This window comes from Eptesicus fuscus, chromosome 5 (genome assembly GCF_027574615.1).
Source record: "Eptesicus fuscus isolate TK198812 chromosome 5, DD_ASM_mEF_20220401, whole genome shotgun sequence".
Taxonomy (NCBI): Eukaryota; Metazoa; Chordata; class Mammalia; order Chiroptera; family Vespertilionidae; genus Eptesicus; species Eptesicus fuscus.
Genome location: NC_072477.1, coordinates 77842699 through 78057517, shown reverse-complemented (window position 1 = coordinate 78057517; position 214819 = coordinate 77842699). Strand labels below are relative to the sequence as shown.

Sequence of the window (214819 nt, the reverse complement as noted above, 5' to 3'; positions counted from 1 at the left end):
TCCTGTCTCTAGCCAGGGCCCGAGCAGGCTCCCTCACAGCAAGGTCAACAAGCCACAGCCTGCCTGGACTTGTGTGCCAGAAGAGGAGAGGAACTGGAAGCCACCTGTGCTTAGCTTGAAAACGGGGAATCTGGGAGACAAAAGGAACCTTCCTTAAACCCTTGGAAATGGAGGCCGGGGAAGGAGGTGGGATCCGCTTTATTTCATTTCTGTTCGCGTGTCTGCACACATGTGCCCCTACCCTTGGCTCCCCGTTCCTTGAAGAGGTGGTTCCAGAAGAAACAAGCAAAGCTGAAACTCCACAGCAGATAATACCCCCACCATCCGCAGAGGGGCTTGTGCAAGAGGAAGCAAAGGTGACTGGGCTGTGGGCTGTTTAGTCACTGGGACACCATGAGCCAGCCAGAGGCTCGCAATGTTGCAAGACTGAGAGGATTCGTGTTTGCTGAGCGCCAGCAATGACCTAAACACTCTTTCTAGGTCTTACTTAATCCTGATTCATCTGCCATATAATGTAAGTACTCTCTTACAGCTGAGGAAACTAAGGCAAGCTCCCTGAACCTTAACTCCAGGTCCTCCCTGCCCCACCCCTCCTCTCGGAACTCAAGCCTGAGTCATGATCGGGTGCAAAGGGGTACGTGGGGACACAGTGTCAGCAATTCCAGGTGTTCTCCTTCTTCAATGAATTTTGAGGTTCCACCCCGTCCCCTGTCCACTCCCTCTCCACCTCACCCCAAGCACCCCACCCTGGGATCTAAGAGTCCCCAGCTTTCCCTCCTAATCCCCACTCAGCCTAGGGGTGCTGTGTACCTTTCTTGGGCCTCCATTCTTACCATTCATTCATTCACTCATTCATTCTTTCCCAGGACACCCCAACACCACCAATAACAAGAATGACACTATCTCCATACCCTGTTTCATTTCCTCGGGGCCCTTATGACGCTCTGAAGTCATCTTTTGTGTACACTTGCTTCTACGGAGTCTGTATCCCTGACTCAAGGGTGGGAGCTCTGTGAGAGCTGGGGCCTTGGCAGGCTGGGTCACTGCTGTAGAGTGAGCTGTTATTGGCGCTCAATGAGTATTGCTTGGTGATTGGCTGAATTATGTAAATGTTTGTTGAGCAACCACCCTGGTGCAGACACCAGGCCAGGGGAGTGGATGTGCAGTCAAACAAGCCCCCTGGGGCTGCAGGAAAGGGGATGTTGCACACCATGGGACGAGCTAGAATGCAGGCACTGCAGGCCCCAATGCCGGAGAGGCACTGAGGACACACCAGGGCTCCTCCCCTCCGTTTAGGCCCCAGCTCTAAGCTCACTTCCCTAGGAAACCTCCCCCACCCCAGATGCAGGCTTGGCTACCTCTCAGCACTATTTCCATCATCCAGAAAGTTCTATGGGACAGCCCTGCTCTGAACCATAAGCTCCATGAGGGCAAGGCCTGTGTCTGTGCTTGGCTCACTGCCATGGCCCCCAGGCCTAGCACAGTGCTCAGGACAGAGGGCACTCAGTCCCCAGCTGTTGAATGGATGAATGGAACAGGGAAGGGGTAGAGGCTGGGTCCTCCTCCAACAGAGAGCTCTTCTTTCCTGGGACTGGCCCTTTGTCCCCTGTGCTCATCTACCAGCCAGAGCTCCCCTGCCTACCCAGGGCCCACAGTCTCACTTTGTCCCAGGGCTTTTGTTTCTCACATGGGCATAGAACCTCACGGCTGCTGTCTGCTGGCACCACTCACACTGTGTATTCCCTAAACTCAAGGTGCCCCCTGGAGTTGTGCAGCAGTGGTTGCTACTCCAGCTCTGCCAGGCAGCAAGCTTTTTGGCCATGTTCCCAGCCCACCAGTGCTCTCAGCTGTCATCTTCAAAACCCACAGTGCAGTGCCTGACGCCTGTAACAGAGGCTCCAGCTTGGCTCAAGAAGTTTTACCAGATTTTCAGCCTCACTGCTTGGTTGCTTTTCCAGCATCTCCTTCCTCAGAGATGCCAACCTGAGTCAGCACCCACCTCGCTGGGTAAGATCAGATGCTCTATAGTGGGGATTTTCCCTCTGTGGCCATTCTTTGGGGCCCCACCCTTCCCTCTCACCAGCCAGCCTATTCCTTCCTCTTCCCCAGCCAAGAAGTGTGCTATGAGCACATGGTGGCACCGCTGGCCATTGAGGAATTTCCCCAGCCTGGCAGAAGAAACTGGGGAGCAGGGAGGAGAGAAAAAAATCTAAACACTCAGACCAACTTCCCAAGGAACCCCAGAACCCTGGGGGACAGGCAGTGTAAAGGATCTTCTTGCACTTGAGTTATTCTGGTCCTTGGTCCATCCCAAAAATCAAAACCTTGCAGAACTTTGGGGTAGGGAGACTCTGATCCTTGAATGCCCTCTACCACATTCTCATAAATTGGTTGACCAACACATGCTTGATTACCTCCCATGATGGTGAGCTCACCACCACTCATTGAGGTCCATTCCACCTTTGGACAGCTTTAGTTATTAGAAAGTCTTCCCTCGTGAGTCTATATCCACTCACTGGTGCTGGAAGCAAATTCTAGTAGTTAGCATAATAAATGCGAGAAGTTCATCAGAAGGCTGATGGACAGGGCTGAAGATTTGCATATATTATTGCCTGCTGCCAGACAGCTGAGGGCAGTTCCCCCAACCTGATAATCTTTTTATTGTTTACCAAACTTTACCTTTGATATGTATATCTGCTTTGCTAGAGGGCAAGATGTGTGAATAAAAAGCCCTGTGTGCGGAGATTCAGAGAACTTAGTCACTAGAACTCAGCTTCCTCTGGCTCCCCCATGTATTCCAAATTTATATTTCATGTCTAGTCTCTTTATTAATTTACTCACAGCCCTTCTCCAGATTCCTGAACCCTAGTAGATGCGGAAACACCCTGGCACACTAGTCTTTTTCTTTGCTCTCAGGTACACAGAATCAATGTAGTTTCTGTTCCAGCTAGTAGTCCTTCAGGAGTGTGAAGACCACTATCACCTACCCCGTGAGTCCTGTCCCCTAATTCAACATCTTCAGTCCTCCTTCTGGGCATGGGCTCTCCTCACCAGCCTGATTTCTCCCTGTGGACCCTGCAGTTTGTCCCTATCCTCTTAAAATAGACCTTACCCTCCCAACAGGGTCTGCCCATCACAGATCTGGGGCCTATGGGCTCCATCGTTGTGGGTCCTAAAGCTCTCTTCATGCAGCTCAAAGCCATGTCAGTGCTTCTGGCAAGCAAATCACAGGATCGCATCTGACCAGCCGTGTGCCAATCGGAATCTCCCTGTCTACACACACTAGTGTGATTCCACCTCCAACAAATCTTGCTCTTATGCAGATGATTATTTGGGGACCAAAGCCCCAGACTCTACCTCTATCCATATTCAATACCATCTAGGCAAATCTGGCCTCTCAAATTATGTTTAGGTCAGGTTCCATCACCCAGCATTTCTCCCAACCATGTGTTAGTTATTTTCAAATATGAGAATGGCACTTATATGATCATCTAACATATCACCGAAAAACTGCCACCACTAGGGACTTTCCTAAGCACATGAATCAAGTTTATTTGGAGATGAATGCCCTATCAGTTATAACTATACCTATTGTCCTATCATCCCACCCACAGGTCACCATTTTGTTCCTAAACTTATCCTGAGATGGAGCCAATGGGTGCAAAAGTACTGCGATGATGATTGGGGAACCTAATTCCTAGTCCTGACTCTGCCATCATGTATATCGATTTCATGAGCCTGTGATATTGTGATTTATAAGAAGTATATATTTGGTCTTTGTACCCAATTCCTGGCACAGAGCCCCTAAAAATCTTATAATTGCCTAAATGATAAAAGTACTAGGAGCATTTTTTTGTTTTAATGAGGCAATTCTGGGGAGCTCCTGAGGGGCTTCTGGATGGGGACTTGTTGCCAATGGGGTGGGGACCACGCCATTATTAGAAGCTCGGCATTTTTAGCTCCACCTTGCATCCCCCAGAGAGGACACAGTGGCTGGAAATGGAGTTATAATTGATCATGCCTACGCATGAAGCCTCCATAAAATCCCAATAGCATGAGGTTCGGGGAGCTCCCAGGTTGGCAAACACATCCACATCCGGAATGTGACCCACCGCAACTCTATGGAGACAGAGCTCCTGTTCTCAGGACCCTCCCAGTCCTCACCCTACGTATCTCTTCCTCTGGCTGTTCGTCTGCATCCTTTTTTAAAAAATTATTTTTTATTGATTCTTTCAGAGAGAGAGAAACATTGACATGAGAGGGCAACATCGACCAGCTGCCTTCTGCACACTCCCTACCTAGGATGGAGATGGAGACTGCATGTGCCCTGACCAGGAAACCCTGACCAGGAATCCAACCGGCAACCTTTCAGCGCACGGAGCGACACCCAACCAACCGAGCCACACCAGCCAGACCTATCATATCCTTTTATAGTAAACTGGCAAACACAAGTGTTTCCCTAAGTTCTGTGAGCCGCTCTAGCAAACTAATCGGGCTCAAGGAGGGAGGGTCCTTGGAGCCTCCAATCTATAGCCGGTTGGTCAGAGGCAAGGTGATAACTTGGGCTTTTAATTGGCACCTGAAGTAAGTGGGGAGGAAGGGGGAGGGGGAGTACCCCCCCCTGTGGTACTGAGCCCTTAGCCTGTGGGCTCTGGAGCTGTCTCCAGGCAGTCAGCAGGACACCCAGCGGGTGTCACAGAGAACTGCTTATTGTGGGGGAAACCTCCACACATTTGGTGGCCAGAAGTTTCAGAAGTGAAGTGTTCTGTGTGTGCAGTAAAGGTAAGGTGACCAGACGTCCTGCTTTTGGCGGGACAGTCCCGATTTTTAACAATTTGTCCCGCGTCCCGCGGCGTTTTAAAGAAGTCCCGATTTTTGGAAAGAATGCACGACAAGCTAGGGAACGGCGGGAGAACGGGAAGGGAATATACGGTTTTCGGCGGCCATGTGGCTATTTAGCCAGGATATGAGTTTTATGTTATTTTTGTTAATTTTATAATGCTAAACTTTAATAATAACAAATAATTGTTGAGAACTGATTATCGAGAACTGCTTATCAAAGTTCGCATTGTTGATCAGTTGTTAGAATTCGACCACCATTGTTTGGACTTAATGAACAATGGCATTTTTGGGGATTGGCAACGACGAAAACATTTTGTAACTGTCTCTCAGACCATACACATCGTACTGCGTGCTAGTAAGCTAGTTAAACAAGTGATGTCATTACAAATCAACTATTCAGATAATTTAGGTAAGTAGTTTATTTATTTATTTCATAAATACATAAATTTTCTTGAATTTAGCAGACAGTACTCGTATTATTTATATTTTATAGTGGCGGCAAAAAGTCTAGCGCCGGCCTTGAAAGTGACACTTACGACTTATGTTACGGCAAATTCAGAGGAAAAATAATACAAGTTAGTATTGTTATTATTTAGAAAGAAATATAGGATTAAAATAATTTTTAAAATATATTTACTTTATAACAATCAAATTAATTTAATTTATAAACTAACAATAAAATATTTTCATGTAATTATGTACCTACTTGCTGTGTTTTTAAGCAATATGTATACAATAATTTATAATATAATTTTAAATTATTTTTTTTAGATTTTTAACATAATGAGTAAGAAAAGAGGATGCAAATTCAACGATGATCTAAGAAGTGAATTTCCTTTTATTAAAAAAAACAAAAGTGATTACAATATAGACCAAATTTTTAATCAAGAACCACCCCCCCACCCCCCAGGCCGAAACCGGTTTGGCTCAGTGGATAGAGCGTCGGCCTGAGGACTCAAGGGTCCCAGGTACGATTCCGGTCAAGGGCAGGTACCTTGGTTGCAGGCACATCCCCAGTAGGGGGTGTGCAAGAGGCAGCTGATCGATGTTTCTCTCTCATGGATGTTTCTAACTCTCTATCCCTCTCTCTTCCTCTCTGTAAAAAATCAATAAAATATATATTTTAAAAAAAGAACCCTCCCCCCGCCCCCGCCCCCGCCCCGGTCAATGGTGTCCCGCTTTACCAATGTTAAAATCTGGTCACCTTAAGTAAAGGAGACCCAGAGGTGAAAGCCTCATAGCCAGGAAGAACTGGGTTTTTCCCTACAAAGATGGGAAACAGTTTTTCCACTGCAGGGCCACTGGGAAATGAGCAGGGGCCAGATGACCTGTCAAGCCCTCGCCAGCTCTAACGTCCTGTTCTTTGGAGGTCAGGGTTAGAGTCAGGAGCTGGGGCAGAGGCGGGCCCCTGTTACAAGAGAGAAGAGGTGGGCACTTCAAAGAAAAAGAAGAAAACAAAACAAAAAACAAAGCAAAAAAGAAGTGGGCACTTCCACCCAGGCCTTGGGGAAGCTTCAGCTCCGCCCTTCCTGCTGTGCGGCTCTTGTACCTTACAGTTCTTTTACCACAACTCAGGCTGACCCTCAGACTTGCCCAACATTGATTTCCCCTCGAGTGCCTGGCTGTCCACATCCAGGCATCTGAACACTGGTCACGTGACAGCCTGCTGATCTAGGGCTCCAAGAAGATCTGGACCATCGACCATCGGGCCCAAGTTCCCCTTGCTGGCTCCCACCACCACCAGACCCTCCAGCATTCCCACCCCAGCGTCCCAGCAGTCGGAGGCATCTCCACACTCTTCTCAGCCTCCTCCACACGGTCTTTGCCAGGCACAGCAGACACCGGTGGGCAATGCGAGGCTGGAGGGAAAGCGAGTGAGCGTGTGTCTTCTGGCATCGGACAGCCAGGACATGAGACCGGGCTCCGTTGCTTATGAGTTGCATGATCTTGGTCAGAACCTCAGCTTCTTCTCGTCAAGACTATAAAGCATTCAGTCATTATTAGTTCTCATTGAGACTGGCTTAAAGGTCACAGAACCTCTCTTCAAAGTCCATTTCTTCCTTTGCTCCCCCATTGAGGCTTTTCCGCCCTGCACCCCTAGTCCAGCCCTCGCCATGACTCTACCACAGCTTGTTTGTGGGTTCCCCCATCTCTCCCTTCTGGAGTGCCCATTCCCTGCTGGGTATAAATACTACCTGCCCCCACGCTGACACCTTCTGCCCCCACCCCTCTGCAGGCAAGTATTTCTTGCTGCCCCAGGACATCTCCACAGCAAACCAAACATGTGAGAAGTAGCCTTTCTCTTCTCACCGAACACTCCCTGCCCACACCCATGTTCCAGAAGCTCTTCTACCTGCAGATCTGCTTCAAAGTCACCTTTGCCCCTACATTTCAGTCCCATTGGCTACCAAGTCCTGCCTACTGCTCCTCAAAAATAGTCCTCCTCTCTGTCTGGCCGGCATGGCTCCGTGGTTGAGCATCGACCTATGAACCAGGAGGTCACGGTTTGATTCAGGTCAGGGCACATGCTTGGGTGCAGACTTTCTCCCCAGTAGGGGGCGTGCAAGAGGTAGCCGATCAATGATTCTCTCTCATCATTGATCTCTCTCTCTCTCTCTCCTTCTTCCTTCCTCTCTGAAATCAATAAAAATATATTTTAAAGAAGGAATCCTCCTCTCACCATCCCCTCCTCTCACGAGCCCCCTCCTCAACTCCGGGCTCCTTCCTAGCAAGGTTGTGGGGACTTGGATCTGGATTTCAGGGTCTGCCTAAATACCCCTGAGGAGGGGTTTTCTGACCCCCTCTGACACTCACCTCCACTCCCTGTATAACTCCCTTTCGCAGCCCTGTGGCTGGAAAGTTTAAAATAGGAGGATCAAAGCTGTACGCTTACGATTTGTGCACTTTCAGTATCTATGCATACTTCATTGACAAGTTTTACAGGAAAAGAAAGAGCATCAGGAGTTCAAGGAAAAATTGTAAACCATTACACATCACCAGATCTAGAACAAGCTCCTCTTAACCTCAGTCTGGGTCAGGTGCCACTTCCATGGGCCCCCTGGGCCCCTCTCTTACTCTAGCTCAGTGGTCGGCAAACTGAGGCTCACGAGCCACATGTGGCTCTTTGGCCCCTTGAGTGTGGCTCTTCCACAAAATACCACAGGCCTGGGTGAGTCTATTTTGAAGAAGTGGCGTTAGAAGAAGTTTAAGTTTAAAAAATTTGGCTCTCAAAAGAAATTTCAATCGTTGTACTGTTGATATTTGGCTCTGTTGACTGATGAGTTTGCCGACCACTGCTCTAGCTTATATGCTGACATGTCTGTCTCACCCAAGAGACCTGTCCTATCCAATACTAGCCACCAGCCCCATGTAGCTATTTAGCCCAGACAGTGTAGCTCAGCAGTTGAGCATCAACCCAGGAACCAAGAGGCCACAGGCTCGATTCCCAGTCAGGGCACATGTCCGGGTTGCAGGCTCGATTCCCTGTGGGGGGCGTGGAAGAGACAGTCGATGGACGATGTTTCTCTCTCATTGATGTTTCTATGTCTCTATCCTTCTCCTTTCCTCTCTCTCTAAAATATCAATAAAAACATATTTTTTAAAAAATAAAATAAATAATAAATTTAAATGAAATTAAAAACTCATTTCCTCAATTGCACTAGCCACATTTCAAGTGCTCAACAACCACATGGGGCTAGTGGTGACCGTATGAGATGGTGCGGATACTATTTCCACATCGCAGAAAGTTCTAGTCTAGCACAACACTTCACTAAACTGTGAGCTCCAGGAAGGCAGAGACTGAGTCTTTGTGGTCTGGCACTGCATCCCTGGCATGCCTCCCTGGGCCCTCAGGCCCAGCTCTGATGCTAAATACCTATCAGCTGATTGAATTAATTAATGCACACACCTCCACACTGCACCAGGCCCCAAAACAGCTCTGGTACCTGCTTCTTCCTTACTCGCCTGCCTCCAGGGCCTAACCCAGGGCTCATGGTCTCTTTCCTCCCGCCAAACCATCTCTGGTCTGTGACTCAGGGTCTCAGAGGCACTGTAAGTGTGTGTGTGTGTGTGTGTGTGTGTGTGTGTGTGTGTGTGTGTGTTGGGGAGTAGGAGTAGAGAAAGGATTGGTAGGGCAGGAGGTGATTCCAGGCCATAAGAAGTTCAAGTTTGAGCCTCTGGCAATGGCTGCTCCCACCTATGCAGTGGGCAGGCACCCGGGCTTTGGTTGAATTCTGGTTGTGTTTCCTCCCAGCTGTGTGGCCTTGGGCAAGCAACGTAACCTCAGTGAACCCACTGTATGTGTTGTTTCCTCAGGTGACGTATGGATAACAATACCTACTTCACATGTGTGGTGAGTACATTAACAAGTCTGGGGCTCCATCGAAACTCACTATTGCTTACACCTTTCTCTACACACCCCCACACTGCACCAGGCCCCAAAACAGTAAAATTCCTTCCTCAAACATCATTGAGATCATGGCTCTGAGACACCTGCATGCTTCCCACTTATCCTACACAGGGGGCTAAATATAACTCCTGACAGCTCATCTTGCCTTAAAGCAAGAGGCTTGTCATTGCTCCCACTGCTCTTATCTTAAAGGCACTTGGCTCACCTTCTGTCTGCCAGCCAGCTAAGTCTGTTTGGTTTCTCTTCCCCGCCTTCATGTCGTAGTACGTGCCTGAAATGCCTTTCCTGCCCTCTCTTTCCAAAAACAGGCCCTACCTTCTCAGAAGCAGATTTGTTCATAACACTCACTTCCTCCCTTAAGCCTGGTTGACTCAACTTTCCCAGTTTTAAGATTGCTGGTTACTAAATAATATTTCATGCCTGTTTCAGCCTTCACCCACCCCTTTCCTGTTCTCTTCATGACTATGATGTAAGACTATACCTGGCCTATCTGCACCTGTTGGCACCTGTCTTCCCAGGTAGCTGGTTGTACACATGGGTGTGTATAGAGCGGGAAGCAGAAGCGAGTGGTGACCAAAAAAGGCTGTTGGTGATATGGGAGGCTAGACCAGACCAGACATAGGTCCCATTTGGTCACTGTGTTGGTGACATTTACAAGTTACTTAATCTTTCTGAGTCTCAGTTTCCTTGCATATTTGTCACAAAAATTGGAAAATTACTACTATTACTATTTACTGAGCCCTCATTCAGTGTAGTCACTGTTCTAAACACTTTACATACATTATTTTATCTCCTCTTCACTCTAACCCTAGTAGGTAGGTATTATTAAAAGGTGTGGAAACCCTAGCTGGTTTGGCTCAGTGGATAGAGCTTCAGCCTGCAGACTGAAGGGTCCCGGGTTCAATTCAGGTCAAGGGCACATGCCCAGGTTGTGGGCTCAATCCCCAATAGGGGGCATGCAGGAGGCAGCCGATCAATGGTTATCTCTCATCATTGATGTTTCTATCTCTCTCTCCCTCTTCCTCTCTGAAATCAATAAAAAATATTTTGTTTTAAAAAATGATGTGGAAGAAATATAAAGAATTTAAAGCCATACTTTCTTACCCAAATGTGATTTATAAACATATATATGTCACATGGACATACACTTTTCAAAAATACATCACACACACACACACACAATGTCACCCTGAACCCCATGAAGGCTCCACCAGGAAACCTTCCTGAACTGGTCCAGGCCACACAAACTCTCCCATCCCTAAATGCCAACGGTACTCACTATTAGGCCCAGTCAAGCCAGCCCTCACCCTCTGTGGTGTTTTGTTCATTCTTTCAAATAAGTATCCAATAACTCCTAGGGCTAGGTATCGGAGAGGCAAGACCAAACGTGTTGGTCATGTACTCCAGGAACTCTGAATCTGATAGGAAAGGCTGATGTACCAACAAAGTAGGCACATGGTATTTAAGAACTATCTTTTTTTAAGAAAATATGTTTCTATTGATTTGAGAGAAAAAGGAAGGGAGAGGTAAAGAGCGATAGAAACATTGATGAAAAAGAAACATCGATTGGCTGCCTCCTGCATGCCCCCTACAGGGGATCAAGCCTACAACCTAGGCATGTGCCCTGAGCAAGAATTGAACCGGCAACTTCTTGATTCATGGGTCAACACTCAACGACTGAGCCATACTGGCTAGGCTATAAGCACTATATTTAACAACACATACGAAGGTCTTCTAAATCAGGCTGGGGTATTTTGGAGAACTTCCTGGGAGTGACATTTGAGGTAAATTTATAAGATGAACAGGAGTTACCTAGCAAAGGAAGGAGGGTCAAGAAGAGAGAATAGGTTAATACGTTTGGGAAACTGCAAGTAGTGCAACCGGCTGTGATGAAGAGTTTTTAACAGGGACAGGCAGGACATGAGGCCAGAGGGGGGCGGGCAGGGCCCAAGTGCCAAAAGGCCTATTGTGCTAACCTGAGAGATCCAAAGTCGGTCCTGAAAATTTGTCAGGAGCCATGGAAGTCTCTTAGGCGGAGATGTGATATGATTAAATCTGCATTTTAGAAAGACTAATCCAGCAACACAGAGGATGAACTGATCATAGAGGGAACTGATCATAGAGGAGATGGGGGAACATTGAAAAGACATTCAACAATCCAGGGAAGAAATGAGCTTAAATTATTAGTGCATTGGGAATACTGGTAGACATCTCTATTTAAGAGATACTGTATTGCCCTGACCTGTTTGGCTCAGTGGATAGAGCGTCGGCCTGTGGACTGAGGGGTCCCAGGTTCGATTCCGGTCAGGGGCATGTACCTTGGTTGCAGGCACATCCCCAGCAGGAGGTGTGCAGGAGGCAGCTGATTGATGTTTCTCTCTCATCGATGTTTCTGACTCTCTGTCCCTCTCCCTTCCTCTCTGTAAAAAATCATTAAAAATAAAAAATAACAAAAAATAAAAAAAAGAGATACTGTATTAAGGAAAGTGGTGGAGGGAATAGTGCCATTCACACTATAACAGGGAAACATAAAAGCCAAAATTCAGCCTGGATGGAGGAGAGGCAATGATACCTTTTGGCATTTGGGGTTCAAGGTGTCTCTGGGACACCCATGTACTATCTAGCAGGCTTTTGAATATGTAAAGCTTGCAAGATATCTGGGTTGGAGATATAAGTTGGAATAACATCAGCTTACGGGTAGCAGCTGAAGCCATGCGTGTGGATGAAGTCACCCGGAAAAGTGGGGTCAGAAGATCTGCTGGGCCCAGGACAGAGCTCTGGGGAGCTCCAACTCCTCGCAGGTGAAGGCTTGATTTGTGAACGTTCTCCTGGTAACAGTATGTAAAGTGAAAAGGGGGTGCGGAAAGGGCCTGAAGATCACCAACGTTTAGGGGAGAAGGGAGGGGCAAAGGTGCTGGAGGAGGAACCAGGAGAGAGTGTCAAGTCGAAGGAAGTCAGTAGCGTCAAATGCTGCAGAGGTCATGGAAGATAAGGACAGGAAACTCCATCCATTAGATCTGGCAACGAGGAGGTGTGGGCAGAATGGTCAGTGGAGTAGTGAGGACATGTTTCTCTCCTGGAGAGAAACCTCTTCGACTGAATTGCTGTTGGAGTAGCTGACACCGGCCACAGTGCCCGCTGCTTTCTTGCGCAGGCCACGGCCGCGCATGCGCACTCGTACTCCCCGGAGGGCTAACAGACTTGGCATTTCCGGACCCCGCGCACGCGCCTTCTGAGCCCACCTACTCAGCTCGGGCCTCCGCAGGCCTGCAGAGGGCGCTGCGCCTCGGAGAGCCGGGGCGGGGCGCCGCTCTAGCCAGCGTCCCGGCTCGGTGGTGGGTGCCGCTGCTCCACGTCCCCCAAGCGGCCTCCCGGCGCAGGTGGGTCCGCCCGCGGGGGGCGGGAGCGCCTGGGAGCTGCGGGGAGGGCAGGCGGCGTAGCCTCCGGGCGCGGAGTGGTCCCGATCGCCTGAATGCCTGGACGCGGACCTAGCCCCGGCGGACAGGGCTGTAGGCAGGGCCGCATCGGTGCAAGTCCCAGTCCGGTGGGCAACTCCTCCTGGACGTGCAATGGCCGTCCAGAACCCCTTTACTTTACACCCCGGGGGGGTCTCGGTCCGGGCCCGCGTGCGGCTTCCGGGAGGCAACTGGGGGCGGGGCTCCCATGATGGACACTTCTTCCCCCAGGTTTCACAGGCTGCCTCTCGACCCCTCCGGTCTTGAACCCTGAGCCGACACCATGGTGAGAACCCTGAGCCCAGCCGCTCACCTCAGCACGCCCATGCCTTTGCCCCTAGGGGCCTTGCCTCTCCATTTCCCTGTGTAAACCTGGGGCTCCGCAGTGGGGTTTCGGTGGGTCTGCCCCTGCAAGTCAGCCTGCTCCCTTCCAACCCGCCCATCCCTGTAGCACGGGCGCCTGAAGGTGAAGACTTCGGAAGAGCAGGCAGAGGCCAAAAGGCTAGAACGGGAACAGAAGCTGAAGCTCTACCAGTCGGCCACCCAGACTGTCTTCCAGAAGGTGGGGCCCGCAGAGTAGCCCTCTCTCCACGTGGCCACTCTTAGCATATATATGTAGGGCAGAGGCCAAGAGCTGGGCCTCAGAATCAGACTGTCTGGATCTAAATCTGGGTTCTGTCACTTAATCCTGTGTGACCTTGGGCAAATTACCGAATCTCTTTGGGCCTCAGGTTTGCTCATCTGTAAAATGGGGCTCATAATTGTAACAAGCCTAATAATTGCAATAAGGCTTTTGTGAAAATTAAATGAGAATACATGTAAACCCATGGAGTGCTTTACATACTACCCGTTGTATGGCGTGGGATTTATAGAGCGTAGTTCTGTTTATGTTCTTTAGCCCTGTGGTGGGTGAAGGATACGATCTCTGACCCTGCTACCTATCTTCTCAGCGCCAGGCTGGCGAGCTGGATGAGTCAGTGCTGGAACTGACAAGCCAGATTCTGGGAGCCAACCCTGACTTTGCTACCCTCTGGAACTGTCGACGAGAGGTGCTGCAGCGGCTGGAGGCCCAAAAGTGTGTAGGGGTTCAGGGCCCCAGGAAGATGACTCTAGCCCTACCCCTGCCCTGCCTGGGTCCAGCGGTAGAGTAGGAATGGCGTCGCCAGAGACATAGGCAGAGGGCCGTGGAGGATGGGTGCAGAAAGTCAGGGATGAGGTGAAGTTGGGTGTTGGAGGGCCCTGATCCCTATGCCTCTCTGGGTGCAGGTCCCCTGAGGAGTTGGCTGCTCTGGTGAAGGCAGAACTGGGCTTTCTGGAGAGCTGCCTGAGAGTGAACCCCAAGTCCTATGGTACCTGGCACCATCGCTGCTGGCTGCTGAGCCGCCTGCCAGAGCCCAACTGGGCGCGGGAGCTGGAGTTGTGTGCCCGCTTCCTCGAGGTTGATGAACGGAACTGTACGTGCCTGCAGATTCTGTCCCTGCAGCCCTCACCTGCCCCACATCCTGGTACTGGGGCCTCAGGAAGGCCCAGAGCGGGGAGGGGTGACCAGGATGGGCCCACTAAGCTGATGGCAAAGGAATGATGGAGCCAAACAGCGTGGGATGCATAGAGGTCTTTCCTGGGACCTTTGAGGGAACTCCAGAGGCACCAGCCAGGAGCTCCCCTTGCCCTGATTCTGAGATGTGCTGTAACCCCTTCCCCCAGTCCATTGCTGGGACTACCGGCGGTTTGTGGCTGCACAGGCAGCTGTGCCCCCTGCAGAGGAGCTTGCCTTCACCGACAGCCTCATTGTCCGAAACTTCTCCAACTACTCTTCCTGGCATTACCGCTCCTGCCTCTTGCCCCAGCTTCATCCCCAGCCAGACTCTGGACCACAGGGGCGCCTCCCCGAGGATGTGTTGCTCAAAGGTAAGCAGGGCCAGGGGTGCTGGGGAGGAACTCTGCCGCACTGCCCTTCCAGCCTAGTCCTGTTCCTGAATCTGCGCTGGGGTTTGTTGAGCACCTACTTCATGCCTGGCTCTGGGGGTGCATAACATTCAGCCCCTGACAGAAGGGAGCTTAAGTGTCCAGTGGGGGAAATAAGGCTGATGTACACAGCCGCTGTACAAAGCCAGCATATAGTGAAACTGAGGACTGGAGGTACTCCGAGGAGAGGTGGGATGTTGGGACAGCCAGGATCCCACCAGACTCCTAACCACAGCCCTGTGCCTCCTTGGCTTCTGCAGAGCTGGAGCTGGTGCAGAACGCCTTCTTCACTGACCCCAATGATCAGAGCGCCTGGTTCTATCACCGCTGGCTCCTGGGACGAGGTGAGCGGTGGGGGAGGAGGCTGGGTGTTTAGGGCTTGGAAGGAATGGGAGAGGATTAAAGGAGACCCGAAGCTCTCTCTCCACCCCAGCTGACCCCCAGGATGCTCTGCGCTGCCTGCACGTGAGCCGGGATGAGGCCTGTCTGACGGTCTCCTTCTCTCGGCCCCTGTTGGTGAGTCCTCCAGCTTTGGCCCGAGAACACTGTGGATTGTGAGCTTCGTGCTGTTGGGCTGACAGCGTCTCTCTTTGTCTCCCGTACCAGGTGGACTCCGGGATGGAGACCTTGCTGCTCATAGTTGATGAATCACCCCTGGCTGTGGAGTGGAGGACTCCAGATGGCAGGAACCGGCCCAGCCCTGTCTGGGTATCCCAGGATTGGTGGGGCATAGTGGGGGCTGAGGCAGGGCTTGGGTGGGACAGTCAGAAAAGTGGTACGGCTGGGGGTTTCCTTGACCCAGTGCTCCCAGCTCTGTGACCTGCCCGCTGCCTCCCTCAACGACCAGTTGCCCCAACATACATTTCGTGTCATTTGGACAGCAGGCGATGTCCAGAAGGAGTGTGTGCTCTTAAAAGGTGATGCAACCTGCAGCAGCTCCCCCCCCCCGCCCCGCCCCCTCTTCCTCTCGCGGGTGTTCCCCTCCTACCACCTACTGTTTCTTTCAGGCCACCATGAGGGCTGGTGCCGGGACTCGGCCACAGATGAGCAGCTCTTCAGGTGATGACAGGGAAGCACGCCTACAAGAAAGGGTTCTGGGCATCAGGCAACTGGGATGGGAGGCAGGGTGCTCGGGCAGACGGTCTCAGCCTGGAGAGAGGGATGGCCCATACCCCAGTGCTATGGGCATCATCCCTCCCCCCGCCCCCCCCCGCCCCCGCCCCCGCCCCCCGTCAGGTGTGAGCTGTCGATGGAGAAGTCCACGGTGCTACAGTCTGAGCTTAAATCCTGTAAGGAGCTACAGGAGCTGGAGCCTGAGAATAAATGTGAGGCCCTGTTTCCTGAGATCCTGCTCCTCTCAGGGGGCCCCTTTCTGTGTCTGTTGGGGGGACAGGGAGCAGGAAGGGTCTCAATACTATGGGAGCAAAGGCGGGTCCATGAGAGATGCTCCTTTCCCCACCCTCTCCTCAGGGTGCCTGCTCACCATCATCCTGCTGATGCGGGCGCTGGACCCCCTCCTGTATGAGAAGGAGACACTGCAGTACTTCCAGACCCTCAAGGCAAGCCGGGCCTGCGGGAGCAGACCAGGGGGAGGCCCGGTGGGCAGGAGGAAGGCAGCTGACACAAATTCCTTGCCGGCCCCATCTCCGCCAGGCCGTGGACCCAATGCGGGCAGCGTACCTGGACGACCTGCGCAGCAAGTTCTTGCTGGAGAACAGCGTGCTCAAGATGGAGTATGCAGAGGTGCGCGTGCTGTACCTGAGTCACAAGGTATGGACTGTGCGTGTGCCTTCTCCGGGCCCTCATCCCTTCTTCCTCATGGCCTCGCCAGCTTTTCTGCTCGTTCCCGGGGCGTCAGCTGAGGCCCTGTCTGTCCGGCCTTCAGTCTCAGGTGCCCTTCTGGATCTTGCTTTCTCTGCTCATTGGAGCAGGCCAGCTCCTAAAGCCTGAATAGTTCCCAGAGGTTCCTAACAAGCGGTCCAGACTGGTTTTCCTCTATTTGAAGTCCTTCCCAACCATTCTTCCCAACACATCAGATTTATCCCGTCACTGCAGTCCACCTCTGCTCCCACCAAACCCACCTCCCAGACTCGCCAGGCCCACTCCTGCCGGTGTCTGTGTCTCCCCCAGCGCCCTCCTCTGTCCCCTGTACCTGCCCCGACTCTATTCACTCTACTGGCCGCGTCGCCCACAGCACTCACGTCTGTTCCATGTCCTTGACTTGTAGCATGTGCTGTGGTGGGTTGTAAGGTAAGCTTCCCACCTGCCCCATCCTCCGCTCAGTTGCAGTCTCCAAGGGTCTGTGTGGGGCACAGAGGGCAAGTGCCTCATAAATGATGGCTGATGCCGAAACCGGTTTGGCTCAGTGGATAGAGCGTCGGTCTGCGGACTGGAAGGTCCCAGGTTCGATTCCGGTCGAGGGCATGTACATTGGTTGCGGGCACATCCCCGGTGGGGGGCGTGCAGGAGGCAGCTGGTCGATGTTTCTCTCTCATCGATGTTTCTAGCTCTCTATCCCTTTCCCTTCCTCTCTGTGAAAAATCAATAAAAATATATATAAAAAAAAGATATAATATCAAAAAAATAAAAAATAAATAAATGATGGCTGAGGCCCCTCTCCGTTGGGTATATCACTCCGTCTCCTCAGGACCTGACGGTGCTCTGCCATCTGGAACAGCTGCTGTTGGTCACTCATCTTGACCTGTCGCACAATCGTCTCCGAGCCTTGCCCCCTGCCCTGGCGGCCCTGCGTTGTCTTGAGGTAAAGCATTCACTCCTCCGTCACTGTCCTGGTGGTCCTTTTTCCCTTCCTTCCTCTACTTCAGAAGCCTGCCCTCCCTACAAAGACTGCCCAGTCCTCCCAGTCCCAGCAGACGACCCCTGCCTTCCCCCTTCCATCACCCAGCCTGACCCTAGGAGCCTTCCATGCACTGTAAGCTGTTCACCCTGGGCTCCCAGTTGCTTGTACCAGTCTCAGGCTGATAGCTGCCTGCCTGCCCGCCTTGTCTTCCCTACCCTCCCTGCTCCTCAGGTGCTGCAGGCCAGCGACAATGCCATAGAGTCCCTGGACGGTGTCACTAACCTGCCCCGGCTGCAGGAGCTCTTACTGTGCAACAACCGTATCCTTCCGTCTGGGTGCCATTTATGTAATTATTTATAGAATGATGTTTAACAAAGCATTTTTTTTATCCTCACTGCACTTTCCCTCGGCAGTCTTTGTTCACTGCTGAGACATGGATGCCTCTAGCCAGGGCTAGCCTTCTCCTTGGCCACAGTCTCCACCGTTCCTTCTAGTACCACACCCAGCCCTCCTCTGTGCTTCTTGCCTGGTCCCTGTGGGCAGGTGTTTGCAGTCCCTGCCCAGAGCCTTACTCCCTCTAGGGAAGTGTGTGACATGCCCACCCACCAACCAGGATGCCAGGCAGCAGTCCCCGCTCTCGAGGGAAAACAGTGATGGGTTCACAGGAGCAGACCAGATCTGGGGCAACCTGCCAACCTTTCCTTGACTCTCCTGCCCAAGGTCTCCAGCAGCCTGCAGCACTTCAGCCCGTTGCCTCCTGCCCCAAGCTGGTGCTCCTCAACCTGCAGGGCAACCCACTGTGCCAAACAGTGGGCACCTTGGAACACCTGGCCGAGCTGCTCCCTTCAGTCAGCAGCATCCTCACCTAAGAGACCCTGCCCCCATCCTTGCCCTCTAACTTATTAGGACTGAATAAAGAATGGAGAGGCGTCTCAGGCTGCTAAGCTGCTGCTGCTGCCACCACCATTACTGCCACCTTTCTGGAAAAGAAAGGGAGAGAGTTAGGGTGTGTTGACTCGCCTGTTTATTTTATGCTCAGTCCTGCTGGTCCCTGTCATGGAGAATCAGAGCCTCCGTGTTTAGGCAAAATCAGGGTGAGGGCTGGACTTGAATTTACGTTCTGGTTAGGGCTGAAGCTAACGTTCTGGGTCTGGGTTCCAGGCTGGGATCAGGTTTAGGATCAGGTTCTGATTGATGTTAGGCTACAAGTCAGCTCGAAGTCTCCAAATGGAAGGACTCCTAAGACTTTCTTCCATGACCCGTGCCCCCTTCCAGATGCACTCTGCCCAGGGGCCCTGGCTCTCATTCACCACAGCTGAGAAGGCTGTTTCCCGGAGGAGTGGGTCAGCGCGGCCTTGCTCCACCCTCTTAGAACAATAGTGTCCGTCTCCATTCTTTGGTTGAAGAGCCCTTGAAAATACTTGGTCCTGTTTGGTCTTCATAAGCTCTCAGAGTTGAGATGATTAGGCCCATTGGACTGACGAGGAAACTGCTGTTAAGACGTGCCCACGATTGCTGAGCTCAGTGCTAGAGCCAAAGCTGCCTGTACACCTTGCCCTGGGATTCCAGACTCATCTTCTTGCTTCTCTATGGATATGGAATGGTTGGGCAGAGCCTGGCCTCACTCCCTGAGGTACTGAGCCCAGTGTCCGCTCCCATGGTGACCCCCAATACACAGGCCCGTGCACACCTGTACCCTCGTGCATTTACACTCTCTCACACACACACACACACATACACCTTGTCCTGACTGAAATCCCTGAGACACTTGAGCTTCCTGGAGGGAGGAAAAAGGAGTGGCTTGGGTTAGGGCACTGAGTCAACCTGGCTGGGTGGGGAAAGAGAAAAATTGATTGAAACAAGAGGGAGAGAGTGTGACGAGGCATTTTCCTGGTTCCCTGGGAATCTACCTGGGCCCACATTTGCACACACACATCCGTATCCTCAGGGTCCCGCCCCCTTCCTTACCTAGTAATGAACAAATAGCCCCTCGGCAAAGTCCTTTGGCTGACCTGCCTCACATCTGCCTGGGATTTTGATTCCACTGGTGGTTTGTCTGAAAGTGTTGGAGGTGGGGGCAGACTCCCTGCAGGGCTGGGGCTTGAAGATGGATTGAAAAAGGTCAGCGTGAGTGTGGAGAGCTCCCTGCCTCTGTCCCCACTCCCTGAGGCACCTCCCTTCCTGGTGCATCATCAAACTCAGTCTCTCCTCGATTGGCTTCCTTGTGGCTTCTTGCCAACCCTGTTTTCACTGTCTTCGGTTCAGTGACCGGTGGGCAGAGCTGGGACACAGGTGGGATGGAGGGAAGAGGCCCTAAGAAAGGGGCCCAACCTTCTGCAGAACCCCCAAGAAAGCCTCCCTGAAGACACCTGGCCTCCTCTACGGGTATCTCTCCTGTGCCAGGGTGGAGTTGGGATGGACACAGGGCAGGTTCCTGGAGCTGGTTGGTCAGGATTCCCAGGAAGAATTCAGGGTTGGAGAAGCCAGGACTCCAGCTGACCAGACACTCCTCTCAGTGAGAGAGGGAGGTACTGTGCAGCCAGTTCTCACCCAAGCCTCGGAGGAAGCCCTCAGCCTCCCCCAAACCCCCAGGCCGCAGGGAGAAAACTACTCTGACCACCCTCCAATCCCAAACTTGGAGAGACACGGGAAGCTGGTAGCTGCCCACTCGTGCCAGGGGCCGTGGAGGGGGAGGGTGGGGGTCAGAGGATCTGGTGGAGCCTGCAGGCCATGGGTTGGCTGGTGGAGCCGGTCTGAGGGCCAGGTTGCTGATGTCACCTTGGGATTCAGGGACCTCCCTGGGCAGGATGAATACCGGGACCAGGCCAGTTTCACAGGGGCCTATGAGACCACAGGCAGGCAGCCTGAGCTGGACAACTGGGGGGGCAGCTGGGCAAGGGTGTGGGCGAAAGGGCTCCCTGCCCCACTGCCCTCGGAGGGGCTCCTTAAGCACGCGGTCTGGCAGGAATCAGCCTGGTGTGACGGTCCCACCGACGCCTTCCACTTCCCCCCCCCCCCCAGCTTCAGCCCTGACAGACCCCGACCCGACCCTCCCTTGCCCCAGCCCTAGCCTGCACCATCCCGTTTCCACGGGAAACGAGGTTCTGACGGGGCCTTCTCACCCCTACCTCCGGAGGGGGCTGGGCCTCGGTGGAGCAACCACGCTTCCCCTTATTAGCAGCCGGCCCCGCCCTCCCCCCACATAAACCACTTGCCCGCCCGCCCGCCCCACACCTTCCACTTGTGCGGCGGCGTCCGGCGCGTCTGTCCTGTCCCGTCAGTCCCGACCTGCTCCGCCCCGGCTGCGCGACTCAGCGCTGCCCTCGCCAGCACCGCCTCCAGGTGAGGGCCCCGACGGGCTCTGGGATGCTGAGCCCCACCACGCCGTCTGGGGGCCGCGCGCCCAGATGCGACCCCAGCAGAGTGGGCGCGGGCCCAGCGCTGCTCCGATGTGCGGGAGAGCGCGGGCTCCGGCACGACGAGCCGCCGCTCCCGGGTGCCCCCGCCGGGTTTGACCCGACGTGCGCAATGCGAAGGACCCCAAGTCTCACTCCTCACCAGCTTGTCTTTTGCAAGGAGCGTTGGGTGGGGAATCTCTGCTAAGAAATGGGTCCTAGCTGGCTGGGTGGCTTGGTTGGCTGGGGCATCATCCAGTAGACAGAAAGGTTGTGGGTTTGATTCTCGGTTGGAAGGCAACTAATTGATCTCCCCCCCCCCTCCCCTTTCCCTTCTCTCTCCCTCCCTCCCTCTTTCTAAAAAGTAATGGAAACATATCCTCTGGTGAGAATTAAGGAAGGGAGGAAGGAAGGAAGGGAAAGGAAAGAGCCTTAGCCAGTTTGGCTCAGTGGATAGAGCGTCAGCCTGCGGACTGAAGGGTCCCCGGTTTGATTCCAATCAAGGGCACATGCCCGGGTTGTGGGTTTGGTCCCCAGTGGGGAAGCATGCTGGAGGCAGCTGGTGTTTCTATCTCCCTCTCCCTTCCTCTCTGAAATCAATGGAAGGGAGGGGAGGGAGGGACGGAGGGAGGGAGGGAGGGAGGGAGGGAGGAAGGAAGGAAGGAAGGAAGGAAGGAAGGAAGGAAGGAAGGAAGGAAGGGAGGGAGGAATCCTAAGGCGGTTGGCTGGTCCACCGACCTCTATCCAGACTGAGGAGCGGCATGTGGAGGGAGCAGGACAGGGGATGGTCCTGCTGGGTCTAGAGGCTGTGACAAGTGTTCACACATTTCCTGGGGTGGGTCTGAGCAGGTTTCTCCACTGGGCATCTGGTTTGGTGGGTGTCTGGGGAGGGGAAGCCTCTCCCCTGCAGGGGGAGGTTCCGAGGTAAGCCTGAGAGGGGTCTTCAGGGAGGGTCTCTGGATGGGTCTGGGGGAATCTCTGGATCAAAAAATAAGACCATCGTTGTCACTGGCTGGAATCAGAGCAGCGCTCTGAATAGCAGGTTTCTGGCTGGGGCTGGGCTGGCTGGGTGTCCCGGGTAAAGGAAACCGGAGAGGGTGACTGACCCGAGCCGCCCTGCCTCTTCCACGCAGACATGATGGACGGTCCTCGTTCCGATGTGGGCCGCTGGGGCGGGAACCCCTGGCAGCCCCCCACCACACCCTCCCCGGAGCCGGAGCCCGACAGACGGTCCCGCAGAGGAAGCCGCTCCTTCTGGGCTCGATGCTGCAGCTGCTGCTCCTGCCGGAGTGGGGCGGACGATGACTGGGGGCCTGAGCCCCACAGAGACTCCAGGGGTCGAGGGTCCAGCTCTGGGGGACGGAGACCCGGCTCCCGGGGCTCAGACTCCCGCCGGCCGATCTCACGGGGCAGCGGCGTGAATGCGGCTGGAGATGGAGCCATCCGAGGTGAGGCTGGCCTGGCCACCTGAGCGGAGAGCCAGAAGGCCTCAGTGGGGCCTGAGACCCATCCTAGCATCTTGGAGAGCCTGGGAGGCCAATGCTGGGGGCCTGGGCTCCCCAGGGGGCTTTGCTGACCAGGAGCTGTGACTTTGCAGAGGGCATGTTGGTGGTGACGGGTGTGGATCTGCTGAGTTCACGCTCGGACCAGAACCGCCGAGAGCACCACACGGACGAGTTCGAGTACGACGAGCTGATCCTGCGCCGCGGGCAGCCTTTCCACATGGTGCTCTTCCTGTCTCGGCCCTATGAGTCCTCCGATCGTGTCATCCTGGAGCTGCACATTGGTCAGTGGGGCCTGCAGTGGGAAGGGGGGAACTTGGACAGAGGGGCTGGCTAGCAGGGCCTCCCAGTCCTGGTATTAGTTAGTGCGTCTTCAGGCGCCTCCCCCACCTCACTCCTCACCCTCTGCCGGATAAGGCAGGTGCAAGTGTGCGTGTCCCTAGGGGTGTGTCTGAGGAGAGTCTTGGTGTTCCCATTTTCCTAAGCTCACCTTCAAGCCTCCATCTTTCTCAATAGTCTTTCTCCTCGGATGTTTGCTTGGGTGTTGCTGCCTCTGTGTGTCTTTCTGGTTCTGCTCTCCTTCCTGCTCTGCCCTCTCTGCCCAATTCTGTCTCTCTGTTTCCTGTCTCCATGGCCCAGGGCAGGTGCCTCGCTCACCGCGTTGCTTGGTGGCCGTTGACTGCGCAGGCTGGTGATTACCATGCTGCCGGGGGCGGGTGACTCCTCGTACCCTTTGATTAGGCCCTGGCCTTGCCCACCCCGCCTCTAATTTCCCAAGTACCCACCACCTCCACCAGGGATGCCCTGGGCTCTGGAAGGGGCAGCCCCAGGGAGCAGGCAGGGCTGGCCTTCAGGATCAGGACTGCCCTTCCACATGAGGCGGAGGCATCTGGGCCCGGCCAGGGCAGGAGCTGGGACAGGCAGGCAGAGGGTGACGGTGGCCTGGTCTCTCCTGCCCACCTCTGCGTTCAGTGTCAGGGGAACAGGTTTGGGACGTTGGACTGGGTTTCTGTCCTGGCATGTGGGCAAGCATCGGGCGGGGACAGAGCTGCTCTCAGGCTGTAAGGCGATGGCCCAACTCAGGGACACACACACTGGCTCATACACATCCTGGGTGGGGCTGGGAGAAGCCTAAGGCTCCATCCCCCCTACTGCCGGGAGGCCTCACCCGCTAATTGCTGCTTTCCCCATTCTAGGAAACAACCCCGAGGTGGGCAAGGGCACCCATGTGATCATCCCAGTGGGCAAGGGCGGCAGTGGAGGCTGGAAGGCCCAGGTGACCAAGTCCAGTGGGCAGAATCTGAACCTACGGGTCCACACCTCCCCCAACGCCATCATCGGCAAGTTTCAGTTCACAGTCCGCACACATTCGGATGCTGGCGAGTTCCTGTTGCCCTTCGACCCCCACAATGAGATCTACATCCTCTTCAATCCCTGGTGTCCAGGTGAGCCTGCTGGGGTCAGGGGCAGGGGGTAGACAGGACAGAAGGAAGGTCGGGCTTCTTTTCTTAGGACCCAGCTGGGTGCCTGACCCTGGGAGAAGCCAGCCTCCCGTTTTCCAGGTGAGGCGATCTAGGTCCTATGGAGGACGGTGACCACCTCAAGGTCACACAGCCTCGATTCTCCTGGTGAGAATCCTCCTCCCACCATCTCTGACGTGCTCCCCCCGTCCTTCCTGGGAGGAGCGCTCTCAGGCTAGAGGGGTCCCTGTTCTTCCTCTGTGGACGTGAGTCCTGCAGAGCTGGCCCGGGGCAGGGAGAGGGCTGGAGGGAACCAGACATGTGTGTTTTGGGGATGCAGAGGACATCGTGTACGTGGACCATGAGGACTGGCGGCAGGAGTATGTGCTTAACGAGTCTGGGAGAATTTACTACGGGACTGAAGCACAGATTGGCGAGCGGACGTGGAACTACGGCCAGGTACAGTAGGCCAGGGCCACATGCGCTCGGGGGGGCGGGGGGGAGGGGAGCTAGAGGCAGGTGGGGGTGGGGTGGGGGGGAGAGGAGATGCTGGCCTAGGGTCAAGCTTGGCCACCTCGGGCTGCGGTCACCTCTGCCCTCCCTCCTTCCAGTTTGATCATGGGGTGCTGGATGCCTGCCTGTACATCCTGGACCGGCGGGGCATGCCATATGGAGGCCGTGGGGACCCAGTCAGTGTGTCCCGGGTCATCTCTGCCATGGTGAGCACCCTCATGGCTCTGAGCCCTACTGTGTGTCTGCCTGCTGCCTCTCTTGCCTCCCTCGTCTGGCCTTCCTGATTCCTCCAGGACCCCAGCCCTGCCCTGCCCTTGCAAATGGTATCCTGGGAAGGGGTCTCACTCCTTTTCTCTCCTTTGCCTGTCCCCCACCCCACCCTTCCTGGCTCCCGTCCCGTCCCAGCTCTTTGGAATGTAGGGCCAAACCCAATACTTGGCACACCCAGGATTCACATTCTTGTGTCAGACCAGAGGTGGAGGTGGGGGAGGGGGACTGACTCTGGGAGGGGTGGGCGTGGCTCAGCTGGATCCTGAGGCATTTAGGGGTGAGAGTGTTTGTAGTGCCAGGGGCTGGGCGGGTGACCACATGGCAGGTCCTGAGCCTCTCCTCCAACTCCTCCCATCCCATTCTGTCCCGGACAGGTGAACTCCTTAGATGACAATGGGGTCCTGATTGGGAACTGGTCTGGTGATTACTCCCGAGGCACCAACCCGTCAGCGTGGGTGGGCAGCGTGGAGATCCTACTCAGCTACCTGCGCACCGGCTATTCTGTCCCCTATGGCCAATGCTGGGTCTTTGCCGGTGTGACCACCACAGGTAGTGGAGGGACTAGCACAGGGGGGGCCTGGGCCCGACAAGGAGGAGGGTGGGGAGCCGGGCTACACCTTCATGAGCCAGGCCCAGCTGGGCTACAGTAGGGGCAGGTGGGGGTGGATGGTAGGCTGGCCTTAATTATCATTAATTAATGTTAACAACCGGAGAGAAGCCTAGGGGAGGGGAGGGAGAGAAGGCAGGCAGGGACAAAGCCAGTCAGGTGGCCTGGCTTCCCCTAACCCCCAACACACCCTGACCCAAAGGCCTCCTGACCCCAATGACCGCTGACCCAGCTTGGCAACCCAATTGCCCTTCTCCCCTGCTATTCCTTGCCTGATGCCTGCCCTGCCCCCACACCCCCACCCCCCCTGCCCTGGCCCTGGGCCCTGGGCCCTGAACCCCCAACCCTGGCTCCTCTGCAGTTTTGCGCTGCTTGGGCCTGGCTACTCGTACCGTCACCAACTTCAACTCAGCGCATGACACAGACACGTCCCTCACCATGGACATCTACTTCGACGAGAACATGAAGCCGCTCGAGCACCTGAACCACGATTCTGTCTGGTGAGGCTGGGGCTGGGGCTGGGGCTGGATGGCTCGTCCCTGCCAAGAACAGTGAGCCGAGCCCTGGCCATGTGGCTCAGTTGGTTGGAGTGTTCTCCTGTACCCCAAAAAGGCTTCAGGTCCAATTTCCTGTCAGGGCACATACCTATGTTTTGGGTTCGATCCCCGGTCGGGGCAAATACGAGGGACAGCCCATCGATGTTTCTTTCTTTCTTTCTTTCTTTTTTAATATATTTTTATTGATTTCAGAGAGGAAGGAAGAGGGAGAGAGAGATAGAAACATCAATGATGAGAGAGAATCATTGATCGGCTGCCTCTTGCAAGTACCCCACTGGGGATCGAGCCCACAACCCAGGCATGTGCCCTTGACCGGAATCAAACCTGGGACTTTTCAGTTCACAGGCCGACGCTCTTTCCACTGAACCAAACTAGCTAGGGCCAATGTTTCTTTTTTTATTTTATTTTTTATTTTTATTGATTTCAGAGAAGAAGGGAGAGGGAGAGAGGTAGAAACATCAATGATGAGAGAGAATCATTGATTGGCTGCCTCCTGCACACCCACTACTGGGGTAGAGCCCACAACCCGGGCATGTGCCCTTGACTGGAATCGAACCTGGGACCCTTCAATCCACAGGCCAACACTCTATCCACTGAGCCAAACCAGCTAGGGCTGTTTCTTTTATTTATTTAATTTTTTTTGAAAGATTTTTTTTATCGAGTTTTAGAGAGAGAGGAAGGGGGAGGTATAGAGAGAAACATGGATGTAAGAGAGAAACATGGATCTGCTGCCGCCTGTACACCCCCTACTGGAGATGGAGCCCACAACCCGGGCATATGCCCTGACCAGCAACCTTTCAGTGCGTGGTTGGACAACCCCAGCCCCTGGCCAGCGCCCATCGATGTTTCTTTCTCTCTCTAAAAATTATCCTCTCTCTAAAAATCAATAAAACATATCCTCAGGTGAGGATTAAAAAGGAATGAAAAAAAAGAACAGTGACCTGAGACCTGGATGCTTAGGGGGTGCTGGGGCGGCCCGGGTGGGCTGCTCAGACCCAGCACCCCCTCCTTGTCTGCCCAGGAACTTCCACGTGTGGAACGACTGCTGGATGAAGAGGCCAGATCTGCCCTCAGGCTTCGATGGTTGGCAGGTTGTGGATGCCACACCCCAGGAGACCAGCAGTGGTGAGGGGGAACCCTGTCTGTACCCCACTTTGGCTTTGTCCCCATATCCCCAACCTGGGTAATAAACTTCAGGGTCAGTGCTGGATGGGGCCTTGGAGCCAGGTCCTTTAACCCCATGGGTCTTTAAACAGACTTATTAGCCATGCGGCCTTTAGTTTATTTTTACCTTTCTGCATAACTATATGCTTACGTTTTATTTCTTTATAATGGTTAATGTACTCAAATGGCTCAAAAGTTAAAAAAAAAAAAAAGACTGAAAAAATTAGGCCTGTCGTACACTTTGTTCTCAAACAGGCCCTCCCCTTTTCACCTTAACACTGCAGCCCCAGGCAGCCAGCCTGCCCTCCTGCTGTCTTCCTTCTGCCTCCCCTTCTTTGCCCTGGGTCAGGTAGCCCTCGCCTAGCCTACGTTTCTCCTATGGTCTCTGGTCAGACCGCTCCCTCTCAGTCATCTCTGTGAATAGTGCCCCCGAGTCACGCAACCCAGAGGCATCTGCGATGCTGGAAACGCCTGGCCCAGGACACTGCGAGACCTGAGTTCCACCCCCCGTCTGGGAAGTGGTGGGGAGGGCGGCAGGCAGGGGCTCTGGGGCCAGTCAGACCCGGGCTGGATGCCAGTTTGATTACTTCTTAGCTATGTCCTTGTGGGCAAGGCCCTTGTGTCTTTGGGCTTTGGTGTTCTTATTTGTAATATGAGGGTAATATATACCATACAGGGTGATTGGGAGGATCACATGAGCAGTTGTATATTAGAGAGACTAGCAACATCCCCAGACCATAGTAAATATTAGCTCCTTCCATTCTCTTGTACCCAGCTGTCTTGTGAGATCCTGGCATCTACCTTGCTTTTCTGAGGCGCGGTTTCCCCAGCTATAAAAGAAGACTATAGTGCTAGGTACTTTCTAAGATTCTTTCCTCTTGCATGGTGTCCTCTCCTGACAAGCATCCTCCCTGTTAGCCCATCTCCTCTACAAAACCCTCCTGAGCATGATGAGGCCAGACTCTATTTCCCACCAGCTCCCCACAGAGAGGGCACATTGGGCTGTAGAGCCGAGGGGTTGTTCTGGATTTTTCTGGAATGGTGTCTGTGGTGTCATTGGTCTCTCAGACAGCAAGCAGAGTTACCGTGAGCTCTGGAATTGTCTTGATGTAGAGGGTCCTGACCTCTGGGGACCACAGACAGCCAATAGCCAACTTCAGCCAATGGAAGAAGAGTGTGTCAATGATTTGTTTAACAAGGCAGGCTTGTCCCCAGGGTTGGCCCTGCCCCACCCCTGCCCCCACTGACTGAGGCCAAATGGAACTTCACTCTTCTGTTTGCCCTCCCTCGGGTGGACTGGGTGGCAGCTGACCACAAGGCAGTGGGCACTGGGCCTGGATGGGTGGGTTCCTCCCAGGATCCTTGGATCGCTCACCTCCATCCTGCCCTGACTCCCCTAGGCATCTTCTGCTGTGGCCCTTGCTCCGTGCAGTCCGTCAAGAATGGCCTGGTCTACATGAAGTACGACACACCCTTCATTTTCGCCGAGGTGAGGGTTGTGCTCCACGTGCCTTCTGCAGGTCAAGGCCCCGCGTAGCTGTGGGTTCTCTGGTCCTGACTTCACCGCTGACCGATCAGCTGTGTGTCCTTGGGCAAGTCATTCTAAGAGTCTTCGTTTCCTCCACTAAGGGAATAATAATGGCTGTCGTGCTTCCTGTATTCAGGATCAAAAGAAATAATGGGTGTGAGACGGCTTTACAAGTCATAAAGTCAGCAAACGAGCGTAAGGGATTACTGTTATTAATGCCAAAGCGCTTTGCGAGGAGCCTCCCAGACCAGCCTCCCTGCTCTGGCTCAGCTTGGAAAGCCTCCCTGTTTGGCTCTGCCAGGGAGCTCCCAGCCTTCACACCTAACCCTCCCTGCTCTTGGAGGACCCAGGGAAGGTCCAACCTCCGACCCTGTGGCTCAATCACTGCAGCTCACAGCCCCCTGCCCTCTCCCCATAGGTGAACAGTGACAAGGTTTACTGGCAGCGGCAGGACGATGGCAGCTTCAAGATTGTGTACGTGGAGGAGAAGGCCATTGGCACACTCATCATCACAAAGGCCATTGGCTCCAACATGCAGGAGGATGTCACCCACATTTATAAGCACCCAGAAGGTACCATCCATCCCCCCAACCCGGCCAGCGCAGGCCCAGCCCGAATGTTCCCGCTGAGCACTCCCCGACCCTCACAGGAGCGGTAACCTCACCCTTGACCCTCAACCCCCAGGCTCAGCAGCAGAGCGTAAGGCAGTGGAGACAGCAACCGCCCACGGCAGCAAACCCAACGTGTACGCCACCCGGGACTCAGCTGAGGATGTGGCGATACAGGTGGAGGCCCAGGACGCGGTGATGGGGCAGGATCTGTCCGTCAGCGTGGTGCTGACCAATCGCAGCAGCAGCAGCAGCCGCACTGTGAAGCTACACCTCTACCTCTCAGTCACCTTCTACACCGGTGTCACCGGGTCCGTCTTCAAGGAGAGCAAGAAGGAAGTGGTGCTGGCTCCAGGGGCCTGTAAGTGCTCCTTCCCCAGCCCTGCCCCCTAGATGGCCAGGCCCTGGGGCTGTGGCCATGGAGACCCTGGGGAGCCATGTCTGGGGAAGCAGGCCTCCGTGACACCATGCCTCCTCTCCCCAGCGGACCGTGTGACCATGCCGGTGGCCTACAAGGAATACAAGCCCCACCTTGTGGACCAGGGGGCCATGCTGCTCAACGTCTCGGGCCACGTCAAGGAGAGCGGGCAGGTGCTGGCCAAGCAGCACACCTTCCGTCTGCGCACCCCGGACCTCTCCCTCACGGTGAGGGCAGCTGGCTAGAGCCTGAGGGGTGGCCAGGGGCTGAGGGACACGGGAGCGGAAGGGGCCAGGGTGCTACGTCAGGAACACGACGGCCTGACGAGCGGCTCTAGGAGAAGCTCAGAGGTTGGCTCTGGGTTCTCAGACCTCCGTTTTCTCCTCTGTGAAATGAGATCTCATCTCCCCGATTCTGGGGTGGCTTCTCGGCCGATGCAGAGCCTCCTCCCGGGGACGGACGTGTGGGACTCGAGGAGGTTTTGATCCCTCCCTGATGTGGTGTATGGACCCCATATATTTGACCGGGGTCTCTGATGTGGGGATGGGTCTCTCTTTCTCTCAGTTGTTGGGAGCAGCTGTGGTTGGCCAGGAGTGCGAAGTACAGATTGTTTTCAAGAACCCCGTGCCTGTCACCCTCACCAACGTAGTCTTCCGGCTCGAGGGCTCCGGGTTACAGAGACCCAAGATCCTCAACGTTGGGTGAGTCCGATGCCGCCTTGTCTGCCTCCTGGGCAGCCTGGGCCCCACACTGCTTCCTCTCTTGGTCAGGATGGTACCATCTGTCAGGGTCCGAGAAAGCAGCTTGGGGCCAGCCAGCAATACCACCTGACTCAGTTCAGTCCAAGCAGCGTTTAAGACCTGCTGCGTGTGCAGTGCTGTGCTGTGTCCCCGTCCGCCTCACCATCTCACTGGGAGCTAAAACTCACATAGGAATCGTTAGCAACTCACCACTCACATTGCCCAGCGCTCAGGAGTTGACCGGCACTTTCAGGAACATTTTCTCATTCAGGAGACCATAAAAACCCTTTAAAGTACATTAGAGATCATCATATAATTAAAAGCAACGCTTTGGGATCCCAACGCAGGTTCAAGTCCCACCTCCATCACTCACTGGCTGTGAGCCCCTGGGCGGGTGACTCCTCTGAGCCTCATTGTTCTCACCAATGTCATGTGGGGAAAACAACAGTACCTGGTTCTGAGGGTCATCCTGAGAATTCAGTGGGATGCTGCACGTAACACACTTAGCATAGTGCTTGGAGCAATGTTAGTGCTCATTTTGATTATTGCCACCATCACCCCCACTTTGCAGATGGGGACCTAATGGCCTCGTCTCACAGGGCCCCATAGCTCATAAGGGCCAGACTCTGCTCTTCTGCGTGGCGCACGCCACGTTAAGACTCTTAAGCCTGTTGCTTGGTTTGAGCCATGAGGGCTGAGCAGCAGTTCCAGAGGCGAGGGCCCTGCACCCCAGGCCCTTACCAGCCCTCCTGGACCTGATCCGGAGCCAGGCGAGGCTGTGTGAGGGCCTCACACATGCTTATGTTCCTGGGCTTGTGCTGTCATCTCTGACACAGACCCACCCCACCGCCCTCTCCTTCCCCGGGAACAGCACGAGGGAAAGCAGGGAAGGCCAGAGGCTGACATTTAAGATCAGAGTTCTGGCATTTTCTTCTTTAGACAAAGAGGGCCTGAGGGAAAGAGATGGCCTGTGTGAGGGGCTGGGTGTGGGAAGCAGAGGGTCCCTGCCCACCCTGCCTAACATCCCTCCCCCAACCCACACACACACACACACACACACACACACACTCAGTCACAGCAGGCTCTGCGTGGTGGTAGCCTCCACTTTTGCCAACAGGCCAAAGCTGAAAAGGTTGTTTTCCTGATCTTTGCCCCAGCCCGAACCCTGGACGATGTCAGATGTCACAAAGGAGTGCTCTCCCTTTATCTCCCTACGAGAGTCTCTGGCAGCTTAGAGAGTGGAACTGGGGCTCCCAGATAGCTCCTCCCTGCAGGCGTCTCTCACCTGCAAATGATGGAAGGAGAGTCCCCTGTTCTGAGAGGTCCCCAGACCTGGACGCCCCTCAGCAGCCCTGCCAGACTTTTGAGTCTTGCCTCCTCCGGGGAAGAAGGATAGGGCCATGGAGCTAAGCATGGAGACCTGCCCCATCTCTCCTCCCGCGGGCTAGTGTAAGACCCCCTCCCATTACAGGTCCCAATCCCCCCCTCCCCCCAGTCCATGAGAGGGTTGGAAGGTGGTTTCTCAAGGCAGGTTCTCCCTGGACGTCCCGTGGCTCCTCGGCTGCGGCTGTCCCCGGCCAGGGCCGCCAGGGCAATTGAGAACCCGGAGGGGGAGTCCCTGAGCTGCTGGTTCAGATACATTGGATTCCAAGATGGGTGTTACTTTGTTCCCGTTTGCACATCAAAGACTGTGGTATGGAGCCCCATTATAGCATAAGGTGTGCCACCCAGAGTGGTGACGAGCCATTCAATAAACATTCCAGAACTTACTCCTCCAGATGGCTGTTGTCACCACCAAACCCGGCCCCAGCAGAGGCTGAATTTCCCCGGAGTCTGAATCACATTCTCCAGAATATCCCTAGGGTGGTCTTCCTGGGGGTGCATTTAACTTTAGGGAAACAGCCTGAAGTCATCTAGAGCTAAGACGAATTAATAAGGTGGGCAAACAGGGTGGGAATAATGCCCTTTTCAATCAGAAATGAAGCTTGGCTGTAAAGGGAGGCAGGGGACACGGGTGTGACTGGGTGCTCGTGATGTGTGTGTGATTTTCAATGACTCTGAAGAAAAGTCCAGGAGAAGTTTTAAAAAGTGTTTCAAGCCCTGGCAACCTGGCTGAACTAGTACGTAATGGAAGGACACTGCTGATTTTGGATGTCTAAGGGAGTTGGTTTCATTGCCTGCACTCATTGTTACAGGCACATTCCAGCTTTAGCAGCTGATGTGCTCAGCCTAAACTCCCAAACAGGGGTGTGGCAAAGGTCTCACCTGACACTAAGCCCAGGGCAGGGAGAAATCTTGACATCCATGCTGGAAACTGGAAAGCAATTTCTCTTGGAAATAATGTGATAAATAAAGGCCAGGTTCTGAAATAGTACAGGTTGATTACAGTACAGGGCAAGTAGGCCTTTACAGGCTGGTCTGAGCCTAAACACTTTTACCTTTGTGTCTATGGGAAAGTGGGCACAAGTTAAAAACACTAATTTGTAACCAGCCAGAGTATAACCTACCTACTAAATTGTAGACTTCATTTCTAGTTACCTGCTATGATAGGAAGTCTAGCAATCGGATCTATGACTTAACAGTTAGGCTTTCTATATCTCCCTGCCTCCCCCTGCTCTCCTGCATGGAGCTTGGAAGCATCTTCAAGACCATCTGATACCACCCCTTTTTTATATTCACTTTCATTTTGTAGAGCAGAAAGTGGGGATCAGAGAAGTTCAGTAACATGTCCTAAACCACACAGCTGGCAATGGTAGAAGAAGGAGAACAGAATGGTCCAGGGACACCTCTTACAAGCAAGCAGGCTTCAAGCTAAATGTTTTGCCCCAAGGAGAGCTTATTCTTGAAGTTGGGGTGTTGGTTCATTCTCTTGGAGGACTGGGGTGTCTGCACCAGGTGTGGCTCCAGGGAGGGTCCCCATGGCAGGCTTGAGTTGAGTGGGGGGGCAGAGGTAAGGATTGAGGCAGAGGAGGAAAGGATGGATGTTAACAGGCATGAGCAGGTGTGATATAAGTACAATCACGTTCCGTAAATAAAGCACACATGCAGATTGCTGGAGAAGCTCAAAGAAGGGCCAGGTTCATTTTCCTGAGGGCAGGAGGTCCTCAGGAGCCCTCACTGAGGAGGTGGGGTGAGGAGGCCAAGGCAAAGCATAAAAGAGGAGGTGGGTGCAGGGCAGGGAAGGAGCCCATGGAGGCTGGTGGGCAGGAGGAATGGTGGGGGATGATGAGGTCGTGCAGGCAGGCAGGCTGAGTCAGAGTGAGCCTGTGTGTCGGGTTAGGGAGCTGCAGTCTCATTCCTTAAGCACCAAGGAAGCCAAGCCCTTGAAGGGTTCAGTTCAAGTTCGAGTGGTTAGAGAATAGAATGGAAAAATGAGATGAAAGGCAAGAAGGGCAGTTAGAAGGCCGGTGAAACCGATTCTCAGAGGTGTGGTCTGGGAATAGATTTTCAGAGATCCATTAAGAAGGGAGAAAATAAAAGCACTGTAGTGTGTGTGTGTGTGTGTGGGTGTGTGTGTGTGTGTGTGTGTGTGTGTGTGTGTGATACTCATACATACACAAAAACATGTATGTTCTTGGGAAAGACTTCCCTTTTTTTTCTGAGATAACATTTCCCCAATGTTTTGGGGATTAAAATGCTCCTTCTTTGGAAAGATGATTGTGGCAGAAGATAATTTTCCTCCACTTTCTTCCCTGGCAAAACTGAAAGTATTGGCAATACTGTGTTGAGCCCCTAAGTCTCCATTTGAAGTTTCCTCGGTCTCAGAAACCCCATGTGGGGCGGGGATGGTCTGGTTAGGCAGCAGCTGGCAATGGAGATGAGGGGGAGGCGGTGCAACAGTTTTGCCCAGGTGTTTGTGGGAGGGGGAGGGAGGAGTCCGGGATGACTGGGACATTTCTACCTCGGGCAGCTGTGTGGGTGACTGCTGATCTGTGTGGAGGTGGCCTTGGGACTCAGGCTCTGTCCTGGTCCTGGGTGTGGGGATCCCCGCTGAGCCCAGCTGTGCCTGAAGGGCTCCACCTTCTGCTCCTTCCTTCCTGGCTGCCCCATCAGTCCTTCCTCCCCACTCCACCCCCCAAGTCACCCCAGGCCCATGACCCTGTCTCTGCCCACAGGGACATTGGGGGCAACGAGACGGTGACACTGCGCCAGACGTTCGTGCCTGTGCGGCCAGGGCCCCGCCAGCTCATCGCCAGCTTGGACAGCCCCCAGCTCTCGCAGGTGCACGGTGTCATCCAGGTGGACGTGGCCCCGGCCTCCGGCAGCCGGGGTGTCTCCTCAGATGCCGGAGACAACAGTCGCTCAGGAGAAACTATCCCTATGGCTTCTCGCGGCGGGGCTTAGCCCTGGGCCAGGAGCCACGGGACTGGAGCCGGATGAACAAGGACACTGCCTCAAGACGGGGGTCTGCTGTAGAGCCGCACCCCGGGGGCTCGGGCGGGGAGGCCGGGGAGGGAGCCTGTCTTCACTTGCACTGGGCAGCACAGAAGCTAATAAACCGTTTTTTAATGAAGCGCTGTTCTGTCCATCTGTCCGTCCATGCTGGGCCAAGCAGGGTGGACCCACTGTCCGTCCCGGGGACACACGCCCCTGGCTCTGAGAAGCGTGGCTGGCAGGTCAGGTGATACCAGCTCAGCAGCTCTTCAGGTTGGGCCTCCAGTGCTTATCTGACCAACCTCCCCCCACCCAAGGGTGCTTCTTCCGAAGCCCCCGGGACTGCCCCTCCCATGGCACCCACTGGGGAGAGAAGGACCTAAGTTCCCTTTTGTACGCACATGTTTGAGGTAGAAATGGGCTGGAGAACTCACTGAGCAGCAAGAGCTCCTTTCCACTGTTCATTTTCAATGTCCTTGTCTACGAATTCTTATAAAAGTGATACATGGTCAGAGTTGAAAATGAAGAAAATATTGAAAATTGTAAAGAAGAAAATAATGGTCTTCAGCCGAAACCGGTTTGGCTCAGTGGATAGAGCGTCGGCCTGTGGACTCAAGGGTCCCAGGTTCGATTCCGGTCAAGGGCATGTACCTTGGTTGTGGGCACATACTCAGTAGGAGGTGTGTAGGAGGCAGCTGATCGATGTTTCTCTCTCACCGATGTTTCTAACTCTCTATCCCTCTCTCTTCCTCTCTGTAAAAAATCAATAAAATATATTAAAAAAAATAATAATAATAATGGTCTTCAGCCACCACCATGTACAGAAAAGAACGATTAACGTCGTGTTTCATATGCTGCTCTCCCCCCAAGTCACCTCCGACGAGCACCTCTCCCAGCGTTCACCAGTGGGTGACATCCTGTTTAAAGACTGGATGAGAGTCTTCACGTCCAGCCGCCTCCCGGGCCTCCTGGGCGCGGCTGCCCTGCTCAGCCTCCTGGGCTCTGCTCAGCCCCCACCCCAGGCTCTCCCTCCTCCAGGTCCACTCTGCCTAGGTGAGTTCTGCCGGTCTTGTGGTTTGAAGGACCACTAAATCCAAAAATTGTATTTGTTTTCTTTCTTTTTTTTAAATATATTTTATTGATTTTTACAGAGAGGAAGGGAGAGGGATAGAGAGTCAGAAACGTCGATGAGAGAGAAACATCAACCAGTTGCCTCCTGCACACCCCCCCACTGGGGATGTGCCCGCAACCAAGGCACATGCCCTTGACCGGAATCGAACCCAGGACCTTCCAGTCCGCAGGCCGACGCTCTATCCACTGAGCCAAACTGGTTTTGGCTGTATTTGTTTTCACTGAACCTCAAACTCGTACATTTTTTGGCTTCTCGACACCTCTACAGTGTGTTTCATAGAAGGCCCCAAGCAAAACAACTCCGAGATCCAACTTCTGAAATCCCCTAGCACATTCTCCTGCAGCCGCCCCTATGTCCATACACGGCAGCTCGCCGAAACCGGTTTGGCTCAGTGGATAGAGTGTCGGCCTGTGGACTGAAGGGTCCCAGGTTCGATTCCGGTCAAGGGCGTGTACCTTGGTTGCGGGCACATCCCCGTGCAGGAGGCAGCTGATCGATGTTTCTGGCTCTCTGTCCCTCTCCCTTCCTCTCTGTGAGAAATCAATAAAATATATTTTTTTAAAAAATACACGGCAGCTCTCTTTCCAGTTTCTTGGGCCCAATAACTGGGAGTCGTCCTTGACTCCTTTCTTTCTCTCACATGCCACATTCAGTGTGTCTCGTTGGGTCTGTCTCCCATGCCCACGTGTCCAGAATCTGACTGCTCCTCGTCACCTCTACAGCTGCCGCGCTGCCCGGCTGCTTCCTCTCTCACCTGGATCGCTGCCTCTGCTTCCTGATCGTATCCCCACACCCACTCTTGCCCTTTGACACTCTGCTCTTCGCACAGCAGCCAGCATGAGCGTGTGAATTGGATGGTGTCAGTCCTCTGCTCAGAACCTTCTGCTGGCTTCCCCAAAGCGCCTGCAGTGCCCTGTGGCTCAGCCCTCGCCTCCCTCCGCCTCAGGCTCAGCTGCTCCAGGTGCTGGGCTCCTTCCTGCCCATGGTGCCAAGCATGTTCCCGCTCCAGGGCCTCTGCAGGACTCAGCACTTGGCCTGACAAGTTCTTCCCCAGACATCGCCATGGTGTGCACCCTCTTCTCCAACATCTTGGTGAGGTCTTCCCCACCATCCCATGCCAAAATCGCAACGTCCTCGCTGGCCTTCCCGCCTTTCCCCTCGGAGCAGGCCTGCACCCGCCCTTCCCCTTCTCCCCTTAGGCGCGCGTTACCCTTGCCGTCTCTCTCCTAAGCTCCGAGGGCCCTTCCTTTGCTGCTGTAACGTGTTTCAGAAGCCCAGCTGGCTCACTTCTACTACCTCTGCCACTTTCTAAATAAACTTTGTCTTATAATTAAAAATTAAAAATAAAATTCTAACATCCTCCATACACTCTACTAGTATACCCCTCTTGCTTTATTTTCCTCCATCGCACATATTCCTTTTTTTGTTGGTCGGTTTTTCTGCATAGCACATAGTATTACCATCTGATGCTCTCTATATTGAATTCTTTGTATTATTTGTTATCACATTTTCTCTGCTGGTACTGCCCCATCCTAGTCCTCCCTTGGAGTAAAGCACCAGCCCTCTCAGTAGCCCTCCCCTGCCCTGTCTATTCTCAATTTGGCAGCCAGAGAGATTTTTTTCGTTTGTGTTTTGTTGTTGTTTTAAATATATATCTTTATTGATTTTAGAGCGGGAGTAGAAATATCAATGATGAGAGAGAATCATCGAATGGCTGCCTCCTGCATGCCTCCTACTGGGGAATCTAGCCCACAACCTGGACATGTGCCCTGACCAGGAATCAATCTATGACCTCCTGGTTCATAGGTCAACGTTCAACCACTGAGCCACACCGTCCAGGCTAGAGAGATGTTTTTAAATGTCAGTCCGATCATGTCACTGATCCGCTCACCCCCTCCAGTGGCCCCTTAGGGCTCAGAATAATAGCCATGGTCCTCCCTGTGGCCTTCAGAGCCCTCTGATTTACCCCCTTATCCTCCTGTCACTCAGCTTCACCTTTCTTGTTGTTTCTTGAAACTTCCACCTGAGGACTTTTGAACTTGCTCTTTGCCCTGTCGGGCACACGCTCCCCACTACCTCCCCATGTCCATCCACACGGCTGGCACCCTCCCTTCTTTGAGATCTTTCCTCAACTATCATAGTAAGGCCTTTTCTGGCCCTCCTGTTTTAAACTGCAGTTCACTCCACTCCTCACTACCACTTTTCCCTGCTGTATTTTTCTCCATAGCACTTATTTTCATCCAACAAACCAAATATTTTAACACTGCGTTTGTGTCCCCTCCCCTAGCCAAAATATGAATTCCACGAGAGCAGTGATTTTTGTCTGATTTGCTCTTTGCTATATGCTCAGAATTAGTGCCTAGAGATATTAATTACCTGCTGAGTGAATAAGAATGTAGGCACTAATCTATCTGTAATAACTCATGTCACCCTCACAAAACCTCTTTAGATGAAGAAACTGGACACAAAGGTTAGGTAGTTTGTCCAAAATCATTCAACAATCTAGAATAGGATTAGAAACCAGGTAGTCTGGATCCATAGCCTATATTCTATCTCAGACTAAAAGCGATCCCACAGAGCTCATAATTCCACCCCGAAACATTCTTCCCCTAATTTGCCCCATCTCATTGTTACTATAATGACCCAGTTTTCAACCATAAACATACAAAGTCACCCCTTATTCCTCTCTTTCCTCTCCTCCAATATTCAATTCATCAGCACGTTTTCTCAGCTCTACCTCCAAACTATTACTAACCTGTCATTCTCTCCACTGACACTCACCATGCTCTCTCCCTACAGCACTGCCGCAGCTTCCTGGTGAGTTTCCACTCTTGAACCTGAACAATCCAATTTCTACACAGCCAGTGAGCTTTCTAGACTCTAAACTAAATCTGGCACTATCTTACTTAAAATCTCCCACTGCTTTCCCATCGCCCTTGGGACCATCCAAAGTCCTACTCTGATGTACCTGGCCTGCAGACCTCTCTAACCTCATTCCCACTGTGCGCCCTGGCTCCTCTGCCTCAGCCCCGGCCCCGGCCGGGGTCCTTCTGCTTCCCAGCTTCACCACCTCCTACCTAAGACGTAGCCCCTGCTCTTCCTCTGGACGAATACACTTCCCCCAGGTAAATGGGGGGGTGGCAGGGGGTGGGGAGCTCCTGTTATTTGGGTCTCAGCTCAATGTCACCTCCTCAGGGAGCTCTTCCCTGACCATCAATCTGATTCGTTTTCCCACCTCCCAGTCTCTTGAGCATACCGCTGTTTTGTGTCCTACCTAGCACGTATTAACATTAGTGTTTATTTATGTATTAAATGCTGTCTCTTTTCTCTAAAATGTGAGCTTCATAAGAGTTAAGACCTTATCTGTCTTGTTCACACTCCCTAAAACAGAGCCTAGCACAGAGTTGCACAAAAAATGTTTGCTATTTACAAATTTAAAAGCAATAATTTTCAAGAGATGGCATGTTTAAGATAGTTGATACATTTTATTAAATTGGTTTCCAGAAAGATTGAGCAGCAACACAACAGTTTCTCTTTTCATTGAACAACTGGGAGAAAATGTGAAACATTAAGATTCCAACAACTCTGTAACTTGCTTCACATTTGTTCATTTTACCCTGATACCCTATATTTATTAGAGCTCAAAAATGCTTGAAATCCTAAAAACAACAACAAACAAACAACAATGGGAAGGCAATGCTATCTTCCAAATAGAGGGAAAGAAATACATGTTGAGTTCCCACGATGAGTTAAGCTTAAATTGGGTGCTTTATGGGTATCATCTCCTTTAATTCTCTGGAGGTAGGCATTAGAATCCCTGCTGTCCCAGCTTAATCTGTTCTGGCCTCAGGCCCCTAGATCTCCTCCTGCTAGAATGTAAGCCCTATGAGGGCAGGGACCTTCTCTCTCTTATTCATGGCTGATTCACAGTCTATAATATGTAGGAGGTGCTCAATAAATATCTGTTAAGTGAAAGATTAACTAATCAGAGGGTAATGGAGGGTCTGAAAACTTGGAAGTGCAATGGAGGATTGTGTTTTGGAGCATTTGCAGGAAGAACGCAGTGGATGATGAGGGCAGCTCTGGGAAAGAGAGATGAATGAGCACCCAGGGGGGCTCAGTAACGACTATGCAAGCAGAGCTCTTACTGGGACGGTACCTCAGAAAACTGTACCGAGGGAAACCTATTTCATGCCATTTATATTTATTTAGATGATGATTTCTTTCACATCATCCTTTATATAACAAAGTGCACTTTTAAATTTTTTATTATTTTCAATATATTTTTTATTGGTTTCAGAGAGGAAGGGAGAGGGAGAGATAGAAACATCAATGATGAGAGAGAATCATTGATCAGCTGCCTCCTGCATGTCCTCTACTGGGGATCGAGCCCACAACTCAAAATGTGCCCTGACTGGGAATTGAACCATGACCTCCTGGTTCATAGATCCAATGCTCAACCACTGAGCAACACCAGCAGGGCTGCACTTTTTTTTTTTTTTTTAATGAAAAGATGTTCTTAGTCTTAGTTTCAAGAAATCTACTAGAAGTGCTCTCTCTTTTTTTAAAAAAAATATGTTTTATTGATTTTTTACAGAGAGGAAGGGAGAGGAATAGAGAGTTAGAAATATTGATGAGAGAGAAACATCGATCAGCTGCCTCCTGCATACTCCCTACTGGGGATGTGCCCGCAACCATAGTACATGCCCTTGACCGGAATAGAGCCTGGGACCCTTCAGTCCTCAGGCAGACGCTCTATCCACTGAGCCAAATGAGTCAAGACAGAGAGGTGCTTTCTTACTTGGTGTCCCTGGACAATGATGAGGCAGTTATTTACTCTGAGTGTTGGTAACCTGTTTCTTTATATATATATATATTATATATAAAATTTATATTTTACAGAGAGGAAGGGAGAGGGATAGAGAGTTAGAAACATCGATGAGAGAGAAACATCAATCAGCTGCCTCCTGCACACTCCCCACCAGGGAAGTGCCCGCAACCAAGGTACATGCCCTTGACTGGAATCAAACCCGGGACCCTTGAGTCTGCAGGCTAATGCTCTATCCACTGAGCCAAACCGGTTAGGGCATTGGTAACCTGTTTCTATTCTCCTGGGACACCTGGTATACAAGGTTAATCACTAGGGCCCTAGCTGTTCTGGCTCAGTGGATAGAGCATCAACCTGTAGACTTCAGGGCTCCAGGTTCAATTCTGGTCACGTATCTCATACCTTGGTTGCAGGCCAGATCCCCAGCCCTGGTCGGGATGTGTGTGAAAGGCAACCAATCGATGTGTCTCTCTCACATCAATGTTTCTCTGTCTCTCCCCCTCCCTTCCACTCTAAAAAAAATCAATGATAAAGTAAATTATATATATATATATATATATATGTATATATATATATATATATATATTTTTATATATATAAATAAATGGAAAATATCCTTGGGTGAAGATTAACAAAAAAATAAATAAATAATAAATTAAAGGTAATCACTAGGGAGAAGGTGAGTTCTTTGCATCAGCAGCCCAGGGTTTCCAGAGTGTAAAGCAACACTAAACTACCTTCTGCCTCAAGATTTAAAGTTGGGAAGATCGGTATGGACTATGGTAGCTTCAACTGAAGCTCAGCAGCAGGGAAGGGGACCATCCTGGGCTTGGAGAACTGAGCTGGATATGAGGATCCCTGAATCTCATGTGGATGGGTTTGATTTGGCGAAACCTGTGGCTAATGCTGGAAGCTCTTATAGCATCTTGGCTCAGGGAGCAAAGTCTGGATCTGGATGTGGAATCTTTTATTTTTAATTTATTATTTTCTTTATTGATTAAGGCATTACATATGTGTCCTTACCTCCCCCTTGTCCCCCCAATCTCCTCACCCATGTGCTCATCCCCCTGGTGTCTGTGTCCATTTGTTAGGCTTATATGCATGCATACAAGTCTTTGGTTGATCTCTCCCCCTTATCCCCACCCTCCTCTACTTTCCCTCTGAGGTTTGACCGTCTGACCAATGCTTCTCTGTCTCTAGGATCTGTTTTTGTTCATCAGTTTATGTTGTTCATTATATTCCACTAATGAGTGAGATCATGTGATATTTATCTTTCTCTGACTGACTTATTTCTCTTAGCATAATGCTCCATCCATGCTGTTGCAAATGGTAGGAGTTCCTTCCCTTTTACAGCAGCATAGTATTCCATTGTGTAGATGTACTGCAGTTTTTTAATCCACTCATCTGCTGATGGGTACTTAGGCTGTTTCCAAATCTTAGCTATTGTAAATTGTGCTACTATGAACACAGGGGTGCATATATCCTTTCTGATTGGTGTTTCTAGTTTCTTGGGATATATTTAGAGCAAAAATGGGGAGACAAAAAAAAAAAAAAAAGGAAAGAAAAAGAGGAATTGCCAGAAAAGGAGCTAAGTGAAACGGAGGCATGAAATATATCAGAAAAAGAATTCAGAATAAGGGTCATACAGTTCATAAACCAGATGGATGAAAAAAATCAACAACTTATGTAAGAATCAAGAAGAAATAAATAGTGATATAGCTGCAATAAAAAACACTATTGAAAGTTTCAACAGTAGACTCAGGAGAAGTGGAGGACCTAGTCAGGATTAGCCAATTAGAAGATAGGGAAGCAAAACACATCCAACTGAGGGGAGACTAAGGGAAATATGGGAAAACATGAAATGAAGCAACATACAATTAATAGGGGTATCAGAATGACAAGAAGAGGAACAAGGGTTAGAAAACCTATTTGAAGAAATAATGTCAGAAAACTTCCCTGATGTGGGGAAGAAAAAGTCACACAAGCACAGAGAGTCCCAAACAAGATGAACCCAAAAAGAGCCACACTAAGACACATTGTAATTATGTGGCAAATGTTCAGGACAAAGAGAGAATCTTTTTTTTTTTTCTTAATCTTTATTGATTTCAGAGAGGAAGGGAGAGAGAAAGAGAGAAATATCAAAGATGAGAATCATTGATGGGCTGCCTCCTGCACGTCCCCTATTGGGGATGAAGCCCACAACCCAGGCATGTGCCCCTGACTGGAATCGAACCCAGGATCCTTCAGTCCACAGGCCGACGCTCCATCCACTCAGCCAAACCAGTCAGGGACAAAGAGAGAATCTTAAAGGCTGCAAGAGAGAGACAGAAAGTTACATACAAGGGATCTCCCATTAGATTATCAAATGATTTCTCAACAGAAACACATCAGGCCCGAAAGGAATGAAAGGAAGTTTACAAAGTGATGCAAAGCAAAGGACTGAATCCAAGAATACTCTATCCAGCAAGGTTAACATTCAAAACTGAAGGGGAAATAAGGAGCTTCACAGACAAAAAAAGGCTAAGGGAGTTTATCACCACCAAGCCAGCAATGCAAGAAATGCTAAAGGGACTGGTGTAAAAAGAAGAAATAAAAAGGGAGGAAGGAACACAGACACAAAAAACAAAAATAGGTGTGGAGCCGAAACCAGTTTGGCTCAGTGGATAGAGCATCGGCCTGCGGACTGAAAGGTCCCAGGTTCGATTCCGGTCAAGGGCATGTACATTGGTTGCGGGCACATCCCCGGTGGGGGGTGTGCAGGAGGCAGCTGGTCGATGTTTCTCTCTCATCAATGTTTCTAGCTCTCTATCCCTCTCCCTTCCTCTCTGTAAGAAATCAATAAAATGTTTTTTAAAAAAAATAGGTGTGGAATCTTGAGAGCTCAACCCCTGCAGCTGGTTTTCTAAGGGGACACTGAGTGAGGGGGGGAAAGTATGGCAGACTCTGTGAACAGCAGAGCTCACCCCTAACAAGCATGGAAGCTGCAAGGCCTGCCCCTTTGGTCAGATTTCTTGGGAAATTCTGAGAGAGGAAAAAACACCAAAAGGGCCCTAGCTGTTTTTGCTCAGTGGTTAGTGTGTCACCTGAGGACTGAAGGGTATTGGGTTCAATTTGGTCAAGGGCAGATACCTCGGTTGCAGGCTCAATCCCCGGCCCAGGTCATGCGTGCGGGAGGCAACCAAATCATACATCTCTCACATTGATGTTTCTCTCTCTCTGTCTCTCCCCCTCCCTCCCATTCTCTAAAAAAAAAAAAATCAATGGAAAAAATATCCTCAGATGAAGATTAACAACAACAACAACACACCAAAATCTTCCTGATAATAAGCAAGTAAGGTGAAACTAATCACAAACATAAATTTTTTTTTTTTTACAAAATGTGACATGTTTCTCAAATTTATGGATCAGACTATAGTGGTTGCACTTCATTTTAAACAAAGATAATTTTTAAAATAATGACTAGCTTCCACTGTTCTAAGGTCCACTCTAGGAAGAGATTTTGTCCACAGAATTTTTTCAGAGACTCTGATTGGTAGGGTCCATCCTTGGTGATAGCTAATGAATCCATTCCTTCATCCATTTAACAAATATTTAATGACATGTGCCAAGGAATGGGCTAAGTACTAGAACACAGGACAAACCTAGTTCCTGCCCTATAGGACTTAAGAGCCTGAGAAAAAAACAGATTAAATGAATAAATGCATGAGACAAAGTCAGTAGATAGCTCTGAAGTTCACAGTAAAGGTGTGCGACCTAGCCTCCTGGTGATGGTTAGGAAAGCTTTACCTGAATAGGTAACCCTGAAGGATAGGCAGAGAGGGAAGGGAGATCACTACAGGCAAAAGGGACAACCTGTGCAAAGATCCTGTGGTACAACAGAGTCTAGAAGAGTAAACAAGACAACAGTCATGCCATATAATGACATTTTGGTCAATGAAGGATCATATATATGACAATGGTCCCATATTATAATGGAGCTGAATTTCCTATAAGAAATGTAAGGATATGTAGTTCAAAAGGAATAACTTTTTCTCTGATGGGAGCAATATCTGAGGCAATAGATTTCCTCTCACTCACAGCACCTCAATTTTGACTGCACAGATTACATCCCATTCAATCAGCCACGGACATGTTTCAGCACAGAGGAACTGTCCCCGAGTGCTACATGTTCAGAGGACCCCCGACCTAGCTGATCATGTTCAGAGTACACTGCTGTAGATTCTTTGTTGAGGACTAAGATCCTGTACAAGGACACAGGTCCACAGGAGCTACCTTAACAAGTATTAAGTATCACTGCCTTTTAGTAAAAGCTTTTTGTGGTAGTGTGAGCCAGCCTAATATCTGTAGGTTGTAATGATGCAAAGAACAGATAAGTTTATTTCTTCCATCAATTCAATGTCAGAAAGTCTTTTGCTAGATAGGGTCAATAGAACCAAAAAAAATTTCCTGAGTAAAAATATTGAATCCTCTCCATGTTTAATATCCTCTTTTTTTAAAAAAAATAAATACCACAAAATTCCTTAATGTGACCACAGCTCCAACGCGTAATAGTCAAAATCATATTACCATGACAATCCCTTTGTTCCTTTACCTCTCCATCTTGATTTCTTTTTTAAAAAATTTGTTTTTATTGATGTCAGAGAGAGGAAGGGAGGGAAAGACCGAAACATCAATGAGAGAGAATAATTGATAGGCTGCCTCCTGCATGCCCCCTAATGGGGACCATCCCAAAACCCTAGCGTGTACCCTGATCAAGAATTGAACCGTGACTTCCTGTTTCATAGGTCAACACTCATCCACTGAGCCACATGGGCCGGGCTCCATCTTGATCTCTTATTCCTTCTAATCCTCAGGCCACCTTTCACTCTCCTGACAGTCATTATGATGATGAACTACCTGAATAATAACAGGAATACTATGGAAAGACCTGCACATTTCAGACTTTATTCAAGACATCGCTAGAGAACCCCCAAAACAACAGGGGAAACAATAACACCAGAGGAAATTTTAGCTTTTGATACCTATAGCTAACAGTAAACTATACAAACTAACTCCTAGCCAGGTATCAGAGAAAGGTCTAATTCTTGGAGTACTTACTCATAAATCCTGCTCATAGTGCTAAGTGTGAGAGCATGTTCTTCCTTGATCCCTGCTCTCTGCACTAACTGTTGGGAACTCAGTTGCTTTATTCTGCTCTACTTGTCCACTGTTAGGTCTGAGTCCCTCTGCCAGGGACTGGACCTTTATGGACACCGGGTAGTAGATGGAGAAGCCACGAGAAGTTGTGGATGTATAAGAGAATCTTTATTGTAGAAGCTAGTGGCCATGTAGCCATTGCTAAAAGGAGCCATTAGACAAAGTAGTCCTATACAATAGGTAGCCGCACACCGCCTAGTTAAATCATCTTTCCCACAAAGCAGCAGCAGCCTCTGTCCCCACAGCTATTATCTGAGCAGCCGCGTGCTGCCTCTAGACCAGTTGTTGGCCGCTGCCACTGCCTCACACAGCAGCAGCACCTGAGCTCTCTAACCTCAGAGTCTCAGTAGCCTCTCCAGCCTCACTCTAGCACACCAGCTGGTCAGTAACATGTCTTATACTATTTAGACAAAAGAGGCTTCTTTCCAAGTAGTGACCTCACTAATTTGGGTTATAGAAGGGCGCAGTGTACCGTGAGATTGCTGTAACCTTGCATCTGTATATAGTCCTTGGACACCCAGGCCCTGGCCATCTGGCGTACTCTGGCATGGTTGCCAAACCAGGTAAACATAAAACTTCACACTAAAAGCTTATTTACCTCAGTTCCTTTTACTAGTACATCCGACTTTCAACAAAAAACTACAAGGCATACTAAGACAAAAAGTACACTGTGAAGAGACAGACCAACTATCAGAAATGATACTGGACACAACGGGTCCGAGGCTGCCGGTCACTACTTGAACCAAATTAAGAAGAGACAGGCTGAATCATATATGAGCATTTATTCCAATAATACTGGCAGTATGGGGAGGGCAGTCGGTCATCCTGGAAATTCTGCTCTCATCCCCCTGGCTTGGTGACTGATTATATACAAGTGAAAGAGAAGATAACAACATGCAGCTGCAAGTGTAAGAGGGAAAGGAGGCGGGTAGGGTCTGCAGTCTGGCTTTCAGGAGCTCCACGTCCTGATAACAAGGTGGCTAATCTTCTATGACGTTACAAACAGCTCAGCCCGTTCCTGGAACCAGAGAATGGTCAGCATTCCCGAGGCAAACTCCCGGAGGGGGTCAGGGTCCAGGCACAGCAACCAAATCAAAGTGTGTCCTGTCCTTCCTTGGACTGTTCTCAAAATGTATTTCTTTTCTGAGTAATGGACCCATAGAGGCATCTTATCTTTTTACAGCCTTGTTTCCTCCTCCAGTTTCCCAGGGCCTGTAAGAAAACTCTTAGCTATAGTTAGTAAGATGAATAACTATTAAACAACTCTCTCTCTCTCTGTGTCATCAATGATGAGAGAGAATCATTGATCAGCTGCCTCCTGTATGCCCCACACTGAGGATTGAACCCACAACCCGGGTGTATGCCCTGACTGGGAATCTAACCGTGACCTCCTGGTTCATAGGTAGATGCTCAACCACTGAGCCATGCTGGCCGGGCAGTGGCTCTATTCTTATTACGTGCCCTTCCTTTTATATGCCCTTCCCCCTACCAAAACCAGATTCAGATATGGCAGAGATATTGATATGGCAGAGATATTGGAATTATCAGACCAGGAATTTAAAACTATTAATATGTTAATGGGTTTAATGAAAAAAGTGGACAACATTTAAGAACAAGTGGGTAGTATAAGCAGAAAGATATAAACTAAGAACCAAAAGGAAATACTAGAAATAAATAACACTGAAACAAAAATGAAGAGTGTCCTTGACAGGCTGATCAATAGATGAGCATGGCTGGAGAATTGATAAACCTGAATAAATGTCAATAAACATTTCCAAAATGTTTAGAAAATACAAAGAAATGTAAAGACAAAGACAAAACAATATCTAAGAAATGTGGGACAATTATAAAATGCACATGAGAGTACCAGGAGAAGAAAGGAACAGAATATTTGAAGCAATAATAATCAAGAATTTCCCAAAATTAATGACAGACACCAAACACAGATGCAGGAAGCTCCGAAAATACCTAGCAGAATAAAAATAAAAAATCTACACCTAGGCATATCATATTCAAACTGCAGAAAATAAAACACCAAATGAAAATCTTGAAGCCTGGGGGTAGGAGAAGGGACACCTTACCTACAGAGGAGGAAGGGTAAGAATCACAACCAACTTCTCTCCAGAAACCATGCAAGTATGAAGAGAGTGGAATGAAATGTTTAGCATATTGAAGGGAAAAGCCCACCAGCCTAGACTTCTGTATCCAGCAAAATTGTATTTTAAAAGTGAAGGAGAAATAAAGACTTTCTCAGGCAAACAAAATTCAAAAATTTTGTCACCAGGAGACTTGACTTGCAAAACACGTTAAATTTTCTCAGAAAGGGCAACGATATAGGTCAGAAACTCAGATCTACATAAAGGAAGAACTTTACAGAAAGAATAAATAAAGGCAAGATTAAAAGGGAGGTTATCAGAATTTTATACATATCCAATTGGGTGCTTTTGGGACCTCCAACTAAATGTCCCCCGGACAGCTGAACCTGTGAATCGCCTCAGACCTTGGGTGGAGGCCGGAGGCATATGGAAGCCATTCCTGTGTCTAGGGAAAGAGTTAGCCCGTGGAAAGGGTAGTTTCACTAAAGCCCTGTAAGGTAGTCAGGGCAGGTAATTCGTTCGAGCAACAAAAAATATACACTGTGTGCCGGGTTCTGTACGTGGCGATGGGAATAAGTAGACACCAGGAAGGGTGACAAGGAGACAGACGAGTAAAACGGTCCATGAGGGGCTGGCTGGACTAAGCGCACAACAGAAAATCGAAAAATGAAACTATTTTACTTTAAAAACATTTTTTTAAATTACAGAATACAAAAAGAAATACAGAAAAGCACACAAATTACCCACAGAGTCACCAACCAAAGAAAACCAGGTTAACAACCTGATGTATCCTTTCAAACTTTTGGAAGGTGGCGCCCTCTCCTGCTTTGTAAAAGGAAGTTCAGTTCTCCCTGGAAGGCTTAGCGGCGCCGGCGGGAGGCCTGGGATGTGAGGAATTTCAGTGGGTGACGGGGATGCAGGGGACAAGCGGCCTGATCCCGCTTTACAGGCTAGAAAGTCAAGCCTCAGAGAGGGCCGTGACTTCTGTGCAGGTTCCGCCTCGAACGGCGGGGCCGGAGGACCCCCACGGGCTGTGACGGGGCCTCGCCGCCCGCCCAGGATCTGACGGAAAGGGCGGGGCGGGGCTCCAGGGCGCCGTCACGTTCCCCGCCCCCGCCCGTGACCCATTGGTTTTCCATCACCGCCCTTTTCCGGGGCAAGAAACACTGGTCGCAGGGCCGGAAGCGCGGTAGCCCGCGGGTTCGAGACCACGGCGCCGTTTAAGGCAGAGCGAGCGTCCTGGAACCCTCGGGCCGCTAGATCCTTCACCCCGGCTCCCGCCCAAATTGGAGAAAACCTACAAAATCCTGGCGGCCTATGCAAGGGCGCTGAGTCGGATCGCAAAGCACACGGCGTCCACCGGAACCGCCGAGCCTGAGGGCCGCCGGAAGCCCCGCCCCTGGGCGGAGTCAGGAAGCCTTTCGGGGCGGGCGGGGGCGGGAGAACCTAGGTCCCGCCCCCGAGGCCGAGCGCGCCTGCCATGGCCGAGACCCCGGGCGCCGGCCCCGCTGCCCTGCGCTTGGCTGCCGCTGCCAACTGGCTAGTCGTGCGCCGACGCTACGTGGAACATTTCCCACGGGTGTTGGAGTTTCTGCGGTCCCTGCGCGCTGCTGCTCCTGGCTTGGTTCGCTACCGCCACCACGAGCGCCTATGTATGGGCCTAAAGGCCAAGGTAGAGCCAGTGAGCCGAGAACAGGAAGAGGGGAAGGGGCGGGATGCCAGGATCAGACTAGGACAGACCGCTTGGCGGGTTGGGAGCGGTTGCAAAAGGGGAGCTTGCCCCGAAGTGGGAATTCTGAACTCAGTCCCATTCACAGGTGGTGGTGGAGCTGATCCTCCAGGGCCGGCCTTGGGCCCAGGTTCTGAATGTCTTGAATCACCACTTTCCAGAGTCTGGACCTGTAATGCGGGACCCCAAAGCTGTAAGTGATCCCTGGAACAGTCCCCACCCACAGTTAATCCTTGGTGCCCCTAATTTGTCTGCCCTCTTTACCTTCAACAGACAAAGCAGGATCTGAAGAAGATCTCAGAGGCACAGGAAGCCTTTTGCCAGCAGGTGAAGTTGCTGGCAGAGGCCCCTGTGGATTTGACTTGGAAGCTGCAGGTGAGACTAGTTAATTTGGAAGCTATGATATGGCTTTCTTTTCTAGTCCCCTTCTGACCTGCTTTTTTCTGTCTGCAGGAACTTGAACAAGAGTATGGGGAACCCTTTCTGGCTGCTATAGAAAAGCTATTTTTTGAATACTTGTGTCGGCTGGAAAAAGCACTGCCTACCCCACAGACACAGCAGGTTTTCCTAGGCCTAAACACAGAGGGCAGAGTGTGGGGTGGTTGGACCAAGGTCTGTGTCATTATGCTCTCTCCCTGCCCACAGCTTCAGGATGTGCTGAGTTGGATGCAGCCTGGAATTTCTATCACTTCTTCTTTTGCTTTGAGCCAATATAGTGTGGACATGGGGTGGCCACTTCCAGGTACCAGGGCCATCTGGAAAAAATTAGAAATTTGGGGGTGGAATATGTAGCCTGAGACCTTTTGAGACAGCCAGCCCATTATAGGGGTTACATGGGCTTGAGACCCAAGAAACCAGACTGAGTTTATGTGTTACTGTCTGTTCTCTTTATAAGGAACATTCTTTTCTTTCTAGAGTGCTCCGTTACTAATTCAATGAACATGTCAGAGCCCACGGAGCCCAGTCCTCCTCAGCAACCAACACCAGCACTCCATCCGCCTGTGCCAAAAGCCAAGCCTGGCCCACACCTTCCTCACGGAGCAGCCTCAAGAAAGCACCCAGAACCTCTGGCTGGTCACCACTTCAATCTGGCCCCTCTGGGCCAGCGAAGAACCCAGTCCCAGTGGGCACCCAGGAGGGTAGGCCATAAGGAGCGCCCCACAGTCATGCTATTCCCCTTTAGGAATCTGGGTTCACCAACCCAGGTCATATCTAAACCTGAGAACAGGAAAGAACAAGGGACACACGTGGCAGTTCCAGCAGGTGATGCCAGCACGAGAACAGCCTCCACTGGAAAGTCTAAGAGTCCGGCCCAGACCCTGGGCGGACGGACTGTGAAGGAGAACCCAGTTGACTTGTCTGCCTCGGAGCAAAAGGAGTGAGTGGAACAGTTGCTTCTGCCTAACAGCACATTCCTTGCCTGCTTTCCCTTCATCCCTTCTTCTTTGCTTGTTCCCACCCCAGGAATTGCTGGGACTGCCCCATGGAGCCCCTGAGACTGTCATTATCACCTCCTATGGCCAGGAAGCCAGGTAGGTATACTGAGTCAGGACTGGATCAGACAGCCTCCTCTCTTGTGACTCTTGAGGGCCTGTGTTCACCTAGAGGAGTACTGTGATTCTAGTTTCCTTCTTGCAGTGTGTCCTCCATCTCTGTGCAGCCCTGTCATTACCATAGGGGACTTGGTTTTGGACTCTGATGAGGAAGAAAATGGCCAGCGGGGAGGAATGGTGAGTAAGGAGGAACAGAAAGCTGGGGAAAGAGATGGGGCAGAACAAGACAGAAACCCATGCTCGCTGAATATGGAGGACTCAGGGAATGTCTCAGGTGACAGGATCTCCCTGCTCCTTTCTCTGCAGGAGTCTCTGGAAAACTATGAGAAGACAAAGTTTGACACCCTAATCCCCACCTTCTGTGAATATCTCCCCTCTTCTAATCCCAGTGCTGTATCTGCCCCTTCCCATGACCATATAGACTCCTCTGATAGGACCAGAATGCCATCTGCATCTTGCCTGTCTCCTTCCTCATCTCTACAGGCAGTTTAGTGGGGATAAAGTGGAAGCCCAGCATTGGGTTGCTTGACTGTATGGCCCAAATTACTTTGTAATGCTTGATCATTAAACTTTCTGTTTGTTAAAACACTGTGTTGCTGTGAGGGAGGGGAATCTAGGCCTCTATAAGGTCAGTGTAAATCATTCCTTAGAAACAGAACTGGCCTCTCCGGGGCTAAAAGAATCCCTTTGCTCTTTTACTTCCCTTGGAAAGTGTTGTTCAAGTGTATCAGAAAGCTTGTACCAGGGCTGAGAACCTGGATGAGAAATTTACTTTTGCTATTCTGAAAATATCTGTGTGTGTTCTGATGCCAGAATATATACTCTGTAAATTTTCATGCTGCCAGGTTATCTAGGGGGTTAGCACTTGAATGGAGATGCTTCACAGAAAAAGTACTCACTGTCCTTGACTCCACTGGGTCAGTGCCATCTCCACCTCCACTTTCCTGGAACCAGCACCCAGACGCCAGGCTTGTGTAGAAAGCCCCAGAATCTCTACAGTCACTGGGATCTCTTTATAGAGATACTTAAAATATATAAACACTTAAGAGCTTTTTAGATATTCAAAGATCGCATTTAATGAAGCTGATTGTCAAAACATGATTCTAAAAGCCTACCTCTTAAGACCATGGCCATATCTAAAACATTTATGTACTGTATGAATCAGTATCCTTTTTCTTGTAGTAATCTTCAGAAGCTGAGTCTCCAGATTCCCATTTGATTATCAACTTCATTTTCTCAGCCTGCCTTCCTTGCTTCCTCCCCAGTGAGTGCGTTTTGTGGATGCAGATAGAGAAGTACAGCGTTATTGCAGGAACTCTCAGGAGTGAGATGATCAAATAAAAGTCGCAGCACTGGGATGAGTGAGGGGCCCACTGTAGTTTGATGCCGGTGGCTTGGGAGGGCAAAACTGCTCAGACCTAGCTCAAGTCACTGAAGGTTGGATTCACCTGCTGGGTGACACGGATGAAGGTAGTTCTCCGACTCAGCTCCTTCAGCTTAGCTGCTCCTACGTACGTACATGTGGAACGGATGCCTCCAAGTATGTCTCGGATGGTATGTTCCACATCCCCTTTGAAGGGCACCTCCACCGTCTTTCCCTCTGAGGCCCTTAAAGGAGGAAAATTTTTCTTACTTTTTCCTTCTGGATTCCTTAAGCCAAATGACTCTTCCCCAGTCCATGTCATTAAACCCTGGTTCACCACTTTTCTCCCAAGAACTAGACCACCCATCTCTCAGCAGCCCTGAGTTCTGCCGCCACCCTACTTAGCCACACCTTCCAAGAACCCTCAGCTCCTGGGCCTCTACACGTACCTGTACTCAGCAACGCCCCCAGCATACTTCTTCATGGCTGTTTCAGAACTCATTCCGTAGAAGAGCTTGTATTTTTTGCCATTCCTCTCGACGAGCTCACCACCTGACTCACTGTGCCCAGCCAGCATGCCACCCAGCATCACAAAGTCAGCCCCTGCCCCTATCAATGAGAGGAAAGAGATGAATGTTCACGTGCCCACCCACCCGCCGAAGCAAACTCACACCAAATTCTAAAGCCACTAGAGATTCCCTGCCTGGCTTTGCTCTCTCTTTTTGCTGCTTTTGCTGTCTTCTGGTCATTTCTTTTTACTTTGCCCAGTTGAACAAGACTCACTTCAAGTGTTCCAAGAGCAAAGGCCTCCAACTGTAGTGTGAGCAAGGATCACCTGGGAAGTTGTAAAAAATGCAGATCTGGCCCTAAACGGTTTGGCTCAGTGGATAGAGCATCGGCCTGCGGACTGAAGGGTCCCAGCATCGATTCCCGTCAAGGGCATGTACCTTGGTTGTGGGCACATCCCCAGTGAGGGGTGTGCAGGAGGCAGCTGAATTGATGTTTCTCTCTCATCGATGTTTCTAACTATCCCTCTCCCTTCCTCTCTGTAAAAAAAAAATCAATAGAATATATTTCAATAAATAAATAAATAATGCAGATCTGCAGCCCACTTTTCAGAGCTGGATTTTGTAACGCTGAGGGCATTTACATTGCCCAACAGCCAGCCCAGGGGCTGGTGCAGATGGTCCTGGCCCACACTTGGGAGAGTCCATTTCAGAGTCTCGGCTGGCTTACCCCGATGACACCACCACAGGCTTCAGGATCACGAGTTCATATTATGAAAGAACCTGAATGGTTTCCTCAGCCTTTCTTAGCCTGATCCTAGACCCTCAAAGGTGACGCATCCTCTCCTATAGGATCCTCCTCCTGTGCCCTCACAGTGTCCTTACCGAAAGCCTTGGCCACATCCCCAGGAGAGCTGCAGCCTCCATCCTGCAAAGTAAGAAGCAACGTGAAGAAACAGCATGGATTTCCCAAGCCCTCTCAGCAGTGTCCCCACAGTCCACCTCAAAGCTGACAGGAACCCAGGAGTCCTGATCCACCTCTATCAGAGCTTTCATACCCAGTAGAAAACCCAGATGTTTGGCAGCCTCATCCCCTGCTCTGCCCTTGGACCTTACTGAAATGATGTGGCCTTTGAGGCCATGAGCAGCATCTGCACACTCCATCACTGCACTAAGCTGTGGATACCCGACTCCAGTTTTCTTCCGGGTGGTACACACAGAGCCTGAGAAGAACGAGACAAGGATGAGAGAGAAGTGCTCCATAGCTATGTGCCACTAAAGATAGCCAATGGCCCCCAATAAGCCAGCTTACCTGGTCCAATGCCCACTTTGATGATGTCAGCACCAGAGAGGATCAGCTCTTCTACCATCTCTCCTGTTACCACATTCCCTGCCTAAGAGCAATCAAAACAGCATTCTTAGGGTCAGAAATGAAGAGGAAGTTATGTGCTCTCACATATAGCATGCCTGGATCAGGTCCTTCCAACATTATTACAAAGAAGGGTACCTGGGTTCCCTCTGCTGGGCCCTCAGAGCTTTTAGACCAGCCACTTCAAAGGATCCTGCTTCCCCAGCTGAGGTAAGGGGGTTAGCCACCAGTGTCACTGTTGCATTAGGGTGAAGCTGGGGTCCAACTGGACCAAGATGAAATTTGATTTACCAAAGAGACCCAAAAATTTCCTGCCCTTAAGCTGTTAAGTGATAAAACCTCTCTGGCTTAGGGAAAAGGTGAAGGCATGATGATGAAGGCTATATACCCATCTACATAGCATTTGCTTCTTTTTGTTTTGTTTTGCTTTTTTGTTTTGTGTATTTGCTTCTAATGAACAGAAAAGAGAGCTCCTTCAATGCTGTGAGGAAAATGAGGTCTTATCATCATTCCCCTAAGCTTGTAAAAAAATAAGATGTTACATGTGATCCCTTTAATAGGATTGTAGTTTTATGTTCATTTCGGTAGGCAGGTAGATAAGTATCACAGATATGTACAATGCATAAGCACATGATTTGGTGAGTAATGTTAGGAACACTGGATTTACAAAGACAATGTATCAAGGGTCAGAGATTGCAATGACCAATAAACATTTTAAGCATGGAACCTTGGATAATCACCTAGTAACATGATTAAGCAGACCAGGAAAATAAAAATGCAGCAGAGGAGAAATAAACTGATGCAACAAAAATAGAGTGGCACAAAAGAGGGGAAGAAGGAGAGGAATGTACTAACTACAGAGTAATAGAAACATACCATGATTGTGTGTCCAGGGAAACGTTTCCGTACATCCTTTACAAATTCAACAAAGTGTTCAGAGTAGCCATTTGCCACGTCCAGACATATATATTTCATCTGGGGAATAGCTTCCAGGATCTGTTCTAGCTGCTCAAAGTCAGAAGAGCCTGTGCCTGAGCTGGCAGCCAGATGCTGTGGGAGAAGCAGGACATTGGCATGGGAGGCATTAGACAGCTGTGGCATGTTTGAAAAGACCTGATGAGCATCTAAGAGTTGATCCCCAGGAAGCCAAGAAAAGATTCATGGAAAAATGAGAAAAGGAAGGGATCACGAGAGGGCCAGTATTACCTCAAGACAGTCAGGATTCTGGCTGGCAAACTCTTTCCACTGCTCCAGGCTGTAGTGTTTGTGGACAGCAGTGAAGAGGGAGAACTGAGAAGAAAGAGCCATCAAAAAGGAGAGAACTTTATTAGGATTTCTTTTTCTAGAAGGAGACCTTTATACTATTCTGTCTGAGGGGAAAAAGGACTGAGGTCTGGAAAGAAAAACTTAAATAATTTAAGGGATTCAGGTGAGATTTTTAATTCAACCATTTGTCTCCCTACAAATCTCAGTAGGACTTTTTACCATAGCTAGTACTGTCAAACACTTCCACCGAAGCACTAAGTTATCTGGTTTGGATCACCTGCCAGCACATACAGTGCTTCTGACTTAAAAGGTGACAAAGGTGACAGGACAAGCTGTTGGTGCAATAGGACAAGGAGTAGACAAGAACCATGAAGACGCCGGACAGAGCCGGTGTCTGCCTACACTGACTCGGCCCTTCCTTCTATGGTAACCTGGTAGAACTAACCTGTTTTTGGTATCTCTGGTCAGTTTACTCACAGCAATTCAGTGAGTCTAAATGCTCAAAAAAGGTGCCCTGGCTGGGTGGCTCAGTTGGTTAGAGCATTGTCTCATGCGCAGGAAGGTTGTGGGTTCAATTCCCAGTTGGGGCATATACCTGGGTTGCAGGTTCGATCCCCTGGTCAGCGCATACCTAGGAGGCAACCAGTCAATGTGTCTCCCTTACATTGATGTCTCTTTCCCCCTTCAGAAAACTATATATATATATATATATAATAAATGCTCACAAAAGGTAAGGCCTTAAGTTTAATGGAGCCAATTAGACGCTACCCCATCCTTTCTCCATCTCCACTGGAGTAAAGGACAAATTTTCTTGAGACAGGGACCAACCTGAAAAGTTTAATTCATTCGATCTATTTCAGTCAACAAAGTTCAAGGATATAATGACTCACTGGACTTGTATTTTCTAGCTCAACAAATTGCAAACAATATCCCAGTACTTTGAGAAAGGCATTCAAAGGCCACTGTGAATGCTGGTGTTTGTGCCTTAAAAGTGCAGGCATGCAAACAGATGAGACAGCAGTTGACTGAGACAGCACAAGTCTTGCAACTGGCAAGAAATCCAAGGAAGCCATGCATCAGCCAGCAGTAAGGAAGTGTTACTGTGTTATACTCAATCAGAGATCACCACCAACACTACCTAGCTGGTACTGAATTCTGCTCTCAGCAACACTCTGCCATCAACATGCTGACAAAGGAAAATCACGCTAGGAGGTCGGCAGACCTTGGAGATAGTGTCGCATGATAAGCACATCCAATTATATAGCAAACTAAAGATCTAAAAAAGATTCATGCTTGCACTCAACCTTTTTATTATTACTGTGAGACGTGACGCTTATCTCTAAAATCTGATTTCTTTAGCACTCAACAGGATTTAAAAGCCAGTCTCAACACAAAACATCAAAACAATGCCCACAAGTTCCATGTGTTACAGCATGTCTATTAACACTGAAGTCAGATTCACCATTCCTCAACTCAACAGGGCAACAGCAGGATTCCTAGATAGTTAGTGCACAGCAACAGCAATACAGTACTAAAATAATAACTACCAACCTCAGAGAAATGACAGCAGACATTCCACAGAGACTTAACAGCAATCCAAAATAAAGAAAGGGAGATGAAGTCCTGAAGGTTAACAGAGCCTCAAGCAGCAACAGAATCCCATCAACCAAGGGCTACGTGGATTAACAGAAGAGTGCATATGTTCTCAAGAGTACCCAGAGTAACTACCTTCTACAAATATAGAAGCAGGTATTATTACTGACAAGAGTAGCATCTACTTTGAAAGCGAACAATAACCTGTATATAAGAAAAACACTCCATTTTGGGCACATCCCACAAACTCCCAGGAACCTACGACTTAAGATTAAAAAAAAAGAATAGGCATATTATAAAATTAATAAGCTCCTCTCTAGGATCTCCTAGTTAGGAATTTTTAAATGCTCAAAATGTATTTAGTTTCTGGACTAAAACAGTGAATGTTTAGTTTTCTAACAATGATGTAACAGGAGAGATGCATGTGACTTGAAGGGGGTGACCTGGGGCTGGGAAAAGTTGGCAAGGTGTATAAAACTGCTGCACAAGCCCTAGCCGGTTTTGCTCAGTGGATAGAGCGTCGGCCTGCGAACTGAAGGGTCTCGGGTTCAATTCCAGTCAAGGGCACATGCCCGGGCTCAATCCCCAGTGGGAGCCTTGCAGGAAGCAGCCGATCCATGATTCTCTCATCGTGGATGTTTCTATCTCTCTCCTCCTCTTCCTTTCTTTCTGAAGTCAATTAAAAAAAAATATATATATATATATATTTCTTTATTGATTTCAGAGAGGAAGGGAGAGGGAGAGAAGGAGAGAAACATCAATAATAAGAGAGAATCACCCATCGGCTGCCTCCTGCTCGCTCCCTACTGGGGATCAAGCCCGCAATCCAGGCATGTGTCCTTGGCCGGAATCGAACCTGGGATCCTTCAGTCCACAGGCTGACGCTCTATCCACTGAGCCAAGCCAGCTAGGGCTAAAAATATATTTTAAATAAATAAATAAGTAAAACTGCTGCACAGGCCCGGCCGATGTGGCTCAGTGGTTGAGCATCGACCCATGCACCAAGAGGTCACTGGTTCGATTCTGGTCAGGGCAAATGCTGGGGGTTTCAGGCTCAATCCCCACCAGAGGGCATGGAAGAGGCAGCTGATCAATGTTTTTCTCTCATTGATGTTTCTCCCTCTCTCTCTAAAAATCAATAAAAACATATCAATTGATCAGGAAAAAAAAAGTGTGAATACACTTTTTGGGGACACACTGTATATCAGAAAAATAGGATCAAAACTTAGCTTTGAATCTCATGAACTTACATGGCTCTTTGAACTTCCCAGATACTGGAGAAAAGAGAAAATTGGAGCATCCAGATTGTTAATTGCCAGAGAGTTGATCTGGGATGGGGATGGGAATGCAAATAACCCTGCAGTCAGTCCAAAGAGCTGGACACCACGGAGGAAGCAGCATAAGCGAAGGCCTACCTTACAGAGGACCTTGGCCATTTCAAAGGTGCCCACAGTATCCATATTGGCAGCAATGATGGGGATCCCAGTGTACATCTGCTTTGAGTTGCGAAATGAGAAGGATCTTGTGAGATCCACCTGCAGATATGAACAGGAAAACTGAGCATTTCATTCATCCAAGAAACAAGTACTGCATGAGGAAAGATACCAGGAGTCTTTCTCAGTCCTGGTCCACCAGGGGAAGCAGGCTCACCTCACTTCGAGACTTAAGGGTACTGCGTTTGGGCCTCAACAAGACATCCTTGAAGTCCAGTTTGACGTCGTTGTCTATGTGAGGCATGGCGGGGGCTCCGGGGTAGCAACGAATCTGAGGGTTGGAAGGTAAGGAAAGACGAGACGAGGGAGCTCAGTCAATAACAAGCCTTAATGCCCTGTTAGGGCTGGCGGCAGGGCTCATCTCTCTCCTCGCTTAAATTGTGCAAAGTCGGGGCATTATTGGTCAAGGCGTGGTCGGTCCCTGAAGACTGCCATCTCCGACCGGTCCCACGGTCGCGATTACCCTCGGTGTCTCCATCCCAGGGGAGAATAGTTGGGAGGGAATCGTGAGTGACCCTAAACAGGTACATTCTTTACACTACTTTTCCTTCTCCCTCCCCTGCAAAAAAGTAATGAGGTAAGAGAGTGATTGGGGGGCGAGAAGGAACGGGGGAGGGGTCCCACAACCTGTTTCCGGAATAGGGGTACTCACTTCCTGTGACCGTGGCCAAGGTGGCAGTTGACCGAAGTTCCCCTTGCTTGGCAACTAACCTCGTGCAGCCCCGCTAAGCCTTGTGGGCCACGCCAACAGGTTCCGCTAATTGCGGGCAAGAACGATTAACTGAGGAATTCCAGCTTCGGCGGCGGCTGTGCGAGATCTTCCTGTTAACAGAGTTCAAACACTGAGGTTGCCGTTGGTCTGAGAAGCAGACTACAACTCCCAGGGTGGAACGCGCGGGGCTGCCCGCAGGCAGGATGGGAAAAGTAGTTCGTTCCGCCCCGTCTTCCCACTAGACCCTGCTCGCTGGGGACTCTCAGGATCGCGGAGGCGTCATCTCTGCTCTAATTAAGCTGGCCGCCTTCTTTTTCTTTAGGACGCCACCGAAAGTAAACGCGGGGAGCATTTCTGAGCCTTTGGGGAATCCCGGGGAAAGGAGGGGGGAGGGGAGGAGCCAGCCAATGACCCGGAAGCAGAAGTGACTCCCACCGACAGAGTGCTGGGGAGCGGCAGCAGCCACCGCAGCGGTAGAAGCAGCAATTTGTGTGCAGACCCAATACTGGAAGAAGATGCTAATTAAAGTGAAGGTGGGAGCACCTCCAGCTTTGCCAAGATGCAGTGGTACTGGGCTGGCCGCCGTGCCTTACGGGAGAAGCGGGGAAGGGAAACCACGCCTTTCCAGAGCCTTGAGGGCGCTGACACCCTCAGGGCTCCGCGCGAGGGGTGATGGGAAGTGGGGGGACTCTAGATGTCTTTGATTGCGAGGGGCCGGCCCAACCAAGTGACGGCGGGGTTTCTGTCATTCCTGCTTTCTCGCCAGACGTGACATGACCCTGAAGGCCTCCTTTGTCGGGGTTCTCGCTGTATTCAGACCCCCCCGCGGTCAGGGAGAAGACCTAGCAGCAGCTTGGCTCCACTCTCTCTCAGATTCTTGGAATAAGCTCAGGTGTCCGTGCTTCATGCCCGGGTTACCTGCTTCTCCCAGTCCGAGCACCGCACAAAAAACGTTAGCCTGGGAACCCGGGGTGAGGGTCGGGGGAGGGAGGAGGTGGTTCCAAGGCTAGATCGTAAGTCTTCGCTGGTTGTCGTCAAGGTTTAGTATCTCAGCCGGCCTTCAGAAGCCAAAACTGGGAGTGTTCAGTCAGGACCTGCCTTTCTGAGCCAGGCATCTTGGGCCAGCCTCACTTCCTTGACTGAGGCGGGTTAGTTAGTTAGTTAGTTACCAGCAGTGCCCTAGTTCTTGGTACTAGCAGTGTTAACTTCATCTTCTCTTCAACTCCCATTATTTTTCCATTCCCAACCCTCACCAGTCCTATCTGCTATTTCCTCTTTTGTGTCTGCAGACAGACAAAAATTAACAATTGATGCAGTGCAACATTAGTTTGACTTCTTTACTTTTGAGTAAGTCTATCGTTATTTAATCAGCTCCTTAGTGTATTTGCTATATATAATAGCCATTCTTAACCTCTTCAGTTCTTCCAAACCACCCCTTAGCTAAGGATTGAGGCCAAACGGCATGGCCAAACTATATTGTTTTTCAAACTTGAGTAGTGGCCTATAAAAGAGTCACTAATTGTGAAGTCAATTTAAGGGTTCAGTGGGTAGTGTGCAATGTTTAAAAAAAATAGAAATATCAGGGTATACTTCTGGGTAAAAGTATTGTGTTACTAGTTCATATGTATTTCTCAATATGGGTCACTGTCAAAAAGTGTGAAGAACACTAGCAGATCAGTGCTTTTATCTTCTTTTCAATGCATAGGGTTTCTTGTGTCCCCTGAGTATACTGTTAGTCTAACAAACAGGTTATTACTATACTTGATGTTCAGTGTTTTGGAAACTCTTTTTAAAATATCAATCTACATTAAAAATATTTTAACTCATGTCTCAGACACCCTCCCCCCCAAAAAAAAACACCCACCTTATTATGTGTGCTATGCTTTGACATTTCATTTCTATCCTAAGTTGATTTCATAACCCATTGATGGTTGAGACCTGCAGTTTAAAAATATACTGTTATAGATGGGCTTCTCAACTTAAAAGTGTTTAAGAATCACCTGGGGATCTTGTGAAAATACTGATTCTAATTCAGTGGGCCTGGGATGAGACCTGAGATTCTGCATATCTAACATGCTCCCATGTGATGCTGATACTGCTTGAGTAGCAAGGTTCTAGATTTTGTATCTCTGAACTAATTTTTATTTAGTACTTCTCTGAAATTGTCAGTTTCCTTTCCTGAAACACTCCTTTTTACCTTTAAGTGGGTTTCTCTATCATCCATCTCTCTTTTTTGGTTGTTGTTTGCTACATTTCTCTATACGTTAAATACGTATAAAAGTGATTAGTTAGCTATGAGTTATATAAATGATAGGTTTTATTGGCAGGACTCCTTGATCAGTTACTAATTTTTCAACTTTTCTCTCCCCTTAGCTGACTTCTTCCATATCTCTTTCTGCAGTCCTTTACAGATCCTTCTGATTTAAATCTTCTCTTGATACTTCATCTTTCTAAAATTAAATACATCATCTTCTGTCTTAAGCTGGCTCCCCAATAATCATCTCATATATTGATCCTGCAAATCTACCAGGTATCTGGAACTTAGTTCTTTAGAGTCATTTTTCTCTTTTAGAATCTAATTTTTCCTTTGATATTTCTTGTTTGGTTTACTTTTCATTCCCATTACACTTATTCTGGTCTGGGGTCTCATTAACTTATGCCTTTATTTATGTGTGAGGCCTCCAACCAGGTTTTCATATGGCCATGCCCTCTCTAAAGTCTAGAGTCTAAATCGAGACATAATATACAAAATTATAGTGTACAGATCTTTAAACTTCTTCATCATATTGCTCCCTAACCCCAGATCCTGCATTAGTACCCTCTTAGCAGATAACTTTGGGCAACCATCTTTACTATCTAAGCCCCATTTTTCTCATTCAAATATTTTTTAAATATGTTTTTGTAATTGATTTCAGAGAGAGAGAGAGAGAGAGAGGCAGAGAGAGAGAGAGACATCATTAATGAGAGAGAATAATTGATTGGCTGCCTCCTGCATACCCCACATTGAGGATTGAGCCCGCAATCTGGGCATGTGCCCTGACTGGGAATCAAACCATGACCTCCTGGTTCATAGGTTGACCTTAACCACTAAGCCATGCTGGCTGGCTCACATATTTTTTAAACATAGAATAAAACCCAAAATTCTTCAGGGTTCAGTTCAGTGAGTTTTTAACCACAGTATCTACTCATGTAACCATAAGATCTAGAACATTTTCACTCCTACTCTCTAAAAGGTTCCATAGGTTAGTTTTGCTTGTTTTAGAACTTCATATGAATTACAATGCATAATTTTTGTGTCTGTTTTTTTTCACTCAGCATTATGTCTGTTGTTGAGTATACCTGTACTTCCTTCTTATAATTGAGTAGTATTCCATTGGATGGCAGTGTCACAGTTTGTTTATCCATTCTACTGTTGATGAACATTTCGGTTGTTTCTAGTTTCTGGCCATTATGAATAAGAGTCCTATGAACATTGTTATACAAGTCTTTTTGTGGACATATGTTTTTCCTTTGGATAAATACCTAGGAATGGAATTAGTAGGTCATGTGGTAAATATATATAACTTTATTTATTTATTTATTTAATGTATTCTTTTACTTTTTTTATTTTAGAGAGAGAGAGAGAAACATCGATTTGTTGTTCTACTTATTTATGCATTCATTGGTTGCTTCCTGTATGTGACCTGACGGAGGTCGAATCTGCAACCTTGATCGGAAGGATGCTTTAACCAACTGAGCTACCCGGCCAGGGCTTGATACTGTAACTTTAAAAGAAATTGCTAAACAGTTCTTCAGGTGTACCATTTTATGTTCCCACCTGCAGTGAATGAACATTCCAGCTGCTTTGCACCCTTGCTAGTCATATCAGCCATTTTTTAAAAATATATTTTATTGATTTTTTTTACAGAGAGGAAGGGAAAGGGATAGAGAGTTAGAAACATCGATGAGAGAGAAACATCGATCAGCTGCCTCCTGCACACTCCCCACTGGGGATGTGCCCGCAACCAAGGTACATGCCCTTGACCGGAATAGAACCTGGGACCCTTGAGTCCTCAGGCAGATGCTCTATCCACTGAGCCAAACCGGTTAGGGCCATATCAGCCATTTTTATTTTAGTTGTAATACTGGGTGTGAAATGTTATTTTATTTAGGTTTAAATTAATCAGTGCTGATTTTCACTTACCATAGCATTTTGACATTGCTCCTTGTATTTGGACAGTAGTATTCAATATGGCACTTCCTTGTATATATAGGTCTGTTCTATTAATTATATGGCTCAGTGTTTCTTGATTGTAAATCTTCACTTGAAAAATATTGTTGGCAAAGGCTGGATCACTTAATTTCTTTTATATCCCCTCCAGCACCTAAAGCAGTGTGTTGGGCTTAAGTTCATCATAGACTTGTTAAATAGCATTGAATGCATTCCTGGGTCACAGTGAGCAGATCTGAGGGAAGAAGCCCAGTATTGCATGATATATAAAGAATATCTTTTAAATTTGTTCAGTTACTTTTTAATTATGGGCAACTTCAAACATATACGACAGCATAGAGAAAGACATAATACACCCTTTACCCAGCTTCAAAAACTATAATTTCATGGTCCATCCTATTTGCACTCACCAATCCTCCTTAGCTGATGTTTTCTGAAACAAATCCCAGCATATGTAACTAATATGTTTCAGTATTTAGCTATAAAAAAGAACTTTTTTCTAATATAACCATAATGATCACACCTAAAAGATTAACACTATCAACAAATGTACTCTTTTGTCTCATAATTAGTTTGAATCTAATTATAAACTAAGGTCAGACATTACAATTGGTTGATATGTGTTTTAAACTCTTTAAACCTGTAAAGCATCCTTTTCCCTCTATTTTCTTGTTGAATAAACTATATTGTTTGTCCCATAGAGTTTCCTACTGTTCGGATTTTGCGGATTACATCTCCATGCTGTCTTTTTTTTTTTTTTTTAAATATATTTTATTGATTTTTTACAGAGAGGAAGAGAGAGGGATAGAGAGTTAGAAACATCGATGATAGAGATACATCGATCAGCTGCCTCTTGCACAACCCCTACTGGGGATGTGCCCACAACCAAGGTACATGCCCTTGACTAGAATCGAACCTGGGACCTTTCAGTCCGCAGGCCGACGCTCTATCCACTGAGCCAAACCAGTCAGGGCTCCATGCTGTCTTTTAATACATTCCTCTTCTACCTGTTTTTCTTGTCCATTGTTAATAAGATCTAGAACCTTGATTAGTCTTTTCTATGTGTTCATGTGTGAAAATAATTCATAGGTAGTGGTGTGGTAAGTACTTTTTTGTTGTTGTTTTGTTTTGTTAGTCCTCACCTGAGGATATTTTTTCCATTGATTTTTTTTTTTAATTTTTTAGAGAGAGTGGAAGGGAGGGGAAGAGACAGAGAGAAACATTGATGTGAGAGAGGCACATTAATTGGTTACCTCCTGCACAGTCGGGCCAGGGATCAAGTCTGCAACCAAGACACATGCCCTTGACCAGAATCGAACCCACAACCCTACAGTCCGAAGGCTGGTGCTCTATCCACTGAGCAACACCAGCTAGGGCAACTTTTTTTTTTTTTTTTTTAGATTTTTAAAAATATATATTTTTATTGATTTCAGAGAGGAAGGGAAAGGGAGAGAGGGATAGAAACATCAATGATGAGAAAAATTCATTGATTGGCTGCCTCCTGCATGCCCCTTACTGGGGATCGAGCTCACAACCCTGGCATGTGCCCTTGACCGGAATCGAACCTGGGACCCTTCAGTCCACAGACTGACACTATATCCACTGAGCCTAACCTGCTAGGGCTAGAACACCATTTTAAGTGCACAGTCAGTAATTGTATTAGGATGTCAGCAGCCCTTAGCCTATGGAAGAAGTCAAGAAGACCAGAGCTGCAATTTAAGATTTACACAGAAGTCTGGAGAAGATATGGGAGAATAGAATGTTGAATTCTAGTGTTACTTAAAAAGTTAATCAGAGGTGATCTCTGATATCCTTGAGAATTCTTTGAATTATCTAAATGTTAATTTCTACCACTGATATACAACAAGATCCTTCTGACTCAAAGGAATGCTATCTTTAGGATACCTCTCATTGCTATCTCAAGCAAAAATACCATCGATTCTAGGGGGGTGGGGTGAGGTGGGGGATGTGAAATGACCTGTGGGACTAAGGTCAAATGGTTCATAGAATCTTGGCCTCTCAAACACAGCCTAAAAATGTTTGATGAATTTAGATGTGGTCAGCGCCTTGCGATTCTTCAGAGCAGCTTTGCCAAGAATGTACATCTGTCTCTTAGAAGGTAGTAGATCCCCAGAGACCTAAGAGACAAATTGTACAGTGGGCTGTAGGACTCATGAAACCCTTGCCTGTTTCAGACGCTGACCGGAAAGGAGATTGAGATTGACATTGAACCCACAGATAAGGTAATACCGCAACACATCTTCATGCCTATCTCCCTACATTTGTGTGGATATGCTGATGAACTTAGTCCTTTGCTTTCATGCTGTCTGCATAGCTCTGTTCTTTGCATTTCCATGGTCCTACCCCTGTCTACCACGGGTAGCCCCTGACTACTTGTACTCCTTAAGGTGGAACGAATCAAGGAACGTGTGGAAGAGAAAGAGGGAATCCCCCCACAGCAACAGCGGCTCATCTACAGTGGTAAACAGATGTGAGTTTGGCATGGAAATGAGGGTGTGGCAATCTTTTTTTTTTTTTTTATAATGTATATACTAGGGAGCTTTTTTTTTTTTTTTTTTTAATATATTTTATTGATTTTTCACAGAGAGGAAGGGAGAGGGATAGAGAGCTAGAAACATCGATGAGAGAGAGACATCGACCAGCTGCCTCCTGCACGCCCCCCACCGGGGGATGTGCCCGCAACCAATGTACATGCCCTTGACCGGAATCGAACCTGGGACCTTCCAGTCCTATCCACTGAGCCAAACCGGTTTCGGCAAGGGTGTGGCAATCTTACATGAAGATGAGGGAGCAAATACTGGGGACGGAGGAGTCTGCTGCTTTTTACTGGTGGCCTAGACCCTTTGACAATTGAGTGAGGCCTGTGAACCCCTTCTCAGAATCAGATTTCTGCAGACATAAATAAAATACATAGAATTACAGAAGAAGCAAATTATATTGAAAATATTTTCAAGATACCTGCAAATAATTGTAATATGTGAAAATACCTAATTTCTATTGTTAATAGGTTACCCATATTGCTAATACCACTATGGATTTTGCCTATGTTCAAAATTTAAAGAAATTTTAGATTTCAGGTAGGAGTTAATAAAAATAAAGATGTAACTTTTATCTCTCATCTGAGTTTATAGACCTCTCCCCCACCCCCAGAGAGATCCATGAAACCCAGGTTAAAACCATGTTCTAGATGATTTTTCTAATCCTTTTGATGCCTTCTTTTCCTGCAGGAATGATGAGAAGACAGCAGCTGATTATAAAATCCTCGGTGGCTCAGTCCTCCACCTGGTGTTGGCTCTAAGAGGAGGAGGTGGTTTTAGGCAGTGATGGACCCTCTCTCCATTTTACCTCCTTACCCTGTCTCTTGTAATGAGGCATCATATGTCCTGTCACTCTCTGGGACACCAGAGTCACTGCCCCCTCTCCTGGATGCCCAGCCTTGTGTGTCTACGGGTAGGAGACTGTGAGGACCCCAGGATGCAGTGTTCCTGTCCCAAATGGCCCCTGCTGGCTATTGGGTCTTAGTTTGCAGTCCTGTGTACTTCCCTCTCTTATGGTTATGTCCCTGGTTGTCAATAAAATATTTCTTGGCCTCCTCGACTCTTTCTTCTGTTATACAAACATGACTGAAGTCGAAATGGACTCAGTGCACACCCAGTTACAGCAGGCTGAAAGAGTAGGACAATGGAAGGGATTGTGCCCTCAGAATGACTACCACACTGTCAGTGGCAGTGCTGTACTGGAGCCAGATCTCACCAGTTCATGAGAGCTCATTATTGGCCTCTCTTTTTTTTTTTTTTTTTCTTTATTGATTAAGGTGTCACATATTTGTCCTCATCCCCCCATTCCCATCCCACACCCCTCCCCACGGATGCCCCAACCCCCTGTTGAGCTTAACCATTGGATAGGCTCATATGCATGCACACAAGTCCTTTGGTTGATCTCTCCCCCCTCCCCACACCTTTCCCTATCCTCCCTCTGAGGCCCGATAGTCCGATCAATGCCTCCTTGTTTCTGGTTCTGTTCTTGTTCATCAGTCTATGTTGTTCATCATTTCCCCTAGATGAGCGAGATCATGTGTCACTAGAGATATAAGAACTGAATGTGAGACGAGCAATAATAGTTATGCTGACAGGCAAATGAATCAGTCTGTAGTGAGTTTCTTTCTGGACCAACAGTTCTTTTGAGACCCAATTTCAATGTCCACCAGTTCCTTATGTGTACATGTTGGTACTGACCCCTCAGCTCTGGATGGTGGACAAATGGTGGTAACGGAAGTCCGACTCCCTCTGGTTTGGTCTCGGCCGGACCCAGGGGCACGGCATCACCCATCTCAGGGGCACGTGGCCTCACCCAGACCCAGGGGGCGCGTGGCCTCACCCAGACCCGGGACCCAGCCTCACCCGGATCCAGGGGCACACGGCCTCACCCGGACCCGGGATCCAGCTTCACCTGGACCCAGGGGCGCGAGGCCTCACCCGGACCCAGGGACGCATGGCCTCTCCCAGACCCAGGGGTGCGCGGCCTCACCCGGACCCGGGCATTATTGGCCTCTCTTTACAACCCCATATTAAGTAACTTCATGTGGGTAGCTTGAAATTGGCCATGGTAGAATATTTATAGTAATTGGCAAACAATGAAAATCAGTTTCTCCCCCCAAACTGGTGGTTATACATCTATCATCATACTACAGACATGGGTGGTAGAAACCAGGAGAGTGAATTAGCTCCCATTGTGGACCTACTGGACATTTGGGCCTGACTTGAGAAAGGCCTGAAGCGTTTTACAGATCCCACGTTCTTGATGGCTGGAATATTGCTGGGGGCTCTGGGCTCTATACTGTGGAAAGACTGATAAGAACAGAGGTTGAGCTCTAACTGGTTTGGCTCAGTGGATAGAGCGTCAGCCTGCGGACTCAAGGGTCCCAGGTTTGATTCCTGTCAAGGGCATGTACCTTGGTTGCGGGCACATCCCCAGTAGGGAGTGTGCAGGAGGCAGCTGATCAATGTTTCTAATTCTCTATCCCTCTCCCTTTCTCTCTGTAAAAAATTAATAAAATATATTTTTTTAAAAAAGAACAGAGGTTGAGTGAGGAGTGACACAAGCGATGATGGATCACTTGTCTTAGTTGGAAAGGTGAAATGAGGGACCGGTGCCAGAAGAAGGGTCTTCCTTTCCCTGGCGTCTCTAGTAGAATCTCGGGAGCCTGGGTGAAGCGGAAACCGCTGTGGTCCAGCGTGCGGTCGCGTCGGCACTCGCTGCAGTCCTTCCCGCCCTCCACCGTCAGATGGCGCTCTTGCACGGCCTTCAGGCTGACCGCCGCCACAGTCTGGAGAGGTGACTGCTGCCGGAGGGTATCTGAGCCCCAGAGAAGGCCCGCCTCCCTGCTCGCAGCCTGTGGGCGCCGGTGATGGCGCCGCTCCCTAAGCTCGCTGTCTTCGACCTGGGTGAGGGGCTCTACTGCGGAGAGTTTCGTAGGGTGCTCTCCTTTTCCAAACCCCAGTTCCAGTTCTCGAGTCCCTGCCCCCTCCAGGCTGAACCCTCCCCTTTCTTCCCCGCGCAGATTACACGCTCTGGCCATTCTGGGTGGACACGCACGTGGACCCCCCATTCCACAAGAGCAGGTGAGGGCGGGCTGGGGAGGCCGGGCCAGAGGGGCGGGCCGGAGCTGAGTGCATTCTCGCCTTCTCCAGTGATGGAACTGTACGAGACAGGCAGGGCAGGACCATCCGACTGTACCCAGAGGTGCCCGAGGTCCTGGACCGATTTCGAGGCCTTGGGGTACCCATGGCAGCCGCTTCACGGTAAGAACAACTGAAAAAAACTGTCAGTCTAATGTTGACAGATGCATACGTGAGACTTCTTGTGTAACCCCTTGGTTACAAAAATTTAGGCGGTGGAAAATTTGTAAGTATTTTACATTTTTAAATTATGACTTCTCCTGTGCCTTTTATTTATTAAACGTTGGCTTAGTGCCACCTATGTCAGACAGGAAGGATTTGAAGTAGAATAAGGACCTAGGAAGCCTATCCATCCATCCTGGGGAAGTACCAAGTTGATTTCCCGCTGGTGATACATAACTTCACTTGCAGCTCGGGCCCTCCACTCTCCTGATCGCATCGACGACATCTTTTTGCAGGACGGGTGAAATTGAAGGGGCCAACCAGCTACTGGAGCTCTTAGGCCTTGTCAGATACTTTGTTCAAAGGGAAATCTATCCAGGCAGCAAGGTCACACACTTTGAGAGGTATGAGGGAGATGAGGGGAGAAGTAGGGGGAGAAGAGCAGAGACTGGAAGAACTAAGAAGCCAGCTTGGTTACTCCCCTGCCCTGCCTCGCACAGGCTGCAGCAGAAGACTGGAGTTCCTTTCTCCCAGATGATCTTCTTCGATGATGAGAAGCGGAATATTGTAGATGTCAGCAAACTGGGTACTGAGTGGTGAGAAGAACCATTTGGGAAATGGGGAAGAAAAGGTTCCTAGGAGAAGTTAGGAATAAAATATCTCTTTTCTTTCTAGGTGTTACCTGCATTCATGTTCAGAATGGAATGAGTCTTCAAATCCTAACTCAAGGATTAGAGACATTTGCAAAGGCCCACGCCGGACCCTGAGGTCCAGTCCTGTGGATGAGCCTCATTTGAGGCATAAAACTCAAGAAAACTAGGAAGGCGTTTTCAGGTGCATGTGTAAATTATAAAGTGTATTTGTGTGACAGAAGAAATCTTATCACAGTGTGGAGTTGTTTGTTTTTCTTGCGTGTGGACCAGGGTGGGCTACCCAGAGTGTGAGGGTTAGACTGCATCAGGTTCTGCCGTACAGCCTTGTGGCAAAACCAGCACTCTGATCCCCTCGTGCTGGCCCCATCCCCATTCCCTGTCCTCCACTGTCCAGGGCATGAAGAACTAAGTCTTCCACTGTCCCCTGCACATTTCCTTCCAGGAAGCAGTTTATTTTGGGGGCAGGGTGGGGGCAGCCTTTTTATACTTCAAAGGCAAGCGGCTGCTTTATTTTTTTATGTGTGTGTGTGTGTGTGTATTTTATTTTTAAGTTTTTAGTTTTGGTTACAGTTTACATTTAATATTATTTTGTTTTGGTTTCATGTGTACAGCGTAGTGGTTAGACAATTATACACTTTACAAGGTGATCCCCCCAATATTTCAAGTACCCACCTGACACCATACAGAGTTATTATAATATTATTGACTATATTCCCTTTGCTGTACTTTATATCCTCATGATTATTTTGTAACTACTAATTTGTACTTTTTTTTAAATTCTTTATTGTTTAAAGTATTACATAAGTCTCCTTTTTCCCCCATTGACCTCTCCCCGGCCGCCCCCACCCCACCCCCGTCTGTGTCCCTTGGTTATGCTCAGATGCATGCATTCTAGTCCTTTGGTTGCTCTCTTACCCACTCACCCCGCCCCGCCCCCGCTTCCCTCACGGGTGGGACGGTCTGTTGGAAGCGGCCGCTTTAAACCCAGCTTGCGGGTTGGGGGCTGGTGGCTCGCGTCACGTGACAGCAGTGGCTTCCCCGGCGCCTGTTGATGCCGCGGCGGTGCCCCGAGAAGGGATTGGCCGAGGCCGGCCTCTGAGTGATGGAGGCACGCTCCCAGAAACGAGGCGGAAGTGTGCAGGCCGCCGTGGGGCCGAGGCGGGAGAGGCAGGGGCGATGAGTGGTCTCAGCCGACTCTTCGGGAGGGGTGAGCACGGGCCACAGGGGAAGGGGAGGGGGGGCAGACGGGGAAGAAACCCAGGGGACAGGCTGTCCCGAAAAGCCTGGTGCTGGCCCAGCAAGGCCTCCAGCGCCTGGAGGCCCCACCTCGTCAGAGCGCCAGGCGCTGCCTGCCCGCCTCCCGCCACCTCGCCACCTCGGAAGGAAGAGCTCTAGGTCCGGGAAGGCACGGGAGTGGAGGACGGCGGCAGTGCTGGCTCCCACGGTTTCGGTTCCGACGGCCAGTGTCCAGCCCTTTCCAAAACTCTGGAGCTCTCCTGATGCAGGGCAAGAGGGAATCTGAGGTGACGAAGAAAGGGGCCTTCTCAAAGCTCCTATCTGATGTGGGAAGACAAGCAAAAACGCATTTACAATATAGTGTAGCACTACATGGCAATGTTCGTGAGAACCAGGGAAGCATAGAAGAAGCAGGTGTCCGGGGTCCGGCCGGCTAGAAGTATGCCAAGTGGAGAATTGAGATACCCCAGGAAGGGGTAACTGCGTGTGTGCGCCAAACAAAGGCTGGAAAGAGGATGTTTAGGTGGAAGAGTAGTTGAAGGGAAAAGAAAGCAGAAGGAAGTGTAGTTGCAGAGGACCTCGTGTGTCTCATTTTTAAAGTTTTGGATTTTATCCTGTAGGCAGTAGTGAGTATGGAAGGATTTTAAGCAGGCAAGGGCCATCGGATTTGTGGGCTGAGGGAAATAACTGAGAAGTGCAGAAGATGAAAGATTGAGATCAGGTTTTAATTTTTTTTTTCTCTTGCCCCCTGTACTTCATTTCATTTAAGCCTGTGGTGGCAGGACCTTGGGTATCTCCTAGGATAGCAAATGGAACAGTGATTACAAAAAGTGACAATTCTGGTGGGGGATGTGATAATGGGAGGTTATGCGTATGTGGGTGCAAGGGGCAAATGGAAAATATCTGTACCTTCCACTCAATTTTGCTGTGACCCTAAAACTGCTCTAAGAAATAAAGTCTACAAAAAAATTTTTAAAGGCTGGAAATGACTTGAAGAGGCAGCTTGGACAGCAAAAGAATACTGGCTTTGGAAGTCATACTGCCACATTTCAATTACTGCTCAATCTCTTATTAGTTGTGATTTCATACAAAAAAAAAAATTTTTAGTGTCTTTGTGCCTGTTTTCACATTTGTGAAGTCCGTCCGTTGTAGAGAGTCATTTTGGGATTGAAATAACACAGCCAAGTGCCTAGCACATACCGTGCACTCCATGATTGGTGGTTAATGTTTTCCCTTCACACAATATGGGCCTTCTCTATTGGACCCCAGGGAAGAAGGAGAAGGGACCAACCCCTGAAGAGGCGATACAGAAACTGAAGGAAACGGAGAAGATACTGATCAAGAAACAGGAGTTTCTGGAACAGAAGATTCAACAGGAGCTACAAACAGCCAAGAAGCATGGGACCAAAAATAAGAGAGGTGACAGGGGAAAGGTGCCAATCGGGAGGACCCAGGTGGGAAGCAGGGGCTTCTGACTGTGATGTTCAAGGTGTGGGCTGGGTCAGCTGCCCTACAGGCTTTGCGGAGGAAGAAAAGACTGGAACAGCAGCTAGCACAAACGGATGGGACATTATCCACCCTGGAGTTTCAGCGTGAAGCCATTGAGAATGCCACCACCAATGCAGAAGTGCTTCGCACCATGGAGCTTGCTGCCCATGGCATGAAGAAAGCCTACCAGGACATGTGGGTATGGGGGGAGGGGCCCAAGCACAGGAGAGTAGCTTGGTATTATGCTTTGGATCTTAAACGCTCTCAGAATGTGAATCTGCAGTATAGACACCCATGATGGCTAGACCTCTGTCAGCCTCCCTTCTCCTTGCAAGAATCTCTCTTTTCTGGCTAGAACTTTCTAGCAAGGAAAAATGATTTTCCTAATTTTTAAAGATTCTTCAGAAAAGGGAGTGTAATCTATTCCCAGCCCCACCCCCATTCCCATGTGGATTCTTGCCATTTTTCAGTTTGCCATTGTAACTTGCCTAGTTGCAATTTTCCAGGGATCTCTTATACCTGCTAGCCATGGATTTATCAGTGAGGCCACAGACAAGGGACTTCATTCATGTGAGATCAGAAAGTCAGGGGGGCAGTTGCCTGATTTCTCGGCTATCTGTCTTCTCAGGGACATTGACAAGGTGGATGAACTGATGGCCGACATCACAGAACAACAGGAGGTGGCCCAGCAGATTTCTGATGCCATTTCTCGGCCTGTGGGCTTTGCAGATGATGTGGATGAGGTGATTGGGTGTGAGGGGTCAGGAAGTCTTGGAGAAAGCACGGGACCAGCCAAAGACAATGTCCAAGAGAATTGGGGGGCGAGTTTAGAGGGGAACATGGTGTGTTTTCAGAAGCAGAAGTTTCCTTTCTTCGTCTTGAATCTTGCCGTTCCCTATCTAGGATGAACTGTTGGAGGAACTAGAGGACCTGGAACAGGAGGAATTGGCTCGGGAGTTGTTACATGTGGGCGACAAGGAGGAAGAACCCCCAGTCAAACTGCCCAGTGTACCCTCTACACATCTGCCTGCAGGGCCAGGTACCCAGGGCTGTTCTGATGTCTCCAGGACTTGAGAGGGTGGGATAGATATGGGGAGAGATTCCTCATCCATCCTGCCTTAAAGGAACCGGGCAGAAAGGGCTGCTGCTAAAGTTGCACAGGTTGTTGTAAGGGCACCTGGCTAAAGGGGAATGGGGGCTGAAATCCAGGCTGTGCTCCACTCAGCAAACTGTGTGCCCTGGTGTAGGGCTGCAGATGCTGTGCAAAACAGGCACCTTTTAAAAATTTGCACGAAGATACAGGAGTAGCAGCAGCCCAGCAAGCAGAAGTACCAAACCTTTAGGTCCTTTGCTGGGGAGAGTGAATTCAGCAGATTCCGAGTGCTGTAGCAAGGGGTGATTGGAAGATGCTGAGGCTTTAACACGTCTTTCTCTGCATATCCTTGTCCCCAAAGCTCCCAAAGCGGATGAAGATGAAGAAGAACTACAGCAGTTGGCTGAGTGGGTATCCTGATGAGTCTGCGCTTATCTTCCTGATGCTGCCTTCATTGATCTCTTTTCCTTAAGTGCCAAGTGCTGAGCTAAAGGAACATAGCCTGTTTGGGAGGCCCTGCTGAGGGTGGTGGTATAGCCCTGCCAGAGAAAGGGTCTGTTGCCCTCCAATCCCTGGCTCAACTCTGCAGAAGGATCTTGGTGCGGGAGGAGCCCTTGGGCTCCCTTCTCTTTGATAACAGTTACAGTGCCCTTGTCTTCAATAAAATTGGGCAGATGGAATCCCTGTGCTTATGCTGCCTTGTCTACACCTGAAACTTGGAGCTGTTTCGGCAATGAATAATAACAGGAATAATGCAGGGGCATTGGAACATAGAATAAGTGTTTCCAATATCTCACCTACTAGGTTCATCTTTCAGGTTGGTCTGTCCTGGAGCTGCTAGAGCTGGGGTTGAGGAAACTGCCACCTGTTGCTTATCTTAGAACTGGAGCTTTCTCTGCGTCTTCCCTCATCACTTCCCCGTCAGTGTCTGGCAAGACAGCCCCGTGATTTACTGCCGTTTCCTTTGGCAAAGCCCATTATTAATGACAGGGAGGGAGACTACAGAGATAAAGGGGCAAGTAGCTTTCCTTTATCCAGAACCCATAGTTAGTAGACTTGAACGGTCACTTTTCTGTCTAGTGCAGTGATGGGCAACCTTTTGAGCTTGGTGTGTCAAACTTCGCCAAAAAAACTGAGCATAACTCGGGTAGTGTGTCACTTTGAGGAAAAAGCATTATTTCGTAAATGTTTCATCCTCAGGAGCAGCAAATGTTTCATCCTCGGCATGCGGCCGCCTCAGTGGCCGCGTGTCATCAGAAATGGCTACGCGTGTCATAGGTTCGCCATCACTGGTCTAGGAGCAATGGTGTATGGGGCTATGATACACTAGGGTTGTTTCAATAGTGAATTTAGAGGAGCGACAAGGAACAAGATACTTCATATATCCTGATACCCATTTCTTTTCTTTTTTAAAAAAAATAAGTTTGTATTGCTTTCAGAGAGGGAAGGAGAGAGAGAAACATCAATGATGAGAGAGGATCATTGATCGGCTGCCCCCTACTGGGGACTGAGCCAGCAGCCCAGGCATGTGCCCCGACCTGTAATTGAACTGTGACCTCCAACCACTGAGCACCACTGGCCATGCTTGATAACCCGTTTCTAAAAGAACAAACAATGCTGTCCCTTTAGACCAGTGGTTCTCAACCTTTCCAATGCCGCGGCCCTTTAATACAGTTCCTCATGTTGTGGTGACCCCCAACCATACAATTATTTTCGTTGCTACTTCATAACTAATTTTGCTCCTGTTAATGAATCGTAATGTAAATATCTGTGTTTTCCGATGGTCTTAGGCGACCCTGCTAGTGGTTCGTGACCCACAGGTTGAGAACCGCTGCTGTAGAGCCTAAAACCATCGGAAAACACAGATATTTACATTACGATTCATTAACAGTAGCAAAATTAGTTATGAAGTAGCAACGAAAATAATTGTATGGTTGGGGGGTCACCACAACATGAGGAACTGTATGAAAGGGTCGCGGCATTAGGAAGGTTGAGAACCACTGCCTATAGACAGAGGCAGAGCCATGACCAAACAGCAACCAGGGCCTCGACCCTATGACTTGACCGTTTAAAGTGCAAAGAAATGTAAAATAGTGAACATGTACTTAGCCAGAATAATGAAGCTCCCCTAAAGCATGTTTTCGTCTGAGCACCCCCTCCCGCATGAGCCAAATATGAACTACACTGTAAATGACAATGTGGACTTAACAGCTGTCAAGATTACTAGTCACAGGCTCTGGGCAGAAATCCACCTCTTACCCTCAGCAGTGTTCCCTGCTAAGATTCCCTGAGGAAAAAATATCTTTGACCCCAACGGATGAAACTAAATCAGAATTAGATTTATTTTTGGTATAAAAGATTTTTGCCCCAGACCCTTCCTGCTTTGCTCCTCTCTCAACCCCTGCCTCAGCCACTTTCAGATACTGATTTCCAAGGATGGGCGACGATTCGCCGTGCTGAGCGGCTGGCACATGGCCTCAAGCAGCCTGATCTCATGGGTGGGTTGCTCAGGCTGGAACTTGAGCACCCATGGATCCTTGATGATGTCCAGGATGGTGGCACGCTTGGTGGCTTGACGTAGCGTCTGGAAGACCAGGTTCTAAGGCAGGGGAGAGAGGGGTCTTGGCTGAGCCTCCCATTATACCACATAGGCAGTGAACAGGGGACCTAAGAAAGAAGCAGGATAGCCCATCACACCACTCTGATGGAAGGGGCTCTGGCCCTGATTTTATCCTGAAGAACCAGGCCTTTAACTCCCTGGAGGGGAAGAGAAGGATGGATTCATTGGGGGGCGAGGAGGAGGGGGGGAAGAATCCCTTGCATAATCCTCTTCCGCCTAAAAAGATAGGTGAATCCTGCTCACCACTCACATCTAAGGTGCGGAGCCCAGTGGTTGACCCTTTAAGTCCTTCCCACTATTCTAGGGCAGGGGCTAAAGTGCAAGATGGCTCTGGTAGGGAAGAGCCTTCTCCAGGGTTGGGAAGCCTAGGTTGGGTTCCCTCCCTGTGGGTCATCCCTGAGTCCTCAGTACTATTGGGGGAGCCAGCACCTTGCACTCCTGGGAGATGGACAAATTAGGTGGAAAAGTGACCTCCTTCTGAGTCTCTTTCAGCAGCTTCTTGAGATTGGTGTCATCAAAGGGCAGACGGGCCACCAGTAGAGTGTAGAGGATGACGCCCATGCTCCAGGTGTCAGACAGGAAAGGGTTGTAGGGTAAGCCTAACAAGATCTCTGGGCAGGCATAAGCAAAGCTGCCACAGTAGGTCTGGCTGAGGTGGGTAAAACAGTTCCTTTGGTGTAAAGAAGGGCTATTGCGCACAGAATGGTTAGAAGGTACCATCTTGGCGAAGCCAAAGTCTGATATCTTCACATTCTCCCGCTTGTCCAGCAATAAGTTCTCCAACTTTAAGTCCCTATAAGGAGCAGAAAAGCTGGGGGTCAGGGAGAGGACTTAGTATTAGACTCAGATCTGAAGGGCCAGGGGTCAGAGGCCAGAGATGAGAAAAGGCATAGTGGGAGAGAGATGCCATTGTGAGAAAACCGAGGAAGGAAAGCCATGAAGTTGTGAGCAGAGCCCAAAGAGGAAAGAGGGTGGTACCTGAGGACCCCTGGGAGCTCACCTTTTCATAAGGTGCTTTACTCACAGTGGGTACTTAATAAATGTTCTTGACCAGCTGACTAAAAAATATGGCTGAATGGGCCTAGATACTGAGAAGGGAGGTCAAAGGAAGAAAAAACAGGGCAAAAAATGTGCATAAACCCCCCTTGAGAGCCCAAAGGCCCCCGTCTGGGTGGCAGCACACTCACCGGTGCACGATGCCCTTGCTGTGCAGGTAGGCGATGCCCAGGGTCATCTGGGAGAACCACTTGCCCGCAAGGGGCTCAGAGCAGGCCCCGTAGCGCTGGACCCATTCAAGGACATCGCCGCCCTGAGCCAGCTCCAGAATTATGTACACACGGGACGTGGTCTCGATGGCCTGGTAGAAGTTGATGAGGTTCTTGTGCCGCAGGACCTTCATTACCTGGCCCCAGAAGAGGGACCCATCAAACCTGGGAAGGGAGAACCGTGGCTGCGCTCCCAGCCCCCTGCTCTCTCAGTGCTTCGTTCACAGAACTTTGCAGTAGGAACAAAAGAGGGTTTTGTGGCCTGTGGGCAAACCCTGTGCTTTGCACTTGCCCTTTTTGAGGGCTGACGGTGAATGAGTGGAAAGAGAGTGAATCTATATCAGTTCTGGTTTGGGGGTTTCCGGCCCCATCCCCTCCTAGCCATACTTCTTCTGAGAAGCCTTAAGCAGCTTGGTACCAGTTCCCTCTTCCTGTCCCCTTTCTAACCTGTATCTCACGAGGCAGGAACTTGTTAAGATAGTCCTCAGAGGCCTTCTTCTTTGAAATGATCTTGACAGCCACCATGACCTTCTGCTTTGTGTAGTAAGCTTCATACACTGTCCCATAGGAGCCATTGCCAATGGCCTTGCCCACTTCATAACCGTACTCCTCCATGACGGAGCGGTAGGCTGAAGTGGTTGGTGCTGCCTCCTGGGTGTCTCCCTTCCCCATGTGCTGGGCTTGCTGAGAGCAGGGAGCTGTGCTACTTAAGAGCCTCCTGTCTGCTCAGAAAACCAACACCTTGAGCCACCGAGGGCTAGGGTACCAACGTGAAGTTAGTCTCCAAATGCTTGCCTGTGCAGTCACACAAATCTGGGATGCTGGGTTCAGCTCTCCACTGGGAACATGGAGGGGGAAAAGGGAGAAGCAATTCTTTGTCTCCACTAGCTGTTGTTACTCGTTCTCCTCTTGATTATGGAATTCCCCAAGGTCCCATGTTCCGCACACATCACAATTCACCTTCTATTCACCACTGGCCACAAGGCTTGAGAATGAAGTGGTTTGGAACATACCCATTCCTGGAGCACCTTCACAATCTGGTGAGACTCCCTCCATAGATATGGTCACTTCAACCATTCATGTTTATTGAGCACCTACTATGTGCCAGGCAGTGTGCTGAGTACTGAGATAAAATAAGCAACAGGGCTAGTAGACCCTGAGCTCCCAGATTTTTAAAAAAATATATATTTTATTGATTTTTTACAGAGAGGAAGGGAAAGGAATAGAGAGCTAGAAACATCGGTGAGAGAGAAACATCAATCAGCTGCCTCCTGCACACCCCCAACTGGGGATGTGCCTGCAACCAAGGCACATGCCCCTGACCAGAATCAAACCCAGGACCCTTGAGTCCGCAGGCCAACGCTCTATCCACTGAGCCAAACCAGTCAGGGCTGTGCGCCCAGATTTTATATCCAGCATGAAAAACACATGAGTATGAGAATTTTTTTTTTTAATTGATTTCAGAGAGGAAAGGACAGAAACATCAATGATGAGAATCACTGATTGGCTGTCTACTGCACGACCCCTACTGGGGCGGGAGGTAGGGGGGGGGGGGGGGAGGGGGGGGGGGGGGGAGGATCGAGCCCGCAACCCAGGCTTGTGCCCTTGGCAGGAATTGAACCTGGGACCTTTTAGTGCGCAGGCCGACACTATCCACTGAGCCAAACTGGCTAGGGCAATGAGTGTGAGAATATTAAAGAGAATTGAAAGGTATTGTAGAAGCAATTCTAAAGAATCTTTAAAATTCATACATTTTTCTGTTTTTGGCTTAAAACAACTTTATTTTTGCAAATTGAGCTAGACTTAGTTGGGTGTTTCATCTGGTGATCTCATCTCAGCTGGGATGGTTTGTTTCTGCTTCATATGGTCTCATTATCCAGCAGACTAGCTTGAGTTCCCTCACACAGTGACACTGAATTTCAAGAGAAAAAAAAAAAATCACAAGTTGCATGACCAATTAAGGCTAGGCTCTAAAATCACAAAGCATCACTTCAATACCTTTATAAGAGTAAAGACAATTACAAGGTTACAAGGATCACTCAGATTGAAGGTGTGGAAAAGTAGACTCCACCTCTTAACCCTGAAATGCATTATTTGGCCTTCCATGACCCTAAACTCTACTTCACCCTAAAGTCCAAAGCATAAACCTGATTTAATTCCATTTAAAACTATTTCTTAAAACATATTTTTATTGATTTCAGAGAGAAAGGGAGAGAGATAAGACATCAATGATGAAAATAATCTATCAGCTGCCTCCTGCACAACCCCCACTGGGGATCGAGCCCACAACCCCAGCATGTAACCTGACCCAGAATCAAACCAGGGACCTCTAGGTTCCTGGGTCAATGCTCAACTGCTGAGCCACACCAGCTAGGCCCATTTAAAACAATTTAATATGTTCTCATTCTCCTTAGGATCAAGTACAAATTATTTTTAAAAAAAATTTTTTTATTGGCCGAAACCGGTTTGGCTCAGTGGATAGAGCGTCAGCCTGCGGACTGAAGGGTCCCGGGTTTGATTCTGGTCAGGGGCACATCCCCAGTAGGGGGTGTGCAGGAGGCAGCTGATCGATGTTTCTCTCTCGTCGATGTTTCTAACTCTCTATCCCTCTCCCTTCCTCTCTGTAAAAAATCAATAAAATATAAAATATATATATATATATATATATTTTTATTTTAATTGATTTCAGAGAGGAAGGGAGAGGGAGAGATAGAAACATCAATGATGAGAATCATTGATCGGCTGCCTCCTGCATGGCCCTCCACTGGGGATTGAGCCCACAACCCAGGCATGTGCCCTTGATCAGAATTGAACCCAGGACCCTTTAGTCCACAGGCTGACGCTCTATCCATTGAGCCAAACCAGTTAGGGCTTGCCTGTGTTTTTAATTTTATTTTTTTAAAATTGATTGCAGCCCTAGCTGGTTTGGCTCAGTAGATAAAGCATCGGCCTTCGGACTGAAGGGTCCTGGGTTCGATCCCCAGTGGGGGCCATGCTGGAGGCAGCTGATCAATGATTCTCAACATTGATGTTTCTATCTCTCCTCTCCCTCTCCCTTCCTCTCTGAAATCAATAAAATATATATATTTAAAAAACAAACAAAATACAGACAAGAATGTGGCTGAAATGATGGAATGCAGAATCTAAATTGCATGGGTTGGAAAACAAGACAGAAAAAAAGCCAAAGGGGAAGGGGTAGGGGTTCTAGGTCTCAGTGAAATGGAAGAACAAATTTGGTGGGAATGCCAGGACAAGAGGTTGTGGTCATAAAGGGGTTGTCTGGATTTAAGATTTGGGGAGAGGGAAAAGGGGCATACGGAGGAAAATCCAAGGGAAGAATCAGATGTCTTTTATCTTCCATCCTCCAAAATAAAACAAAAACTTCAATAACAGATTATGCCATAGGCTATTGGTAAATTCCCATTTATTGACAACCTGACCTACATATCTTCAATCTATCAAGATGATCATTGTCCGGGGCACTGTGGTAAGGAGGCAGGGGTGGAGGGGAGTTACCCACTTCATTTGAAGAACGTGTATTAAGCTACCTACTATATACAAAAGCACTGCTAGGTCCAGAGGATACCAAAATGGATAAATTTCTGTAAGGAGTTAGCAATTAACAAGGGAGACACACATAAGAAATAACAGTACAGTGAGATAAAGTGCTACAAACAAAGCATGGAAGGAGATGCAATGGGAAGGCTTTATAGAGAAGATGGTGCTTGCACTGTTCAAAAGTCTCCAGGCAGATAAGGAATGGTAGATTGGGCAATTGAGGCAGAAGGAACCAATGAGGCTTGCAGGCTTGAGAGAACATGACATTTAGAATTTCAACATGAGCCCTGGCCAGATAGCAGTTGGTTAGAGCATCATCCCAAAACACCACTGTTGCCAGTTCTATCTCAGATCAGGACACATACAACCAATAAATGCATAAATAAGTGGAACAACAAATTGAGGTTTCTCTCCCTTCCTCTCTCTAAAATTAATAAAAAAGAAAAGAGAATTTTAACTTGAATACAGGTTAGGATTACAGAAGGGGAAGAATGTACCTAAAAAAACCAATTAAGGTCCAGGTCTGAGTGACCTTACATGCCAAGCTTTTTTGTTTTTAATATATTTTTATTGATTTCAGAGAGGACGGGAGAGGAGAGATAGAAACATCAATAACAAGAATCATTGATCAGCTGCCTACTGCATGCCCCCACTATTGGGGATTGAGCCGGCAACCTGGGCCTGTGCCCTGACTGGGAATCAAACCATGACCTCCTGGCTCATAGGTCAATGCTCAACCACTGATCTATGCCAGCCAGGCCATGCCAAGCTTTTTTGACTTTACCTTATATACTCATGGTCAAATTTTGGTGTGCACCAAAATGAGAGCTTATTAAAAAACAGTGATGCCCACTCCCCCAAAATCCTGATTTGGTGGTACCCAGATACCTATGTTTTTAATAAGCTGCTGTCATGGTAATTTAGGTGAGACACGGTGGGCCTGAATCAAGACAGCCAGGGAGAGCAGGTATTTGGAAGGTATTTGTGAAATAAGCAGAAGGGATTTGAAGGCACTGATCTGGGGGATGGGGAGGGAGATGGTAACTGAGAAAGAGGCCCAGGTTTCTGGCTTTAGAGACCGATGGTTGTCACTTAAAAACTCAAAAACTCTTCCAAAGCCACTTAAGCTACTTAAAAAACACACACCAAAAACAAACAAAACATTTTTTTTTATTTTTATTTTTTTACTTATTTCAGAAAGGGAGGGGAAGAGAGAGATAGAAACATCAATGATGAGAGAGAATCACTGATCGGTTGCCTCCTGCACGCCGCCTACTGAGGATGGAGCCACAACCCGGGCTTGTGCCCTTGAACTGAATCAAACCCGGGACCCTTCCGTCCACAGGCCGAAGCTCTATCCACCAAGCCAAACAGGCTAGGGCTTAAGCTACTTTTCTAACTGCAAGATTCATTTTCTAAAAAACGCAACCCCCTACTTCCTGGAACCTCACCCCCTGTAGAAAGGAGGGCTGGGTCAGAGGGGGCAGATGTAGGTAAATGAAGGACTTTTCAGGCCAGAAGCCACTTGGGACTTTCAGCTTCTTTACATGTTGCTCCCAGGTGGACAAAGGAAAGTCACTGCCTCTGGGCCTGATCTCCAGGAAAATGCCCCTAAAGGTAGATACCTTGAATAATCTGCAATACAAAATTAAGAGCAGTTCAAATACATACACATAGATAAATAAGAACAAAAACAGGAAAGAGACAAACGAATGGCAAGATTCTTTACCTGCAATTAACAATAACCCTGTCAGACTGCCCAATTCACAGGGTGAACCCGCAGACACCCTCTGTGTGCCTCTACACCAGCCCCCGCTCAGGCTAGCCTAGTGGTCAGCAAACTGCGGGGCTCGCGAGCCACATGCGGCTCTTTGGCCCCTTGAGTGTGGCTCTTCCACAAAATACCATGGCCTGGGCGAGTCTATTTTGAAGAAGTGGCGTTAGAAGAAGTTTAAGTTTTAAAAAGTTGGCTCTTTTACCTATCGTCAGTCATGAAGGGTCATTACCCGGCCAAGGGGCCTCCAATACAGCCTCGGGAAGACAGGCCACTCATGACGGGGAGGAGGGAGGTGAGATCCCGGCTCTAGGACCCTGTGTGGGCTGTGTCCAAAGCCTCACCAGGCCCGGGTTGGGGGCCATGACCGCTCGGGTCTAGGCCTCAGCAGTCGGTGGCGAAAGCCACTGGAGCAGCCGGCAAACGCTTCGGGGCGTCCACTGTGTGGGCACGGCCGCCGCCCGGGTGCCACGTCCTGGACAGTCACTGGGCGCGCACGCGGGGACTGCTCTCAAGGCCTCCGCCCCAAACCTTCCCGGGGACAGGAGGGCGGCCCGGCCGCGACTCTTTTCCCGAAAAGGCGTCCTTATCCAGATGGCCAGACCCGGTCCGCAGCCCTGCTCAGGACACCGTCCGCGGGGCCGCAGTCCCCTTTAACACCTAGGAAGAAGCTCCCAGCCGGGCTGAGGTCCCCGCGGGTGAGAACGGAAGTGGTAAGACTGACGTGTCTTGGGCTGCTCTCCCGATCGCCAGGAGGGCCCCCCGCCCAGGGAGAGGCAGGCTGAGCCTTGAGCGGTCTCCGGAGCTGGGCCGGACCTGCCGCTTCACAAAGCTCATGAGCGAGCACTTCACTGAGCCGAGTGCGGGGTCCCACGTGGTGTGACTGCAGTCGCTACGATCAGGCACAGCGGCGGCCAACCCCATGGAGGTCTGTCCCCAGGTCCTCAGCAGGCCGCCGCGAGCGCGCAGCTCTGGGGCAGACCCCAGCGGGAACCCAAGGGCAGCTACGGGGGCCGCTGAGGCTTCTGGCGCCGCCTCGGCCAGCCCTTCCCGCGCGGTGAGGACCCCGGGACTGCGGCGGGAAGGTGCTGGAGGTGCGAGGCCGCGTGGCGTTGTCATGGCAACGGGCTGGGGCGCGCGGGGGGTGGGGGGCGTGGAAGGGGAGGGCAGCCTGGAGCAGGTGGGCTGCGGGAGGTGGAGGGAACTCCGGGTTGAGGACAAGAGAGCAGAGGTGCAGCCCAGCCTTTGGGACAGAGACATGGTGTGGTGTAGGGGATCAGGAGATGGCTTTCTGAGAGAAGGTCAGATACGCCAATGGGAGGAATTGCAGTTATTGAGCGTCACTCAATTGAAAGTCTTAAAAAAAAAAAGAAAAGAAAAGAAAGGCTTGACTTGGGGCGTCATGAGTTGATTGCTGGTTTCCATAACCTCAGCACTCTCCCAAACAGGTTCCACTGCCTTAAGGATGACAGTCCTAGGGCCCCCTAGAAGTTGGAACTGCCAGTGGTTGCCACTCCTGATGCTGCTGCTGAGCACAAGCCATGAGCCGGGGGTGGCAGGTGTGACACACTACAAAGCCGGCGACCCTGTCATTCTGTATGTCAACAAAGTGGGACCCTACCATAACCCTCAGGAGACTTACCACTACTATCAGCTTCCAGTCTGCTGCCCTGAGAAGATACGGCACAAAAGCCTTAGCCTGGGTGAAGTGCTGGATGGTGACAGAATGGCTGAGTCTTTGTATGAGATTCGCTTTCGGGAGAATGTGGAAAAGAGAATTCTGTGCCACATGCAGCTCAGTTCTGCACAGGTCAGTCTCTCTGCATTGGCTAGAACTTAGCCCTCCTTCCCAGGGACTAATAACAGTGCATCACATTTATGGTTTTCAAAGCATCTTTATGGAAAGATCTGACTTGATTTTAACTACAACCCCATGTGGCAGGCAGGGCAGATGGCATTATTTGCATTCAGTTGATGAAGAAACATAGTACTTTGCTCATAGTACTTTTCAAGACTACATGGATAGCGAATTGCAGAGCTGATATTAGAGCCCAGGGCTCCTGACTCAAGCTTCTCTCTGGTAGTTAGCTTCCAACTATCACTGCTACATAGTTATTTCCGTCCATACTTACCTTTCGGCCCTTCCATAATTGGCTCCTTTACACTCTTCTTAACTTCCCTGTCGTGCTATTTTATTTCTTTTTGTTAATCCTCACTAGGTATGTTTTTCCATTGCTTTTCAGAGACTGAAAGGGAGGGAGAAAGGGAAGGAAGGAGAAACATTGATGTGAGAGAGACACACCGACCGGTTGCCTCCCACACAAGCCCTGATTGGGGGGCAGGGCGTGAACCACAACCCAGGAATGTGCCCTTAACCAGAAATCGAACCCTTTGGTACGTGGGGTGATGCTCTAACCATTTAGCAACACCAGCCAGGGCTGTCATACCATTTTCTTTAGCAAATCTTATATTTGGACACTTTTCCTTAATCTACTCTAGACCTTCTTACACCTTGCCTCTCTCCTTTTTCTAGGTCTTAACCCTGTCAAGTCATACTTGCTCTTGGAGAATCACAACATACTTGGTTGGGTCTAACCCAGTGGATCTAGACAAGGGGCAGTTTTGTCTCCCAAGGGACATTTGGCACTGCCTGGAGTTTTTTTTTTTTTAATATATATTTTATTGATTTTTTTTACAGAGAGGAAGGGAGAGGGATAGAGAGTTAGAAACATCGATGAGAGAGAAACATCGATCAGCTGCCTCTTGCACACCCCATACTGAGGATGTGCCCGCAACCAAGGTACATGCCCTTGACAGGAATTGAACCGGGGACCCTTCAGTCCGTAGGCCGACGCTCTATCCACTGAGCCAAACCGGTTAGGGCTGGAGATATTTTTGATTGTCATTATTGAGGGATGTTACTCTAGTGAGAAGAAGCCAGGAATGATGTATCTTACATCATTCAACCCCAAATGTCAATAGTGCCAAAGTTGAAAAACTCTTCTCTAACCCTGTGCTAGGGAGGCCTTGTCTGATTCCTGACTTGCTCTTTGTAGGTGGAACAGCTGCGCCAGGCCATCGAGGAATTGTACTATTTTGAATTTGTGGTGGACGACTTGCCACTCCGTGGCTTTGTGGGCTACATGGAGGAGAGTGGCTTCCTGCCGCACAGCCACAAGATAGGACTCTGGACCCATTTGGATTTTCACCTGGAATTCCATGGAGATCGCATTATATTTGCCAATGTCTCAGTGCGGGACGTCAAGCCCCACAGTTTAGATGGGTTACGACCTGATGAGTTCCTGGGCCTCACCCACACTTACAGTGTGCGCTGGTCCGAGACTTCAGTGGAGCGTCGCAGTGACAGGCGCCGTGGTGATGATGGGGGTTTCTTTCCCCGGACACTGGAAATCCATTGGTTATCCATCATTAACTCCATGGTGCTTGTGTTTTTACTGGTGGGTTTTGTGGCTGTCATTCTCATGCGTGTGCTTCGGAATGACCTGGCTCGGTACAACTTGGATGAGGAGACAACCTCTGCAGGTTCTGGGGATGACTTTGACCAAGGTGACAATGGCTGGAAAATCATCCATACAGATGTCTTCCGTTTCCCTCCATACCGTGGTCTGCTCTGCGCTGTGCTTGGTGTGGGTGCCCAGTTCCTGGCCCTTGGCACTGGTGAGGTGATAAAAATTAACCAGTGATTATTTCTAAAGGATTAAATCCAAGTAGGTGGTTTGTTCAAAAAGAATCTGCAAGGTTTCTAAATCCAAGTAGGTGGTTTGTTCAAAAAGAATCTGTCCAAGGTGAGGGGCAGACTAAGGGTAAGATGACTCTAGCAAGGATGTATATATTCTAATTGTGGGTTTTCTGGACAACAGAACTGGGAGATAAGTGTTTTACTGGAGGCCTTGGGTCCGGGAGAAGGGGGCTAATTCCTATGAAATTGCCATAAGAGGGATAGGTGAGACCTAACACAGATTTTCCACTACCACCCTGCAGGCATTATTGTCATGGCGCTGCTTGGCATGTTCAATGTGCACCATCATGGGGCCATTAACTCAGCAGCCATCCTGTTGTATGCCTTGACCTGCTGCATCTCTGGCTATGTGTCCAGCCACTTCTACCGGCAGATCGGAGGCGAGCGTTGGGTGTGGAACATCATTCTTACCACCAGTCTCTTCTCTGGTGAGAATTGCTCTTTCCCTGGTGGGCCAACTTAGGAATTTAGAATACAGCATGGAACCTGGGATAGAGTCAGAGGCTCCAAGGGAATGAAAATAGGAAGACAAAAAACAAACAAACGAACAATAAGAAAACCATTCAAAAGACAAGAATGTATTTATTTTGCATGGTTAAAAATATGTAGCCCTTAAAATGTCCTAGGCAGTGTGGTAAGTACTCAACATGCAAATGTTTCATCCTCGGCATGCGGCCGCATGTCATCAGAAATAGCTATGCGTGTCAGTGCTGACACGCGTGTCATAGGTTCACCATAACTGGCTTAGTGGATAGAATGTTGGCCTGTGGACTCAAGGGTCCCAGGTTGGATTCGGTCAGGGGCACATGTCTCAGTTGCAGGCTCAATCCCCGCCCTGGTTGAGGCACATGCAGGAGGCAGCTAATCGATGTTTCTCTGTGTCTTCCTCTCCCTTCCACTCTGAAAAAAAAAAAAAAATAAAAATCAATGGAAGAATATCCTCTGGTGAGGATTAACCAAAAAAAGTAGTGAACCATCCCTAGCCAGTTTGGCTCAGTGTCAGTCAGTGGACTGAAGAGTTCTGGGTTTGATTCTGGTCAAGGGCACATACCTGGGTTGCAGCTCAGTTCCCAGTAGGGGGCATACAGAAGGCAGCCAATCAATAATTCTCTCTCATCATCGATGTTTCTATCTTTCTCCCTTTCCCTTCCTCTCTGAAGTCAATAAATATATATATTTTTAAAAAGTAGTGAATCAGATTTCAGACCCAAGCAGTCTAACTCTAGAGCCTGTAGTCTCAACTATTACATTGAGATAACACTCTTGAATTTATTTTTTGATATTCAAATTTTTTTTTTTTAGTTTTCTTATTTTATTATTAATATTTTTTTTGTTAATCCTCACCTAAGGATATTTTTTCATTGATTTTTCAGAGAGAGTGGAGGGGGAGAGATAGAAACATCAGTGTGAGAGAGACACATTGATTGGTTGCCTCTCATGGGGATTGAGGCTGCAACCAAGGTACATGCCCTTGACCAGAATCGAACCCAGGACCCTTCAGTCCACAGGCCGACACTCTAGCCACTGAGCCAAACTGGCTAGGGTTTAACTTTCTTATTTTTGAGGTGGGCTACCACACTTTAGCCTTCAAGCTGGTATAACCTTTCAAAGGCAGTAGTAATTTGCATTCTAAAACATTCATGTTCCCAATGCTGAAGGTCTGATTTATATTCCATCACATTTATGGTTGAACCAGGGCTTTCTGAAGGAATATTTCACGTTAGGAATCATTGAGACCACAGCAGGTCAGGCCCTTGGGGGCAGGTGGATTTATCCTTAATGATAATGGATGGGAGGGAAGGGGTGTTGGTAAGATAAGGAACAAGAAATGGAACAGGAAAGGGTGGCATCTGCCCGGGAGCAGTGTGAGTGGGTGCCCCCAGGGATGTAGCTCCTAGTGCTGACCCTCTCTCTGGGGGCCCATCCTTGCAGTGCCTTTCTTCCTGACCTGGAGTGTGGTGAACTCAGTACATTGGGCCAATGGTTCGACACAGGCTTTGCCAGCCACCACCATCCTGCTGCTTCTGACGGTTTGGCTGCTGGTGGGCTTTCCCCTCACTGTCATTGGCGGAATCTTCGGGAAGAACAATGCTAACCCCTTTGATGCACCTTGTCGAACCAAGAACATCGCCAGGGAAATCCCGCCTCAGCCCTGGTACAAGTCTACTCTCATCCACATGACTGTTGGAGGCTTCCTGCCTTTCAGGTATCCTCCCTTTATCCTATGGCCATCACTTTCAGGTTCCTGACCTCAACTTTTCCTTTCCCCACTCACCCAATGCCCTAACCCAATATCAGTGATAATCTCTGGTTCAGCTGTACCATTAAGAGATCACTAAGGGTTCCTCCTTTCTCCAAGCAGGACTCAGTTTGAATCAGTACAAATATGAGGTGTCTCACTTGTAAAGCTCTCCAGAGAAATTGCTCCTTTCACCAGCTTCCTGATTTCTGACTTTAGTGTTTGCAAATGCTATATGAGTTAAAGCCCATTTGATTACTCATTCAATTTGTTGAGTACCTCTTAGTGGTGGGCAGATAATACAATGGAAAATAAAAGTCAAGATCCCTGCTCTCAACCTATCAAAAATGTTCTTAAAATGAAAGCAGCTGATCATAGGCAAAAGAATCCCCAACAAACTATGAAACCCGGGGCAAAGTAGATTGGACCCAATTGCCACAAGTGACGCAGTAACATGGAGGGGTGATGGCTAGCTTTTGGCCTGACCACTGTGCTGGCAGTGCATAGCCCTTTAACGCAGTGTCTTGTCTCTTCTCTTCACAGTGCCATCTCTGTGGAGCTGTACTACATCTTTGCCACAGTATGGGGTCGGGAGCAGTACACTTTGTATGGCATCCTCTTCTTTGTCTTTGCCATCCTGCTGAGCGTGGGGGCTTGCATCTCCATTGCGCTCACCTACTTCCAGTTGTCAGGGGAGGATTACCGCTGGTGGTGGCGATCTGTACTGAGTGTTGGCTCCACTGGGCTCTTCATCTTCCTCTACTCAGTGTTCTACTATGCCAGGCGCTCCAACATGTCAGGGCCGGTACAGACAGTGGAGTTCTTTGGCTACTCCTTACTCACTGGTTACATCTTCTTCCTCATGCTGGGCACCATCTCCTTTTTTTCTTCCCTAAAGTTCATCCGTTATATCTATGTTAACCTCAAAATGGACTAGTTTTGGGTGGCAAACTGCTCTTCTCTCCCTTTCTTCACGCTTCGTTTATTTCCTACCATCTCCCCTGATTGACTGAACTGTGTGATGGCATTGTTGCCTTTCCCCTTGCCCTTTGGGCCTCCCTTCCCTGGGAAGTTCCCGAAATTATAAATCTCTATTATATAAGAAATATATATTTGAACTTTTTAAGTTGCCTTTAGTTTTGGTCCTGATTTTTCTTTTTACAATTATCAAAATAAAATTTATTAAGAAAAAGGATCCTGTAGTTGGAGGGTTTGGTCTGGATATAGGAACTCGAGACCTGCCTTTACAGGCCGTGTCCCTTAGGAAGCCGGGTTGGCCCCGGAATTCACGAAATTCTGTGTTCCACGGAGCTTGGGAACTCTCGGCAGGAGGAACCTACATCGGCTGGGCGCAGTTTCCGCGGCTCAACCGCGCTTAGTCCGACGGAAGTGGAGGAGCCGGAGCTCCTGTGGGAAGCAAGTTGAATCACCCAGGCGACGGGAGGGTCGCGGAGCAACGCCCTTTCCGCCGGAAGTGGGTTTCAGAGCCTCCACGTGCAGACCCTCCCACCTCCCGGCCAAGTAACGGCCGCTCGGCTGCTGCTATGGAGCCCGCGGGCCTGGAACAGATCCTGCGGGAGCTGTTGCTGCCGGACACCGAGCGCATCCGCCGGGTACAGGGCAGGCGGGGCCGGACCGGGGCGATTGGGAGGTTGCGGGAAAAACCCGACTCTGACCCCCAGCCTCCCTCAGGCCACCGAGCAGCTTCAGACCGCCCTTCGGGACCCCGCCGCACTGCCCGCGCTCTGCGACCTGCTGGCCTCGGCGACCGATCCCCAGGTGAGGCCCTCCCCTTCCCGCTGAGCTCCCCACAGTGCGCCACCGGTCAGGGCCCGGCCCCTGCCCAGACCCTCACGTGCCTGCTTCCTCGTCCCAGATCCGCCAGTTCGCAGCCGTGCTGACCCGCAGACGACTCAACACCCGCTGGCGAAGGCTGGCGGCGGAGCACCGGGAGAGGTGGGCGGGGCGGGGGCGGGGCGAGGCGGGGCCCGGCGGGGATGGGCGGGCAGAGGACCAAACACCTGCCGGCCCCTGTGTTCCAGCCTCAAGTCCCTGGTCCTGACGACCCTCCAGAGAGAGACAGAGTAAGTTCCCCCCGACCCAGCCACCTCCTCCCGGATCCTAACTGGCTCCAGGCTGATGCCCACTCTGGGTTTCTGCCCTCTCTTTCAACTCCAGGCTGGGAGTTGGGGGGCAGGGACTTCAGTTTTAGTCCAAGGGTAGAGCAAGGATTCTAAAGGTGTGTTGAAGACGGAAGTTCTTGAGAATGTGCCGTGATGTTCTGCTGAAGAATGGAACTGAAATTCAGTATGAATGAGGTCAAGCTCACCAGATTATACACCCACCATGCTGTTGATTTCCCCCTGAGCCTCTGTCTTATGTGTCTCCACCTGGAAGTTTCTCTCTTGGCCACCCCATGGAGGCAGGGCCAGCATGTGCAGGGGAGGGTATTGGAGGATGATGGGGGTTGGGGAATCTCTCCTGTTCACAGGCACAATGTGAGCCTTAGCCTGGCCCAGCTCTCAGCCACTATTTTTCGGAAGGAAGGCCTGGAGGCCTGGCCTCAGCTCATGCAGCTGCTTCAGCACAGTACCCACAGTCCCCACATCCCGGAGAGAGAGGTACTGTCACGTGGCTGCCAGGAGGGCGGGACCAAGAGGCTGGATAGACCACACACGTTTTTCCTTCTCATCCCTGCTCCTGGACAGATGGGGCTTATGCTGCTGAGTGTAGTGGTGACCTCCCGGCCTGAGGCCTTCCGACCCCACCACCGGGAGCTTCTTCGGCTTCTGAATGAGACCCTTGGTGAGGTGGGCTCTCCTGGGCTTCTCTTCTACTCCCTGCGCACTCTGACCACCATGGCCCCTTATCTCGGCACTGATGATGTGGTGAGATGTGGGCCCTCACCTTCCCTGGCCCCCTGTCGTCAAGCCTTTATGTCCTTACCCTTGCAGGACACAGAGCTACTTTAGATTCTTTCTCTGCCTTTTGTCCTTCCTAACGATTGGGAGGGGAGACTGGGGGGCTGTACCCGGGCTGCTCCTGTGTCCAGATTTCAAGGAAGCTGCCAGCTTCTGGGGCCTGAGACTAGGCTGCATCATGTCCTCTGTGACTCAGCTCATCCTTTGTCCTCCAGCCTCTAGCACGGATGTTAGTGCCTAAGCTCATCACGGCCGTGCAGACTCTGATCTCTGTAGATGAGGTGAGGACATTTGGGCAGGACCTCTGTTGGAAGGGAAGAGCCGGAGCAGCCAGCCTGGTCCACTGAATAATAGTATGGTAACCCTCTGGCTTGTCTGTCTGCGTGGCAGGCAAAGGCCTGTGAGGCCCTGGAGGCCCTGGATGAATTGCTGGAGTCAGAGATGCCTGTCATCACCTCCCACCTCTCTGAGATCCTCACATTCTGCCTTGGGGTGAGCCTGGGGTGGGCATGGCCCCTGCTGCTTGTTCTGGACTTTTTTTTTTTTTTTTGCCTGTTTCTGATTCACCTTAGTCTCTGGACAGGTGGCTGGAAACATGGCTCTGGGTGATGCAGTACGTGTACGTATTCTCTGCAGCCTCACCTTTTTGGTCAAAGTCAAGAGCAAGGTGAGTGAGTGCCCTCTGACACACACAATGCCACTCCATCCCTCATCTCACTCTTGGTGTTTTTTTTACAATCTTGGAGTATCTAAAGTACCATAGCTAAGATGCTTAAGACTTGGTCTGTCCTGCCGAAACCGGTTTGGCTCAGTGGATGGAGCGTCGGCCTGCGGACTCAAGGGTCCCGGGTTCGATTCCGGTCAAGGGCATGTACCTTGGTTGCGAGCACATCCCAAGTGGGGGGTGTGCAGGAGGCGGCTGATCGATGTTTCTCTCTCATCGATGTTTCTGGCTCTCTATCCCTCTCTCTTCCTCTCTGTGAAAAATCAATAAAATATATTTTAAAAAAATATATATATATATTAAAAAAAAAAGACTTGGTCTGTCCTCATCCTGGCTCCTGGCTGGGAGATTTGGAATCTCCTGCTGGACCCCTTTCTGGCCTAGAAGGCTAGAATTTTTAATGTGAGTCCATCTGGGGAGCAGATTCTCAGGGACACCTTTCCACCCTCCCTTTCAAGGCCTTACTGAAGAATCGTCTCCTGCCCTCCTTGCTGCACACCCTTTTCCCCATTATGGCTGCCGAGCCCCCCTTGGGCCAGCTGGATCCTGAGGACCAGGATTCAGAGGAGGAAGAACTGGAGATTGGGCTGGTGGGAGAGACACCCAAGCACTTTGCTGTACAGGTGGGATATGAGACAAGGGGGTGGGGCAGGGTGTTAGGTGACTGTGGGAGGTTGGGGGCCAGAGATGGGGGCCAGCAAAGTTTCCCTGTCATTTTGTAGGTTGTGGACATGTTGGCACTACATTTGCCCCCTGAGAAGCTCTTTACCCCGCTGGTAAGTGTGGCTCCATTCTTCTGGTACCCCAGTGCCCCTACCCCCAGGTGTGCCTAGTCCCCCAAGGTGGAGGACATTTGGGCCCTTATGGGTATGGAGGGCCTGTTGCCACAAGAATGGGCAGGCTTGTGCTGGGGTTTCAGGAGAATGTCCTGTGCTCCCCTAGATGCCCATGTTGGAAGAGGCCTTGCGGAGTGAGAACCCATACCAGCGCAAGGCTGGGCTCCTGGTACTGGCTGTGCTGTCTGATGGAGCTAGCGACCACATCAGGCAGAGGTGTTTATTTCCGTCTTACGGTGAGGGTAGACCGTGGGAAGGAGGACCCCATGGCCTATGGTAGTCCTGGCCTATGCTTGTCATTCATGCCTAATTATCAATAATGTTTACCCTCTAATCTCAGAAGTATTCTGATTTGAAAGATAAATTGCTATCCCAGCTATAGGGACCAGGGGGTGGTACCTACCGTCTGATGATGGAAAAAGCCTTGGTTTTCCCAGGGGAAACAGGAGAACAGCTCAGCCTAGGTCTCTCAGTTCCTGCCCCTCAGAATATGTTCTCTTGTCCTGCCTCATCCAGACTGCTGCCTCCACTACTGCAGATTGTGTGCAAGGGCCTGGAGGACCCGTCGCAAGTTGTGCGTAATGCTGCGCTGTTTGCCCTGGGCCAGTTCTCAGATAACCTACAGGTCAGCGGGGCTGCATGTGGGTAGCCACCTGTCCCAGGGACCATCTTCCTGTCTCTGCCATTGGCACTTAGGTAAAGTATGTGCCCTGCGGTTGAGCTGACTCAGGGCGCGCTCTCTCCCACAGCCTCAAATCAGCAGCTATTCACGGGAGGTGATGCCACTGCTCCTTGCCTACCTGAAGTCAGTGTCTCCTGGGCATACGCACCATCTGTCCAGGGCCTGCTATGCCCTTGAGAATTTCGTGGAGAACCTAGGTAGTGATGGCAGTTAGGGGTGCGAGGCAGGGGACAAAGCTATAGCTTTGGCTGAAGTGGGGCAGGATATGCCACTCCTAGAACTGCTGCCTGTGGTGGGAGAAGGGTGTAGCAGAGCTACAAGGAGTGTCAGCCTACAACCAGTTGGACCCCCAGAAGGGGAGACCTGGTTTGGTTGTGAGAGGGGTGCCCTTTCCCACAGGGCCAAAAGTGCAGCCCTACCTTCCGGAGCTTATGGAATGTATGCTGCAGCCTCTGAGCAACCCCAGCAGCCCCCGGGCCAAGGAGCTGGCTGTGAGCGCCCTGGGGGCCATTGGTGAGGAGGAGGAGGCAGGAGAAAGGGCGCGGGGTTCACCCAGAAAGCCTGTAGCAGTTGGTCCCGACACCCCCCACATCCCACATCTGATTCTGTCCTTCAGCCACGGCTGCCCAGGCCTCCCTGTTGCCCTACTTCCCCACCGTCATGGAGCACCTGCGGGACTTCCTGGTGCTAGGCCATGAGGACCTTCAGCCTTTGCGGATCCAGAGCCTGGGTAAGGAAGGGGCTCCCAGGCAGGGTTCCCCGTGCCAGGAAAGGGCCGGTGCTCACTTGCTGTTCACAGAGATCGCCCCAGGGCAGCCCAGGGCCTTCCTGCTCATTGAAGAAGGCATTCCCACTGTGTCTATGAGTAGGTGGGATTTCTCAATTGCCTCCAGCTGCCACCTTTGGTCCCCAGGCCTTGGCCCTGCATTCCTCTGTCCAGCTCCACGTGGTCAATGCTAACCAAGTCTTTGCCCCCACAGAGACACTGGGGGTGCTGGCACGAGCAGTGGGGGAGCCTATGAGGCCCCTGGCTGAGGAATGCTGCCAGCTGGGGCTGGGCCTATGTGACCAGGTAGACGACCCTGACTTGCGGCGCTGCACGTGAGTGAGGCCTCATTTGTCCCCACTCCAGACCTCAGTCCTCTGGTTCTGGACCATAGGTTTCCCCTGCCTCCCCCATCCTGTCTGGCTGTAGTAAGCAGGACTGTACAGCTTCCACCTGCCTCCACCAGGTACAGCCTGTTTGCAGCCTTATCGGGGCTGATGGGTGAGGGCCTGGCACCCTACCTGCCACAAATCACCACACTCATGCTGTTGTCGCTGCGTTCCACTGAGGGCATTGTGGTGAGCAGAATGGCAGGGCTAGGCGGTTGGGGAAGGCCAGCCGGGGGTGAGATTTATCTCCTTCAACCAGCTGAGCCAAAGTCCCTGCTGTGCCTCCTCTGTCCAGCCTCAGTACGACAGCAGCAGCTCCTTTCTTCTGTTTGATGATGAGAGTGATGGAGAGGAAGAGGAGGAACTCATGGATGAGGACGAGGAAGAGGAGGATGACTCAGAGATCTCAGGGTGCGGAGTGGTGCCATTATGGGAATCCTAGCTTTGGACAGGGGGCCAGGGCCAGACCTGTTCCTGCTGGTGCCTGATCGCTGCTAACCCCCTACCTTACTCTAGGTACAGTGTGGAAAATGCCTTTTTCGATGAGAAGGAAGACACCTGTGCTGCCCTGGGGGAGATCTCTGTGAACACCAGGTGCGTAGCGGCCCTTCCCTGGCACCGGGTTCCCTGACACTGGGTACTCTGCCTGGGAGCCTCTTCCCCACGGCCACGTGTCTGTTCACAGTGTGGCCTTCCTTCCCTACATGGAGAGTGTCTTTGAAGAAGTATTCAAACTTCTGGAGGTGAGTGGACAGTGGGTGAAGTGGGTGGACACTGAGTTAGGGACCCTGTGTTCCCCCTGCACTGAGCAGGCACATTCCACTCCTCCTCATCCTGCAGTGCCCTCACCTGAATGTGCGAAAGGCAGCCCATGAGGCTCTGGGACAGTTCTGCTGTGCGCTGCACAAGACCTCTCAAAGCTGCCCCTCAGAACCCAGTACTGCTGGTGAGAAGGGTGCCAGGGCCAGGCTGGGGCCTCTGGAACCAGAGGTTGGGGGGTAGAAGGGCAGGGCCTGACCAGGACTTCAGCCATTCATGTCCTCAGTTCTGCAGGTCATCCTGGCCCAGGTGATACCGTCCTACATGCAGGCAGTATACGGGGAGCGGGAGCGCCAAGTGGTGATGGCCGTGCTGGAGGCCCTGACCGGGGTGCTGCGCAGCTGTGGGACCCTCACATTGCAGCCCCCTGGGCGCCTCGCTGAGCTCTGCAACATGCTCAAGGCTGTGCTGCAGAGGAAGGTGAGCAAGGCAGGTGGGCTGCAGGATGAAGAGGTGGCCCAGCCCCAGGTGGGGATGGCCAGAGGCTACAAGTCCAGCTCCCCATGCCCTCACCCAGTGGAGAGGGGAAGGGGCAAGAGAGCTGACTGAGCTGAGCTACTTCCCACAGACAGCCTGTCAGGACACGGAGGAGGACGACGACGACGAGGACCAGGTGAGAGCTATGGATGCAAACTGTGAGACCAGGTAATTTGTCTGGTCGTCTCCACAGGGCAGGGTGGACAGTGCACTTGGGCTTGGCCTAGGGGAGCCAGGGCTACTAAAAGATTGGTAATGGTTCTGAATGATACAACCCCCTCCCACTCGGGCAGTGGGGGTTCAAGGAAGGCTTCCTGGAGGTGGGGATTTAGGGTGGGCTTGGATTGATAGATGAGAGTAGGAGGGCCAAGGAAAAAAGCTGGGCTACAAACAAGCCCAGCCTGGGAGGGACCGCCTTCAGCAGTGGAGCAGCATGGTGGGAGGTGCCAGTCACAGAGCTGGCCCTGGTGCTCCAGCCCTCACCTGGCCCCACAGGCTGAATACGATGCCATGTTGCTCGAGTACGCTGGTGAGGCCATTCCTGCCCTGGCAGCTGCAGCAGGGGGAGACACTTTTGCCCCCTTCTTTGCTGGGTTCTTGCCATTATTGCTCTGCAAGACGGTGAGTGCTCTACCCTCTGGCTTCAAACCCCATTCTGCCCAGCGCCCCCATTCTGTCCCAGTCCCAGGCTGATGTGCACTCCTCCCATCAGAAACAGGGCTGCACAGTGGCAGAGAAGTCCTTTGCAGTGGGGACGCTGGCCGAGTCCATTCAGGGGCTGGGTGCTGCCTCAGCCCAGTTTGTGTCCCGCCTGCTCCCCGTGCTGCTGAGCGCCGCCCGGGAGACAGACCCCGAAGTGCGGAGCAATGCCATCTTTGGGCTGGGCGTGTTGGCTGAGCATGGGGGCCGCCCTGCCCAGGAGTATCCTCAGCTTACAAAAGTGGCTGGGGTGGGATTGGGAGAGTGTCCCTGGGTTTGGGGAGGAGAGCGTGCCTTTTCCTTGACCACGGATCAGATACTTCTCCAAGCTGGTGGGGCTCCTCTTGCCCCTCCTGGCACGGGAGCGCCATGATCGTGTTCATGATAACATTTGTGGGGCACTGGCCCGCCTACTGATGGCCAGTCCCACAAGGAAACCAGAGCCCCAGGTGAGGGATAGGGGCATTGGGCAGTGGTAGGAAGCTGAGGTGGGTGCAGGGCAAGAGACCAGAGCCATCTGTCTGTCCAGGTGCTGGCTGCTCTGCTGCACGCCCTGCCCCTGAAGGAGGACTTGGAGGAGTGGGTCACCATAGGACACCTCTTCAGCTTCCTGTACCAGAACAGCCCTGAACAGGTAACCCCAGTGCTGGAGCCCTCAGGGGATCTTAATGATCCCTTCTCAGTGATAGGCAGAGTTGGCCTCAGTTGTAGGTGATGCAGAATGGTGGTTTAAGCTGCCCTTTGACACTCCCTATTCTGCTTTCTCATTGATCTGCAAGGATTGATAGCCAGGCCTATCATGTGAGTGGAAGTGCTATTCTTCCTGCTCTGAGCAGAGCTACTTCTCAGTGATAGGCAGAGTTGGCCATCGACAACATACTCTCACCACATAGCATTTTTCCTCAGGGAGCCTCCCTCTTCTGGTTTGATCCATTAGCCACAACCCCACTAGGCTTGTTTCCTAGAACAGGGCTCTTTCAGGCTATGCTTCATGGAGCTTGGGTACCAGTCTGGGCCACCTCACCATCCATTCCAGTCAGAACAGCTTTGCTTTCTGTTGAGATTTGACTGCACCAAGTAGCTAGGTTTGGACTGATGTCCTAGTTAGTGTTCCTGTCTTCCACCTTTGTGTGCACCTTTAGAAATTACTGTGTTGGTGGAGGGTGTTTGGGCTTTTGATTTTGAGGTCATGATTTCAATCATCTTTAGTCACAATCCCCTAATCCTCTCCACTCCCACCCCTAAAATAATCATCATGGTGTTTCATGGGTCCTTCTCATGTTTTACAATTATCTTGGATTCTTGTGAATTAGTGTCAGGCTCCAGCAGCCTTGTGGGAGGAGACTGTCTCCTTGGCCCCTCCCACCCACACCCGTCCTAGGGCTCAGGGGTGCTGCTGCCCAAGTTGGTCCTCCTTTCTCCACAGGTTGTAGATGTGGCTCCTGAGCTTCTACGCATCTGCAGCCTCATTCAGGCTGAAGACAAGATCCCACCAGGTGAGGGTGGCCTTCATGGGCAGGGCAGGGGGAGGCAAGAAGCAGCAAGGCTCAGAGGGTCTGGGGCATCTAGGGGTTGGGGGCCAGTCCTCCCTGGATCTCTCTCTTCACCCCAACCAGACACCAAGGCCGCACTGCAGCTGCTCCTGACGTTCTTGGCTGAACAGCACACCGACAGCTTCCATTCAGCACTGGGCTCACTGCCTGGCGACAAGGCTCAGGAGCTCCAGGCCATCCTGGGCCTCACCTAGACTGTGGGCTGCAGCTGGGCCAGAGAGAACAGCTTGCCTGGGCCCCAAGACTACCTCTCAGCCCAGTTCCACCTCATGCCTTACCAGATTCTGGAGTCCCAGCCCTGCTTACTCTGCGCCTTATGGAGCTGTCCCTGGGGCTGGATCTGCTATGCTATGGGACAACACAAATTGACCTGTGACAACATAATATAATAAAGGCAGTTCATTTTCTGCTTAAACAGTAGCTCTGCTCTGAGAGCATGAAGAATAGAGGTGACTTCCAGAAAGGAGATAGGCAGGGTCTAGTAAGTAAGGCAAGACAGGGTTTAACGTAGCTGGTTTCTTGGCAGCTTCTCAATTGGCTCTAACCACAGTGGAATCGAGGCCCTGGCTGGATCAGGAGGCGCCCGTATGGCTTCTCTTGTTCCATGCGAAAGATCTGCTGGGCTGCGAGCACTGTCAAGGCAGAAAGAGGGAGCTGGTCAGGGGGAGTCCCTACAGTGGCCTCTGACCAGTGTGTGTGTGTGTGTGTGTCTCTCTCTCTCTCTCTGTCTCACACACACACACACACACAGTGTGCCCACTCTCACCCAGGAGCAGGTAGAAGACCCGGGCAGCCATCCTGCGAGGGCTAAGAGGTGACACCAGGCTGCTGAAATCTGGCTTCCTGTTGGCCTGCAGCTCCAGTGCCACTGCCCTGTAGGGGTCAAGAACTGTTAACTAAGGTCCCCCACCAGGCCCACCCAGTCGAGGCAACCCCTCCCTGGTACCTGTACACATCCTCACGTGAGAGCAGCTCTGCCTCTGGAGGTAGCTCCAAAGGCATCTCCATGGGCACCTCAGGGAGTTCGGGCACCACAGGCAATACAGGGGGCTCTGGCTGCTCCGCCTCAGCCCAGGCCCTAGGAGAACATGCGAGTCAGGTGGAGCAGGGAAGTAGCAGCTGTGATTGATGGTGACCAGAGGCATGCCCATCCTAGCCACTACCCCTCGTGGCCAGGGCTGTGCCTGAGCTCACCAGGCCTAGCTGCTTACCACCGCTCTTCCGGGGGGATGAGGCTGACGTGAGACTTCTCCTCCTCAGCTGCTTCTATGGAGAGCTCTGTTGGGCGGGGGGCAGGGGGGATGCTGATTCAGTCTGCTTGGATCTGAGCAGCTGGGGCCTTGGGGCCACCTGGGTGAATTGGATGTCAGAGCTGTGCAGTGACTTGTTACAAGCACCCAGGAGGGAGAACTGAAAGAACCAATCTATGTTTGTTTGTTTGTTTTAATTGATTTTTTACGGAGAGGAAGAGAGAGGGATAGAGAGAAACCTCGATGAGAGAGAAACATCGATCAGCTGCCTCTTGCACACCCCCTACTGGGGATGTGCCCGCAACCAAGGTACATGCCCTTGACCGGAATCGAACCTGGGACCCTTGAGTCCGCAGGCCGACGCTCTATCCACTGAGCCAAACCAGTTTCGGCCCAATCTATGCTCTCTATGTTAAATACTCCCTCTGACAAAAACTGTCAGCAGTTGGGATACCAGTTTCCTGGGACAGTGGTTAGGGTGGTGGTCTTCACCGCCCCTTCTTCAGGTGCTTACCTGAAGACAGCATAAGGGGCCCACTGGGCTCCTGGGCCTCCCTCAGGACCTGTGGGTAAAAGAAAGAATTAAGACCCCAAACATCGCAGAAGCACTTGGGGCAGAAGTGGAACAGTCCCTGCCCAGGAACGTCCTTGGCTCTGGGACCACACCGAGCCCAATGCCGTTAGCTCGGATGGGCAGAAGGCAGCCTGCTGGAGCTTAAGCAAAGCAGGTCCTTCAGGAAGGAGTGAGGGCGCAGGTACCTCGATATCACTCAGGGTTTCTGTTTTTCTCCTTTCCTCCTCAGCTGCTGCCTCCCTCTCAGCAGCCTCTTCAGGCTCCAGGGGCAGCGTTCGTCTGAGTGCTTTTGGGGGTGGCTGGGCACAGCGGGTCCAGAAAGCCAGCAGTTCTGGGGGTAGCCAGCCAGCTGGGTAGGGACAAGGTGGCAGCAGGGACAGGGTTTGAGACATGAGGAACACCAAGAACGAGGATCCCACATGCCAACTCCCATCACTCTTACAGTAAGTTGGAGTCTGAAACAGCTCTGTGGGGCTTCTGATGGTCCTCTCAGGGGGCTGCACCATTGGCTGCGTGATAGGGAAGGTCAGAGCCCAGTTAAGAGTGAGTCACTCCACACTGCCCCTTCTCTACTTCTGCAATGCCTTGTGCCAGTGCTCTGGCCTTCCAACTTCAGGCTCATGCCCCTGCCTGCTGTGCTCATTGCTAAAAGTAGGATTTTTAACTGGTGCTGACAGATATGCTGGGCAGGGTCACTAAAGGAGTATGGGGAGTTGTATTATGTGCAGACCCCAATGCATGCATTTAAGGGGGTATTCCCAATGCCTCTCCAGGAGTTTACAAGGCCCAGCCTGTACCTACCCCAGGCCCTCCCTGCCTCCATCCCCTGCAAAATCTGGGCTGCACTCACACACTCCCAGCAGTGAGCTCTGGTTTGCAGTTGTTTCTGGAAATTCTCCCTGGAGATCTGAGTCTCCTTGTCCCAGAACAATAACTGGCGGCGGCGACTGCGGCGGCGGCGAGGAGGTGGGGAGGCTGGGGGCCTCCTCTGCAGAGTGGGGAAGGGAGGTGGGGGCAAAGCTACTGATTACTCCTTTTTTTTGACATCCTGGTGGAACTGCAAACGGGCCCCCAAGGCACCCTAGGAAAGGACTGGGGTGGGCACTCCAGGAGCATGTGCAGCTCCTCCCCTTCAGCTGGTGGAATTGTGGTATAGGTAGGGCCACCTTTTACTCATTTGCACAAAGGCTTTTTAAAAAATATATTTTTATTGATTTCAGAGAGAGAGAGAGATAGAAACATGAATGATAAGAATCATTGATAGGCTGCCTCCTACATACCCTCTACTGGGGATTGAGCCTGCAACCAGGGCATGTGCCCTTGACCTGAATCGAACCCGGGACCCTTCAGTCCCCAGGCTGACACACTATCCACTGAGCCAAACCGGCTAGGGCTGCACAAAGGCTTTTGTAGGCTAGCGTAGCCTGGGGCTTGGGGAAGCTGATTATGGGTGAGCAGCTCTGGGTGAGGAGGGTGAAGAGAAGGCTTAGGACTACTACTCACCTCTGGGCTGAGTGGGGCTGGGAGAGGCAGCTCCTGCGGTGGCGGGGGCGTCACCTCTGCAACAACATGCTAGGTCCTGGCTCTGCCCCATGCCCTCTGCCCCATGCCCACAGCCACCCAGGCAAGAAGCTAGAGGGCCCTGCCTTTAGCAAGTGGGAATACAGGGCCCCTGTCTGCAACAGCTGTGCAGGTGCCCCAGGAAGGATCCAGGCATGATGGCTACTCACCAGCAAGCAGGGCCTCAGGCTCCCAGACTGCTGGCTTCACCTCCTCTGGGGCCAGGACCTGGCCTGGAAGTGGCTCTGCTGCCTCTTCCACCCTGATGGAAAAATGGACAAGAGCGATGAGAACACTCCTCCCAGCACTGACCCCTTACTTGGCTCAGGGGTTCCTGCCCTTACTGTGGAAGAGCTAGAGGTGAGAGTGGGGGAACTGTAGTTTCCACTTCTGGGGCTCGAGGTTCCTCCTTGGACACTGCAGGGAGAGAGAGAAGCAGGGCTCAGAGCACAGAAGGGATGAGATGGCACTGCCCAAGCCCAGCTTGCCCATGCCCAGGGCCTGACTGTCCAGCACCAGGCCCGTCCCACACTGCTGGCCAGGCCTGCCTTGTTCCTCCAACAAGATAGCTTCATCTTCCTCAGCAATGAGCAGGTCCAAGTCTCGACGGCTAACCTCTGGGAGGTCTCGTTCACCCTGTTGTGAGAGGAGGAACAAGGAGAGGGAACTCAATTCCATTTCTGAAAAAAGGAAGTGGATCCAGGAGAGCGAGTCTAAGAAGCATGCCACAGGGCAGGGTCGAGGTAGCCCAATGGGCACTCAAGTGCCAGGGGCAGGGAGAGGGGAAATGGAGACAGAGAAGGCAGCACTCTGGGCAGAGAGCAGTAGATACAAGGAGGGCTGAGCTCAGAAGCAGGCCTCAGGCCTCAGGCTCTGTATGCCTGGGGACAACTCACATCGATCTGTAGCATGCGTATGGGCTCTGCTTCCTGGAGGGTGATGGCTTCCGGAGACAGCACAGTGACCAGCGTCCTGTCTGAAGGGGCAGAGAAGTCACACCAGCCACTCTGCTTCTTTCCAAGTTCCGACACCCACGTGAGGCAAAAGCATGGGCTCGGGAGTGAAGTCAACCTGAGTTCCAGTCAGACCCAGGCTAGCCACCGGCCATATGACCTTGGATACGTTACTTAACCACTATGGGCTTCGCTTTTCTCATCTGTAAAATGGGGATAAGAATTCTGATCTCATAGAACTGGCTCTTTTTAAAAATATATATTTTAAAAATTGATTTCAGGGTGGAAGAAGCAGCAGAGCTACTTCCAGGTCAGGTCCTGGCCTCAGAGATAAAAACATCAATGATGAGAATCATCGATCTGCTACCTCCTGCACACCCTCCACTGGTGATTGAGCCTGCAATCCAGGCATGTTCCCTGACTGGGAATTGAACCATGACCTCCTAGTTCATAGGTCAGTGCTCAACCATGAGCCACACTGGCCAGCTTTTTAAAAAAATGTATTTTTAATCCTCACCCAAGGATATGTTTTATTGTTATGGGGGTTGGGAGGGAGAGGAAGGCAGGGAGAGGAAATGAGAGAGAGAAACTCGATCGGCTTCCTCCTGTACGTGCCCCAACCAGGGATAGAATCCACAACCTTTTGATGTATAGAACCATGCTCTAACCAACTGAGCCACCGGCCAGGGCCAGGGCCTGGTTCTTAAGAGAAGCTCAAAGATGGTTATTTCTTTTTCTTTCTTTTTAAAAAAATATATTTTATTGATTTTTTACAGAGGGGAAGGGAGAAGGATAGAGAGTTAGAAACATCGATGAGAGAGAAACATCGATCAGCTGCCTCCTGCACACCCCCTACTGGGGATGTGCTCGCAACCAAGGTACATGCCCTTGACCGGAATCGAACCTGGGACCCTTCAGTCCACAGGCTGACACTCTATCCACTGAGCCAAACCGGTTAGGGCAAAGATGGTTATTTCTTAAGCTGTTAGAGCTTCTATGCCTCTCACCAGAAAGAAGTCCTTCTCTGCTTACCTGGCTTCCCAGGCTCTATAGGGACTTCAGGAGGGGTCTCCTCAGGTACTCTCTCTGGGGTCACAGCCTCCAAAAGGTGTCGAATCTTTGGAGAGGGATTGGAGACAAAATATAGGGGTCAGCTTCAACCCCGTTTCCCAGTGTCACAATCTTATTCACACAGTGGTCAGTAATACCTTTTAATGCCTAATTCTTATATTCACATGCAGTGAACCCACTCGCCATCTGGTCTCCTTTCCTCCCGTTCCTGCCCACATGATCCCCGTTCCCCCCACCAGTTATTTAGTCTTCGTCAATTAATCTGTGCTAGAAGCACTGCACCCTTATATCAAGTTGTGGGGGACAGAAGGAAAAAAAAGGGTTCTTGATCTTAAGGAGCACATGGTCTAGAGCAGTGGTTCTCAACCTTTCTAATGCCGCGACCCTTCAGTACAGTTCCCTGTAAGGCGACCCTGCTAGCGGTTCTCAACCTGTGGGTCGAGACCCACAGGTTGAGAACCACTGCTGTAGAGCCTAAGACCATCGGAAAACACAGATATTTACATTACGATTCATAACAGTAGCAAAATTACAGTTATGAAGTAGCAACGAAAAATAATTTTATGGTTGGGGGTCACCACAACATGAGGAACTGTATTAAAGGGCCGCGGCATTAGAAAGGTTGAGAACCACTGGTCTAGAGGGAAGACAAGTTTGTATATGACCCTAGCAAGGGTCAACACAAAGGATAAAACAAGGCTGAGTTCCCGAACATTTGGTTCTGGCTGGGAGTGGGATAGAAGCTTCATGGAAAAGGGTAGCATCTGAGTGAGATCTACAAGAATATGTAGGATTTGACTAGTAAAGAACAGGGGTAACCATTATCGACTTAAGCAAAGAACTGAATGTGGCATCTTTGGGACCAGGGGCCAGACTGGTGTGTGGGGAGACAAAAATGCCCAGAGAATGTGCTGAGATGTCTGGGGATGGCTAGCTCTGCACCAGGGCACAGAGCCCTACATGCTAGTATTCTGTCTGCAGTGGGGAATCACTGAAGATGTCTTTGAAGGAAGGAAATAACACTGTCTAAGTTGCGGGGGGTGTTAGGAATAAATGGAGAAGGACACGGGTAGGGAAACCTAGGGACAATGAAGGCCTGGATTAGTGGGGACAACGTGGAGATGAGTGGGGATAAGAGCTGCCTCTAGGTTGGTCTCGAGTAAGGGAGCAGGCTTGTCTCCTGTGGGGCAGAGCTGTGGCAGCTCCCTTCCCCCTAACCCCAGTGTCAGGCTGGTCCAGGAATAGCACTCCCCTTCCGTACTGTCAACTCATCATTCTGAGGGTGTCCTGGGAGAATGAGCCCCACCTGAGGTATATCGAAGGGGCTGGGAAGTCTGGGATCCACAGACATCATCCCAAAAAAGGGGTCCGGAGCATCTTCCAGGGTTTGCATCATGGCCAGGCAGTTAGGAAGCAGCAGGCTGGGTCTGAGAGAAAATGTGGCTATCAAGGACTGAGGCTGAGATGAGCTGAGGCCAAGCAGTGAGGTTCCCCACCAAAGGCTGCTGGGTGGTCTCAGTCCCAGGGCACACTCACAGTTCCGTCTCCATCATATCTATTCTGATCTGCAGCTGGGCACGGTGCAGGCGCTCCAGGATGTGCTGGATGTCCTCTGTGGGCAGGGAGGGCAAGGTAGAGGGCCAGCCTAGCTGAGGGCCACTCAGCTCTGCCCCACTTTTAAAAAAAAAATTTTTAATATATATATTATTGATTTTTTACAGAGAGGAAGGGAGAGGGATAGAGAGTTAGAAACATCGATGAGAGAGAAACATCGATCAGCTGCCTCCTACACACCCCCCCACTGGGTATGTGCCCGCCACCAAGGTACACGCCCTCGACCGGAATCGAACCTGGGACCCTTCAGTCCGCAGGCCGAGGCTCTATCCACTGAGCCCAACCGGTCAGGGCTCTGCCCCACTTTTGTGCAGCCTTCCCAGCCTTACCTACGAGGTACTGGCATTGCTGTGAGTAGACCCGGATCACCCCAATCTGGAGCTGGGCTGAGAGATAGAGGGAGAAGCGGGGGCGCGGCAGGCCGGGCTGCGAGGGTTGCACTTGTACCAGCACATAACGGAGGATTTCCTCGCTGGGGAAAGAACGTGCCCGGGTCACCGCTGTGCTTGCCCTAAGAGCCAGCCCCACAACCTTGCCCACCCCTAACCAACACCAATACCAGGTCACCCCTCTCTTTTCCGGGCCTTACCAGGTCTTCACCACATTCACCTTCAGGTATTCACGCTTTACCAACCGGCTGCCACGCGTGGCTGCCAACCTGGACAGAGTGGGAGTGGGGATGGAGGGGGCTGTCAGGTGGGGGTCCCAGGGCGCCCCTGCCAGCTGCCGCCCCCCCCCCCCCACAATCTCCCCCCCCCCCCCACCCCCGCCCCAGCCCAGCCGCTTTTACCAGATAGTGGAGAAGCAGCCCGTGTGGCGCTGAAGCACATTGGGATAGTAGAACATCGTCCCTCCGGGGTTCACCTTCTCGTCTTCACCGCTCCTCCTCTCCACCCGAATTCTTCAGGGCACAGTGTTTCCCAGCACCGTCAGAGAGAAAGAAGGATTTGGACAAGTGGGGCCGCAGATGGACCCCGAACGCCCAAATAAAGGAACCGATACACACGTGATGGATAAACGATTAAGGGGACAGGGACAAGGACACGCAGACTAGATACACAGGGATGCTCCCTTCGTCGGCCCCGAAGGGTTCGCACGCCACACGGTGCTTCGAACTTACTGGAGCAGGTCCGGGATGCAGAGCTGCCGAGAAACGGCTGCTCTCGGCGGAGACGCCGGGCTCTGGGGCCTTTGCTCTCAGCTCGGGCAGCGACACTCTCCACCGGGTCGCCCGCCCTCCGCGGGCCTCGGTCGCGCCGCAGCAGCACGCGCTCGGATGCCCCGCCCACCTCCCGGCACCAGAAGAGGGTGGTCCCCGGAGCAGCCAATGGGAACGGGTCGGCGCGGCTGAGCTCCTTCCAGGGCGCCAAGCTGCCGCCTGCGGTCGAGGCGACAGCCCTCCCTCCTCCTCCCCCACCCCCCGGGCAGAAACGAACCAATTGGCAGAACCTGCGAGCTGCCCGACCATTGTGAGGTGTCCTGACCAATGGGCTCTCGTTCTCTTCTCTAGTAACAAGGGTTCCCCGGGGTGCTTTTCGGCCGACCAATGAGGGGAGAGCAAATCTCAGCCTCTCCTGCATCCAGCCTGGTAACAAGGGTATTTCAACCCCAAAGGTGCTGCCTGGGGCTACAGCCTTGGCTGTGTTCCGAGGCTGACCCGCGGTTAGACCTTTCCCCCTCCCCCACCCCAAACATCCCACCAGGCAGCAATTGATTGGTCCGTCTTTGTGCCAATCGTGAGGAGCTGGCAGGTAGAAACGGTGTGAGGTGACCTGGGAGCCACCACAGGTTGATGGGGGGAAAACTCAGATCTCACAGGAAGTAATGACAGGACTTGCTGTGCCATTTCCTAAACTTGAACAGTTTAACTTGTGGGCATGCCTGATCTGGCTGTTTTCCAGTTGTAAATGTTCTCCTGGCTGGAACTGACCTTTAGCTTTGTTGGATGCAGGATACACTCTCAGCGCCCAAAAGCCATTTGTCTCAATTCTTCGTGTAAAATTGTTATGTTCTAGTTACAAATATCCCTTGTCTCCATGCCTCCTGCCTTTGCACATCCGTTTCTTAGATAGATGCCCTTCCCAGCCTCCACTCGAGGCCTCTTCATGACTCAGCTCCCATTGCAGCCCAGCTGACCCTATTTTATTTTGCTCTTTTAATCTGGGAGCTCTGAGATTGGGGTCTTGTGTTTTCAATTAGTGCCCAGAACCTAGTTCAGTAAATATTTGCCAAATGACTGTGCAGTTACCCTAAACTTACAACCACAGAATGTCAAGGCTAAAAGGGTTTTCAAAATCTAAGCCAAACCTTGTCTTTACAAATGAGACAATGGAGGCCAATACAGACTTTCTCCAGACCACACACTCCTTGGTCACAGCCTGGTTAGGGACTTGGCTCTCTTTCAGTGTTCCCAACCCCTATTTAACTGTGTCCGGCTAAGTTGGCTTATACAAGACTAGAGGCCCGATGCACGAAGGTTTGTGCAAGAATGGGCCTTCCTTCCCCTGGCTGCCAGCACTACCTTTGCTCTGGACTGGAGTCGCCTTTCTGCTTTTGCTCCGGCTCAGAGCCGCCTTTCCATCTTCCCACGCTGCCAAGAGGCCCGGAATGGCTGGGGCACCTGTATCATCCCCATGGCGACGATGCAGGGCCCCGCCCCCAGCTGCCCGGTGCCTGTGTATGCAAATTAACCCACCATCTTTGTTCGGTTAATTTGCATACTCACTCCTGATTGGCTGGTGGGTGTCCCGAAGGTACGGTCAATTTGCATCTTTCTTTTATTAGTGTAGTTACTTACAATTGTTTCAGTCATTCACATAAGCTGTCATTGTTCACAAGTGTTCACATTGGGACACAAAGATGATAAAACAGGGATGCCTTTCCTTAAGGTGCTTAGAGCCTAGTTTAGGAGATAATTTGTTCACCCATTCATTCATTCATTCATTCCACAAGTATTTATGCCGTATTTTATTTTTTTACTAGAGGCCTGGTGCATGAAAATTCATGCACTGGGGGGGGGGGGGGTGGTCCCTCAGCCTGGCCTGCCCCCCTGTCCCCTCTCCCAGTCTGGGAGCCCTCAGAGGTGGGAGATGATGCCCCATCACACCTCTGCTGCTACCACTGCTGGCAGCGCAAGCCTCGGCCAGTCCTGGTTACCTGAGGCTCGGGCGGCCCTGGGCAGCTGGGCAGCTGCCATCCGAGGCTTGCATGCTCCTCGGGCTGGTCCTGGGCAGCTGGGCAGCTGACATCTGAGGCTTGCCTGTGCCTTGGGCTGGCCCTGGGTGGCTGGGGGTCTAAGGAGACTGGGGAACTCCAGAGGCAGGCACGCCCCCTTGCTGTGCACCTGCTGCTCCAGCGGGGGCTGAGGGGACTGGGCGCCACCATCTTGTGGCTGTGGGCACCACCATCTTTGAGGGAGTGGCAGTCAATTAGCATATTCTCTCCTTATTGGCTGTGGGCGCCACCATCTTTGAGGGCGGGGCAGTCAATTAGTATATTCCCTCCTTATTGGCTGTGGGCACCACCATCTTTGAGAGCAGGGCAATTAGCATATCCCTTATTGGCTGTGATTGCCGCCATCTTTGCGCAGGTGTGAGGCTCAATTAGCATATTCCCTCTTTATTAGATAGGATATTTTTATTGACCAAAGAGGAAGGGAGAGGGAGAGAGATAGAAACATCAATGATGAGAGAGCATCATTGATTGGTTGCCTCCTGCATGACCCCACTGGGGACTGAGCACACAACCCAGGCATGTGCCCTGACTGAAAATCGAATCATGACTTCCTCCTGGTTCATAGGTTGATGCTCAACCTCTGAGCCATGCCGGCTGGGCACACCTACAATGTGCCAGGTGCTCCTTTAGGCACTGGGAATATAGCAACGAACAGAACAAGTCCCTGTTCTCAAAGAGCAAGGAAGGAGAGAAGCTAGGCAAGCTGACATATAGAAATATGTGAAGTGGTCAGTACTATGAAGAAAAATGAGACAGCATATGAGAATATAGAGTGCTATTTAGGTGGGTGCTCAGGGAAGAGAGGAGGCAAGTCATGTGCCTACCTGAAGGAAGAGTATTTTAGACAAAAGAACCAGCAAGTGTAAAGGTCCAGGGGCAGAAGTGTGTTTGGAGGGTCCAGGGAACCTGGAGCAAAGTGACTGAGGCGGAGAATGGCGAGGGGTGAGGTTAGAGAGGAGAGCGGCCACATCACAAGGACTGTGGAGGCCATGGTAAGGGTTTGGGCTTTTAACCCGAGTTGAGAGCCGATGGAGGGTTTTGAACAGAGGAGTAACATAACCAGACTTTTGTGTTGAGAACAGGCTGAGGGTGGACAAGAGTAAAAGCAGGAAAGAAGATGTGGAAGGAACCGGAAGAAGTGTATGAGATAACGGTGACTTGTTCCCAAGGGTTGGTGGTGAAAGCAAAGAGCAGCAGTTGGGCAGCTTTTGAAGGAATCACGTCAGGGCTCGCTGATGGGTTGGATGTGGGGTACGAGAGAAAATGGAAATCAAGGAGGTAGCAGGTACAAAGGTCCAGGAGGGAATTCAGCAAATTGAGGGCACAACAGGGCTTGTGCACCTGTGCACTCAGTACCTGATTTCTTCAATGCCTGGAGGAGGATGGAAAAGACTGAAGAGAAGGAAGGCCTGAGGAGGTAGAAAAACTCAAAAGCAGCACTCACGTTTGTCCAGTGAGCCAGCAAGATCCTCAAGGTTCTAGATTTGATCACATAGGCCAGTGGTCGGCAAACTGCGGCTCTTGAGCCACATGCGGCTCGCAAGCCGCGGTTTGCCGCTCTGTTGACTAATGAGTTTGCCGACCACTGCGTAAGGCATTACCCTTACCCAGAAGTTTTGACTTCAGGTTAAAGACATTAGTACATTATTAAAATGTTTTTTAAGTGTTTTTTCCTAAGGCAGTGGTCGGCAAACTCATTAGTCAACAGAGCAGCAAACCGCAGCTCGCGAGCCGCATGTGGCTCAAGAGCCGCAGTTTGCCGACCACTGACATAGGCGCTACATGAGCCCTGAAGGCTTATGAGTGACATGACAGGAAGGAATCTGGTCTGCTGGCCCCTTCTCTAATCTAGTGTCGTGTGCTGGAAGGGGGAAGCTGGAGGCCATGGCCATCAGGAAGTGGTGATTTAGGTCTGAACTATTCTGCTGGAATTGATTATACACAGGGAAGAAGGATGACAAGTGATCTTGTGAAGAAAAAAATGTCCAGTTTGATGGCAAATAAACATGGGGTGAGGGAAAGGATTGTCAGCTTATTTGGACCCCTCAAATCTGTGAACAGTGTTGGTGACACAGCAGTCTTGGCCAGACTGCCTTTTGTGGACTCAGGTGGAGTGAGGAAGCCAGTTTGGGAGTACCTTCAGTAGTGGGGTGACAGTGCATCATGTGCTGGGAGAAGAGGCACCAGGGCCTGGTCTGCCCTACGCACAGAAGGTTCAGCAACTCCTCCCTCTGATTTCCCCTCCCAGCAGGCCCCAAGGCCTCAGGCCATAGTGTCAGGTCTTCAAGTTCTCCTGTTCATTCAGACCTCCAGTCTAGAGTCCAACTCTAGGCCTGTTGTAAGGCCCAAATCAGACGGCTCTAGTGAAGAACTATGGAGCCCAGGATCTTCTCGTGTAAAGCTGGTGGCTATAGTGGCTGTAAACTCAGTGTCCCTTTGGGGGGCTGACCCTGACCCTAATCCTGGGTAGAAGGTACAGAGCCAGGCTGCAAACCCGCAGTGCTCAGACTGCTCCCCTGACAACCTGTGGGTGGGGGGGAGGAAAGGGGCCCAGGGATGTCGGCGGGAAGAAAACCCAAGTGCCCTCCTCGCAAGTTACATCTCGGTCATCTCCGTGACCCCTGCGACCTTATCCTCCAAACAAATCAGATCCGGATTCCTTTTTCAATAAAACTTTATTTTAAATCCTTAGTGAAGATTTAAAAAGAAAATATAAAGTGCTTGGCTTTAGGGTTGGGGGAAGAGGAAATGGTCTCCCTGAATTCACACCATTTAGACTTTCCCAGTTCAGTTCCTCAGAGATAAAAGAGGGTATATCTCAAAAATTAAAACAAACAAACAAAAAACGGCTAAAAACCAGCCAGGCACCATGAGTAGCTGAAGGACGGAACCATCACAGACAACCACTAAAATTCTCACCGAGGGAGGCAGGTCCACAGTGTGGAGAATGAGTCTCTTTCAGAGAAAATAGGAAGAACAGAGCAGAGGGGAGGAAGGTAGGTTTTCCAGGCTCTGCACCAGGGTCAGAGCGGCTGTCTGGTCCTCTGGACACTCTGCCAGTAAATGCCGAGCAAAGGCCTGCTCCATCTGTGCCAGAAGAGGTGGGAAGAGGGCATCATGAACACAGCAGAGCGGCCACTACCCCTGCCCACCCCAGGGCCCTTCTCCTGGACCTCCTCACCTACACAGGCAGCTATTCTCACCCTGCCCTGGACTCACCTGAACTGAGATAAGACTCTGTGGGGTGTGGCTGGGGTCAGGGTCCTCCTCCAAGAAATTCAGTGTCACCTGGAACTTGGGTGGGGGGCCCAGACCCCGGAAGTACCTCTCCAAGTCTGAAAGAGAGAAGGCCAAGAGTTGGAAGAATAAAAAGAGAATGGAGAGGACCATAGGCAGGGAGGGAGGGAACAGGGAGGAATCCATAATGGAGAAAGAGAGGTGGCAATGGGGCCACTTGGAGATGAGGCCAGAACAGGAGCTACAGGAGAAATGCTAGGAACTAAGTGGCAGTCACCCATGTGCAGATAGGAAAAAGTACTCCTTCCTCCAGTAGGAAGTACTTAGCGGTAGCTGACTCTGCACAACCTGACACGTTCGCTGCCGAGCTTAGGGTCCTCTCAGCAGCAGCCCTGGCTGCTCACACACCTTGGTTGTCTGCTCATACTAGCTTGCCTGTGCCAGGGCACCCATGGCCCAGGAAACACTCATGCTCTGTGTCCCTGTGCTCCTGGCCCCACTTCCAAGGCCAGATTTAGAGTTGAATGGAGGCAGGAAATGGAATTCCAAGTGTGGATGGGAAAGGGGCAATTTGAAGGGATGCCTGGAGTGTGGTAGGACCAGGTGTTTGCTGCTGAGGAACATGAGGCCCAGAGAGGAAACCAGGCAATTTGAGGGGATGCCTGGAGTGTGGTAGTGACACGTGTCAGCTCTCCTGAACGTGTGGGCGTGTGTGCCGGTGTGTGTGTGTAGGAGAGGGCCGCACGGCGCACCTTCCCACAATTACTGTGTGCGTCATGTGACGGTGCTCTCTGAGCTGTGATGCTCTTGTGCTGGGCTCCGCCCGAGCCTCTTCTCCCGCAGCATGGACGACGGAAGGAAGGCTGCCAGGCAGCTGCCCCGGCTGAGCACGGGGCCTCACAGGATGTGCACCCAGCAAGTGCAGGGGGCCACCCGTGGACTGTGATGGTGGATCTGCTGGAGGAAGTGCAAGGGGGAGGACTCATGGGGGGAGGTCAGGAGCTGGGCTGCAGCAACCTCACCTCTGCAGAAGTGGGCGGTTTTGAAGAGCTCCACACACTTGTTGCTGGGCAGCATATGTGGGCCTGGACCAGGTGGGAACAGGGGCGCGCTGTAGGAGATGCGGATGGGGCAAAGGCGCTGAACAAAGAGGCCTCTGGAGTTGCTAGCCACCAGGACACCTCTCTCGAGCTGGCTCAGCAGGCGTTGGGTGGGTCCTTGCGGGCCGGGCTTGGGAAATACCACTTGCTCCATGCTGCACTGGGAGCTGGAGGGCTCAGCCACGAGGCGGCAGTCCAGGCTCTGCACCTGGGCCTCACCCACCACGTGCCCATTGTAGATGAAGGTGAGCATCAGGGAGTAGTCTGTGGACAGAGAGCGACCTGCTGCACCAAGTGCCTCTCCCCAAGGGCGCATCCACCTGGTCAGCAGAGGCTCTGGGGAATCAGAGGGGCTCCTGCAAACCCAATGTCCTCGTTTTGCTGCTGAGGAACGTGAGGCCCAGACAGGAAACCAGGCCAGGGCTGGGGAGGGCAAGGCAGGCTGTGCAGTGGGAACAGCAGGTACACCTTCTGGGTTTAGAGAAGGCACCGTCACTCCTCATCCTCATGGCCCTTAGCCTCACCAGCAAGGGGCCTCCTGTCAGACCTTCCTGTCACGTGGGAGAGTAGCCAAATAATCAGATTCCCACTGGGGCCTCAAGGCTTAATGCTCAGGGTCTTACAGTTTACAAGAAAGTCCCAGAGATTTGGTCTTTCTACAGAAATCAATGTCTCAAAAAGTGGATTTCCAGGGATAGGGGGTATTTCTGAGAAGCAAGCTGTTTTGGAGTCTGTAGCTGGCCAGGTACACTGCCTAGAAGCCAGTGCCTCTGTCTGGGTAAGGTGAGGCCAAGTCGCTGCAAGCCTGACATTAGATAATGCACGTATAGCCACAGGAAGGTGACCTGTGGCGACAGTGAGCAGGGATAGTTAGACGTGCTAAGTACCTGAGTCTGGAGGGGGCAGAAGCTCCAGAGACACCAGATCTCCTTGGAAAGGGGCCTCATTTGTGCCTGCACCTGGAAGGGAGAAGAGGCACTCATTTCAGAGTGGGACTGGAGTCCCAGGGCCAGAGGGTGTGGCATGGGGGAGGAGGAGAGGCACGGAGGTGGTACCTTCCTGAGGCTCAGGACTGTTGCTGTTGCTGCTGCTGCTGCTGCACCCAGAGTCTGAATGGCCTGCTGCTCCATTGGCCTCCACCTTCTCCTGCAAACATGGCATCTACGGTTGGCCCCCGTTCCCCCCAGGTGTTGTCCTGCCCTCAGGCCCACCCAGTTCCCTCCCCCAGCTCTTACGTTTTTGAGGGGGTCCTGAAGCAAGGCAGGACTGAGTATACAGTTCTTTGCGGTGCCCTCATCCTCCTCCCTCTCAGGGGACACCGAGCTGTGGTGTCTCTTTGAGGGTGATTTCTGTGGTGCTGATGAAGCTGTGAAATGTTGTTGAGGGGGAGAGAGAGGTCAGAGCCTTAAGTGGGGACAGAGGGTAGGGGAGAGCTAGGAGGCAGTGAAAGGATGGGCAAGACTGGGCAGGGGAACCAGGTTACCAGAGTGGCAGCTCTCTGAGGATAGGGACAAGGTAGAACTGGGACTGAGGGGCCTGGAGGGAGTCCCACCACGCTCCCAGGAGCTCATCTCCATCCTTCCGCCCTACGCTGCTTGTTCTAGGGGACACTCACCAGGGAGGGTTCCCGGTGGCAGCAGCCGATACACCTTGTAGGGCTCAGCCCCATCCCTATGGCTATTCTCAGGAACCTCCTCAAATTCAGGGCTCTTGTTGAGAGCACAGCGCAGACGAGTCTTCCAGATAGCGGGGCCTTCTGTGTCTCCCTCCTTGTACTTTCCCTTAAATATTGCCCAGGCCTAGGAAACAGACAAAGTGCAAAGAGGCAGCATGTTACAGACCGCAGCTAACACGCCACCAGGGCCAGCGTCATGGATGTGCGGCCTGAGCAGCTGCACAGGAAGGCCTGTGCCGGTTTATGCTCCGTTGTTGCCACTTGGAATTCCTTAGTAATTTTTGCATTTTCATCTTGCACTGGGCTCTGACAGTCACGTAGCTGGTTCAATCCTCTACTCTCCCCTCTATCTGACACTCAGGCAGGCACAGCCCTTGGGCATCAGTGTCCACTCCATCCCTCACTTGGAGGCCCATTCACCTTGAAGAAGGCAGCATCCTGGTCCTCCCGGAAGTCCTGCTTGCCAGCATGCTTCCAGGGAATCCGGAACATGGTCTTAGCTTCATCTTCCCAGCACACCCCTGGGAACTGTCCGCTCTCCACTTGCTCCACCACCCAGTTCCGGAGCTTTCGGGTGCAGCGTGCCCGGCCTGATGCCATCCTGGGAATAAGAGCAGCGGCAGCATCAGTAGAATCAACCAACCGTTTGGGAGGAAACATAGGCTGAAGTCTTGGCCATTTGGGTTGTATTCTGGCAAGGGCCCCCAAAGAGCCCATCCATCTTTTTCTCTAGCTCAAAATACTCTGAGGTCAAATAGTTTTGTTTCTGCCATTACTGGCAATTACCAAAAATTATGCCTTTTTTTTTTTTTTTAACACCCCAAGCTGTGACTCTGGAAGGAAACCTTAGGTACTGGTCTTAATTTTAAGACTTTTCAGGAATCTGCCCTGGCTGGGTAGCTCGGTTGGTTAGAGCCTAGTCATTATACACGAAAGTTGCAGGTTCAGTCCTTGTCAGAACACAATCAATCAACCAATGAATGCACAAACAAGTTGAACAACAAACCGATGTTTCTCTCCTTTCCTCTTTCTCTAAAACCAATACATTTTTTAAAAAGCACTTTTCGGGAATCTACTGTTTGGAAGAGAGAATTTCCTTGGTGTTCTGTTCCTGGTGAGAGGCTCATTCTAGATCCCTAAACCTTTGCAGAGGCAGTATCTGCTTCAGAGATACCTCACCAACTCTCTTCACCCACCATCCTCACCTGTACTATGACCCCACCCCACCCCATTGCTTGCCTGGTGGGGCAGGGAGCAGGGGGCAGGGGGCGGAGCCAGAGCACAAGTAGGCAGGGCCAGAGGCAAGAAAACAAACGGAGCCAAGCGCCCTGGACCAACAGCCTCCTTCCCTGAACCCAGCAGCAGGTCCTCTGGGCCTTCGCCTGTAGAGCTTGGGACACAGACCCTGATCAGGTCAGTCTCTCACTCAGGCCAACCTCCTGCTTCCTGGCTCACAGGCCTTTAGTCTACCCCTCAGTCTAGCAGAGGGGGACCCCATCCTCCTCTAATGTGGCTGGGCCTTCCAGCTATATACCCAGGCTACCACCAATTCTTGGTTGATCTTACCTGAGCGGCTGTGCAGGCTGTCCCAGGGCTCAACTGACCTCAGCTCAGCTCCAGGCTAGGAAGCTTCCTGGTAACTCCGCCCTGTTTCTACAGTCCCCTCCCTAAGTTTCAGTTCTCCTCCTGGGAGGTCCGTTTCCCTGAAATCACGTGGCCTGAGTTGCAGGGCAATGAGTGGCCACCAGGGGGAGCAGCGTCTAAAGATCTCGGATGCAGGAAGAGCCATCAGAGCGCAGGCTCATTCTCCTTCCTCCCTCAGCTACTCCTTGCTTCTGTCCATTTCTGTGACACTGCCGCTTCCCCAGGGAGGTCGCGGTGTGCTGGTCTGTCCCCAGGGCGTCTGTCCCCAGGGCGTCTAGATAGCTCTGCACCACCTAAGCATCTATGTTCCCTGACGGTGCCTGCTTAGTACCTATTAGGTGATCTCAAGTATCAGCTGAATTTAATGAAAGGAAGAGAAGCAGGGATGGAGGCAATCAGCCCAGGCCAAGTGGCTGGACAGGGAGGACCTCCCTTTGTCAGCCGTGGTATCAATTCCTTTCTGGTCCTGGGTCCAGGGAAGATCAAGCGGTGGGCTGTAGGGGCCCTTTCAGCAAAGCTCTGTTCACCCCCCTTTTTCCCTGGTGCCCCCAGGTAGTGGGGTCAGGAAGAAGGACCACCAAGAAGCCTGGGCAAGGAGATGCCTCTTTATTGGTGCTGGAGCTGTTCCTGAGGGCGTGGGACCCTCATCAGGACCCCCGCCCTCAGCTACTTCCTCCTGCGGGGTATACTCTGTCCCAAGGGTATCTCTTCCATCAGCTTCTGCAGAGAGAGACAGAAGATGATGATGATGATGATGATAATCACGGAGGCCTGGAGCGGACACAGACTGGACAGGGGACTTTCAGAGCATAGGGTCAGAGGTGAGGCTGTGGGGGAAGCTTCACCTGTAACAAGCGGGCGTGGTAGGCAGGGGCATCCTCCCCAGCCAGTGGCTGTGGGCGCACATGCAGGTAGCGCTCGACAGCTGTCTCCAGCTCCTCCACCTCATACAGCGTGGCTGGGTCCAGTGAGTGGGCATTGATGAGGCTTACAAGATACTCTTTGTAGTGTGCCCTGAGGAGATTAGAGGGTGGAATATTTGTTCTTGTTTGGCTAATGTTAACTGTGTGTGCCCAGCACCTTATGGGACACTGGCATACTTGGATGAATAAGACTGACAACCTTCACCTGTGTATGCATGCCAACCTGAGCACATTGCTTGCTGCTACCCATCCAGGCCCTTGTCCAGAGAGCCCCTCCCTCTTACTCCTTGCAGGACCTATTGCTCCCAGAGACCCACTTCATTGCCTGGGCACACCCTCAGTGCTCCCCAACATCATGCTCCCAGCCTGGCACTTACTGGCAGAGGCCCGCATAGCCAGCTGGCGTCTCCTTGCCACAAGCTTCGTCCCGGAGCCCATTAGGAACCTCCTTCTGCTCCATCACTCGGCAGCCACCTATGGGTAAGGGCAGAAAAAGATCCTTTGTTGGGAAAAGGCCACTGACAACCAAGCCTTAGGAGAACTTGGATGGAAGCAAGGGAGGCAGCCTTCAGGGAGGGGCTGGGGGGACAGAAGCCCCTGCTCAAACAGCGGTGGTGGGGGGAGGGGTACTTAGAGATGCCATCACGGCAGACCAGCTCTGATACAGAAGCAGGGACCTTGTTGCCCTGCTTTTATCCAAGCTGCCTTTTAGCCTATAATCACACACTCCCTGAGACAGTTCTTTTGTGATTTAGCTCTTGCATAGTTAACTTATTCTGTGAAGGTCTTCCTCTGTGTAGATGGTAAGAAGTAGGGTATATTAGAACCACATGTAACATCTTTCTTTTTTTTTTTTTTAAATATATTTTATTGATTTTTTACAGAGAGGAAGAGAGAGGGATAGAGAGTTAGAAACATCAATGAGATAGAGACATCGATCAGCTGCCTCCTGCACAACCCCCACTGGGGATGTGCCCGCAACCAAGGTACATGCCCTTGACCGGAATCGAACCTGGGACCTTTCAGTCCGCAGGCCGACGCTCTATCCACTGAGCCAAACTGGTTTCGGCCACATGTAACATCTTTCTGATGCCCTCATGGAACCTAAGACAGTGTAACCAGCAAGTCTCAGTAAGTACCCATTGAACTAATGAATCATTAACCTTTGGGAATGGGAGAAGAAAGTTAGTATCAAGGTGCTTTAATGTGGCCTCATGTAAAATAGCCGAGCTGGAAAGTGAATATCACCCCGTTTTACAGAGGAAGAATCAAGGCTCAGGGAGGTTAACTCGCCAATGGGCACAAAGTCAGCACAGGATGAGTCTTCAGCTCAGAAGCTGAAGCTTCCCCTTTACGCACTGCCCAGTGTGCGCCCAGCCACCCTCTCCCCTTCTGCAAGGCTTGTCCCGACACTCACCTCCGGGGACTGCCCGGGCCCCCGCTGGGGGCTCTGTGTTGAACATGACCTTATTGTCCTGAGAAGGAACAGATGGAGGGTGTTAGGTTATCCTTGATGCCAGCCCACTGGATCCTAGGCCCTGCCCCCTCTCCTGGGCAACCTGCAAACCCTGCCCGGTTGGCCACCCCTCACCTGTAGCAGCTTCTGGAGCCGGAGAGCACTCCAGTCCCGCAGGTAGAAGAGGCAGTCTCGGGGATGGTGTCCGTGCAGGGACTTTTTCACTCTGCAGTTAGGGTCTGGACATTTCTGGTGGAAACCCAGATAGGAGAGGGGAAGTTGGAGACTGGGGTCCTGGCCTCTCAGGAACCCCTGCAGAAGGGGTGTAGGGGTGGGGGTAGATGGAGACACTGGAGGGTCTGGAGCAAGCAGAGGGGAAAGGGGACAGAGAGAGGTAATTTACACCCACCAGCCTCCTCTTCTCTTCCCCTGGGCTGCTCCTCAGTGGCCTCTACCCCTCATACCCATTGGCAGCCCCCTACCCTTTTATCCCTTCCATCCCCATTCTCTAGGCTCACATTCTTGGCGTAAAAGGTATTGTAGCATCCACTGCAGAACTGATGGCGGCACTGGGTGCAGTGAAAGTGCATGCAGCCTCCTCGGGCCAGTGCATACGAGAACTTGCACTTGGGGCAGTCTGCAAGGGACAGCAGGTCAGGGCTAGGGCTGCCACTGATCCTCAAGGCTTTCAGGAAAAGAGCCACTGGCAACGATAGGTTACTGGGCACATAGGGCTAGTGGGGCAGCCTTACCAATGCCATTTTCCTGAAGGTACATCGCCAGGCCCTGGGCCTGGTATTCCGGGTCATTGTTGCGTTTCCAGTTCTGGAAATCCTCACAGCTCCGGCCCCGGTGCTGCTCCTCCCACTGCGAGAAGGAAACCAAGAGTCACTTGGGAGCTCCTAGGCCCTTCTTGCTGGCCCTTCTACTCATATCGTGTCCGGGCTTCGTTTATGGCACTGCCATTCACCATTTGCTCTAATCCCAAACTGAGGGGCCAGCCTTGGTGCTTTCATGTCCTCCTACCACCAGATTCACCAGCAAGTCTTGTTTCCAACACCCAAGCCGAGCTAACATTGTAACCATGTCTATTCACAACCCTGGCCTTTCTCTTCATCCCTACTGTGACCATCTTCCTCTGGGCCAGGTCCGGTCTTGCCTCAATTACTTGCCTCGGTTACCAGTTTCTCTGCCTCCACTCAAGACTTCCCTATGGTTCATCTTCAACCTTGTAGTCAAAATGCCTTTGAAAGTCTAAGTCAGGCAGCCCTAGCTGGTTTGGCTCAGTGGATAGAGCCTTAGCTTGTGAACTGAAGGGTCCCGGGTTCAATTCAGGTTAAGGGCACATGCCTGGGTTGCGGGCTTGATCCCCAGTGAGGGGCAAGCAGGAGGCAGCCTATCAATGATTTTTTTCTCTCTCTCATCATTGATGTTTCTCTCTCTCTCTCCCTCTCTGAAATCAATAAAAATACACTAAAAAAAGAGAAATCAATAAAATATTCTAAAGACCGTCTCTAAACTCTTCAAAAAGAAAAAAGAAAAAAAAAAGACAGTGTAAGTCAGGCAGCTTCAACAGAATTAGGAGTGTCCTAGTTTTGAGGTTTGATGGTAGGATCTCAAGGTTTTTTGTTTTGTTTTAAATTATTTATTAATTGATTTTAGAGAGAGAGGAAGGAAGAGAGAAACACTGATTTGTTGTTCTACTTAGTTATGCACTCATTGGCTGACTCTTGCATGTGCCCTGACCAGGGATCGAACCCACAACCTTGGCGTATCAGGATAACACTCCAATCAACCAACCGAGCTATGCAGTCAGAGCTCAGGGGCTTATTTTATTGTGTCTCATAATATCGATGCAATTTTTTGGTATCAAATATTAGTTTTTAAAAGGTAAGTGAACTCGTATCACCCCTTGCTTGGCCTTAGGATGAAAAGCAAATTCCTTCCTCACTTGGCCCCAGGCCTCTCCTGACCTGGCAGCTAGCTCCTCTCCGACTGCCTGCCACTCTCACCCCTGCTCTTGAGGCTCCAAGCACACACTTTCTTCTGACTTTGGCCTTCCCATGTGTTGTTCTTTTTGTCTCAAATAATCTTTGCATAGTTGAATTCCTCTTAATTTTCAGGCCTGAGCTTAAATTACACCATTTTAGAGTAGACTTAACCTCTCTATCCTAAGTAGGTCCATTCCATTATTCCTAATCTCAGATTCCTGTTTGTTTTCTTCAGAGAACTTATGCCCTTGTATAATTATGCTCTTTCTCCCTCCTTCATTTTTTTTTTTAAATGTTTTATTGATTTTTTACAGAGAGGAAGGGAGAGGGACAGAGAGTTAGAAACATCGATGAGAGAGAAACATCGATCAGCTGCCTTCTGCGCACCCCCCACTGGGGACGTGCCCACAACCAAGGTACATGCCCCTGACCGGAATCGAACCTGGGACCTCTCAGTCCGCAGGCCGACGCTCTATCCACTGAGCCATCCGGTTTCGGCTCCCTCCTTCATTTTCTTTCCTTCCCTCCCTCACTGCCACCCTTCCTCCTTTACCTTACCTTTCACCCCTCCTCCCTCCTTCATCTTTCCTCCCCTTTCATCCTTCTTCCCCCCTCAGGCTGCTTCTTCTATCTCCCTCATCCTTCCTTCTCTCACCCTTCCTCCCTCCTAGTCTGTAAGCACTCTGAGCCCAGAGCTCATGTCTGTTCTGTTCTCCAGGATCCCCCGAGTCTAACAGAGTACCTCCAGCAGTTCAGCAAGTATTTCTGGAAGGATGGATGTGCCTCACCTGGCGCTTACAGCGTACACAGAAGGTCTGGCGACACTGGGGACACGTTGCCTCCAGCTGCTCACGCTCGTATATGAAGCCAAAGGAGCACTGTGGGTGCAAGAGCATAAAGCTATCCGAGGCCTGGCTTGGCACCACCCCTGACCCTCCAGTCAGCTCGGCTGGGCAGGCCACTTGCCTGGGCACACCACAGGAACTTGGGGTCCCGCATGAGCACAGCCTCCGTCAGCTTCTTATGGAACAGGGCATAGGCATCCGGCTCCAGGCTCTCTCGAAGCTGGGGACAGAGTGCAGAAGTGGTGGGTGGGCAGGGTTCCTATTCAGAGCCCAGGGCACCCCGAGTCCCAGAATCTGCAGTACCTGGATGTCAAGAGTAGAGAAGTAGCTGAGCAACTGTGTGTCATCGGAAAGGTCCGGGCGGCCACAGGCAGGGCACACCATGTCGGTGATGTGCTTCTCCTTCAAGGCGATGGTGAAGTGCTGACGGAAGCAGTCAGGACAGATGGTGCATTCACAAGAAGTCAGAGCCTGCATCTAGAGGGTGAGCGGGGAGAGAAAGGGGTCAGAAGCCACAGCTGCCAGCCTGGGGAAGGGGAAGTAGCCAGGTGTTCACTGAGAAACCACTAGTTAACAACTGGGCAGGGGTAGCAACCTCATATGCCAACAAGTGCCAGGCAGGCAACCTAAATGTCTGAAGACTGTCAGGTGGAGGAAAACAGACAATGGTAAACCTAAGGTAAATTAACCAACGTCTTCTAAAGGCAGTCACATCAATTAAAAGCTGACACATATGCCCAGCCAGTGTGACTCAAGTTGGTTGAGCATCGTCCCATGCACAAAGAGGTTGCTGGTTCAATTCCAGGTCAGGGCATATGCCCGGGTTTGGAGTCTAATTCCCAGTGTGGGCATGCAGAAGGCAGTCGATCGATGTTTCTCTCTCATTGATGTTTCTATTTCTCTCTCCCTCTCCCTTCCTTTATCTCTAAGTCAATAAAAACATTAAAAAGCCCTAGCCCTAGCTGGTTTGTCTCAGTGGATAGAGTGTCGGCCCACGGACTGAAAGGCCCCAGTTTTGATTCCAGTTAAGGGCATTTACCTCAGTTGCAGGCTTGGTCCCCAGCCCTGGGTCAGGGTGCTGCAGGAGGCAACCAATAGATGTCTCTCTCTCTCACGTCGATGTTTCTCTCTGTCTCTCCCCGTCCCTTCCATTCTCCCTAAAAATTCGATGGGAAAAATATCCTCGGGTGATAATTAACAAAAACATTTTAAAAAAAGCTAACACACAAATAATCTTGAAATGACAAAATGACTGAGATGGAGAACAGACTAGTGATTGCCAGGTGACAGGAGAAAGGGAAGAAGTTGTATATATACAACTACTAAAGGGCAGCATGAGGGAGTTTCTTTGTGGTGATGGAACAGCCTGTACCTTGAATTGTGGTGGTGGTGGTGGTTACATGAATCTCTACATGGGTTAAAATAGCATAGAACCACATCCTCACATACATCCATGGAAAAAACTAACTAGGTCTGCAGTCTAGCTAACAATGTATACATGTCTATTTCTTGGACTTCATCTTGTACTATAATTATACCAGAAGTCATCATGGGGGTGAGTGAAGAGCACAGAGAACTCTGTACTATGTTTATAACTTCCTGTGAATCTATAATTATTTTATATATACACTATTATTTTAAAATAGAGTAAAATCAAAACAAAAAATATACCGAGTGAGCCTAACTAAATTGGACTGTATTTAGCTAAAGAACTGCCAGTTTTCACCTAAAATAAGTGGAGGCTCAGAGACGAGAAGGGGCCTTTTTCTACAAAATGGATTTTTTTTTTAAGTTACTCCTGTTAATTTATTTTATTACTAGTGGCCTGGTGCACGGATTTGTGCACATTGAAAGGAAATTAATTAGAAGAAATATTTTAATATCACTATTCGCCCTTTCTCTATAATAGAAGTGTCAAACAAATTCACGATCAACAATGACAGATCAAAACACACGTGTGCAATTGGCGCCAGTGAGAGCGTTATATGTATTACGCATGTGCAAGTCAACTTAGCCTTTTATAGATATAGAATAAATTTGCTTAATTAGACATGCTTTCTGATTTAGCTAAACTTTTTCCAGTCCAGTGAAGCACCCCAACTTCTCTTTCAGGTAATTGTCAGCAACACAGCAGTAAATATCAACACAAAGCAGATTATTATTGTAGATCACGTAGGGAGAACAAAGGGTAAAATATTTAACTGCATCAGTGTTTGACTATATTCTGCACAGTGAGACAACCTAAAGTCATTTTCAAGGTCCACCATTTCTTACTTTCCAGTCCGGCCAAGTTTCTAAACTTTGTAATCTCCATTTTCCGGTTAATGAAAATAAAATAGGATTCCACCGAATCTCCTATCTGCCTACTCCAGGACTTCTGTGAGAATCAAATGAGATGAGGCATGGGAAAATGCTTCACAGACATTTGGTTACAGTGAGAAATGTTTCCACCTGGCTTAAAGCAGGTCATGTTCCTGGGCTGAAGAAACTGCAAGGAGGCTAGTCATCGCTAGGAAGAGGAAGCCGTCCCTAGGGAGAAGCCGGGCATTGCTACATGACGTCATTACCGGATGGACACTTAGCATGTTAGCCTTTTATATATATATATATATATATATATATTTATATATATATAATTGTTTTTTTAATCCTCACCCAAGGATATTTTTTCCATTGATTTCTAGAGACAGTGGAAGGGAGAAAAGACGGAGGGACAGAGGGAGAGGGAGAAGATAGAGGGAAAGAAAAGAAGAGAGAGAGGGGGAAAGAGAAAGAGAGGGCGAGAGAGAGAGGGAGAGAGAGAAACATCAACGTGAGGGACACACTGATTGGTTGTCTCCCACAAATGCCTCCAGTAGGGAACCTGTAACTGAGGTACAAGGTACAAGGTCTGTGCCTTTGACTGGTATGTGCCCTTGACCTGACTGGGAATCAAACCTGTGACCCCTAGGTTTGTAGGCCGATGTGCTAACCACTGAGAAAAACAGGCCAGGGCCAAAATGGATATTTGATGATGATATCAAAGAATTACTGTTAACTTTTTGGATGTGACATGGTATTTGTGGCTATGTTTTCAAAGCATTTTATATTTTAGAGATACATACTGAAGTATTAGAAGATGAACCATATGATGCCTGAGATTTGCTTCAAAATAATCCTCTGTGTGTGGAGATGAAATAAATATTGGCCATACATTTATAATTGCTGAAGCCTAGTGATGAATATATGGTGGAGAGTGGAGAAGAAAATCTGTGATACAATTTTCTCTACCATTGTATGTTTGAAATTTTCCATAATAGAACATTAAAAAATGGGGGTTGGAGAGGCAGCCTATTTTTGCCCTCCCCTTCCCAGAAGCTTTCAGGGGCTCATGGGCAACTGCAGAGCAAAAGACGATCAGAGACAGGCTGGAGCAGAGTGGGGGGTCTAAAGGGAATAAGAGTCATTCTGAGGCCAGGTTCAGTGTGACAGGCTTACCCGGTTGCGGGGCAGGGTCCAACCACACACAGCACATTCTTGGGCAAGCAAGCGACGCAGAAAGGCCCGATCTTGGCTCTGCCTCACAGCTTCTACCACATCCCCTAATTCATAGTTCCTGGGTGTCTCCTGCAGCAGCGCCAGCGCCAGCTCTGCCCGGCCCCAGCTGGGGAGTGTGTAGACTGCCAAAAGTCGTCTGACCAGGCTCTGCAATATGATTCAGGTGGAGAGGGAAGAAGTGGCTGTCAGACCCAAGGCTCCTACCCTCCAGCCTTCCCTCTCCCCCTCCATGTGTCTCTTCACCTCCTCCCAGCACCTGCTTATCTGAACTGTCCCATGAAGGGGTGGGCTCCGGGCCACTGTCCCAGAGGCGCTGATGGAAGGGCTCTAAGCGTTGACGCTGTAGCTCAGTCAGGGCCCGAGTCACATCACCCCCGTGTTGGAACAATGCTTGAAGAGACCCCTCCTCAGGCCCAAAGCCCAGGGATCGGAGCTCCTGCACCTGAGAGTTGGGAGTGGAGAGGAGGAATAAAGAGGGAAAAAGCAAGCAAAGGAGAGAATATGAGAGGCTCTGACCCACAACCTTCAACCCTATCCCACTTCCAGCACGGCTGGTACCTTCCTGCGCCGGACTCTCACACACTCTTCCACAGCTTCATCAAGGTTGCCATGACGATCCAGCCAGGCTTTCTGGGCCTCCTGACAGGAAAAGGCACCTAGCCCAGGGTCCTGTTGTCCAGCCAGTTCAGCCACCATCTCCAGCACGTAGGGCAGCTCTGAGCGCAGCCACTGCAAGGGCACCTCGGTGCCAGAGTACTGCAGAGCTGAGAAGACCTCCTCTGGACAGGCGCCTGCGGCTTCTCCTTCCTGAGGCACAGTCCACCCAGACAGAGGGTCATCAGGAAGGTGCCCTCCATCCACCCTCAGACAGCACCAAAGCGCGGACAGTGGTTGAGCTCAGACTATGATCATGTGAGCGGAGCTAAGCATGACACCTGTCATCTGGGAAGTGTTCAATAACAAGTAGCTGTGGCTAACAATCACCAGATTTATAAGAATTCATATTATATGACTGCAGCCTCTCCTTCCCCCACCAGCTCAGCCCCACCTCATCCCAGGCCCAAATCCTCACCCGGATCTTGATCACCAGCTGACGACCTTCCTCCCGCATCTTGTCTTGGCGCTGCTTCTCAGGGTCCCCACAGGAACTGGGCAGAGGGGCACTGAGGCGGCGTAGAGGCTCTGGATTGGGGAGTTGCTCTTCCAAAGAGCTGGCATTGGGCTGGGAGGCATGCTTTGCTGGGATGGGGCTGCTGGTCCGGTGACACATAGCACACACCCAGCCAGGGCCCGAATTGCAGAAGGTACAGTGAGTACAGTACCAGGTTGCAGTCTGGGCAGAGGAGAGCAAAGTGTCTCTCTGCTGGGAAGGCAGAAAGAATTATCCCATTGAAAGTTGGCTGAGGCTCAAGATGGAAATGTAGGGAGCGGGTTGGAAGACAAGGGGAAACTGATGGAAAACCGGGGATGAAGGGGTAGAGAATGGCTTATGGTAACAGGTGCAAATGAAGAGCTTGGAAAGCCAGGAACAGGTTACCTGAAGGGGCTGCAGGCAAATGCCACCATCCTGAGACTCCACCACCAAGCTCGGAGGCTGAGCCAGCCGAGGTCGCTCACACATGGCACACAGCACAGCCGCCGCCTCATTCTCAAAGGTGCAGCTCTGGCAGGCCCAGTGACCCCGTGCAAGTTCAGGTTCTAGGCCTCCAGCTCCTTGGGGACCTTCGATCTCCAGCCCCAACCCCTTACAGCCTCTGGGCCGATCACAGGCCTCACAGAGCACTGCCCAAGGTTTATTTAGCATGGAACAGGTGGCACAGTGCCAGGACAGACGGGCACTTGCAGGATCAGGGGACGAAAGAGTGTTGTCTCCGAGGGCCAGCAAGGAGGTTAGCTGGGGCAGTGGTGGAACTGAGGCAGGTAAGCTGCAATGGAAAAAGCAGACACGGCCTGCTGAGGAGGGGGGTCCCCTGGTGCTTGGGTCCCCCACCCTGGGCATCCCTTATTCCCTGCATGATGATACATGGCTCTCGCCTTTGCACATTTTGTTCGATCTGGAACACTCCCATACCCAGAGCCTATTAAACATTTAAATGACAGCTTAAAGTTTACATCTTGCTGATAGAGATCCCTAACATAGGGCATGACCCATTCTAGGTGCTTAAAATACTGTCAGCTGATTGAGCTGATCTTCAGACTGGGTTGCACCCTCCTATTACTTATTTGCACACCACGATAATCTATCTTGTTGTGACTGCCACTTGCTTAATATGTATGTCTGTGATCTCCCGGAGGGCAATTACTAGCTACTTGCCCTCTATAAAACAGTCTTTAGCACAGAATATGGTACGTAGGAAATCCTCAAATAATTGTAAGTTCTCTCAATTTCACTCCCTCTCAGAAGAGAAGGCCTCTCACCTAGGGGTCAAGTGGGCAGCGTGAGGGGCCCAGGTCTGGCGGAGGTGATGGGCACGGGATGGGTGCCCATGGAACAGGCGATCACAAGCTGGGCACAAGGCCTGTTTACAGGCTGAGCAGTGCAGTGTGCCTGGGGCAGAACCACAGAGGAAGCAAGGACCAGGATTGGAGCCTGGAAAACAGGAGAGAAAGAATAGAACATCTTTCTGAAAAAGGCCAGGTTACATCTGAATGTGCTTTGGAGGGGGGACCAGTCACAGACTACTTTTCAACATATCTGGACTTAAGGAAACCATTTTAATCTCTTTTTAAAAAAAGAAAGATAACCAAGAAGGTAGACAGAAAAGGGCTCCAAATTTCCATCAATACGGTCTACTACCCCTGCCCCTCCCAAGATAGGACCAATAATACCTGGGGCAGAGGGTGTGATGAGGGGGCCAGGAGCAATCTCTCTCAGTAGGGGGGCAAACTCTGAGAGCTGTAGCATCTGAGGAAAAAGGGCAGGGAGTGGGCAAGGGTTTGGAGAGTCCCCAACCCCTGTCCACTTGGTTCACCAGGCCCCAGAGCCCCATTCCTGCCTTCCTTGCATCATCTTCAGCCTGGTCGTTCAGCAGCTGCTCCAGTGCGTGCTGTCTTGGATGGGTATTCTGTACACAAGAAAAGAAGAGTTCCCACCTACAGCCCTAGAACAAGGCCCTCCCTCTGAGACCTGGTCCCCCAACATTCACACCAAGAACCGTAAGGGGAGCTCCCACATTGCTGAGGGGACTATGCCCAGGGCTTAGTAGCTTGGGAATCCCTAGGCTGGCTTTGGAGTCAGGCAGATCCTCCCAGCCCTGGTGCTTAAACCCTCAGGACCAGAGACACCTCACCTGTAACAGCAGACTGAGCTCAGTCCGAAGTAACAGCACTTCCAGTGTGACGGTGGCAACTTGGTGCTCATCTGGATCTTCTTGCCCCTCAGGGAAGCTCAACCCATCCGGCTGCTCCTTTGTGTAGCCATACAATCGCAGAACATCCCGGCCCCCCTGCCACACATTCACCATCAGTCAACACCCAGCAGGCCCTCTTCCCAACAGGGGTGCACCCCTTCCCATTCTGCTCAGGCCCTTTCTAGCCACCCCCCCCCCCCGCCCCCGGAACCCAAGCCAAATTCCCTTCTCCTATAAGGGACTCCAGGGGCTTCACCTGCACAGCATCCACCGTACTTCGAAAGACCGGGTTATTAAACTTGACCCCGCGCCAGTACCGTGGTCTCTGGGGGCTGAGGAGGTTGCGGCCATATTTCTCTAGGATGTTCAGGGCCGTGGAAAGGGTGCTGAGGTAGGTTTGGGGCTGAGAGCAGTCACAGAGCAGAGAGCTGTGAGCGTCTAGCTCGGGCTCAGATTCTCTGTCCCCCTCCCCGGCGGTGCCCGGCCTCACCTCTCCGTGAGCATTGCAGCGGATCAGGCGTGCGGCGTCCAGCTGCTGGTAGCGGGCGGAGGGCGGCAGAGAGGTGACCAGGAGCGGCCAGAGCTGCTCCACGGAAAACGCCTGCCCGGAATCCTTCCTTAAGGCGCTAGCCAGCTCCTCGCGGGCAGCCAGGAAGGCCCGCTCCTCCTCCTCGCCCGGCATCCCGAGACGGCAGTCGGTCCCAGCCCCGCGGCCCGCCTGGACCCGCACGGGCTGCGCGTGGCCCGAGCGCCGCCCCTCCGGCCTGATGTCCGCGCAGCCTTCCCGGGTCACTCAGGCCACGGTCACTCTAGGGCCCCCGGCCCCCAGCCAGGAGTAGTCGGGAACAGGAAGCACTAGAATAGAGGGCGGGACTGTCACCAGTTTCAGAGGAAGAGGCGGTGGTTAAGGTTAGGAGAGGGCGGGGTCATGAAACGATGGGGCGTGGCCAACACGGGAGACTTGCTCCTAGCCAATGAGGAGGGTAAATGGTCTCTGGCTCCTCCCCTAGGGCGTCTCTACTTCTAACCCCGCGCCGGCGTTATTCCCCGCCTTCCTCCAGGCTGGCCCGCCCCTTTCCGGACAGCCGAAGGAGCGGGGGTACCTCATTTCCCTCCAAGCCTTCCTCCCTACCCGGACCAGCAGGCCTGGCTCCGGTCTCCACGGGGGAAGTCCCTCTCTGCGCCTGGGCCGGGCTCCAGCGAGTCTCCTCCAGTCGGTGCTGAAGGCAGGGAGCCCCACGCCTGCTCCCCTTCATAGCCTGCTAGCGTGCCCCAGGTCCAGGCCCTCCCTCCTACTTCTTCCAAAGCTCTGATGCCTGTCCGGTCTCTTCTCACAGTCGCGCCTTCTAGGGGCAGCCCCACCTCTGAACACCCGCCTCCCACCTGTCATTCCAACACTGACTTCCTGTAAGCCCCGCCCCTTCTCGGGAGGGACCGCCCCGGTTCGGTGTTCGCGGTTCCGCTCGCCCTAGCTCCTCCCTCGGACCTCCCCTGGCCTCGTAACCGAGTCAGCACCGCCTCTCCTAGTCTCAACTGGCTGAGTATGGCTCAGGGGCTCCCTACGGTTGGCGGCCTGCCAGGGGGAGGGGGGAATAAGGGAAGGGGGTGGGGTTAAGGGGGGCGGGCCTGGACGTGGGGAGTGAAAGCGAAAGCCCAGGAGTCGAGCCCGGAGACCCGAGATTTAGCTACTGGAGCAGCATGGCCAAGCCTTGTGGGGTGCGCCTGAGCGGGGAAGCCCGCAAACAGGTAATGTGGACCGGGAAGCTAGGAGGGGGCCGGGGAGCCCTCCTGGATAGAGGCGAAGCTGGGTGTTCCAGGGGACCAAGGCCGTGCCGGAGAACCACCCCAACCTCTCTCTTTAGTGCTTTCACTTCTGCCCGGGGATTCCCAGATTCCTGCCCTCTGGCCTGTCTCTGCACTGAGCAAGGACTTCCAAGGAAATCTGGCTTGTGGTGGGAAAGGCCAGAGCCACGTTGGAGGGCATTTAGTTGGGGATGGGATCTTACTGTTGATAATTGAGACCCTTAACCAACATTCGGGTACTGCTCTCTATGCAGGTGGATGTCTTCAGGCAAAATCTTTTCCAGGAGGTAAGTCTTCTGGATTCAAGCTATTTGACCCAGAATCTTAGGTCGATGCTTAAGGATCACAACCTCTCAGAGTGACCCCCAAACCCACCCTAGACCTGGGCCCTACTTCCCTTATCAAGCCTTCACCCAAGATAAGCTCCTAATTGATCTCTACCTCTAATTTGGTATCTTTTAATATTGTCCCCATTTCTGCCACTTCTCTCTCCTCTTTTGGTGTGGAGGGAGATGCTGTGGCCCTGAAGCAGGAATACCACAGCCCTAACCTTGGATCTGCCACTTCCCAGTTGGGCAAGTCCCTTCACTTTTCAGGACTTCAGTTTCCTCATTTGTAGGTCTTGGATTCAGTCCCACTTCTCAGACATCTCATTGAGTGTTTTCTGTGATTCCCTACCCTTGCAATATAATCCACAGGCTGAGGAATTCCTCTACAGATTCTTGCCACAGAAGATCATACACCTGAGTCAGCTCTTGCAAGTGAGTAGTATGGACCCCTTTGGCTCCATCCCATGACCTCTGTCCTCTCCACCCACCCTCTCTAACTAAAACCTGGGCTCAGCATGTAGAGAACAGTTGTGAGTGGTGGACTGGGAACTTTAGGATGGTGTGAGGCCTGAGCCTAGGTTGGGAGGGAGAGGGCAGGTGGGATGTGTGGAGGGAAGGTCGGGCAGCCCCTGACAGTAAGCTTTGTGCAGGAGGACTCCCTCAATGTGGCTGACCTGACCTCTCTCCGAGCCTCACTGGACATCCCTATTCCAGACCCTCCACCCAAAGATGATGAGGTGAGGCACTCAGGGTGTAGGGTTTAGACTATGTGCAGATGATGGCTCTCTAATCTCCATGACTTTTCTGAAGCTACTTTCACCCTTTCTACTTTAGATGGAAACAGATAAGCAGGAGAAGAAAGAAGGTAAGAGAAGAACGGGTAGCTAGGGAAAGGGAAATGGCACAATACTGCCGGATAAAAAGGGGCCTAAATCCCTTCTTTTTCACAGTCCCTAAGTGCGGCTTTCTCCCTGGGAATGAGAAGCTCCTGGCCCTGCTTGCCCTGATTAAGCCAGAAGTCTGGACTCTCAAAGAAAAATGTATTCTGGTAAGCCTGGGAACTGAGAGAAATAGAGAAGACAAGCCAGGCCAGGCCCTGGTGTCCTTCAGAAATGCAAGTCCTTCCTTCAGGAACCTATTCCTGAAATAGGAAACTTCCTTCTGTGACATGGGTTTAGATACCTTTTGTTCTGCTAGACCTCTCATATCACAGTGGTATCCCTGAAATCAAAGACCGTGCTATATTCACCTCCATAACCTCAGAACTCACTGCTATACCAGGTGGATAGTGCAGATGCTATAATATAGTGAGTTGATTTAAGAGTTTGGGCCCTAGAGGAAAACTGCCTGGATTCAAATCATGACTCTGTCACTTACCTAGCTGGTTATCTTAAGTAAGTCATTTAGATGTTCTATGGTTCCATTTTTTCATCTGTTAAGTGGGTATAATAAGAATATATAACTTGAGCCCTCGACAGTTTGGCTCAGTGAATAGAGCATCAGACTGCGGACCAAAGGGTCCTGGGTTCGATTCTGGTCAAGGGCCCGTACCTCAGTTGCAGGCTTCTCCCTGGCCTGAGCCCTGGTCACTGTGTGTTTAGGAGGCAACCAATCGATGTGTTTCTCTCACATCGATATTTCTCTCTGTCTTTCCCTCTCTCTTCCACTCTCTCTAAATACCAATGGAAAAATATCCTTGGGTGAGGATTGAAAATAAATAAATAAATAAATAAATAAATAAATAAAGCAGTTTTTTAAAAAAAGAATATATAACTTGAAAGATTAAATGAGATGTATAATACATAACACAGTGCTTGGCACATAATAAATGCTCAATTAAATATAGCCATTATTTTGAAATAGCAGAAATAGGAAGAACCCAGTAAGTTTGTTGAATGATTCCGACATGATACCTCTTCATGTAGGTGATCACGTGGATCCAGCACCTGATCCCCAAGATTGAGGATGGAAATGACTTTGGAGTAGCAATCCAGGTAAGAAAAGGGTGTATGAAGACATTAAGACCTGGGAGAGACTTGGAGAGTAAGGGATAGGAGCTAGACATAACTGGGAGGAGGAGGAAGATGATGAGTGAAGACGGGAGGAGATGAAGTGTTTTCTTTGCCTCCCATCTCTTTTGTCACCACAGGAGAAGGTGCTGGAGAGGGTGAATGCAGTCAAGACCAAAGTAGAGGCCTTCCAGACAACCATTTCCAAGTGAGGGCAGCAAGAAGGCCACCATGGGGCATGGGGAGTAGGGGAGCGGCTATGGGGACATTTTTGGGACTCCCAAAGCTAGGCAGTCCCATTAGGATGATGGGGGGCTTTGGGGAGGGAGGGTCTGAGGGAATATATCTCTCGGAATGCCCATTCTTATGGTTACTCCCCTTGCTTCTGGCAGGTACTTCTCAGAACGTGGGGATGCTGTGGCCAAGGCCTCTAAGGAGACCCATGTAGTGAGTGTATTGTCTGCTAGCCTTTCAGCTGAGGCTGGCAGCTGGGAGGGTGAGGAAAGGGAGACAGAAGTCCTCTTTGTCTTGTTTGTGACCTTCCCAATATGGGGAATATTAAGGTAAAAGCATTGCCTAGGAAACTGATTTGGGTTTCAACAATATTGACCCCTTTTTTTGTTTGGCACTGTGGGAATCCCGTTTCTTGTGCTAAGGGCTCATCCTCAAGTTACCTATTCCCTGTATGAGGAAACCAGACTATGTCTCAACCTCCTGACTCAGCTTTGCCTTCCACATCCCAGATGGATTACCGGGCCTTGGTGCACGAGCGAGATGAGGCAGCCTATAGGGAGCTCAGGGCCATGGTGCTGGACCTAAGGGCCTTCTATGTGAGTATGGAGTAAGCCCCCAAGGGATTTGGATGAGGGGGTGCAGAGGGAGAGCCAAGAACCTGACTGCTGTACTTCTGGCCTTCTTTCAGGCTGAGCTTTATCATATCATTAGCAGCAACCTGGAGAAAATTGTCAACCCAAAGGGTGAAGAGAAGCCATCTATGTACTGACCCCAGGGCTAAAAGGGAAATAAATTACCAATACTTTGTGTGGATTACCTCTGGTGTGTGTCATTCATTCAGAAAGCATTTACCGAGTGCCACCTTTGTCCAGACACGGAATGTGAATGTGGTGGTGGGAAAGGTAGGGGGTTCCAGGAAGACTTAGGATGAATTACATGCCCATTCTGTTCTTAAGAAGTCATCCTAAAGAACAGGGTGGGAACTGTTACTTGCCACGAAGGCCATGAAGATAACTTGTATTTGGGATTTGCACAAGATTATTTCCATCTGGGAGTTTCATGAGTGCTTCTTGGAAGAGGTGGCATTTGGGCAGAGCCCTTATAGGAAGAATCAAGGTTTGGACAGACAAGAGGAAAGCTCTTTGGCTGAGGTCAGGGAATGAAGAAAGGAAAAGCCTTTTATCGCTTCATCAGCTCAGAGCAAGCCTGGAGAAAGAATGAAGTTTCACTGGAAGAATTACAGGTTAATGGTTGAACTCCTCAAAGGCTGGGAGGGAAAAAAAAAACCTCTCAAGACATTATGCTAAAGCAAATTACAGCACAGGACATTATGGGAAGGATAGGTCTGTATAGTTTTTTGTGGTTTTTTTTACCCTCCTTCAGCCAATTGCTGTCTTTGTTTCTGCAGATATTACATCAAGGAAACCAAAGGCCAGATAACCTGTAGTTGGCTCATTAAATGCAAGAGCCGGTCTAGAGTACAAACCCACTCATTCGATAGTAGGAGCAAGGTAATTGGCTACATGCCCAAGTTCAAAGATCTGCTGCTGCGGGACACCTAACGCGGGCTGCCTCTGCGGGCCCCTTGGCCGGCGGCACAGGCGACCGAAGGAGCCGTCCTGCAATCACGAGTGGAAGTTGGGTAGCCTAGCCAGTCAGCGTGCGGGCCCTTCTCTCCACGGCGGTGGGTTCTTTCCACTCCGCCGGAGACAAAGGTGGGGCAAGTTTTGGATGAGGCCGGTGATTGGACAAAACGAGACCTCTAAGCCTATCAAAGAGCACCATGTAGGCAGTCTAGGAGCTGGTCTGGCTTGGAGCGGGCGGCTCCGGGTCTGCGGCCGCCCCCTGGGGGCGGGCGGACGCGGGCTCGGCACTGCGGCGTGCCATCGGGCCGCCTACGTTCCCGGCTCGGTTGGAGCCGGGCTCCAGAGCCAAGGCACCTTCGAGCCAAATCAGGGTTACCACCGAACCTAAGCGGGGGGGCTCAGGAAGGACCAGGGAGAGTGTCGGGGCGCTGGAGGAAGCTTCGCAGACGCGAGCTGGGGCCGGGTTTGCCATGGGGGAGGTGGAGATCTCGGCCCGGGCCTACGTGAAGATGTGCCTGCACGCCGCCCGGTACCCGCACGCCGCCGTCAACGGGTTATTGTTGGCGCCGGCGCCGCAGTCGGGGGAATGCCTGTGCCTCACCGACTGTGTGCCGCTGTTCCACAGCCACCTGGCCCTGTCCGTCATGCTGGAGGTCGCCCTCAACCAGGTGCGGCTGCTGGACGCCCACCAACCACCGTGAAACCCCCGAACACCCCTTGCCCAAGCCCATCCCCGGCCTCCAGCAGCAGCGAACACCCACAGGGCGGCTGCTGATGGCCCCTTTCCCATGGCAGGTAGATGTGTGGGGCGCGCAGGCCGGTCTGGTACTGGCTGGGTACTACCATGCCAATGCAGCTCTCGGGGACCAAAGGTGAGTCGGGTAGCCAGAGGCGCCAGAGGCGGAAGGCTAAGGGTTATGGGGTGGGGGTGCGGGTGCGGGTGCGGGTGGTGTCAAGAGAATTCCTCTTGGTCATTCCTTCCATCTTTCCTTAATCAAACGCTTAGGAGCAGGGACTGTACACCAGGCATGAGGTTGGGTACCGGAGGGAGGAAATAGAAATGTAAAGACTCTGCAGGAGCTGCGGCGGCGGTGGGCAGGATAAAACTGTGTGTAAGAAAAGGCTGACGCTTGTTTTAACCGAGGCGCCCCTCCCCCAACTGCTAAAAGAACACCGGAAGCCCAGCAAGCAACTTAAATAAAAACCACAACATTTCTTTTCTAGAAGTAGAAAAAAATTATCTACTTATATATTAATTGTATATCTGGATCAAAGTATACGTGGTTTTGTAATGTACTTTTCTCTCATTTAGTGAATATCTGACATCTTTCCATCTCTACACCAGGATCTACCTAAGCTAAGGCTATGAATAAGGATGTACCCTAATTTATTTAATGCCTATACTGAATATTGAGGTTGTTCCAATTTTTTTATTATAGTGCCCTACTATTATTACAGTAATTTCTTTATAAGTGGAATATCTGGGTCAGCATATGTATAGCTTACAGTTTACATCTGGATGGTTATGCCAACTTACCCCCCCCCCCCCCAGACCACCTTTGATTTCCACTCTCACCAGCAGTGCCTGAGCACCTGTTTCCCACAGCACGCAAGCATCACGCAGCCCTGCGGGAAGCATCAAGCAGACCTGAACCCCCCAGGTTAACTACAGGGAAAGGCAATCACTGCATCCATGTCCGAAATCTGGGAAGCACAGCTCAGATGGACGGGGTCTCTCCAGTCGGCTCCTCACTCCTCTGATCTTCCCTCTACACAGCCCTGGGCCCCTAGCCTTGAAAATCGCTGGGCGGATTGCAGAATTCTTCCCTGATGCAGTACTTATTATGGTGAGGCTTGGGTTTGGAGAAGGGGGTTGGAAAGAAAGTAGGGGAAGGCGGATCCTTGAAGCTCTCACCTGCCCTTCCTTATCTACACAGTTGGATAATCAGAAACTGGTGTCTCAGCCTCATGTGCCCCCAGTCATCGTTCTGGAGAACCAAGGTCTCTGCTGGGTCCCCAAGGACAAGAACTTGTGAGTGCCCCACTCCCTCTACCTCTCCTTGGAAATCCAGTGCCGGGGCCTCTGTCCTTGGTCCTGTCGTCCCAAGGGTCATTCTCTAGACCAGTGGTTGCCAACTGGTGGTCCGTGAGGTCCGAAAGGTTGGCGACCACCGCTCTGGACTTAATCTCTGTTATGTCTGGCCCCACTGCCTGCTGAGTTTGACCTCCATGAGGGTTATTATTTCAGAGTGATGTGGAGGGACTGGGAAGAGTCACGACAGATGGTGGGGGCACTACTGGAGAGCCGGGCCCAGCAGCACCTTGTGGACTTTGACTGCCACCTTGATGACATCCGGCAGGACTGGACCAACCAGCAGCTCAACACCAAAATCACGCAGTGGGTTGGTCCCACCGATGGAAATGCCTGAGCCATGGCCAGAGGGGGGTGTGCGCGCCAGGATCCAATAAAGAGACTTGAGCTAGTGGATACCATTATGACTATATTTATTGTGCCTAAGAGGCAAGTGAGGGAGAAACCTCCAATGGCAGAAGGTGGCACAAAGTCTGAAGTTCCCTGTCAACGACAGGAAGGTCTCTGCTGGACCCACTACAGTGTAAGAGGAAGCTCTCAATAGATCATTCCCTTTGTCTCTCCCCTGGGCTTCTTGAGCTTCTCAAAGTTCTTCAGGATGATATCATATAACACAGCCTATAGGACCAAGGAGGAGTGGGAATCAGCCATAAGTTCCCAGTGGCTCTGTGCCTCATTTCTAACCTGGTAGAGACACGGAGCTTTGTCACCCTTCACCCCCCAGTTTGCAGAGTCAGGGGATGGGTGGCCTGGGAAAGCTGCCTCTGCCCACCCCTGCCCCACCCTCTCCTCCTCACATAAGCGTTTCGGATCTCCATGACCATCAGCCGGATGTCCCGGTACTCTGCTTCATCCAGCTCATGCACCAGCTGCCTATAATCACCCTGTGGGAGACCTGGGTCAGGGCTGACTTCACATGTGTCCTTCCCTTCATACTCCCCAACCTGGGTCTCACCTACCACGTGGGGCTGCTTGGCTGCTTTGGTCACGGCATCACCCCGTTCAGAGAAATACCTGTGGGAAACAGAAGGGTATGGAGTGGGAGAAGGAGAGAGACGAGGCCTCTATCCAAGCCAAAGGCAGAATGTGTAACGGGTGCAACTGGGCAGACACTCACTTGGCGATTTGAGTGTGGAATCCTTCCAGCTTGGTGTGAAGGGCGGTCATCAGCTCAAACACCTTCTCCTGGGGACAGAATTCAAGGGGGAAAGTGGAAGACAGCGTGGACTAGAGAGGTAAGGAGGGCAGAGGAATGAGGCAGCGCTCTAACCTGGACAGCCACTCCAAAATTGTTTCCATCCTCAATCCGAGGGATCTGCAGCTGCAACCAGGTGGTGACCTGGGAGGAGGGAATAGCATCAAAGCCACATCAACCCCTCAACCCAATTCCCGAGTTCCTGTCCTTCCTTGCTTCCTGCCCACTTTGGGTGGAGGTATGCCAAGACCATCCTGAGCTCCAGGGCCTAAGCTTCTGACTTTGTGGCTATGCCCTCTCCTGCTAAGGCCTGGCAGGTGCCATGCCCTCAATGGCAGGGGCCAAGGAAGACAAAGGGTTTGGCCTAAAACCTGGAGGTGGAAGTGAAGGAGGAGGGCTCACCAGGTTAAGCTGCTCAATGACATCCTTGATCTCAGGCTTTAGGCGCTGCAGGAGGATCACGATCTTCTCGTTGCAGCTCACTGGGCCACAGGGAGGACCTAGAGAGTGGGCAATAGGTCAGTCACACGGCTGGGACTGAGTGAGGGGTGGGGAAGAGGAATCCTGTAGGAGGAGCTCCTGGGAGAGAAGACTCAAGATCCTTCCCACCATAGTGGTACCTTTGTCTTCATCTTCTTTCTTCTTGTCATCCTTGTCTTCCTTCTGCAGGGAAAGAATGGCACTTGGGAGTCGGGTGTAAGGCTAATTTTCCCCATTGTTGGGTCCCTCCTCCCAGCTCTTCCTGGCTTGCCTCCTGCTGTTTCTTCCGCTCCTCCTTCTCTTTCTCCTTCACTGGGTCAGGCACAGGAATGTCCAACGGGGCCTTCAGATTGCTCAGGTTGGCTTCATTGAGATCTGGCTCCTGGCACAGGGTAGGAGGAAGGCTGGAGGCAAGGGCATCCTTGTGGCCCCTTAGCCCCTACTCTTTAGCTCCCTGCTCAGCCTCAGTACCTTTAAAAATGCATCCAACTCAGAAATCTTCTTGGGGAAATAGCTCCCAAGCAGGTTCTCTGCCTGTGAATGCGGTGGAGGAGGGAGAAGTTGTGGGGAGGGGGGTGTCAGAATCAAATGTCCTCCTTCCTAGGCAGCAAAGCAGGGCTGACGCTGCTCAGCAAGGAAGGACTAGGCAGTGGGAACTGAGTAGGGATGGGGTGCTGATGGGGCAGGTCTTACCTTGGTACACAGGTCTTCACGGAACACATCTACCTGTGGGACACGGGCAGCCTTTCAGACACCTGGCTTTATGGCCAGTTCATCTGAGTACTGTTCCCTTAGGGTTGTGTAGGGCCTGGCCTGGGGAAGGGTGGAGTGGATGCCCTTGGGGCTGGATTTTGGGGATGAGAACCTTCCGGGCGGCGAAGGGCGAGTGGTTCAAGTGAGAACAGGTCCCTCGGGTGTCCTGGGCTGTGTAAGGAGAGGGGTAAGAGCCTTCTGCGCCGGGGCAGGGGCGGAGTGCCCTGTGGGGTGGGCCCCGGGCCCTCCCCGTGGAAAAGGCAAGGTGGTGGCCAGACAGGCCCCGCACCACGCCTGTGTGTGGGCCCGGCGCCGGGCCAGCGGACTTCCCCTCCACGCTAGCTCTCCGCTTCACCTCACCCCGCTGCACCCCGCCTCCCCTCTCCCGGCGGCCGAACCCCGCGGGGCTCCTCGGGGCTCAGGTGCTCCGGGCTTGGAGGCTCACTAGGGCTCGAAGACTGACCCCAAGTGTCGGGGGAGTGGGGGGCCGGGTCACCTACGCCCTCAGCCTTTCGGCGCCACGCCTCCCTGGTGGGTCCTTCCTCGAACCCGTAGCGCTCACCTTGGCTTGGGCTTCAGGCTGGACCCTGAGCGTGGCCATGGCCGGGGCGGGCGGGGGTCCTAGCGCCGCACGAGGAGCGAGGACTGGGCTCGGGGAAGGGAAAGCGAAAGCAGCGCGCGCAGCCGGCCGGCCTTCCTGAGTAGCGGGGAGTGGAGGCGCTGGAGGAGGCGGGGACAGGCCCGAGAGAGGGGCCGGGTGGGGATGGGGGGGGCGGGGGGGGGGTGAGGCGTGTGCAGCCAGGCGGCTCGGGCGGGCTCCCCCTAGAGCCCGAGGGGAGCGTTTCCACTGACCTCCTCCGCCCGCCCCCCGCCCCGCCTCCCTGCTCTCGACGCCCCGCCTCCTCCCTCCTCCTCCCTCCTCCTCCTCCTCCCTCCCCTGTCTGCTTTCCACGCCTGTGCGCTCTGCGCTCGGATTCTCGCCTCTCGGCTTCACGAGCCGTGTGCTGCCTGTACCCGGCCAGTGCCCGCCTTTGGACTCCCTCCTCCCCCGCCCCCCGCCTCCTGACTTCCCACTGGCTCTCTTTTTCATCTGCTGGCCCTGGGACAGGGATAAGCCTTACCTGGTGCTCTACCATCTTTCCTCAGCTGTGGAACAAGCCTGGCTTTTTCCCTCCAGCCCTGCCAGCCTGGGTCCCTGATTCCCCCCAGCATCCTCTGGCCAATGCAGTGACATTCAGACCCCAAACCAGACTCCAGTCAGCTCTCTCCTGACCCTTGTTGTGGACTCCATTCCTCTATAACCCGCTCTCCACACAGCAGCAGGATCTGGCTCTTTCTTGCTTAGAACTCTTTGGATTTTTAAAATATACACACATATATATATTATTATTATTTTTACTGATTTCAGAGAGGAAGGGAGAGAGGGGAACATCAATGATGAGAGAGAATCACCCATCGCCTGCAACCCGGGTATGTGCCCTTGACTGGCACTGAACCCCAAATCCTTCAATCTGCAGGGCCACACTCTATCCACTGAGCCAAACCAGCAAGGGTGCCAAGTCTCTTACAAAGCATCCTGCTTAAGTACCATCATAGCACTTATCTCTGACTAGAGGCCCGGTGCACAAAATTCGTGCACGGAGGGGGATTGTCCCTCAGCCCAGCCTGTGCCCTCTCCAATCTGGGACCCCCTCGAGGGATGTCCGACTGCCCATTTAGGCCCGATCCCAGTGTGATCGGGCCTAAACGGGCAGTCGGACATCCCTCTCACAATCCAGGACTGCTGGCTCCCAACTGCTTGCCTGCCTGCCTTCCTGATTGCCCCTAACCGCTTCTGCCTGCCAGCCTGATCACCCCCTAACCACTCCCCTGCCAGCTTGTTTTTCCCCAACTGCCCTCCTCTGCCGGCCTGGTCACTCCTAACTGCCCTCTCCTGCAGGGTTGATCACCTCCAACTGCCCTCCCTTGCAGGCCTGGTCCCTCTCAACTGCCCTCCCTTGCAGGCCTGGTCCCTCTCAACTGCCCTCCCTTGCAGGCCTGGTCCCTCTTAACTGCCCTCCCTTGCAGACCTGGTTCTTTTCAACTGCCCTCCCTTGCAGGACGGGTGCCTCCCAACTGCCCTCTCCTGCTGGCCATCTGTGGTGGCCATCTTGTGTCCACATGGGGGCAGGATCTTTGACCACATGGGGGCAGCTATATTGTGTGTTGCAGTGATGATCAATCTGCATATTACTCTTTTATTAGATAGGATAGAGGCCTGGTACAGGGGTGGGGGCCAGCTGGTTTGCCCTGAAGGGCCTCCCGGATCAGGTGGGGGTTCCCTTGGGGTGTGGGGTGGCCTGAGCGAGGGGCCTGTGGTGGTTTGCAGGCCGGCCACACCCCCTGGCAACCCAAGCGGAGGCCCTGGTATCTGGAATTTATTTTCCTTCTACAACTGAAACTTTGTAGCCTGGAGCAGAGCCAAGCCTGGGGCTCCCTCCCAGGCCGGCAGCCATTTCTGTTGGGGTTATAACTGAAACTTTGTTGCCTTAAGCGGGTGGGCCCGGCCAGGGTGTGCAGAAAGCTTTGCTTCCCCTGTTGCCGGTGGCAACCCTGGCCTGCTCTCTCAAGCTCCATCCTGCCGCCATTTGTTTGAATTTGTTTACCTTCTATAATTGAAACTTTGTAGCTTGAGTGGAGGCTTAGGCCTGGCAAGGGCAGGCGGAAAGCTTGGCTTCCTCTGTTACCTAGGAAACCTTGCTCTCTGTGGCTGTAGCCATCTTGGTTTGGGTTAATTTGCATACTCGCTCTGATTGGATGGTGGGCGTGGCTTGTGGGTGTGTAGGAGGTATGGTCAATTTGCATATTTGTCTATTATTAGATAGGATATCAGTCAGTTTATTTTTTGAGGCTTGTGTGGTTTAGACGAGGATTTGGCAAACAAACATTTTCTGTAAAAGGCCAGATAGTAAATATTTTAGGCTTTTTGGGCCATATAGTGTCTATAGCAACTACAGTACTCAACTCTGCCATTGTAGCAGGCAAGTAGCTATACTTAAATGAATTAGTGTGGCTAGGTTCCAATAAAACTTTATTTATGGACACTGGAATTTGAATTTCACATAATTTTCACATATCATGAAATACTCTTTTAATTTTTTTTCAACCATTAAAAAAATGTTAAGAACCTTTCTTAGCAATCAGACAATACAAAAAGTGGCCACAGGAGGGCTGTAATTTGCTTATACCTGGTTTAGAGACAGATAATAGACCCATAGTGCCTGGGTTTATAATCCTGATTCTCATGTTTACTAGCTGTGAACAAGTTACTTACTCTGTGCTTCAGTTTTCCCAACTGTACAATGGACACACATGCCGTGTAGCCAGGAACACCACCAGGGCTAAATGTGTTAATTTATATGAAGAACTTACAGACACTTAGAATGGTGCCTGGCACAGAGTAAGCACAATACAAGTGTTAGCTATTGTTATTTGTGAGCTTATCATCTGCCTTCCCCAGTAACCAACCCATTAGCCCCCAAGCAGCAAAAACCTAGTGAATATGGCAGCAATCATCTCAGGTAGAAACTGCTGTTTGGGTTCTGTACTTATTTGTTTGTTAAAACAATAGAACATTATTTTGATTTTCTGAACTTATGTATGCTATCCCAATACTCCACTGATGATGGTTTGAATATCCCATTGATTGTGATCTCACTGGTCATCGAAGCACATTCTTCTGGGACACAGGACAGTTCAATTATCCTAAATTGTCTCAGTACCTACAGAAAACTGAGTTGCGGTTGACTCAGTGGTCCTGGAATCAGAAGAGCACAAATTATCCTAAATTGCCTCAGTAGCTACAGATAGTGCATTCCTGTTGACTCAGTGGTCCCAGAATCTGGACAGCACAATTATTCTAAATTGCCCCGGTGGTCCCAGATAATGTGTTTCTGTTGATTCAGTGATTCATAGATACTTTAGATAATGAATTTGCTCACGAAACAAGTTCCTTATTCCAGACTCAAAGATGTAATCAATACCTTTGTGATATTCTGCCAATATAAGCCAGATGTGGCAAGCTGTTTGGGGCTTCGAGATTTGGAGCTTTAGCCCCTCGTATGCCGCTGGCTTTTAATAAATGACTCTATAATTTGACTTTTTGGGGCGTCCTTTGTAAGATGGGGGTTACACTACAACACTAGTCTTTCTTATTCACCTGGCATGGAACTATGCTTGGTTCAATAAACATCCGTTAAATAAATGAGCACACATTGACCCCTATGAGGAAGACAGGGTAGAAAGGGTCTCTGGACAGGCAGGCCCCTGCGGAAAGCAGGGGTAGGATTCAGTGGGAGAGGCAGGAAAAATAAATCAGCCAGGCTGGAGATGGAGCACCTGCTCAGCAGGAATGCTGCCCATACCCAAGGGAACCGTTACCTGCCTAGCAGTGCCACTCCCTGACATCAGAGCCTCAAATAGCTCAAAGTCTGCAAGGACTAGGAGAATAAAAGGACAGCAGGAGAAATGGCCATCGAGCATAAGGGAGGACATTCAAAGTTGATAACAGCAAGGAATGGCTGAGGAACCTCAGTGACCACCAGCCTCTCTTTTATTTATTTCAAATATTTATTTATTTTCCAGCCTCTCTTTTTGCCCTTCCCACCCTTTCCAGGTCCCCCCAACCAAATGAGGAGAGGGGCCAGAGCCAGGCCGGACGTGCCTTTATTTCTTTCAGTTACGCTTGCGGCTGGAGTGGGGGCGAGGGAAGAGCCCATGACCAGGGCTCCCTGGAGACCAGGGCTGATGATACCAGCTGCCGTAGGTGAGGTACCAGGCAAAGGTGCCCACGGCAGCGCCCACCACCTTGTGAGTATACTGGTGGAAATAGATGACAGTACAGAGCAGCAAGAAGTTCCAGAGGCCCAGTAACAGCACGTTGAGCAGGAAGACAAGGCGCAGGGGCGCACCGGCGGGCAGCCCGTGGGCCAGGTACTTGGCAAACACTGCCGCTTCCTCAGCCATGAGCAGGCAGCAGAAGGTGAGCAGGAAGGTGTGGGAGGAGACCGTGTAGCCCCGCCACTGGTGGCCGGCTGCCAGGCAGCTGCGGCGGTCAGGCAGCTCATGGAGCAGCAGGCCCTGGGGCAGAGGCTCGAAGCAGGAGCCGGTCAGGTCCTCGATGAGCAGGAAGGCCCGGCCAGCCCCCCGCCACACGGCTGCCCCCACCACCAGCCGGCTCAGGTGCCGGGCAGTCACTGCCACACGCCGCGTAGCCAGGAACACCACCAGCAGCACGAAGCCCCCCAGGAAGGTGCATGTCCAGCCCCACGCGGAATTCACAAACTTTCTGTGGGCAGACAAGAGGGGAGATTACTGAAACCCCTCTGCCCCATCTCCCCACTCCGGTCTGTGCTCTCCACGGCTGTCCCCAGTCCTGCATTTCATCTCTGGCCGTCTATTTCCCGTGTCTTATACCTCCCACCCCACCCACTTACAGGCCCATTCAGCCTCCGAGGGTCCATATTTCCTCTTCAGTCCTGCTCCCGACTTGCCCTGTACCCCCACAGTGCTGTCCCCCTCCCCCTTCTCTGACTTTCTCTTCAACCTCCTAGCCTATTTTTAGTGTTTGGCCTGGCAGGAGGACAGAAGCCTGGAGGGAGCTAGGATCCCAGAGTGCAGGGAGCCGGCGCCCCTAGCCTCGAGTGGACTCACATGTTGAAGAAGTTTCCGTGGCTGGCGAAGATAGTCCGAGGGTTGACATGGAACTGAAGAAGGGGCCCAAAGATGACCACTGCTGCCAACCAGGCATGGTACAGGCGCCGTAAGCAGGGGCTGCCCAGGAGGCGGGCAGCCTGTTCACTTCCAAAATACAGCACGGCAGAGGCCACCCAGAGCAGCACCCTGACCAGGCAGCCCAGCAATGCCCGGATTCGGGCCCTGGCCCCCAGCCCTGCCCCCACCACCGGCCCCCGCTCCATGTTCCCTCCCCTCCCCACTAACTGCTTGCTCTGCTGGGCAGCTGAGGAGGGGCTGATGGGGCCCCCCCCCTGGGCAAGGACAGGCAGTGACAGGTGTGGCAGACACAGAGCAGAGCCCTGAGCCCTGTTGGCAGCTGGCAGGCGGGGGAGAGGGGCGGGGGGCAGTAAGGGGCCAGGGCAGAGGGCTGCCACGTCAGCAGGGTCCCAGCCTCGGGTGTGTCTGGATTGCAGCCTGTGTCCTTTCTATTAAGGCCGTGTCCCCTTGGTCCTCTCGGTCTGTCCCCAGCTCTATGTTCTAGTTCATGCCTTAGGGCCAGGCCTGCTGTTTAGGGTTCTTTGACCACAGTCTGCTTGGATCTGCCTATTACTGTTTGATCAGCAGGTCATCCCCACTTCATCCCAACTTTACTATGTGTTTGATCCACAGGGAAATTAGGGGTCAGAAAGATAAAACTAACCAAACCTTGGGATTTATTAAAAAATCTGTGTCTCCCTCATCATCAGTGTGGTCCAGCCCCTCCCCTCAGGTCTGAGCACAGGAGCCCGCCACTGAGCATGCAGCCAGGTGGCTATGCACTGTGTCCAATCAGGCCACTTTAGGAGACTATGACCCCAGGGTCTGAGGGGCTCTGAGGGGCTAGTTTGGTCCCAGGGCTGCTGTGTGAATGCACAAGACATTAGATCTAAAGGGGACCCTTCTTTGGTATGTTTATTATGATGGCCGACAGATGAAATTCAAGTGACCTGAAAGAGGCATACTGTATGAGATGGTGATGGCCCAGATTGGACTCTCAAAGACCCAAAGATTAGGTTTACTCCCAGGTGATGGGGAAGGAGGGGAGGAGACCTAGAAGGAAAATCCCCAGCCATCAAAACCTTAGGTTGTGTCCTCTAACCAATTACTCTGGGTCTCAGCCACACATAAGATTTGGCCTCCCGCCCTGGCCGGGTGGCTGTTGGTTGGAGTGTTGTCCCACACACCAAAAAGGTTGTGGGTTCGATTCCTAGTCAGGGCACATACTTAGGTTGCAGGTTTGACCAGTATGGGAGGCAACTGGTCAATGTTTCTCTCTCACATCAATGTTTCTCTCTCTCTCCCTCCCTTCCTCCCTCTCTCTTTAAAAATCAATAAAAACATATCCTTGGATGAGAATTAAAAAATAAAAAAAAGACTTGGCTTCCCAACCTGACCACTGAGGCTGGAGCCATAGAGCAGGGAGCAACTACCTAAACAAAATCATTGTTACTCAGTAACTGTTTTGCGACCCCTTTTTGTCTTCCTTCCTCATTCCTCAAAACTGGTGGTGGGACTTCAAAGCACAGTAGAGACCAGCAAAGTAGTGAAAGGAATGAGCGAGCAAGCAAGGACACCTGGGTTCTGGCCCCAACTGTATGACTTTGGGAAAACAACTAACCCTCCTTGGTCCTCAGCACCCTCACCTGCAAACTGATCAAGATGGATTAATCAGCCCAGCCAGTGTGGCTCAATGGTTGAGTGTCCCCCATAAACAAGGAGGTCACAGTTCAATTCCCAGTCAGGGCACATGCCCAGGTTGTGGGCTCAATCCCCAATGGGGGAGCATGCAGGAAGCAGCCAAACATCAATGTTTCTCTCTCTTCCTCTCAGAAATCAATAACAATATATTAAAAAAATAAAGTTGACAAAGAAGTTTTCGTTGTAATTGTAAATAGTTATAAAGGACATAATCTTAAAAACTGCCTTGAAATGTGGGGAAAGATGGATCAGAATTGGATGCGAACCCCAGTTCCCAGTGGCTGCACCATCGGCTGCTCTGGGGCATGCTGCACGCCTCCACTTCCTCAACTGTGCAAGGGGGGCTGTGGGGGTGAAGTGCCCAGATGGGGGCTGGCATCAGTGACCACCAGGTTCTCTGACTCTGGGCGATTTTTTCTTGCAAGTATGCTGACCTAAGATGTGCTTATTTCCTGCTCTCTTGATTTCTACTTGCTGGGGAGTTTCTAAGTTGGTGAGGGGCTGCCTACTGAAAGGCTCAATTAAATTATTTTGGTATTTCCTTACATCTTGGGCATCAAAGAGATGTTTTTTCCCATAGAGAAACAAACCTGAAGGCTTCGTTGAAGCTATTTTCTTGATGTGAGAGTATAAAAGGCCTCAGACAGAAAAAAGAGAGACAGAGACACCGAGCCAGGTTCCCACAGAGAGTTTATTGAGGGAGCCAAAGCCAGTGAGAGGACGGAGTCCTATTCAACATCCCTCCTTGAAGCTGCTGGCCTCTGCAAGATGGACCATTCTGGGAGGGAGGGCCTGCCCTGTGTGAGGAGGCCACATGGAGCCTCTCATACCACAACCCGGCATACCCCAAAGACCCGGACACAGGAAAGAAACGACATAATTCCCACCCTAGGAGGGTGCTGAGGACATGCCTTACCCATCCCACCCTCCCCCAAAGGGCTGCAGCTCTAGCCATCAGGACCTCTGGGAGAAAGGCCAGGATGCCTGGCCCTCTGATTGGCCAGACTAATCCTTAAGGTGAAGGCCAGGCAATGGGCCTGCCTGACTGCTCAGGTCAGACCTGGCCCCAGGCATCTACTCTAGGAGCTAACACCTAACATCCAAACATGATTAAAAACACTCAGGACAGTTCTCTTGCTGACAAAGGCCACACCCAAAATAAAGGCAGTCCTGCCAGACCTTAGCCAAAGATAGAGACCCAAGCTGAATGAGGGGTGAGATTGTGAGGAGACCCACGGGGAGGATTTTCCAGGGCTCAGTTAGGGGCCCCGAAAGTCTGGGCTTCTGTTTCTCCCCATCCAATGCCAATGACTCCCCAAAGATCCATCAGAAGGGAGGAAGGGAAGAGAGCTTATCAAGAGGCTCAGCCACGAAGGGCTGGAGGTCAGATCTACTGGGGCGAGGAAAAGGCCGAAGAGGGGTGGGGCACTGAGGCAGGAGCACTGGGGTGTTCCTCAGACTCTGGCATGTCATCCTGGAAGTACTCAGCCTGGCGGTACTGCCACAAACGCAGGTTCCCGTCCCACTGCAGGGCAGAAGGTGGCAAGAAGTCAGGGGGTGCTGCTCACTCCCAGGTCCAAGTCCCAGACATGCAAAGCCCCCCCTAACTCTTGCAACCTCACCGAACTGCTGACAATCTTCTCCTCAAAGGGGTGCCAACTGACGTCACGCACACAGGCCTTGTGGTTGGTCAGCTTCTTCACGATGTGCCCACTGAGGAGGTCATACACTGTTCACAAAGGCCAGAGTGGAGCGGCTGCCACAGGACCTTCTGGCCCCCCATCTCTCTCCGAGCAACACCACTTCCTACCTCCCAGCAACTTCCCACTTGCACAGAGTAACAAAACCCCCAGCAGAGGATGGGGCTGTTTCTCAATTTCTTTCCCCTTTTCCCTACCTCAGATAGAGGGTATGGTCTAGCAGAGCTTAGATATCTCTGGCCCTCAGCTACATTTCACAAGGTCTACACTTAAAATGCAATGTGGCTTTAAAGCTTTCAGCAGCCATTTTCTAAAAAGCCCACAAGATCTGGAAGGCACCAGATCTAATAATAAATGTCTCCACAGGTATGAGAACCTGTTGTTCCTTGTCTGGACGGGGCGCACCTTTCTCTCATTCTGGTGGGTCTCCACCTGAGTGCACGGTTTCAGGCTCCTTATAGCTGTAGCTGTGTTTGTGCATTTCTCCTGCTCTAGGGGCTGAATGTCTTTGTGTCATTCCTTTTTACCTCTGTTCCCTCCTACCTTTCATCTGCAATCTCTCTTCTTGACTGGCTACAAAACAACCGTGTATATTTTTGGTAATCTGTTATATTTACTGACGAGAATTCTGTGTTCCTTGTCTTAATTTAAAATCCTGATGAATAGAATGTTTTCTGTTTCTGTTTAAGCCTCCCTGGCTCCAAGCTAAATTCACTCCCACTTGTAGTTATAACCTAAGAAACATCACTGCCCTTCCCAAGACTCCCTGTTCTGACACAATCCTTACCAACCACTTTGCCAGTGGAGCAGCCACTATAGATGAACTGCTGGCCGGTGCTATGGGTGGGGGAGAATCGGCATCGGATGAGGGTATGCAGCACCCCATGGCCCCGGTAGGTCATCAAGGAGCTGTCCCCTGGGAGCTTCAGCTTTCGCCAGGCTGGGTAGGGGTGCAGGGAGAGCCCTAGGTTAGGAGTCTGGATTCTCCCAAATCACCAATCCTTAGCAAAGATCCATGCTCACAATCATTTTTCCAACCCCCAACTGGTGGCTCTTTCCCCACCTAACAGTCAACTGGTATTCACCAACCGTCAGCTGGGCTTCCTGCTGATTGTTCAGATACTGAAATACTTTCAGATTGGTTAGTTCTGAGTGATCCCCATCCTCCAACCCTGGGAACCCCTGGCTCTCCCCATGGTTCAGCAAACAAAGAGTTAATGCTCCAGGCCAGAGCATATTCACTGTGCCCATGACAGGCCTCTCCAGGGGTTAAATATTTTAACTACTATTCCTGAAACCTTCACTCTCCATATCTCAGGCTCTACCTTCCACTCTCACCTTTTTTTAAAAAGTAGTATTTTATTTATTAAAAATTTTTAAAAATGTTTTCACTGATTTCAGAGAGAGAAAGGGACAGGGAGAGAGAGAGAGAAACATCAATAATGAGAGAGAATCATCAATCAGCTGCTTCCTGTACGCCCCCTACTGGGGATCAAGCCCACAACCCGGGCAATGTGCCCTGACTGAAACTGAACCTTGACCTCCTGGTTCATGGGTCAACGTTCAACCACTGAGCGGCACCAGTGGGCCCTCTCACCTTTTTTGGGCACCTGCTGCCAGCGGTAGTCCCAGTTTTGCTGTGTGGCAGCCTGGCGTGAGGCTTCCATGCCTTCCCGGCTGGAAAAGCGCCGGATATCCCAGAGCTTGATGGTCTGGTCTTTGGAGTTGGAGATGAGATACCGGGCATCACCCTGTGAACCCCAAAATAGATGATGAAGTGTCAGATCTTGCAAATGTTGGTGCTGTCAGTCCAGCTCCCCTCTCCAGTTGAGGAGTAAAAACGCCAGTCCTCTGATTTTGCTTGCCTCTTTCCTCATCCAAGTGGGCTCACATCTTTTTTATTGTTGTTAATCCTCACCCAAGGATATTTTTTCCATTGATTTTTAGAGAGAGTAGGAGGGAGAGGGAGAGACAGAGAGAGAGAAACATCGATGTGAGAGAGACACATCAATTGGTTGCCTCCTGCATGGGTCCTGCCTGGGGCTGGGGATAGAGCCTGCAACCCAGGTACGTGCCCTTGACTAGAATTGCACCCGAGGCCCTTCAGTCCACAGGCAGATGCTCTAACCACTGAGCAACCAGTGAGGGCTCACATCAGTTTTCTCCCTCAGATCCCATCCCCTGGTTAGGCTTCAGCTTCTCTGACTGAGGCACTGGCTGGGTCTCCTATTCTATCCTCGACTAACTGTCTTCTACTTTTCTTATACAGAAAGCCCTGCCTGCTCCATTGGTACCCATCAGTGTTGAGTACCAATGGATCTCATGTTTCCTGGCTTAAGCCCCTTCCCTAAAGTCCAGCTCTTGCAAACTTGGTTAATAAGGACCGTGGGCGAGTTTCCACACCAGTCTACTTTGACATCCTCTCCTGGACAACTGGAACCTTAGTAGGAGCCCAGTTTGGGAGGGCGCCCCCTTCCGGCTACCCAGCACATCGCACCCCCACCGCGAGCCGCCCTCCCGCATCTCGCCTCTCCAGGAAGCTCAGAAGGCAGCTGAGGGCTTAGCAGGGAGAGATGTGGTCCCTGCGAGAGGGCGGGGCCTGGCTTCGCAGTGCTGCCTCCCTGCCTACCTTGCTGTCAATGAAAGTGATGCCATCTTGATGTCCGGCCAGTGCACCCACGGGCTTGGGGTCATCCTCCCGCATGGTGCGTCGATCCCACACTTTGCAGATAGCATCGTCACCCCCGGAGAACAGGATTTGGGAGCTTATGTCAGCAAAGGCCACTGCATTCACATCATCCTCATGGGACTCAATCTAGGGGAGAAAGAAAATAGGAAATCTAGGACTTCTTTCTGCGTCTTCTAATAGTCAAGGACCAGGAAGCAGAGACGCTAAGTCTCAGAAGCAGTACCTGAAGGGTGCGGCGGTTCTGTTCTCGATCAAAGACATACAGGCAGCCGTCATTGGCCCTGAAAAGGAGGGGATAAAGAGGGTCCTGGAGACAGGACCAAGAGTCCCTGTTGTGAATCCTGCTAAAGGGAAAACCCTTGTCTCTTCTTATATAGGAGGTAGAAGGAGTGCTAGCTGTGTGTGCAAGGAGGTTTGAGACCTCCCATCTCATTCTGGGTGAATGGTGAGCAAGAGGTAAAGCGAGTCGTAAACCTTGACCTTGGAGAAGGGCTGGTAGTTCTCCACAGATGCCTGAGTAGGGGTATCCAGTATAGTCTCTGTAATAGCACAGCTGGTCTCAGGGAGGACTCTGTCTCATTAACTGACGGCAACATCCCCCATACTCACCCTCCTAGCACTTCTCGTCCATCTGAGGAGACAGCAATGGAGAAGACAGCAAAGCGACGTTCATCTGGCCTGAAAAGAGCAAAGGAGGAGCTGATTAAGTGCACTTCCCTTCAGCCTTTGTTAATCCACATAGAATCTGATGAGGGTTGTAAGGCACACTTCTCAGGGGAAAAGAAGTCCTGCCAACACAAGCCAGAATGTGGATCACCTCAGGGAGAACCCCGAAGTAATCCTGCAACTATCTATTTTACCCTGGTCCTCTGCTGACAGGATGGGTGGGTCCCTCCCAGGAATCCACACAGAGAAACTCGCAACCAGTGTACTTTTCCCTCTAAGCAGGAGTTCCAGTTCAAGAGATTTGCTCCTGGAGAGCCTTCCTTGAGAAGTTTCTGATGAGTCTGACCAGGAAGGGAAGCCAGTACCTTAGGTCCAGGGCAGTGTGTGTGTCTCCCTCCCCGTAGATGTTGCAGATATGAACTAAGAGAAGAGAAACAAGAATCTTTCAGGGCTGGGGGAAGACAGGTAGAAGTGAAACTAGAGAGGAGATGGAACAAAGGGCCAGGATGTCAGACCCTGGAAGTGATCTTTCCAGGAGAAGGTGCAGAGTCCTGGCACAGAGGAGGTGGGCATTTGGAGATCTCAGGTCCCAGGCTGGAGAGACAACAGAAGTCTGGGGCATACTCACTGTAATCAGACCAGCTGGAGTATAGGAAATGGTTCCCATCAGGGGTGAAGGCCACATCCAGGACACTCCAGCCTACATCCCGGGCCTTGATGCTCTTGAATTTATGAAAGCGGCCATACCGGCAGTCATACAGTCTGATTGTCTGGTCTGTGCAAGTGGAGACCAGGCAGAATTAGGGAACAACCTCCTCAAATCCTCCTATCAGACCTCTATCAGTATATCTGAGAAATGTGCTCTCACTAAGCATCCCTAAGTCAGGGTCTGGGCCTTTCTAGCCTCAGCCGTAGGGAGCATTCCTTGTTCTAGGACAGCTCATGGGAGCAGGGTCTGGTACCTTGGCAAGCAGACATGAAGATTTGACCATCTTTGCTGTAGATGCCACAGAAAGCCTTCTGAGAGTAGGTGTCAGTGAAGCCCAGATCATTGGGCAAGAAGCTGGGGAAGCAGAGGGAAAGTGAGGGTTAAGGGGGGCTCGGGATGAGAAGCATCCCGGTTAGCAGAATCCTAACAGAGCTGGACGTGAATACAAGGGCATTCTTCCCGTTTGGCCGTGGGTAAAATCCCCTTTCATTTATTCTATCATTCTCTCATTTCCATACTTTTCCACTTTGTTTACTGTCAAAGCATTAACCCCACTTAACCTAACCTTAATATCCCTGAGGATCCTTTAACACTTATACCTTCAAAATTTAGGAGATAAGACCTATCTGGCCCTTAGAGTGTCTCCACCAAGCCCCATACTCACTGAGACATCACTCGAGACTGTTCTCCAAGGGAGAAGCTTCCCCGGTGGCAGAGGCCCCGTTCTCTCTAAAGGAAGGGATTGGGAATATTGCTAGCAGAAACACAGGGCCACTTCGGCCGCACCAGGCCCCCTCCTCCAAAGTTGTTGCTCTTGTTTCAGAAAAGGACACCACATACAGGATGTCCCACCAAACTCTGGAGCAGGCTGGCTAAGAACTCTCCAGCTCCAGCACTTGAGGCTTCTTTGGACAGTTTACTTCCCTCTTCTCTGGGGATGGCAGCGCTTCTGGCTACCTTGATAGGCCTGCTGCTAGGCTGGCGGTGGGTGGAGAGGCCTACCTGGTACAGCATTTGAGGGAAACTGTGCTCCCGGGCTGCCCGCCTAAGCCCCAGCCGCCCTGTGGCCAATTCCACTTGCGTCTTGATCTCATTGCATTCCAGCTCCCGGGTGTCAGGGGTTGCGTCCACTGTGAAGACCAGGGAGAAATTTCATCCTAGGTCTTTCAGCCTCAGAGGACAGTTAGCAGAACTGTACTCAAGCCCATTCAATGTGGCTGCATATACTGAGTCTTAAAGGACTCCCTCATTCCCTGAATTATCTCATCTTCTTTTGACTTAACCTATTATTCTTTGTCAAAAGAAAAAAGATTTTCTGCCCTGGCCGATTTGGCTCAGTGGATAGAGCATCGGCCCGTGGACTGAAGGGTCCTGGGTTCAATTCAAGTCAAGGGCACGTACCTCGGTTGTAGGTTCCCTGACCCTGGTCGGGAGTGTGTGCAGGAGGCAACCAATGTGTCTCTCTCACATCTCTCCCTCTCCTTTCCACTCTTTCTAAAAATCAATGGAAATATATCCTCAGAGGAGGATTAACCAAAGTAAGTAAGTAAGTAAGTAAATAAATAAAATGAAAATAAATAAAGTAACTACTGATAAGGAGATACTTACTTCTAAAAAAAAGAAAGAAAGGAAGAAGGAAAAAGATTTTCTCATGGAAGTCTGCTGATGTTAGGGTCTCAGTCTGCCTTTCCTCTTACCAGGTGGGTTGTATCTGTCTCCAAGACGCCCGTCCCAGGCACTGTCATGCTCTTCCTCGGAGTCCGAGAGGGCCTGGATGAGTTGTAAATTTGCTGCACCTCCTCCCTGCACCAACCTCACTTGGCCCCTGTGGAGATATCCCACCCCCCATGATAAAGGGAAAGGATTCCTTTCCCAAACCAACCAAATTCAGTCAAGGGCTATCCAGTGCTTAGACTACCTGGTACTCAAACCCTTGTACTGTCCCCATTTTGAGATCTGAGGTTGACTAGATCTTGGCTGTTATTTTCAGTCTCCTATAATTCTCACGCTTTCAGCAGGAGTAAAGAACCCCAGCATTACATGGGGATTGACAGACCTACTAAGTTAACTTCCCAGAGAGTTAAAAATTCTGAGAGCATTTCCTTCTGAGCCTCTGCCCACGTAGTCCAGTATAGAACACAGTATTCTGAAGGGACCCCCAAACTTGTCTTCTCCTCAAGAAGCCACAGCTAAGAAACAAAGTCAGTTTCACTCCCTTTCCAGTCAATTCCTGGTGGCCACTTCCCTCAAAGCATTCTTTCTTCAAAAGCAGGGTTATATTAGGCTAATTTAAACTTGTTTTCCAAGAAAATCCACATGGTCTCATATCACATGCAATTAACTTCACTAAAGTTCAACACCCACCTCCCCAACTCTTCAACCCCTCACATCACTCCTTTTCCACCAGGGCCTTTTATTTTATTTTTAAAATTTACTTGGAAAATAGATTACATTAGTGTAGTCATAGCTAGAGAGGCTCCCTTGAACAATTCCCGAAAACAGAAGAGTGGTCTTTTGGTGACCCTCCCTAGGCAAGAACCACTCTTACTGGGTATGAAGCTCAGTGCTCAGTGTCCAGCAGAAAAGGCTGTTCTGCTCAAACAGAACAGCTGTACTGGGCTAACCCCATTCCCTATCCTCTGTCTGGAGTTGGGATCAAGGGTACTGTGATGGCGCCTGGTGGGGACACACCAGAGGGCAAGTTACCTGCGAAGGAGATAGGCCAGTACCTGGGCCAGATCCACATCTTCATCCTCCTCTTCCTCTTCCTCACTCCGACGCAGACCAGCCCCTCTTCGGGGCAAGCCCTCGGAGGAGTCTCCAGACCCAGATCCTGCGCTGCTGCTGTTCCGTGATCCCATCTTCTGGTCACAGCATCCTTAAGTCCGGTGCAGGGACTCCTCCTGTCACCTCCTTAGGTTTGGTGAAAGCAAAGCCTGCTCTAGAAATGCTAGGGTCTCCTGAGAGAGGGGTAGCTATCTCTAGGAGGGCGACAGTTCTTAGGGACCCAGGAGATCCCTTTTTCTTTAGCCTGTGACAACTCCCCACGCTTCAGGAACACAAAGCTTCCCCGATCTTGTGAAGCCAAAAAAAGAAGAGAGAAGCCTAGGGCACTACCCTGGCTCACCAATGAGAATCCTTGTGAAGAGGAATTTCTCAGTTTTCTACCTCAAACTCACCTATCAAAGTCCCAGGAGGGGGTGGATTCCCAGGTAACCTCTCTGGCAGACCAATCACAACCCCTTGCGGAAGAACGCGCCTCATTAGCTTATCTCATCTAGCCAATCAGAAGCCTATGGACTCAGAGACCCCCGACGCCCCCCTTACCGACCAATCAGAGTGCTTCCTTGTGAAAGTGGGCAGCAGTGACAACCAATGACGTTAGAATTCAGCCTAACACCCCCCCCTCCCCAGTCTCACGCCCACGTGTGTGCGGGGCGGGGGGTGGTGGTGGTGGGGGTGGTGGTGTGTACGCCGAGGAGAGGAGGCAGGGAAGAGGCTGGGAAGCCCCTCCCACTGGAGCCGGCGGTTACCGCCTCGCGCGAGACCACCCACCAGCCTGGAGCGGTCGCAGGAGCCGCAGGGCGCGAGGTCTTGTTTACCCCGACTGCCGCCACAGCGTTGGCCAACGGCTCCTCCGTCACGCGCCCCCTTCGTCACTCATCTCCCGGCTTCCCGGTCCGCGGACTGTTGACGTCACGCGACGCCCCTGACGGCCCCGCCTCCTTGGCCCGCTAACTGGACAGCTGAGCACGGTGATTGACAGGCGGCTGGGAGAAAGTGCGTGGGGAGTGAGGGGGCGGAGACTGCGCGCGACGGAGGAAGGACGTTCGCTACCGGTTGGGAGGAGTAAGTGGGGCACCGGTTGTTTCCCGTATCAGAGACAACGGAACCACAATTCATAGGTGAGGGGTGGAGCTTACAAAAGGCGTTGGTGGTTCGCTACCCAGAGGTGTCTTAGCAAGGAGTACAACTTGATGTCGGTCCCTAAAATTCATGTGGCTTCGCACTTTTCAGATGATCTCTGAGGGCCTCCTCTCTCTTCCCCCTCCCCCACCCCCTCCCCCCACCCGGCTCCCGCCTTCCTCTTGTCGTTGGTTGAAGCTTCAGTCGGCCCTACTAAGGGGTGTGGGCCCTATAGGGTGTGTTTAGATCTCTGGTGGGAGACCCAGGCCTCCATACCTCCTTTCTGGGGTTAGCTTCCGGAGCCTTGTTCTCGTGGGGAGCGCCCTTTCTAGACCTCCCCTTAGCCGCTCTGAGAACTGTTTAGATGAGCCCTGGCTCCCCTCCGCGCTCTTTGTAGACGCTCCCTAACACACCAGGCGCTCTCTGCGGGCTGTCAGGTTCCGCCAGTTCCCCTTAGACACCCCCTTGGCCCTCCAGGATCTGCAAACTTTCCCTAGACCTGCCCTTGCCTTGCCTCTCCGTCCCCGACCACCTGGCTAGGGTGTGCAAGTACTCCGCCTCCTACCCTCTCCCCCGGGTTTATCAGTAACCCGTTTGAGTCCAAGGCCCGGACTTGCCAGGTCTCGGGATCGTCGCCCAGCCTGGGGGGCGGGTGACCTGGCTCGAGTGACTTGGCTGTGCCGGGCGCAGAGGTCCGGCGTTCAAGCTGCACTCGGCATCCCCGGCCCGCACTCCGTCAGAAGTGCTTCGAGTGGGGAGCGGGTGTCAAGCAGGGAAAAGGGGCACATAGGTAAAACTTTAGACAAAAAAAAAAGTGCTTCGAGCTGTCCCGGGTTTAGAGTTCCCTGAAGATGGGGCGGGGGTGGGGGGGGGTGGGGAGCGAGGGCTAGTAATTCCCCCGGCCTTTCCTGCTGGGCCTCACTCTCCCTGGGAGGGCGAGGGTGTGGTCAGTCCTTTGAGTCAGACTGCTAGACCCGTGTTTATCTCTGGTCACCAGGGCCGGCTTTCAGGGCGTTTCACCTGTACAATCGAACCCACACTTGTTTTACTATTGATAGCAATGCACTCTAAACAAATATACCCCAATATGGGACCGGATTGGTTAAATAAATTATGGTCCATGTGATAGGACACAGAAATACCAGACAGACATTAAAATGGTGTTGTAGTCTTCTACTTTTATGCTATGGAAAACTGTTCATTGTTAGGTTTTAAAAACAGCCTTAGTTCTCCTGGTGGCATATTATGGTGGATACAAAAACAATATGGTTTCAATTTTGCATAAAAAAGTATGAAAATACCCAGGCTCATTATACCATTAAACAAGTAACAAAATGCATGAATTAGTGACAAAGGTATATCATGACCATTACATTATGATTAATACACCTGGAGCACCCGAGGTCCACAAAAAACACACAAATAACTGTTCAACTCATCTTAATAATGCATTTTTGGCCCCTTTCCACTTCTTGGCCCCTTCTACTTAGCACTTACAAATCCAGTTTAAAACGGAATGAAATCCAAATTCAAGCCTTTGAAATATGAAACTTGTATATTATTATTTTTTATTTTTTTGGAACTTGTACATTATTGAATAAACATATAAAAGTCATGGAAATGGCCGAAACCGGTTTGGCTCAGTGGATGGAGCGTTGGCCTGCGGACTCAGGGGTCCCGGGTTCGATTCTGGTCAGGGGCATGTACCTTGGTTGCGGGCACATCCCCAGTGCGGGGTGTGCAGGAGGCGGCTGATCGATGTTTCTCTCTCATCGATGTTTCTAACTCTCTGTCTCTCTCCCTTCCTCTCTGTAAAAAAATCAATAAAATATATTTAAAAAAAAAGTCATGGAAATGTAAAAAAATCTGAGGTTGTATGATCAAAATGAGTCTTTTCTTTCTTTTTTAAATCCTCACCTGAAAATATTTTTCCATTGATTTTTAGAGAGAGGGGAAGGAGAGGAAAAGACAGAGAGAAACATTGATGTGAGAAAAACACATCGATTGGTTTCAAGATACACCCTTGACCAGAGTCAAATCCAGGACCCTTCAGTCGAAGGCTACGCTCTATCCACTTAGCCAAACCGGCTAGGGCAGTCCTTTCTTTTTTAAAAAATATGTTTTCGTTGATTTTAGAGAGAGGAAGGGAGAGGGAGAGAGAAACTTCAGTGTGAGAGAGAAACATCAATCGCTGCCTCCTGTACACTCCTTACTGGGGATTGAGCCTGCAACCTGCCCATTCACAGGAGTCAAACCAGTGACCTTTTGCTGCAAGGGACAACACAACCAACTGAGCCACATCGGCCAGGGCAAAATGAGTCTCCGAACCCCCTAATTGATTTTTGTATTGTAAGATTTTTAAGCCTATGAACATGATTATGTCACTTGTGACTTATAATATTTAAAAAATGTATATGCAGTTTATCTTAGGGTATACTATGTATTCCATTGAAAGAAAATCACATTTCTTTTTCAGTATCTTTTTATTGATTTCAGAGAGGAAGGGAGACAGAGTGAGGGATAAAAACATCAATGATGAGAGAGAATCATTGATTGGCTACCTCCTCCACACCCCCTACTGAGGATTGAGCCTGATACCCAGGCATGTGCCCTGACCGGGAATCGAACCACTATCTCCTGGTTCATAGGTCGACGCTCAACCACTGAGCCACCATGGCTGGGCAGCATTTCTTTTTTTATTATCACACTTTGCATTCAATATTATTTTGTACTAGAGGCCCAGTGCACGAAATTTGTGCACAGGGGGTGGTGGGGGGGTGTCCCTCAGCCCAGCCTGCACCCTCTCCAATCTGGGATACCTCTCACAATCCAGGACTGCTAGCTCCCAACCACTCGCCTGCCTGCCTGCCTGCCTGATTGCCCCTAACCACTTCTGCCTGCCAGCCCGATCACCCCCTAACCACTCCCCTGCCAGCCTGATCGACGCCTAATTGCTCCTCTGCCAGCCCGATTGCCCCTAACTGCCCTCCCCTGCCAGCCTGGTAACGCCTAACTGCCCTCCCTTGCCAACCTGGTCGCTCCTAACTGCTCTCCCTGCTGGCCTGGTCACCCTCAACTGCCCTCCCCAGCAGGCCTGGTCCCTCCTAACTGCCCTCCTCTGCTGGCCTGGTCCCCCCCAACTGCCCTCCCCTATAGGCCTGGTCCCCCCAACTGCCCTCTCCTGCAGGCCTGGCCCCCCCCCCCCAACTGCCATCCCCTGCAGGCCTGGTCACCCCCAACTGCCCTCCCCTGATGGCCTGGTCATCCCTAACTGCCCTTCCCTGCAAGCCTGGTTCCCCCCCAACTGCCCTCCCCTGCAGACCTGGTTCCCCCCCCAACTGCCCTCCCCGCTTGGTCCCCGCGACCCCTGGCCAGGCTGACAGGCCCAAACACTCCAGTGGTGGGGCTGAGGGGACTGGGCGCCGCCATCTTGTGGCTATGGGCGCCTCCATCTTTGTGATGGAGTGGTGGTTAATTTGCATATTACTCTTTTATTAGATAGGATTAGTTTCGGGTGTACAGCATAGTGGTTAAATATTTATATAATTTACGAAGTAATCTGCCTGATAAGTCTAGTATCCATCTGACAGCATACTAGTATATAGTTATTATAATACTAGAGGCCTGGTGCATGCAATTCGTGCATGGTGTGTGTGTGTGTGTGTCCCTCAGCCCAGCCTGCACCCTCTCTAATCGGGAATCCATCGAGGGATGTCCGACTGCCCGTTTAGGCCTGGTGGGATCAGGCCTAAATGGGCAGTCAGACATTCCTCTTACAATCCAGGACTGTGGGCTCCCAACCGCTCACCTGCCTGCCTGCCTGATTGCCCCTAACCACTTCTGCCTACCAGCCTGATCACCCCCTTACCACTCCCCTGCCAGCCTGATTGCCTCTAACTGCCCTCCCCTGAAGACCTGGTCCCCCCCAACTGCCCTACCCTGCCAGCCTGGTCGCCCCTAACTGCTCTCCCCTGCTGGCCTGGTCCCCCACAACTGCCCTCCCCTGCCGGCCTGGTTGCCCCCAACTGCCCTCCCCTGCCGGCCTGGTCACCCACAACTGCCCTCCCCTGCAGTCCTGGTCTTCCCTAACTGCTCTCCACTGCTGGCCTGGTTCCCCCCAACTGTCCCCCCCTGCAGGCTTGGTCCCCCGCAACTGCCCTCCCCTGCTGGCCTGGTTGCCCCCAACTGCCCTCCCCTGCAGGCCTGGTCCCTCCCAACTGCCCTCCCCTGCTGGCCTGATTGCCCACAACTGCCCTCCCCTGCCGTCCATCTTGTGGTGGCCATCTTTGACCACATGGGGGTGGCCATCTTGTGTGTTGGAGTGACAGTCAATTTGCATATTACTCTTTTATTAGATAGGATTACTCACTATATTCCCTATGCTGTACTTTATATCCCTGTGACTATTTTGTAATTACCAATTTGTACTTTCTTTTTTTTTTTTTTGAATTTTTAATGGATTTCAGAGAGGAAGAGAGAGGGGGGAGAGAGATAGAAACATTTTCTTCCATTGTATATATGTACCACAGCTTAACATTTTTTCTTTTTTGTTAATTCTCATCTGAGGATGTTTTTTTCCATTGATTTTTTCCCCCCATTGATTTTGAAAGAGAGTGAAGGGGAATGGGAAAGAGAGACATAGACATCCATGTGAGAGAGACACATTGATTGGTTGCCTCCTGAACATGCCAAGATGCCCCAACCAGGCTGGGAATGAACCTGGAACCTGCAACCCTTGACTGGGAACTGAACCGATGACCCTTCAATACTCTGGCTGATGCTCTACCACTGAACCACACCTGCAAGGGCAGTCTTTTTTTTTTTTTTAATGATTTGGTTTTCTTTTTTAAAAATAATATATTTCTTCATCGGTTTCAGAGAGGAAGGGAGAGAGAGATAGAAACATCAATGATGAGAGAGAATCATTGATTGATTGCCTCCTGCATGCCCCACACTGGGGATCAAGCCTGCAACCCAGGCATGTGCCCTTGGCTGGAATCGAACCTGGGACCCTTCAGTCTGCAGGCTAACGTTCTATCCACTGAGCCAAACCAGGTAGGGCCAAGGGCAGTCTTTAATCCATTTTTAGTTTATTCTTGTATATGGTGCAAGAAGGTGATGCAGTTTCTTTCTTTTTTTTTTTTGCATGTATTTGCCCAACTTTCCCAACACCATTTATTGAATAGACTGTCTTTATCCCATTGTGAAAATGGCATTTCTTTTAAAATAATTATAATTAAGTCGTTTTGATAAACTCTATTGGCCTTTCCTCTCATGATTTTGAAATTTGGTGTGTTTCTTGGTGACAGTTTATAGTGCTTTTCATTTGGATGGCTCTATTCTCCTGGCTACACTTAAAGTCACTGAGAGGTTTTCTACCTTTAGCACCCATTTTAGAACCAATTCTGGTAATTGCTAAGTAAATGTCATGACCTGCCTTGGGGTTTCCTGCTCATTAGCATCTCCACTAGAGGGCAGGCTGGGCTAAAGAGGAGAGAGAAAAGCAAAATTTCCTTTCTCTGGATGGCACTGTCCTCCCTCTCCCCATCCCAGCTCCTAGCTGGTGATTGCACAGAGCTCCAGGCAACACAAGGGAAAATTCTGAAGTGACTGATGATGTGTTTATACATTATCTTCTTGCAGCATTCTCTTTATAGAGGAAAGGAGGAAGTATGGTAATTTACCCAGGACTTAAAATGTGTTGATTATAAAGCAACTAGTGGTCCAGTGCATGAAATTCGTGCACATTAAAAGGGGATTAATTAGAGGAAATATTTTAATATTGCTATCTGCCCTTTTTCTATAATAGAAGTGTCAGAGATGAAAGAAAATTAGTAAAATGTATATGAAAATCTTCCTCCTGTCAGTGTCTGGGGTGCACCACAGGACCCAGAGTCAACTTCCCACCCACCCACATGCACCTCAAAAATCACACGAGACTCAGACCCGACCGGCTGCCCCCCATTGGGCTAGATCCAGAACCGGCCAGTCCCATTCTTGTCAAGCCCCGCTGGGTGGAGGGCTCAGCCTCAGGTCCTCTGGCCCGGTGTCACGGCGGGGGGCACTGCCTGAGGTCCCAAGCCCAGGCCGGAGCGGGGGGCGTGCTTTGAGGTCCCACGCCAGGCCCCGCTGGGTGGGGGGAGTGGCCTGAGGCGCCCCCGTCAAGCCCCACTGGGAGGCGGAGGAGCGCAGCCTCAGGTTCCCCATCAAGCCACTCTGGGCAGGGGGTATGGCCTGAGGTCCCCTGGCCTGGCGCTGGGGCAGGGGTGCAGCCTGAGGTCCCCTGGCGCGGTGCCGGAGTGGGGAGCGCGGCCTGAGGTCCCCCAGCCTGGTGCCAGGGTGGGGGGCATGGCCTGAGGTCCTCTGTCAAGCCCCACGGGGCAGGGGGTGGTGGGGCGCAACCTCAGGTCCCTGCTGATTGCTCGTTAAGGCTCATTAAGGGAACTCAGCCTCCACTGTGGGTGCAGCCATCTTGTGCTACGGAAACCCCGCCTCCGCTGTGGGCGCAGCCATCTTGTGTTACAGAACCCCCCCCCCCCCCACATCCGCTGTGGGCGCCACCATCTTTGTGGCAGAGTGACGGTCAATTTGCATATTTCCGCTTTATTATATAGGATTGCGTAATTATGGGTTTTCTTTTTTTAAAAAAAATATATTTTATTGATTTTTTACAGAGAGGAAGGGAGAGGGAGAGAGTCAGAAACATCGATGAGAAAGAAACATCGATCAGCTGCCTCCTGCACACCCCCCACTGGGGATGTGCCCGCAACCAAGGTACATGCCCTTGGCTGGAATCGAACCCGGGACCCTTCAGTCCGCAGGCCGACGCTCTATCCCCTGAGCCAAACCGGTTTCAACAATTATGGGTTTTCTAATACTTTCATGTCCTGTGTCCTTGAGAACCAGAATTTTTTGTGTGGCAGACAGGAGGTACACATGGGATACAGAAGACGTTAAAAACCCTTGAGCCCTGAGTTTGAGTAGGAACTATCAGTATGAGGTGTTTTATTTTTCTATCCCTATTCACTGTAAAGGTCTAGAAACAATGATTAATTCAGTATCAAGGAATACTCCTGCCACCTATATCTTTTTGTTGTTGTTCTGCCACTTATATCTTAAAATACCATTACCCACAGAAAGAAACCACAGCTTGGAGAAATGGCTGATTCTAGATTTAGGGAAGGAAGTGTACAAGATGAGCATGGAATAACTTAGCAAAGAAGCCAGCTAAGGGTAATGCCAGAAGGACTCAGGAGCCTAGTCCTCAGGGTCAAAGATGGAACAGTTTGAGCATTAATAAGGATAATTTAATAAACATTATGTTTAGGGGCCCTGGCCAGGTAGTTCAGCTCAGCTGGTTAGAGTGTCCTCCTGATAAGCCAAGGTTGCATGCTTATCCCCAGTCAGGACACATATAGAGTCAACCAATGAATGCATAAATAAGTGGAACAACAAATCAATCCCCTCCCCCTTCCTCTCTTTTTCTCTAAAATCAACAAAATTTTTTTTAGAAAAATAAACATTACATTTAAACCATGAATTCATAATGGGGTTTGTGTGTGTATAACTAATTGGTCATCTTACTTTTTTTTAAAAAAAATATTTATTTTATTTATTTCTGAGAGGAAGGGAGAAGGAGAGATAGAAACATCAATGATGAGAGAATCATTGATTGGCTGCCTCCTGCATGTCCCCTACCGGGGATCCCACAATCCAGGCATGTGCCCTGACCAGGAATTAAACTGTGACCTCCTGGTTCATAGGTCGATGCTCAACCACTGAGCCACGCCGGCTGGGCTAATTGGTCATCTTTTTGAAGGATAAGAAAACAAATCATTATTATGAAGATGGTAAATAAAGAAAAAGAAGCAGTTATATTGCTGTTCATATATAAACTGTACCCCAGTGTAATGGGTAAAAGATAAAGGGAGTGTTCCTTTGTAAAAGTATTCCAACTACCGAGCTTAGATATGGCTGCTTTGAAATCCCTAATAAATTAATGAGTCTAAACATTGAACATCTAGGCCTGAATTCTTCAATGGTTAAATTGAGGTAAAAGAAGGAAATGGAGGAGGAACCTATAGTTTGAAAGAGACTTAAAAAGTCTATGAAATTTTTGGAAAATGAGCAAGTCTAAACTATAATGATTAGGGATTCACATTTGGGTAATAAAACTACAGAAGACAAACAAATAAAGCAAGGAAGTGATTATGGTGCACCATAGTATTCATTTATGCCAGGAAGGAGGGACTGTGATGGAGATGATGAACATGGTGAGGAGGTGTGTGTGGTGGTGGTAATGGGGGATTACTTTTGGTGTCTGGCAAAGTTCTCTTTTTTTTTTTCTTCTAGGTGATAGTTTCAAGAGTATTCACTTTAGTTTATTAAGTTATACCTTTGCTTTGTTTTTATATATCTTTTAAAATTAAAAGGTTAATAAATATGTGTTATTTATCTTTTATCATTCACCTGGCGCTATAGGCATACAACCCCATTTTATTTTAATTGACACAGTCATTTTTAAGGCTAACATAGTCACATCACTGTGCATTTAGATACCAGAAAGGTGCCTGGAACCCCAATTCCCTGCCTCTTTCCTGAAGGGACTTACTTCCAAATTGATTTTCTTTCTCCTCTAAGTTTTATTTACATTGCTGATTTTACTCTTAAACTGCAGAGTTAGTAATCCTATCTAATAAAAGAGTAATATGCAAATTGACCGTCACCCCAACACACAAGATGACTGCCCCCATGTGGTCAAGATGGCTGCCCCCATGTGGACACAAGATGACTGCCACAAGATGGCCAGCAGGGGAGGGCAGTTGGGAGGGACCAGGCCTGCAAGGGAGGGCAGTTGGGGGCGATCAAGCCTGCAGGGAAGGGCAGTTGGGGGGGACCCAGGCCTGCAGGGGAGAGCAGTTGGGGGGGACCAGGCCTGCAGGACAGGGCAGTTAGGGGTGACCAGGCCTGCAGGGGAGGGCAGTCAGGGGTGACCAGGCCTGCAGGGGAGGGCAGTTGGAGGGACCAGGCCTGTAGGGGAGGGCAGTTGAGGGTGACCAGGTGGGCAGGGGAGGGCAGTTAGGGGCAATCGGGCTGGCAGGGGAGCCGTTAGGCATCAATCAGGCTAGCAGGGGAGTGGTTAGGGGGTGATCAGGCTGGCAGGCAGAAGCGGTTAGGGGCAATCAGGAAGGCAGGCAGGAGAGCAGTTGGGAGCCAGCAGTCCTGGATTGTGAGAGGGATGTCTGACTGCCCGTGGTAGGATCGGGCCTAAAAGGGCAGTTGGACATCCCTCGAGGGGTCCCCGATTAGAGAGGGTGCAGGCTGGGCTGAGGGACACACTCCCCCGTGCACGAATTTACTGCACCGGGCCTCTAGTATATAATAGGCTTACATAGCCTAATTTAATCAACATAGAGTGGAAAAGTCAGGACAGCTAACATATATTCAAAGGTTACTCCATGCCAAGTATAGTTTTGAGTGTCTGGCACCACTGACTCTTACTAGTAATCTTAACAATACTGTAAAGTGTGGGCATATCTGCATTCTACAGATAAAGAAACTGGCTTGAGTCTACTATGTGCCTAACATCTGTTATGCTGCTTCTGATCATATTGTTTTAGTCATCACATGCTATTTATGAAGCTGAGGATTTGTCTGTATATTTTTAAGTGCAATGGACTCCATTGCTTACTGTATTTTAGCATGTGATCCACTCTGACCTTTAGAGTCTTTTCTGTTCTTACAGACTTCTATCTTACCCACCTCAGTTTATACACTGACTCAGCTTGATCCAGATCACAGATGAAGTTATCCTCAGCTGATGCCCCTGCTTTATGTAGGATCATCTCTCTCTCTCTTTGTAGTTTCCCTCAATTTGATTTCAGAGTTTAGGCCAAGGTCTTGCTACTCAAACTATGGTCCCTGGACCAGCAGCATCAGCATTACCCAGGAGCTTGTAAGAAAATCAGAATCTCCAGACCATCCCGGACTTGCTGAAAGAGAATCTGCATTTTAGTAAGATCCCCAGGTGATTCATATGCACTTTTACGTTTGAGAAGCATGAAATAGGTGACTTCTAAGATCCTTACGGTTCTACAGTCTATGCTGTTGTGAGAGACATGGCTCTGCAGTTATCATTTACCTTTGGCTCTACTGCTTACTGTGTGACCTTGAGTAATTACTTAACCTCTCTGTGCCTTTGTTTCTTCATCAGTAACCTGCCTCAAAGGGTTGTTTTGTGTGTTTAGGACAGTGCCTGGCACACAGAAAAGGCTATAGAAGTGTTAGTTGTCCTAATATTGAATAAGCTTTCATGAATACTTTGTGAGTCCCAATTTCAGGTCAGGCAGGAGGAAGAAAAGTTTTGAGAATTGACAATGAACCACTTCACTGGAAAATGGGCTTATAGAGGCTTCTGCTAGTCTGAGTGGAAGTTCAGGAATTTTAGGCCTGGAGGCTGTACTGAGCAGCTGGCAGAGGACTCCACTTTTTTAAGACCTCAGGACACAGAGTAGATAGCGCCTACTCCCAGGAATTCCTACTTAGATGGCCCGAAGATAGAGCTGTCTATGGCGCATCAGCTGCTTAGAGGAGTTGGAAGAAGATTGTGAAATTGGTGTTAGAGGGAAGCTGTGAAGATAAGTGGGAAATGAAAACACAAGTGTTGTGTAAAATAAATGAGCATCTCTTATTGGATAGCATGTGGGGAAAGGCCTCTGGCCTGGTCTCAAGTCACCCAGAAGTTGTTATATCAAATTGCTCATGTTTTCTGCAAGCTTAGTTGCTCTCCTAGTCCTAGATGGCAGTGGGGAGTAGGGGGATGCTGTGCTGCTCTCTGGCTAGACTGGAACCTCAGGTCACATTCTGCGCACACGTTTCTCCAGGGCCTCCAGCTCAGTCGATACCTCCTTGGGCAGATCCTGGTTGACCTGCTCTGTCAGGTAGCTCCTAATTTCACGAACCTCCTGTTCCCAGAAGTCCTTAGGGAGCGAGAACAGCTGGGCAGTATCTATGGCTCCCAGGCCACTGAGATTCAAGGCACCTTCCTTTGGCACCAGCCCGATGGGTGTCTCTCGGGCACTGTCCTCCCCCTCTAGCCGCCGGCAGATCCAGTCAAGAACTCGAGCATTCTCTCCGAAGCCTGGCCACAAGAAGCGTCCAGCCTCATCACGCCGGAACCAGTTGACATGGAAGATGCGGGGCAGCCGGGCCCCCTTGCGTCCCTCCATGCTCAGCCAGTGTTCTAGATAGCGCCCAAAGTTGTAGCCAAAAAAGGGCCGCATGGCAAATGGGTCATGCATGATCACCTTCCCTGGGGAGGGGAAAGGATGGGTAAGGAATCTTCCTGCTTACTGGAAAAGAGAAGGGCACCCGGCATCCAGCTGGAGGAAGTTGTAAAATGTTCATGGTTCTGGAATGTCCTCAGGGCAGGGTGAAAAGGGATGGGGAAAGGGCTTGGCAGGAGAAAGGTCTGGCTCAGGCAGGGAGAGAAGAGGCAATGTGGGCACATGGGAGAGGGACAATGGAAGGTTCTCACCTTTGTGTTCAGCTGCAGCAGTGGACTCGGAGCGCATAGCACTGCCCACAAACACTCCGTGGCGCCAGTTGAAGGCCTCGTATACCAGGGGCACCCCTAGAACACCATGAACGGGGTCACAGGCAACCCTTTTTATTGGTCTCACGCCATCCTTTCTGGTGATTCTGATTCCTAATCTCTCTCCGAGAACTCAGGAGAGGTTGGAAATGTCCCATTTTCAAACCTCATGCTTCCCCCCACCCCCAATTTTGCATTCTCCAGGGGAGAGCTCTGGAGACAGACAACTACAGTTGGCAACCTGAGCTTTAAGTACAAGAGGGAGGTCGGCCCTGATGTAGACTCAGATCCTTTACCGACACGGCATGGCACCCACACAATGTTTACCTTTGGGTCTGCGGCCTCCAAAGATGATGGCATCAATGGGGACACCCTCCGGGGCCTCCCAGGCTGGGTCCATGATGGGACACTGGCGAGCCGGGGCACAAAAGCGAGAGTTGGGATGTGCACAGGGTTCCTTGTCACCTGGCAGAGGAAATACAAATACTATCACTTCCAAGGGCACATCCACCCCCAGCACACACATGCATGCACTCTTGCACAATTTCTTTTTGCCTCATCAGCTCCCTACAACCTCATGTGATAGGGAGTAGGGAGTTAGGACATTTCCCCTAAAAGATCAGGTTATTTATCCATAATAGTACTGACAGCTGAGCTGTGTGAGAAAAGAGTGAGAGAGGAATTGGGGTTCAGCAGGACACTAATGTTTATGCCAAACTATGGCCATGTTGCATGGACCAGTGTTCAAAGAAATGGAGTTAGATGTTGGCATAATCCCCCCCACCCCCGCCACAAAAAAAATATTTCTTTCTTTATGGGATATTATTTAAATAAACACTCAAACATAAAGCAAAAACTGAATCTGTCTGGTGAGTATTTCAGACAATTGACTTTTCATCAACACCCCTGAGCTATCAAAATGCAAATAGGAATTGATTTTAAAGCTAATAGAATTTTGGTGACTTCCCTGAGACGCCCAGTCCCTGATGGAGTGATAAGGCTTGAAGAACTCAGGACAAGGATATAACCTGGGCAGGCATAACCCGAGGAGCCCAGGTATTTGGCCCCTTCAGGTGCCCTAGAGATGCTCTGGGACCAAATCGGGGGCAAATGTATACTAGTATGTAGGGCACTATCATGGGGACCCCAAATGGACATGGTGCCTTCTCTGCTGGAGGTTGCTGGTCAGACCTAGGGGGCAAAGAAGTCAAACAGCTGGTTATCCCTGCCCTTATTCCACCCACCAGCTCCTGCCTCCACTCTAGGATAAGAGCTATCCTTTACCCTCTGTCTTACATTTTCATCAGCCCCTAATTCAGGTCCCTAGCACAGGGTGTTATTCTGGGAACTGAAGCTGGGAACAACATGCTCTAGTTATAGCCCTGAATCTAGAAATGATGAAAGGGTTGGGGAATCAGCCTGTAGGGAAATATGAAATTTTCTTGGATTTCTCAGTTGGGTAGGAAGACTGAGGAGGGCTTAATGATGATGTTGAGGAAAATAAAGGGTGATTAGATGAGGAGGGTGACTGCTAGGCCAGCATGGAAAACTTGAATATAGGCTTCAGTGACCACAGGGCCACCTTCCCCCACCATGCTCTTCTTTGCTCCCATCCCTAGGTCTCTGGGCTCTCTGACTGCTGAAGGCCACAGAAAACTGAAGGCCAGAGTGCAGGGTTGTGGGAGGGGGCAGGATTGCAAAGCATGGGGAGAATTGACAGGGTTGAGAAACTCACTTCTAGGAGAGGCTAAAGAACTAGTCTGATTCAATTTGGAAGAAGAATTTGAGTGTATGTGTTGGAGGGATAGGGAAAGGGTAAGGATTACAATACTGACCTGTATTTATTTATTTAATTTATTTTGGTAATCCTCACCTGAGGAATTTTTCCATTGATTTTTTAGGGTGAGTGGAAGAGAGAGGGAAAGACAGAAAAACCTCGAAGTGAGAGAAACACATCGATTGGTTGCCTCCTGCACAATCCTGACCAGGTACATGCCCTCGACCAGAATCAAAACCGGGATCTTCTGGTCCGCAGGCTGATGCTCTATCCACTGAGCAAAACAGGCTAGGACAACAATACTGACCTTTAGACAGTGGTTATTATATAGGGGGATGGTGAGAACCAAGTGGCAGGCGGAGGGGAGGCTTCCTCCCTTACTAATAGGTCAAACTTTATGAGTTATGTTGTGAACCCTATTCCTTCTATAATAATTTTCAAACAGTCCTTCTTTTTCCTTTTTAAAAAATACCCAGCCGAAGCCGGTTTGGCTCAGTGGATAGAGCGTTGGCCTGCGGACTGGAGGGTCCCAGGTTCGATTCCGGTCAAGGGCATGTGCCTTGGTTGTGGGCACATCCCTAGTGGGGGGTGTGCAGGAGGCAGCTGATCGATGTTTCTCTCATCAATGTTTCTAGCTCTCTACCCTCTCCCTCTCTGTAAAAAAATCAATTAAAAATATTTAAAAAAATACCCAGTTTATATTTATGGTGGATTTACTATGTGTTTGGTACTGTGCTAAACCCTTTGTATGCATTTAATCCTTCAACAACTTTGTGATAGGTGCTATCCCCATTCAACTGATGGGGAAACTGACACTCAGGAAGTTCAGCAGTTTAACCAAATCACAAAGCCAGTACGTGATGGAGCTGGGATATGAACTGAGACCTTGCCTGGGGTTAGAAACTTCAAACATTCATAACTTCCTGTGCCTCCTGGAGGTCCTGGAAGATGCCTGTGGGTTGTGAAGGATTTTATATCATCCAAGTGCTGAGCCCTGGGAGCTGTGTCATGACTTCCTCGCCCCACATACCAGGTTTCCAGGCCTTGCCCAGCCAGGAGGTAACAGTGACGCCAGGTGGAAGAGGCTGGTCAATGCCCTCCCAGTACACGCCACCATCGCTGGTCTCAGCCACGTTGGTGAAAAGAGTGTTACTCTGGATTGTGGCCATGGCATTGGGATTGGTGGTGGCAGAGGTGCCAGGGGCCACCCCAAAGAAGCCATTCTCAGGGTTGATGGCCCGGAGTCGACCTGTTAAGAGAAGTGAAAAAAAGGAAAGACCAACCAGGAAAAATTGAGGGGTGGGCCAGGGTAGGTCCTGCTTTGTTCCTCTCTGCCTTAAGCTGGACCCTAGATCTGACAAGGAACGGTTTGTGTCTCTGCCAGGATTTTCAGGGGAAGGTCAACTATTCAGGAAGTTTCTTACTGACAAAGCTCACCATGAGCAGTGGAGGGGAGACCTCTATGCTCTGGTAAGAGCCAGAATCAAGAGTATGATCCAAGGATCACTCACCATCACTGTCAAACCTCATCCAGGCGATGTCATCCCCCACACACTCCACTTTCCAGCCTGGCAGTGCTGGCCGCATCATGGCCAGGTTCGTCTTGCCACAGGCACTGGGAAAGGCGGCTGCCACATAGCGCTTCTTCCCCGCAGGGCTGGTGATACCCAGGATCTGCATGTTGGGGAGAAAGGGAACAAGGGGGAGGTCACCAAAGGTCAGGGAATGGTCTGCACAGGAAGGGCAGCTACAGATTAACAGGGAGGACTGATGTTTATTCACTTAACAGGTGCACTGCCTTGCCACTGGGCCAGGGTTGGCAGCAAGGGGAAGCCCCCCAACATTTAGCAGCTTGGGTTCAAAGCTTTGGGCTTTGGGCAGAGTCCCTGCCCACCAGCCTGGCACCTGGCAGTGGGGAGGCAAGGCTGAGGCAGACTGGTCAGGCCCCACCACTGCCTTGCCCCCCACAGCTGCCCAGTCCTCACCAGGCCCTCACCAGCATGTGCTCCGCTAGCCAGCCCTCATCCCTGGCCAGCCGAGAGGCGATGCGAAGGGCAAAGCACTTCTTGCCCAGCAGGGAGTTGCCACCATAGCCGCTGCCGAAGGAGACGATTTCCCGCTGGTCAGGCACGTGGCCAATCAGGGTTTTCTCTGGGTTGCATGGCCATTGGCTCCCTGGCTCCCCTGGGGACAATGGGGTCATTGGGCTGCTAGCAGGAGCATCAGAAACTGGGGTTAGAGGGATCAGGGGTTGGCAGGATAGACACTTGAGAGCAATGGCGGTGCCAATGGATGGCTGAAGTCCCCCACCTCATAATATCCATCAGCTCTCTATTCTTAGAGACTTTCTCAATCTTGTGCTAACTGCTCTACAGACAGCCTCACCCCCAACCCAGACCTGCTGGACTGATCTAGGGAATTAGGTGTCTCATTAATTAGGATGGGAAGGATTTGGGGTTCCCTCTGAGTGTAAACAGGCCTTTGTGTCTTCCCATGGACAGAGCAGGAGCTCACCTTGCCCAGTGAGGGGCCGGCCCACAGAGTGCAGACACTTGACAAAGTCACCATCTCCGAGGGCCTGAAGCACAGGCGTCCCCAGCCGGGTCATAATACGCATGCTTGCCACCACGTAGGCCGAGTCAGTGAGCTGCACTCCGATGCGGGACAGTGGGGAACCCACAGGACCCATGCTGAATGGAAGCACATACATGGTTCGGCCTGTGGGGGAAAATGTCACCTGGGTGAAGGGTTCCAACCTATTAATACCACCAGTGCCCTAGCCTCTGTGTCCCTGCCCTGATTACCCTGCATGCAGCCTGGAAACCTCTCATCCACAGCTTGCTGGAACTCAGCTGGGGACATCCAGTTGCCCAGTTGCCCACGGGCCCCACCAGTCGGGATGGGCACCGTGTCTCGTTGAGAAGGAGTTACAATCACAGTCTTGCTCTCTACTCGTGCCACATCCTTGGGGTCTGTGCGGGCCAGCCAGCTGGGGGAGAGAGGATTATCAGGAAGATGGTAGCCAGCAGGTCTCCCTCATCCCCAGACCCTCTTTCAAGTCCAACTTTGATTCCAGGTCTTCTGTTTTCCCCATCCATTTGCACCTCAATCTTCCTCCAGGTTGTGTCCCATTTAAGGGGACAAATGAAGGGGAGCCAGGTGCTGATGTTATTGCAGGCTTAGCCCAAGCCCATATTTAATTATGTAGTTCTCATGGCCCCCAGCCCTCTAAAGGCCCCTTTTCCTGGCAAAAACTCCCTGGACTTGTGAGAAAAAGAAAAGAAAAAGCTTTTATTTGTATCTGCTTCCTTATTTAACATAAAAATACAGACCACTCCCAGTAAATCCTGACTTTGTTTCCTCTAAAGCTCCTACTATTCTTGCTCATTCCAGTGAGATGGTCTAGTTAAATGGTTTTGTCTTGGTAAAGACAAAGTGAGTGGCCTCAGTCCAAGCAGCTGCCCCCATCTTGTGGGTTGCTGGGCTCAGGGCTTACCAGTTATTGTACTTGGGGAGCTTTCGGATGAGTCCCTGCTGCTCCAGCAGGGCCAGTGTGGCAGAGTTCTCAGCCTCAGTCCCATCACAGATGTGGATGCCCTCTGGTTGGCACAGACGTGCACTACGCTCCACAAAGTCTCGAACCCCAGTAGGCAGCTGGCCCAGATCTCCATTGAGTACTCGCAGGGTCTGGATGCTGCGCTGTGATGACCAGCCACAGGGGCTCAGCCTATGCCAGCTAAGCCTGTGAGAGAAAAACACAGGTAATGAGCCAGGATAGGCAAGTCAAGAGGATAGGAAGCTGGGGCTGCTAGGGAGCATGCTAAAGCAAGTCTGGGTGCAGGTCTCATGAAGAGCAGGTTGGAGTAGGTGTGTGGGATGGGTTCAGGCGATGTGTATCTCGTGGCCTTTATGAGGCTTCGTCAGGGTGTCTCCTGGTCAGCAATGGGTAGGTATTGCCAAATGACCATAAAGGCTGTGCTGTGTGAAGTACATGTATAGGCATGCTAATGTTATTGCAGGCTTAGTCCATACCCATGTTAAACTAGATCTGGTCAATGTTTAGAAATGAACAGGTGCCGAAGGCCCAAGTGTGGACACTGTGCCTAGGTGACAGCTTCATGTTTGGTAATGGACGCTCTCATCCCTGTTCTTTCCATTCTCAAGTCTACTTTTTTAAAAGTTAAAAAGGCAGCTATTTTTGTTTTTTAAATATATTTTATTGATTTTTTACAGAGAGGAATAGAGAGTTAGAAACATTGATGAGAGAGAAACATCGATCAGCTGCCTCCTGCACACCCCCTACAGGGGATGTGCCCGCAACCAAGGTACATGCCCTTGATTGGGATTGAATCTGGGACCCTTCAGTCGAAAGGCTGACACTCTATCCTCTGAGCCAAACCAGTTAGGGCCAGCTATTTTTATTTATTTCTTCTGGTGAGCATGCTGTAAGACTGTAAAAACCTCATGCAAAGAACCTGTTCTTTGAGATGGTACAGTCCCAGGTTTCTAGATTAGGACTCTTGCACAGTGAGTAGGTGATCAGATGTTGGGGTTTCAGGCATCAGATCTGCTGCCGCCCCCCTGGTCCAAAAGGATTGCAAAAATATTGCCCTTGGGTAGTTACTTTTGAACCATGTGAAAGGCTGACTATTGGGAAATGTCACTGGCTAAGCATGCCCTGATTCCCAGGAGAGTAGGGTCCCTGTTGTCTCTCCCTTCACATTCCTGGGAGAGGGAGAAGCAAGGTCTGCTCTGATTGGCCTGGACCCCGAGTGGAGTGAGCCAGAGAGACCAAAGGCCAAGAAAGGGAAGTTGCCCTCCTATGCCCCACACACCTAGGAGCACATGATCCTATCCCTCCCCTGGCCCTCTTTCCTAGAGGACATATGCCTAGAGAGCTTTGGGTATTGGTGGTAGGGTGCAACAGCAGACTGCAGGAAGCTCAACTTCAGAGGGTGTAAGCCTGGGGGAGGGAGAAGCCTCAAACCATAGATGTGGGAGTTGGAGCCTGGCTGGAGTGAGAACTGGGGTGGCTTCCACTGGGCAGAGTGAGATGGAAACCCAGTGTGGTCCCAGGGGCAAAGGAGGAGGGTGCCTGGGACCTGGGTCTGTTCTTGCCTCAGAGGAAGGTTTTCCCGGAGCACGAATTTTAAAGGTACACAGTCTGGAGAGAGCCTCTGCAAGGAAGTCTGGTGAGGCTCCGCCACTCCCTCTAGTCCTCTAACTAGGACTTCCTCCTTTTTCTCTGCTCCAGAGACCACCTATGTGGGCTGGCCAACTGAACCAGCTGTGGGGAGAGATATGGGGTCAGCTCAAATTCTGGAACAAAACCTGGGGAGAAGGGAGGCTACAGAGGCAAGACAGGAAGCTGTGAAAAGGAGAAGGCAGACAAGCAGGGCCTAAGGGCTCCTGTCCTGAACTGGGGGTAAAGCCAGCCATATACGAACAAGGCAACTTGGATCCTTCCTCCTCCCTTCTTTCCCTCACCCCAGGTCCCTTGGCTTCCCGCCAGGTTCCAGTGGTGGAGGCCGGGCAATGGATGTTTACATTAGGGAGCTGTGCGCCCGATCCCAGGGCTCATGCACCCTTGACCCCAGGGCCTTTCTGCTCTTCGTGGCAACGTGAGCACAAGAGTTACATCTGTAAAGGAAAGGGACAGACTCAGAAAGGGGCTTCGCGGGGGCGAGCGAGGAGGTGGAAGGAAGTTCTGAGAGTCATATAGAGACCGCGGGGCAGAGACCAGCAGAGCAGGGCGGGTAGGAGGGGACGGAAACGGATAGACCGGAGCTGCTGAGGCAGCCCCTGACCTCAGGCAAGACGTCCGGCCAGAGAAGCTTGGGATCGAGAAACACTCGCCCCCTGCCCGCTGCCCCCTTGGATGGGAAGCCAGGACGAGGCTGACCAGCAGGAGAGCGCAGCTGGCAGCCCCACGGGGGTGAGCTCCTTGGAAGGTGCGGGTCGGCCCCGGGCTGGGGGTCACTCACCGCAGGCCCGGGCGGTACACAGCGGCCATGGCACCTGGGCGGGGGCTGTGGGGTGGCACGAGAACGTAGCGGAGCCCGGGAGAGATGGAAGGCGGAAAGAGAGTGCGCGGTGGAGCGACAGGGAGCTGAGACTGGGCGGGAGGCGCTTAAAAAGCGGGCGGGCGGGCGGATGCAGGGGCGGGACCTAGCCGGGCCAGCGCGACCCTCTCCGCCACGCCAGCCGGCCAGCGCTCCGTCCGTCCGGGGCACCCAGTCCTAGGCCCGCCCAGCTGCACCCCACCCCCGCATCCTAGCCCTCAAACCCATCTCTCCCATTGGGGGACTGGCTGCTCTCCTCGAGGCTCCGCCCCGCCCTGCCCACGGCACATGATGTAACTTTGAGGACTCTTGCTCCCGGTAGATAGTGACTGGAGACATTGGGTGGCAAACGAGCCAGGGGCTGGAGTCCACGGGGCCTGGAAGTCTATTAGCGGGTGTTGGGCATTACATTCTTCCTGGGGACTGGGTACTCTGAGCCCCAGGCTCTTCGGATTTGCAGGGTCTCAATTCTAAGGTCTCTTCAACCCCCAACTCCCAAATCCTTGTTTCTTCTCCTCCAGATGAGGTCTCCCTGCTGCCTTACCATGAAACAGCCTTCACGCCAGTCTTTTTTGGGCCTCTGCCATGGTCATTCTTTCCACATTCCCCTGGAGAAAGCATCTGCCCCACCCAACCACCATCATAAAAGTCCTCAGGTAATTTCTCAAGTTATATCTACATCCAGACATTTCTCTTCAATTTGAGACCACTGAGTATCACCCCAAATGCCACAGCACCTCAGACTCAACATGTCCGTGGGAGGCATCTGCTCAGCATCCACTCCCCCTTTCTGATAATGGCATCTGGATGCTCCTCTTCAGTCTGTGTGGTCATGTGGTCTCCTGGGGGCAGGCTCTCAGCTTGGCCAATTTGTGTTCCTCACTCTGACGTCAGCAATTGGAAATGTTCAAGGATGGGCATGAGGTCCCTCTCTTCGGCTTTTTCTGTAAACTTTCAAAATAAGCTCCTGTCCTGCTGAGGTTGCTGAGCTAGTAGACTGTAAGCCTGGAGCTTCTGGGTGTTAGCTTAGCACTGCAAAGCAGGAACCTGCCGAGGTGGAAGCCAGCCTAGAGGAAGCAGAGCAGAGGAGTAGAGAGAATCAAATTTGTGATTTAGGTTATAGGAATCAATTTTTTCCTCTTGCTCAAGCTAATTTTCTTAAGAGAGAGGAACAGAGAGGGAGGGGAGATTTGAGAAAGAAAGAGAGAGAGAGAGAGAGAGAGAGAGAGAGAGAGAGACATTGATGTAAGAGAGAAACATTGATTGGCTGCCTTCTGTATGCACCCCAATTGGGGATAGAACCTGCAACCTGGGGATGTGCCTTGACCAGGAATTGAATCTACCACCTTTTGGTGTAACAGGGTGATGCTCCAACCGAGTCACACTGGCCAGGGCTGTTCAAGCTAATTTTAAGTGCATTTCTGTCATTTGCAACAGAAACCATCTAGAGTCTCAGATTTCTCAGAGTTCTGTGCTGGAACATAGTGAAACAAGGAGAGCTGGTCTGTAGCCTTGGGCTTGCTACTGGTCTTCCTCTCTTCCACCCAGGCTCCATCATGCACTCAACCTCATGTGTATGTATTTGGGACTCTTCCCTCCAGTTCCAACATTTAAACTCTGTCCACACCTACCCCTGCAGAAAGCTGCCTGTTTGCCCCTTTGGGCCTAAAGGTGTGCACACTGGTGGGCTGAGGTCATCATTTCTTCCATAATCCTCACCTGCTCTCATGGTTCCATATCTCAGCAAATGGCTCCACCGTCTAGCCAGTTGCCCCAGAAGAACCTGAGTCTGTTTAGACAACTCCTTTTTTTATCCTCTATAGCCAATCAGACACCAGGACCTCTGGGTTTATCCTTCACAATTATCTCCCAAATCTGTGTCTATCCCCATAGCCACTGTTTTAGTCCAGGGCTCATCTCTCACCTGGTTTCAGGTGATGGCTTTCATGCCACTTCTTGGCCTCCTACTCCTCCAAATGCTACCTCCCCCGCCCCCCCATTAAGCTACCCTCCAAATGCTCATCAGTAGATGAATGAATTAAAAAAGCTGTGGGACATTTACACAATGGAATACTATGCAACTGTAAAAAGGATGGATCTCTGGCAAGTATTATGCTAAGTGAAATAAGCCAATCTGAGAAAGACAAATATAACATGATCTCACTTATTTGTGGAATCTAATGAATGGAATGAATTGACCAACAAAATAAGACCTGAAGCATGGAGGCATGGAACAGACTGACATACCTCGATTTGAGGTTGGGGGGATGAGAAGAGGTAAACCAGGAACTTATATACTTATAGGCATGGCCCATGGACACGGGCAATAAGGTAGTGAAGACATGGCGGGGGTAGGAGGTAAAGGGCTGGGAGGAAGAAGGTAAAGGTAAAGGGGCCAGGGTGGGGGGAGAAGGGGAGAGACCTGTAATACATCAACAATAAAAAGTATATTAAAAAAATAATAATTTAAAAATTGGTCTTGTTTTTATCCTAGCTCCCTACAGAATTTGGCCTATGATAGGCACTTAATAAATGTTGGTTGAATGAAAGAATGAACAAGTCCCACCCATGTTTCTGAATCCTCCCCTCCTTTTTCTTCCTTCCTTAATTTTAGGCAGATTGTGCAAGGGGCTCCTGAGAGGATTTCCTTGCACTGCTGATTCCCCTTGTCTGCCCACACTGTTTCCTGGCCCTCCTGGCAGCCTGGCCCGCCAGCTGACCAATGTCCTGTCCATGGCGCACCACCAGGGGGCAGCGTGTGACCAACCTTACTCTGGTCTGCATTTTCTTCTTCCCAGGGCACTGTGGACAGGAGTGGGGGTGCGGGGGTGGGGTATCAGATGGCTCACAGACACCCTGTAGTGGATGCTGTGGTGTGCTGCCTAGATCACTCTTCAGGATCATGGTGCTCATTGTCCCAGCCACTGAGTGTTGGCTCCTGATGGTTCACAGCTGAATGTTTCCCTGTGACTGAAGGAAACTGTCTTATCAAATGCAATGCTCCTTTCCTGGGATAACATGTCACCAATGACTGGTTAATGTACGGGTTCAAAGGCCTGGTTCCCTGGCCTCAAATTGAAACAATTCTGAAAGTTCATCCCAGCTCCAGAGATCCTATAGAATCAGCTGAAGTCTATTCTGTTGCAACTGTAATGCATTTCAACTTTTCCCCTGCCCAGTCCTGCTTCTCTCACTCCCTTTGAAAGTCTTCCCTAATAAGCCACCTGTACACAAGTTTTCATCTCAGAGTTTGTGTCCAGCTTAAGATTTTCCCCAAACAACTTGGATGCTCCATTAACTTCCTTATCTGACTCTGATTCCGTTTTTCCCCTCTTCCACACTAGATCCAAAGTGATCTGTTAAAAATAATCTGATTATGTCAGGTCTCCACTGAAAGCCCTTCAATAGCTTCTCACTGCTCATATTTATTTGTTTATTTTTAGATAATTTTCATAAGAGTTTATTTGAGCCCTACTGACGACATATGCTGGGGAGCAAGATCTCAAACGCTCCCAGCTTCTCACTGCTCTTAGAATAAAGCCCACATTCTAAACTTGGCCTCCAAGACTCTGCATGATCTGGCACCTGTGGGCTTCTCCACCCTCATCTACCCCCATTCTTCCTACCTTTCCTAGGTTCCACTCTCTGGCCCCATTGGTCTTTTTCAGTTTACTGAACATGTCCACCTCTTTCCTACCCTGCCCTTCTCCGTAGCACTCATCTCAGTTACAATGGTTTGTTTTTAGGTAGGCCCATCCCTAACATGGATTCAAATTTGGATTTTATTTGGAATCCTCAGGATTCCCCAGTAGAATGTGGTGGTGTGGGGAGAGCCAGCTACTGGTCCTCAGGTCCAGCTTTTTTCCCACCCCTGACACCGTCTCGTACTGCAAGGGGCCTCATGTGCACGTATGTGGACCTCTCTGTCTATACATCCTAATTCTGTCCGTAGCCTCCTGCAAACAGCCACCCCTTGGCCACTTGTCAGGTGTAGGGATGTGTGAACGGGTAGTTTGGTCTACCCTTGGGTGGGCAACCCAGGGAAGAGGCCCATGTGGGCCCTAGAAGTGGGCTTTGGGTCGTTTGGGCGGGGAATTCTGGAGTGTGGCCCAGAAGGGGGCTGGGTGTGCACAGAGGAGGCCTGGCTTCCTCACTCCATGGCACATTGCTGGAAGAGCACCAGAGTGGAGCCTCCAAAGCACAGCGCCCAGGGCAGGGGTCACCAATACAATGATGTTTCTGTGTCATCTGTAAGCTCCCCAGAGGCAGGGCTGGTGTCAGTCTGATTTGCTGAGGTATACCTAATGCATAGCACAGTGCCTGGGGTGGAGTAGGTGTCAAGTGAACATTTGTCAAGTGAATGTAAGAGGTAGACCAGGAAAAGGTTTAAGAATTTGTATCTATTACTGAAGATCTAGATACCAAAAGTCAGAACTAGGAATGAGAACAAATCTTACAGGGCTCCAAAAATGGATACAGTGACAGCATCCTGGATTACTGACTCTGTCTCTTCACCTCTCTTTTCTCTTTGTTTCCTACTCCACTTCTCTAGGCTCTTTGCCTGCTTGGCCCTCTTTCCACATGGTCCAGCATCCCTCAGTCCATATCTTTCTACTTTTTCATCCTTTGGCAACTACTCTTTCTTTGTGACCTGACCATCTCTCTGTCTGCTTCTCTGTATTTGTTTTAGTTCTTGGTTCTCAACTTTCCTTTCCTTTGTTTGTTTGTTTCTTTTTTTTTTAATCTACATTTTTCCATTTATTTATTTTATTTTAAAGAAAAAAAATATTTAAAAAATAAATATATTTTTTAATTGATTTCAGAGAGGAAGGGATAGGGAGAGATAGATAGAAACATCAATGATGAGAGAATCATTGATCAGCTGCCTCCTGCATGCCCCTCACTGGGGATCGAGCCCACAGCCAGGGCACGTGCCCTTGGCCGGAATTGAACCTGGGACCTCTTAGTCTGCAGGCCAACGCTCTATCCACTAAGCCAAACCAGCTAGGGCTCCTTTGTTTCTTTCTTCTATCACTTTTGCTCTTCTAGTCATTTGCTCTTATCATCTTTCTTGTTACTCTCACTCCCTTCTTGACCTCCTCCCAGAAGCTTTCCATGGCCTTTTGCCCAACTTCCCATGTGCCTACGTCCCTCTGTCTCCTCGAGTCTAGATCCCTGGGGAGCCCTTGACTTTTTCTGCTCTCTGTCCCAGGTCTATACCCACTGCCCCCTTAGCTAAGTCTTCCTGCCTCTCTTCCTCTGTTCTGTCATTCCTAGAGTCCACCTGGCTTCATCTTTTTCATCCCCATTTTCCCTCCCCAGATGTCCTTGAGCCAATCAGTGTCAGCATTCATCCCCTGTCTCCCCCCCTCCTGACAGAGGACCCATTAACTACCTCCTGGGCCACAGTCTCTCCTTTCCATGTCCTTGGTCCTTTCCTCTGGCCCAGCCCTCAGACTCCTTTTCCTGCTCAGTGTCGCCTGGTCTGAATCCCTAGCAGCTCAACCTGCCTGAGCTTGTTTAGTCTGACTCCTTTAGCCCGTTAGCAGCTTAGCCCTCCCACCTCTCCTTTGAGCCCTCCAGTAAACAAGAGGATCAGTGCAGACCTGACAGCTGCTGAGGGGAGAGGGGCCAAGTGTCTGGCCAGGCCAGACCAGGCATAAAAAAAGGGGGCTGCATTCAACATTTCCATTTCCTTCTTCAACCAGGAAAGTTCTGGGGTCTCTTTCTTGGCTATCTGTTTTAGAGCCACATACTATGGGCATGGGTGAGGGATTCCCTGTCTCTATGGTCCCCATTCTCATTTTGTGGCTTTGTTTCCAGGCCTTGAGCTTTTTGGTTCTTCGACAAAATAGCACTAGATTCAGGCAATCACACTGAGAAGCCTTTCTCCTTGAATAATGGTAATGGTCTCTGCTCCACAAAATAGAGGCTAGGTGTGGGAAGAGAGATGTCATCTGATCTAGGTGTTCTTATATGTGTGTGGAGAACATGGCAGGAAAGAGCGCACACAAAAACACACAAAGGGAAGCTGAATTCCCTGTAGGCATTCTGTAGACCAGTAGTTCTCAAACTTTAGTGTTCATCAAAATTGCCCAGAGGGCTTATTAAAACATAGATATTTTTGGCTCCATCCCCAGAGTTTCTGATTCAGTAGATTTGAAGTAAGGCCAGATAATTTGCATTTTAACAAGTTCCCAGGTGATGCTGCTGATCTGGGGACCACACTTTGAGAACCACTGTCTTAAATCATATGAATCTCCCAACTTTTCAACCAACACCTAAGGCTGGGACTAGATTAATTTTTATAAATTATGATCATTGGGGCTGATGGACACCCATGTCTCTCTTTGGGTTGGGAAATAGGATCTGTTAACCCTATGGGAGGGTTTAGGTGTCCTCAGAAGGTAGGGAATAGCCTTTAACTCATGGAGTTCTATTCCAGTACAGACCCTATTTAAACAGCTTCAGACAGGTTTAACATCTCCTTGGCTAATTCCTAGTATCCCTGTTCCAACTTCTACTCAGGGATGATAGCTCTAAGAGGTGTTAGGGGATTAGGCTGAAAATGTAGGTCACCCACCAACCATCTGGGAACCAGAATGAGTGAGAGAGGAAAAGAGAGGGACAGAATACACACAGAGAAAAGATGAGGAGAAGCAGAGGGCATATGAGGGCAGTCACAAAAGTCTCAGATGGATTGGTGGTGATTAGATTTCAGTGTCCAACATTGGCCTGGAAGGAAGGAGCAGAATTTCCCATTTTTCCTTCTCCTGTTCCTTCTCTGAAGATGGACTGCCTGTCCTGGGGCTGGGTCAGCAAGAGTGAGAAAGACTGAGGATTGGATGGTCAAGTCCTGGAGATTCATCATGAAGAAGATGGCTTCTCTTTCTGATTTGATACCTATGAGGGTCATGAGGCTAGACATAGTGGGAATGAGGCAGGGGGCAGAAATGTGAGGTTTCCTGAAAATAGGAGACACCCAACAGTCCAGGTGAGAGTGGGTTCCAGAGAGCTTGAACTCCCCCAAAACAATGACAAGGGGCTGCAGAGCCTTGGAGGGTGAGGGCACTGGGAGCTGTCTTTTCTAATCCCATACTTTCAGTCACCGAGGGCTGAGGGTTGTGTTCACATGAGGGTGGTGGTCTGTGCCAGGGAGCTGAGAACATGTAAGTCAGACTATCAGTGAGGAGCTTTGTTGGGGAAGATGCCCTCTTTCCTTCCTTGAAAACAGGCATACTTGTTCTCTCCTCTTGTCCCCCCCACCCCCAAGGCCAATGAGATAGTCAAATGATCCCCTTACCTCATTGGCTACAAGCCTAAGGACCACAAATGACCTCAGAGAGCTATCCCTTTAAGAGTGCCCTGTGGGCTCTGTGCCCACAGCCCCTTGTTCTGAGCATAGAGGCACCGGGCCTTGCTCAATGGTGCCTCCAGTCTCTGGGGAAGCTGTGCTTGGCTGGCTCTGACACTGATCACATCACCTCTGCCATCCCTTAAGTGAGTATGCCCTGGGCCTTCCTGGGTGCTGGGCCTCTAACCTAGAGCCTAGAGCCCCCTCCTCTGATACCTGCTGTCTGCTCTCCGTTGTCTATTTTCAGGAATCCTCACATTTCTGTCCCCTGCCTCACTCCTACCCTAACTGGCTCTGTATCCCTCACTGCTATCACATCAGAAACATAAACAAGTCTTCTCACTTATTCTTTCATTTAATTCTCTCTGGACGCTTCTCTCAGTGTCTCACCACCTTCTCCCTGCCCAGAACCAGTTCCTTCAATCTGTGTTTTTGTTCCTGTCTTCTCTGTCCTCTCAAGGGTGAGGAGCTCAATATATAGGGAAACAGCCCTTCCCTGGGATAGGAAGAGAGGCCTTGTCCTTCCTCCCACCTCTCTGGGCAGAGCCTAGATGCGGTTGGAAAGAGGGATTCCTAGGTTTGGGGCATCAAAGTTAAGCCAAACTCTAAGCCTTGTGGGTGAGCACTCCCTGCTTTGCCCCTTCTGGAACTATGGTTGTGGCTGCTGAAATTGGGACCTGAGCTAGGGGGAAACTGGGGTCAGAATGGGGAAGATGATCTGCTCAAGTTCACACAACACAGGGGGTTCTGAATGGAAGAAGGAAAACCAGTCTTGCTTGGTTCTCCTGGGAGAGATTAGCCTTGGGGAAAGATGGTTGCCACCCAGTCCTGATCTTTCTAAAACTGATTCTAAAATCTTTTTTTCCCCTTGGAAAGTCTCTCACCCCTATAAAAGGGGTTGATTAACTCATAGAACAGATGTGCAGTAAGGGTCTTCTATATGCAAGGCATTGGCTTGGGTGCTCTGAGAGATAGAGAGGTATAATAATAGCATTTTATCCTTATTCATGCATTAAAATTCACAGCGTACATGTTTCCCTTTGTCTTAAAATATATACCTACTCTCACAGTTAATTAAGCAAAATTTTTAATTGCTTGGAAATGGAATGATGCCTCTTGAGATGACAGAGCATCTCCGCATGTTCCAGCAGTAGAGTTGGAGCACTGCCATATTCTTCTTGTTTTTCATAAATCCCAGAGGCACCAGTGGGGCCGAGACTGTGCTGTCCTCTTCCTCATGTAAGCTGCTGGTCCCTGGTCAGGAACCTCTGCCACCTGAAAAATTGGCCCCGCGCCCGGAGGTGACTGTGCAGGGAACAGGGCTGCACCATCACCCTGGCTTTCCAGAATTCAGGCTCCAGGGCACTTGGGCTTTGGGGGAGCAGGTTTTGGTGAAGGAGACTGACAGGCAGCCTCCAAGTGCTCCAGATGTCTCCTCTGTTTTGCAGGTGTGCCCCCCCAATCCAGCCCCAGAATGGCACTGCCCCCCAGCCCCCTGGCCATGGAATATGTCAATGACTTTGACTTGATGAAGTTTGAAGTAAAACGGGAACCTTCTGAGGGGCGATCTGGCACCCTCACAGCCTCACTGGGCTCTACACCTTACAGCTCAGTGCCTCCTTCGCCCACTTTCAGTGAGGCAGGCATGCTGGGGGCCACTGAGGGCCCCCGGCCAGGCCTGGAAGAGCTGTATTGGCTGGCCACTTTGCAGCAGCAGCTGGGGGCTGGGGAGGTACTGGGGCTGAGTCCTGAGGAGGCCGTGGAGCTGCTGCAGGGTCAGAACCCAGTCCCTGTTGAGGGACCCCATGGCTATTACCCAGGGAGCTCAGAGGAGACAGGAGCCCAGCATGCCCAGGTGAGTGATCAGTGAGCTGTTTTGCGGGGAGGCAGGGTAAGAGAAGGAGTTCCTGGACTGGGAAAGAGACAGAGGGCAGAAGAAGGGAAGAAGGGCCCTTGAAAGAAATCAGACAGAGAAAACAACGTTCTGCCCCCTCCCTTTTTTCCAAATGGAGAGAAATGAATAGGCTGACCCAGGAGGAAAAGGGAGAAGGTAAGGTTAGAAGAGGACAGAAAAGGCAGAGTTGAGGATTAAAGGGCATCGAGGAGCAGGCGATTACGGCAGGTAAAAAGGGGAGGTAAAAACCATGCGTGGAAAACAGGGAATGGTGTGGAGTCAGGACTATGGGAACGAGAATGAAGCTGGCCTTTTCAAGTCTTCGTGCTACCCCAGCCCCAACCTTCTCAGAAAGGATCGGGACTCATCCTATTAATTATAGACACAGATGGGGGTGTTGAGGGCATTAAGATGTAATCCAAATCCGTTGAGGGTCACAGGGTTGCGGCCTCCAGGAGAGGAGAGCCAGGTGCGTTGGAAAGGTGGGGTCTATCTGGGCATGGGTCCACTGGAGACACGTGGGCCTGGAGTCCGATGCTACGGACCAAACAGGGATCGTCCTGGGCTCAGGTGCATGAGGGGCTTGCTTGACAGTGGGAGGCGGGCGGGGCCCGCAGCGCCGGGCGGGTCTAACGGGGCTCGAGTCCCTGGGCAAGGACCTATGGGAGCCCGGAAGTGTTGGGACCCGGGGCGGGGTCTGGAATGGGAGGTGGAATCAGAGGAAGGGCGAGCACTCAGGTCAAGTCCAGAGCCAGGCGGGGCCAGCCTGGCGTTGGGAACTGAGTGTCCCGGTCGGACCAGGTCTCTACCTCCTCCCTCTGCAGCTGGCCGAGCGCTTTTCTGACGCGGCGCTGGTGTCGATGTCTGTGCGGGAGTTAAACCGACAGCTGCGGGGCTGCGGGCGCGAGGAGGCGCTGCGGCTGAAGCAGAGACGCCGCACGCTGAAGAACCGCGGGTACGCGCAGGCCTGTCGCTCCAAGAGGCTGCAGCAGCGGCGAGGGCTGGAGGCGGAGCGCGCCCGTCTGGCCGCCCAGCTGGAGGCGCTGCGGACCGAGGTGGCCCGCCTGGCCCGGGAGCGCGACCTCTACAAGGCTCGTTGTGACCGGCTGTCCTCCAGCGGCCCCGGGCCCGGGGACCACTCTCACTTCTTCCCCTGAGCCGCTTGGGGCCACGGAGTGGTGGACTAGGTTGGGGTGGGCTCACCACCCAGGAGGCAGCTGTCCCATTCACTAGGTGGTTATTGAGCGCCTTCTGGCGCCAGACACTCCTTTGTATGACCACAGCAATATCCCCAAATTTCCTGGACCCTTAAGGCATGTGCTGAGATTAGATGATGGTCATTTTCTGGGAGAGGGTTCCCCTCCCTTCAAGCGGACCATGCACAGAAACCCTCTACCTTTTGCCCAAATCCACACGACCAGGATACTGAGATCAGCAGGAACCAGTACCAGGCACTGTGTGTGAGTGTGTGTGGGAGATGGGGTGGGTGGGGGGAGGGCAAGGGCGTGGATGATGGCTGAGTGACAGTGCATGGGAGGTGAGGGAGTGGTGTATATTTTAATTAAAGGTTTTCAATCTATAGTGCATTAGGCAGTAATTAGCAACAAGGCTGTATTTTCATTCTGGGGCTTGTAACCTCCCCATTTAGGATTATTGCATTTTCAAGATTTTAATTTCCATTAGCAAGACAGACTAGGAATTTTATCCAAGAGGCTTTCCTCCTACCCAACACAGTGGCTTCCAGGGCCCAGAGCTGCAAAGGCCCGAGGAGCTCTGGGGGTGGTTACTGGGGGCTGGGAGGGAACCCTGGGCAGGAGTCTGGAGACCCGGGTGCTCCAGCTCTGCCAAGGATACCACCGAAATCTTGAGCAAATCATTTGCTCCCTGGGTCTTGGTTACCTCATCTAACCCTCATTCGGGCTGGATGACTTCTGTCACCTTTCCAGTTCCAGCACCCTTAGTGTGGGAGTCCAGGGGTCTCCCCAAGACAACCTCACCAAAGGGACTTCCTGTCCTGCTCCAGCTGCCTGGCTGCAGCCTACGCAGTGGAGGAGCCCACGCACTGGTCCTCGGCTGCTCCCTGCAGGCTGCCTTGACCTCCAGATCTACACAAGATGACCCTGCTACCTCCGGCCTTTCTGAGGGCTGAGGTGAGACTTGCCCCAGCATGACAAGGAGCTGAGAGTGCAGCTTTTGTGAATTAAACTTGAAGTCCAGACAGAACTCTATGCTACTGGCTAATGTTCTTGTAATTTAGAAGTGTTCATTCTTTATCCTTGCTCCAGACGTGTGTGTGTGTGTGTGTGTGTGTGTGTGTGAAGAGAGAGAGAGAGAGAGAGAGAGAGAGAGAGAGAGAGGAGCGAGAGAGACAGAGACTGGGAAGCCCCCACCTGGGCTGAGTGGTGCTTTTCAGTTCTGGAGGCCCAATAAAAATTGGGTGGAGGCGTGGGGACTGGGCCAGATGGAGCCTCGCGCTCCCACCACTACTGCACAGACGCTCAGGAGCATCAGTGACTAGCCTGAGGTCTCACAGTTGCTATGGTAATCCAGCCCTCTGCTTCAGCAGCCTATGGTGAGAGTGGGTGGGGGACATGGGCAGGTCAGAGGCATTGAACTGGGAGCAGCAACCTCACCAGCTACTGTCATAGGTCCTCTAGGTGACGTAATAAATGGGAGAAGCAGTCAGGCAAGGGGGAAGAAACTGTCATATGTCTCTCTTCCTTTCTGCCCCCTCCAACCATCCCTTCCCCAGCTGTCTCTTCCCATCCCAGTTCTTGTTACCGCCCCCCCCCCCTCCTCTAGCCCAGCTTGTCCCTCCTCCACTCAGGAGCCTGCAATGGAGGCCTCTCTTTCATCTCCCCCAGGATTTCTTTCTTTTCTCCTCTTCTTTTCCCACCACTGGCTAATGGCTACGGCAATGGCTGGCTCATGGCACCGTTAGCCTCTCCTCCTTCACCCCCTTCCACACACATCATTGAAGGAAGAGGAGCCCAGCTATTCTTCCTTCATTCTGGATCTCACACATGTCTTACCTGCTCTCTGAAGCTGCAGTCCAGACCTACTACTGTTCTTGCACACTTTACTTTACCGGCTGAGGCACGCCCACGGGCAGAGATGCCCATCCACAAGTGTCTCTGGGTCACCACATGAGGGTCACTCAGATATATTCCACACAGAAATTGCACACTAGTGGTTGGTAGTATGTGCACTTTAGTCAGATGGGCCTGGGCTCAACTTTAAGGGCTCCTGGTTCTTCTTTGGCTAAACAATAATGGGTCCTGCTATTGTGAATGTTATTAAGAGTACACAGCTGGACTACCTGAACCATTAAGGCCACGCTCATGGAAAAATCAGGGATGTGCAGTCATGAGCACACACATGCATTCGAACAACTAGGAAAACCAGGCAGCACAGACCTTAGATGTCCCTTCTGTATTCTTAGTTCACTAGCAGACCTCCTGCCCTCCTTCATTCCCCACACACCCCTTCTGGGCCTCACCCCACAGCTGTGAGGGGGCTGGAGTTCCACCCCTTGGGCTCAGCTGGGATTCTCTGGAGACAGCTGTAAAGAGGCATTAGCCTGCCCCCTTGACAGCCCCTTATTACCTTCCCCATCTCCAACAATTAACCCCCATGGTGCCTGGCCTCCCCCCGCCCCCAGCCCGGGATTGGGAGGTGAGGATAGGGGCTCCTCAGATCTCCTTGGCACATAGTTGGGGTGAGAGTGTAGAGACATGTGACTGCCTGGTGAACTCTGGCCCAGTTTTTGAAAGGTGCTGGTTCTTAATGGCATTTGTGGGTGCTACAGACTGCCCAGTGGGCATCTGAGACATGATGGGTAGAGGCTGAGGTGCTAAGACTGGTTCCCTTTATTAACGGCCAGAAAGTCAGGATCACTGAAGAGCGTCCGTGAGGGGCCACAAGACTATGGGGCCTGGAGAGAGGGGGCAGGGCGCTCCACTCACTTCCAGGACCCCGGGGGCACAGCTGATCCAAGAGGGAGAGGCACTGGTCACTCGAGTCACAAGGGTCAGGACAGGCACCTGAGAGAGAGTGGGATCGTCATCAGCACCCTCCTCTACACCATACCTGGCCGAGATGGGCTCCACCGAGCCCCACGCTGCACCCCCTAGTTAGAGTCCACTCCTTCGGGCCCCCAGGACTCACTGAGAGGCTGAGGGAGTGTCCGTCCGGTGGGAGGCAATCACGGGCTAGGGCTGGGAGTCGTGGCAGGCGTGCAGGGCCTGGGCGCCCCCGGGCTGATGCCCTGGCTGGCGTAGTACTCCACCACCTGCCGAGGCACCTCAGCCAGGACGCACTTAGCCAGCGCGGAAGGTGCGGCCTGCGGGGGGGGGGGGGGGGGGGTCGTGGCAGTGGTTGTTAGGAACCCAAGCCTAAGGGGCGGGGGCAGGGGTGGGCAGGGCTTCGGAGTGACCGGCGGGGCTCTAGCATCCTTCTCAGGACATCCGCCTGGTGGGACAACCAGGCCAGGTTTGGGTTGGTGAGGAGCTGTGGAGTCCTGCTGGGAGGGCGCATCGGACACTCACATCCTTGAAGTCCCGGAAGGGAACGAATTGGACGATGTCGCGGGCCGCGGGCACCCCTCGAGGGCAGCGCAAGGGACCCTCGTCGCCATCCAGCAGCCGCATGTCAGAGAAGTCAGCATTGCCCACGCCCACGATGATGATGGACATGGGCAGGCGGGAAGCGCGCACGATGGCGGCGCGGGTCTCGGCCATGTCGCTTACCACACCGTCTGTGAGCACCAGCAGCACCGAGTACTTCTGCGGTGGAGGGGAGGGAGGGAGGTAAGCCTCGGTATGCAGCGGCGCTGGCACCTGCCCCACGCCCAGGCCCTGCCCCCGCCCCACCCAAGAGCACCGGGCAGAGTCTGGGTGCCTGCTTCCTCTCCTCACCGTGGCTTGGCCGGTGCTCTGCTCCCGCTGGGCTGGCTCGGCCACGCGGTTGATGATGGGGGCCACGTTGGTGGGGCCATAGAGCTGGATCTGGGGCAGGCAGCGGCGGTAGGAGGTGATGACCCCCGAGATCTCTGTGGGCAGAGGTGAGGCTTTCAGAGATTAGCAGGGAGCCCTTCCTGACACCCCTGAAAGCCAGGAGGTGTCCTGTTCCCCGCCCCTCCCAGTTTCTCAGTAAGAAGGCGAGTTGGATGGTCCAGGCACTGGGGCAGTTGGGTGGGTAGAGGCTGGGCCCGGGTCTGGACGTCTTACCAAATGAACCCAGGCAATGAATGGGTAAAGGGTCGGGGAGCTGGGCCCATGGGAATGCAGTCTGTGCTTTGTCGTGGGGTGTACAGGAGTGTGCAGCAAGCTGTATTGTGGGGGCTGGTGGGAGCATCCCCTCTTACCTTCACATTCAGGATTTTCCGGGTCAAAGTTGATAGCAAAGTCATGGGACACCTATGAGAACAGCAAGGGGATCATTCCTTCCTGTCTCACTCTCCCACCAGCTCCTCCCGTCTCTTGGCACCCAGCCTACCTCGAAGTTGGGAGGGATCCGAGCCCCAAAGCCAAACGCTGGGAACCGCTTATCACTGGGGAGAAGAAAAGGCTGTAGGGCCCATCGGGCAGAGCCTCCCTGCCTGTCTCCGGCCCTGCCCCCACCTCTTTTACCTGTCATAGTCTTGGCAGATGCCTCCCACTGCTCGCAGGGCCTGCAAGTAGTGGTTGGGCTGGCGAGGGCTGAGGCAGTGTAGGGACTGGCTGCTCCTCGGGTCCCCGTTGGAGGCTGTGAAGTCAATGGCCACCTGGTGGAGGTGGGGAAAGGCGCCTGCTACAACCTTGAGAGCCAACAGAGAGGCTAGGCCAGTGCTAGTGTCTGTAGGGAGGACTAAGGTGAATCTGGGTGAGCCCACAGGTAGCATCATCATAGAGCGGGGCGAGGGGTACGAGATGACAATGCTAGGCTCGTGAGAGGCCTAAGTAGGGCAGAGGGCATTCTGGGTTCCTTCCGTTCACTGTGGGCTTAGCCCTTCCCTCTTATCCGTGTCCCCATCCCCTGGGCATTTACCGTGAAGCTGATCTGGCAGCCGCCCATGATGTAATCCAGAAATGTGTGTACCTTTTCCACCTGGCGGAGGCAGGGGAGGTAAGGTGGAGGGGTAGTCCTTTGGGGAGGGAGCTAGGTGGGGCTTCTGTGGGGGAAGTGGAGGAACCAGAGCGTTTGAGATGGAAGTTGGCAGTGGTATGGGGCAAGGGTTTTCAGTTCCCAGAGGCAAAGGAAGAGTTGAATGTGAGGTTGCAGTGGGGCTCAGGGCTGGGGCAGGGCTTGAGGCCGGCACTGGGATTTACCGTGCACTGGGCCAGAACTACAGTCCCCGAGCTCTTGTAGTTCTTCTTCTTGTCCCGATACTTGGGGTTGATGCAGTCCCACTGCATCTAGACCCCACATTCCCCAAAAGCCCAGGTCACAATTCCATCAGGTGACCCCCCTCCACCCCTTCCAGCAAAGCCTCCCAGAGCAAGACCTCCATGGCTCAGTCCCTAGGGTGATGCTGAAGATGCATGGTGGCCTCTTCACCATCACCCTCAGGATTTTCCCAGAGGTATTGGGGGGGGGGGGTCCTAGGGGAGGGGTCTTTGTGACACCTCTTGTCCAGGATTTGCTGTTCCTTCCTGCATCTCCTGGAAGGTGCTGGTGAACTCTCCAATGAAGTCATGTTTCCCACTTGAGTCATAGTCATACACCAGGAACTGAGAAGGCGGGGGGGGGGGGGGGTCAGGGTCAGGGATGCTTTGCAGTGGTTCCTGGGGCCAGGGGGAGGGACTCAGGGAGGCAGGGGGTCTAACAGTCTCTAGGGCCAAAAAGAAGAACTCAACCTGCCCAGAGAGGCCATTTGCTGAGAACTTCACTCTTTGGCTCAGTCTGGCAGGGACTTTGGCTTCTGATAAAAGGCACACATGTAGGCACACATGTAGGCACACGGAGCTGTGACAGGTTCTGTACCCCACAGTGGGGGAGAGGAAGGGAGCTTGCTACACTCAGGGGGAAGGTCTCAGGCAGAGACTGGATGCTTCAGTGGGCTGCCCTTGCTTGGTGGGGGCTTCACCTTGAGAGGCCGGTGGATGTCACAGCTGCACAGGGAGTGCAGGGACAGGCGGAACGGCTCCCAGCTGGGGTTCAGGTTGTTCTTCACCACCTTGGAGAGGCACCAGAGAGCCGGTCACCTCCTATCTAGGTTTCCCTACTCTGCTCCTCCTCCCTCCTTCCCCACAGCCCCAGGCACCGACCTCGGTCCTCCAGACCAGCTGTTCACTCTGGTCCTCGTTGGTCTTATAGATCTCTATGAAAGGGTCAGATTTGCTGAACAGATCCTGGGGACACAGGGGGAAAGGCCCATGAGCCTGGTGAGGTGTGCAGGGGGAAGCGGCTAACACAAAGAAGGGAACAGTGCCGGGACTCTGGGATTTGTCTTGAGTGGGGGGCCTGGACGCTGGGATGTTAACCTTGTTGTCCAGCTTGTGGGCTCTGAAGGTGAGCTGCACGTAGTCGTTGGTGCCAGACACCTCCTCAGCGACAATCTGCAAGGGGAACACAAGGGGCAGGACTCCCCTCATCCCCCTCCCACAAGGGCCACCCTGTGCCCTTTCCTTTAAGTGGGGGCCAGTCCTGGGCATGATGTCACCATGGACGTCCATGCAGGGGCATGGAATGCCCTGTCCAAGGGTGAGTATGGGTGACCTTGCCTACCGTGATGGTGGACTTGCCCGCAGTCTTCCCATTCTTCAGCAGCAATGGCTTAGTGACCTTGGTTTGTGACACAATCTGGAGATGGAGGCGGAGGGAGACCCGGCTGTGAGGCCCCACCTGCCTCGGCCAGGGTATAAGGCACAGGGGTGATAAGTTGGGCTAAGGTTGGACTGTGACCCCCATTGTTTAGATGAGGAAACTAAGGCTCAGAGAGGTTAAGTATCTTGCCCAAGGCTGCACAGCCAGTGAATGGCGGAGATGGAGGTCCAAGCCTGGAATGAACTAGCCCTAGAGCTCATGCTCTCTGTTAATTTGGGTTTCAGAGAGGAAGGCGGAAGCTGGTGGGGGTGGGGTGGGAATGCAGACCTGGCCCAGGGTGCACTCTGTAGAGCCAAGGAAGGTGTCATTGCTGGGGCCGGTGGCTCCGTCCTCGGCATCAAACACGTGGAACTGCAGGGGCTGCTTTTCTTCAAAAAAGTACTCAAGGGCCAGCACCCGGGAGAAGACGGGGCTGGAGCAGGAGCGCAGCACCTCTGTGCGCTCCACCTGCGGCAGGAGGGGTGCGGGCCCTCTGGGAACCCAGGTACTTTCCCCTGGACCCCCCACCCTGCCAGCGTTCCTTGGGCTGGCACCCCCCCAGCGACTAGCTCTTCCCTCCCTAGGTTGACCCTCACCCCCCCTCCTCCCCCCCCAGCTCAGGGTGCTGCCAGCTCACTAGACCTTCAGCCCTCTGGGGCTCTCATAAGGCCTTCCACTGCCCGTGGGGCCATCTCAGGCCCCTCTGTAACTCTGGGCTTTAGAAACTATAAATGATTTGTGTTTGTAACGATGGCACACCCTTCACCAAGGTGACCCACCCAGCCTGGAAGAGGCCCCTCAGGGTCTTCACTTTCCCCTGTGAGGCCTTTGTGGCCTCCACCCAGCCTCCCTCCTTCCAGGCCTGAGTTGCTCTCACCTCCACCCACTGCTCGTCAGAGTAGAGCTTGAGCAGCACGCAGGGGTGCGGCTTGGTGAGTGTGTCTCGGTCCAAGAGGCCATGGCAGGACACCCGAAGCTCCACCCGCGAGGCCCCCAGTGTCATGGCTGGGGGCTCAGGCACCCATCCCATCTCAGGGTCCGACATGTCACTGTGGGGACAGAGCAGATGGCCTGGATACTGGAAAGGGAACACCTGCCATGGGAGGGGGTCTATCTTCTGGAAGCCCTGGCCCTGTTTCCCGAGGCGCGGGACCCCCTGGACCTCCTGGACCTCCTGTTTCCCCTGCCTTCTCTGGGCTCGGCTTCCCTTGGAGCTCTGAGCAGAGGAGGGCGGAGGACCTGAGCCTCCCACACCTGCACAGCCCTGTGCTTCTGTCACCCCTTCTGGCCTGGTACGTACGGAAGGGCTGGACAGGGCTAAAGGTTGGGGGGGTTCCTGGCAGTCTTGGTTCCTAGGCCATCGATTGATCCACACTTTTTGCTGCCTCAGCACCTTCTGCTGTTCCCAACTGATGTCTGAGCCAGCGCAGCACTCAGTCTTGGCCCCAGGGAGATAAACTGGGGCAAGGGGGGTGGGGAAGGGGGTGGATGGGCCCCCGGAAGTCTGAAGAGGATGGGCCTCAGGAATGGAGCTGCAGTGGGCGGGAGGGGGCAGGGTGAAAGGTGCCCTGGGCTGTCCCTATTTATCTCCCCCCACTCACTTCGCAGTTGGCTGGTGGGAAGGGAGGGTGGTGGGCATGGGGAGCTGGAGGCAGAGCCCTGAGCCTGCTGAGAGCGCCTCCAGGCTCCTGGCAGGGGCTCCCACTATGACAACTCTCACTTTCCTCCCCCCCTCCCCTGTTCTCACACTTCTTGGCAGCGCCGGCAGTGTCTCTTAGCGACGCGATTTTTGGGGAGCTGCGGCCCCCTCCATGCTGCCCGTGGGATGCACGCACGCCACCTTCCCCCAGCAGTGGTACCAAGCCTCGGGCAGCGGCAGGCAGGGGTACGCTGGCCCAAGTTCATGGCCGGTCAGTTCATCTATCTGTATCTGTCCACGTCTCAGGGTGAGGCTGTCTGATCTCATGTCGTGGTTCTGCCAGCGAGTGTGCATTGGTGTGTCTGAATGCTCCCAGCTTGTGTGTCTGTCCCCTGGTCCTGTGTCTGTCTCCAGGAGGGTGTGACAGTTCCTGCAGGCACCTCCCTCAGAACGGGACCCTTCTCTGGCTGGGTACCCCCTCCCCACAGCCTGTGCTTTCCGGATCTGTGAGGGAGGGTCTGGATTGCAGGGGTCTCTGCCTTCTAGCCACCAGTCTCCTGGTTCTTGCAGGTCCCCTGAGAAGGGCAAGGGCATGTGATAGTGAGGGGATCCGGCAGAACCGGAGACTTCTCTGGGGGCTGGGGGAGATGCTATCACAGAGACTGGGCCGGGCAGGGCCGGGCAGGGCTGGGCTAGGCTAGGGAGGAAGGGGAGGCTCACCTGGGCTCTAGCTGGGGGTTCCTCTCTCCGGCTCTGGCCCCGGCCTTGACTCCTTTTCTTCTCCAGCCGCTGGCGCCAGCTCCGGCTCTGGCTCTGCTGCTATTTATGGGGCCGGGATGGGGAGGGGAGGTGGCAGCACCAGCTCCCCCCTCACCCTCCCTCCAGTTGGGAGGGAGAAGAGGAGAGGGGCAGGGACACTGCCTGGGAAGGAGCCACAGATCTCGGGGAGGAGGGTGGGCTGGAGGTGGCTCAGAGGCAGGACCTCCACAGACACAATGACACACATCTTCTCCTTCACACCACACCCACACCCAGCATCACAGAGATGCTCACACATTCACACCGGGAAGTGATGGAGACACGCACCCACAACCCACAGGCTCACACATATCTTGACACGCACAGACGCCAGCACGTAAACTCTCTGTGACACCACGACAGTTATAGCCCCACAGACACACACAGGGAAACACACCCAGTCTCACGACACTCTCCACATCATCCTCGTTAAGGATATTTGCGCATATGAAAGAACGCTGGCTATCCTCGTCACTCACACACACTCACTCATACCAGCCCGAATACAGCAGAATGGAGATCTTCACGTGCTCCTTAAAAACCACTCTGAACCTCGGAGCTCTGAGCATGAGATTCAGTGTCCCAGCCACCCTTAACAGGGAGGCACAAGGTCATGGACGCAATTGCTTAAGGGCATGCAGTCTCACATTCTGGTCACACAACCAACCGCCTGAAGACGGGGCTGCCAGGGGGATGTGCCGAAGGACTGATTCCAGAGGCATCTTCCCAGTGCCCACCATTCACAGTCCCCCAACCCGAGATTCCTCGTGGGAGGGGCCAAACCATGCACAGATCTTGAGGAGAGATTAGTCATTCCCTAGTGAGACCAGGGGAAGTGAGCAGTTGCCTGGGAGCTGCCTGCCCCACGTGAAGACATCTGGGTCCATGGCGATGGTGGTCTGGGATGAGTGGGCAAGGAGGTTCCCCCGAGCACCTTCACCTTCAGCCCCTAAGCGGGCAGCCATTCACTGACAGCTCGTGGGTGCCAGGCACTGTGCCAGGGGCTGGGCTGTAAGGTGATTGGGACACAGCTCCTGGCCCTGGGGGAGGTGTGTGTGTAGAACAGACAACCTCACAGACAGAGGTGATAAGCCAATACACAAGTGCCATTAAGTGTGTCAGGTGCAAAGGCATGGATCCGGTCAGGATGCAGCGGGCCGCAAAGAGGGAGGGTTCCACGGGATGAGCCGGGGGAGGGCAGCGGGAAGGGCTTCACAGAGGGCGAGGCTCTTGAGCTGGAGTCTTGAAGGCTAAGCCGGTATTTGGCAGCACACCAATGGGAAAAATTAATTTAATCATCAATCTCCTCACACCATAGACGCTTCTGTTCACCTTCAGGCCGCTTTACTGCTGAGATTTCTGACTATTGATGGTGCCCGTAGGATGGCACACCATCTAATTCCACCATTAGCGAGCCTGCCTGTGTGTAACACACACACACACACACACACACACACACACACACACACATATACACACATATACACACACACACATACACACACACATACACACACACACACATACACACACACACACACACACACACATACACACACACACACACAGCACCCTGCTCCCAAGTCTCCTCCTGGCACACTGGGGTCTTCCAATCCCACCACACGTCCCAAAGCGGGACCCACACTGGTGCTGGTTTTTATCATTTTGGTCTCTTCTCCAGCCAGCTCAGCCCAGATCCTACACGTGACACTTCCTGGGGCTTGGGGACCTCAGTCCCGTTCAACCTGTCCATCACTTCTCTGGCCTTTCCCTCCCTGCTCAGAGCCCCAGCCCCAGTCCTGTGAGGTGTTCCTCACTCTTCCCCACTGAGAACAAACACTGAAGGGGAACAGATGGTGGGGTGTGGGGCAGTGAATGGGGAAGGCAGCAAAGACTCAGGCAGGCAGTGATTTTTTATTTATTTATTCTATACAAGTGGGGAGAGAGCCCCTGGGGGTAGAGGGATAGATCTGCCCTCCAGGGAGGGAGATGCCCCCCACCCCGACTCTCTGCTGAGGGAGCAGGCATTCAGAGTCTCCCTCTTTCCAGGTTGCTCCCTCCCTTCCTATCCCCCCTCCTGTCCCCCACACCTCATCCTGCCATCCAGCCCCTGTGAGATGGGCTGGCAGAGGGACCTGGAGGTGCAGGGGGGTGGGCCTGGGGGAGTCAGTCCTTGTGAGGCACATGTCGAGAGGAGGGCTGGGGAGGGTGCAGCAGCGGCTGTCAGTCTGTTCCTGGCTCACTGGTTCCTGCTGGGGACAAATCCAGGGAGCCCTGTTTCCTGGGCAGGGAGAGCCAGCCGCCCCTGTTGGGCGCGCCATGTTGGACAGGAGGGTGGGAAGGGGGACTGCCCTGTGGCCCCCCCACCGGCACCTGTGGAGTCAGGGGGCCGTCTTCTATCAGGCTCCAGCTTGTCACAGGACTGTGCCCGCCGTGTCCTCTTGGGCTTCAGGGGGACAGACCGGCGGCCTGGATCCAGGAGCCCTGAAATGATAGTCAAGGCAGGTCCGGCATCCGAGTGGGGCTCACGGCTGGTGCTTGGGATGGGGACCCGGTGTGGGCAGCAGGGTCCCAGAGGCATCCCGAGGCCCCTCCAGCCAGATGGCAGACCTTGGGCCTCGGACTCCTCTTGGTCCTGCTGTGAGCCCAGCCTCAGCCGGGGTTTGTTCATTCCTGGGGCTGCACCCCCAGCCTCAGCCTCTTCCCTGCCCCCTGGCTCCTGGGGGGGACGGCGGCCCCTGGGCACAGCCACTGGCTTGGGGGGCCGTGGAGCTAAAGGGGGGTCCTGCAGCGGACAGAAGAAGGAAGATGCTGGGTCATTAGTTCATCCTTTGCCTCATCAAACTGCCTCCCCCACTCGCCTGGCCAGCCCTCACCTTGGCATTCCGAGCAGGAACGGTCCTCTCCGGGAACAGGGCCCCCTCCTTCTCCTCCTCCCCATCCTGGGAGGAGGGGCTGGGGCTCTGGCAGCTGTGGTTGGGGGCACTCTCCTCAGCTAGGGGGTGGGGAGAGAAGAGAAACTGCAGGAACAGGCATTCTTGCATAGCCCTCCCTCCCCTACGAAGCCCTGGAGGCCTGGACTTCCCCATTTGCTCCTATGCCTCTGCCTTAATGTTCCCTTCTGCTCTCACATTTCCTTAGACCTTGGCCCCCAGGAGGGTCCTGAGCCCGTCACCTCTGGAGTGGGCTCAGGCTGCCCCTCGTGAAGAGCAGGGCCTGAGCTCTCCCCTGCTGGCAGAGAGCCAGAGCCTGGGGCCGCCTGGCCCACAGGCGGGGCTGCTCAGCCAGGCCTGCAGTGCCCGGGCCCTGCCAAGGCTGCAGCCTGGCTCTCCCAGGACTTTGTCTCCAGTCTGACTTAGATGGCGAGAGCCTCAAGGAGGGGCGCCCTGGCACTCCCACCTCCTGCCTCTGTGGCTTTATGCAAATTGAGCCGAGGGTACCCCACCTGGAAGGTGTTGTCCGTGTGTGTGTGTGTGTGTGTGTGTGTGTGGGTAAGAGAAGCCTGGAGGGTGCTGGGGCGGGTGTGCATCCAACTCCCGTGGTCTGAATGAAGGGTGGAGCCCCACTTTGCCTATTTAACCACGTTGTGTGTGTGTGTGGGGGGGGGATGGGAAACCAGCAGAGATGCCCCCAGAACTGGCTGGGCCTTGGAGGACGGGCCGGAGCACAGGCATTCCCAAGTCAAGGGCCAGCCTGGCCCTGCACATGCCTGGTGCCCTGGCGTCTGGTGGAGAGGAGGAGGGCGATGGAGTGTGTGTGTGTACAGTGAGATGTGTCCCTGTCAGAGCCGCTGAAGGGTCAGATGCCAGGCCCGTGGGAACGTAGGTTGACGCTGAGCTGACCAGCTTTCCTTCGGAGGTTCCGTGGGTGCAAGGTGCTCGGAACCGAGCAGACGCGAATGTCATACCACGAACCCCTCCTTTTTATGCCTTCAGAGTTCCAAAGCCACAAGGTAAATAACTTGTATAAGGTCACCCCGGCTGGCGGTGGCCGAGCTGGGCCCAACAACCAGGGTTTCCTCCGGGGCAGGACGGGCTCCGGCCCCTGCCCCGTGGCACCTGCTGCATGAGCCGGGGCTGGCTTGGCAGCTGTTCTTGGAGGAGACTGGCATGTCTGAGGGGGGCCTGGCATGACGAGTACTTGCCCGCTCTTCCCAGCTGAGGGTCAGAGAGAGGACCTGTCTGTCGAGGGTGCCGCTCTGCCGACAGGGACCACAGGCGGCCCTGCCTGGAGAACCACCTGGAACCTCCCACTGCCTGTGCTCTCGTCTGCCCGGCCTGGCACAGCCACTCTGTCTGTCGGGCCTTTCTTTGGGCCGGGCTGTCCCTTTTGGCCTTCGCTTTGTAAACAGCCTTAGACATTTCCCCCGTGTTGACGCTTCACGGCCCCACCTTGGACTCCCGGATGCAGGGCGCGGCCGGGGCCTCAGGGCCGCTGCCCGAGAGCGGGGTCCGTACCTATGTGCCAGGTGGCCTCTGCACGGCGCATGGCGCTGAAGCTCGGCTTGGTGCTTTGAGGGGGTGGAGGCGGCTTCCAGGCTCCAGGCCCTGGGGCGGAGGGGGGATGGAAAAGGGGACCGGGAAAGGCAAATTAGGAGGGGCCCCTGAGAGAGGGGTCAAAAGAAGGAGGGGAGGGTGACCGTGCTCACCTGCATCATCCGAAGAGCGCCGTTTCTGCCACGCCTGGACACCGCCCTCCAGGTCTGGGCTTGTGCCCTGAAAGGAGAGCCGAGTGTGTGTGTGTGTGTGTGAGTGTGAGTGTGTGTGTGTGTGTGTGTGAGTGTGTGTGTGTGTGTGTGAGAGTGTGTGTGTGTGAGTGTGTGAGAGTGTGAGTGTGAGTTTGTGAGTGTGTGTGAGTGTGTTTGTGAGTGAGTGTGTGTGAGTGTGAGAGTGTGTGTGTGAATGTGTGTGTGTGTGAGTGTGTTTGTGTGAGTGTGTGAGTGTGAGTGTGTGTGTGTGTGTGAGAGTGTGTGTGTGTGAGTGTGTGAGAGTGTGAGTGTGAGTGTGTGTGAGAGTGTGTGTGAGTGTGTGTGAGTGAGTGTGTGTGAGTGTGAGAGTGTGTGTGAGTGTGTGTGTGAGTGTGTGTGTGTGAGAGTGTGTGTGAGTGTGTGTGAGAGTGTGTGTGAGTGTGTGTGTGTGAGTGTGTGTGAGTGAGTGTGTGTGTGTGTGTGTGAGTGTGTGTGAGTGTGTGTGTGAGTGTGTGTGTGAGTGTGTGTGAGTGTGTGTGTGTGAGTGTGAGTGTGTGTGTGAGTGTGTGTGTGAGAGAGTGTGTGTGAGTGTGTGTGTGTGAGAGTGTGTGTGTGTGAGTGTGTGAGTGTGTGTGTGTGTGTGAGAGTGTGTGTGAGTGTGTGTGTGTGTGAGTGTGTGTGTGTGAGTGTGTGTGTGAGTGTGAGTGTGTGTGTGAGTGTGTGTGAGTGTGTGTGTGAGTGTGTGTGTGAGAGTGTGTGTGTGAGAGTGTGTGTATGTGAGTGTGTGTGTGTGAGAGAGTGAGAGTGTGTGTGTGTGAGTGTGTGTGTGTGTGTGTATGTGAGTGTGTGTGAGAATGTGAGTGTGTGTGTGACTGTGTGTGTGACTGTGTGTGTGTGTGTGAGTGTGAGTGTGTGTGAGAGTGTGTGTGTGAGTGTGTGTGTGAGTGTGTGTGTGAATGTGTGTGTGTGTGTCTGTGTGAGTGTGTGTGAGTGTGTGTGTGAGTGTGTGTGAGTGTGTGTGTGTGTGTGTGTGTGTGTCAGAAACGCCCTCTTCAGGCGGGGACTGCAGTTAGGGGCTTCTGCTCTAGCATCTTTTGTCATTAGTCCCTAGATGCCCAGACCACCCTAGGGGTATATGAAATGGCTCGCATGAATGAAAAGACTGCTATGTTAATAGTTACATGTTTATTTTATGGGCAGTAAAAGAAAACATGACTTTGGTTTTAAAGATAATAATGCACAGATCCAGATGAAGTTAAAAAAGGCGAGTTGATTTAAATGAAAACAATATGTAAATAATAACACAGGTGGAATGTGGAGAAGATAAAAATCCGCCCTAAAGTGGTAATCAGGTCACCACCGTTGGGGAAACAGCCCTGGAGGTAAGTATTTCTGTGGCCGCCCGTTTTACAAGGAAGCAGAGGCTCCAGAGGGCAGGGGACCTGCCCAGGGTTCCACGGCAGGTGTCTGGTATGGGCAGAGCTGCAGCGAACACCTCTACCGCCAATTCATGGCTTTCCCACTGACCCACCAGGGATGGGGGTGCAGGAAGGAGAGGGTGGTAGACAGGGACCCACAGGACCCTCACTTCACCGCGTGGGCTCCCCTCACCTCTTGTTTCCCGTCGAAGCTCCAACCTTTGGTTCTTCCCAACCCAGGAAGGGCAACGCCCTGGACTCTTGGCTGTTGTGCTGTCCCAGGGGCCTGGCCCGCCTCTGCTGGCTCTGACCCCTCAGAACCCTGAAACAAGTCCTCAGGTTTACAAGCAGTTCCTGAGGGAGGAGGGGCTCCACAGGCAGCAAGGGAGTGGGGAGGGCCCCTGCCCCTCGGAGCCCCCAGCCTGGGGGAGCCCTGCCCACACCCTTGGAAGAGTCTTTCCACTGCCCAAATATGCATGCAGCACGCCCAGCATGCTATACAGGCCTAGCCCACTCTCCAGGAGCAGGGAGGTGGGACGACCAAAGTTCCCCAGAGTCCCTGGCATCCTCCCGTAATTGCCTGGGAGGGATGGGCAGGTAGGCTGCGTGTGGGACAGCAGACGGGGAGGACCCAGGACCTCCTGCCTCACTTACCATCTTCCTGCGGAAGGAAGGCCCCCGGTTCCCCCCCAGTCCAGGGAGCAGGCCGCTCTCCTCCTCTGGGCTCCAGCAGGGGGAAGAGTTGTTGCCGAGGCTGGGCGGGTCTGGGCTGGGGGGGCTCTCCTGAGTTGGGGGTGGGGGTGGGGGCGGAGGGAGGAGGAGTCCGGTGGTGGGGGACCCTGGTCCCCTGTCCCCCTTGAAGCTCCGGGGCCGACGAAAGTGGAACAGGCCTCGGCGCCTCTTCTTCTGCAGCGGAGGAGGCAGCGGAGGCTCCGGGAGGCCTGGCCGCAGGGGCCGCAGGGTCCGAGGGCAGCTGAGCAGGGTCAGGGGGAGTTAATGGCAGGGCGTGGGCAGATGTAAATGCCAGGTGCAGAGGTAGCTCAGGGTGGTGCTGGTAGTCTATCTCAGGTCTCACAAACCTCCCCGTTTCCTCTCCTCTAGTTCTGCTGCTGCTCTGCAGCCCTTCCCACTTATCTCAGGGGAGCCGGTGTCCTCACCTTCCCTGTCATAATCCTCTAGCAGATCAACTCTTCTCCCAGGCACGCCTCCTGCCCTCCCCTCTGTCTCTGCAAGTGATCCAGTTCCTCAGGGCAGGACAGTGACTGAGAACAGGCCCTCAGGCCTCTTACCCTAATGGTCACACCCCCCAGGGCCTGCAGCCAGCCCCAACCTGCCCCGGGCCCCGTCCCCACCCCCCCTCTGTCCCATCCTTTCTAGCTAGCTGTCCTGAGATTAAGAAAACGTGCGAGACAAGGGCTAGGTGTGGAAGGACGAGAATGAGGAAATGTCCCAGAGAGACCGGCTCTGCCCCAGGGCTCTGTCTCCATGGGAGCCGGGCAGGCAGGAGTCCTTCCCGGCCTCGGCCTCGGGGCTGGTGGATGGGAGTGTGTCTAGGTGCCACACCTGGGACTCTCATCCATGACCCTTCGGCTGAAGAAGTCCTCCAGCCCCTCATCCAAGCGGGTGGCCATCCCGTTCTCCTGACGCGTCCCGGGCACGGGCACCTGCTGGGAGGAAAGTCCTGTAGGGAATCTCGTCGGGGCCAGGAGGGCCCTCCCATCCACTCGGGGCCGCCCCCTTCGGACGTGGACTGGCTTCTCCTGGCCCCATGGAAGTGTAGACTTCAGTCCACCTGGAAATTTACTAAGCTTGGCAGCTCTCACCACAATGACTGCTACCGTCTGGCAGACAGACTTCCTCTCCGTGACAAGGTCTATCTCCCATCCAAACTGGATAGTCCCTCTTGCGGTGGCCTGCCGGGGCCCCTGCCACATCCCCCAAGGCTGGTGCTCTGCGCCTGGCCCGTGAAGTCGATCCTCTCGAGAGGCCTTAGGGACTCACACTGGGCCGACCAGGTCCTGGAGGGGTGGTCCTGGGGGGTCGGGGCCTGCCTTGTGTTTGATGCCTTAGTTTATAGCCGTGGGTGGGAAGCTCGGATAGACCTTCCCAGGAGCCACTAGCAGTGGGCTGGCTGTTCCCGAGGCCTGAGAACCAACCAGGAGGGATCCCCAGACTCCCCAGCTGGCTTTCCATGTCCTGAGGGCTCCCACCTGTGGGGACAGCGGCGTTAGAGGGACTAGCAGGAGGGACGGGGAGAAAGCAGGCTGGGGAGACAGAGGAAAAGGAAGGGGAAACAGGGCCATTGGAATCGAAGCTGGGCACTCACTAATGAAGGCGGACACTGGCCGGATCTTGCGGCAGCGCTTTTGCTTTTTGATGGCCATGGTGTCCTGCGGAGATGGAGGCGAAGCGTGGGGCACAGGGCAGGACCTCATCTGGAGCCTCCGTTCCTCATGAAACCTCCTTTTTAGAGTCCCTCCTGCCTCCCTCTCCTCAGGGGTCTGGGCATGGGGATTAGGGAAGAGGCTGGGCTGGTTGGGCTGGTGAGACCAGCTCCGTAAGGGGGGAGTGGAGTCCAGAGAAGTGGAAGGGGACAGTGTTTGGCAGGTTCAGGGGCAGGACCTAGGTTAGGGAGGGGCGTGGGGGTGGGGTGCTCACGATGTTAGTCCCAAGTTCATCGTCTGTGGTCTCCTCGTGGTCATGGTTACGGCCCCGGCCCCGGCCCCGGGAGGACAGATCCTGCCCTTGGCCTGGCCCCCCTGATGGATCTGATAGTGTCCTTAGCTGGGCCAGGTGCCGGGCCTGGGGAAGGACAGGATCCTGAGGAAGTGGTCTACCTCCCAGAGCCTTGAGGGGAGGGGGCTGGGGGGGGGCGGTAGTATGATGCCCACGTACAGGGCATGTCTGAACGGCTTACCAGGCTCTTGTGTGAGTGGTACAGCTCCTGCAGGATTTCATCCACTATGGAGTTGGTTAAGTAGGTGACGACTGAGAGCTTCACTTCACTGTGGGCACAGGTGGGGCTGCTCAGCCACCGCTTCCCGGGCCTGGGCCTCAGCCCTGCCCTTCCCCAGGTGCCCGAGGGGGAGGGCCGGCTAGCCCAGCCACCCAAGGAGGCCCTAACATGCTGTAGGAGGCTCCCGAGGGCCACACTCAAATCTCCATAAAGGCATCCCCAGTCCCACCCACCGACCTCCGGCCCAGGTGTGTGTGGGTTAGGAGGGTGGGCAAAGAGGACTGAGGCCCTGGAGCTCAGTGGAACAGAGCTGGGTGAGTGGAACAGAGCTGGGTGAGTGAGAGAGCTCTTCTGGTCTCCGCTGTAAGAGCAGGAACCAGTTCTCCTTGTAATAATGTTTCTTTTCCTTTGCTTTGGAGAGTGGTGGCACCCAGACCCAGACCCAGGGTGAGACCTGGGAGGGACAGCGTGTAGCCCACTCTCCAATCACATCAGTTCTCTTTGGCCACGCCTCCGCAGGAGGTGACTCCGGTGTGCGTGTGTGGCTGTGTGTGTGCGCGCCTGTGTGTGTGCACTGGCCGGCTCCTGAACCCCAGCTCAGCACTTAGATTTCTAGGGCAAAGACCAGTCCGACCCTGAATAGCAAGGTTGCAGTTGGTTAAAGATTTATCCCTGGTAATGGAGATTGTGCCATTCATTATTCATGGTTGAGAGCTGGGCCCCAAGTCCCTAAGTGTTCTGGGCCCAATCCAGCCCTGCCCCAACCCGTCTGCCTCTCACTCCAGCTTGTTCTGAATGTCCTGCCCGGCCTGCTCCAGCAGCGCCCCGCGGATGAAGTTTCGGGGCACAGTGACGCGCTCGGCCACATTGCTCAGCATCTTGTTGTGCCCCTCAGCTACCCGCATGGCCACGGGACATAACTCCTGCGTTAGGCTGACCATGGACTCCAGGATCACCTAGTATGGGGGAAGGGAGGCCAGAGCCCAAAGGGGGGCAGGGTCAGGCGTGGCTTCCCAGCCGAGAGACAATAGCCTGTCTATTCCAGCCCCTCAGGCGTCCACCCTACCATATGGACAGGGAAGTCAGTCCAGGGGGAGAGAGAGGTAAGAGGCCAGGGGCCAAGACTGAAGCTAGCAGGAACAATGCAAGCCCAGTTTTCTAGTAATGTCTTTGCACAGCGGGAATGTGGGTGGTCTCAGCTCCGCATTTCCTTCTTGCCCCAGTAATCTCCCCGGGCAGACCGAGCCCTCGGCTTAGAGCCTGGGTCAACACTAGACTCTTTCCCCAGGACTTGCCTGCAGCTCCTTGTCCACAGCCTTGGACACCTCACTGGCTACCGACTCCAGCCTCTGCCGCACAGGCCCGTCGTTGGCCAGCACGTGCCCCAGCTCATAGAGGCTGGGAAACAGCTGTGTAAGGAAGGGGTTACGGTCAGGCCAGAAGCAGGCCTTTGTGCCTGGAGGGCGGATGCACAGGCAGGGCCCAGGCACTTCTGGGAGAGCATGGCTGGCCTTCCCGGGTTCTGGATTGCCGGGGAGAGCGTGTGGGGTGCTGTGCAGGGCTCACCGCCCGGGAGTTCTTGGCGTCCTTGATGAGGTCCCGAGCGTAGAGCAGCTCATCCTGCACGGGTTCCAGGGGGCACAACCTCAGGGCCCGGACCTCCTCCTGCACGCGTCCACACAGCCGCTGCAGCATCTGCAGCACAGCCGGAGTGTTAGGGGGACCTCGCACAACACCCTCCCAGGTAGGACCCCAGGCACCCCGTTTCTGTGTCTCCTTGGGCAATGTATTGGTGTCAGCACTACTGGGGTGGTGGTGATGTCTCTGGATGGCCTGCTCTCACTTCTTCTGGGGAAGCCCTTCTTGAATGCCCAGTGGAACTCCCACCGTCCTGTGCACCCCTTGTCTGGGGCCCCCACTGTTTGCCCACATGTTCTCTCATTTTTGGGGCCCCTGTTCTTCCCCATACTTGAGCCCAGTTATGGGCATCATGTGATGCCTCCTTCATGCTCCCCCGCCCCCCGTCACATCACACCTGTGCCTTGCATGCCCCATGCATGCCCCATGTGTCCCAGAGGGAAACGTTTACTTGCTCGGCGCTGCTGGTCACCAGGCCCTGCTGCAGCCGGAAGGCCTGCTCCTGGGGACACGTCTGGGAGTGGTTGTTCCTCACCAAGCACCACTGGATCTGGAGACGACGGGGTGAGCGTGTCAGGGCCTGGGGATGTGGGCTGTCCCCTGCCCTCTCTGTTCCACCCTGCCCAGGCCACCACCTTCTGCCAGACGTCCTCAGTGCGCTCGGGGGCGCTGCGGTAGGCTTGGGAGATGTCGCTCACGGGGAAGGACATGAAGCGCAGCGTGTGGTTGCTGTGGACATAGGAGCACAGAGGAGGAGGTGAGGAGAGGCCCCTGCTTCCCCAGACCCACCTCTTGCTGACCTCTTCCCTCCTCCACGGCCCTTTCTAACATTTCTGTGCAAAGAGGTCAAGAGGGCTGGTGTGAGGCTGAGTTAGTTCAGGCTTGGTCCAGGCCCAGGAAGCTGGGGGCCTGGTCCACTCACCTCTCCAGGGCCCTCGCAATGTCCAGAAAGCCCAGGGCAGATGTATTGTTCCGATCCCATAGGATAGTTCTGGGGAGAGGTGGAGCACAGCTTGTTACCTTCCCTCTGAGTCCCTGTTAAGGGGCAGGCCACAGCCCCCTCCTTTCCCGGGTACTGAGGCAGACTCAGAGATGGTTTGGGACTGAGGGTTTCCTGGAAGCTGGGGCAGAGCAAGGCAGGCAGGAAGGGCGAGTGTGTGTGTGTGTGTGTGTGTGTGTGTGTGTGTGCAGGGGGTCAGAGGGTTCAAGTGGGGACCCACCTGAGGGAGGAGTTTATCTGCAGGGCCTTAGACAGCATCTTGGCCCCAATGTCCTCCATGCCATTGCCGCTCAGATCCACCTTGGCCAGGCAGGTGTTGCTGCCCAGGGCATTGATGAGGATGCTGGTGCGCAGCTTCAGCCGGGAGTCTGCCACAGACAGTGACTGCAGGGACTGGGTGGGCAAGTAGGGGTTGGGCCCAGTTTCCAGGGCTCCCGCCACAGCAGGTACCCCCGCCCCCCGGCCCAGCCACTCACACAGTCCTCCTCCTGGATCATCTGCACCAGCTTGTGGAGGATCTCCTCCAGGGTCCTGAGGGGAGAGGGCCGGGGTCATGCTCTTGGGAGAGGAGGGAGGGATCAGAGGCAATACAGTGAGCCAAAAGGGGAGGGGGCTGACAGAGTGAGGGTCGGTGGTATGGGGAGGGGCCTTACTTGGCCTTGACATTGAAGTTCTTGCCCAGGAACAGGTGCTTGAGGGACTTGTTCTTGCCAAGTGCGGGCACCAGTGTCAGGAGGTCCGAGTCAAACCCTGGCCAGTAGATGGGAGAGGCCGGGCCTTGAGGCCGAGGCTCACAGGAGTCTCCTTAACGCTTCTCCCCCCACGCTCCCGGCCCTGTCCCCACCTGGCTCCCAGGAAGAAAACACCTCCACTCACCATTGTCTGACAGATCCAGGCTGCCCACACAGGTGACAGCCCCCAATTGCTCTTGCAAAGCCTGGGCTCCTGCTGAGCGGAGCTGCAGGAACAGGGTAGGGGTGGGGCAGGGAGGCAGGGTAAGGGCGGGGGGAGGGCACCTTTAATGTTCAGAGACCAAAGTAGTTACGCCAGGACTCAAGGTCATATCAGGTCTGGGGTGTAAAATCAGGAGGCCCCTTCTCCACACCAGATTCTTCCCCAGGGCTCTCTCCCTTTCAGTCAGAAAAGTCTCCAGGCCGCTGCACCGGAGATAGCTCGCTCCTGCCCTCTGGTGGGAAAGCCTGGTATCTCCGTCCGCAAAGCTTTAAGGGGGGAGATACTGGAGACTGAAAATGACCTCTGGAAAGAGGGACGCAGACCACAGACTGAGACGGGAAAGTGGAGGTGTGATCAGGTTGGGGGGTCACAGAGGAGTAGTGCAGAGGCAAGATATTGCCGGGGTTTGACTGAGGTCAGAGAAACGAACAGTGGGTGGGGGACAAGCGGTGGGATCGGGGGACTGAGGGCTCACCTCACAGCCGCTGAGGTCCAGGTGCAGGTCACTGAGGTGGCTGTTGAGGGAGAGGCCCTGGAGCAGCGCCCTGTGGGAGGAAGGCCAGCAGGCCCACTTTTACCTCTCGCCGCTTCTCTTATGGCTCCCCCTTGGACGCTCCCCCAACCCTGCACCCACCCGACCTGAGGGCCTCCAGGGGCAGCTTTGTGGCAGACAGGTTGACGTGGCTCAGTGTGTAGGCGCTGCTGAAGAACTGCTTGAAGGCTGGTGGGGCCTCCCGGCCCTTCCTGCAGAGACCCCTGGGGTCAGCAAGGGAGAGGGACACCCACCACTTGCCCCCTCCCTTCCTGCACCCCTCATGCTCCCACCTGTGAGAGCAGCTGTTACGCGCCAGGTTGAGGTAGGTTAGGTGGGAGCAGCAGCCATGGAGCAGGGCACCCAGAAGCTGTGGGGAGAGACATGGTGGGTCTCACAGGGGCTGGGAGGGGTGCTGGGAGGGGTCTCCCCTCCCCATCAAGGTCCTGCTCTTACCCCGCCCCCCGTGGTCAGTCTATGTGAGCCCAGCTACGGATGCCCACTTCCCCTCATATTGCCTCGGTTTCCCCTCTGTGGAAAGTGGGTCCCCAGGGGTGGTAGAGAGGCTCACAGACAATGGATGCACAAAGCCAGGGTCACCACAGGCTCACAAGGTGCCTTGCTCACATGGCCTCCTGGTGGACGCTGCCTTGGGCCAGGGGGGTGGGCGAGGGCTGGCTTTCACGGAGCCAGCACAGCCTTGGGCCGGGACCGAGAGGAAGTGCGGCACAGGTGGCAGCTGTGGGCGCCGCTTTACGTTCAGCTGAACCTGAAGTCACCCTGCCAGCTCTGCCCACCTTCCTACTCAAGGAAGGTGGCGAGGCACAGACCACCCCGGCCTCCCCAAATCACCTCAGGCGGGTCCACCGTCACCAACCAACCCCTCACCAAGTCAACGGCGCAGTCAGTCCCCGCCAGGTCCAGGTGCACCAGAGCGTTGGGCTGGGCCAGGAAACTGTAGAGGGCCTGGGAAGGGGGGGCAGCGGGGTTGCAGGGGAAGGGGTGATAGAGACCCGGGCCCTGCGGCCTGAGCGCGCTTCGGCAGGGGCTTGGGCTGTGTTCCGTGGACTCACATTGGACTCGTCTGTGGCAAGCAGCCCAGGGTTCTTGCTCAGGTCCAGGTACCGAAGGGAGCTGGCAAAGGCCGGGTTGGCCCCGAAGGTCTGGCCCAGCGCCTGGAGCCCTGAGCACAGCGGGCACTGGGCTGGGTTGGCCCCCGTGCCCCCCTCTTCTCCCGGTGTACAAGGCTTCCCCACTCCCACAATGTGGCTCCTTCCCTTCCCCTGATCCCTGGGAGGCTGTGTGAGTGTGTGGATCTGCCTCTGGACGGGGCTCCACAGCCTAGGCAGCCCTGGGGAGGTTCATGGTCACACGTCAGGGTTCCCAGTGCAAATACCTCGAGGGGAAATGGCAGTCTTGGCCAGGCACAGTTTGGTGAGGCCAGTGGGGAAGCAGAGGAGCTGCTGGCTCAGACTGAGGAAACCTGGGGAGTGGGGAGAGGAATGCACCCAGTGAGAGGCTGGGCAGTGGGAGCAGGTGATACAGTCAGGGTAGGGGCATGAGTGGGGTACAGGTCTGGGGTCAAGGATGGAGGTGCTGGGGCAGGGGCTGGTATCAGGTTGGAGAGCCGCTGTTCAGACCCGGGTTGGGCTCTGGGCTAGGACAGGGGTCTGCATTCCGGGCTGGGGCTCACCCTTGTCCTCGATGGGATTGTGGGACAGAGTGAGGGCATGTAGCACGCAGCTCCCGTTCTCCCCAAACACGCAGGCCAGCTTCTGGACAAAGTCCCTTCAGGCAAGGGGAGGAAGGATTTGTTTGTCCCAGCCCCTGGGCTTCCCCTCCTCCTCCACCTGCCTGCCTGGCTGGGACTGCAAAGGACAGAGGTCCCCACGGTAGGGGGCAGCTCAGGGTCTGCCACGGAGCTTGTCACCACTCTGGAGCACAAGAGAAGTTGTGCTGAGACAAAGCCCAGCTTTGGGCCCTCGAGTTAGAGAAGCCCACCCGCCTGGCGGTTGATGGAGCATGCTGGGCAAGGCCACGCTGGGCAAGGCCATGGAGCTGGGGGCCAGGGGGCTTAGGTCTGAGTCCAGCGTGACCAGTGACTTGTTTTCTGCCCTCTTTGGGCCCCAGTATCTTCTCCTGTAAAGTGAGGAGCAGGATGAGCTAGCTCAGAGGCCCCTATCATGCTCTGAGGTTCTGTCGCCCTAAGGCTACATCACGGGGGCACCACTGCCCAAGGAGGAGGCTGGCTCACGTCTTAAGTCCCGCGTTGTCCAGCACCAGCTCTTCGAGGCTCCCCGACTTGCTCAGGGTATGTAGCACCTGTTCCAGCACTTCAGAGCCCTGAGGACAGAGCGGGCGCTGTGATCAGGGACCAGAGAGGACACTTCCCTCTCCCACTTCCACCACCCCTCCTCGTCCCTACCAGCCGCAGGTCCTTGCAGTAGAGTTTGGTGAACCACTGGTTGTAGGCCAGGGCTGCCACCATCAGGGCCAAGTCTCTGTGGGGAGATTGAAGTGGGTGGGAAAGTGGTGAGCAGGTGGGCAGGGAAGAAGAGACTAGGGATAGAGTGGTTGGGCTGGGGAAAGCCTGGATGGGTAGAAGGCAGTGGAGGGGGGTTGGGGAGAGAGAGCTGGGACTGTGGGTGGGATCAGAAGGGCTTCTGTGGTGGGGGTGGGGAGTCTATCCCATCAGCTTACCGGCTCTCCAAGTGGCTGAAATCTAAAAGATTGAACTCCCGGTTATCCTCGGCATGATAGATGGTGTCCACGTCCTTGGAGAGGTAGAACTGGCTCACCCCTGCTCCCCTCCTCCTCCTCCTCCTCTGCCCCCTCCCTCCAGGTCCCAGCTGCCCAAATAGTGGGTCCCTGCCCAACGCACCCATTGCACCTCCTCACGGCAGTGCAGCCCATTGTAGTCACACAGGGCAGCGTAGGTCTCGGAGAAGCCACCTGTGGGGCAGAATATGGGCTGGCTCCACGAGGGGCAAGGGAGTGAGGAACAGGTTTGGGGGTCAAGGAAAGGTCAAGGTCATTTTATGTGCTAGTGTCCCGGGTTCCTGCTACACCATGAACCCCTGAGGTCCGGGAGCTGTGGGGTCCCCGGGGCAGGTGACACCCCATATAGAAAGGACTCTGGACAAGGGGCAGGGTGGTTTAGGTCCCACTTTCGTCAAGTCTGCCCCGGCTCACCACACACACTGTGAGTGGTAGACGTGGAAGTCTCAGAGTTGGGGGATGTGTCTCGGGGCCCTTCCGGAGTGTCTGCATTTCCACGCCGGATTAGACACCTGGAAGATGAACAAATCCATCCCAGAGAGAGGTGAAAAGAGGCTCTCAATGTCTTATGGCTTCTGGATCCCCAGAATAAAACGGGAGCAGGAACATGCTTGCTCTTCTCCTTGCTGTCCTAGGAGCTCAGGTCCAGGGGAAGGAGGGAAGGAGGGAAGGAGGGAGAAGTTTCCTTGATGTCCAACCCCTGGAGAGATTCCTCCTTTGCCACTCACCCAGGGCCAGGGCAGACCTTGGAGAGGGCTGAGCTCACATGTCGCGTCACTTGGTCCACACTCTCAGCTGATGGCAGCCGCATGCTCACCATGCCTCGTTCTGTCTCCACTAGGATCTGGGGGCGAGGGAGCGGCAGGGCCTCACATATTGACTCCCTCCTCCTGCTGGCCCAGGAGTGGGGCCCAGGCCCTGGTGCTCACCTGGTTCTGACTGAGTGTGTTGAAGGCCCGGATCTCCAGGACATTGAAGGAGCTCTCCACCTGGGGGCGTGAGGATGCTCAGCTCGTGGTCAGGGTCTGGCTGCCACGCTCAGGAGCGGGCATGCCAGGTGCTCTCCGCTCCTCAGCCCAACTTACCTTAGCTGGGACTTTAAGGGGGAAGAGGTGGAGGCGCCAGGAGGTCAGGGCCTTCAGAGAAAGGAAAAGAAATCAGCAGCAAATGGCCATTCCCTGGGCCTTAGATTCCTGCCCTCCTCTAGCCCCCTCAGCCTGTGTGCAACCTGGCCAGCAGCGGCCCTCCGTTCTGCGGGTCCTCGCTCTCCCTCATGCCCCATTCTAATCTCCTGGACGTTGACCCAGTCCAGCCTAACCCCGCTCCCAGACCACGTCTCCTCAGCTCTTCCCCGCCTCTGTCTTCCCTGCCTCCCAGGCTCTCTGCCCTCAGCAGCCCCGCTGTCCTCGGTGCCTCCCTCTGCTCCCAAGCCCAGTGCCCGCACCAGCACTCGGTCCTCAAACTTCTTGGGCTTCGTCTCCAGCTTCACACGATGTTGCTGGAGCACAGCCCCTTGGCTCAGGCACCTCCGGATGCTGTCTGCAGGTGGACAGGGGCCTGCTCAGAGCTCCCCTTACCCTGGCCACCCACCTCCTCAGGGCTCTCCAGGGGCAGAGTCAGATGGGAGGAGAGAGAAAAAGAGAGACAAAGAAGGACAGGGACACACAGCTTCCCTTCTTGGGTGACGTTTCTCTTCCTATCAGAGAGGGAGGGGGTGCGGAGAACACGCTGGTTCCCGATGTTTCTGAATCAAGGGACAGCCGCTGAGTGACCCTGCCTGTGGGAGGGCGTGTCTTACACTTCTGAGGGTGTGAAGGGTTTTTTTCCAGCCTGTTCACTCCAGCAACTGTCAGCCCATACACAGTGAGTCAGTGTGTAGGGGTGTGGGCGGGTCCCTTTAACTATATCCTAGGGGGTCTCGGGTGTGAGTGGGTCTGCCTTTTACAACGCGCGTGTGTGCGTGCCTTCTGAAGACGCCATTGGTGGGGATGGGGAGTGTGAATGAGGATGCTGTGCTTGCAGTTGTGAAAGGGGCACAGAGCCAGAAGGTTCCGGTGTGTGTGGCAGGTGGAAAGGATTTAGTGTTTAAATGAGACCCTACCCAACTGCTGGCAGACCATCGAGAGAGAGAGAGAGAGAGAGAGAGAGAGAGAGAGAGAGAGAGAGGTGGGGGTCCAGGCACTATAAAGATGTTTGTACACACATCTCAGGATTGTGCTTGTGTGTGTGTGTGTGTAGGTGTGGGAAATTGCCAAGGCGCGCATGCCTCTGAGTATCCTTGAGCTCCTGATCTCTGCCTGGGCTGCTGCCTCTGGGGGTCAGGGTTGTGGCAGTGCTGGGGGGCCGGGCCTTGGCTTGAGCCGAGTCTGAGGGCCACGCAAACAGGAGAGGCCTTGAGGTGTGGGTGTAAGGTAGCGAGAAGGGGGCTGGCTGGGACGGGGGGCACTGTGGGAGGTGAGCTGCAGAGATCTTGCTCTAGCTTTTAGCTCCAACGCAGGCCCTCTGCCCTGATCCCCCTTCTTTGCCCCACTGGTCTGGGCGCTGCTAGGCTGTAGGGGGCTCTCCGGGGCCAGTTCCGGGGCGGGGCCGGGAGAGGGAGGGTGTAGAGACAAGAGGCGGTCAGGACCAGGGGCAGCTCCCATCGTGCAGCCCGGGGTGGGCCTGGCTCCGCCCGGCAGGGAAACAGGGTCTCTCCGGAGAGGAGACGAGCCACCTCGCTTAGGGGTGGGCCTGAGAGTCAGCCCTAGGGACCGCGAGGGGACTACACCTGTCACCAAAGATCAGCACGGGCGGCTCTGGGACAAGAAGGTCCTGACAGGGTGAGGCGAGGGGGGGCAGCGGAGGATGCTCCGGGGACAGATGCCCGGAGCTGGGATGCAGGGGCAGGGGAGGGGGTTGCCTTGCAAGCGGGATGCATGGGGAGGGGGCGGGAGGCACCGGGGCTGGGGTGCACCGCGGGGAGGAGCGCACTGGGTCTCGAACGCTTCCAGACCTGGCGTCCCGGAGACCACCGCAGCCTCGTACCTTGCAGCTCGCGGGTGAGCTCCGTGCTGGACTTGGCCATGGCGGCTGCTGTTGCTGCCGCTGCTGCAGAGGAGCTACCGCCACCGCCGGGGAGCCGCGGCACATGCTAGACCCGGCTCCGGCAGGGCCCCGGCGCCGAGCGATGCTGCAGCCGCCGAGCCCGCTCCAGTCGGGGCGGCTGCGTGAGCGCTCCTGCCCCCGCCTCCCGGCGCCGGGTCCCCCGCCCGCCCGGGGAAGTGCGGGACTGA

The 214819-nt window shown here is 52.1% G+C and overlaps 22 protein-coding genes and 1 long non-coding RNA gene across 41 annotated transcripts; 11 read left to right on the top strand and 12 right to left on the bottom strand.

Moving 5' to 3' along the window:
• The first annotated feature begins 12539 nt into the window (after positions 1-12539).
• RABGGTA (Rab geranylgeranyltransferase subunit alpha) lies at positions 12540-18406 on the top strand. Its single transcript, XM_008158449.3, has 17 exons — positions 12540-12630; positions 12937-12991; positions 13157-13267; positions 13656-13780; positions 13972-14159; positions 14410-14613; positions 14931-15014; positions 15104-15186; positions 15277-15378; positions 15482-15587; positions 15678-15729; positions 15907-15995; positions 16141-16229; positions 16324-16440; positions 17318-17431; positions 17702-17789; positions 18191-18406. Exons 2-17 carry the CDS (start codon positions 12989-12991, stop codon positions 18337-18339), a joined length of 1704 nt encoding a protein of 567 aa, XP_008156671.2. The 5' UTR covers positions 12540-12630; positions 12937-12988; the 3' UTR covers positions 18340-18406.
• A 2320-nt stretch (positions 18407-20726) lies between these two features.
• TGM1 (transglutaminase 1) lies at positions 20727-34726 on the top strand. The gene is made up of 15 exons (XM_008158451.3): positions 20727-20812; positions 21999-22313; positions 22463-22651; positions 23564-23812; positions 24168-24286; positions 24439-24546; positions 24985-25159; positions 25579-25717; positions 26796-26899; positions 28339-28427; positions 28885-29038; positions 29151-29435; positions 29559-29719; positions 30057-30193; positions 34348-34726. The coding sequence occupies exons 2-15, from the start codon at positions 22001-22003 to the stop codon at positions 34574-34576; spliced, it is 2451 nt and encodes an 816-aa protein (XP_008156673.2). The 5' UTR covers positions 20727-20812; positions 21999-22000; the 3' UTR covers positions 34577-34726.
• A 14279-nt stretch (positions 34727-49005) lies between these two features.
• TINF2 (TERF1 interacting nuclear factor 2) lies at positions 49006-51726 on the top strand. 2 transcript variants are annotated; one of them, XR_008556160.1, is made up of 9 exons: positions 49006-49530; positions 49676-49780; positions 49861-49962; positions 50041-50148; positions 50233-50329; positions 50503-50965; positions 51052-51119; positions 51248-51317; positions 51447-51528. XR_008556160.1 is itself a non-coding variant. In XM_008158452.3 (9 exons), exons 1-9 carry the CDS (start codon positions 49339-49341, stop codon positions 51630-51632), a joined length of 1413 nt encoding a protein of 470 aa, XP_008156674.3. In that variant the 5' UTR covers positions 49006-49338; the 3' UTR covers positions 51633-51726. The 2 variants fall into 2 exon arrangements, 1 of the variants encoding a protein (XP_008156674.3); XM_008158452.3 differs by having other exon boundaries at positions 51226-51317; positions 51447-51726.
• Positions 51727-52196: 470 nt separating this feature from the next.
• GMPR2 (guanosine monophosphate reductase 2) lies at positions 52197-59794 on the bottom strand. Its single transcript, XM_008158453.3, has 10 exons — positions 59383-59794; positions 58888-59001; positions 58653-58772; positions 55585-55668; positions 55255-55428; positions 54322-54403; positions 54126-54232; positions 53895-53937; positions 52953-53112; positions 52197-52748 (listed from the first exon to the last, which is right to left on the bottom strand). The coding sequence occupies exons 2-10, from the start codon at positions 58972-58974 to the stop codon at positions 52559-52561; spliced, it is 1047 nt and encodes a 348-aa protein (XP_008156675.1). The 5' UTR covers positions 58975-59001; positions 59383-59794; the 3' UTR covers positions 52197-52558.
• Positions 59795-59870: 76 nt separating this feature from the next.
• Positions 59871-67265, top strand: NEDD8 (NEDD8 ubiquitin like modifier). Its single transcript, XM_054716476.1, has 4 exons — positions 59871-59975; positions 65848-65895; positions 66061-66143; positions 66901-67265. Exons 1-4 carry the CDS (start codon positions 59958-59960, stop codon positions 66995-66997), a joined length of 246 nt encoding a protein of 81 aa, XP_054572451.1. The 5' UTR covers positions 59871-59957; the 3' UTR covers positions 66998-67265.
• Positions 67266-69019: 1754 nt separating this feature from the next.
• On the top strand, positions 69020-70395 carry MDP1 (magnesium dependent phosphatase 1). The gene is made up of 6 exons (XM_008158455.3): positions 69020-69117; positions 69234-69294; positions 69364-69474; positions 69810-69917; positions 70014-70099; positions 70189-70395. Exons 1-6 carry the CDS (start codon positions 69081-69083, stop codon positions 70278-70280), a joined length of 495 nt encoding a protein of 164 aa, XP_008156677.2. The 5' UTR covers positions 69020-69080; the 3' UTR covers positions 70281-70395.
• A 731-nt stretch (positions 70396-71126) lies between these two features.
• On the top strand, positions 71127-74663 carry CHMP4A (charged multivesicular body protein 4A). 2 transcript variants are annotated; one of them, XM_054716475.1, is made up of 6 exons: positions 71127-71373; positions 72672-72821; positions 72908-73085; positions 73519-73633; positions 73794-73929; positions 74354-74663. In XM_054716475.1, the coding sequence occupies exons 1-6, from the start codon at positions 71343-71345 to the stop codon at positions 74401-74403; spliced, it is 660 nt and encodes a 219-aa protein (XP_054572450.1). In that variant the 5' UTR covers positions 71127-71342; the 3' UTR covers positions 74404-74663. The 2 variants fall into 2 exon arrangements, with proteins under 2 accessions (XP_054572450.1, XP_008156678.2); XM_008158456.3 differs by having other exon boundaries at positions 71130-71373; positions 74345-74663.
• Positions 74664-76301: 1638 nt separating this feature from the next.
• TSSK4 (testis specific serine kinase 4) lies at positions 76302-78763 on the bottom strand. Of its 3 annotated transcripts, none has more exons than XM_028135233.2 (4): positions 78316-78763; positions 77791-78005; positions 77033-77414; positions 76302-76582 (listed from the first exon to the last, which is right to left on the bottom strand). In XM_028135233.2, the coding sequence occupies exons 1-4, from the start codon at positions 78538-78540 to the stop codon at positions 76400-76402; spliced, it is 1005 nt and encodes a 334-aa protein (XP_027991034.1). In that variant the 5' UTR covers positions 78541-78763; the 3' UTR covers positions 76302-76399. The 3 variants fall into 3 exon arrangements, with proteins under 3 accessions (XP_027991034.1, XP_027991035.1, XP_008156679.1); XM_028135234.2 differs by having other exon boundaries at positions 77075-77414; XM_008158457.3 differs by having other exon boundaries at positions 77033-77396.
• An 840-nt stretch (positions 78764-79603) lies between these two features.
• Positions 79604-83481, bottom strand: LOC129149171 (uncharacterized). Its single transcript, XR_008556159.1, has 3 exons — positions 83406-83481; positions 82878-83061; positions 79604-79780 (listed from the first exon to the last, which is right to left on the bottom strand). It is a non-coding gene; the product is annotated as an uncharacterized LOC129149171 (long non-coding RNA).
• Positions 83482-83872: 391 nt separating this feature from the next.
• Positions 83873-90328, top strand: TM9SF1 (transmembrane 9 superfamily member 1). Of its 4 annotated transcripts, none has more exons than XM_054716472.1 (6): positions 83873-83913; positions 84649-85010; positions 86257-86878; positions 87203-87388; positions 88893-89166; positions 89743-90328. In XM_054716472.1, the coding sequence occupies exons 2-6, from the start codon at positions 84666-84668 to the stop codon at positions 90134-90136; spliced, it is 1821 nt and encodes a 606-aa protein (XP_054572447.1). In that variant the 5' UTR covers positions 83873-83913; positions 84649-84665; the 3' UTR covers positions 90137-90328. The 4 variants fall into 4 exon arrangements, with proteins under 4 accessions (XP_054572447.1, XP_054572448.1, XP_027991029.1 ...); XM_054716473.1 differs by lacking the exon at positions 83873-83913 and adding an exon at positions 84049-84128; XM_028135228.2 differs by lacking the exon at positions 83873-83913 and adding an exon at positions 84136-84294.
• Positions 90329-90672: 344 nt separating this feature from the next.
• IPO4 (importin 4) lies at positions 90673-99485 on the top strand. 2 transcript variants are annotated; one of them, XM_054716471.1, is made up of 30 exons: positions 90673-90812; positions 90892-90978; positions 91076-91155; positions 91242-91283; positions 91691-91820; positions 91908-92087; positions 92336-92401; positions 92511-92612; positions 92704-92787; positions 93303-93467; positions 93567-93620; positions 93787-93896; positions 94197-94305; positions 94430-94559; positions 94762-94875; positions 94979-95092; positions 95343-95463; positions 95595-95706; positions 95813-95928; positions 96034-96111; positions 96203-96260; positions 96358-96463; positions 96563-96756; positions 96905-96949; positions 97309-97434; positions 97532-97734; positions 97829-97961; positions 98042-98146; positions 98939-99008; positions 99129-99485. In XM_054716471.1, the coding sequence occupies exons 1-30, from the start codon at positions 90744-90746 to the stop codon at positions 99257-99259; spliced, it is 3234 nt and encodes a 1077-aa protein (XP_054572446.1). In that variant the 5' UTR covers positions 90673-90743; the 3' UTR covers positions 99260-99485. The 2 variants fall into 2 exon arrangements, with proteins under 2 accessions (XP_054572446.1, XP_008156680.2); XM_008158458.3 differs by having other exon boundaries at positions 97526-97734.
• REC8 (REC8 meiotic recombination protein) lies at positions 99450-107005 on the bottom strand. 2 transcript variants are annotated; one of them, XM_028135227.2, is made up of 19 exons: positions 106878-107002; positions 106677-106745; positions 106417-106559; positions 106010-106085; positions 105780-105900; positions 104435-104519; positions 103346-103425; positions 102998-103085; positions 102794-102866; positions 102620-102711; positions 102393-102448; positions 101740-101877; positions 101332-101398; positions 101075-101238; positions 100830-100878; positions 100277-100343; positions 100012-100143; positions 99832-99938; positions 99450-99697 (listed from the first exon to the last, which is right to left on the bottom strand). In XM_028135227.2, exons 1-19 carry the CDS (start codon positions 106931-106933, stop codon positions 99606-99608), a joined length of 1755 nt encoding a protein of 584 aa, XP_027991028.1. In that variant the 5' UTR covers positions 106934-107002; the 3' UTR covers positions 99450-99605. The 2 variants fall into 2 exon arrangements, with proteins under 2 accessions (XP_027991028.1, XP_027991027.2); XM_028135226.2 differs by having other exon boundaries at positions 101075-101398; positions 106878-107005.
• A 4978-nt stretch (positions 107006-111983) lies between these two features.
• Positions 111984-117294, bottom strand: IRF9 (interferon regulatory factor 9). The gene is made up of 9 exons (XM_008158461.3): positions 116900-117294; positions 115754-115934; positions 115274-115457; positions 114894-115024; positions 114714-114804; positions 114546-114617; positions 113581-113922; positions 112541-112656; positions 111984-112408 (listed from the first exon to the last, which is right to left on the bottom strand). The coding sequence occupies exons 2-9, from the start codon at positions 115931-115933 to the stop codon at positions 112280-112282; spliced, it is 1245 nt and encodes a 414-aa protein (XP_008156683.2). The 5' UTR covers position 115934; positions 116900-117294; the 3' UTR covers positions 111984-112279.
• Positions 117295-117568: 274 nt separating this feature from the next.
• RNF31 (ring finger protein 31) lies at positions 117569-130274 on the bottom strand. 3 transcript variants are annotated; one of them, XM_054716468.1, is made up of 22 exons: positions 130212-130274; positions 129570-129934; positions 129336-129482; positions 129020-129175; positions 128726-128794; positions 128559-128634; positions 128148-128319; positions 127267-127654; positions 126802-127092; positions 126288-126536; positions 125986-126171; positions 125670-125876; positions 122496-122669; positions 122314-122412; positions 122136-122225; positions 120109-120223; positions 119875-119993; positions 119492-119605; positions 119318-119375; positions 118278-118374; positions 117823-117991; positions 117569-117697 (listed from the first exon to the last, which is right to left on the bottom strand). In XM_054716468.1, exons 2-22 carry the CDS (start codon positions 129759-129761, stop codon positions 117644-117646), a joined length of 3222 nt encoding a protein of 1073 aa, XP_054572443.1. In that variant the 5' UTR covers positions 129762-129934; positions 130212-130274; the 3' UTR covers positions 117569-117643. The 3 variants fall into 3 exon arrangements, with proteins under 3 accessions (XP_054572443.1, XP_054572444.1, XP_054572445.1); XM_054716469.1 differs by having other exon boundaries at positions 126802-127089; XM_054716470.1 differs by having other exon boundaries at positions 126802-127062.
• Positions 130275-130445: 171 nt separating this feature from the next.
• Positions 130446-134267, top strand: PSME2 (proteasome activator subunit 2). The gene is made up of 11 exons (XM_008158466.3): positions 130446-130825; positions 131137-131169; positions 131581-131643; positions 131862-131948; positions 132046-132076; positions 132162-132259; positions 133137-133205; positions 133361-133428; positions 133613-133667; positions 133964-134050; positions 134143-134267. The coding sequence occupies exons 1-11, from the start codon at positions 130778-130780 to the stop codon at positions 134221-134223; spliced, it is 720 nt and encodes a 239-aa protein (XP_008156688.2). The 5' UTR covers positions 130446-130777; the 3' UTR covers positions 134224-134267.
• A 1007-nt stretch (positions 134268-135274) lies between these two features.
• EMC9 (ER membrane protein complex subunit 9) lies at positions 135275-137528 on the top strand. The gene is made up of 5 exons (XM_008158467.3): positions 135275-135708; positions 135836-135912; positions 136818-136887; positions 136978-137072; positions 137289-137528. Exons 1-5 carry the CDS (start codon positions 135511-135513, stop codon positions 137467-137469), a joined length of 621 nt encoding a protein of 206 aa, XP_008156689.1. The 5' UTR covers positions 135275-135510; the 3' UTR covers positions 137470-137528.
• Positions 137529-140307, bottom strand: PSME1 (proteasome activator subunit 1). 2 transcript variants are annotated; one of them, XM_008158469.3, is made up of 11 exons: positions 140123-140302; positions 139501-139533; positions 139279-139341; positions 139079-139189; positions 138948-138990; positions 138730-138827; positions 138403-138471; positions 138250-138317; positions 138092-138146; positions 137930-138016; positions 137529-137750 (listed from the first exon to the last, which is right to left on the bottom strand). In XM_008158469.3, the coding sequence occupies exons 1-11, from the start codon at positions 140159-140161 to the stop codon at positions 137670-137672; spliced, it is 747 nt and encodes a 248-aa protein (XP_008156691.1). In that variant the 5' UTR covers positions 140162-140302; the 3' UTR covers positions 137529-137669. The 2 variants fall into 2 exon arrangements, with proteins under 2 accessions (XP_008156691.1, XP_008156690.1); XM_008158468.3 differs by lacking the exon at positions 137529-137750 and having other exon boundaries at positions 137831-138016; positions 140123-140307.
• A 3940-nt stretch (positions 140308-144247) lies between these two features.
• On the bottom strand, positions 144248-146114 carry FITM1 (fat storage inducing transmembrane protein 1). Its single transcript, XM_008158471.3, has 2 exons — positions 145252-146114; positions 144248-144886 (listed from the first exon to the last, which is right to left on the bottom strand). Exons 1-2 carry the CDS (start codon positions 145515-145517, stop codon positions 144274-144276), a joined length of 879 nt encoding a protein of 292 aa, XP_008156693.1. The 5' UTR covers positions 145518-146114; the 3' UTR covers positions 144248-144273.
• A 1571-nt stretch (positions 146115-147685) lies between these two features.
• DCAF11 (DDB1 and CUL4 associated factor 11) lies at positions 147686-156472 on the bottom strand. 6 transcript variants are annotated; one of them, XM_008158472.3, is made up of 15 exons: positions 156332-156471; positions 155483-155689; positions 154474-154601; positions 153779-153906; positions 153441-153505; positions 153030-153130; positions 152696-152842; positions 152433-152487; positions 152011-152079; positions 151625-151682; positions 151342-151527; positions 150310-150463; positions 149500-149652; positions 148635-148741; positions 147686-148537 (listed from the first exon to the last, which is right to left on the bottom strand). In XM_008158472.3, the coding sequence occupies exons 2-15, from the start codon at positions 155635-155637 to the stop codon at positions 148403-148405; spliced, it is 1641 nt and encodes a 546-aa protein (XP_008156694.1). In that variant the 5' UTR covers positions 155638-155689; positions 156332-156471; the 3' UTR covers positions 147686-148402. The 6 variants fall into 6 exon arrangements, 5 of the variants coding, with proteins under 5 accessions (XP_008156694.1, XP_027991030.1, XP_027991031.1 ...); XM_028135229.2 differs by having other exon boundaries at positions 156379-156468; XM_028135230.2 differs by lacking the exon at positions 156332-156471 and adding an exon at positions 156104-156270.
• A 10873-nt stretch (positions 156473-167345) lies between these two features.
• PCK2 (phosphoenolpyruvate carboxykinase 2, mitochondrial) lies at positions 167346-176176 on the bottom strand. The gene is made up of 10 exons (XM_008158477.3): positions 176037-176176; positions 173549-173794; positions 172857-173041; positions 172567-172770; positions 172049-172236; positions 171564-171726; positions 171083-171301; positions 168603-168740; positions 168219-168314; positions 167346-167993 (listed from the first exon to the last, which is right to left on the bottom strand). Exons 1-10 carry the CDS (start codon positions 176063-176065, stop codon positions 167539-167541), a joined length of 1923 nt encoding a protein of 640 aa, XP_008156699.2. The 5' UTR covers positions 176066-176176; the 3' UTR covers positions 167346-167538.
• Positions 176177-184942: 8766 nt separating this feature from the next.
• Positions 184943-186660, top strand: NRL (neural retina leucine zipper). Of its 2 annotated transcripts, none has more exons than XM_054715605.1 (2): positions 184943-185008; positions 186187-186660. In XM_054715605.1, exons 1-2 carry the CDS (start codon positions 184943-184945, stop codon positions 186517-186519), a joined length of 399 nt encoding a protein of 132 aa, XP_054571580.1. In that variant the 3' UTR covers positions 186520-186660. The 2 variants fall into 2 exon arrangements, with proteins under 2 accessions (XP_054571580.1, XP_027991021.2); XM_028135220.2 differs by having other exon boundaries at positions 184943-185323.
• Positions 186661-189566: 2906 nt separating this feature from the next.
• Positions 189567-195616, bottom strand: CPNE6 (copine 6). Its single transcript, XM_008158478.3, has 16 exons — positions 195507-195616; positions 194025-194196; positions 193436-193615; positions 193070-193144; positions 192826-192900; positions 192610-192693; positions 192429-192518; positions 191968-192072; positions 191671-191757; positions 191390-191449; positions 190993-191126; positions 190859-190913; positions 190728-190779; positions 190279-190412; positions 189910-190146; positions 189567-189704 (listed from the first exon to the last, which is right to left on the bottom strand). The coding sequence occupies exons 2-16, from the start codon at positions 194190-194192 to the stop codon at positions 189567-189569; spliced, it is 1674 nt and encodes a 557-aa protein (XP_008156700.1). The 5' UTR covers positions 194193-194196; positions 195507-195616.
• A 2191-nt stretch (positions 195617-197807) lies between these two features.
• CARMIL3 (capping protein regulator and myosin 1 linker 3) lies at positions 197808-214611 on the bottom strand. Its single transcript, XM_054715604.1, has 40 exons — positions 214572-214611; positions 212992-213086; positions 212633-212683; positions 212477-212536; positions 212276-212391; positions 211962-212059; positions 211651-211721; positions 211470-211543; positions 211195-211270; positions 211024-211112; positions 210463-210557; positions 210166-210252; positions 209843-209952; positions 209658-209735; positions 209063-209139; positions 208877-208981; positions 208713-208782; positions 208160-208241; positions 207937-208033; positions 207760-207814; positions 207504-207676; positions 207206-207274; positions 206919-207012; positions 206735-206833; positions 206212-206340; positions 205941-206054; positions 205426-205601; positions 204607-204694; positions 204348-204491; positions 204016-204079; positions 203691-203899; positions 203253-203353; positions 202344-202662; positions 201883-202011; positions 200233-200299; positions 200042-200131; positions 198455-198579; positions 198195-198369; positions 197958-198068; positions 197808-197833 (listed from the first exon to the last, which is right to left on the bottom strand). Exons 1-40 carry the CDS (start codon positions 214609-214611, stop codon positions 197808-197810), a joined length of 4128 nt encoding a protein of 1375 aa, XP_054571579.1.
• Between the last annotated feature and the right edge of the window lie 208 nt (positions 214612-214819).

Bases quoted from the DNA above. Each gene is read 5' to 3' on its own strand.
- MDP1 (XM_008158455.3), top strand. From the start codon at position 69,081: ATGGCGCCGCTCCCTAAGCTCGCTGTCTTCGACCTGG. The intron at 69,475-69,809 runs GTAAGAACAACT...ATCTTTTTGCAG, and splicing joins CCCATGGCAGCCGCTTCACG to GACGGGTGAAATTGAAGGGG. The intron at 69,918-70,013 runs GTATGAGGGAGA...TGCCTCGCACAG, and splicing joins AAGGTCACACACTTTGAGAG to GCTGCAGCAGAAGACTGGAG.
- PCK2 (XM_008158477.3), bottom strand. From the start codon at position 176,065: ATGGCCGCTGTGTACCGCCCGGGCCTGCG. The intron at 171,302-171,563 runs GTGAGTGATCCT...TTCTCTTAACAG, and splicing joins GATGAGGTTTGACAGTGATG to GTCGACTCCGGGCCATCAAC. The intron at 168,741-171,082 runs GTATGTGGGGCG...TTCCTCTGCCAG, and splicing joins GGGCAAGGCCTGGAAACCTG to GTGACAAGGAACCCTGTGCA.
- RNF31 (XM_054716468.1), bottom strand. From the start codon at position 129,761: ATGCCGGGCGAGGAGGAGGAGCGGGCCTTCCTGGCTGCCCGCGAGGAG. The intron at 127,093-127,266 runs GTAACCTGTTCC...CTGCCTTCCCAG, and splicing joins TTTGCCTGCAGCCCCTTCAG to CAGAGAGACACTTTGCTCTC. The intron at 119,606-119,874 runs GTGAGCCTAGAG...GGTTTCCACCAG, and splicing joins ATACCTTTTACGCCAAGAAT to AAATGTCCAGACCCTAACTG.
- IPO4 (XM_008158458.3), top strand. From the start codon at position 90,744: ATGGAGCCCGCGGGCCTGGAACAGATCCTGCGGGAGCTGTTGCTGCCG. The intron at 93,897-94,196 runs GTGTTTATTTCC...TGCCTCATCCAG, and splicing joins AGCGACCACATCAGGCAGAG to ACTGCTGCCTCCACTACTGC. The intron at 94,560-94,761 runs GTAGTGATGGCA...CCTTTCCCACAG, and splicing joins GAATTTCGTGGAGAACCTAG to GGCCAAAAGTGCAGCCCTAC.
- DCAF11 (XM_008158472.3), bottom strand. From the start codon at position 155,637: ATGGGATCACGGAACAGCAGCAGCGCAGGATCTGGGTCTGGAGACTCC. The intron at 149,653-150,309 runs GTGAGAGGGCCC...ACCCCTACCCAG, and splicing joins GCAGCAGGTGCCCAAAAAAG to CCTGGCGAAAGCTGAAGCTC. The intron at 148,538-148,634 runs GTGAGGTTGCAA...TCTGCCCTGCAG, and splicing joins AGAAGATTGTCAGCAGTTCG to TGGGACGGGAACCTGCGTTT.
- IRF9 (XM_008158461.3), bottom strand. From the start codon at position 115,933: ATGGCATCAGGCCGGGCACGCTGCACCCGAAAGCTCCGGAACTGGGTG. The intron at 115,025-115,273 runs GTGAGTGTCCCC...AACATTTCACAG, and splicing joins GCCACCGGGAACCCTCCCTG to CTTCATCAGCACCACAGAAA. The intron at 114,618-114,713 runs GTACCACCTCCG...TCTCCCTTCCAG, and splicing joins CAGTCCTGAGCCTCAGGAAG to GTGCAGGCACAAATGAGGCC.
- PSME1 (XM_008158468.3), bottom strand. From the start codon at position 140,161: ATGGCCACGCTCAGGGTCCAGCCTGAAGCCCAAGCCAAG. The intron at 138,828-138,947 runs GTACCACTATGG...CCCACTCTCTAG, and splicing joins GAAAGAAGATGAAGACAAAG to GTCCTCCCTGTGGCCCAGTG. The intron at 138,472-138,729 runs GTGAGCCCTCCT...CCCTCCTCCCAG, and splicing joins TCATTGAGCAGCTTAACCTG to GTCACCACCTGGTTGCAGCT.
- FITM1 (XM_008158471.3), bottom strand. From the start codon at position 145,517: ATGGAGCGGGGGCCGGTGGTGGGGGCAGGGCTGGGGGCCAGGGCCCGA. The intron at 144,887-145,251 runs GTGAGTCCACTC...GTCTGCCCACAG, and splicing joins CACGGAAACTTCTTCAACAT to AAAGTTTGTGAATTCCGCGT.
- PSME2 (XM_008158466.3), top strand. From the start codon at position 130,778: ATGGCCAAGCCTTGTGGGGTGCGCCTGAGCGGGGAAGCCCGCAAACAG. The intron at 132,260-133,136 runs GTAAGCCTGGGA...CTCTTCATGTAG, and splicing joins TCAAAGAAAAATGTATTCTG to GTGATCACGTGGATCCAGCA. The intron at 133,206-133,360 runs GTAAGAAAAGGG...TTGTCACCACAG, and splicing joins ACTTTGGAGTAGCAATCCAG to GAGAAGGTGCTGGAGAGGGT.
- RABGGTA (XM_008158449.3), top strand. The intron at 13,781-13,971 runs GTGTGTAGGGGT...CTCTGGGTGCAG, and splicing joins CAGCGGCTGGAGGCCCAAAA to GTCCCCTGAGGAGTTGGCTG. The intron at 15,588-15,677 runs GTGATGCAACCT...TGTTTCTTTCAG, and splicing joins GGAGTGTGTGCTCTTAAAAG to GCCACCATGAGGGCTGGTGC.
- GMPR2 (XM_008158453.3), bottom strand. From the start codon at position 58,974: ATGCCTCACATAGACAACGACGTCAAACTGGACTTCAAGGATGTCTTG. The intron at 53,938-54,125 runs GTAAGGTCCAAG...CTTACTTTGCAG, and splicing joins TCAAAGGCCACATCATTTCA to GATGGAGGCTGCAGCTCTCC. The intron at 52,749-52,952 runs GTACGTGTAGAG...TCCTCCTTTAAG, and splicing joins GGGGGCGTTGCTGAGTACAG to GGCCTCAGAGGGAAAGACGG.
- NEDD8 (XM_054716476.1), top strand. The intron at 65,896-66,060 runs GTAATACCGCAA...GTACTCCTTAAG, and splicing joins ACATTGAACCCACAGATAAG to GTGGAACGAATCAAGGAACG. The intron at 66,144-66,900 runs GTGAGTTTGGCA...CTTTTCCTGCAG, and splicing joins ATCTACAGTGGTAAACAGAT to GAATGATGAGAAGACAGCAG.
- TINF2 (XM_008158452.3), top strand. From the start codon at position 49,339: ATGGCCGAGACCCCGGGCGCCGGCCCCGCTGCCCTGCGCTTGGCTGCC. The intron at 49,963-50,040 runs GTGAGACTAGTT...TTCTGTCTGCAG, and splicing joins ATTTGACTTGGAAGCTGCAG to GAACTTGAACAAGAGTATGG. The intron at 50,966-51,051 runs GTGAGTGGAACA...TTCCCACCCCAG, and splicing joins TCTGCCTCGGAGCAAAAGGA to GAATTGCTGGGACTGCCCCA.
- EMC9 (XM_008158467.3), top strand. From the start codon at position 135,511: ATGGGGGAGGTGGAGATCTCGGCCCGGGCCTACGTGAAGATGTGCCTG. The intron at 135,709-135,835 runs GTGCGGCTGCTG...TTCCCATGGCAG, and splicing joins TGGAGGTCGCCCTCAACCAG to GTAGATGTGTGGGGCGCGCA. The intron at 137,073-137,288 runs GTGAGTGCCCCA...TTATTATTTCAG, and splicing joins GTCCCCAAGGACAAGAACTT to AGTGATGTGGAGGGACTGGG.
- NRL (XM_028135220.2), top strand. From the start codon at position 184,943: ATGGCACTGCCCCCCAGCCCCCTGGCCATGGAATATGTCAATGACTTT. The intron at 185,324-186,186 runs GTGAGTGATCAG...CTCCCTCTGCAG, and splicing joins CAGGAGCCCAGCATGCCCAG to CTGGCCGAGCGCTTTTCTGA.
- TM9SF1 (XM_054716472.1), top strand. From the start codon at position 84,666: ATGACAGTCCTAGGGCCCCCTAGAAGTTGGAACTGCCAGTGGTTGCCA. The intron at 87,389-88,892 runs GTGAGAATTGCT...CCATCCTTGCAG, and splicing joins TACCACCAGTCTCTTCTCTG to TGCCTTTCTTCCTGACCTGG. The intron at 89,167-89,742 runs GTATCCTCCCTT...TTCTCTTCACAG, and splicing joins GGAGGCTTCCTGCCTTTCAG to TGCCATCTCTGTGGAGCTGT.
- CHMP4A (XM_008158456.3), top strand. From the start codon at position 71,343: ATGAGTGGTCTCAGCCGACTCTTCGGGAGGG. The intron at 71,374-72,671 runs GTGAGCACGGGC...ATTGGACCCCAG, and splicing joins CAGCCGACTCTTCGGGAGGG to GGAAGAAGGAGAAGGGACCA. The intron at 73,930-74,344 runs GTACCCAGGGCT...TTGTCCCCAAAG, and splicing joins ACATCTGCCTGCAGGGCCAG to CTCCCAAAGCGGATGAAGAT.
- TSSK4 (XM_028135233.2), bottom strand. From the start codon at position 78,540: ATGGGGAAGGGAGACACCCAGGAGGCAGCACCAACCACTTCAGCCTAC. The intron at 77,415-77,790 runs GTGAGTGTGCTG...CCTGACCCCCAG, and splicing joins AGCAAGGGCATCGTGCACCG to CTTTTCTGCTCCTTATAGGG. The intron at 76,583-77,032 runs GTGCTGGCTCCC...CCCCTGCCTTAG, and splicing joins CCATCTCCCAGGAGTGCAAG to AACCTGGTCTTCCAGACGCT.
- TGM1 (XM_008158451.3), top strand. From the start codon at position 22,001: ATGATGGACGGTCCTCGTTCCGATGTGGGCCGCTGGGGCGGGAACCCC. The intron at 29,039-29,150 runs GTACCATCCATC...CTCAACCCCCAG, and splicing joins CATTTATAAGCACCCAGAAG to GCTCAGCAGCAGAGCGTAAG. The intron at 30,194-34,347 runs GTGAGTCCGATG...CTCTGCCCACAG, and splicing joins CCCAAGATCCTCAACGTTGG to GGACATTGGGGGCAACGAGA.
- REC8 (XM_028135226.2), bottom strand. From the start codon at position 106,933: ATGTTCTACTATCCCAATGTGCTTCAGCGCCACACGGGCTGCTTCTCC. The intron at 106,086-106,416 runs GTAAGGCTGGGA...CCCTGCCCACAG, and splicing joins GCAATGCCAGTACCTCGTAG to AGGACATCCAGCACATCCTG. The intron at 104,520-105,779 runs GTGGGGCTCATT...CCCTCTCCAAAG, and splicing joins GCCCCTTCGATATACCTCAG to ATTCGACACCTTTTGGAGGC.
- CPNE6 (XM_008158478.3), bottom strand. From the start codon at position 194,192: ATGTCGGACCCTGAGATGGGATGGGTGCCTGAGCCCCCAGCCATGACA. The intron at 190,780-190,858 runs GTAGGCTGGGTG...CTGTTCTCATAG, and splicing joins GGATCCCTCCCAACTTCGAG to GTGTCCCATGACTTTGCTAT. The intron at 189,705-189,909 runs GTGAGTGTCCGA...CCCCCCCCGCAG, and splicing joins CCTTCCGGGACTTCAAGGAT to GCCGCACCTTCCGCGCTGGC.
- CARMIL3 (XM_054715604.1), bottom strand. From the start codon at position 214,611: ATGGCCAAGTCCAGCACGGAGCTCACCCGCGAGCTGCAAG. The intron at 212,060-212,275 runs GTGAGTGGCAAA...TTCATCTTCCAG, and splicing joins AAGGTCTGCCCTGGCCCTGG to GTGTCTAATCCGGCGTGGAA. The intron at 207,677-207,759 runs GTGAGTGGCTGG...TTGCCCACCCAG, and splicing joins TGATCCAGGAGGAGGACTGT to TCCCTGCAGTCACTGTCTGT.